The sequence below is a fragment of the Saimiri boliviensis genome, chromosome 16, assembly GCF_048565385.1.
Source record: "Saimiri boliviensis isolate mSaiBol1 chromosome 16, mSaiBol1.pri, whole genome shotgun sequence".
In the NCBI taxonomy this organism is placed as follows: domain Eukaryota; kingdom Metazoa; phylum Chordata; class Mammalia; order Primates; family Cebidae; genus Saimiri; species Saimiri boliviensis.
Genome location: NC_133464.1, coordinates 14,331,022 through 14,597,976, shown reverse-complemented (window position 1 = coordinate 14,597,976; position 266,955 = coordinate 14,331,022). Strand labels below are relative to the sequence as shown.

The 266,955-nt window shown below is 41.9% G+C and overlaps 4 protein-coding genes across 11 annotated transcripts; 2 read left to right on the top strand and 2 right to left on the bottom strand.

Annotated features, from left to right (window-relative positions):
* Window positions 1-35,666: 35,666 nt before the first annotated feature.
* Window positions 35,667-36,370, top strand: LOC101031986 (BAG family molecular chaperone regulator 1-like). The gene has a single exon (XM_039473118.2). The coding sequence runs from the start codon at window positions 35,667-35,669 to the stop codon at window positions 36,276-36,278; it is 612 nt and encodes a 203-aa protein (XP_039329052.1). The 3' UTR covers window positions 36,279-36,370.
* A 49,129-nt stretch (window positions 36,371-85,499) lies between these two features.
* UBAC2 (UBA domain containing 2) lies at window positions 85,500-257,128 on the top strand. Of its 5 annotated transcripts, none has more exons than XM_010338813.3 (10): window positions 85,500-85,638; window positions 120,842-120,969; window positions 124,883-125,002; window positions 125,689-125,798; window positions 186,158-186,281; window positions 190,395-190,442; window positions 191,889-191,957; window positions 212,297-212,542; window positions 238,901-239,023; window positions 255,940-257,128. In XM_010338813.3, the coding sequence occupies exons 1-10, from the start codon at window positions 85,608-85,610 to the stop codon at window positions 256,045-256,047; spliced, it is 1,107 nt and encodes a 368-aa protein (XP_010337115.2). In that variant the 5' UTR covers window positions 85,500-85,607; the 3' UTR covers window positions 256,048-257,128. The 5 variants fall into 5 exon arrangements, with proteins under 5 accessions (XP_010337115.2, XP_003928264.2, XP_074243584.1 ...); XM_074387483.1 differs by lacking the exon at window positions 85,500-85,638 and adding an exon at window positions 97,568-100,425; XM_003928215.4 differs by lacking the exon at window positions 191,889-191,957 and having other exon boundaries at window positions 85,502-85,638.
* GPR18 (G protein-coupled receptor 18) lies at window positions 132,351-137,619 on the bottom strand. The gene is made up of 2 exons (XM_003928217.3): window positions 137,371-137,619; window positions 132,351-134,706 (listed from the first exon to the last, which is right to left on the bottom strand). Exon 2 carries the CDS (start codon window positions 134,670-134,672, stop codon window positions 133,677-133,679), a length of 996 nt encoding a protein of 331 aa, XP_003928266.1. The 5' UTR covers window positions 134,673-134,706; window positions 137,371-137,619; the 3' UTR covers window positions 132,351-133,676.
* GPR183 (G protein-coupled receptor 183) lies at window positions 165,996-180,663 on the bottom strand. 4 transcript variants are annotated; one of them, XM_074387487.1, is made up of 2 exons: window positions 177,151-180,663; window positions 165,996-169,157 (listed from the first exon to the last, which is right to left on the bottom strand). In XM_074387487.1, the coding sequence occupies exon 2, from the start codon at window positions 169,137-169,139 to the stop codon at window positions 168,054-168,056; it is 1,086 nt and encodes a 361-aa protein (XP_074243588.1). In that variant the 5' UTR covers window positions 169,140-169,157; window positions 177,151-180,663; the 3' UTR covers window positions 165,996-168,053. The 4 variants fall into 4 exon arrangements, with proteins under 4 accessions (XP_074243588.1, XP_074243589.1, XP_074243587.1 ...); XM_074387488.1 differs by having other exon boundaries at window positions 177,335-180,663; XM_074387486.1 differs by having other exon boundaries at window positions 165,996-177,418; window positions 180,535-180,663.
* Window positions 257,129-266,955: the final 9,827 nt, after the last annotated feature.

Sequence of the window (266,955 nt, the reverse complement as noted above, 5' to 3'; positions counted from 1 at the left end):
CTAACCTGTTTTCCTCTCTCTGCCAACCTGCAGGCAGATGGAAGTTATTAACCAGCACCTTCTCCTCACGTGGCTTGGCACCCCAATCTCAATATTTCCACCATCCAAAATGCAGAGAGAAAAACCCAACTGCATCAGCACTCAACTCTGAATAAATGAAAACGTATCCTTAACTAAAAATATAGGCAACCTGAAATATGCAAGTAAAATATAAGGAACTGTTAATCAAACTATTCTACTAACTTGTAAAGATTTTTAAGTGAGTGATGTGAGGTTAGAGAAAGGGGTGCCATGTAGAATTTCGTGACTCAAAATTTTTTCTTTTTTTTTTTTTTTAATTCCACTTCAACTCTATATTCTTTTCACAGTCATTAAAATATGGCTTAGATCATTAGGATGATGTGTAATTTTCTAACCTTGATCAAAATATATACATTTATTATTTTTTCTATTGACTTTCATGTATGGAATGCTTTTATAAATAAGAAATAGAAATAGCATTAGGAAATGTTTATCTCTGTAACTAAATTTATCTTTGTCTTTTGTTAGTTGACAAACGTATTCATTTGCCAAATATATGTTGTGCACCTACTATGTGATAGCTATAATTCTAAGTACTTAAGATAGAGTGTGGTTTTAAAAAGTCAAATTCTCTGCCCCGTGGAGCTTGCATTCTAGTGCAGGAGACAATGTGCAAGCCGGTTAACAAGGGTTGGTTATTCTGGCCCGGCACAGTGGCTCACGCCTGTAATCCTAGAGCTTTGGGAGGCTGAGGCAGGTGGATCACCTGAGGTCAGGAGTTCGAGACCAGCCTGGCCAGCATGATGAAACCCCGTTTCTACTAGAAATGCCAAAATTAGCCAGGCGTGGCGGTAGGTACCTATAATCCCAGCTAGTCAGGAGGCTAAGGCAGGAGAATCGCTTGAACCCAGGGGGCAGAGGTTGCAATGAGCCGAGATCGTACCGTTGCACTCCAGCCTGGGCAAAAGAGTGAAATTTCTTTTCAAAAAAAAAAAAAAAAAAAAAGTCTGGGCACAGTGGCTCATGCTTGTAATCCCAGCACTTTGGGAGGCCGAGTCGGGCAGATCACCTGAGGTCAGGAATTCAAGACCAGCCTGACCAACATGGAGAAACCCCATCTCTACTAAAAATACAAAATTAGCTGGGCCTGGTGGTGCACATCTGTAATTCCAGCTACTGGGGAGGCTGAGAGAGGAGAATTACTTGAATCCAGGAGGCAGAGGTTGAGGTGAGCCGAGATCACACTGCTGCACTCCAGCCTGGGCAACAAGAGGGAAACTCCATCTCAGAAAAAAAAAAAAACATTAAAAACCTACATATATAAATATATGTACATCTCCAAGAAGAGAGCAGCAGAAAAGTTGAGCTCATGAAAGCCAGTGAGTATGAAGAGGGGCTGTTCTGAAGGCAAGACATCTAGAAATGTATGAGAAGGGGTAAATCCTGTGCCGAGTGGCCTGAGTCAAATGCAATTTCTAGGGGTCCTCTTGAAAAAATACAAAGTTTTAAATAGAAACTAGAGTACAAAAGTAGATATTTTGTATAAGAAAAATCATGCAAATTATAATTTTTTAAGCTACTAAATACCACAAACATCACATAATCCTAAAAAATAGCCAGGCGTGGTGGCTCAAGCCTGTAATCCCAGCACTTTGGGAGGCCGAGGCGGGTGGATCACGAGGTCGAGAGATCGAGACCATCCTGGTCAACATGGTGAAACCTCGTCTCTACTAAAAATACAAAAAACTAGGTGAGCGTGGTGGCGCGTGCCTGTAATCCCAGCTACTTAGGAGGCTGAGGCAGGAGAATTGCCTGAGCCCAGGAGGCGGAGGTTGCAGTGAGCCGAGATCGCGCCATTGCACTCCAGCCTGGGTAACAAGAGCGAAACTCCGTCTCAAAAAAAAAAAAAAAAAAAAAAAAATTCAAAAAAAATTCAAAAAAAAAGATGAGCTTTGGGTGGAGATGCAGCCAAACCATATCAGCAACAGAGCAAGACCCTGTGTCTTAACAAAAAAATTTTCTGAAAGAGTTTCATGTTCTCCTTACCAATCTCAGTATTTCATGTTTAACCCACATGGATTTTAAATTATTTTTCTTTCTTTCTTTCTTTTTAAAACAGGGTCTCACTCTGTTGCCCAGGCTGCAGTGCAGCAGTACAGTTATGGCTCACTGCAGCCTGAGCCTCCTGTACTCAAGTAAGTCTCCTGAGTAGTTGGGACTACAGGCACACGCCACTACACCCAGCTAATTTTTTTATTTTTTGTAGAGACAGGGTCTTGCTGTGTTGCCCAGGCTGATCTCAACCTCCTAAGCTCAAGCAATCCTCCCACCTTGGCCTCCCAAAGTGCCTGGATTACAGGCATGAGCCACCACACCAGGCTTAATTCTATATGAGTCCATATAATTCATAAATCTTTATTACTCAGATTTGAAATAGTCTAAATATAGTACCATTCATTTCTCCAACAGAATGTCCCTTCCTCGTAATGAATGACTGGTTTTGGTATGATCTGAAAGTTCTGTTATACTTTCCTTCTCAGTATCAGAATAACTCCCATCGACTTAATTACTCATCTTAATTGTTTTGTTTCATATCCTACTCATTTTTACCTAAATGTCCTCTCCCTTCTTTAATAAATAAATATAAGGATTATAAAATAAGCTATCTTTGTGTATGTCTAAATAAGACTTCATCAGCTGGGCATAGTGGCTCATGCCTGTAATCCCAGCACTTTGGGAGGCCAAGGCAGGTGGATCACCCGAGGTCAGGAGTTTCAAGCATGCTCTGAATGAAGAGGCCCCCTAAACAGGCTTTGTGTGAGCAACATGGCTGTTTATCCACCTGGTTGTAGGTGGGCTGAGTCCGAAATGAGAGTCAGCAGAAGGTGGTAGGATAGGAGTTGGTTTTACAGGTTTGGGGTAGGCAGTGGAAAGTTACAGAAGTTACGGTTCAGGGTGGGTGTTACAAGCCGGGGTGTTGCCACGGGGTGTCACAGGGCTGAAGGTCCAGTGTCACAAGTTTGGCTTATCAGTTAAGCTAGAACAATGGTGGAATGTCACAGGGTTGGTTAATCAGGCACTGCAGGAGCTGGCTATTCTTTTTCCTTTGTTGCAGGGACGGGGGGCATGTTACAAGGTCCCAGGTCCAGTGTCACAAGGCTGACTTAGACTTTCTGGCTCCGGGAGTCCATCTGGAGGTGTACATGTGGGTCACAGGGGTCACCATGGTGTAGCCAGTTCAAAGAACCTTGCAAAGAGTTCAAGACCAGCTTGACCAACATGGTCTGTCTCTAGTAGAGACAGAAACTCTGTCTCTACTAGAAATACAAAATTTAGCTGGCCATAGTGGTGGGCGCCTGTAATCCCAGCTACCTGGGAGCCTGAGGCAGGAGAATCACTTGAACTTGGGAGGCAGAGGTTGGTGAGCTGAGATTGTGCCACTCCACTCCAGCCTGGGCAATGGAGTGAGACTCTGTATCAAAAGAAAAAAAAATAGGACTTTACGGTTTCTCATCTGCTTTTATTGAAGCATCCCAAAACATCTTTGTAAAGTGTAGTTAATATGGTGTCTTCCTAACTCAATTTCCCCTTAACTAACCCCAAAACTCTACATGAGGGAAGTCGAGATGGAAAGACACAGTAGGCTTAACTGACGACAGTTATAATATTTTCCTTCTGCGGATTTTGTAAAAACTTCAGACCATCTGAATCCATTACCAGCGCCCCTCCCAGGGCGAAGAGGTACCCTAAAGCTTAGGCGCATCGACGTCTACCACCCCTGCAGCAGAAGCTGCTTATACGAAAAATATTCAGAGAACAAAGTCAGCAGTTTGCCAATTGTTGAACCATACTTTGTTTTCTTTTGTTTCATGACCACCTCTCCTGCCAAACTCCTCCTACTCCTGCTATAATTGGTATAATTAGGAAGTCTTTGTTTCTTCCTCCTCTCCGCCTCCCTCCTTTCTTCTTGGCGGCTTCTCCGGTCCTCTTGCATTCTGGGAGGACAGGCTCTGGATCCCCTGCTGTTGCTGACAGTTTTCATTAGCCTGATGGAAACGTTTCTCCTTCTCAGCCCCTCCTTTGGCAGCTGCTGAATTTCTCCCATCCTCTCAGCGTGCTGAGTCTCAACTCAGATTTACGCGGACAACCCTGAGCCGCTGCAGCTGATGTTGTCCGTGTGACATGGATTAGTTGGGTAATAGTCGGTGGAAATCCAATTACAGATGTCCCTTTCATTCATACGAAGAAGGAATCGCCTTTAACCAATGGAAATAATAATATAACTTTTAATGCCTCAACTTTGATCTCTGTTCTTTGATCACTCTTGGCCTTTTCACATGTCTTTGATCGTACAAGAGTGAACTGAAGATACAGGAACCTGCGGGCTTTAAAATAAGGTGAAATCCAACTGTCAGGTGCATTTTCGACACTGCATAATCACAGTTTTTAGCACATGCAAAAGAGAACTCTACTCTCAGTGCCAGAAAGCAATGGTTTCCATAGACGGTCTGCTCTTTGCAAAGCTCCGATTCTCTTCATAGGCTTCAACTTGCTTGTCCTGACTAGTGCATGTGAACATTCTTGAACAGAGATGACAAACTGCTAATGGCAACTCACTCTAGAAAATAATAAAATATTATCTGTTACTGGTGGAGAGTGTCCAGGTTCTTGGCGTTTTGAACAAAGAATTGGACAAAATGCACAAACAAAGCAAGGAAAGAATGAAGCAGCAAAAGCAGAGATTTATTGAAAACAAAAGTACACTCCACAGGTGGGAGTGGCCTGAGTATAGGTTCTTACGAGCCCCTTTACAGAGTTTTCTGGGGTTTAAATATCCTCTAGAGGTTTCCCATTGGTTACTTGGTGTACACCTAACTAAACTAGTGGCCCATCGTCAGTAAGCCAATCAGAGGCTGGCCCACTGGACCATTGGTTGTGGAAAGCAACCAATCAGAGGCTGAAGTGAGGTTACAAAGGTTATACCCTATGCAAGCATTTGATTGGTTATGAAAAGCAACCAATCAGAGGCTGAAGTGAAATTACAAAGTTACACTTCTATGCAAATGTCTGATTGGTTGCAAGAAGCAATCAACCAGAGATATTTTCAATTTTCCATCTGCCACACAGAAGAAAAGGGTGAGGGGTTTTGCAAACGGGGTAGTCTCAGGTCCTTTTGTTACTTAGGTATGGCAAGTTGGTGTTTTCCTTTTGATTTAGGTCTAGGAAGTCAGCCTGAATCAGCCTTAGGTTCCCTGCTTCAAGACTCTATTCTCCTGTCACATTATCTATTGGAGTATGAATGTATATCTTACATAACTGTCTAAAGATAGGCAAGGTTGTCAAAACTGCAAGACCAGAGTCAGATGCTATGTAATTTCTGAGAAGACTTCCTGAACCACATTTTCCTCACCTGTAAAAAAGAAAGGGATGTTAAGCTCCCTCCACCTCTAGTATTTGAACTCTATACTGTTCTATTGACGCCCACAGAGTTCATCTTTCCTCTCTTCATCTTTTTTCTTCTTGCCACATTCATTTCCCGACACTCTTTTTCTGCATTTACATACCACACTAGGAAAAAATTTAAAAGCCAAGTTCCATCAGGTCTAAACATAGCACAAGAACCCCTTGAATAAGAAGGAAAAAATCCAACCCAAGATTTTAATCCCAGGGCTTGATTTTGCTTAGACTTTCAGATAATAATTATTCAATCTTTGCCATTGTCTAGAACAAGGGTCAGCAAACTTTCTGTGAAGGACCAATTAGTAACATTTTAGATTTTGCAGGCCAAAGAGCCTCTGTTGCAATTGCTCCACTCTGCCACTGTGGTGCTAAAGCAGCCATAGATAATACAAAAATTGACAAGCATGGCTGTGTTCCAATGACACTCTATACGCATGGAAATTTGAACTTTGTATAATTTTCATTTGACATGAAGTATTATTATTCTTTTGACATTTTTTCAACAATTTCAAAACGTAGACCATTCTGAGTTTATGGACCATGCAAAAACAGGTAGCCTTAGATATTCAACACAATGCCCATCAAAATTCCACCTACCTTTTTTGTAGAAATTGACAAATTGACCCTAAAATTCATATGGAAATCCAAGGGCCCCAGAATAGCCAAACTAATCTTGAAAACAACAAAGTTGGAGATTCACATTACCTGATTTCAAAAATAACTATAAAGCTTCAGTAATCAAGATATGGTATTGGCATAAGGTTAGACATATAAATCAGTGGAATAGAATTAAAAGTCTAGAAATAAGCCCATGAATTTGTGGTCAAATTGATTTTTGACAAGGGTGCAGATAAAATTAATGGGTAAAAATCGCTATTTAAGAAATTGTGCTGGGACACCTTGATATCCTCATGCAAAAGAATAATTCTGGAACCTTACCTTACACCATGTGTGAAAATTAACTTAAAATAGATCAAAGACATAAATATAACAGCTGAAACCATAAAACTCTTAGAAGAAAATACAGGCCTAAATCTTCACAACTTTGGGTTAAACAATGTTTCTCAGATACAACACCAAAAGCTCAAGCAACCAAAGAAAAGTTATATAAATTGATTTCCTCAAAATGAAAAACACTTGTGCTTCAAAGGATACTATTTACAACAAAAAATCCATCCCATCAAATAGGATAAAATTTTTGCAAATCATATGACTGATGAGACTTGTATTTAGGATACATAAAGAACACCCATAATTCAATAATAAAAAGAGAAATGACCCAATTAAAAGTGCACAAAGAACCTACTTAAACATCCTCAAAGAAGGTATACAAAAAGTCAATAAGCGTTAAGTACATGTTCAACATTATTAACCATTAGGAAAATACAAATGAAATACATGAAAAACTATTCATAGCTAGGCATGGTGGTATGCTTGTAATCCCAGCACTTTGAGAGGTCAAGGCAGGAGGATCACTTGATGCCAGGAGTTCATGACCAACCCAGGCAACACAGCAAGACCATAGTTTCTACAAACTTTAAAAAAATATATATTAACCGACTGTGGTGGTGTATGCATGTGGTTCCAGGCTGATGCAGGAGGATGACTTGAGCCCAGAAGGTTGAGGCTGCAATGAGCTGTGATCTTGCCACTTCACTCCAGCCTGGGTGATGGAGCAAGACACTGTCTCAAGGAGGAAAAAAAAAAGTAAAACCATTTATACCCATTACTTTAGCCATAATTTACAAGAGTGATAATAAGTATTGGTGAGGATGTAGAGAAATTAGAACCCCCATACACTGCTGATGAATATTTAAAATGGTGCACCTGCCTTGGAAAATAGTTTGGCAGCTCCTCAAATGATTGCATATAGAGTTGCCATATGATCAAGCACATCCTCTCCTACTTATATATCCAAGAGAGTTGAAAACATATTCACACACAAACTTGTGTACAAATGTTTATAGCGGCATTAGTCATAATATCAAAAAATGGAAGCAGCCCAACTCTCCATTAACTGGCAAACAAACAAAATGTATTTTAACCATACAACTGAATGTTATTCAGCCATAAAAGGGAACGAAGTATTAAAACCTGCTACAACATGGATGAGCCTTGAAAACATTATGCTAAGTGAAAGAAGCCAGTCACAACAGACCACATATCATATAATTCTATTTATAAGAAATGTCCACAGTAGGCAGATATAGACAGAAAGTAGATCAGCAATTGCCTAGGATAGTGAATAGGGTGGAAAGATTGAGAGCGACAAGAGGTGCAAGGTATCTTTTAGGGGTAATGAAAATGGCTCTAAAATTGATCATGATAACAGATGTATAAATTTGTGAATATACTAAAACCCATTGAATTTTTTTAAAAAAGAAAAAGATTTCAAATTAGCAACATAATCTTCCATGTTAAGATAGTGGAAAAAGAAGATCACAAAACAAACCTTAAGAAAGATAAAAGAATTAAGTCCAGGCATGGTGGCTCATGCCTATAATCCTAGCATTTTGGGAGGTCAAGGTAAAAAATGCAAAAATTTGCCAGGTATGGTGGCACACAACTGTGGTTCCAGCTACTTGGGAGGCTGAGGTGGGATGATCACTTGATTCCAGGTGGTCAAGGTTACAATAAGCTGAGATCATACCACTGTACTCCAGCCTGAGTGACAGAACCAGACCCTATTTTAAAAAAAAAAAATTGTTTTAAGGAGCAAAATAAACTCAAAGCAAGTAGAAGGAAAGAAATAAAGAGCAGAAATCAACAACATTGAAAATAGAAAAACAATAGAGAACAATTAACGAAACAAAAAGCTGGTTCTTTGAAAAGATGAATAAAATTGACAAACCTTTAGCAAGACTGACAAAGAAAAAAGAGACAAGACACATATTATCAATATCAAGAATGAAACAGAAGATATCACTACAGAGCCTGCAGACATCAAAAGATAATCAGGAAACACTATTAATAACTCTACAGATACACATTTGACAAAATAAAAGACATGGACCAGTTTCTTAAAAAACAATAAGACTACAATTTATCCAATGTGAAAAACATCATTTGAATGGTCCTATGCATAAGGGAAGTTTAATTTACAATTTTAAAATTTCCAAAAGGGAAATCTCCAGGCCCTAATGGTTTTGCTGGACAATTCTACTATTGTTTAAAGAAGAATTAACACTAATTCTATATACTCTCTTCACAAGGATAAAAGAGAAGGAAACAATTCTCAAGTTTTTAAATGAAGTCAGTATTCTCATTTTATGTTTACTAAAATTATATGATGATTCATGCCGATAATCCCAGCACTTCGGGAGGCTGAGGCAGGAGGATTACTTGAGGCCAAGAGTTTGAGATCAGACTGAGTAATATAGCAAGACCCTGTTTCTCAAAATAAATAAATAAAAAAGTTGGATATGGTGATGTGCACCTGTAGTCTGAACTACTCAGGAAGCTGAGACAGGAGGATCACTTGAACCCAATAGTTGGAGGTTACAGTGAGCTAGGATTGTGCCACTCTACTCCAGCCTGGGCAACAGAGCTGAGATCCTATCTCTAAAAAGAAGGGAAAAGGATGGCAGAAAAAAAGGAAAAATCTTTGGGGGCTAGGATTAGGCAGAGTTCTTGGGCTCTTCATCAAGAGCATGATCCATAAAAGGAAAATGTAACAAATTGGGTTTCATCCATCGCTGACACTTACCTGGTATTATCAGAAGGTATCACTGGAATGTTTTCTGACGACACCAGGACTCAAATTCTTCCCACATCGGGATCTTAAAGATTTATTGATTAAATACCAGGGATTTCTGTTGTCCAGTTATTCAACTATGAATAACAACCATGGTCATATGTTCACAGGCTATGACCATTATAGTGGTCACTCTGTCAATAATGATTATAATGCTATCAGTTTTAAGACAGATGTGCATTTCTGTGGTGTAAAAATGTGGGAGGGAAATGTGCAACACAGTTTCTATTGCTATTTGGGTCTGGTGAACCTCTTTTAGAATGCTATGAAATGCATTTGAAGGCACTTCAGGGTATCCTAGGGTAGAATATTTCCTCTCACTCCTATTTAGCCAAATAGGGAGGGGTTCCATCTCCTGAATAAAGCATCTATTTTTCCATAAAACACAGATTATCAAATACAAGTAATACCTAAATGTAAGTTAGAATTATAAATTATTATATGGAACAAATATATAAATGTGTATTTTACATACACATTATTATTATTGATTTACAAGGTTGTGATTACTTCACTGGGGTTGCTATAGCAGTGAACTTATTAAATAGAGAAATACTTTCATTTTTCAGCATTAAAAATGCATAATCAAAATCAACAATTGGACCTAATACATCCAACTCTTAATTATCTGCAATTATCAAAGATTAGTTGACCTTTGAAGATGACATCCAATAGCAGCTTCTGGAATTGAGGAGAAAAAGATTTCCTGAGGCGATCTGGTAGGACCAGAGCTATGGGAGGTGAGGAATGTGATTTGTAGGAGGGTGGAATGGTTACTTCGCACTCCTCCTCTCCAACTCAGAACTATATCTCCTATTGGCCTAAAATTCTATTTGTTCATTTAAGAGACGGCATTTGCCTATAGGAAAGCTCAGCTTCCTTCTGCTATAGCTTTGACCAATTCCATTGATCAAAAACACACTATATGCCAGGCTCTGGGCTTGGTGTTTTACACATAAAGCACAAGTTATCTACAAAAAAAGCTTAAAATAACTTAATTCGAACTATTAGGAATGGTTGCTAATGCCTGTAATCCCAGCACTTTGAAAGGCCAAGGTGGGCAGCTCACAAGGTCAGGAGTTCAAGACCAGCCTGACTAATAAGGTGAAATTCCATGTCTACTAAAAATACAAAATTTAGCTGGGCATGGTGGCGGGTACCTGTAGTCCCTGCTACTCGGAAGGTTAAGGCAGGAGAATCACTTGAACCCAGGAGGTGGAGGTTGCAGTGAGTGGAGACCACGCCACTGCACTCCATCCTGGGTGACAAAGCAAGACTCCGTCCCAAAAAAAGAAAAAAAAGAGTTAATTCAAGGAACAGCTTTCTAACTTAACTAGCTGTTTGCAAAACCCTCTGGACCAAGATAGCTGTTCTCAAGGGGAGATCTTAAGTACATATGGGGAAATTATGGGCTGTTAGATTTGTTTGCTTGTTTTGACATAGGAATTGGGGATTCTGCTGGGATTCTGAAGTCAGGAGCCAGGGATGCTAGATTTAGGGATACCCCCATATAGTTGTTCATTTTTGTACCACATAAAGGCATTCCACCAGGGAGCGAGTGAGGCTGAAAGTCAGCCCATGGGCCGCTTGCCAAGAAGAAAGCTGCATCCATGTAGGTGAAGGGCTCCATGTCGGACATCTTCCATCCAAAGGGGACACCTTTTTATGATTTGACTGTCTGAAGAAGGTGCACTTTTACAATTCCAATACAGCTGCCCATGCGTGCTACCTGCGGCACTGGCTACACATGCCGCAATGAGACGGGAAAGCACAACAAATCCCTTAATTCCATCCAACTTTTACATTTCTCACTGGTCATTCCTGTAGGTGAAAAAAAAGATTTATAAATTATCTAAAAATATAAATAAATAAAATAAAATTACCTACACCTAGACTCTAATCCTGTTTTATATATAAATACAAGTATCTTTGAATCTTATTTTTTTAATTAACAATAGAATGACATTTTTGGGTGCAGTTTTCACACATGGATAGTTGTGTGTAATTACTTCCACAGCCAGTCCACAGAACAGTCACCTTACCACCAAACACCCCCCTGCTTATCCATCTGTAGTCATTCTCCCATGACCCCAGACCCCAAACTTGGCAATGACTGATCTGTTATCCTTTAGGATAGTCTTGTCTTTTTGAGAACATTGTATATATTGAAATCATACAGTATTTCAAAGTGGTTTCTTTTACTCAGCATAATGCCTCTGAGATTCACACAAGTTATTGCAAGAATGAATGCTTCATTTCTCTCATTTCTGAGTTATGGTTCATTGTATGGACATACCACAGTTTGTTTATCCATTCATCTCTAGAAGGGCATTTGGATTATTTCCAGGTTCTGCCAATTATGAATACAGCTACAGTAAAATGTTCATATATCGGTTTTATGATCCAACATTTTTACTTTTCTGGAGTAAATATCTAGGAGAGGGACTGCTGGGTCAGATGGTAATTGCATGTTTAATTTTATTAAAATCTACTAGACTATTTTCTGCAGTGACTATATCATTTTGCATTCCCACCAACAACATACAAGTGTTCTAATTGATCCACATCTTTGTCAACACTCAGGATTGGCAGTATTCTTAAATTTAGCCATCCCAATAGGTGTGTAGTGGTATCTCAATGTGCCTTTCACTTGCATTTTCTTAATGGCTAATGCTGTTGAACATCTTTCCATTTGCTTATTTGCCATCTGCATATCCTCTCTAGTGGAGTGTTAGGTCTTTTACATATTTTCAAATTAGGTGATTTGTTTTCTTACTGTTGAGTTTTGAAGAATTTTTTTAATATTCTGAATATAAGTCCTTTGTTGGATATGCAATTTGAAAATGATTTGCTCCAAGTCTACAGCCTCTCTTTTCATTCTCTTAATAATGTCTTGCCAGGCATGTGGCTCACACCTATAATCCCAGCACTTTGGGAGGCCAAGGTGTGAGGATCAGTTGAACCCAAGAGTTAGGGGTCAGCCTAGGCAGCAAAGTGAGAACTTGCCTTTCCAAAAACTATGAAAATTAACCAGGTGTGGTGGCGTGTGCTTGTAGTCTGAGCTACTTCAGTGGCTGAGGTAAGAGGGTAACTTGAGCCCAGGGGGGTGAGGCTGCAGTGAGCCAATGTCACGCCATTGCACTCCAGCCTGGGTGACAGAGGCCCTGTCTCAAACAAAAAGAAAAAAGAAATGGTATCTTTTGCAGAGCCAATTTTCTTAATTTTGATGAAGTCTAGTTTACTTTTTCTGGTTTGGTGTGGTGGCTCAAAGCACCTTGGGAGGCCAAGGCGGGCAGATCACCTGAGGTCAGGAATTCGAGACAGGCCTGGCCAACATAGTGAAACCCATCTCTACTAAAAAGTACAAAAATTAGCCAGGTGTGGTGGTCTGCACCTGGCTACTCAGGAGGCTGAGACGGGACAATCACTTCAACCAGGGAGACAGAGGTTGCAGTGAGACAAGATCATGTCATTGCACTCAGCCTGGGCAACAGAGTGACACTCCATCTCAAAGAAAAAAAAATTACTTTGTGTGTTTGAAGACATGTAAAATAAGTTTTTGCATAACACGGCTAAGACTTTCACCATTTCATGTTTTACATTTAGATCTATAATTTATTTTGAGTTAATTTTGGTATAAATCATGAAGTTTTGTTTTTTGGGTTTTTTTTTTTGCATATGGATGACCAATGGTCCCAACACCAATTACTAAAACTATCCTTTCTCCATTGACTTGGTTTTGCATCTTTGTTGAAAATCAAATGACCATAATCATGTCAGTCTTTACCAAAATGATACCCTGATATTCTCTCTCCCTCTTTTTTAAAATTTATTGTATTATTATTTTTTTTGAGATGGAGTCTCCCTCTTGGAATCACAGCTTCTCTGATGAAAGAGGAAGCCTCCCCTACCTGAGAGTTGTAGAGACCTGATCAATTGCTATGGCTAGAATTGCCTGAAGGCTTGGGGATCCAGAGAATAAAGAAAAGAAGTGGGGGGGGGGGTGGAATAGTAATTTACCTCAAACTCTGTTAGTAATTCCCCTTTTTTGGATGGAGCTGAAGCCCATTATTCTAAGTAAAGCAACTCAGGAATGGAAAGCCAAGTACCATATATTCTCACTCCTAAGTGGGAGCTAAGCTATGGGTCTGCAAAGGCACACATAGTGATGTAAGGAACCATGGAGACTGGGATGGGGAGGGGGATTTAAAAAACTACATTTTGGGTACAATGTATACTATTCAGGTGATGGTGCACTAAAATCTCAAACTTCATCACTATACAATTTATCCATGTAACCAAAAACCGCTTATACCCTAAAAGCTATTAAAATACAAACATATTTTTAAAAAATCAAAGGACAAAACAAGCTGTCTTATCAGTGAAAGAAATTATAGTGGAACATCTGCCCACTCAACAATGTCAAACTATGTCAGATTGGCAGTGATACATTGGGGAAATACTTGTAGCAAATGTTGCTACAAATATTATTAAAGAGCTTATGCCCATGAAAAACAAAGCAAGTAACAGAATAGAAAAAGAAATCATATTTTATCCTAAATTCTCTGACTGTTAATGTTATATGTACATTTTCAGTGCAAGAAAAGAAGTAGCACTCCAATAAAATTTCCTCAGCAAGGCAATTTACTTCTATAGAAGGGCGTGTCTCACAAATGGAACAATGGCTAGTGCACACCTGGACAAGGGAGGGGAAGGGGGTCTTACTCCTGACGCAGGTAGCCCCTACTGCTCTGTCATTCCCATATTGGCTAGGGTTAGACCACACAGGCTAGGATAATTCCAATTGGCTATTTTAAAGACAGCAGGAGTACGAGCTGGAGTGGTACGGTGAGTAGTTTGGCAGGAAGGATGGTTATGGGACAGGTCAGAGCAAGTGACTAGGGGTGACTCAGGTCAAAGCAAGTGACCAGGGCAAGTGACAGGAGAAGGTGACTGGGATGAGTCAGGACAGAGCAGGGGACTGGGGGAACAGATGTGAACTACTGATTAGAACTGGTGGAAAAGGTTGTTTACTGAAACTACAAGGGAGTTAAACTTTAAAATGGAGAATTAAAGACTAAGAGAGCTGAACATACTGACATACTGATTGATTGAAGAGAAACTTGAAGTTCACTATATCTAACATCAGGAATCTCTAAGTTGTAGCCAGTACTAGAGCACTTTCCCTGGAGCTCTTTCTCTCCTTGAATGGGGCCCACTTCTGGGTTTAGCACTGCCCTGGGGCCAGTTACGGGGAATGCTGGAAAGGACAATACTGGGAAGGCAAAACCAGGAAACTCTCCTTTAGTTTGAGCTCCAGGAAAATCTCTCCAGTTCTGGCTATAGCAACTGAAAGGGGGATTCCTAAATTCTGGCCTTTTTTAACCCATTGATCTACTACTATTTACTTTTTAGAGTCCTCAAATAGCTACTCCATGCAGATTTTATAGCTGCATTCAGTGTTAAGACAGGATAGGATATGCTTTCTCCATCTTACTCAGGTCCAGAACTCCTAAACACAAGGTATTTGTTTACACTGTTTTAACATAGACTAAAATTTTCAGGAATGTACCTAACATGCAAAATCAGGAGATACTCTATTTTATTTTGTTATTAACTATACAAAAATGTGGTCTTCATCTTCTAAAGTCACTGAAGGCAGTATCATCCTTGGTATTTGGTTTACTAGCAAAACACACCCATTTGAGCCTGCATTTGTAGTTTTATACTTTGTAGAAATTGTGCATACACTCCCATTCTTTTTTTGAGATGGAGTCTCCATCCGTTTGCCCAGGCTGGAGTGCAATGGTGTGATCTTGGCTCACTGCAATTTCCACCTCCCAGGTTCAAGGGATTCTCCTGCCTCAGCCACCCAAATAGCTGGGATTACAGGCACCTGCCACTACGTCCAGCTGATTTTTGTATTTTTAGTAAAGATGAGGTTTTACCATGTTGGCCAGGCTAGTCTCAAACTCCTGACTTCAAGTGATCCACCTACCTCAGCCTCCCAAAGTGATGAGATTACAGGCACGAGCCATTGCACACAGCCTTTTTTTTTTTTTTTTTTTTTTTTTTTGAGACAGAGCCTCACTCTGTCACCCAGGCTGGAGTACAGTGATGCCATCTTGGCTCACTGCAAACTCTGCCTCCTAGGTTGAAGTAATTCTCCTGCCTCAGCCTCCTGAGTAGCTTAGATTACCAGCGTGTGCCACCACACCCTGCTAATTTTTACATTTTTAGTAGAGATGGGGTTTCACCATGTTGGCCAGGCTGACCTCAGGTGGCCACCTGCTTCGGCTTTCCAAAGTGCTAGGATTACAAGCCTGAGCCGCCATGCCTGGCCATTCTTCTTTATGACTACTACTTTGTGTTTTGCCTGAGGCATCAAAATATTGAAATATATATTATTATAAATTACGTAGCTTTTATTTTTCTTTGTATTATACATCAGGCATCGTCTTGATATTTTTGGAATGATGTGTTTTAGCAGATTAAAGGTGGCTTTAGATCTTTTGACACTCCACCTTCTGGGAGATGCTCTGGAGGGGCCCAGGCATCTCATTCTTCATGCAATTTCAGGGATTCTTCATGTGTTCTCTTGAGCAGGGTGATCTCAGGGTAGTTGGACTTTCACCTGGCAGCTCAAGGCTCCATGAGTGTTCCCAGAGCTCCAGATGGCAGCTACAGGAATTCTTATGACCTAGCATTCAAGGTCTCAAAACCACATTCTCCTGAACCAGCAATCACTGAGGAGCATTCTAGAATGAGGGGAGGTTAAGTACAGTAGCTGCCCAGAAAGGGCTGATGCCAGAAATGGCTTGTGGATAGGACAATGACCTGGAGGGCCGAGGTTCCTCAGACTACAATTAAATGAACAAAATGCTTTGCATTGAGTGATACTCGATAATTCATAAAACAAATGGAGAGGAAAGTCCCTTTCATTGGGTGAATTTGCATCTAGTATCCATGGTATATTTCTTGACCTTCAGCAGAGCTCCCAGGGATTTCCCTTGAATGCCTATATGCATAGAGCAAATAGATTATTCAGTATTGCACTGCTAAACATTATGAGTAATAGAGTTTATATATTGTCTCTGCCCTTAAAAGCTACAATGCGGCCGGGCGCGGTGGCTCAAGTCTGTAATTCCAGCACTTTGGGAGGCCGAGGCGGGTGGATCACAAGGTCAAGAGATCGAGACCATCCTGGTCAATATGGTGAAACCCCGTCTCTACTAAAAATACAAAAATTAGCTGGGCATGGTGGTGTGTGCCTGTAATCCCAGCTACTCAGAAGGTTGAGGCAGGAGAATTGCCTGAACCCAGGAGGCGGAGGTTGCGGTGAGCCGAGATCGTGCCATTGCACTCCAGCCTGGGTAACAAGGGTGAAACTCCGTCTCAAAAAAAAAAAAAAAAAAAAAAAGCTACAATGCTATTGTAAAAACAGGAATACCAGTATTTATAAATCAAGCCATATGCAAAAATTGTCATGAGAAAGAGTTGAAGAGCTATATGAACCCAGAAGAAAGAAATATCTCTGGCCAGATGCCGTGGCTTGTGCCTGTAATCCCAGCACTTTGGGAGGCCGAGGCAGGAAGATCATGAGGTCAGGAGATCGAGACCATCCTGGCTAACACGGTGAAATGCTGTCTTTACTAAAAATACAAAAACTTAGCCAGGTATGGTGGCAGGTGCCATAATCCCAGCTACTTGGGAGACTGAGGCAGGAGAATCACTTGAACCCAGGAGGTAGAGGTTGCAGTGGACTGAGATTGTGCCACTGCACTCCAGCCAGGGTGACAGAGTGAGGCTCCATCTCAAAAAAAAAGAAAAAGAAAAAGAAAGAAAGAAATATCTCTTTTCACGTCTAACAATTTCTCTGGGGATTTCACCTCTTGCATCCCATTGGAATCACCTGAAGCATTTTTTCCAACATAATAACGGCCCTTGTTAGATTCTGATTTAACTGAAGGGTGGGCTCAAGCATCAGTATTTATCAAGAGCTCTTCAGATGATTCTCATAAGACAAGGCTGTGAGCAATGCCCAGGAGCTGCTGCTTTCCTGATGATCAGATTCAATTTAGCACAACTGTGAATGGTATTGTTTTCCCTGAGCAGGTCTGAGAAGCACCAGGAATTTGTTGTTTTTAGCAATTGCCCACGTACTTCTTATCATCAGGAAAGTTTAGTTAATACTGATGATACGGTTTGGCTGTGCCCTCACCCAAATCGCTCCCATATTTCCCACCTTGTGGGAGGGCCCGGTGAGAGGTAACAGAATCATGGGGGCTGTTTCCCCCATACTGTTCTCATGGTAGTGAATAAGTCTTACAGATCTGATGATTTTATTTGGGGAAACCCCTTTCTCTTGGTTCTCATTTTCTCTCTTGCCTGCTGCCATGTCAGACATACCTTCCGCCATGATTGTGAGGCCTCCCCAGCCACACGGAACTGTGAGTCCATTAAACCTCTCTCTCTCTATAAATTACCCATTCTCAGGTATGTCTTTATCAGCAGTGTGAGAATGGACTAATACAACCGCCTTGTTCCAACCCCTCCCCAGTACTTAATGCAAACTCCACTCTGAACCTCTATTTTCATCACAAATATAGAAGCAATCCCTACCCCAAACCTTCAATAAAATCCTAATTCTAATGCCAGCCTTAAGTTAAATCCAAACCCAAGTTTTACTTTGATTGCCACACTAGCAACTACTTCCAATGTTAACTCCCAAGCCTATTCACTCATACCTCTGAGAAAGAGCCTTATTTTAAAGCATATTTCTTCCATCCTGTCCTCCATCCTCCTGTCTCTATCGGCTTGTTGACGTCAACATGGGAGTTATTTGGTACTTTGGGTTTAGAGACAGGCAGACCTCTGCTTCCATCTCTAGTTTCACTTTTAGTATTGTTTAAGACTCACCATTCTTATTTGCAAAGTACGTGCCTTATAGAATTTTTCAGAAGAATTAAGAAAGTAATGCCTGAAAGGCAGTTAGGGTTAATAGATGCAATTAACACTCTTGTAACCTCTGTGATGATGCTGTTCCAGGCTTCAGTCACACAAACATCAGTCTAAACTCCTGCTTGAGAAAATCTAAATAAAATATATTTGGCAGTGTTGTGAAGGTGAAAGAAAAATCTTGCCTTACTCAGAAAGAATGAGAAAAATTATGTCACAAGAATGATTTGCTGATATTTCTGGTCCTTTTCCCTTCAACCTATCAATGAAAATTCAGAAAGCATATTTGCAAAAATTTAAACCTACCAAATTTGGAAATTAGAGGACTATTAGAAAGAGATGTTTCATATTCTCCTCTTTTGACCTCATTTCTAAATCTACCATCATTTGCTCTGTTCACTTTTTTGAATAACTTGTTTTCCCTTTTAATTTGTCATTACCTTTCCTCTACGCCTTTGATTTCATCATAAATTCACATTTCTCCACTCTAAAGGAAACAAAATAATGTATATAGATGACTTCAGAAAACACAGAATTTTTTTTTAAATGACAACACCCTTTCATGTCTTCCTTGGCTCTCATGGACCCTTCTAGAAGTCCGACATAACCTACTTTTATGTCAGTTATTAAGAAATATTAAAAGAAGGGGAAAAAATACCCTTACCCTAACTTTAAAAGTGGTTTCTTTTTTTAGTAGGAGAGAATTAACACGGAGCTCCCGATGAAATGGGAAAAGATGAATAATCATTATAAAAGAAATATATTCACATTCAATGCACATATCATCAGATTCAGGGGCCACAATACTAAGGAAAGTAAAGTGTTTTATCAGAACAGTATCTGTATCTATTTCTTTTGGAGAATGTGTGTGTGTGTGTGTGAATTATCCAGAGGTAAGTTTTTAAACTGTATTATCAATGAAAGTTATGACTAACATTCATTACTGAGCTATCTCACCTTATTAGAACGCTAGTGAAATGAATTAGAGCTGGGGCCCTTTCTTTTTCAACCCACGTGAAAAAGAAAGGGCTATTATTCTCTGTGCTGGGAAAGCCCCATTCGAACTCCATTATTATGGGCAGGAAAAATAATCTCATTCTTTGCTCTGAGCTTCTTTTTTGTGGAATTTTTGTTCTGGTTCTTTTCCTCTTTTGGGTGTGGCTTGCTGTTTCTCTCCCTTTGGTGTGAGTGCCAGCTGTGACAAGAACACGTCATTTTTAATTTCTCAGGACCGCAGAAACATGCAACTGAAATGAAATAAAAAATGTTTCACTTCAAAGGCAGAGGCTCTTTCAGCCAAACTTTTCAATTCCCTGCTAGAACTTCTAGGTTCATCTAATGATCTCCTGTCTGTGGTTGTGCTTTAACATTGGCGTGGTACTACGAAGCAGAGTGAACAATAAAAGGCTTGTTTCCATCCGAGAAAAAGCAATGTTTCAAATCCTAATTAGAATTTAAGGGTATCATTTATACAAATTTGCCAAAGTGCAAGGGGCTGACTTGCCAATATATGATCATCATGTTATTTATTCTTAAAGATGCTGTTTTGGCTAAACAAACAAAAGTTTGTTTTCCTTTTGCTTTTGGGTAGAATGGCAGCTTTGTGTTTTGTTATTGTGTGTTGTCACCAAACACGCAGGGCATTTCAGTCTAAACATTTCCTATGCTTTAAGTTTCAGTTAACATAAAATGAATGAAAGTCTTCCTCCTCTTCTTCTTTCTTCTTTTTCAACAGGGTCTGGCCCTGTCACCCAGGTTGGAGTGCAGCGGTGTGACCATAGCTCACTGTAGCCTCTAACTCCTGGACTCCTGCCTCAGCCTCCCAAGTAGATGGAACTATAAGCACATGCTATTTTAATTTTTATTTTGTAGAGACAGAGTTTTGCCATGTTTCCCAGGCTGGTCTTGAACTCCTGGCCTCAAGTAATCCTCCCACCTCAGCCTCCCAAAGTTCTGGGATTATAGGTGTGAGCCACCATGGCCTGCTGAAAGCTCTTCTTTATCAATATGACAGGTTCACAGTGTGGCAAAATATGCATTTTTCAATGAGAGAGAACCCATATAAATGTTGAGTCCATTTAAAATTCTGGAAGAAGCATGGATATCACACTGTAGGGGGAGCCTGCTGGTGGGTGTGGAATGGCAGAGCCAAGGAAGGGGAGAAAGGCATTTCTGCTGGAGCCAGTGCCTGGAATTGTAAACCTGAGATGAGAAATAGCAGGGTAGAGATGAAGAGCTTGGCAGAAACACACTGCAGACCCTACGTATATCCATGGTAGAGTTGTTTTCTTGGAAATATATGGACTATAACAGTCTAGCTTGAAACCAGGGAAACGAAGCTATCAGTCACATCATCACAAACCACAAACGCCTATCCAAAGGGAATCTTTATCAGCAGCACGGACCAGGTGCTGTATTGTCAAAACTTTCCTGGGACTCTTCAAGGCATTCCAAAGGGCAGCAGTAGAACCAAGGCAAAGTTCAATGGAGGGAGACTTCAGTCTGTCCAAAGAACATCCTAACCAACTGGAACACTGACCTCGAGCTGCCTTACTAAGGAAAGTCGCCTCCACCTGCCCTAGCACGCCACAGATCCCACTAGTGATTTCTGATTTTTTCCAGGCTTGGCCCTGCCTAGTTTCATAACCCAAACAACCTACAGCCAGTGGGGCATGAGCTGCCCCTCCCCAAAAGCAAGTGGGCTTAGGCCAAAGCTCAGCTGGCCTGGGTGACAGGCACTGAACGGCACCAGGTCTGCTGAAAGCGTGATGGTGAAGCCTTTGTGCTTCCACACCCCTGGGGTTAGCCTGCCTTGCTGGCCCTCCTGCTAGGCTCCCTACATTCATTTTCAACTAGTTCTCCCCAAGGGATGAGGAGGAGGAGCTGGCAGCTCTCCCAGATCACCTGCTTCCTTCCAACCCTTTTGCCCAAGGTTTGACTCTTTACCAGAGTTTGCCATTTCCCTGGGGAGAGTCAGACAGTTGTAGAAGGCTGGTATTTCTGTGTCATTCCTGCAAAGCCTCATTATGTGGCAACTGATGACTAGTCATGGCCTGATGTCATCTAGAGCTGCTGTTCTTCTCCCTGCTCATCTGCACGCAGTTAACCCAGGTTTTGCATGTGTTCGTTCAAACTCATCACCTCCATTGCTCCAGGGCATATTCGCCTTTCACCTGAACGCTCCGCAGCTGGATTCCACTGGATTCAAGGAGCAAAAGTAGGGAGGAGAGCTAAATTCTGTCTTCCTGAACATAGGAGATGCTATCAGTGGCCGCCCCCCAACCTATCGGCATTCACTTTCTGCTTATAGCTGACCCCTGAAAAGCTCCACTCGAAGGTTTTTTTTCCTGACCTTGAAAACACACTGTGCCCATGTATAGTGAAGCCAGACATGCTGGAAAGTTCATTCCCCAGAAACCAGCCTGAACTCACCACAGATAGAGAATTGGTGGATAAATACCCCAGATCCCTGGCCCCTGGTTGGATGAATTCTGAGTCACAGTTTTCAGAATTCTCTAGTGGGATTGAGCTCTATCTGTCCATGATGGTAACTTGGTTGATAATGAGCATCCTGTATTGGCTTTTTCGTCCTCTCTGTCTCATGTCCACTATTTCCAGTATTTTCTGGGACCTTCTCTCAAATTCCTGGCACTTGAATTCTTATCTCAGGGTCTGCCATTGTATAAGGCTCAGCACAATGCCTAGCTAGCACATAGTAGGCACTCAATTCATCCTTGGCAGGTCGTTGATCAGTACTGCAGATGGGATTTCTGCACTGGGAGAGAGGTGACACTCTATGACCATGAAAGATTCTTTCAGGTACAAAAGTCTTCCCATGTAGAAATAAATGTCTTTCCAACTACAAGACCTAGAAAAGGAGCTGCGAGATGAAAACATACAAAAAGAATTTTTTTCTCCCCTCTGTGCCAACGTGCTTTCAGATGTGAAGGAGGAAGTGAGGCTCACAGGTTGGTTATGAAATCATTCAATTTCTCGAGCCAGCATATCACCTTTTATGGACACTGCAGCCCCGGGTGCTAGGCAGGCAGTGATTTTCCATCACGTTCTATATAGCTCACAGCAGAGCCAAACATAATATAAGGATATTCAAACCCTTGAGTATTGTATTATGAATAAGTGCAGTCAAATCACATACCAAATAGAATTATGATTACTCCACGGCCAGAACTCTCATGACACTCCTCTGTAGTTGGTTGACACTGCATTCATATTTCTGTGTCTCAAGTGAGCAAATGAGTCACCAAAACTGAAAAAAAAAAAAACCAAACAAAAAACACTGAAAACTCTCCGGCTGCTGTCTGAAGAGGGCTGGAAGAAAACAGTCCCAATGCCCCTTCTCATATGCTCGGGCTGATGGGGGCTTTTATCACAGTCCCAGACTCTCAAATCTTTCTGACGTATTTTCATAAGAGAACAAAACACTGTGGTTAATAAGCTATGTAAGTTCCATTTGTGAAGGAAAGTTTGATGAAATTACATATTGTAGAGGGAAAATGAGAATGTGAAAAGCAGGGGTTTTTTTTTTTGTCCTAAAATGGAGTATTTAATATAGTTGAGGAAAATCAGGTTTTAATATAGTCAAGCATGTGCCAAATGAGGTCTCCACGTCCAAGGAGCTGCCTGTAAAGGGAAGTCTGTAAAGTCCACATTCTTTTTAGCAAACCTGGAGTTGATGGAACAGGACAGCCAGGGAGGGGTCTGCACCTGGAGTCTAGACATGCTTGTGGGTGAAAACGGATGCTTGGGAGAGAGGAGACCCACACACAGGCAGCTCATCTGCTGCAGAGAAGACCATGCCTGGTGAAGGACTGGGTGGTGCCAGCACTTTGGAAGTCTTGAAAATACATAGTACATGTGTAGTACAGACTGAGGCCTGGCAGCAGGGAGCAAGTAATACGTGATGATGCAAACAGACAGCACTAAAAACTAAAAATCGGCCAGGCACGGTGGCTCACGCCTGTAATCCAGCACTCTGGGAAGCTGAGGCAGGTGGATCATGAGGTCAAGGGAATAAGACCATCCTGGCCAACATGGTGAAACCCCGTCTCTACTAAAAATACAAAAATTAGCTGGGCGTGGTGGCAGGTACCTGTAGTCCCGGCTACAGGGGAGGCTGAGGCAGGAGAATCCCTTGAACCTGGGAGGCGGAGGTTGCCGTGAGCTGAGATCACGCCACTGCACTCCAGCCTGAGTGACAGAGCAAGATTTCATCTCAAAAAAAAAAAAAAAAAAAAAAAAAAAAAAACTAAAAAACTAAAAAACTAAAAGTAGATCTACCATTAAAGAACTAAAAGTAGAACCAGCAATCCCACTACCAGGAATCTACCCAAAGGAAAATAAGTCTTAGGAAAAAGACACATGCACACACATGTTTATAACAGCATGATTTGCAGTTGCAAAGATATGGAACCAACCTTAGTGCCCACCAACCAACAAGTGGATAAAGAAAAAGAAAATGTGGTATATATACACCATGGATTTCTACTCAGCCATAAAAAGGAATGAAATGTCTTTTGCATCAACTTGGATAGCACTGGAGGCCATTATTCTAAGTGAAGTGACTCAGGAGGGAAAACCAAATATCCTATGTTCTCACGGTAAAGTGGGAGCTAAGCTGTGAGGATGCAAACACATACAGAGCGATACAATGGACTCTGGGGACTCAGGGAAAGAGGCTGGAAGTGGGGTGAAGGATAAGACTGCTCAAGTGATGGGTACATTAAAATCTCAGAATTCACTACTAAAGAACTCATCCATGTAACCCAAAACTATTGAAATTTTTTAAAAACTGAAAACAAAAAAGCAAAAAGAAGCAAAGATGACTGAAAGCCCCAGTACTAGCTAAAGGAACAGTCCCTCGTCAGGCTCCAGAAGTCAGTATAGCTGTAGTCAGGAGACTTTGGAACTGTGTACTTAGTAGCAGTGAGGAGCTCAGTCACTAGAACTAGAACTAGAACTATGGTTCAAGAAAAAACAGCAACATGACAGATTTGATGAGAATGCACTTGATCTACTGAACTATCTACTGAACTAAGCTTTTAAATGTCCCTGCAGCTAAAGCCAGAACTGGCCCCAAAGCTAAGCATGGGAAGTTTAAATTGCTTACTGAGCTTGTAGTGGGGCAATTGTTAGTCCATTATGAGATGGTTGGGCAGGTACAGGGGCAGGAGATCCGGCAAGTCACACTATGAATAACCCCAAAGAACATCCATTTCTAAGAAGTAAAGGGAGGGAGGGACCCCTCTATTTAAAATTGAGACCCATGATGAAAGGGACACCAATTTTCCTAAAGCAAAATGCGAACAAAAGTAAATTTAATCTCCTATTTTAAAAAACAGGATCTTAGAAAAATGAGAGACTAAAATAAAAAATATATTGGATACTCACTCATGCCTGTAATCCCAACACTTTCGGAGGTCAAGGCAGGTGGATCATCTGAGGTCAGGAGTTTGAGACCAACCTGGCCAACATGGCGAAACCTCATCTCTACTAAAAATACAAAAATTAGTTGGGCATGCTGGCAGGCGCCTGTAATCCCAGCTACTCTGGAGGCTGAGGCGGGAGAATTTCTTGAACCTGGGAGGTAGAGGTTGTAGTGATCTGAGGTCGCACCAATGCACTCCAGCCTGGGGGACAAGAGCAAAACTCCATCTAAAAAAAAAAAAAAAAAAAAAAAAGTACAAGATCTATATGAGGAAAACCATAAAACTGATGAAATAAATCAAAGAAAATTTAAAGAAGTAGAGAGACATTCCAGTCTCATGGATAGGAAGACTCAATATTGTCAAGATGTCAGGTCTTCCCAACTTGATCTACAGATTCAATGCAAAAGCAATCAAAATCCAGCAAATTATCTTATGGCTATTGATAAATTTGTTCTAAAGTTTGTATGGAGAGGCAAAAGACCCAGAATAGCCAACAAAATACTGAAGGAGAGGAACAAAGTTGAAGGGCTGACACTACCTGACAAAACTGCTCTAGTAAGGTTAAAGACTTACTATATAGCTCCAGTAACCAAGACAGTGTGAAATGGACAAAATAATAGACAAATAGATTCCCGGAACAGAATGGAGAGCCCTGAAATAGACCCACATAAAGCAGTCAACTGATTTTAGAAAAAGGATCAAAGGCAATACAATGGAAGAAAGATAGTCTTTTTAACAAATGATGCTGGAATGACTGGACATTCATATGCCAAAAATGAATTTAGACACAGACCTTAAATCCTTCACAACAATGAACTCAAAATGGATCACAGACCTTAATGTAAAGCAAAATTCTGGAATATGTAAAACTTAAAATGTAACATAAGAGAAAATCTAGGTGATCTTGGGTTTGTGATGACTTTTTAGATATAACACTAAAGATACAATTCATGAAAGAAAAAATTGATAAGCTGGACTTTACTAAAATTAAAAATTTCTGCTCTGTGTGAAACATTGCCAAGATAATGAAAAGATAAACCAGAGACTGGAGATTTGCAAAAGACATATCTGATAAAGGACTGTGATCAAAAATATACAAAGAACTCTTAAAACTCAACTGTAAGAAAACAGCGTGAATAAACGGGCTAATGGGCCAAAGACCTTAACAGACATCTTACCACAGGACATATACAGATGGTAAATAAGCATATGTAAAGATGTTCCCACCAGGTGTAGTGGCTCACACCTGAAGTCTCAGCACTTGGGAAGCCAAGGCAGGCAGATCACCTGAGGTCAGGAGTTCAAGACCAACTTGGTTAACATGGCAAAACCTTATCTCTACAAAAAATGCAAAAAAAAAAAAAAATTAGCCAAGTATGGTGGCACATGCCTACAGTCCCAGCTACTTGGGAGGCTGAGACACGAGAATTGCTTGAACCTGGGAAGTGGAAGTTGCAGTGAGCCAAGATCGCACCACTGCACTCCAACCTGGGTGACAGAGTAAGACTCCATCTCAAAAAAAAAAAGGTGTTCCACAACATGTTTTATCATGGAAATCCAAATTGAAAGAACACTGAGATACCACTGCATACCTATTAAGGCTAACCTATTAGGTTGGCCTTAATCCAGAACACTGACACCAAATACTAGCAAAGATGTGGAGCAACAGTATCTCTCAGGCATTGCTAGTGGGAATGCAAAATGGTACACCTACTTTGGAAGGCAGTTTGGCAGTTTCTTAAAAAACTAAACATACTTTTTTCCATACAATCCAGCAATTACATTATCTGATGTTTACCCAGAGGAGTTGAAAATTAATGTTCACACAAACACCTGCACATGGATATTTATAGCAGCTTTATTTATAATGACAAAACTTGCAAGGAAACAAGCTGTACTTCAGTAAATAAATGGATAAATAAACTGTGGTACATCCAGGCAATGGCATTGCCAGGTCCAACTGGCAGACCCTGACCCAGCAATGGATGAACAAATACACTCAGACACAGATATCCAGTGAAAGAGCAGGCTGGAGATCCAGGCATTACAGACACTGAGAAGGGTCCAGTAAAGAGTTAGCAGCCGCAGCCCTGACCAGTTGGCACTCCGGGCATTTATTCAGTATAGATTTAATGACAAAGGCTTTGAGTCAACACACTTGTGGATAATGATTAAAGGCCAGGTTCCAAGGACTAAAGCAAACACCATTTGTGGGTAATAACATTGTTGACCCACCGAGTAGGGAGCAGTCATGCGCCCATGGATATTCAAAGGTTGGTCTTAGGTCTACATGGGTAAACAAGCTATTTAGATAAACTCCCCCACATACCTTTATACCTACTTCTGTCTAATTGCCTCTGGGTAAGAACCATTGCGTTTGGCTCATTCTTTTCTGGGGCTTTTACAAAAACTTCCTGACCTTCCAAGAAGGTTTGTGTCTATGTTACAATTTTTTCCACCACTCTCACTGAATCCCTATGTGGCATACTATTAAATACTGAAAAGAAATGTGCTATCAAACCATGAAAAGATATGGAGGAAACACAAATGCATATTACTAAGTGAAAGAAACAAATCTGAAAATACACTGTCTGATTCCAACTATATGACATTTTGGAAAGGACAAACAATTAATACAAAAAAGGATCAATACAGTTGATCCTTGAACAATGTGAGGGTTGGGGGGGCCAACCTTCCATGCAGTAGAAAATCCATATATAACTTTTGACTCCCCCAAACTTAACTACAAATACCTTATTGTTGGCCAGAAGACTTACTGATAACATAGTCAATTAACACATATTTTGTATGTTATATACTATATTACAGTAAAGAAAGCTAGAGAAAAGAAAATGTTATTAAGATAATCATAAGGATGAGACAATATACTTAGTATTCACTAAGTGAAAGTGAATCTACTTAAAGAAAAAAGTACTGATTTACTTAGAGTCTACTGATTTAAATGCTAATGTCATCAAAAAATACCTGCATATTGGCCAGGTGTGGTGGTTCATGACTGTACTCCAAGAACTTTGGGAAGCCAAGGCGGATGGATCATGAAGTCAGGAGTTCAAGACCATCCTGGCTAACGTGGTGAAACTCCGTCTCTACTAAAAATACAAAAATTAGCCAGTCATGGTGGTGGGCACCTGCAATTCCAGCTACTCAGGAGGCTGAGGCAGGAGAATCACTTGAACCTGGGAGGAGGTTGTAGTGAGCAGAGATTGTGCCACTGCACTCCAGCCTGGGCGACAGTACAAGACACCATTAAAAAAAAAAAAAAAACCTGCATATCACATCTAGTCTGGCATTTAGCCAAGTATTTGGGTACCACGGCCAAGCCAAGTTGACATAAAATTAACTATCACAGACCCCCCCCCACCAAGAAGAAGAAGAATTCTGGTCCCTTACAGGCATCTTGGGGAGAGCCTACTGGTTTCCATGAATTCCAATAAGCTGGAGAAGGAGGGAAGGAAGGAGACTAATGCAGCTTTCCTGATGAGGCTGAGGACATGAACCCACATAGCTCAGAAGATGAGGGGTTAGGGAGTCTTCCCCACAGCATCACAATAGAGAACTGATTTTGTGTCACCTGCCACACTGCAGGTCAACAGGGCACACACTGTCTTGCTTTCATCATTCACAGGATGGCCTCCATTTAAGTACTGGGATAGACTGATAATACCACCCCAACAACATCCACATCCTAATCCCTGGAACCCATGAATGTATTACCTTCTATGACAAAAGGCACTTTGCAGATATAACTTTAAATCTTGAGATAGGAGATTGTTCTAAATAATCCAGGTAGGCCCTAAATGTAATCATAGGATCCTTATAAGAGAGGAATGGGAAAGTCAGAGTCAAAGAAGGAAATGTGACAACAGAAGCAGAGGTTGGGGTGAGTGCTTTGAAGATGGAGGAAGAGACTGCGTGCCGAGGAAAGCAGGTAGCCTCTTGAAACTGAAGAGAGCATGGAAATGGATTCTCCTCGAGAGGCTCCAGGAGGAATGCAGTTCTGCTGACATACTGATTTTAGGACTTCTGATCTCCAGAATTGTGAGACAATAAATTTGTGTCATTTGAAGTCACTAAGTTGTGGTAATATTTTACGGCAGCCATAGAAAACAAATACAACTAACTTAAGGGGACACAGTAGTAACAGAGAAAACATAATCAGAATACCTATAATAGGCTGGGCACAGTGGCTCACGCCTGTAATCCTAGCATTTTGGGAGCCCAAGGCAGGCAGATCACCTGAGGTCAGGAGTTTGAGACCAGCCTGTCCAACAAGGGAAACCCTGCATCTACTAAAAATACAAAAATTAGCTGGGCATGGTGACGCATACCTGTAATCCTGGCTACTCGGGAGGCTGAGGCAGGAGAATTGCAGGAACCCAGGAGGTGGCGGCTGCAGTGAGCCGAGGTCATGCAACTGCACTCTAGTCTGGATGACAGAGTGAGACTCCATCTCAAATAATAATAATAATACCCATAATAGTTAGGTTTCAGGGAAATAACATTGTTGGAGAAGACAGACAAAAACTTCAATTAACATATAAGAACTCATAACAGAATTTGATTATGGCACACAGACACACATACACACGTACATACGCATACACTTATGGAGCTAAAAGAGGTTTAAAAGATTAAAAAACAAAATGGTCTTTTAATCTTTTAAAGATTAAAAGTCCAAATGGTATAGAAGACAAATAGAAAAAAAGGCTTAAAAGACAGAAAATATACAAAGAAATGCCAATCATGAGGGGGAAAATGAGAAAGACATAACATGGATAAATAACAGGATCCAGAGGCATAAAAAGAGATGGGTTTACTGGAAAACAAAATCAAATCGGATGCACTAACAGGTCAATGGGGAGGTATAGCCTCCAAGAAGCAGGTTGAAGGGAGAGGGCTCTGAAGCAGGGAGGAGGGAGAGCAGGCGCAGAGACCCAGCCAGCTGGCTGCAGCTTCCTAAGGAGCACAGCTGAATGCTTGGTCTTCTGGGATGTGTTCAGACGGGTGGTATAGGCCACTGAACGTCTTTCAGAAGGAGTAGTATGTGCTCTCCAGCTCCCACTGGTCAAAGGTCAGGGACACTAGTGACATGGATGTCACCGTTACATTTGTTACAGCCCCACTGGTCCTTGAGGCTCTGTTTCTTTTTTGTTCCAGCCCATTTTCTCTGTCTTGCTGTCTGATCTTCAAATGCATATGTCGTGGCTGATGTTTATTATGCCTGTTATCAAACCATCATTTGATTATATAACTGTCCTTATATGTACTTCAGCATTTCAAAAGAACCTAGCCTTAGAGAAATGAGCCACAGACAAAATACACAAATGCTCAAAACAGCCAGAGCCTCAGCAAATAAATATTAGATTGAAAACTAAAGCTGGTCCCTAGCTGGCAGGTGATACATATCCATCATTAAAAACCAAATCTTGGTGAAACCCTGTCTCTACTAAAATACAAAAATTAGCCAGGTGTTGTGGCAGGCTGTAATCCCAGCTATTCGGGAGGCTGAGGCAGAGAATTGCTTGAATGTGGGAGGCAGAGGTTGCAGTGAGCCAAGATCACACCACTGTACTCCAGCCTGGGTGAAGAAGCGAGACTCCAAAGTGAAAAAACAAAAACAAAAACAAAAACAAACAAACAAACAAAAAAAACTTTATTGAATTGATTAACACAATTCATTAAAATATTAGTAAGAGGAGTAGAAAGGTAACCTAAAAGTCACAGACTGATATAACAAATAATGGCTTGGAAAAATCCATTTTTGCTGTTGTTTTATCGTCTAAAACACTTTCCAGGGAGGATGGAACATCTAAAATATCCCCCCAAACTGCACATACTTTCTGTCAGTTTGCTCGGTTTGACTCAGTAATAACTGTAGGTCTCCTGGCTCTTGAGCCAGAGGAGGCTTGGATGTGACATGAGACACATTGACCTGCTGCCAAGTCCCCCTTCCTATAATGCCCTCTCAGAAGACAGACAGTGCTGGAAAACTCAGGAAGCAGAATGAAAAGAATAGCACCAGAAGAAGTAAAAAACATTGACAGCCAAAAGGCAGAGGAGCACTTCTAGCTAAATTAAAAGGGCCACTATAGCGAAGAGAAATGAAGGGTGCTATGTTGTTTAATGAGAGGGAAGAGCTATGAGCTGTATTTACTCATTTTAAAAGTTTACTCAATGTTTTTTCATTGCTACTTGTCCCTTTGGCCTTATCACCAAATTAGTAAAGTGGAAGTCTGAGTAAGGGAGGAGAAAAATCAGTGCTGTGAAGAATATGGAATTCACTCAGTGGATTTTAACAAACTTAGAAATTCACTGGGAAGAGTCTATGGGGAGAAGATGTAACGGAACAGGGGAGAAGGAACAGATTTTGTTTGTTTTCCAGAAAGCTGTCAGCTCTAATTCTCATCATGGGGTCAGGGCCAGCACATGATTTTCAAGCCTTAGAGCTCACTAGGCACCAAGGGTTCCTGAGCGTGGAGCTGGAGGAGCTGTGATTAGCCCTCTGGGCTTAGGCAAGGGGCAGGGAAGAGACAACATTGAGACCCAGCTGAGGACCAGGCCGTGGGGTTCAATGGGAAGCCCAGGCCATTTCAACCAGAGCCGTGCTTGGAAAATCAAGCAAGATGATGTGTTACAGAGGATAGTGTGTGTGCAAATGGGCGTGTGTGTGTACAAAATAGCACGTGTGTGTGTTTGTAGATGTGTGGAGGGTTTTGTGTGAGTGTAGAAAGCAGGCTTGGCCACGGCTAGTTGGAGGTCACCAAAGTATAAAAATCCTCATGGGCATCAGTCTAAGATTTGTTAAAATGAGACTGGAGAGCAGCCAATGGAAAATGGGTTCCAAAATAAGGGAAAAGGCAGATTCCACCCATCTGGCTGAGATACAGGGGACAATGTCCCTCAGGGTACTGCAATGCTGAGGGTCCATTAGCTAAGTTCCAATATGAGACATAGGCTCTGATAAGAATACTTGAAAATGTGTTCATTCCAGAAAATCCTGGTCCTACGGTTGCTGTCTCAGCAGGGTTTTTCAGCCTTGGCACTAGTGACATTTTGAGCCAGGCAAAATTCTTTGTTGTGGGAGGTGCTGTCCCCTGAATTGCATAATGTGTCCCCTGACTCCTCCCCCTTCACTGCCTACTCTTTCTCAGTCATCCCCAGGAAGGTAGAGTCCTAGTACTTCTCTCTCCCTCCCTCCCTCCCTCCCTGCCCCTCTCTTTCTCTTTCTTTCTTTTTCTCTTTTCTTTTCTTTTCTTTCATCATTTAATCTGGTCTCATGACAGCTCCCTCGAAGTACCCAACTCCACAGGTACCTAGCTCCCAAGGCGATATTCAAAATAATTGGCTCCTGGAAGAGCGCAGGCATTGGCTGGGACACTGGCGCCATGAAATAATCTAAATGTCTAGCCTGCAAATCAACCTCTTTGTCCCCAAACCTGCCTCCCAACTTCACACTCACGCTTTCGAATTCTTGCTCAGCAATTCCAGGTCGATTTCCCTCACTCTGGCTCACAAGCCAGAAGAGGCTTGCAGTATGACAGGTGACACATTGGCCTGCTGCCACCCACTTCCTCTAAAGACCTCTCCGAAAATGGTAGTACTAGAAAACACAGAGAAAGGAATGCCTGAAAGGACTTCCCTTCCTGCTCCTGAATGGGTTCCCTTGTCTTTGTAGACGAGAGTATGATCTTGGTCTTCTTCCCAAAACACACACTTGGTCCTCAAGTCAGAATCATCCTCTCTGCAGTGAATGCATTTGATTCTACTTCTGTGGTGTCCCCAGAGCTATGCCTCCTTCCCACACCACCAGTACTGGCTAGATCCTCTTCCTCTTTCACCCGGATGCCTTGCTCTCCACCCAGCTCCATCTTCTTCCAATACACTGTCATTAGTCTGTCCTCCATTTTGCTCCTCCATTGCTCAAAAGCAGCTTCACTGACTATAGTAAAATACCCAAACTCTTTATTTTGGTATTCAAGACTTTCTGCACTTAGACTTTGTAGCCAACAGAGCCTGGGTGGCACTCATGTTTGTGCCCTGTATAGTCCTTTCCACATGGGCATGAGTGGGATTTTAGACTTCCTTCCAATACAGTATGGCAAAGATGAAGGGATGTCATTCCTGTGAATTTATATGTACAGGGTGTGTGTGTGGATGTGTGTAACTCCAAATAAATATATAATGTTTTTCACTTGCTAGCACATGCTAGATGCTCTTTCCACTGGTTTAGAAGCAAAGTAGACTGGGAGCAGTGGCTCATGCCTGTAATCCCAGCACTTTGGGAAGCCGAGGCAGATGGATCACTTGAGGTCAGGAGTTCGAGACCACCTTGGCCAACATGGTGAAACCCAGTACAAAAATTAGCTAGGTGTGGTGGTGGGCGCCTGTAATCCCACCTACTTGAGAGGCTGAGGCATGAGAATCGCTTGAACCTGGGAGGCAGAGGTTGCAGTGAGCTGAGATGGCACCACTGCACACCAGCCTGGGTAATGGAGTGAGACTCAGTCTCAAAAAAAAAAAAGAGGAAAGAAGCAAAGTAGCATGGCATGGTGGCACGTACCTGTAGTCTCAGCTACTCAGGAGGCTGCAGCAGGGGGACTGCTTAAGCCCAGGGATTCGAGGCCACAGTGAATCATGATTGTGCCACTGTACTCCAGCTTGGGCAGCAGAGTGAGACCCTGTCTCTAAGCATAGAAAATAAAACAAAAGAAAAAGCAGCAACAAGCTGCCATACTGTGAGGGGCACATGGAAGGGCTAGTGGCAAGGTACTGCCAGAGGGCTGCAGGAGCCAAGAGCAGCAGCCGAGCAACAGCCAGCAGGAAAACCTCCTTCCTGAGGAAGTAGGACTCCTCAAGAAGACAAAGTCTTTCAACAACCCGAGGGAGCTTGGAAATCTTCCCCAGTCATGCCTCCGATGGCCTGTAGTCCCGGCCAACATCTTGGATCACAGCCTGGTGAGATCTTAAGCAAGAACTCACGTATACTGTTCCCAGACTTCGGACCCACAGAGGCTGTGAGACGAGACATCTGTGTTGTTTCGAGCAGCTCAGTTTGTGCAGCTACACAGCAACACAAAACCCACACACAGCTCGGTGTCTGTCAGATCTCAGCTCCTAAATTTGTATTAAGTGGAAAAAATTAATGGATGAATGAGCATGGCCTGGGGTCAGTGCTATGTTCCAGAAGCTGCAGGACAAGGAGAGGTGAGCCCCTGCGAACGAACAGTTGCCCAGAGGCTTGGGAACCTGATTAAAGGCTGCTGACCAGGGAAGCCCATCTCCACGGGCCACACTGCACATTCTGTTGCCAGGAATGGGCTCTGTGCTGGGAAGGGAGGCCTGCCAGGGTCACTACCAAGCTCAAGATACCTGTGTCAGCAAAGCTGCAGGAGCCAGACGCATCATGAAAGCACACAGCTACCTGGAATATGGTGCAAAGCCTGAAGGTCAGTCTATAGCAGACACAGTGAAAGGTGTCAGTTGAGCCAAAAGGGTAGATCCAAAGGCATGATCGCATCAGTGTCGCAGGTGAGAAGGCGGGACATCCAGAGTCTGGGGGAGTCCGTCACAGTGAAAACTGCTCCAGCAGCAGGCTCCGCCACCCTCTCCATGGCATATGCCAGCACCCGCTTCGTCTTCTTCCTTGTGGATACAATGAATAAAAAGGATGGTGTTGTGAAATGTTCCTTCATGAAGTCACAGGAAACGGAATGTACCTACTTCTCCACACTGCTGCTGCTGGGGAAAAGGGACATTGAGAAGAACCTGGGCATCGGCAAGGTGTCCTCTTTTGAGGAGAAGATGATTGCAGAGTATGCCCCCAAGCTGAAGGCCTCCATCAAGAAGGGGGAAGATTTTGTGAAGACCATGAAGTGAGCAGCCGTGCCGGGGGGCCAGTTTCCTTAATTTATGAAGGCATCATGTCACTGCAAAGTTGCTGCAGATAACCTTTGTATTTTAATTTGCTTTGGTGATGATTACTGTAATAACATCATCATCCCTTCCAAATTTTGGGTGGCTCATCATGGGTACATCAATAAAAGCCATCCTTGATTAAAAAAAAAAAATTGCTCCAGCCGTCAGCAAGGCAAGCCTTGTATTCACTCATTCAGCCATTCACTCGTGTATTCAGCCAGACAACATTAGTCGTTGAGCCCTTCCTATATGCCAGACACTTCCTGGTGCTGCAGATCCCGGAACCCCACTGAACCCTGCCAGGCTCTGAAGGCAGCTCACAGGTACCCAAACTCCTCATGATCATTGGGCTAGACAGCTGCTCCAAAGACCCCAGGGGACCAGGGCACCCTGCTTAGAGCACTCCAGGGCACAGTGCCCACCTCTTCTGCAGGCTTCCTGTCGCCAGAGGCTGCCCAACTTCAGGTTTTATCCAGACTTGACTTGCCCCTGGGGATGCGATGACAGAGGGGTCAGCACATTGGCCCTCTGACCAGCTCAGTCTCGCCCCACGGGCATGAGGCTTGGCACTGTCCCTCCCTGGCTGGATCACAATGGTCTGCTATGGCTGGGCTGGAACTGGTCCAAGGGCCAGCCCCATATATGTCCCCTCATTTCCTAAGCCCTGGAATCGAATTACAGAGCAAGAACAGGGGATTTTGAAGGATCATAGCTCCACACATGTGCTTTTGGCAAATATTGTCCAGCAAGTCCTTGGCCAGCAGCAGAACCTACAGTTACAGCATTGTTTCTAAAGATAAGTACCATGCCTTGAGCTGGGCTTCCGGCTGCGTGCCCCTCAGCCAGGCCGGGAGTCACACCAGTCGGAGCCCCCGACCCAGCACAGCCCACCTCCCTCTCAGCGTCCATCTGTCCGGGGTGCAGCCAGTGGGCCTGACCGGCCGACCAGGGGCACCACCGTTGGAGCTTGCAGGCCACGGGTGAAGAAGAAAACCCGGCACCACTCGGCCCAGAGCAAGGAGCTGACCCTGAGTGAGGAGGCGACCAGTAGCGAGGCGACCCAGAGTGAGGAGGCGACCCTGGGCGAAGAGATGAGCTGGAGCCAGGAGGTCACCAGGGATGAGGAGGTGACCCAGAGCGAGGAGGTGACCAGGGAGGAAATGGCGAAAGCTGGGCTCACCGTGACTGTCACCCACAGTAATGAGACGCACGACCTTCATGTTACTCTGCAGCAGGGCAGCAGTGAACCACTTGTCCAAGACCCGGCCCAGGTTGTTGAAGAGGCCACAGAGGTTCCACTGTCTTTTCAGAAACTCATATTTAAGCGAACATCTCTGAAGGAAATGGAGTCACCATTGTCAACACTTGGAATACAAGATGGTTGCCAGGTCATGTTAATTGGGAAAAAGAACAGTCCAGAGGAAGAAGCTGAACTAAAGAAGTTGAAACATTGGGAGAAGTCTGTGGAGAAGATAGCTGACCAGCTGGAAGAGTTGAATAAAGAGCTTACTGGAATTCAGCAGGGTTTTCTGCCCAAGGATTTGCAAGCTGAAGCTCTCTGCAAACTTGATAGGAAAGTAAAAGCCACAATAGAGCAATTTATGAAGATCTTAGAGGAGACTGACACACTGACCCGGCCAGAAAATTTCAAAGACAGTAGATTGAAAAGGAAAGGCTTGGTAAAAAAGTTCAGGCATTCCTAGCCGAGTGTGACACAGTGGAGCAGAGCATCTGCCAGGAGACTGAGCGGCTACAGTCTACAAACTTCGCCCTGGCCAAGTGAGGTATGGCAGAAAGAGGCGGTGTTGTCCTGAAGAATGGCACCACCAGCTCTGCCATCTCTGGAGCAGAATTTACCTGATTTCTTCAGGGCTGCCAGGGGCAACTGGCCCATTGTCGGTTTTCCTAGTCCCACACCGATTCTCAATGAAAAATATGGTCTTTGTGATTTTGAGTAAAGCTCCTGTTTTCTCCTTCTGAAAAAAAAAAAAAAAAAAAAGATAAATACCATGCCTTTTTGAGGGATGCAGTATCCTGGAATGTATCACATTAAAATGTAGGGTTTCTGCAGACACACAGGAGGGAAGGAAGCTGACTCAGTCTTTGGCCTTATAATCTTGCCCTATACATCCTGGAAGGATTCTTTTTTGTTTTTCATAGAGATGGGCTCTCACTATGTTGCCCAGGCTGGTCTTTAACTTCTGGGCTCAAGTGATCCTCCCACCTCAGCCTCTACACAGGTAAGTACTGGAATTAACAGGTAAGAGCCACCACACCTGGCCAGAAAGGATCCTTGAAAGTGGCATTCTTCAAACTGGGTTATCTGTCTTTGAGGGACACATGGGTACACTGTGGCTCAAACACATGGGATAAGTGTAAGGGAATCACTTCCCAGGGTCTCAGCTTCCTTTCTGAGGCCAGGCTCTCCTTTCCTAGTTCTTCTCTCACAGCCTCTTCTCCACTTCCTGAAGAATGGGAGCCTCTCACCGACCTGAACCTTCCTATGGTGCATTGCCAGGGGTGAAATAACTTCTGAGGCATTAAATAAAGAGATTTTTGAAATGCTGATTGGTGTTAAAAGAGGAATGATTCTATTGATGTGGTTTAAAAAATCATTTTTAAGTCAGATGGTTTCTTATTCTTTGCACACAACCAAATTAAAGGAAGACCAAATCAAATTGTCAGCTGATAAACCATTACAAATTATTTTAGAGGGTACATATTTGTGTGGTGGGAGACATAACTCAGAAGGGGTTCAAAGAATTGAAGGTCAAGGCTATGGCAAAATGCTTCCTTCCCCATATACTTAATTAATGTCGATATGATATAGTTTTCTCAGTGCTTACATTTTTTAAAAAATTGGCATGCAATTGTGCTAAACCTAGCATTAAGTCTAGCAAGAATTAATATTCTCTGGATACGTGAACTAGTTGAGAAATTCCCATTCATCTCAGTAAGAGATGCATTTTCAATAAAAGTTTTTGTAATTTTTTTATTATGAAAATTTTCAAACTGTTGATGAAAAGAGAGTCAAATCCTGTACAATATTTGAAGAGGTTAATTCTGAGCCAAATATGAGTGGCCAATGGCTTATGACACAGCCTTCAGGAGATCCTGAGACCATGTACCCAAGGTGGTCGGGCCACAGATTGGTTTTATACATTTTAGAGAGACATAAAGCATCAGCTGACACATGTAAGATGTACATTGGTTTGGTCCAGAAAGGCAGGACAACTGGAAGCAGAGGCTTCCAGGTCATAAGTACATTCAAAGATTTTCCACTTGGCAATTGATGGAAAGAGTTATCATCTGAAGACTGAGAATCAATAGAAAGGAATGTCTGGCTTAAGATAAGGGGTTGTGGAGACCAAAATTTTATCATGCAGGTGAAGCCTCCAGGTAGCAGGCTTCAGAAAGAATGGGTTGTAAATATTTCTTATCAGACTTAAAGAGTCTGTTCTGTCAGTAATTACAAAAGGGATGAGGGAATAATGAAGTACGTCCAGCTCCCACTTCCCATCATGGCCTGAACCAGTTTTTCAGGTTAACTTTGGAATGTCTTTGCTGAGACGAGGTGTCCATTCAGATGGTTGGGGGCTTAGAGGTTTGTTTTTGGTTTACATTCTCCCCCTTCTGGCCAAGATTTGTCAGAGGCAACATTAATGGCCACCAAACTTTTATTTTTTCCCATAGTGTTGCTGGGGTGGCACAGCTGCCTGCCCCAAGTCCATTCTGTCCTGTGGGATGCCCTGCTCTGTGACTAATGGACTTAGAGCCAAAAGACTTAGAGCCAATTATATGTTTTAGCCAGATAGGAAAGGATGTGGACAGGCATTCATTACCTCTTCACAATTTTAAAGTCATATAAAACCCAACAAAAACAAAAAGCCAAAAGTGAGGTTATAAAATTGACTTTATCAATCTTTAACTTCTATGCATTGAGCTACTGTAATCTTGGTTTTTGTTACAGACTCATAGCAATGAGCTATTCAATTTGTAAGCATTGTTAAAAACCTTTGAGGCTAAGGAATTTAGAGACTTTTGTTGTGTTACAATGCTTTTTGTGGTCTTTCAGTCATTTGTCCTAAGGTGGCTAAAATTTTTTTTTCAGATGAGTCTCACTCTGTCGCCCAGGCTGGAGTGCAGTGGTGCAATTTCCTCTCACTGCAACCTCCACCTCTCAGGTTGGGACTACAGGTGCACTTCACCATGCCCAGCTAATTTTTATAATTTTTGTAGAGATGAGGTTTCACCATATTGATCAGACTGGTCTCGAACTCCTCACCTCAGGTGATTCACCCACCTCAGTGAGCCATTGCACCCAGCTGAAAATAAAATTTTAAATTCATATCTATCCTCATAAATCTCATAACTAGGAGTATTATCCCCAGGAGATTTTGTCACAGGTAACTTTATATCCTCTCAGTAAAAATTTTCTAGGTGAAGCAGAAAATTCTGGTTGAGATGAATGAAAAGGTGCCACACATGTAAAAATTCAGGTGGCAAAGTCCCTTATTTTACTAGCTGTTTAGACATCTGTGTACCCATCCTTGATTTGGAGGGTCTGAACTAATTCTGTCCCTCTAAAACCAGCCCTTACAATCTCATGCACCCACCTCTTCTGTGATAGTCCCTGGGCCCAGAGGGAGGGTGCTAGGAGTTCAAGACTAGCCTGGGCAAAGTAATAAGCCCCTGCCTTTACCAAAAACGAAACAATTAGCAGGGTGTGGTGGCATACACTTGTAGTCCCAACTACTGAGAAGGCTGAAGTGGGAGGATCGCTTGAGCCTAGGAGGTCTAGGTGGCAGTGAGCCATGATTGCACCACTGCACTCCAGCCTGGGCAAAAGCATGAGACCACGTTTAAAAAAAAAAAAAAAAAGGCAAGAAAAAAAGAAAAATCAGGAAAAGAAAAACATAAATCGTTTTCCCAATAACTATTATTCATTATCCTAAATTGAGTCTTAGGCGCTAATTAATTATTCTGTAGCAGCAACTGTCATCCATGGATCTCAGTGTGTTTTGAGAACACCATCAATTCGGCAACCATCTTGCGTAGGTTTGGATCACGTTTGCTGGGACTACAGGCACCCGCAACCATGCCTGGCTAATTTTCGTATTTTTAGTAGAGATAAGGTTTTGCCATATTGACTAGGCTTGAAGGATAAGTTTATACACAATAATTCTGAAAAAGAAAAGATGTAATAGAAGCGGAATTTTTACAATCTAAGTAAAATCTCACATTTTCTAGAAAAGTATTACTAATATTTTCCTTTAAAATGACTGCTTATAACCGGTTCTTTTTTTTTTGAGATGGAGTTTTGCTCTCTCATCCAGATTGGAATGCAGTGGTGTGATCTTGGCTCACTGCAACCTCCACCTTCTGGGTTCAAGTGATTCTCCCATCTCAGCCTCCTGAGTAGCTGAAATTACAGGGGCACCCCACCATGCGCAGCTAATTTTTGTATTTTTAGTAGAGATGGGTTTTCACCATGTTGGCAAGGCTGATCTTGAACTCCTGCTCTTAAATGATCCACCTGCCTCAGCTTCCCACAGTTCTGGAATTACAGGTGTGAGCCAATGCACCTGGCCAACCACTTCCTTTCTTTTCGTCTTAACAGTTTTGTAAAAATAAGTCCTTCTTAAATATGGTGCAAATTAAAACATCATAAAAGGAAATACAGCTTAAATTTCTTCATTTCAAATTCTCAAATCACCTTTCCAGAGACAACCACTGTTGGATTTCTTGTATATCTTCCCAGAAACAATCTATGCATACGCAAGCAACAGATATAATGTATGTTTGTAAGTCTCTACACACATTTGTATATGATAGTATCTGGTATCCTCTGGATTTTGCTTTTTATATTTTAACAATACATCTAGGCCGGGCGCGGTGGCTCACGCCTGTAATCCCAGCACTTTGGGAGGCTGAGGTGGGTGGATCACGAGGTCAAGAGATCGAGACCATCCTGGTCAACATAGTGAAACCCCGTCTCTACTAGAAAAATACAAAAAAATTAGCTGGGCATGGTGGCGCGTGCCTGTAATCCCAGCTACTCAGGAGGCTGAGGCAGGAGAATTGCCTGAACCCAGGAGGCGGAGGTTGCAGTGAGCAGAGATCGCGCCATTGCACTCCAGCCTGGGTAACAAGAGCGAAACTCCGTCTCAAAAAACAAAAAACAATACATCTAGAAAATTTCTCTTATCAGCAGGGCGTGGTGGCTCACACCTGTATCCCAGCACTTTGAGAGGCCAAGGCAGCCAGATCGCGAGGTCAGGAGTTTGAGACCAGCCTGATCAATATAGTAAAAACCCATCTCTACTAAAAAATACAAAAATTAGCTGAGTGTGGTGGTGCGCACCTGTAGTCCCAGTTACTCAGGAGTCTGAGGCACGAGAATCGCCTTAACCCAGGAGGCAGAGGTTGCAGTGAGTCGAGATTGTGCCACTGCACTCCAGCCTGGGTGACCAAGCAAGACTCTGAAAGAAAGAGAGAAAGAAAGGAAGGGAAGGAAGGGAAGGAAGTAGGGAAGAAAGGAAGGAAGGAAAGAGGGAGAGAGGGAGAGAGGGAGGGAAGGAAAGAAGGAAGGAAGGAAGGAAAGAAGGAAGGAAGAAAGGAAAGAAGGAAGAAAGGAAGGAAGGAAGGAGGGAGGGAGGGAAGGAAAATTTCTGTTATCCATACCAAGTAACATTGTAATATTGTTTCATTCTTTTCACTGTTGCATTGTCTACTCTATAGATGTACCAGAATTTACTTACCCAGCCTCTACCAACAGGTGTTTGGCTGCTTTCTTTTGTTACTGCAATGTGCATTTACATCTTCATGTTCATGTGCAAATACATGCTAAGACACATTCCTAGATGCAGAATTGCCAAGTCAAAGAGCCTATGATGTTAACATTTAGTTGGTGCTTTTAAAATGGCCCTCCAAATAGGATGGACCAATCATCACCATCCCCTCATCACCATCCAGGGGTTTTAACACTTTTTGAATTTTACCAATTCTCTAAGTGTCAACTGCATCTCATTAAACTTGGCATTTGTATTTTCTTATTAGAGCGAGACTGAGCATCTTTTCATTTGTTTAGAAATGCTTGGCCAGCGGGCACGGTTGCTCAAGCCTGTAATCCCAGCACTTTGGGAGGCCAAGGTGGGTGGATCACTAGGTCAAGAGATAGAGACCATCCTGGTCAACATGGTGAAACCCCGTCTCTACTAAAAATACAAAAAATTAGCTGGGCATGGTGGCACGTGCCTGTAATCCCAGCTACTCAGGAGGCTGAGGCAGGAGAATTGCTTGAATCCAGGAGGCGGAGGTTGCGGTGAGCCGAGATCGCGCCATTGCCCTCCAGCCTGGGTAACAGGTAACAAGAGCGAAACTCCGTCTCAAAAAAAAAAAAAGAAAAAAGAAAAAAAAAAGAAATGCTTGGCCAGGCTCAGTGGCTCACACCTATAAATCCCAACACTTTGGGAGGCCAAGGTGGGCAGATCAATTAAGGTCAGGAGTTCAAGACCAGCCTGGCCAACATGGTGAAATCCGATCTGTACTAAAAATACAAAAATTAGCTGGGCATGGTGGCAGGTGCCTGCAATCCCAGCTACTCAGGAAGCTGAGGCAGGAGAATCACTTGAACCCAGGAGGCGGAGGTTGCAGTGAGCTGAGATTGTGCCACTGTACTCCAGCCTGGGTAAGAGAACGAGACTCTGTCTCAAAAAAAAAAATTCTTTATACTTTTTTTATTACGAACTATTCAAAATTGGCCCATTTTCTCTTTGAATATTATTTTTTCTAATAATCTCTATTAGCTCTTTCTATATTAAGGAGTCTAACCTTAAGCATATCTGTTGTGATATTTTTCCTGTTCAAAAATTCATTGTTGATTTTGTTATAGTCTTTTTTGTCTGGTAGACATTTTTAATTCTTTTTTTCTTCTTTGGCTAAATAAATGTATTAGCCAGGAGACAAGTGCAGTTGTCCACGTGGAAAGGTGAGTTGGCTTGGGCTGGAGTGAGGCTGGTGAGTGTAGAGAGAAGCGGTAGGTTTGAGGATGTAGATATTGTGTCCCTGGAACCAACTAGCTTGGCTGATGTATTGAATATGGCAGTGGGGAGATGGGGGTAGGTGAGATGGGAAAAAGAGAGGTTGACTCTGAGGCTTCAGGGCTGAGTAACCAGGTGGACGATGATACAGCTGACAGATGGGCAAGACTTTAGGAAGAGCCAGTCTCCAGGCTGTCTTGGAACCCTGCTGGAAACCTGCTTCCACGTGCCTGGTTTCACAGCGCCATGCATGTTCGGGTCTTGTTCATTCACTGTCTACTGAGGTTCTTTCCATCAGAGTCAGAGGTTGAGTCAGACTATGCACTGAGCGTGTCTGAAACCATCATTACTGTGCTGCATAAGTTGCTAGGTAATGGGTCAGAGACCAAGAGCATAACCAAGGCCTGCTGTGTTGTGGCCTCACCCTGCGTCTGCTTTCCATCTCTTCTGGGGACTTCAGCACACCATGCAATAAATGGGGACACACTGATCCACTTCTGTGTCTGGGGCTGATTTAAATACATTTGATGAGATTTCCCTGAGTTCTCAAGTATTTGATGAATCAAGTCCATTTAGCAACTTGGCCTGGCAAGCCAGTAACAAACCAAAATCGATTAGTCGGTGTGTGCCCACAGGGCAGTGGTCTGTGAGCACCACAGGTGGAGGCAGAGGAGAGGGCGGATTTTTTTAAGAGGCTTGGAAAATATAAAATTCCACAGGGATGATTAATACTTCTTTGCAGCATAATGGGTGGTTTGCAACCAATGTGAAGAAATTCTTGTTGAAAGAGAAAAAACAATGTTATGGAATAATCTCCTCTGGGAACTGAAGCCAATTTCAAGAAAATATTTAAAAATCTGTTTTAATTCCTATCTTATTCATGCATTCCTTTGATAGCAAATGAAGTGCACAGCATTATAGGACATGTCTAAAATCAGCTGCTAACTATTCCTTTGGCTCAACCGCTGAGGCAAATTGTCAGCTCCTTGTGCTATCCTGTATTGCCTGGACCCTGGTTGTGCTCATGTCCATTGTCTTGTCTTGTCTTTTGTCTTGACTTGTCTGTCCTGTCTTGTGTCTTGTGTCTTGTCTTGTGTCTTGTGTCTTGTCTTGTCTTGTCATCTTGTCTTGTCTTGTCTTGTGCCGTCTTGTGTCTTGTCTTTCTTGTCCTGTCCTGTCCCGTCCTGTCCTGTCCTGTCTTGTCTTGTCTCGATCTATTTACTTCTTTTTGTAGAGCTGGAGTCTCATCATTTTGCCCAAGCTGCTCTCAAACTCTCCTGGGCTCAAGTAATCCTCCTGCCTCAGCCTCCAAAAGTTCTGGGGTTACAGGCATGATCCACCGCACCAGGCCATGTCTATTTTACTCTTGACACACAGCCATATTTGCAGTGAGATGAAGTATGGGAGTAGCTATGTGACTCAACAGCAGGACCTACCCAAGGTGGACGAAGCAAGTGGGGTCCCCTGCAGGTGCGACATTGTCTTGATGGCTTTTCAGACTTTCTTTCCCTGGGCTGAATGGTCACATCACTGAAATTATTCTCTGGCATGACAGTGTTATATCTTGATGGCTACTGTTCCAATGCTTTCTTTTAAACTGGAAGTTAAAAAGATCTGTTGAGTCACAATATTCACATAAATGCCTGGGCTAGAATTGACTCACCTTACCAAGAAAGTATATAGGACTCTAAAGGAGCCCAGGAGACATATAGGACCACTAACTGCCAGTTCCAGGTGGGGAATTCTAGCCAGCAAAGTGGGGAGCACACAGGGCCTTTGCTAGACTCAAGCACCCCAAGGAGAGGGGCCATGGCTATTTTATCCATCCAGATAACCTTGGCAGTTAAAGCTATACCTGGAACACACCAGTGGCCATTCTTGAAGCCTCTGTTGATGAAGGCACATGTGAACTGGCTACAGAGAGGGGAGTGAGGTTCCTTAAAGAGGCAGGGAGGCAAGAGGCTGCTTGACATCAGCTCCCCTATCCCAAAGCTTCCCTGACACCTGGTTCGGCCACCATGATAGCTCTGGAGAAGATAAAAGGAAGCAATATTCTGCAACAAAGTTTTTGTTTAAGTTTTAAACATTTAAAAATTCAGGAAAAAATACCTGTAAGAAAAAAATTGTTGTAACCATCTTTTAATTTTTTTTTACTTCTAGAGATAAGATACATACACACAGTAATGCATACCAATCTGAGCCAAACAGCTCTATGACAATTATTTAAAGTGATTTTGCATGCTTTCTTATTTGCTTCCTAAGTTTTATAAAATTTCAAGTGAAATACTTGACTTGCTTTGTCCAAGAGAATGTGGTGAAAGCGACTCCGGGACTTCTGAGGACAGGTCAGAATATGCCTTGTAGCTTCTGCCTGGGAATCTTGGATCCCTTGCCCTTGGAATGCTCCCTCTGCAAGCCCAGATATCAGGCTGTGAAAACCACATGGTGAGGTTGAGTAGGATTGCTGTAAGGGACAGACCCAGCTGAGCTTCCAGCCAATACCCAGCTCTGATGCACATCCCATGGGTGTTCACCCCGGCCAAGTCCTCAGAGGACTGAAGCCCCAACTGACATTTCATTGCAACTACATGACAGACCTCAAGTGAGAACTTCCCAGCTGCGGTCAGCCAACCCACAGGACTGTGGGTGGTTTGGTATGGAGGAAGAGATAATGGAACATCTGCCATTGTGGGTGAAATCAGGGTCAGGAAAAATAAAATAAACATATATTGAGCATAATACACTGGAAGATACAAAGAGTATGTATATAATTGAGATGGGGAGAAGGGACATTTATATAAGAGAGTAACAGAGGGTTCAAGGTAGCACATGACTCCTAAATACAGGTGTGCAGGGGGCAAAATATCAGTGAGGTCTAGAAAGTCTCTGTGGAGGAGGAGAGATTTGAAGTAGAATGAGAAGCAAGGGGAGTAGCCTCAGGCAGAGGGAAGGCACAAGGTAGGGTTTCAGGCATAGCTTTGAAAATGGACCTAAGTTGAAAGATCAGATAGATCAACTTGGCTGGGACACAGAATTTGCAATCTCATGTAGTGGATGATAAAGTTGAATGGACCTTGAATAACAAGGAAAACTGCTTTTCAAGAGGAAGGTTAGGGCAAGAGTTTTAGATTGAAGAGTTATCTGTGCTTAAGTAAGGGTAAGGCCATGGAGGAGAAGGTCTCCGAAGAAATGAGCCTTAAAATAACTTTGTAGGGCCGGGCGCGGTGGCTCAAGCCTGTAATCCCAGCACTTTGGGAGGCCGAGGCGGGTGGATCATGAGGTCAAGAGATCGAGACCATCCTGGTCAACATGGTGAAACCCCGTCTCTACCAAAAATACAAAAAATTAGCTGGGCATGGTGGCGCGTGCCTGTAATCCCAGCTACTCAGGAGGCTGAGGCAGGAGAATTGCCTGAACCCGGGAGGCGGAGGTTGCGGTGAGCCGAGATCGCGCCATTGCACTCCAGCCTGGGTAACAAGAGCGAAACTCCGTCTCAAAAAAAAAAAAAAAAAAAACTTTGTAGGAAGAATATAATCATTTAAAACCATTACTTCTTTTTTTTTTTATAAAATCCAGTTTCCTCAAAAGCAACTCCACACTGAATAGCAGGAAATAAGGGGGGGCATGCAAAGATGGACCCTCTCAAAATTCTCACCTTTAAAGAGGATGATTGCAATCATGAGTGGCTCTACTGCAACAAGAGAGAAATGAGAACCTCTTAAAATTCTCACCATGAAAGAGAACAATTGCAATAATGAGTGGTACCATTCCAAAAAAGGAGAAATGTGGGGATCAAAAGTAATCTGATTGGGCCAGGTGTGGAGGCTCATGCCTGTCATCCCAGCACTTTGGGAGGCCAAGGCAGGTGGATCACCTGCGGTCAGGAGTTTGAGACCTGCATGGCCAACATAGTGAAACCCCGTGTCTACTAAAATACAAAAATTAGCAGGGCATGGTCACACATGCCTGTAGTCCCAGCTACTTGGGAGGCTGAGGCGCGGGAATTGCTTGAACCCAGGAGGCACAGGTTCCAGTGAACCAAGATCATGCCACAGCACTCCAGCTTGGGCGACAGAGTGAGACTTGGTCTGAAAAAGAAAACAACAACAAAACGCCAAAAGGAATCTAACTGAAGCTGAGGCCATTGACACCAGAGGGTAAAAATACGGCCACTGCAGATATCTCAGTTACTCTTGAAACCAGTTTCAGGAAGAGGCCACATCCTCTTTAGCCAAATACTCCAGGCTTAGGGTTTTGCAAAGTTGTCATAGTGTAGGTGCTCTGGAAGCAGATGCTAAGATGGAATTTGGGGTGTAAGATATTTACCAGGGGCCATAAGTGGTAGCTCATACCTGTAATGCCAGCAATTTGGGAGGCTGAGGTGGGCAGATTACTTGAGGCCAGGAGTTCAAGACCAGCCTGGCCAGCAAGCTCTACTAAAAATATAAAAATTAGCCACGTGTGGTAGTACACACCTGTAATCACAGCTACTCTGGTGGCTAAGGCACAAGAATTGCTAGGACCTGGGAGGCGGAGGTTGCAGTGAGGCAAGATCGTACCACTGCACTCTAACCTGGGTGACAGAGCAAGATCCTATCTCAAAAAAAATAAATAAATAAAAATAAAAAAGATATCAGGGATCAACATCCATAAAGGAAAATGGTTCCCAGCACTTTGAGAGGCCTAAGCGGGAGGATCACTTGTGACCAGCCTGGGCAACAACAACAACAACAACAACAAAAACATAGTCTTAGCTGCTCAGGAGGGTTGCTTGAACCCCGGAGTTCGAGGTTGCAGTGAGCTCTGATTGCACCAGTACATTCCAGCCCAGGTAACAAGAGTGAGACTCTGCTTCTAAAAAGTAATGAAGGACAGTGGGAGAAACTAAGAACAGGTAGAGGGGAAGACTCTGAAGTCCAATGCAGACCCAACAAAGCCTTGGCCAACCCAATGAGGAGCTGCAGAGTGAATACTGCCCGTTGGAGGTGTATTGCCTTCGCTTGCAATGACTGGGCTTTTATACCCACACCTCACCAGATGTGGGCTGCCCCAGGAAGGGCATAACCCCAGGTAGGCCCTCTGTGTTTGAGACAGACCCTAACAGAACTGTTGAGTGGAGGCTGCCTGCTCACCATGCCCCACCACAGCTGAGCATCAGGTGCTTCCTGGGAGCAGAGTCCCCGGTCCCCACCCACCAGTCCATATTGGATTATGAGTCTTTTGAACAAGCCAATGAGATTTGGATATTGAACATTACAGTAGTAGGCCTCTCCTGACTGATACACACCACAGCTCTTAGGTTCTGATGAAATCGCCAATGACACGATACCTATCCTGTGTCTGAACCCTAGGTCTGTAGTTCCCAGGACAAAACTGCTGCTCTTGGATATCTAACACTGGGGCTACTCTTTTTTAAAAATTAACAAGTAAAAATCATATATATTTATGATGTATAACATGGTGTTTTGATATATGTATATATTGTGGAATGGCTAAATCAAGCTATTTAAAATATGCATTGCCTCATACACTTACCTTTCTTTTATGACGAAAACATTTCAAATCCACTCTCTTAGCCAGTTTCAGTAAACAATATCTTATTCTCAACCATAGTCATCATAATGTACAATACATCTCAAGGCCAGGCATGGTGGCTCATGCCTGTAATCATTGCACTTTGGGAGGACTAGGCGGGAGGACTGCTTGAGGCCAGGAGTTCAAGACTGGTCAGGGCAATATAGCCAGTTGTTGCTACAAAAAAAAAAAAAATAAATAAATTAGCCAGGCATAGTAGCACATGCTTGTAGTCCTAGCCAGTCAGAGGGGACACACGCCTATAGTCCTAGCTGAGGCAAGAAGATTGTTTGAGCCTAGGAGTTCAAGGCTGCAGTGAGCCAAGTTTGCACCACTGCACTCCAGTCTGGGTAACAGAACAAGACCCTGTCTCTGAAAAATAAAAAAAGAGATTTATTGAACTTATTCTTCCTGTCTAGTTGATATTATGTGTCCTTTAGCTGATATTTCCCCAATATCCCAATCCCAGCCTCTGGTAATCACCATTTTACTCTGTTTCTCTTAAGTTGCAACTTCTTTAGATTCCATGTTACTGAGGTGGTGTGGCATGTGTTTTTCCATGCCTGGCTTATTTCTCTGAACACAGTGGTCCCCGAGGCCAGGGCCTGGTTTTGTGGAAGACAATTTTTCCCCGGATGGGGCGAGCAGGATGGTTTGGGGATGATTCAAGCGCTTTACATTTATTGTGTACTTTATTTCTGTAATTACTATGCCATAATATACAATAAAATAATTATACAACTCACCATAACGTAGAATCAGAGGGAACCCTGAGCTTGTTTTCCTGCAACTAGATGGTCCCATCTGGGGGTGACGGGATACAGTGACAGATGATCAGGCCCTAGATTCTCATAGAGTGCACAACCCAGATACCTCATAGGCACAGTTCCCAATAGGGTTTGAGCCCCTATGAGGATTTAATGCTGCTGCTGATCGGACAGGAGGCAGAGCTCAGGCAGGAATGTGAATGATGGGGATTGGCTGTAAATACAGATGACACTTCACTCGCTAGCCCACTGCTCACCTCCTGCTGTGTGGCCTAATTCCTAACAGGCCACAGACCACTACTGATGGTAGCTCAAGAATTAGGGATCTGACTTAACATAATGTCCTCCAGGTTCATCCATGTTGTCATAAATGACAGAATTTCCTTCTTTTTAAAGGCTGTATAGCATTCCATTGTGTATATATACACCACGTTTTCTTTATCAGTTATCCTTATGTTGTGGGTTTTTTTTTTTTTTTTTTTTTGAGAGAGAGGGTCTCACTCTGTTGCCCAAGCTAGAGTGCATTGGCGATAGCACAGCTCATTGAAGCCTCAAACTCCTGGGCTCAAGAGAATCCTCCCACCTCAGCCTCCCAAGTAGCTGGAACTACAAATGTGCACCACCACACCTGGCTCAGTTCTGAATTTTTTTGTAGAGACGGCATCTCACTGCATCGCCCAGACTGGTCTTGATCATCTGAGCTCAAGCCATCCTCCTGCCTCAGCCTCCCAAGTGCTGGAATTGCAGGTGTGAGCCAGTGCACCCAACCTCATTTATTTGTTGATGGATACTTAATTTGATTCCATATCTCAACTACTGTGAATAGTGATGCAATAAACATGGGAGTGCAAATATCTCTTTGACATTCTGATTTCACATCCTCCAGATATACCCAGAAGTGGGATTGCTGAATCTATTTTTACTTTTTTGAGGAACCTCCATACTGTTTTCCATATGGCATACTAATTTATATTCCCACAAACAAGGATTTCGTTTTCTCCACCTTCTCACCAATACTTGTTATCTTTGATCTCTTCTATAGTAACCATCCTAACAGGTTTGAGGTGATACCCTGTTGTGGTTTTAATTTTCATTTCCCTGATGATTAGTGATACTGAGCATTTTCTCAAATACCAGTTGGATACTTATATGTCTTCTTTTCAGAAGTATCTACTTAGGTCTTTTGTCTACTTTTAAATTGGATGATTTGGTTTTTTTCTTTTTTCTTTTTTGATATGAAGTCACTCTATTGCCCAGGCTAGAGTGCAGTGGCACAATCTCAGCTCACTGCAACCTCCACCTCCCAGGTTCAAGTGATTCTCTTGCCTCCTCCTCCCAAGTAGCTGGGATTACAGGTGCCCACCACCATGCCTGGCTAATTTCTGTGTTTTTAGTAGATACAGGGTTTCACCATGTTGCCCAGGCTGGTCTCAGACTCCAGACCTCAAGTAATCCACCCCGCTCAGCCTCCCAAAGTGCTGGGATTACAGGAGTGAACCACCGTGCCTGGCCTGTTTTCTACTGAGTTGTTTAATTCTTTATATATTTTATATATATTATTCTTATCAGATCTATGATCTGCAAACACTTTCTCCCATGCTGTAGGCTGTCTCAGTCTACTGACTGTGTCCTTTACCATGGAGAAGCTTTTTAGTTGGATCTAATCCCATTTGTCTATTTTTGCTTCTGTTGCCTGTGCCCTTGGAGTCATATCCAAAGAAATGCCGGGACCAAAGTCACGGAGCTTTCCTCCTGCTTCCTTCCAGTAGTTCTGGAGTTTCGGTCCGGTTGTCTTTAGCCCACTTTGAGTTGATTTTGTGTCTGGTCTGTGCCCTATTCCTTTGGGCCCCAGGCAAGCCCCTCCAGATGCCATTGTTATTTCACTGTTCATCAACCTCCATCCACCAAGCTGCCTTCACAGGCGATTTCCCTGAGGGCAGTTAGCCCTGTCTCTGATAAGAGGCTCTGACGTCCAGCACTCCCTGCTTTACTGATGCATCACCTCTGCCTCCTACAACTCTATTAACAGGCTTTTGAGCCTCACTGCTCCCTGGAAAGTGCTCAGAAACTCTCCCACATTTTCTTGAATGTGTACTTTGAGATTCGGAACTCTCTCTACACAACAGAACCTGACCCACAGTGCTGAGGCTTTCAATGACATGACTGGTCCGCTGGGTTCCCAGAGAAGTAGAGATCTATTTTCATATTCCCCTCAAGTTGTCTTGTGTGTCCCCAGAGAGAGACATAGACAGATTCATTCCATTTTTGCTGTAAAATGAGTCAGAGTATAAACCAATCATTTGAACACAACCAACCAAATTTTCATGTATTAAGCTCAGAAGCCCTCAGTAGATTTAGCAAACGAATGGATTTCCCTGGCTTCTCATCCTTGCCAAATGTGTGTTTTAATCCACTTGGCTTCACAGATTTTACTGACTTAGCAGTACAAGGTGGAGAGAGGTCTGGATATTGTTGCCTGTCTCCTGGAGGCGTCTTGATGCTAGATGACCCCACGTGTAAATGTGGGCTGTGATTCGAGGAGTTAGCTGTTGACAGTGCTGATGAATGCAAATGTTCTATAGTATTTTGCTTCTGGAAAAAATGTGTTTATGGTGGTATGAAAATCAGTGTGGGCCATGGGCATGTATTTTTGCTGAAAAGAAACAATTGAGAATCACTAATCTAAATAGCCCTGGATTTCTTGAGGCTTAGCACGCAAACACTTTTGTCCTTTGTGTTAATCTGAATTGCTTGTCACGTTATCAGAGCTACATTCCTTTTATGTGAAACATCAAGGGACAGATGGCACGACTCGAAGTCATCATAGAGACATTATAGTTCAATCTCCTCATGTGACCGTCACAGATCTAATAATGACAGAACTGGGAAGAAAATCAAAGGTTCTGCGTCAAACATTTCAAGACGCTTCCAAAGGAGGAGAAGTCATTGCTCTGACATTCACAAATCCAGGCAAATTCGTGCCTCTGAGGAGTAAACTGATGCTAGGAGGAATATGATTACATGTAAAAGAACTCCATATGCTATGAAGCACTGTATGAAATGAAGGTTATCATTGCCTCTTTTATTATAAACATTTATTGAGCATCTATAACATGCCAGGCATTATTCTTAGTCATTTAGATTCATCAGCAATCAATTCAAAGTCCGTGAAGCATGCGCTGTAGTGCAGGACACACAATTTAGAATCCATTTCCTTTTTTTCTTTCTTTTTTTTTTCTTTTTGAGATGGAGTTTCGCTCTTGTTACCCAGGCTGGAGTGCAATGGCGCGATCTTGGCTCACTGCAACCTCCGCCTCCTGGGTTCAGGCAATTCTCCTGCCTCAGCCTCCTGAGTAGCTGGGATTACAGGCATGCGCCACCATGCCCAACTAATTTTTTGTATTTTTAGTAGAGATGGGGTTTCACCATGTTGACCAGGATGGTCTCCATCTCTTGACCTCGTGATCCACCCGCCTCGGCCTCCCAAAGTGCTGGGATTACAGGCTTGAGCCACCGCGCCCGGCCTAGAATCCATTTCTAATATAAGATCAGGAGGTGACTGACAATACTTTGCTATAGAAAAAAGCAAGTCTATGTAGAGGGACAGGTGCCGCTATTTTACATGGTGTGGTCAGGGAAGGCCTCACCAAGAAGGCAACACTGGAGTGGAGGCCTGAGTGGCGGGAAATGATGAGCCCCGAGGAGGCCCAAAGGGAGAGGGGAAAGACATGAATGTGGTGTGCTCAGCCTACAGCTGTGGCTTTCAGCCCTGGGCTTGGACGAGGGTATCTAGAGAGAGAAGGTTGAGAGGATATGGACAGACAGGAGAGGAAAGGACCTCCCAGGGCACTCCATCACTCAGACAGTGTATAGTGGAGAAGCACCATCAGTGGAAGTCAAGACGTAGCAATAAGTCAGATGAGGGCAACATCTGGAGTCAGATGGGAGACGTTCTTGAAGTCAAGGGAAGAAGCTGTCTCAGAAGACTTGAGCAAGGGCTTAACCATATAGCAACAAACACCCATTAGATCCTCACCTTCTCCGACACAGAAAAACAGGCCCCACTTGGATGAAAGACCTAATTGCAAAGGGCAAAATGAAAAACCTTTTTGAAGGAAATAGAGAGGCAGATATTTTTGTGACCTCAATGAATGAAAGCATGTCTTCAAAAAGATGTAAATAGCTCATACCACAAAGGGGGAAAAGTAACAAATTTTAAAATTCTACTGATCCAAAAACACCATTAGCCATGTGTGGTGGCATGTGCCTATTCAGGAGGTTGAGGTGGCAGGATTGTTTGGCCCCGGGAGTTCTGAGCTGTGGTATGCTATGCTGATTGAGTGTACACACTAAGTTTGGCATTAATACAGTGACCTTTCAGGAGCTGGGGACCACCAGGTTGCCGAAGGAAGGGTGTATTAGTGCTCACACTGCTAATAAAGATGCACCTCAGATTGGGTAATTTATAAAGGAAAGAGGTTTAATGGACTCACAGTTCCACATGGCTGGGGAGTCCTCATAATCATGGCAGAAGGCAAATGAGGTACAAAGTCATGTTTTACATGGCAGCAGGCAAGAGAGCTTGGGCAAGGGAAATTCTCTTTATAAAACCATCAGATCTGGTGAGACTTATTCACCATCATGAGAACAGCAAGGGAAAGCCCACCCTCATGATTCCATTACCATCCACTGGGTCCCTCCCACAACACATGGGAATCATGGGAACTACAATTCAAAATGAGATTTAGATGGGGACACAGCCAAACCATATCAAGGGGTGAATCAGCTCAGGTTAGAAACAGAGAAGGTAAAAACTCCCATTCTAATTAGTAGTGGAATCACACCTGTGAATAGCCCCTGCACTCCAGCCTGGGCAACATAGTGAGATTCTGTCTTTTCTCAAACAAACAAACAAACAAACAAAAACACCATTAAAAAAGTAAAATGAGGCCAAGCATATTGGCTCACATCTGTAATTCAAGCACTTTGGGAGACCAAGGCAGGATGATTGCTTAAGCTTAATGGTTCCAGACCAGCCTGGGAAACACAGTGAGACCTTGTCTCTGTAAAAAAAATTTTTTTTTAATTAGCCAAGCATGGTGTCACATGCCTGTAGTCCTGGCTACTCAGGAGGCTGAGGTGGGAGGATCAATTGACATTGGGAGGTTGAGGCTGCAGTGAGCTGCAGTTGTACCACTACATAGCCTGGGCAACAGAGTGAGACCCTGTCTGGAAAAAAAAAAAAAAAAAAGAAGAAGAGGAAGAAAAGAAAATATACTCAAAGACAAACAATGAGAAGTGCTACTAAAAACAACAGGTAAAGGAAACAATAGAGATAGGATATTAAAGAAAGTCTTGCATTATATATACATACAAAGAAAAAGCATTATCATCCTAACAGCATTAAGGGTTTGACATTAAATATTGGTAGTCTGATTCTTTTCCTTTTAATGTCTAATCCACTGTCCTTAAATCTAGTTTAGAAGTAAATAGCCTCTTCTTTTACATCAAGAGCCTCTATTTTATACAAATCATTCTACATTCTCCAAATCAATTTTGAGGCGCTAGAAATATTTTGCTGTTTCTAAGGTACTTCAAAAGGATTTTCTTATTATCATTCCCATATTTTGCTCTTTTATTTAATGTTGCTTCAATTTCATCTGACTAGAATGTGTTCCAGTGTCCTAAAGTAAAACAAGGTCAGTCTATGCAAAATTTTTGTTCTAAAAATTTCTGCTTCTACTTGTGTTCCATCAGGGGAGGGGGAGTTGTAAGTGCGGGGATCTGTGAGCTGGGTTTTTTTTTTTTTATTGTGTTTTTATGTCATAGGTCAGAAACTCTAGCATTTTTCTGCCTCTGAGCCAGAGAAAAGAAAGAAAAATGTAACACGAGTTTGGTGCCAGCTGCCTCCAGTGAGGGACAGGGTCATTTCTTGACCCCAAAGTATATCTAGTCATATTCCTTCAAAGTGTCCTCTGCTCATTACTGCTTTGAAATAGAGAAGAGATAACCATGGACAGGTGTGAGGGTGGTGATGGCCTCCGGCCGCAGAGCGGAGGGAGGTGGGAGCAGAATTCCCAGCAGAAAACCCGAACTGGCCACCGCACTGCAGCCTGCATCCAGCAGGGCCAAGACACTTCTGTGTGAATTTAGGTTAATTGCTGCTAAAATTATACTGGATTTTTTTTCACTCTTATTGTCATAAGAAAAAAATATATAGGAAATTCTGTAATTAACTGCTTAGTGGAAGAAATACAATTAGGAATGCTTTAGCATTTGTCCTAAGGTGGCCCTGTGAAAGTGAATTTTCTTCACTTGCAGACTCAGGCCTGTCCCGTTTTGGAGCTGATGTTTATAAGGACATGAGTGCATCTGTGTATCTTTCCTTATTTCCAACATCATCACCACCAATTCAGGCAAAAACTTGCTGTGAGGCCGGACATGGTGGCTCAGGCCTGTAATCCCAGCACTTTGGGAAGCCGAGGTGGACGGATCACCTGAAGTGAGGAGTTCGAGACCAGCCTGACCAACAAGGAGAAACCCTATCTCTATCAAAAATACAAAAATTAGCCAGGTGTGGTGGTGCATGCCTGTAATCCCAGCTACTAAGGAGGCTGAGGCAGGAGAATCACTTGAACCCGGGAAGCAGAGGTTGTGGTGAACCAAGATCATGCCATTGCACTCGAGCCTGGACAATGAGAGTAAAACTTTGTCTCGAAGGAAAAAAAAGAAAAGAATTGTGCTGGCATCTCCTATGTGGAGTACAGACGTTACTATGGCAGAAATGTATCCCCTCAAAATTAACATGTTGTCGGGCATGGTGGCTCACGCCTATAATCCCAGCACTTCGGAAGGCTGAGGCAGGAGGATCACTTGAGCTCAGAAGTGAGAGAACAGCCTGGGCAACATAGCAAGACTCTGTCTCTACAAAAAAAAAAACTTTAAAAATCAGCCAGGCATGGTAACACATGCCTGTGGTCCCAGCTACTTGGGAGGCTGAGGTGGGAGGATTGCTTGAGTCTAGAAGTTGGAGGCTGCAGTGAGCCAAGATCATGCCATTGTACTCCAGCCTGGGTGACAGAGAAGACCCTGTCTCAAAAACACACACACACACACACACAAACCAACCAACCAAAAAAAAACATATGTTTTGGAGACAGGGTCATTAAGGAGGTAATTAGGTTAAATGAGGACACTGGGGTGGGCCGTGATCCAATCTGACTGGTGTCCTTATTAGAAGTGGTTTTGACACAGACACACACAGAGAAAGCCTGTGAAGATGCAGGGAGAAGGCGGCCTTGTTCAGGTAAGGAGAAAGGCCTCGCAAGAAACCAGCCCTATCGGTACCTGAACTCAGACTTCAGCTTCCAGAGCTGTGAGAAAACAAATTTCTGTTGTTGAAACCACTCAGTCTGTGGTACTTTGTGATGGCGGCCCTAACAAACCAATAGAGGTCCCAGACATTCATTCCCACCAAGCAATAGCATTTCCTCTCTCCTCCTCATTCACCAGCCCATGAATGGGCTTCTGTTCGGAGCTGTCCTGAACCCATCCTTTAACTAAGAGCCAACAAACGTTTTCTGTAGAGACAGTAAATATTTTAGGCTCTGAATGCCAAGCAAGACAGAGAATGTTCTGTCGGCATTTACATGAGCATTTAGAATGGTTACCTGTGTACTCTTGCACTCCCATGCTCATTACAGCACCATTTTCAATAGCCAGAGGTGCAAACACTCTTAAGTGTCCATCAACAGATGGATGAGAAGAGCGAAAAGCAATAGAGGCATACACTGGAATAGTATTAAGCCTTAAAAAGGAAAGAAATTCTGGCCAGGGCAGTGGCTCACACCTGTAATCCCAGCACTTTGGGAAGCCAAGGTGGGCAGATCACTTGAGGTCAGGAGTTCAAGATCAGTCTGACCAACTTAAAGAAACCCCATCTTGGCCAGGCGCAGTGGCTCACGCCTGTAATCCCAGCACTTTGGGAGGCCGAGGCAAGTGGATCACGAGGTCAAGAGATGGAGACCATCCTGGTCAACATGGTGAAACCCCGTCTCTACTAAAAATACAAAAAAGTAGCTGGGCACGGTGGCACGTGCCTGTAATCCCAGCTACTCAGGAGGCTGAGGCAGGAGAATTGCCTGAACCCAGGAGGCGGAGGTTGCGGTGAGCCGAGATCGCGCCATTGCACTCCAGCCTGGGTAACAAGAGCGAAACTCCGTCTCAAAAAAAAAAAAAAGAAACCCCATCTTTTAGGTCAGGGAGTGGCAAACTGAAGTCCATGGGCCAATATCATCCAGGCTGGACGCAGTGGCGCGATCTCAGCTCACTGCAACCTCTGCCTCCGGGGGTCAAGCGATTTTCCTGCCTTAGTACTCACAAGTACATGCCACCACACCTGTCTAATTTTTGTATTTTTAGTAAATGGTTTAGTAGATGGGATTTCACCATGATTGCCAGGCTGGTCTTGAACACCTAACCTTAAGTGATCTGCCCACTTCAGCCTCCCATGGTTTTATATATTTTTGAATGGATACATTCTTACAAATAGCATTTTTTTATTGTGGTAAACTATACATAACATAAAATCTACCATTTTGACCATTTTAAAGTGTACAGTTTAGTGACATTAAATACATTCATAATGTTGTGCAAGCATCATCACTATTTGTAGAATTTTTCATCACCCCAAACTAAAACTCTATTAAACAATAATTCCTTCTCTACCTGGCCCTTGCTAAGCACTATTATACTTTCTGTCTCTACAACTTGTCTACTCTAGGAACCTCATGTCAGTGGAATTACCCAGTACCTGTTCTTTTGTGTCTTGCTTTTTTCACTTTCTTAGTGAAACATTTTGCTTAATATTTTCAAGGCTCATCCATGTTGTAGCATGTGTCAGAATTTCCTTTTTCTTTTCTTTTTTTTTTTTTGAGACATGGTTTCGCTCTGTCACCCAGGCTGGAGTGCAGTGACACAAATATGGGCTCCCTGCAAAGTCTGCCTCCCAGGTTCAAACAATTCTCCTGCGTCAGCCTCCTGAGCAGCTGGGATTACAGGTGTGTGCCACCACACCCGGCTAATTTTTGTATTTTTAGCAGAAATGGGGTTTCACTATATTTGTCAGGCTGGTCTTGAATTCCCAGCATCAGATAATCCATCTGCCTCAGCCTCCCAGAGTGCTGGGATTAAGGTGTAAGCCACCACATCTGGCAGAATTTCCTTTTTTTTTTTTTTTGAGATGGCATTTTGTTCTTGTTGCCCAGTCCGGAATGCCATGGTGTGATCTCAGCTCACTGCAACCTCTGCCTCCTGGGTTCAAGAGATTCTCCTGCTTCAGCCTCCTGAGTAGCTGGGATTACAGGCATGCGCCACGATGCCTGGCTAATTTTGTATTGTTTTAGTAGAGATGGGATTTCTCCAAGTTGGTCAGACTGATCTTGAACTCCTGACCTCAGGTGATCTGCCCACCTTGGCTTCCCAAAGTGCTGGGATTACAGGTGTGAACCACTGCCCTGGCCAGAATTTCTTTCCTTTTTAAGAAAATTCAGATCTGTTCTCGGTTGCACTATGGATGCCAATCTGAGTGTTCTCAATTTAACTATTGGCTGAAGAGGAGAGAAGGGTATTCCTGAATTGACTGATGCTACTGGGCCTCTGTCCTGGGGCTCAAAACAGATGGCAGAGTCCACAAACGTTTCTGTCTCTCCAAAGAAGATGATGAACAGCAGTGCTTTGTGAGGAAGCCCCTAAACAAAGAAAGAGACCCAGGAGTAAAGCACACGAGATTTAGTCATGTTACTCCATGTGTCCAGCAACACAAATGCAGGCCTATTGCTCTGAAGAAACAGCATATTTAGAAAAATAAGAAGTTGGAAAGCCAAACATGCTCAGCTTTAGATCAAGAGAATGCAGGAGGTCAAACAAAAATGCCAAGAACAGATTGCCAAGAGACAGAGCTGTCCTCTCTGAGAATTTCTACCTCCAGATTTAAGCCCTGTCAAAAAAGAAAATGAAAGGCTTTCTAAGAGTAACAAATAAATAAGATCACACATCAAAAACAAAACCCCAATCTGCCTATTCTTCAGGGCAAAGACTGCCAATTGCCTACCTAATCCCCATCCTCTCCTTCTTCCTAACAGAACCATGTTTTTGCTCAGGGTAGCAATGCTCCTAACAACTACATTTCCCAATCATGCATGTTGGGGTGACCATGCGAATCAGTCCTAACCAATGAGGTGTGAGCAGAATCACTGGGTGCCACCCTGGGAAAGCTTCTTAAAAGGGGATCAGGGCAGCTCACATGCCCCTCTTCTCCTCCTTGCCTGGAAGGGATCCAATGTCTGTGGGGCAAAAGCCATCTTAGATTCATGAGACCCAAGGCCACAGCCCAGTGATGGCAGAGTTAAAGAGAGCAAGACCCTGAATCAGGAGGAGCTGTCACATCAGCTCTGGGCTGCCTGCCTCCTGGCTTGTATTGGGATGGACTACTGGGAGCTGGATTTTCTACTAAGTGTACCTATTCCCAACCCACATGCCTGCTCTTCAGTTTTCTTTATCTCTGCACGCCCAATCATATCAGTGGTTCTCATTGTGTGTTCATTGCATAGCAGAGGACTCAGCGCATCACACAGCATAATATACTGTTAAGATACATTTGTTCACTGTAGGATTCCCAGGTCAGGTTTTATGTTCCTCCTGATATGAGGCAGTGAGAAGTACAAACCATCGTCTACAAAGTAATCTTGCCAAACATATTTGATCTGAATCCAAACATGAAGAAACTATTACAGAAATTCAGCATGGCGGCCGGGGGCAGTGGCTCACGCCTGTAATCCCAGCACTTTGGGAGGCAGAGGCAGGAGGCTCCCGGGATCAGGAATTTGAGACCAGTCAGGCCAACATAGTGAAACCCTGTCTCTACTAAAAATACAAAAAATTAGCCAGGTGTGGTGGTGTGCGCCTGTAATCCCAGCTACTTGGGAGCCTGAGGCAGGAGAATCGCGTGAACCCGGGAGGTGGAGGTTGCGTTAGCCAAGATTGTGCGATTGCACTCCCACCAGGGCAACAGTGTGAGACTCCGTTTCAAAAACAAATAAATAAACTCAGCATGGAGCAGGGGACAATCTAGTAAACTCATTTCAACCCCAAAAGTTCCATGTGACCAAAAAAACCCCAAGGTGGTGGTGAGTAGGGGGACTATTCTAGACTAAAAGAGGCTAAAGAAAAATAATTAATGGGTATTGGGGTTAATACCTGGATGACAAAATAATCTGTACAACAAAATTCCATGACACAAATTTACCTATATAATAAAACTACACATGGACCCCTGAGAGGCGGGCGGATCAGCTGAGGTCAGGAGTTCGAGACAAGCCTGGCCAACATGGTGAAATCTTGTCTCTACTAATAATACAAAAACTATCTGGGCATGGTTGTGGGTGCCTGTAGTCCCAGCTACTTAGGAGGCTGAGGCAGGAGCATTGCTTGAACCCAGGAGGCAGAGGTTGCAGTGAGCCAAGATCACGCCATTGCACTCCAGCCTGGGTGACAAGAGTGAAACTCCATCACACACACACACAAAAGTTAAATTTAAAAAGGAAACAATAATCCAATGCATTATGTGTACCTCAACTGGATCCTGCATCAAACAACAAAAGCCATCAATATCACCCAGGATGCCCAGATTCACCTGCCAGAATCCCAGAAGCATTCACAGTGCCTGCATGGTGTGGAAAACACTCTTCTCAATGGATGCCTTCACCATTCAGAATCCCACGCAGACCCCTCCATTCAACGGAGAAACCTGGAGAGTGGTTAGAGTACTTTACGTAGCTGAGCTATAGAAAGAAATCCAGAAGCCCCTTTACCATTTACCCCAACCAGCAGGGTTGCTCCTGCAGGAATTGACGGACCACAGTAAGGAACACCTGGTAATCCTGCCAGAAGCCTCTGAAGTCACCCCGGGGTGCTCCTGGAAGATGAGAGCCTGGGGTGTCTTGCTGGAAGTGTAGCAAAACTCAGCACTGCTGCCACTTGTTAGAACACAGCCAGCGTAGCACTAGGACAAGAAAAGGAGGCGTGCTTGTGGAACAGCAAACAGCCACTGCGAAGTTACCTCTCATGAGTGGAGACAGCTGTACATCCCACCTGGGTGGAAACTGGAGGTGAGGCCATGCAAGGCTAGATGGTCCACTAGGGGGCGGTAGAGTCCCGCGGTGAAGGGCACGGGTTCCTGGGCGGCGAGCCCGTTTCTACATTGGCTTCTGCACTTAGCAGGTGGGTGACCAGAGGCTAGACACAACCCCTCTGAGCTTTAGGTTTCGCATCTGTAAAATGGAGGTGATAACAGACTCTGCAACATAGGTGTGCTGAGGATCACACGTGCCTGGCATGCTGAACACCCTCCATATTAGCTGTTATAATATCGTCTGCTGGAATAACTCGTTATTCTTGGGACTACCAGAGGGGCTGACTGCCCCCGCTCATATACACCTGGGGTGGGTGTGCAACAGGGCCGACCAAGACAGTTGCACGTCAGAACTCTCCGCAAAGCCTGGGAAATGCTGCTCGCCAGAGTGGGAGGACGGAGGCATGCGACAGACATTATCAGGCTCAGGGCACCCACCCATGTCCTCCAGCTCTCACCTCTGTCTAGTACCTTTTTTTTTTTTTTTTTGAGATGGAGTCTCACTCTGTCGCCCGGGCTGGAGTGCAGTAGTGCGATCTTGGCTCACTGCAACCTATGCCTCCCAGGTTCAAGCAATTCTCCTGCCTCAGCCTCCTGAGTAGCTGGGACTACAGGCGCTGGCCACTACTCCGGCTTTTTGTATGTTTAGTAGAGACAGGGTTTCACCATGCTGGCAGGCTGGTCTCGAACTCTGATCTCAAGTGATCCGCCCGCCTTGGCCTCCCAAAATGCTGAGATTACAGGAGTGAGTCACTGCACCAGACTAGTTCCTTTCTAAAAATATGTGACTGTGGGAAAATCCCCATAAGATTAAATGTCCTGCCTTAACCATTTCTGTGCGAAGTCGCACGCATTCAGTGCATTCACCCTATTGTGCAACCACCACCATCCGCAGAACATTTTCCATCCTGCAGAACTGAAGCTCTGGACCCACTGAACAACTGTCCATTCCCTCCTCCTCCACGCCTCCCAACCACCACTCTCCCTCCTATCTCCAGGCATCTGCCTATTCCGGGCACCTCGTATAAATGGAACCATTCAGTATTTGTCCTTTTGTGCCTGGCTTATTTCCCTTAGCAGATGGTCTTCCAGGTTCTTCCACGTTATAGCGTATGTCAGCATTGCCTTCCTTTCCAAGGCTAATGTTCCACTGTATTTCTGCTGTGTTTTGTTTATTTATTTACCTGTTGATAGATACTTGTAATCCTTGTTCAGTTCCTTTTCGACCAGGAGATGCATCAAGGATTTTCTGATATTTCTCCAATATGGCAAGGGCCTAGGAGAACAAGAAATGATTTGCAGAAAGCAAAGGAAAGAAATTCAGCCAATATAGACTCATGTGCCTGCACAGTCCCTAAAAACCACTCACACAGCGAGGGGTGGCTTTGTGCATTCCCCATGACAGTTACCAAGTTATTGCCTTTTACTCCAAACCCAGGCTTCTCTGCTTGGCTTTGTGATGCTGGGCTGAGACTCTGCAAACCATACATTAGGCTCTACCATTTTGAGGTGCTACAGGAAGCTGAGGAAGAAGGAGGGGCTTGTGACCTCTTTGCTACTTGGGGCCTCTTTGAGTAATACCCCAGCAACACCCCACCCAGCAGAGGCAGCTGCTTCCTGCAGCAGCAGCTGAATCCAGGTGCCAGTGCTTGCAACACTAGCAGAGTCAGTTTCACCACTCCCAGCCGCCACCAGCTGGCCAGCACACCCTTCTCAGAGGGCTGGTCCTGGGTCCTTGGGACCACTCCTCTAAGTTTCAAGGTTTTGTTTGTTTTTATTGACATGGAGTCTTACTCTTTTTGCCCATGCTGGAGTGCAGTGGGGCAATCTTGGCTCACTGCAACCTTAGCCTCCCAGGTTCAAGCAATTCTCCTGCCTCAGCCTCCTGAGTAGCTGGAATTACAGGCATGCACCACCACACCCTGCTAATTTTTGTATTTTTAGTAGAGACGAGGTTTCACCATGTTGGCCAGGCTGGTCTCAAACTCCTGACTTTAAGTGAGTCTCCCACCCACCTCGGTCTCCCAAAGTGCTAGGATTACAGGCATGATCCAAGTTACCGTGCCCAGCCAAGTTTCAAGCCTTAATCATCGGACCTGCTTTCCTCCGTATGCCCAGCCCGAGGTGGTAGTTGCTTCCTCTGTGATATATGGGAGTTATTCCTTATGTGGTTAACATTATATGTAGTTAAGAAGTCTTTGTAGTTAGTTGTCTTTTTTCATATTCTTGTTTCTGCTGGTCCTGATGGAACCCTAACTGATGTAATCCTGCTATGGTCTGAATGTGTACCCCCATATTCATGGGCTGGAAACTGAATCTCCAATGCAACAGTGTTGGAAGGTAGGGCCCTCTGGCAGGTGTTTAGGTCATGGGGGCTCCACTCTCATGAATGAATTGATGCCTCAATGAAAAGAGCTAGTGGCAAGGGGTTCACTCCTTCTTGGTCTTCTGTCAAATGAGGACACAGCGAGAAAGCCTCTGCTAGATGCCAGTGCCTCTGTCTTGGGCCTTTCAGCCTCCACAACAATGAGAAATCATTTCTGGTCTTTATAAATTACCCAGTCTTGGATATCCTGTTATAGCAGCACAAAATGGGCTAAGACAACCAACTAGCCACTATCTCAAACCTCTAATGCCCTTGTCATGCCCTGTGTTTAGCCACAGACCCCTCATTCTAGAAGAATGAGCTGGTCTCCTGTTTCATCCAGAAAATCAAACCTGTTATAGGTGACCTCAAATGTCATCCCAGCCCCAACATCTACAAACATTTCTGCAGCCAATTTCCTTTTTGTCAGCCTCAGAGGATAAAACATTTTTTTTTCTCTTCCATTTCAAAACTTCCACAGGTGCTTTTGAGTCCACCTCACTCCCATGTCCTCTGGAACCCAGCTCAGAGCTCTCTGAGCTAATATCCTATCCCAATTTTTTTAGAGATAGGGTCTCAGTCACCCAGTCATCCAGGCTGGAGTGCAGTGGTGTGACCATGGCTCACTGCAGCCTCCACCACCTGGGCTCAAGTGATCCTCCCACCTCAGCCTCCAGAGTAGCTGGGACCACAGGCATATAGCATCATGCCCAGCAGATTTTTCTATTTTTTGTAGAGATGGGGTTTTGCTATGTTGCCCAGGCTGGTCTCAAACTCTGGGGCTCAAGAAATCCACTCACCTTGGACTCCCAAAGTGCTGGGATTACAGGTGTGAACCACTGAGTCCAGGCTTCTTCCCATTCTTAACATGCTTCTTTCTGTCATCTCCAGGAGAACTGACTAAGGACAGGTCAAAGCATTGGTGGGTACTTCTCCCTCTCCATCCTGCTGTGTTCGCATTTGTCCCATGTACATCCACAAATGAAAGCTCTTCAATCCTAGCGTCTGGCTTCATACCCAGCAGGAGTGGGGTAGGGAATTCCTGTTCAGTGTGTGTCTGTTGAATGCAGAAGGCATGTAGAGGAGTTACTCATGTGAACCAGTAACATCTGAGACAGGCCTCGGTTAATTTAGAGTTTATTTTGCCAAGGTTGAGGATGTGCCTGTGACACAATCTCAGGAAGCCCTGATGACATGTGTCCAAGGTGGTCGGGGCACAGCTTGGTTTTATACATTTAGAGAGACATGAGACATCAATTAATATATGTAAAAAGTACATTGGTTTGGTCTGGAAATGCAGGACAACTTGAAGCAAAGGCAGGAAGACTCAGGTCACAGACAGGTGAGACAAAAAGGGTTACAGTCTGAGTTTCTGATTAACCTTTCCAAATGAGGCAAATCAGATATGCATCTAACTCAGTGAGCAGAGGAGTGACTGAACAGGATGGGAGGCAGGTTCAACCTAGGCAGTTTCCAGGGGCCCAAGATATTTTCCTTTCTTCCCCTTTTTCTTTTTTCAAATCCTTTGGAGAAAGCATTTTACAAGAAAATGAGTCTCTAGTCTCAGGTTTCATCTGATTTCTCACAGCTAGAATGCTTTATTCCTAGATGAGTAGGTCCCAAAAGCTCATTTTTAACAGGTTGTGAAGTCTCACATCCTGTGAAGAGAAAATAATAGAGAGGAAGGGGAAAAAAACAACAAACAAGAGAACAATCCTGGAAAAATCGATATAGGCCACATTACTCTGAAGTCCATACATTACTAGGCAGTTATGAAAGTGGCTTATGTTTGTAAATAGGTTGATATTATTTTCTTCTGAAGTTTAAGTTGTTTGGCTTCAGTTCACAGGATTTTAAGAAAGCACAGCTTAGTTTTCAGTGACCCTAAATTAGAAAAAATGCGGAAAAGAAAAGGAAAAGAAATTGAAAACATTATTTTGGAGACTTGTAGCCAAGAAAAATTGGAATTCAGTCCAAACTATAGAAAATAATAAAAATTGAAAAAAAAAAAGCCAAGACTAGAATCTAACAACAGGTCTACTATAATTTTGAAACATAATTTTTCTCTTTCTAGTTTCCCATTTTTACTAAAGACAAATCACAGTAGGACTGGTTTGCTTTATTATACTTGGCTTAATTATTGTATTCAGTGCAGCAAGAACAATTATTTTTTACATAAGTTTTTAAATTGGTTTGGATGGAACTTTGTTCCACAGGAGGAATCTCAGATAAGACCTTTTTAAAGCTGAGCCCAGCCGTGGATTTGTGCCATCAAATATCTATGAGTTGGGTGAATTTCCTCTCCTCTTGAGGTTCCAAGATAAACCTGGGGCTTCCGCACCTGTCGGAAAGTGACATTCTTTACTTACACAGAACAAAAACCCTGTACAGGGACTGTATACACAAAATATGAGGACAGTTTTCTCAAGAGCTTTATTGGCTCCATAAATCAAGTTTGATTCCTTATGGGAAAGCATACTATTCTAGTCAAAGCCTTGGTAAAATAACTAATTTCTTCAATTGTATCTTATTGCAAAAGAAAACAGATTCTTATTGCACTTATGCAAATAACTACATTGCCATAAGTTAAGAATACTCACAAATGGTTTCCAAAGTCTGGAGAAACCAGGTAGAGAGAAACAAATATGCCCCAAATGTTGTTAACAGGAGTATACTTTACTCAATTGTTAAAAGCTGTAAATAGCTTAAAAGTTTTCTTGGCTCTGAAAAACAAAACAAAGTATCAGCAATGTTTTAAGCAAAAGTAAAAAAGATTACTTCAGTTTTCTATTGGTTGAGTCAATTCAATTAACTCCTGTTCTGTTTGATAGTCATTCAGCTCTCCACGAGAGTTCTGAAAGTTTTTTTGTTTATTCCAATGTGACAATTTCCAAAGTTATCAGAAAACCTGCATTTAAGTGCACCTGTTGGAGTCCTATAGCTAATTATAAACCCACCTTTTAAAGAGCATTTAAAACAAGACAAAGCAAGAGAATTATCCATGGATGAAAAAAACGTTTTAAGGCAGCCATCATTAAAACACACAATTGACAAGGAAATGTGTTACCTCTGTGGCACACAATAATTTTAACACTTATGATTATTACTGAAAATGTACAGTAAGTTATAACAGAATTACAGGAGTTTCCCATAATTTAGTAACACATACCAGTAACATATTTATACAAATATAGCCCAAAGAAAACCAAACACCATTTCATATTTGACGATGCTTCCTGTATAATTTTTATACAAACATAAGCCAAATTATGTCATTTTTGAACTTAGGGAACCTAATGTCTTAAATAATTAATTAGGTTAGAAAAAGACATAAGTTATAATTTGATTTTGGAAAGTTTGTCAAATATAAAAGGTTTAAAACACTTGATATTACAAAATAGGATTACAGGTCATTGTAAAGTCATTTATTTAACCAAAGTGATAATTCAAGCATTTCAGAAAAAGCAAAAACCTTCATTCTTTGAGAGAGGAGACTTAATTTTCTAAATAACAAGCCCTAATAAAAACAGCATGAAGCCAATTACATTTGTTTTTTAAAATTTTATAAGCAAGCTATAAAATTCTATCTTGATTATAAAATATAACTTCCATAAGCCTTTTATAACCTTTGTTAACCTTTATTAAGAAGTTGATTAGAGCCGGGCACGGTGGCTCAAGCCTGTAATCCCAGCACTTTGGGAGGCCGAGGCGGGTGGATCACAAGGTCAAGAGATCGAGACCATCCTGGTCAAGATGGTGGAACCCCGTCTCTACTAAAAATACAAAAAATTAGCTGGGCATGGTGGCGCGTGCCTGTAATCCCAGCTACTCAGGAGGCTGAGGCAGGAGAATTGCTTGAATCCAGGAGGCGGAGGTTGCGGTGAGCTGAGATCGCGCCATTGCACTCCAGCCTGGGTAACAAGAGTGAAACTCCATCTCAAAAAAAAAAAAAAAAAAAAAAAAAAGAAGTTGATTAATGCTTCAAGAAAATCTTGTTAATCTGACACAGGGGTCTACATACTGGTTTTGCATTAGGGTGCCTTTGACGTTAAGAATTAATTTATAGAGAAACTGAACTTATTTTATCTTTCGAAATCGGCCCTTACAATCTTACACACCCACCTCTTCCGTGTTAGTTCCTGGGCCTTGAGGAGTTGAATAGCTTTAATTTTTTGCCCTGTGTCTCAGGAATGCAGTTTGTTTTGATTGGCATCTTCTACAGGGCCTGAAGATGAGGCGGCTTTAATTGCTGATGGTGTTTAAGATTAAGTAGGACTTGGTGTCCTTTTTAGACCCAGGAGTTAAAGCCCTCTAACTCAAGGACTTTAAAAGCACATACAAGCCGGGCGCGGTGGCTCAAGCCTGTAATCCCAGCACTTTGGGAGGCCGAGGCGGGTGGATCACAAGGTCAAGAGATCGAGACCATCCTGGTCAACATGGTGAAACCCCGTCTCTACTAAAAAATACAAAAAATTAGCTGGGCATGGTGGGGCATGCCTGTAATCCCAGCTACTCGGGAGGCTGAGGCAGGAGAATTGCCTGAACCCAGGAGGCAGAGGTTGCAGTGAGCTGAGATCGCGCCATTGCACTCCAGCCTGGGTAACGAGCGAAACTCCGTCTCAAAAAAAAAAAAAAGCACATACAAAAAGATACATGGATGTAATAACCTTAATTAAAAAAAAAAGTTTATCTCGTTTTTTTTTTCCTAAGCAAACCAAAAAATATGACAACTTGATTATATGAAAGTTTTTGTTTTTTAAAAAAATATGTAAATCCTCTTATTGTGACTCACATTGACTATTCATGACATGATCAGACTTTCTGATTTGTTCTCAACATCCCTCCTTTTTAGACAACCAGTTAAGACTAAATTTACCATACAAGATTCTTTCTTATATGAAATTATTTCTCATTAAGCTCTTTTACCTCAAAAAAGAAAAAAAACCTCTTTATTTTTATAATTTCTTTATACCATTTTTTATTCCTGATTCCTTTCATCTTGTTTTATACATAAGCTTTGAATTAGACAAAACTTGTTCACCTTTTTTTTTTTTGGGAAAAAAAAAAAAAAAAGGAAGTTCTGTTTTTCCTTTAGCAAGAATGTTTTCCCACAATATATATTAATTGGAAAATACCCAAATAATGAAATATCCATTATTTAATTTAACTTTATATTATATATTATGATCAATTTGTTTACAAGTATTCCATTATATTTACCTAATTGTTTTATTTGTTTACCTAATTTATGAAAACTGTGATAGTCATGATTTAAAGTTATGAAACCACCATTGCAAAATTGTAACTGAGACAGTGAAAAAAGATTTGACCTAACTGACTCCATTTTGCTCTTGACCTCCAAGGTGTCCTTGTTCATTCCTCAGCATCAGCTGAAGTAACTTTGGGAGGAACTTAGTTTATAGTTTAGCTTTGAAACAAAGACCATAACGGCCCTTTCCCAAAACAATCCTCCTCATTGTCTGTGGATCAAACTGCCTAAAGCCACAGGATTAGAAGTTATGGTAATCTTACTAAATTCAAGATGCAGCTATTTTCATTAAACCCATATCAATGTCTTATTTATTAAAAGTTACATAAGCAAAGATCATTCTGTTTTGGGCTGGGTTTATAGTTTTGTAACCCCATGCCAAATAACACCTTATAGTATTTGGCAGGGATAAGTATGAAATTGCTTGATTAACAAATGCAAACACAAATGTACACTAGCAATTCTTAAGACATTTCTAATGTTACTTTACAAATAATTGCAAAGCTAGCTTATTTATTAAAGATTTTACTTAAGTTACATAAACTTGAAAAGCATTTGACTTTTTTAGTATGTAATTCAAGTGCTTTTTAAAAAGCCAATTAGAGCTCTTTTATATACTTTTAGTAGTGAAACATTCTGTACACAACACATAAATACATATAAAAACGTATTAGGCATGCCAATGGAAGTACCTTTTATAGATTTCTAAATTACCCTCCTTTTTTTTCTACCTTAGACTTTCAGATTCTTGATAATCTGTTTTATAACCCTAGAGAGTTGTCAGCTAAATAGCCTTAAGTTTGCACATTAAAGAAAACAATTCAGGTGAAAATCAAATAACAAATTTACATCATAAAGTACAGAGAGAAAAAGTCTGGGGGTGCTAGAGGGAGAAACTTTTATTTTCCTTTGAGCCAAATTAAACATAAAAATTCAGCTACACTCTTCTTTAAAATAGCCTCTGTTGCAATAACTATTTTAGAAAAAAAAAATCAGTTGAAAACAAAATTCAGTCAACTGAGAAGAAAAAAAAAATTTTTGCTCAAAAAAACCATGTCTTAGGAGAGAAAAACAAACAAAAACACCAAAACTATGAAGTCCTTTCAAATACAAACATGCACAGATACACACACACATTGGATGTTAGCCTTTTAATTAAGCTAGCTTTTAATCATTGAGCTCCTTAAAACATTTTTTAAAAAAATCTTATTACCATATTTCAGCTAGGAAAAAATACTGCTAAACTAACAATGATCATACAAATTATATAATTTCTGAGTGCTCTTCGTGTAAGCAGCGTTATATGTAAATTTTTGGTGCCACAAAAGAAGTAGCACTTGAATATAAATTTTCTCAGCAAGGCAATTTACTTCTATAGAAGGGTGCATCTCACAGATGGAACAATGGAGAGCAAACACCACAACAGGGGAGGGGAAGGGGTTCTTAATCCTGATGCAGGTAGCCCTTACTGCTGTGTCACTCCCATATTGGCTAGGGTTGGACTGCACAGTCTAAGCGAATTCTGATTGGCTATTTTAAAGGGAGCAGGAGTATGAGCCAGAGTGGCAGGGTGAGCAGTTTGACAGGAAGGATGGTTATGGAACAGATAACTAAAGGTGACTCAGGTCAGAGCAGGTGACCAGGGGTTACTCAGGTCAAAGCAGGTGATCAGGATGGGTAAGGACAGAGCAGATGACCAGGGGAATAGATGTAAACTACTGATTAGAACTGGTGGAAAAGGTTGTTTACTGAAACCATGAGGAAGTTAAACTTTAAAATGGAGGACAAAGAACTGTACATCCTGACACACTGATTCTTTGAAGATAAATTTAGAACTCATTGTATCCAACAGCAGAAATAACAGCAGCTGGTTGTTAAGTGTTAACTTCAGTGGTTTAAGAGGAAATTGCCAGACAGAATCCCAAACCAGTTTCTTACCTATGGATGGGTCTCAGGCTGTAGACTGCTCTCTACCATTCTAGAAGCAGGAAAAAAAAAAAAAACTCATTTTCCCTGTTGGAAGCGAGCTCAAACTCCACAAAGGAGTTACCTGCCTTCCATCATCATGGAAGCAGAAAAGCTTGCCTTCCTGTTGGAAGCAAGTAAAATTCCAAAAAAAGAGGATTTGAACAAGCAAAATAAACCTTACATCTCAACCAAATTTTGAGATATCAGGGACTCTCTGGAGGGGGTGCTCTTAGACCTCAGCAAATTGTCCTATTGGTTTGAGCCTTAAAATTAGCTGGTACCAAGCACCAATAGATTTGTCAAAGGTCAAGGGCACTGTCACTGAGAATCCCCTCATGGTTACCAAAATGTGAACCCAGAAAATCTGAGACAGGTCTCAGTTAATTCAGAAAGTTTATTTTGCCGAGGTTGAGGATGTGCCCGTGACACAACCTCAGGAAGTCCTGATGACATGTGCCCAAGGCGGTCATGGCACAGCTTGGTTTTATACGTTTAGGGAGACATCAGACATCAATCAATATATGTAAGTAGTACATTAGTTTGGTCTGGAAAGGCAGGACAACTTGAAGCAAAGGCAGGAAGACTTGAAGCAGGGAGGGGGCTTCCAGGTCACAAATAGGTGAGACACAAAGGGTTGCATTCTTTAGAGTTTCTGATGAGCTTTTCCAAGAGAGGCAAATCAGATATGCATCTATCTCAGTGAGTAGAGGAATGACGTTGAATAGAATAGGAGGCAGGTTCACCCTAAGCAGTTTCCAGCTTGAGTTTTCCTTAGTGATTTTAGGGGCCAAGATACTTTCCTTTCACACTGACTGGTGTGCTGAAAGGATCACCGAAAGGCTGGGATTCTGTGCTTAGCAGAGCTCAGTAGCACATCCTATAGCCACATTTCACCTTGTGTGTCCCTTGCAGCAACTGCATAATAACCACTTGAGGAGCACGTTACAAAACCCACGTTGATGGGAGACATCCAAGGGACGTAGAAATGGAAAGAGCTCCCAGGGGCCAACATCGGAACAATCTGAGAAACCATACAAAGTAGTATTGGCTTACAACCCAAAGCATAAAATCAATAACTGTGAGTCCATACTGATATAAATAAATGGTTGAATAAATAAATGCAGGAGAAGAAAGAAACCTCCAATGAAGAAGAATTCTAACTAATTTCTTTGGATACTCTGTCCTCATGGAGCTGGAGAGCAAGTCCCCACTCTATCAGTGTGGCTGCATGTTAAAACTTCCTTCCAGCAACTACAGATGGAAAGAAAGGCTGGGAGTGATTTTTACAGAAAAGAAATCTGACAGACACCTCAACCAGGTGATCAAGGTCAATGGCGGGAGGGTGATGTTGGGTTGATAGTGTGTACCCTTGATGTGATGTGATGTAAACACCACTTTACCTCTGTGATCTTAATTCCAAAAACCCATTATCCCAATCTTATTAGGAAATCATGAGATTCCAACAGGGGACATCCATAACATTTTTGACCAGTATTCTTCAAAACCTCAAGGTCACAGAAAACAAAGTCTTAGAAACTATCACAGCCATGAGGAGCCTAAGGAGCTGTGACAATTAAATGCACTGTGGGATTTTCTATGAGATCCTGGAGCAGAAAAAGGACATTAGGTAAAAGCTAAAGAGATCTGAATAAAATACAGAATTTGTTTAAGAATAATAGATCACTGGCTCAGTGGGCACGGTGGCTCACGCCTGTAATCCCAACACTTTGGGAGGCCAAGGCAGGTGGGTCACCTGAGGTCAGGAGTTAGAAATCAGCCTGGGCAACATGGTGAAACCCCATTTCTACTAAAAATTAATAGCTGGGGGTTTGATCCACACCTGTAATTCAAGCTACTTGGGAGGCTAAGACAGAAGAATCACTTGAACCTGCGAGATGGAGGCCACGGCACTCTAGGCCTGAGTGATAGAGACTCCATCTCAAAAAAAAAAAAAAAAAAAGGAATAGTAGATCAATACTGGTTCCTTAATTATCACAAATATACCATACTAATGTAAGATGTTAATAAAAGGGGAAACTGGGTGTGGGGTTTGTGGAAAAATCTTTGTACTGTCCTCTCAATTTTTCTGTAAATCTAAAACCATTTTAAAAATAAAGCATATAACCTATTAAAAAAAACTTTTTTATGTAGACAAAAATTTTTAAATGTAGACTCCTGGGCCTCCCTTCAGAATCTCAGGTAATGAGCCCAGGACTGCACTCTAAACAAATGTCTCAGAAGGTTCTTGTGCACCCTGAAGTTTGAACACTGTCTTAAGAATTACAGCTGGGTGCGGTGGCTCACACCTATAATCCCAGCACTTTGGGAGGCCGAGGTGAGTGGATTGCCTGAGGTCAGGGGTTCAAGACCAGCTTGACCAACATGGTGCAACTCTGCCTCTACTAAAAATACAAAAATTAGCCAGGTGTGGTGGTGCATGCCTGTAATCCCAGCTATTTGGAAGGCAGAAGCAGGAAAATAACTGCTCAGAGTTATAAAGAATTGTTGCTTACGGTGGCTTACGGAGTCGATGTGTGTCTATTTGTCTGCTGCAAGCCTTCCCGTGGCATTGTTTTGATCAGCCTATGCATGTATCCACAGGAGCCAGCACTGAACAATTGGGAGGTTCTTCAGCACAATCCACATACTGGGCTGCCTTCCTCCATCCATCCGTGCCCTGTGTGCCAGCATAGGGCTCAGATGTGACCCAACTCCAGGGACAGTTATGTGCCCATCAGATCCGCACAGCCTCCACTCTTCCCTGCCGCTCCTAACACTTTAGGAGCCATCATGACCATGTCTGTACTGTTGAAGTGTTATACAAACCTGTTCTCTGTATCTGTGTCACTATCAAAAGTGGGAAAACGCAAGATAAATCAAATGAGCCAGGGACAGGTATGGTGGCTCAGGTCTATAATCCCAGCACTTTGGGAGGCTGAGATGGGTGGATCACTTGAGGTCAGGAGTTCAAGACCAGCCCGACCAACATGGTGAAACTCTGTTTCTACTAAAAATACAAAAATTAGCCAGGCATGGTAGCACATGCCTGTAATCCCAGCTATTAGGTAGGTTGAGGCAGGAGAATTGCTTAAACCTGGGGGGCAGCGGTTGCAGTAAGTCAAGATTGTGCCGCTGCACACCAGCCTGGGCAACAGATCAAGAGTTTGTCTCAAAAAAAATCAAGGGAGCCTATGTTTCTAGAATCTGGGAGACAGCACACCTTTAGTTGTGCAGGTGGAGACTATTACTATGTGACGAACATGAAAACTGATGGGGGTGCATGGCAACATATTCAAGCTTATGTACAAGCCATTTGAGGTGGGGGCATGGAAAAATACTGAGGCCCTGTATGTATGTTATTTGTGCATGAGAATGAAACTCCTTGACCCTGAAAACAGGACAGGGAGTGGAGTGTGTGCTGTGATAAGGAACGCTGAAAACAGCCTCCCAAGAATGCGATTTGCATGTTGTACAAGGTCACAGGTGCCTCAGTACCTGACCTCAAATGGCCATCTACTGGATGTTTGAAGTTACTACAAACCCTTTTAATAAATATTGGCGGTCAGATGCTGTGGCGAACTCTCTCAGAAGAGCTACCCCCATCCCCACTCAGCTGGAATTGTCTGAGTACTTAATTCTCGGGATTCACTGCAAATCATGTATTTTGCAAAAGTGAAGTGATGTGTTGATCGTTTGCACCAGCCTGCTTCCCTCCTTGAAGGTGCCTGTGGACATCTGAGTGTGCCAGCCCCCATTTGGACCTCAGGCCAGTGAGGGATGCTGCAGTGATAATCAGGCCAACGGTGGATGCTAGAGGAAGGAGAATATGGGAGAATGAGTTCTTCTCCTCTGTTTTATCACCCCCTGGGAATGCTATGGAGAGTAGCTCGACTCCCTGGAGACTTGGGATCCTGACAGAGCTAAGCCAAAAGCTGCCTTCTTGGATGATCACACTGTTCTGGTTCTTTATTACTAATTGCTACCTTAGGAACAAACGGTCTCATCAGTGTTCTGGCAGAAACAGACAGACTTGATTTTCAGAACTGACTTTTCTTCTTTGCCAATGATCAGAGTATGATTACCAAAATGATGATATTAATAGTAGCAAGCACTTACTGTGGGCAGTACTTCTTAGAGGTTCCACCCATCACATACATGGGGGCATCAGCAGAGGGGGCAGTGACAATGATCCTTTTGGCTCCCCCAACTAAGTGATCCCCAGCCTTCTCCATGATGGCAAAGGTGCTGATGGACACCACAATGTAATCAGTGCTGGAATGACCCCACTTGATTTGGGTGGGATCTCACTCCTGCAAGATGGTGATGGCATTGTCACTGATGACAGGCTTCACATTCTCAGCCTTGATGGTGCTGTGGAACTTGAGATGGGCGGAATCATACTGGAACATGTAGGCCATGCCATTGAGATCACTGATGGTGACAATATCCACTTTGCCAGAGTTAAAAGCAGCCCTGGTGACCAGGCCCCCAATATGACCAAATCTGTTTATTCTGGCCTTCACCTTCACCATGGTGTCTCAGGGATGCAGCTGGCACTGTGCGAGAAAATGAGGCTGTCTATCGAATAGGAAAAGCAGAGACCCAGAAAACTATTTAAATGACACCTTTTATCTTAATAATTCAGGTGGATTTTTTTTCCTTCTCAATTCAACCTGTGGGTTAATTAGCAGATGTTAGGGTCTCTTTTCCTTTCCTTTAGAAGTCTAGAGTCAGGGACCAGATCCTGTCAATTGTTATCACAAAAGGTTAATGACCAATGAATGCTATACCTCTATTTTATAGGTAGACTCTCATATACCATTTAAACTCCATGATGTAAAGATAATATGGAAAATTGGAGAGGATTCAAAAACATTAAAATGAGCAAAGGGTTGAAAAGTTACAGAAATATTTAGTCTGGAGTAGAAATGGCTGAAAGGTGTTTGCAAAACTCACTTCAAATAATGAATAAACAAATCAAGAGAATATTGGGCAGATGTTTTGGTTTTGTGGCTGATGGAACAGAATTGGTTAAGGCCATTGCACAAAGCAACTGCAAGGGAATACAATAGAAGAAGCTCTGTACCGGGATCAGGGCTGCACCCAATAGTGGGCAGGTTTTAGTTGGAAGAATGGATGGCACACAAAGGCAGTGGTTCATTAAAGCAAACCTACCGAGATGGACACGTGGCATCAGAACTATCTAAGGTCAGTGTCAGGGTCCCACCATCCCTGTGCACGTTCCCCCGACTTCGGAGTCAGGCTTCCTCATGCAGGGTCCACCTGAGTCCCACTCTGTCCCCTTGTTGTGTTTGCACCAGGCAAACCCTCCTAATCCTGCTGGCTCAGAAAACCCAAGAGGTTATTATTTTGTATCTTTTTGGATATTGGTGGGGTTCTCGTTACTGAATAAATTCCATTCTAAACAAATACTCCATTCCCAGCAGGCAGAAGGATACAAACATTTGGCAGATCAGCTCAATCATCTCAGTTTAACATCTTAACCAACACCAGCTTCCACAAATAAATGATATCACTGTAGCAATATAGAGGAGACTCTGCCAGCAGACTTTCTGAGACTCTCCTGGAACATAATTTGTCTTACAATACTTTTGGAAATCCTTTGGCCATACTGGGGGATGGGTAGAGGGGAAGGAGGTGGAGTCCAGGGGTAAGAGGATAAGGAGATTAGGCAATTCGGCCTCACTTCCTTCTTTCCACTTATAGCAGCCTCTGTAAAAGCTGAGAGCAAGTCCAGTCAGGCTGCACCCACAACCTGGGAAAGGTACAACCAGACACATACCCGGTGACAGGAGTGTCAGCGAATCATAGAGCATGGTGGAGGGGGAGGGCGGCCAGCCTAAGTGTGCAGCATTTGTAGAGTCTACAGCCAGGCACAGTAACATCCTAGACCTTCACATTCACTCACCACTCAGTTGCCGACTCGCCCAGAGCAACTTCCAGTCCTGCAAGCTCCGTCCGCGGTGTGTGCCCTCTGCAGGTGGACCATTTAAAATCTTTTATATTGTAATTTTCCTGTACCTTTTCTGTGTTTAGAGACACACATACCTACCATTGTGTTACAACTGCCTACAGCATTCAGTACAGGCCCATGTTGTACAGGTTTATGGCCTGGGAACAACAGCCTATACCATATAACCCAGGTGTGAGGTAGACTACACCCTCCAGGTTTGAATAAGTACACTCTGATGTAAGCATGGTGACAAAAATGTCTTGCCAGGGACCAGAGGTAGGTGAATAGGGAGATTAGGAAATTCAGCCTTACTTCCTTCTTTTCACTTGTAGATGCTACTGGTGTCTCAACCACATTCTCTTTGCCCACCCTGGAAGTACCTAGCACTTCAGTGGCAATTCTCATATAAGCACCCATGTCCCTCTGCCTGAGGGTTTTCTCTGGATACAGGGGTGTGCTTGACCCATGCATAGAGCAGGCTGAAAGTGCCCCGGGGCTTATAACCCCCAGGAGAATCTCCTACTTGTATCTAAAACTTTTGTCTTAGAGTCTGCTTTTGGAGAGACCCAAATTGAAACAGATGGCAATAATATGAAATATTTTTAAGAATTCTAGTGATGAAATTTAATGAAGTTCTAATTCTCTTAAAAAGTATCTCAAATGTTCTGTTAACTTTTGTTACTTTTGCAGTAATTGTTCCACTGCACTGCAATCCTTTCACCCAAGTATACATCTGGAAATACTATAACAAATAACACAGTTCCCATTTTAAAGGAGGTTAAGGCTGGGCACAGTGGCTCACACCCATAGTCCTGGCCTGTAATCCCAGCACTTTGGGGAGCCTCAGCAGGAGGAACCCTGAGCCCAGGAGTTCGAGACCAGCACGGGCAACATAGTAAGACCCTGTCTCTACAACAAATAAAATAATGAGCTGGGTGTGGTAGCATGCACCTTGTAGTCCCAGCCACTTTGGAGGCTGAGGCAGGAGGATTGCTTGAGCCCAGCAGGTCAGGCTATAGTGAACCATGATCATGCCCCTGCACTCCAGCCTAGGTGACAGAGCAAGACCCTGTCTAAAAAAGAAAAAAAAAACAACTATACATAAAATTATTGTATTATATATAAATTACACACACACACATCCCACAGTTCTGAAGGCTGGGAAGTCCAAGATCCAAGGCACCAGCAGATTCGGTGTCCGATGAAGGCTGGTTCTGTTTCCAGCTGTGTTCTCACATGATTTGAGGGCAAAACAAGTGCCGTCAGGCCTCTTTTTTTTTTTTGAGACAGAGTTTCGCTCTTGTTACCCAGGCTGGAGTGCAATGGCGCGATCTCGGCTCACCGGAACCTCCGCCTCCTGGATTCAGGCAATTCTCCTGCCTCAGCCTCCTGAGTAGCTCAGATTACATGCATGTGCCACCATGCCCAGCTACTTTTTTTTGTATTTTTAGTAGAGACGGGGTTTCACCATATTGATCAGGACGGTCTCGATCTCCTGACCTCGTGATCCACCCGCCTCGGCCTCCCAAAGTGCTGGGATTACAGGCTTGAGCCACCGCGCCCGGCAGGCCTCTTTTTAAAGGGCACTGATCCTGTTCACGAGAGCTCTGCCCTCATGACCTAATGACCTTCCAGATGATCGACCTACCAGCACCACTGAACTGTGGTTTAAATTTCAACATATGCATTCTGGGGGACACAAGCATTCAGATCAGAGCAACATGTAAAATGGAATAGGCTGTAGACCTGAAAGAATACAAACAGGCTTTTCACCCACATAAGCCATGTGGCAGGATAGTCAAGATGGTTAGAATCGAGAACAATTTGGTTTTTGTGCAGCATTGTGTCTGCCACTATTGGACTTCAGGTGTTATCTTCCAATTCATTGTCAACAACCAAAAATACCCTATGGATTTCCAAACTGCTCCCCTCTAAGTAAACATCCAATGTGAATATTTTTGCATCACTGAAAATATTTAACTACTCTTTTCAAAGGTTCCAGACCCACCGTCTTTCTTTTTTCTTTTTCTTAGAGAAGGGGTCTCACTCTATGCCCAGGTAAAGAGTGCAGTGGTACTATGATGGCTCACTGCAGCTTTGAATTCCTGCCTCAGCCACCCAAATGGCTGAGACTACAGGTATGCACAACCATGCCTGGCTAGTTTAAAATTTTATTTGTAGAGGTGAGGCCTCCCTATGTTTTCCAGGCTGGTCTCAAACTCCTGGCCTCATGGGATCCTATCTTAGCCTCCAGCATGCTTGGATTTCAGGTGTGAGCCACTGTGCCCGGCCCCGTTTTCTAAGCATTAGTTTCCTATATATTATATTTTGAAAGTGCATTTGAAGCAGTCCAAAATGCATCTGAAGCCTATTTTATCCAAGGACTGACCACCAACCCTAATCATTATCTACTAATTTCCCCAGAAGGCTATTGCCGAGAATCTCTGGAGATTTGGAGAGGGATTCCTCAGCCACAAAGTGGGACATGGTATCATCTCTACGCTGGGGGCATAGTAGATACCATTTGTACACAACTTGATACTTTGGAAGTTTGTGATTCTTGTTTGTTGTTTTTGGCCCTCTCCACTACTTAGTAATTTTTTGGAAGAATTCTGGTCTATCTCAGCTATTCAAAAGGAGCACCGTACTAAAGGCAGGTGAAAGCAAGGGGAAGGTGGTTGTCAGGGATGCATGGCCAACAGTCTTCCCTCCTGCCTGAAAAAGACTCTCTTCTTTGACCAAAACTCCAGTCAGGTGTCTTTGAATCTTCTGCTTGAGTAGGTGCCACTTTGAACATCCCTTTCTGTCCTTACAGAACCCAGTGTCAGCAGGAATCCTGCTAAGTGGGTCTAGTGAAAAGCTCCTACTCTTGGTTGACCACCTTTGATAACTGATCACCCTGGCCCAACTTCAGCAGGAATCCTATTAGGTCTGTTCAGACAGAAACCGCCTTATCCTTGTTGCTTTCTCTTAGTAATTTTCCATGCATGCTTTCCACCTTGCTCCTTGAATATAAATCTCCATATGTCCTTGGTAAAGTTGGTGTTGCGTTCAATCTCTCCCCACTGCATGGCCCTGCAGTGCCCCTCTACCTATCACCATGGCCCCCTGAACAAAGTCTGCCTTACCATCTGATATGGTTTGGCTGTGTCCCCATCCAAATCTCACCTTGAATTGTAATCCCCACAATCCTCATCAGTCTAGGGAGAGAACTGGTGGGAGGTGTCTGGATCATGGGGGTGGTTTCCCCATGTTGTTCCCATGACAGTTTATGAGTTTTCACAAGATCTGATAGTTTTATAAGGGGCTCTTCCCCCTTCACTTGGCATTTCTCTCTCCTTCCACCTTGTGAAGGATGTGTCTGATTCCCTTCTGCCATAATTTTAAATTTCTTGAGGCTTCCCCAGCCAGGTAGAACTGTGAATCAATTAAATCTCTTTCTTTTATAAATTACCCAGTCTCGGATATTTATAGCAGTGTGAGAACAGACTAATGTACCATCTTGATGCACCATCTTGAACAAGTGTCATGAATCATTTTTTTCTTTAACCTTACCCACCTGGAGATTTTCCTGATGTGAAGACCTCAGAAATTCTGTTATTTATTTATTTAATTTAATTTTATTTTTTTGAGATGGAGTTTCGCTCTTGTTACCCAGGCTGGAGTGCAATGGCACAATCTCAGCTCACCGCAACCTCTGTCTCCTGAGTTCAAGCAATTCTCCTGCCTCAGCCTCCCGAGTAGCTGGGACTACAAGCGTGCGCCACCATGACCAGCTATTTTTTGTATTTTTAGTAGAGACGGGGTTTCACCATGTTGACCAGGATGGTCTCAATATCTTGACCTCATGATCCACCCATCTTGGCCTCCCGAAGTGCTGGGATTACAGGTGTGAGCCACCGCACCTGGCCTGAAATGCTGTTTTTTAAAGGAAGTCAATGGCTTCACATCAAAATGAGCAGGATACAACATTTTGCAAAACACATTCCATTTTTTATGGGCTCACTCTTTCACAGTAGAAGACAGAAACCCAATAATTGAGATAATGGTGTAAGTTTTATAAAGTAGGTATACATCAAGTGTGATGTCAGCACAGAAGAGCGGATAACCACTTCTGCCATTACAGTCTGGAAGAGGTACCATTTCAGCTGATATTGTGGCAAAATAGTTTACCCAGCAGAGGGAGTGGGTAACTTATCCACTCAATGATGTTCTTAAAGTACCAACATAGGAATGCTAGGCAGCAAATGATTCTTTTAATGCATATGTCCACACATTGTTATGTGTAGGTAGCCTTATTAATTTGGTTGTAAATAAAAGGGTAATAATAAAAATGAAATCACCAAATTCTATAAATTTGACCTCAAAATATGCTGTAAGTTGTTCTGATATTATTCCTACTCTACCTGGGAAGGCCGAGCTGTTACCTAGAAAGACGAACTGTGGAAGCTGGCTGTGGATTGGTGATACCTGACCTCATGAGTCTGGCTTACTCTGACTCCTTCTGGGTCTCTATGGTGGAGACAGCCCTTCACCTCTGCAAAGCTTATCCAAGTGTCTGGTGATTTTTTCATAGTGTACATAGCTTCTAAGGCAGGCGTCCCCAAACTTTTTACACAGGGGACCAGTTCACTGTCCCTCAGACTGTTGGAGGGCCGCCACATACTGTGCTCCTCTCACTGACCACCAATGAAAGAGGTGCCCCTTCCTGAAGTGCGGCGGGGGGTGCTGGATAAATGGCCTCAGGGGGCCGCATGCAGCCCACAGGCCGCAGTTTGGGGACGCCTGTTCTAAGGCTTACAAACATACTCCTACCTTCCCAATGTAGAAAGCAGATTCAAAAACAGATTCAGCAAAACAGCAAGGGAATAGGTGATTCCTAGGGATCAACAGAATGAGTTCTTCATAATAAAATCTAAAAAAAGAGAAAAGGTGGAAATATCAGCCAGGGCAACAGAAATGATATACACCAGGAGTTTCAGGAACTTCATAGTAAAGGTCAGATGAATTACACGGTGTAGGGTTTCCTCCACTTCTGCACTACTGACAATCCAGGTGGGGTAATTCTTTACTGTGGGAGGGGCCAGGGAGAGGTTGGCCTGGTATTGTTGGATGTTTAGCAGCACCCTGGCCTTAGCCCATTAGATATCAACAGCATCCCCCCACCACATTGTGATGTCCAAAAATGTCTACATATATTGCCCCCTGGAAGTCAAAACTGTCCCCCCGAGAATCACTACACTAGGGCATCTCAGACTTTAAGGTGCACACAAATTACCTGGGATACCTCCCAAAGTGCCAGAATTACAGAACTGTATCTGGTGGGCAAATGTCTTTAATGTCTGCTTTTCAGTTTGTTGCAACACATTGCTTTGGTTGAAGCATAAGAGGAAAACCTGGCCTCACATAGATACACCCAGTGGCTGGAAAAAGAAGCATTTTAATAGCCTTTCGGGTGATACATTATTTTTTGATACTACACCATAACTTAGCAAGTGGTAGTTTCTTAAAGGTTAGCTGCAATGAGGAATCTGAAACCGTAGGAATGAATATTTTAGACTCTTACATTAAAGTTTATTGGTTTATTTTACGGTTCAAATTGATCTTTTACCCATATAAGATTTCATAACATTATACAGCAGTCAACTGGAAAATCCAGTTATGTAGCTCTTCCAACTGCACAGTGGAAAACTCTATACTTGTGTGGGGGTAACCTCTCACATGGGCACCAAGGAAAGAGAGCTGTGCAAACGCCAGGCATAATTAGTGCCTGAAGAATATCTTAGTTTATAGCATTATTACTCAGTTATTTCCTTTATATAATCTTTTACATATAATCATACATTGGTTTACAGAATTAGTGCCTGAAGTATAACTTACTGCTTACATATATCTAGCTTATATAATCATACTTAGTACTTACATCTAGCATACTTAGTCCCATATAATCTTTCTATACAATCATACAGGTATTGTAGTCAGAGCTGTACCAACACATTTAGTACTGATTTATATGATCCTTCTATATAACTATATAGCAGTTTGTACTAGTAGGAATGCCTAGAGCAGTCACAAAGCAGAAGCAGTACATGGGAAAACAGCCAGACCAGGACAAGAACCAAAGAGCCAGGTGGTGGTGTCCCTGCCTGAAAGAGCATATGCTGTATGGAAGGTTTGGAGCAAGAGCCTCTCCTGAATAAGGAGTTGTAGTACTTGCATCCAGTTCCTGTGGAAAATAGGCCTCAGGCCTGAGATCCCGCAAGTAACTGAGGGAAAAGAACTCCTCTGGTATGACCAGGTCACAGCAGCTGTACGCCCTGTCAGCTTTTTCTCACTTCTGCGCTAGCTCCAATCATCCTCCCATAAATATCTTAGAAAACAGCACAAGTCCGTCACCTCCCACTGCACTGGTTTACAGTGTTTTTCTGTAAGAATCCTTTGAAGTCTCCAGGCCCCAGATAAGAAGTGTTGCACACAACACCTGTTGCACAGAGCCTACCTCCATGCCTCGGTGACCTAATGGGGGTAGACCCCTTTTCTGTTCATGACCCTCTACTACTGCTGCACACAGCACGGCCCCCTACTGCGCAGGCCCACCTCTCTGCCTAGGTGACATAATGGGGTGGCCCCTGGCCTGTTACGTGATTATGTATGCCCTATCATTAAGCCTACAGATGACCTAACTCACGGTCCTTCCCCCTGCCTTGTACCCAATAAATACAGACATTTCTGGACATTCGAGGCCTCACCTGTCTCCGCTCATAGGTGGCATGGCCCCTGAAGGCCAGTTGCTCATCTCCAGTTCTTCAGTGTCCTGTCTGTTTACTTCTCAGACCCTGCATCTCAGCACAGCATAAGGAATACCCCACAACCCTGTGGGGCCAACAGCCCTACACTTGTAAGAGTAGAAAATAAAAATAATGTCTTAGCATTATTATGAAAACAGTTCTGGACTTTGCTTCACCTTAATGGGTCAGGGTGTAGCCAATCAACAGCTTCTGCAAACCATAAAGGATGTTTTGACTGTTGTTTTCCTGAAAAATAACTCGAACAAACCTAAAGGTAAATGTAAAACGTACTTCAAGACTGTGGAAAGGGCTGGGCACAGTGGCTCAAACCTATAATTCCAACACTTGGGAGGCTGAGGCAGGCAGATCACATGAGGTTAGGAGTTCGAGACCATGGTGATCAACATGGTGAAACCTTGTCTCTACTTAAAATACAAAAATTAGCCGGGCATGGTGTCAGGCGCCTGTAGTCCCAGCTACTTGGGAGGCTGAGACAGGAGAATCGCTTGAACCCAGGAGGCAGAGGTTGCAGTGAGCCCAGACTGTGCCACTGCACTCCAGCCCGGGAGACAGAGTGAGACTCCGTCTAAAAACAAACAAATAAAAAAGACTGTGAAAATGAACTTTACAAACAAGGCCTAAAGAAGCAAATAAAAGGCATACTTTTGCCTTCTAAAAATAATGAACGTTAACATTTGGCCCCCTGGAACCTCTCTTTGAGGGCAGGGGCTGTGTTGATCTACAAATCTCAGTTTTAGCACTGGCTGGCACTTACGAGCTCAAAGTTGTTTGTTTGTTTGTTTTAAGTACCCCACAGCCTATCCCTTTCAGTTAGCTCGGTGGTGCAGTCAGTTTCCCCATAATATGCATTCTCACATAATTGTATGTATTTCTGGGGTACAGCCGTGCTGTTTCCATACATACAAACTTTGTGTAACCATCTAATCAGGGTAATTAGCACATCCATCAATGAAACACTTGTCATTTCTTTGTGGTGAGAACATCCAACATCCTCTTCTTTAGCTATTTTGAGTCATTATTGATGAGTATAGTCATCCAAATGTGCAAGAGTACACCAAAACATATTCCTTCTAACTGTAACTTTGTACCTGCTGACCAAGCTCTCCCCATCTCCCTCCGCACTAACTCTCCTCTGTAAAAGAGTAACCACTCTTTTACCCTTTTTTATGAGATCAACTTAAAAAAGCTTTTTAAGACGACTGCATGTTTTCAGGCTAACGGTCATTTAAAAACCGCGACTTTGGTAAAGAGTAAGTCATTCTGCTGGGGTAAAAATATTAAATGGCTTGAGTCTGGAAGCTCGCGGGGCACAAGTGCAGGGTCGCTCTGCCGGGCTCGCGGCGCCTGGGACCCCCAGCACAGGGGGGGGCAGGGTGCTGACTCCCGGGCCCACGACACTCGGCTCCGGTGGTGTGGATTCCGCGCGGGACCCACGAGGGAGCAAAGGCGGCTGGACCGCCAGGCTCTCGGTATCCGGAAGAACCTGTTCCACCTCTCCGGCTCCCGCACCCCTCCATCTGCATCTGCGTGACCTCTCAGACTCCGCTGGACACCGGAACCCGAGACAGACCCCACTGCAGTCAAAAGCCCGCGGGGAGCCAGCTTCAAGGGACGGCCCGGAAAGACAGAACGCGCGCGGAAGGCGCCGGGCGTCCAGTCTCGGGAGAGGTTTGAGGCTGCGCTCATGCCCACAGCCGGCAATCCAGAGGAATCCGCAGCTTTCTGCGTAACTACCAGAGGTAAGGTGGCACTGGACACAAACGTGAGGCTCCCAGGAACTACACCTCCGCTGCCCGAGTGCCATCCCTTTTTACCTCAGGCAGCTCTGGCAATCGTTCCTACCTGAAGAGCTGGCCCCTCCCCTCCGGACGCACTTCCCTTTCCCGGCAGGAAGAAGGGCGCTGACCCAGGGGGCGCACGCCCCTGGCTGCGCATGCGTTATTCGTCAACGGCGAGTGGCCTCGCGGCGCCGGATTCGCCGCCCCGCCGTGAGTGCGCCTGCGCGGTCGCCGGGGCTCCCACCTCAGCTTCCCCTCCCCCTGGTCCCCGCGGGGGCTCCGAGCCCGGCGGGACCATGTTCACCAGCACCGGCTCCAGTGGGCTCTGTGAGTACTGGCCGCCGCCGTCCTGGCTGCCCCTACACGCCAACCTGGGCACCTCCTTGAGGAGGCTCTGGCAGCGGGGACCCTCGGGTTTGCCGGAGGTGGTGGGGCCGACCCTCCAGACCCGCGGCCGAACCCTGCTAGTTCCTGGCCTAGGGGGTCAGCGGAAACCGCCCTCACGTCGGCCTGGAGGGGCGAATGGGGACCGCCGGCCCCGACCCTACCTGGTGTCCCCAGGTGCAGTGGTCAGGAGTCTCTTGGGGCCGCTGCCAGTGGGCTAGTGCCCTGGTGTTTGCGTGGGCCGGCCCCAGGCCCTTCGCGGCGCCAGTGCAGCGCTGAAGGAAGGGGCCGCCCCCCTCACCTTGCCCCATTCATTTAAGCTCCCAGGGGACGGAACTGACTGTCCCCCCCGCCCCCACCTGCAAAGTTTAGCCTCCGCTTTGGAAGCTGACCTCTCAGTTTCACTTGGATGTGTTTCTGCTCCAGGCCCCAAGAAGAGTTTTTAGACAAACAAACACTGATGAGAGTGCTTACAAGTGGAGGGAAGTTAGGAAGTCGTGGCGTGGGAGCGCAGCTGTGCTGCTGGTTATTGCTGTTTTCCTGGCGTGTTAGCCGGGGCGGGGGGCGGTGGGGGGGGGCAGCAGGTAGGGGGCGGAGAAGTATTTTTACAGCCAGTTGAACGACTTTTCTCTGACCCAGAGTGTGTGGAATTGACTTTCGGTGAGGTAGACTGCGTGTTAACAGTTAGGCACGGGTACAGCAGCGGAAAACAGCTCTAATTTTGCAATTTCCATATGTCACTGTTCATACTCCATGTGAAGTTAATGCTGCTGGAGGACAGAAACATCTGACATTTCCAAATACTAAAGATCTGTTGGGAATGTCATGAGTCTTCTGAGAATACCTGTCTTGTCTTATAGTCTTAACAGTAAGTTAGTATCAGAGCCACAGGCATAATTTTAAATTTTCCTCACTTCTCAACTTCTCAGGTTTTGAAGTAGTTTCAATATTTATGATTTCCTTTGTTTCATAATTAATTTGATTCATGGCATCTTTCATGTGTTGGTCCCAGAGTATGTTACCTCTACTAACGAGTTGATCTTCCCCAAATAACCCTTTAGAAAAAGAACCTTATTACTGTAGTTGAAGGTGACAGTTCAAAAAGGTGGTATGGTTGCCCTGGGATCACACAGTGAGCCAGGAACTGGTGGTTAGGAAATTTGTGGTAGAATTCTTCAATTTCAGTTGTTCTTTTAGCATTTTGATCTATCCTTGCTGGCCAAAGTACATATAAAAAATTAAAAGGGGAGTCTGTTATTGGTTGCTGTACTGTACTAGCTATGAGATTATATTGGCCATGTGTATTCAAAGTTGATACAGGGTGACTGTGGGGAAGGTAATTATCTATGGCACATGGTGGTGAGTGTTGAATTTTAGGAAACAAATTGTTGTCCAGGGAGAGGCCTAGGCCTGGATCCCCTCTGCAGCTGTCTTGGCCTGTTTCTAAAATTAAGTGCTTCTGCAGTGTAAGAGTTGTTGGGGTTGGTCTCAGTGGCTCACGCCTGTAATTCCAACACTTGGGGAGGCCAAGGTGGGCAGATCACCTGAGGTCAGGAGTTCGAGACCAGCCTGACCAAAATGGAGAAGCCCCATCTCTACTAAAAATACAAAATTAGGTGGGCGTGGTGGTGCACACCTGTAATCCCAGCTACTTGGGAGGCTGAGGCAGGAGAATTGCTTGAATCCGGGAGGTGGAGGTTGCAGTGGGCCGAGATCACACCGTTGCACTCCAGCCTGGGCAGGAAGAACTAAACTCTGACTCAAAAAAAGAGTTGTTGGGATGGCAGTTCCTCAGAAGACTGTGTCTTACATGCTCTTTCTACAAACATTTTGGGCATCTTCTCTGGACCATGAAGTGGGCTAGGTGCCGGGAACGCAGCAATGAACAGTTCCTGGTCTCAGTGCATGTGGTGCTGACAGTGAAATTTAGGCATAGTTTTCCAGGACTGGTCATAAGAAAAGGCCGTGCGTCAGCTTAAAATTTTTTTCTCTGAAGAAGCTACCCACTGAGGGGGATTTCCTTTATTTTATTCTTTTTATTTATTTATTGAGATGGAATCTTGCTCTGTCACCCAGGCTGGAGTGCAGTGGCAGATCTCGGCTCATTGCAACCACTGCCACCGGAGTTCAAGTGATTCTCGTGCCTCAGCCTCCCAAGTAGCTGGGATTACAGGGCGCCTGACATCAAACCCGGCTGATTTTTGTATTTTTAGTAGAGACAGTGTTTCACCATGTTGGCCAGCATGGTCTTGACCTCCTGACCTCAAGTGATCCTCTGCCTATGCCTCCCAAAGTGCTGGGATTACAGGCATGAGCCACCCTTGATTTCCTTTAGATAAATTGAGGGACCCTTTAGTAAATCAAAATTCAGATCCTGAGTAAGAATCTGAAAGAAGGATGATCTGTGTGCGCCCCCCATAGGTGGTGAATAACAGTCCCTTTCCAGGGAGAAATCCCTGCTATTTCCTACTACCTGCATGTTTCTCATGTTTTGTGGTTATTAGATAATAGTGTTTCAGTGTTAAACTTGCTTTTCTCTCTCATCCATTCAGCGAGTGCCTGTTGAGTATGCATATCAGACACACACTGTTGATATAGAGAGGATAAAGTAATGAGCAGGACAAAGGTGACCAGCATCAAGTAGGCTAACAAGTCAGTATGATTCACATAGTGATAAGTAACATGAAGACAATGAGAGGTGAACTGTGAAGACCGAAGTTATGGTGGAGGACCACTTTAGCATGCATGGTCACAGAGAGTAGCCAGGAAGGTGACATTTGTACTGAGACCCAAATGGTGTGAAGGAGCCAACCATATCAGTTTGTTGAAAACTCTTCATTTTGAAGAAAGGGACAGCAGTACAGTTTCAGACACAGTACAGTTGAAAACACTCTGCTGTGCCTATTTCAAGTGCTTGAAACTATATTGCTGTCTGCCCAGTTATGCAATTATGAGCAGGTAAAAGTGCATAGGATTAGTGGTCATTACTCACTTTAGATTCCTTGCTTATTGACCAATGCTGTCACTCAGCTCTACATTGTGTAACATGTATATCATTTATTAATATACTCTAGTTCACCCCACAGTATGTTCGCTGTGTAATGATGGATGCAGCCAACATTAATTGCATGTCTAATATTTTCCAGAAAAATTCCCGCCCTCGAGGAGTTCAGTGTCTATTGTGCAAAACTGTTTTAAAAAGAATATCTGTGCTCGGTGCTATGGGTTTATTGCAGGGGGTGGGCTGGTTGTGGAAGTAGGGGGCAGTTGAGGAAGACTTCCCAATGTAGCAATATTTGGGCTGACTTTTGAGAGTTTGGCAGGCATCATAGGGTGGAGAAGGCCTCAGAGGGACAGAACCTGGACAGGGCTTGGCAAAGAGGCAGGAGGGAATGAATTAGGGATGGTTATGACTGGAGTGAGCTATTCCTAAGAGGTGTGTGGTGAAGTCTTTAAGAGGATAGTGGAAGGTGAGACAAGAACTGGTGACAGAATTTGTGAACATTTCAAACTTTAAAGTGGGGAAAAAAGCAGGTGCCAGGGAAGAAGACTGAGGAATGGCTAAGGAAGTAAGGAGACATCCGGGAGGAGAGAATTTCAGGGGAGAGTGGCTGATAGCATTATACACTGCAGAGATTTTCCAAACAGGCCTGAAGAGTGGCCTGTGGGAAAGAAAGAGTCCGCCAGCCCAGAACTTTTCTGGAATAGCTTGTCCAATAGTTGGGGAGAGAAGTCAGATTATAATTGGCTGAGGAATGAGTAGGACATAGGTGGAGACAGTGAGCTTGGAAAGCACTTTCAAAATCTCGGTTATGAGAATCGAGAGGGAATTGTGCTTAGAGGTGGCCGCAGGTGTAAGGGAGAGTTTGTTTAAGTTGAGAGGAGGCTTAGCTTGTTTAAAAAGGTGTTGGGAAAAACCATGGGAAGGATGTGGTTGAAAATACAGACAGGAATGAGTGATAGGGCTGAGTTGTGAGGAACTGTAGGAAGTGAGGATCTGGGACCCAGGGCAGGCGTGCTTCTCACTGCTGTGGGAGGGAAGAGGAGGGGTTACTCTTGGTCATAGAATAGTGGTTCTCAAATGCTGTTCCTGTCTCCGCTGAAAAAAAAAATCAGTCACGGTGTTTCTGAATGTACACTTTCTTGGGTCCTCTTCCCAGAGGGTCAGATTCAGAAGAGCTAGCATGAGTGTCAGAAACCTGTTATTTTTTTGTTTTAAGAAATGTGTATTTTTAAAGCCCCCTCATCCTCCCACCCCAGGACATTCTAATGGACAAACAGATTGAGATGGAGGCAAGAGGGCAGTCATAGGCATGGCAGAGAGAACAGAGTCTGGTGGGCTGATGAGAGAAGATAGAAGATAGAAAGATTCTAAAGATGTGTATTCTGGTAGGTTGTGTTATTAAAGCTGATTGAATCTGGGGAGAGGGAGGAGTCAAAGGTGACTTTGCTTTACCACTTGGGCAGCTGGGTGGACAAATAATGTTCCCAGTCACTAGAGAGGGGATGCAGAGAAGCAGGAGCTCATTTCAGGAGATGAGTTCAGCTTTGCATCTTTGCATTGTTGAGGGGTTTGCAGAATCCAGTCAGTGGTACTCAGGGGACACTTGGAGAAAGAAATCCAGAGCTGGACTGGATTGGACATGAGTAGGTGAGAGTTAGGCCATGGGTGTGAATGAGGACTCCAGGGACGAGGGGACAGATAGAAGCTGAGGACAGACCTTCAGGTCATTCCAGTATGTAAGGAATGGATAGAGAAAGAGGAGGCAAAAAGTAGGTAGAGCTGGGGGCTTCCATAGGAGGAGCTGTGGCTCTTCCCCCAGACCAGTGGATGTGCCCTCTTCCACAGAAGTACATATCCCACAGCTCTGCTTGCCAGCCTCTGCTCCCTCCATGTCTCCAGTCTATCAGCCCATTTGTGGCATCTCTTTCTTCATATCTGTAGAGGTTCAGTCAGGGTGGTGGAAAAATTGTAGAATAGACACAAACCTTCTTGGAAGGCCAGGAGGTTTTTACAAAAGTCCTGGGAAAGAATGAGCTGAAGGCAGTGGTTCTTACGCAGAGGCAATTAGGCAGAAGCAGATACAAAGGAATGTGGGGGAGTTTATCTAAAAAGCTTGTTTACTTATGTGGTCCTAAGACTGACCTTTGAACATCCAGTTTGAACATCCACAGTGCATGACTGCTTTCTACTTGGGGGGATCAACAATGTTATTACTCACAAATGGTGTTTGCTTTCAGCCTGGGAATCTGACCCTTAATCATTATCCACAAGTGTGTTGACTCAAAGCCTCTGTCATTAAATCTGTACTGAATAAATGCCTGGTGAGCCAGCTGTTCAGGGCCATGGCTGCTAACTCTTTATAGCACCCTTCTTGGGGTCTGTAAGCTGCCTGGACCCCCGGCCTGCTCTTTCACTGGATATCTGTGTCTGAGTGCATTAGTTGATCCGTTGCTGGGTCAGTGTCTGCCTGTTGGATCTGGCAGTATCCAGTCTGGAACCTATAGTTCATTACCAGACTCCTAGAGACCTGACACCTCTGTCCTGTGGTGCTCATTGAGCAAACCCTAACTTAGCATTGATTTATGGGGTCAAGTCTGAGCCCTTGGCACCGTTTCTCAACTAAGTTTCTGGTATTAATTTCGCAGCTAAGTTTCTGGGATTCAGTCATCCCTCTGTGCTACCTCTGTTCTGTCCTAGGCTCAAGGCTATTCTCTGTCTCTCCCCATTTCACTCTTCACCCATCCAAAAAATCAGGAGCATTCATCTGGGTGCTCCTTCCCCTTCCTACTCCCTCTCTCTGACTTGTTCATCCAATCCAGAAGAATGAAATAGCCTCCTCTTGAGACCCACCCGCTACCGATTCTGAACTCTTTCTTTCCTGTCTTTTCTCACGCCAGTCCTGTTTCTTCTTTGTCTTCATTCCCTCCCCTGCAGGAATGAGCTTGGCACGTGGTTTCAGCTGATGCTTTCTCCTGTGTGTGCCTTAGTGGCACTCCCTCCCAGAGTTGGGAGCTTCTGCCTGCTGCTGTGTTGACCTGGGGGGATGCATTCTTATTTAGTGAGAGGGCAGAGTATAGAGGTGTAACACACAGGCCTGGAAGTGAGACTGCCTGTACTTCAGATCCTTTATTGATTGGAAGGTTAATATGTGTGACTCCTAGAATTTTGCCATAGTAACTACTCAGGTTTAAGGAGTATCAACTGGATCTTTCTTCTGAGCCTATTCTTAGAAATACAAAAGTATAACCCATCCAACAACTCTAGCTTATACCTTCCCAACTGCTGACCACCTTCTTTCCAGCTCATAAAAGGTGAGTTTCCCTTATTTTTCTCCCTTTCTCACCTCCCTTTGCTTTTTAGCCCCGTGCAATAAGTCTGCTGCTCTTCAATGGCGAGGCCCTGTTCTGGGCTCATTGTGGCCTGCTTCTGCCCCACTGTACCAATGAGCTTCTCTGAGTAAAACTCTTATTTGATCCAAAACATTTGGTAGGGAGCCTTAGGCCAGATGCAATTAGAGAATTTTGATGAGCCCAAAGTCCACTGGTGTCAGTGGTGTGGACATTTGTCTCACTGTAGAGCTGGGTGAGCCCTCAGGACTGGTGGGGTCATTCGAGGCCTTCACTCTTCACCTTCGTTCCAGTTTAGGATCCTGCCTTGGGAACCTAAATACCCTGTCCCCGGCATACTGCTGAAAGGGAAACCAATATTGACTCCTGCTCTTTTTTTGGTGTTGTCACGAAGGAGCAAACCATGTTCCTACTGACATTCTTTCTTAAGTATGCATTCAATGTGTGGCAGATGATCCAAATCTTTATTTTTGCTTCTGTCTCTCTCTCTCTCTCTTTTTTTTTTTTTTTTTTTTTTTTTTTTGAGACATAGTTTCGCTCTTATTGCCCAGGTGAGAGGGCAGTGGCGTGATCTCTGTTCACTGCAACCTCTGCCTCCTGGGTTTAAGCGATTCTCCTGCCTCAGCCCTCAAGTAGCTGGGATTATAGGTGCCCGCCACACACCCAACACAGCTTCTCCAGCTCTCTAAATTTCCTGTGTTGAAGATCGACTGTACCCTACCTAGTCACAGATTTAGTTTTGAAATAGGCCATCAAGCCCTGACCTCAGCTTGGTGTGAGGGTGTGCCTGTACTCACAGCCCCTCAAGGGTTCTTTTCAGTAACCCCCCTCTTCCTGTCCTGTCTCTTCAGGAGGGAAGCCTCACATGTAGCCCTGATCTGGCTGAGAGGACTGTGGGAGCCCGGGACTGCCTTGTACTCACTCTTGGAAAGTTCTGCATTCTGCTATGGAGCCTCCCTTTGGTGGCAGCCCTTCTCTTTTGGTACCTTAGGGGAAATTCCAGTTTTATCATCTTGTTTTGGTTGGAGTTCTGTTTTGTGAGCCAGGAACCATTTGGCTCTCTTCTTTAAGGGCAACTTTAGAGTTTATACTTTTCTGCTATTACCAGGCCTGGGTTGCCCAAACCCTGAACAGCTACGTTTACTCTTGGGGACACGCGCTTCCCCACCTGTCTTAAGTTTTTGGGGAATGCATTTTTGAAACTTCCAAGGGATATACTCTTCATAAATTTTAGTGGCTAGGCACAGTGGCTCATGTCTATAATCCCAGCACTTTGGGAGGCCGAGGCGGATGGATTACCTGAGGCCAGGAGTTTGAGACCGGCCTGGCCAACATGGTGAAACCCTGTCTCTAGTAAAAGTACAAAGTTAGCTGGGCATGGTGGCAGGTGCCTGTAATCAGCTACTCGGGCAGCTGAGGCAGGGAGAATTGATCCTGGGAGACAGAGGTTGCAGTGAGTTGAGACCATGCCATTGCACACCTGTAATTCCAGCTACTTGGGAGGCTGAGGCAGGGAGAATCACTTGATCCTGGGAGGTGGAGGTCGCAGTGAGCCAGGATCGTGCCACTGCACTGCAGCCTGAGTGACACAGTGAGACTCTGTCTTTTTTTTTTTTTTTTTTTTTTGAGACGGAGTTTTGCTCTTGTTGCCCAGGCTGGAGTGCAATGGCGCAATCTCGGCTCACCGCAACCTCCGCCTCCTGGGTTCAGGCAATTCTCCTGCCTCAGCCTCCTGAATAGCTGGGATTACAGGCACGCGCCACCATGCCCAGCTAATTTTTTGTATTTTTAGTAGAGACGGGGTTTCACCATGTTGACCGGGATGGTCTCGATCTCTTGACCTCGTGATCCACCCGCCTCAGCCTCCCAAAGTGCTGGGATTACAGGCTCGAGCCACCGCGCCCTGCTCGAGACTCTGTCTTAAAAAAAAAAAATTAGCTAAGATGGAAAGCTAGGCATTAACTAGAGAGGGACAAGCTTAAGAGATGATGCTTTTAAAAAATGTTTCTTTTTGTTGTAAAAGTAACATTAACCACACTATAGGAAGTTTGGAAAATTGAGAAAAACCACTCTTAGCATTTTATTTAACTTCTTCATCTTTTCTTATTCTATCCACTTAATTTCTTGTGTTAAAATAACTGACTTTGTTATAAAATGAGTACATGTTCATCAAAGACAATTCTGTGATGCAGGAAAGCACTAGGAAGAAATAAAGTGGCATTTATTCATGTTGTGGTGTCTGCTGTCTTTCCAGTACAGAAATGAGTATCCAAAGAAATAGGTAAAGTTAATTTATCTCAATACTACTTACTTGCTTTTATTTCACCCAACAGAATCTTTTAAAATGTGATCATAATGATCTGCTTTTTTCTTTTTCTTTTTTTTGAGATGGAATTTAGCTTTTGTTGCCCAGGCTGGAGTGCAGTGGCACGATCTCGGCTCACTGCAACCTCCTCCTGTGTTCAAGCGATTATCTTGCCTCAGCCTCCTGAGTAGCTGGCATTACAGGCGCCCACTGCCATGCGCAGCTAATTTTTGTATTTTTAGTAGAGATCGGGTTTCAACATGTTGGCCAGGCTGGTCTTGAATTCCTGACCTCAGGTGATCCATCTACCTCAGCTTTCCAAAGTGCTGGGATTACAGGCGTGAGCCACCATGGCAGCCCCCACTTTTTCCCTTTGTCGTAAGTGTTCCCCTAGGATGCTGTGCTTGCAGTATTAGGTGGTTTCTCCCCTCCTTTTTTTAATTTTAAAGTACAGTAATGCCGAGAGCATCTTAACTTTCAGATACTCGTAGAAGTGAAAGAAGGTTGAATCAAATATGTTCTCATATAACTTTGAGTACATACTACGACATGTCAATCCCAAAGGGTAGTACCAATTTAAACTCCACCAGGAATTTAAGGGAGAAAAGATTGCTTTTCTTAAGTTATTGTATTTCATTTTCATAGAAGCCTTATGAGGATAGGTATTGTTATTTTTCTGCTCTACCAGTGAGTCTTTTCAGGCTCAGAAAATAATTTGTCCAAGATTACATAGCTGGTAGTATGTGGAAGAGCTGAGATTTGACTCCAATTTGTCTGCTTCCAAAGCCTGTAGTTTCTACTGTGTCATAAAATGAGAATTTAGTCCCTTTAGTGGAAAATGGCAATGGCAGTATGACTCGTTAAACCTTAGGATGAACATCTGGGAAAAATAATTATTATTTAAATAAGTGTGCTACATGTCTATATAGTTCTTATGGTTTTTCAGTCAACAACTAATAACTGACTTATTACTAGTTTTACTGGTAACATACTATGTGCTAGGCACTGTTCTAAGCAGTTTACATATATTGACTCACTTAATTCTCAGAACAGCCCTGTGAGGTAGATACAGTTATTCTCCCCAATTGTGGATGAGGAAACTGAGGCACAGACATTTAAGTAACTTTCCTAGTGAGGAACAGGACTAGGATTTGAATCCAGATGGTATGGCTTCCTATTCTTTGTTGCTCATTACTGCTCAACTACTGTGTTGCTCAACCACTGGGATCGTCTCGGGCGAGTGATGTAAATAGTAGCTCAGGTTGGTGTAGAGCTGGAGTGGCAATGTGCTTTTCCCTCCTCCCCTTGGGATCATGGTAGCCACTTTCCTGGTCCCTACCATGCTCCTTCTTGTGGCTGCCAGTGCCCAGGTCTCCCTCTTCCCACGTCAGAACTGAGATCCAGTTGGCCTTTGGTAGACATGTTTTATGTCCTAATTAGGATATTTTTGTAGCAGTTAGTGCTCTACCGTTGTTTTCATTTGTGTAGCCTCAGTTTTTCTCTTCCCTTATGAAGTCATCTTCCTTTTCCAACTTTTTCCATTCTCAACCTGTCTCGATAGCAGTTTTAGTAACGTAGGCGGAACCTATCTAACATCAGGCAATTTTAAAATTGGCATTTTCATAGCATTTTAATAAGGGAAGCTTGCTAAGGCATATCTCATTAATAATTTACTCTAGCATTTTTGAAGTGTGCTTTGTGAAACACTGATACAATGAGGAACTCCTGAAGTTTTAACCCTCATTTAAATTATGAGTATAAATGAGAATTATAAAGTAATCCTATTTAAATTATGACTTTCCCCCCAGATTTTTCCCTAAGGCTTCCTAAGTTACGTTGCCATTGTTTTCAGTCATTTCCTAGAATGTAGTCCCTTCAGTGGACATGATACAGTGGGAAGAGCATGGCACTAATCTTTGGAAATGGTTTTATAGACAAGTTAGGTTGGGATGTTGTTGGCTATATTGATTTTTGACATTGACAATGCAGATTAACACTTCAAAGACCCTTTGCAGCCCTGCAAAAGAGACTTTATTAACTCTGTTTCTAAGATTTATTGGGGGAAATAAGATAGAGGGAAAAGAAATTTTCATTTCATTGTACTGCCCAGATTTGATCATTATTTTTGTATTGCTGTTGTATAATTTTTTCTCTTTTATATTTTATGTAAATACACATTTTAAAGGAAAGATCTGCCTATATAGTTTCATATTCTGCTTTTTTCATTTAATCTTCTTGGGTGAATTCACTCCACGTCATTAGTAATCTTCAAAGCCAACTTTTAACATTATCTTTGTTTTACCTTATTACAAAACTGAAACATGCTGAAGAAGTTCAAAAATTATACAGATATTGTATGTAGTGTAGAAAGGACTAGTCCCACATAATTACTCCCACACCCACATAACCATCGTTTGTAGTCTAGTGCTCGTTCTTTTAGATCTTTTCTTTGTACATGTTATTTATGCATTCTTTTTTTTCTGACACATGTATATACACATACACCTGTACATTTAGTTTTATAAAGAAATGGCATTCAAATACAATTTGATGTTCTTCCAACATCTTAGATACTCAAAAACATGAGTTTGAACGATTATAACTTTTTTTTTTTGAAATGGAAGTGTTGCTTTGTCGCCCAGGCTGGAGTGCAATGGTGCGATCTCAGCTCACCACAACCTCCACCTCCCAGGTTCAAGGGATTCTTGGGTCTCAGCCTCCCAAGTAGCTGGGATTATAGGCACCTACCATCATACCCTGCTAATTACTGTGTTTTTGTAGAGACTGGGTTTCACCATGTTGGCCAGGCTGATCTTGAACTCCTGAATTCAGTTCATCTGCCCACCTTGGCCTCCCAGAGTGCTGGGATTACAGGCGTGAGCCACTGTGCCCTGTCAATTATAACATTCTATTGTACTAAAATATGTTTTTTGCAGTATTTTCCCATTTAGAAACACTGTTGTGTTGAACATCTTTGTAACTAAGTTATTGATTGCATCTTTAACTTTATTTTGAAGAAATAAGCACAAATGTGGAATTATAGAGTCAAAGGATGAGAATATTTTATTTTATTTTGTTTTATTTTATTTATTTATTTTTATTTTTATTTTTTTGAGGTGGAGTTTCACTCTTGTTACCCAGGCTGGAGTGCAATGGCGCGATCTCGGCTCACCACAACCTCCGCCTCCTGGATTCAGCAATTCTCCTGCCTCAGCCTCCTGAGTAGCTGGGATTACAGACACGCGCCACCATGCCCAGCTAATTTTTTTGTATTTTTAGTAGAGACGGGGTTTCACCATGTTGACCAGGATGGTCTCCATCTCTTGACCTCGTGATCCACTTGCCTCGGCCTCCCAAAATGCTGGGATTACAGGCTTGAGCCACCGCGCCCGGCCTTATTTTGTTTTATTTTATTTTAGATTGAGTCTCACTCTGTTGCTCAGGCCTGAGTGTAGTGGCACAATCTCAGCTCACTGCAACCTCTGCCCTCCAGGTTCAAGGGATTCTCCTGCCTCAGCCTTCTAGTAGCTAGGATTACAGGTGTGAACCTCCACACCTGGCTAATTTTTGTATTTTTAGTAGAGATGAGGTTTCACCACGTTGTCCAGACTGATCTCAAACTCCTAACTTCAAGTGATCTGCCTGCCTCAGCCTCCCAAAGTGCTAAGATTACAGGCATGAGCCACTGCACCCAGCCTGATTGTCTATTTATTGTAGAGCCAGGGTTAGAAGCTAAGTCAGAAAACCTGTCCTGCTGTTTCTTGAATCTTGCATCATTTTTTGCCTTGGCATCTTTGTTTTTTTTTTTTTTTTTTTTTCCCCAGAATCCCTCCTGGAGTAAACTTTTTTCGTGTAAGGACATGGGTGATGAACTTTTGGATCTTGCTTGGCTATACTTGTGCAGTCCTGAATGACTGAATTCTTAAGTACCTAGTGGTTTTCCTCTTTGTTTGTGGGTACAGCCTTTTCCCACAAGAGGCCTAAACTTTAAATGGCAGGGCTGACTCTAGGCTCTGTTCTATATGCAAGGCATATGAATAGGCTGGTTTGTATATAGGGTGCAGAGGTGGGGAGTAGGTGGTGGTCGGGGAGGCAGGACTGTGAGAAGCCCCTGCAGTTGTCAAAGTTAGGGAGGCTCAGCGCTTTCTGTGGCTTTTACTTCTGAGTGAAGCTGCCCTTATTACCCTTCTTTTCTGTTTCCCATGGTCTGTGCTGTGATCTCATTTGGAAATCTGAAGTTACCTCAAGCTCTCTTCTACTTTTTTGTAGCCCTCCAACCCCTTCAGTGTTCTCCTTAAGCAGATTGCTCCCCGCCCCACCCTTTTTGAAGAGTTTCAAGGACTTCATTTTGGGGGAAGAAATAAACTTCTTTGCAATTGGGATGTTGGAGGAAAGGCTGTTTGTAGACAGTGGGTTTGGGGACAGGTTTGAGGCCCCACTGTCATGCTTGCTCAGTGGCACTTGCACCACTGGAGATGACTTTAGACAGGGTGTGGGTTCAACAGTAAACACCATTGAAATAGAAGTCAGATCATGACCCCCTTTTCAGTTCTTACTATTCCTGATCAGATCAAAGAGAAAATATTGATTTGGTGCTAGTCTGAAAGACCTCTCTAATAATGACTATTTTCCCATTGTAACAAAAAGAGCAGGAGGTAATATTAGTTAGACTTTAATAACTTTGTTTTGTTAAAGGTTGATGCAAAAGTTTTGGCCATTGAATGTAAAAGTAAAATGGCAATTATTTTTGCACCAACCTATATTTGTGGGGGGGGTGTGTGTGTGTGTGTGGTTTTTTCCTGTTTGTTTTTTGGTTTTTTTGGGTGACACAATCTCACTCTGATGCCCCAGCTGGAGTGCACAATCTTGGTTCACTTCAGCCTCCACTTGCTGATTTGAGGGATTCTTATGCCTCAGCCTCCCAAGTAGTAGCTGGAATTATAGGTGCCCGCCACCACACTTGGCTAATTTTTGTATTTTTAGTAGAGACAGGTTTTCACCATGTTGGTCAGGCTGGTCTCAAACTCCTGACCTTAGGTGATCTGACCACCTCAGCTTCCCAGGTTGTGGAATTACAGGCTTGAGCCACTGTACCCAACCAAGTGTGTTTATTTTTATAGTTAGCACCTACTGATGGCAAAGTGACATTTGTTTTCCATTTGCTGTAGTGATATCAAGTTTCCTTTAAAATATTTATGTGAATCATAGTAAGGTGATTTGAAGAAAAACAATAAATAACAGGATCAGGGCAGGCAGAAACTATATGTAGTGGTATATTCCTGCAGTTTGAGAAATGCCCTTAGTTCTCCTGAAGATTGTTCGTATTCCTCCCCTGGTCTTGATATTTGTTAATTCTTTCTCTGGATTCTGTTGAAAGGACACACTTCTCTGGTGTTTGAGGGTTCTTTTATTTTGAAACAACTTTGTAAGGGCGGGAATGTGGACAGGTGTCCTGGGTCTGCTCTTTTAGACTGGAATTTTACCTGGCTGCCTTCTTGGTTTCCTGGTTTTGTTGGACTCTCTTTTTCAAATTAATTTTAGTGTTTGGAGTTTCTGTGGGACTTGTTCCCGCCTTTAGCCAGGCTGTTGCTCAGGTCAGGGGCTGGAGATGTTGGCAGCATCTGGTATCTTGTCTCCTTACCCACTAGGTGCTGAAGGGCCACTTAAAGGCCCAAACTTGCAAGGATTTTTCTGCTCGGGTCTCTTAGGATTTTCTCCCAGGTAGCAGCAGCAGGAGAGGTCCCAGCCTTGAAAACAGACTTGGGTTTCTCCGCTGTGCAAGCATGTGCTCTGCTTGCCCTCTTTCTCCAACCAGACCCATGTAGGCTACGCTGAAACTCTGTGGAGGCAGACCCCTCTTCTGTGTGGCCTGGGGATGCTCCAGTGCCATTTTTGTAGCTCAGGCATCCTTACTTGTCACCCTGTTTGGTTGACTCTGACTTCTTGGGTCCTTGAACACAGGGAGGCACCCCGGCTTGGGGCGAGCTGTTACCTGCACACACCCGGCATGCGGCCCTCTGGTGTCTCGGCTGCACTGATGGACGCCCACCCCACGGTGCTTCTCCAGGCCCCAGGTGTGTCCTTTGGTCTCTGTAGTGGGGGTGGGGGTGGTTGGAGAGGAGAGTTACTTGCCAGCACTTTAAAATTGGTATATTTCAGACCTAAGTTCAGGTATGTGTGATGTCCTGAGGCGGATGATCTGACAGCCTCAGGGCTGAGTTGATAGGTGGCAGTGTCCACTGAGCTCACCACCTTGCCATCGACTCCCCCATTCCCCTGCCTGCCTGGCCTCTGTAGGCACTTGAATGTACAACACATTTTCTTGCCACTAACCACACCTTTCCCCACTTGAAAAGTACTATTTTTTCTCTCTTACAGTTTATCACATGGTCCAGAACTTTCTCTAGGCTTCCTGATATACTTTTTCAGAGTTGTTCCTACTGTTGACTAATTTAGCCCATATTTACGTGTAACAATCGTAATTTTTTAAAATCTCTTTTGGCTTTTACAAGTTTTTCATTATATTTCTTGTCTAATTAGTACTTTCAGTAATTACTGCTTTTTACATTTAATGAAAGTGTTAATGTTTGTATAAAATCTGCCTAAGAGGTATAACCCAACTGGCCACCACAGTGATGGGATCAAAATGAAAATTTAGATGCCCAGTGCCTTTGCTGATTTGGAGATTTGACACACTTTTCCCTGGCATCAAGCCTCTGTGTTCGGTGCTGTTTTAGGACTTCCTTTTTAAATTTTATAGCTCACTCTTTCCTCCCTTCTAATTCACACTGTTTAAGTATTTTAAATGTGGAGCACATTTTTGTATCTAGACAGTAAGTCCTCCTGTTTCCTGACTTTTTTTTCTTTTTTTCTGGAAACTTCTTAGCACTTTCTCCTGTGTATTTTCATGATAAACTTTATAACAGCTGCTTTGATAACAAGTGTTTATTGGCTGCCGTCCTGAACCAGGCACTCTGCCCAGTTTTTTGGGGACCTGCATGAGGAGCGGTCAGTGTGGCGGGTATCAGTGTCATGGAATTCTCCTCAATGCATTAGGAACAGGACCTTATTGATGGATGGCTTCCAGTGTTTTACTTCTAAACACTGTAGGGAAATGGGTGTAACAAAAATAAACCTGGAACCTTTTGATCCCTGGGCAGTCTTTGTTAAGATGGTCACCCAGAGGCACTCATTCCTCCCTAAGGTGGTCACTGAATCTAAGTTTCATTAAGTTTTCTAGGAAGTCCAGAGACTTCAGGAATAAATCATAGTGGAAGCGGAATTTGTCCCTTGCAAGGCACGGCTTTACTGTGCTTTTGTGGATTTCTGCCCTTAGTTTTGGTTTAGCTTCTTCCTGATGAAAAACTTTATAAGGAAGTTACTCTATGAGACACCAAGTCACCCCATTCTTGTGGGAACCCTGAGAAGTTTACCAAATATTTAAGTAGTCAGACATAGGAAAACCAGTGTTGTGGTAGGATATGGCAGCCCCTCCTCTCAAGGGTATTAACCATACAGGGCTTTTTGTTATGTGTATTTTTACATGTGTGACTTGTGGGGGCAGGCAGAGTTCCAGGGTTGCTCCCCTACCTGTCTGTCTTCAGCTAGAATGCTTCTGTAACAGCCCACAGGGGTAAGCTTTGCAAGGCCTGTGATTAGTGTCTCCAGTACCCAAAAGATACATATTTTTATTCAGGTACAATTTGCCATTTTAACCATTTTAAAATGTTCACTTACTGACTTCCAGTACATTTATATTGTTGTACAATTAACACCAACCGTAATTTAATTCCAGAACACTTTATCATGCCAGAAAGAAATATAGTACCTATTAAGCCAAGCTTGTCCACCCTGCAGCCAGTGGGCCATATGCAGCCCAGGACGGCTTTGAATGTAGCCCAACACAAATTTGTAAACTTCCTTAAAACATTCTGAGATTTTTTGCAATTTTGTGTAAGCTTATTAACTGTAGTTAGTGTTAGTGTACCTTATGTGTGGCCCAAGATGATTCTTCTTTTCCAGTGTGGCCCAGGGAAGCCAAAAGATTAGATACCCCTGCATTAAGCAGTCATGCCCCATTACCTTCTCCCAACTGCCCCTGACAAACACTAATCTGCTTTCAGTCTCTATGGATTTCTAAATTCTGGACATTTCATATAAAGGAATGTAACTTTGTGCAAGTGGCTTTTTTTTCACTTAGCATAATGTTTTTGAGGTTCATCCATGTTGTAGCATGTATCAGGATCCATTCCTTTTATGGCTGAATAATATTCCATTGTATGAATATACATTTTGTCCGTTCATTTGCTGATGGACGTTGGTTTGTATCCACTTTTTGTTTTATGATAATGCTGCTGTGAACATTTGTATGTAGGCTTTTGTGGAAAAACAGCAACAACTGTGTTTTCAGTTTTCTTGGGTATATTCCTCAGAGTGGAATTGCTAGGTCATGTGATAAATCTGTGCTTGACTTTTTGAGGAACCAAAAAGATATATCTTAGGTATTAAAATAGTAACCATATAAAGTTATACTTCCTTCTTATGTATTAGAAAGAAATGGTTTCTTTATAGTCAGGCAGAACCAAGTTCAAATCCCAGCCTTTCTACTAACTAGCTGTGACTTTTATTGAGTTATTTATCCTTTTTTAGTTTATTTCTTCACCTGGAGAATGCTGATAATTAATTCCTGCTTCAGGGCTATTGTAAGAATTCACTGAGATGGCATTACATGTAGAGTGCTTTTATTAGCACAGTAAATAATTCACATATACTGTAATATTTATTTTAGGATGATACATAGTCACCCAAGCCTGGTTAGTATTTATTGCCTCAAAGAAATGGCTATTACTTTGGTCAAACCAAAGAGAAATCAGACTCAAATGGAAATGTTAAACTTGAGTGTTTTATGTTACCTTTGCCCAACAGTGTTTTGCATTTTTGCTTTTAATGTATTCTCTGTTATTCTTAAAATTTGTAGCATCCCTATTTTCAAAGGTGGAAGGATCTTCTGCATAGAAATGACTTTTTTTAAACCTTCTGTTTGATCTCTGTTTGGGTTCTGTATGTATATACCACTTCCTGGCTCTGCTCACAGAGAGGCCGGAAGATTGCTAGTGACTTGCCCCATTTCAGTGCATAAGGATTTACCATATGGGTCTTTTTCCTGAGTTAGTAACTAGTTACAAATTATTTTTTCTAATTGTTAAAATAGATTTTTTTTTTTTTTGAGTCTTGTACTGTTGCTCAGGCTGTACGCGATCTTGGCTCAGTGCAATCTCCGCCTCCTGGGTTCAAGCAATTCTGCTGCCTTAGCCTCTTGAGTAGCTGGGACTACAGGCATGCACTACCACGCCCAGCTAATTTTTTTGTATTTTTAGTAGAGACATGGTTTCACCATATTGGCCAGGATGGTCTTGATCTCCTGACCTTGTGATCTGCCCACCTCAGCCTCCCAAAGTGCTGGGATTACAGGTGTGAGCCACCAGGTCCAGACTACAATTGATTTTTTTGGTAAAAAATTAAGATATCCCATGAACAGACCAAAGATTATCCCTGTTAATATTTTCATAGATACTTTTTCTTAAAAGTATTTATATATTAGTTTTGTATAGTAATACCACCAGAATATTTTGCACTTATTATTTAGGAACATCTTTCCAAGGTATGAAATATTTTTCTGCAACCTATTTCTTAATGTTGACTATTATTCCATTTTTATGGATAGAACATAACTTAACCATTTCCCTATTGGATATTCATGTTGTTTCTAGTCTTTTCACTATTATAAGCAGTGCTGTGATCAACATCTTTGTGGCAGAATCTTTGTGCACATTTATGAGAATTACTTTGGGCTAAATTCCTAGAAATGGATTTCTCGGATCTGTGTTGCAACCTCCACAGACTGCAGTTTTCTTAGATTTTGTTCACAGTTAACATTTACTTTTGTTACACACCACTTTGATTTCAGTTTGTGCCGTTTGTGATTGTATATGTCTTTCACTTGAAATCCACCATGAAGGTGAAATTTTTTTGAACAGTAGCACTAAATGGCAATGCAGTGTAGTCAGTTGTATTGGTAGTATCAGAATTTGAACACTGGTTTTGCTGCTCACTAGCCTCTTCTTGGCGCACTGTTTCAGTGTACTCAGCCTCACCTTTTATACTATTTCTACGGCGTCCCATTTGGTGTGTAAACTAGTTTATTGTATTTATTTCTCTGTTCCTCCTGTGGGGCTTCTTTTCTGTGGCCACCCTAGACCACCGAGGATAGAAGCTGACGGATAAAAATGCTGCCCTGTTTCCACCTGGGACAATAGTTGAGACACATTCACAAGGCTTCTTAGAAAGTCCCGCAGGTCCCAGCACCCGTCAGAAACATGTCACATATGGCGATTGCCTACTTGACAGTGTCCTTTTCTGGACTCTTCCTTTGTTTCCCTCCCCATGTCCTTCACTATTGCTTCCTGGGATGACATTCCAAAATAAAGTCCCTGCCTGTAAGCCGTTGTGTCACCCTTAACTCTCAGGGGAACCCTGGCTAAGACATTTTGTAGTCATGGATAGTAATGTACTCTCTGAGTCAGTTTTGTCTTCTGTATAAATCTGAGAAGAGTAATGTCTACCTCATAGGGTGATTTTGAGGATTAAACCATGTAATTATTCATTCACCACCTAGTTACTGAAAGGCATCTGTGTGCTAAGTGGTGGCATTCTGGCTGTGGGAATATAGCAGTAAGCAAGACAGCTAGGACCTTAGCTTTGTAGAGTTTGTATTCTGATGAAGGAGACAGACGAAGAAACAGAGAATTTCATGTAATAAAGAATGCCACAGAGCAAATTAAGCAGGATGATGCACTCAAAAGCAAAAAATCACAATGGAGAGCCACTCTGAGGAGGTGCTATTTGAAATGAGGACTAAATGCTGAGAATAAGCTGGACATGGGAAGAACAATTTGGGTAGAGAGAGTAACAGGCACATAGGCTCTGTAGTGGGAGTGGCAGGAACAAAGTAGCACACAAATAGTGCTGTGCTAATGCCTCCACTTCCTGAGTGCTTAATAATGTTGGCTGGTGTTAGTAGTTACTAGTTGGTTAAATTAGTAATAATAGATGAGGTTAGATCAAAGGGATAGCCTGTCGTTAACTAGATAGCAGTGAGTGGTCAGTTTAGCCTTATGGATTGAAGACAAATTGGTTTCAGAATAAGCAGATAATTGGGCAGGATGAGACTGGTTTCATAGTATACTTTAACTTGATATGATAAATTACATTGATTTGCTTGCATTCCCAGGATAAGCTTTATTTGGTCATGGTATATTCTTTTTATATAATGTGAGGTTTGATTTACTGATGTTTTGTTGAGAATTTTGTGTCTGTTAATATGTTCATAAAGTATATTGGTCTATTTTTTGCCTTTTAGTATCTTTGGCTTCAATATCTATATAACATTGGCTTCATAACATGAATTGGAAAATGTTCCCTATTTTTCTGTGTTGTAAAAGAGTTTATGTAGAATTGGTATTCTTTTCCCTGAATTCTCCTCTGAAGCCATGAGGCTTGGGATTTTCTTTGTTGGAAGCCTTTTAACTATAACTTCAGTTTCATAATATCTATGGGACTATTTAAGTTATCCATTTCTTCTTGAATGAGCTTTGGTAGGTTGTGTCTTCCAAGGAGTTTGCCTGTTTCATCTAAGTTGTCAAATTTATGGGCATAAAGTGTTTCCTAAAATTCCCTTTAAAAAATTAGTTGTGATAAGAAATACATAACATAAAATGTACTATTTTAACTATTTTTAAGTGCACAGTTCAGTGACATTAAGTAAATTCACATTGTTGTGCAACTTACTATCCTTTTAATGTCTCTGGGATCTGTAATGATGTCTCCTCCTTCATTCCTGATACTGATAATTGTGTCTTCTCTCTTTCCTGATGAATTCTGTTAGAAGTGTATCAGTTTTATTGATCTCAAATAACCAGTTTTTAGTTTCATTGATTTGTCTCTATTATAGTTTGCTTTTTCCCATTTCACTGATTTCTACTCTTAATTATTTCTTTACATCTGCTTGCTTAGGTTTTAATTTGTTCCTCTTTTTCTAGTTTTTGTTAAAGATTGTAACCTACACCATTATTTGGGACCTTTTTGCTTCCTAATATAAGCATTTTTATGCTGCGCTTTTCCCTTTAAGCATTGCTTTAGCTGCAGTCCACACAGTTTGCTTGGTTGTGCTTTATTTTTTATTATATTTTAAATATAGCCTAATTTCCTTTGTGACTTCCTCTTTGACCCAGATACTGTTTAGAAATGTGTTGTTGAGTTTTGACATATTTAGGGGATTTTCCATATTTCTGTTCTTGGTTTCTAATTTTTTTGTGGTCAAGGGACATGCTTTGTATGATTTTTTTTTTTTTTTTTTTTTTTTTTTAATGGAGTCTTGCTCTGTTGCCCAGGCTGGAGTACAGTGGCATGATCTTGGCTCACTGCAACCTCCGCCTCGCAGGTTCAGATGATTTCCCTGCCTCAGCCTCCTGAGTAGCTGGGACTACAGGTGTGTACCACCACACCCAGCTAAGTTTTTAATTTTAAGTAGGGATGCGGTGTCATCATATTGGCCAGGCTGGTCTCAAACTCCTGACCTTGTGATCCACCCACCTCAGCCACCCAAAGTGCTGGTATTACAGATGTGACCCACTGTACCCGCTGTATGATTTTAATTCCTTTAAATTTTTTGAAGAATCTTCTGTGCCCAGAATATAGTCTATTTTGGTGAATTTTCCACATGCACTTGGAAAAATGTGTAATTTGCTGTTGTTGAGTGGAGTGTTCTATAATTGTCAATCAAGCCAGATTGGTTGATAATGTTTTTCAGGTCTTGTATATCCTTATTGGTTTTACTAGTCAGCTTGGACTGCCGTAACAAAATACACAGACTGGGTGGCTTAAAGAACAGAAATTAATTTTCTCATAGCTCCAGAAGCTAGAAGTCCAAACTCAGGGTTTTGGCAGGTTTGGTTTCTCCCAGGGCCTTGCAGAAGCCTGTTGGCTTCTAGCTGTGTCATCACATGGTCTTTCCTTTGTGTGCGAGCATCCCTGGGTCTCTCCCATTTCTTATAAAGACATGTCACATTGAATTAGGGCTCCATCCATCCTTATGACCTCATTTGATCTTAATTACCTCTTTAAAGGACCCTTCTTCAAACATAGTCAACATAGAGCTTCAACATAGAAATTTTAGGTGTACACATTGAGTCCATAACAGTGGTTTTCTGTTTACTTCTATTATTCATTACTGTGAGAAGAGTGCTGAATTCTCCAACTATATTTGTGGTTTTGTCTATTTCTCATTTCAGTTCTACTAATTTTCACTTCATGTAAAAAGGACTTCATTGAAGTCCTTTCTGAGCTCTGATTCTGTGATTCACTGTGCATCCCCACCCAATGTTTTAATTATGAAAAGTTTCAAGCATGCCACAAAGTAGAAAGAATAGGGTACACTTAACACCCACATACCCACCACCTAATTAAAATGTTAATTCAATAATTAACATTTTACTGTGTTTGCTTTAGCAAATATCTGATTCCTTTATTTGATCAGTACCATATTATTTTTTAAAAATACATTACAAAGTAGATTATAGTCACATTTTCTTTAAACACTTAAATGAGCATTGTTATTAACCAGAATTTAATAATTGTTTAAAGTTTTATTTTTGAGGCAAAATTTTTATGTAGTAAAAGTATAAATCTTGAGTTGATCAGTGAATCTTGTTGTCCATGATGATACTGTATACTTATCCTGTGATGTGCAACTTTTTGGATATTTGTGCATTACTACTTTCCACATAGGTTTTTGAGATCTGATTTTTGCTCATCTTGAGAGGAATACTTAATGGTAATTATCAGATCTGTATTTTTAGGGGTTTGTTTGGTCCTGGACAGAATTAAAATGGTTGTGTAAATAGGGTCAGTTATTAGTTCAGTGAGTATTTGCTTATATTTAGTTTTAACTTTTAATTGGGGTAAAATGTACTTAATATAAAATGTACAATCTTAACTATTTTTATGTATAGTCCAGTAGTATTAAGTACATCCATATTGTACAACCGATGTCTATAGTTCTTCTCATCTTGCAGAACTGAAACTCTGTACCCATTAAACAACTTCCCATTTCTCCCCAACCCCCGCTGCGCTCTGCCTCTGGCAACCGCTATTCTACTTTCTGCCTCTGTGAATTTTACTACTTTAGGTACTACAAATAAGTGGAATCATACAATATTTATCTTTTTGTGACTGATTTCATGTAGCATAATGTCCTCAAGGTTCGTGCATGTTGTTTCATGTGACAGTTTCCTTCCTTTTTAAGGCTGAATTAAATTCCATTATATGTGTATGCCACATGTTGTTTACCCATTTAGCCATTCATCTGCCAGTGGACACTTGGGTTGCTCCTGCCAGTATTTGAGCGTGTCTTACATTTACATATCCATCTCCTTTTTTTTTTTTTTTTTTTGAGACGAGGTTTCGCTCTTGTTACCCAGGCTGGAGTGCAATGGCGCAATCTCGGCTCACCGCAACCTCCGCCTCCTGGGTTCAGGCAATTCTCCTGCCTCAGCCTCCTGAGTAGCTGGGATTACAGGCACGTGCCACCATGCCCAGCTAATTTTTAGTATTTTTAGTAGAGATAGGGTTTCACCATGTTGACCAGGATGGTCTCGATCTCTCGACCTCGTGATCCACCCGCCTCGGCCTCCCAGAGTGCTGGGATTACAGGCTTGAGCCACCGCACCTGGCCCTCCTTTTTTTTTTTTTTTTTAACAAACACTCTTGACTGCCTTTATCTGCCAGGTCCTATTAGAGGCATGAGGGATGCTGCAATAGGGAACATACCAGACAGAGCTGCTGCCTTAAAGGAGCTTGTGTTCTAGTGGAGACTGAAGGTAGGGGGATGGACAGTAGACCAAGAAACATATTTCCTTGATTCTGAAATGCGTTTGTTCCCACATTTTAATGATTCTAGAATTGGAATGTGCCTTATAATTGATGACATCTTAGAATAATATTTGGCAGTATTTGTTTTTTAGTGGCAGTGAAAATAATGGTGTATCAATTTGAATCATAAAGTCAATGAATCACTATTAAATCTACTGTTAAGTGCTATGAAAAAAAGCAGGACAAAGGATAACGAGATATTTGAGCAGAGCACATGTTTAGTTGAAGTATTTTTTCATAGCAGGACTTCATCCCTGAAGGAGGCAGCGTGTTGATTCACATTTGACACAAACTCTGACCTCACTGAACTGGTAACACTTTGCAGACTGGTTACTTTGAGTGGCACTGATAGAGAGGATAGAGACCTGGCAGGTGTAGGCGTGGGGGAGCATTTTGCAAGATGGGCGCAGATCTTATAGGTGGAAAAGACAACATTTCAGTAACTCATTCAGGGCCGTCTCAGTAACTGCCAATAGTTCTTCCAGTTGTTCAGAACAAAAACTAGTTTTATTCTTGACTTCTCCATCTGTCCATACACCTAGTTAGTCAGCATATCCTACCTGCAGTACCTTCACAGCATATCCCAGTTCCAGCCTCCCTCTTCATCTCCACCTCTACCGTGCTGGTTCGAGTATCCTCCTCTCTTCCCTGGATTCCCTAACAGCCTCCTAACTGGTTTCCTATCTTCTACTCTTGCCTTCCTGTAGTTTCTTCTCAATTTAGCAACCAAATGATTATTTAAAAACATGTCCAATCATGTTATTCCTCAACTTAGTCCTCCCCAAAGCACCCTGTCACATCCAAAGGAAAGGTTATAGTCCTCATAATGGCCTGTAGGGCTCCGGACTATTCCCCACACTGCCACTTCTTTGACCTTAGCTCCCTCCCTTTCTGCCTTGTGCTCATTCTGCTTTTAGCCAGTTGGCAGCCTTATCATTTCTTAATCATGTTGAGCATGTTTTCACCTCAGAGCATTTGTACTTGCTTTTACTTCTGCCAGGATCACCCTTCTCAGATATCTGCAAGGCCTACGTCTTCGGGTCTCTGCCCAAATCCACCTTACAAGAAGATCTTCCCTAACCATGCTGGGTAAGACGGCATCCCTTCTTCCCCACCAGTAGTGGGCCAAGTTATGCTGCAGTAGCCAACAACTTGGAAATATCAGGAACCTGAGATAACAAGGCTTTCATCTCACTGGTGTTCCATCACCATTGCAAGTTTCCTGGGAGGGGTCCACTCCACACTGTTGTCAGCCCTGCGAGCTGGCTGATAGTCACCATCTTGCACACTTGCAGGTGAAAAGAGCAAGAATGATTCCCTGACTCTTAAAGTGTCCTCTTTAAGTGACAGCTTTCATTTACTTGGGTAGAGCAAGTCACATTGCCATGCCTCACTTGATTTGGGAGTAGGAGTGGAGAGCAGTCCTACCATGTGTTTGGGAGGAGAAACAAAGCCACAGATTTAATTTTGTGAATCACAAAGCCACAGATTTAATTTTTCTTCATTTTTTTGTAGCATTTATTTACATCTGACATAATGTATATCTACTTTGTTTTGTTTGTTATTTTTCTCTCCTGTTTAGACTGTAAACCACAAGGCTAGGGACTTTGTCCACAGTTTATTGCTGTGCCTCAGGACCTAGAATAATGCATGGTATACCATGGATGTCTACTCATATTTAAATAATGAGAATACCAAAGCAAATCATTCATTTATTCATTTAGTGAATGTGTTGGGAGTTTGGTATTCAAGTTGAGAGTGTGAATTCGAGAGGTATGAGGAGAAAGGAAGAGATGGTGTGAGATAAGAAGTTGTAGAACAGACATACTAGAGAAAAATCAGTGGAAACACTTGTCAGTGGAGAGTGTCACCTTGAGATTTGAGACCAAGAATTTATAGTAAAATCTTGTAGCTCAGCTATGTGACTTTCTTCAGTCATGTTGAGTTGCTCAGAAGCTAGCAAGGAAGAGGGAGGAGTGATGGGGCCCACTGCACAAAGGACAGGTAGAAACCCAAGTTGAAGGAAACCTGAATCAAGCTGCCCTTTGCACTTACATCACCCCTGCTCCATCATCAGTCCTGTCAGAGTCACAAAGGAGCTTGCCTTTAATGCGGGAAGCCTGGGATGTTGTGATGGTACTTGTGGTAGGAGCAACATGCCCTATATTCATTCTTCTTCTTCTTTTTTTTTTTTTTTTTTTGAGACAGAATCTCGCTCTGTCGCCCAGAGTGGATGGAGTGCAATGGCACAATCTTGGCTCACTGCAACCTCTGCTTCCCAGGTTCAAGCGATTATCCTGCCTCAGCCTCCTGAATAGCTGGGATTACAAGTGCCTCCCCACACACTTGGCTAATTTTTCTATTTTTAGTAGAGACAGGGTTTTAACCATGTTGGCCAGGCTGGTCTCAAACTCCTGACCTCAGGTGATCCACCCGCCTTGGCGTCTCAAAGTGCTGGGATTATAGGCACGAGCCACCAAGCGGCCCCTGTTTTCATTCTTTATTTCATTTTCTTCTCATAACACTTTTGAGGTAGGTTTTCATCTCCATTTTACAGGTGAGGAAAATGAGGCTAAAATGGCTCAATATAGGATTCAGATTGTTTAGGCTCATAGCTATGGTGCTGTCCTCCACTCTTAAATTACTAGGCAATGAGGAACTTGGTTAGATTTTAGATTCCATGGAGCCTTGTTTGCATTTTGGTCATGAAGAAAGTATGCAAGCACTTTACTAATGGTTCCAGTTTAGATACTTACAAGACCTGACCAGAGAGGAAATAGTTGGGCTATTTTTATATGCTTAAACAAGTACAATAACCACAGTGTCAACTGTAACTGGTAAATTCGCCCCCAGGGAATTTCTTATGAATAAGATGAAGGTGCGCCTCACAGAATCTGAGAATGTCCCCGTCAGTGAGGCTTTTCTATGATCTTGGCTATTAATGATCTGGATGTTTCATCTGTGCAAGGGATGGTGCTAGGCTTTATGGTGAATGTAGAAAAGAGTAAGGCATGTGGCTTCCCTTCAGGAATCTTTATTGTAGTGAGGATGGCAAAACTGTACAAACCCTGGCTGATCATAGTAGTGTGTGGAAACAAGGGTGAAGAGTTGGGGAAAAACCCTTTAGGCTAAAATGGTTCACTCAGGCTGATGGAGGAAAGTAGAAACAACTGTAATTTGAAGGCTGCATAAGATTTAGATAAGGGAGTATCTGTGCTAATAAGGAAGGCATTGATGATATTTGGGGATTTAAGTCTGGAAAAATTTTCCAAAGGCATTGAAACAGAAAGCAACATGTTCAGGAGGCAGTGAGCTGTGCAGTTTGGTTGCAGCAAAGGCTCCTGAGAACTAAGCAATGGAGGTTGTGCTGGAGAGGCAGGAGACCCGGAATGTGGGGAGGTCTGGACAACCAAGGTCAGAGACTTGTCATTTGAGCTTGAAGGTCATAGAGAAGTGACCACATTGCAGTCTTGTTTTAGGAGAGAGTATGTGCATGCACGCATGTGCGCGCGTGCGCGCGCACACACACACACACACACACTCTCTCTCTCTCATACTCCTTGCTTTGCAAGATGATGCAGGACCATAAAAATGACTGCAAGTTGAAACCAGGCCAAACTATTTTAATAATCAATGGGGAAAATCTGGATTATTCCATGACTTTTAAAAATCTTTATTGAAAGAATGCTTTGTTAAAACTTTAGTTCTCTCATAAATGTGTAGTTATAAATCATAGGAAAATGAAAAAATAGAAAAACAGTATACTGTAATTTATTAAAAACATTAGAGACGTTGAGAATTAAAGTGTTTTATTTCTTTGTAAGAAACTTATCAAGAGCAGTTTGAACAGTGTTTGCCTTCTTCCTGTTGTGTAACTTATGGGGAGTACCTATCGTAATACCTTGTGAATTGTCATACTCCTCAGTTTGGCTAAGTATCCATTATTTTATTCTCTCTGCTTTCAATGTAATGCAGTATCTCTGAGAGTTTCCTTAATGTGTAGATTTTTGCCAGCATCACTTCCTCTGGGTCATCACAGTCACTAGTTTACTATTGCTTCTCTAACATCACAAATGTGAAGTTTTAAAGCAAAAGAAATATGGCTAGGCACAGTGGTTTATGCCTGTAATCATAGGACTTTGGGAGGCTGAGGCAGGCAGATTCCGTGAGCTTAGAAGTTTGAGAACAGCCTGGGCACCATGGTGAAACCCTGTCTTTACTAAAAATACAGAAACATTAGCTGGGCATTGTGGCATGCGCCTGTAGTCCTACCTACTTGGGAGGCTGAGGCATGAGAATTGCTTGAACCTGGGAATTGGCAGAGGTTGCAGTGAGCTGAGATTGTGCCACTGCACTCTAGCCTAGGCAACAGAGTGAGACTCTGTCTCAAAAAAAAAAAAAAGACTCTTGTGATTACATTGGATCCAGCTGGATATCTTAAATAATCTCCTCATCTCAAGGACATCTGATTAGCAACTTCAGTTCTGTCTGCAACCTTAACACCCCCTTGCTGTGTAACCCAGCATAATCACAGGTGCTGGGAATTAGGATGTGGACCTCTTCGGGGAACCAGTATTCTGACTTTCACAGTCACCTTCCTGTTGATAAGTTCACTTTCACTGGGTTTCCCTGGCTGTCCATCTAGAGTCTTTTGAATGGTGGCAGTGTCAACATTCCTGTGGTTTGTTATTTCTTTTATAACCTTTATAACATTTCTTTTATAACATTTGATTCAGATTTCACTTTCAGCACTATTACTTTTTGTTTCTTTGCTATATACTTTTTTGTTTTTGGAGATGGAGTTTTTCTCTGTCATCCAGGCTGGAGTGCAGTGGTATGATCTTGGCTTACGGCAGCCTCTGTTTCCTGGGTTCAAATGAGTCTCCCACCTCAGCTTCCCAAGTAGCTGGGACTACAGGTGTGTCATCATGCCCAGCTAATTTTTGTATTTTTAGTAGAGATGGGGTTTCACTATGTTCACCAGGCTGGTCTCGAACTCCTGACCTCAAGTGATCCGCCTATCTCTGCCTTCCAAGTTCTGGGATTATAGATGTGAGCCACCACGCCTGGCCCTCTGTATACTTTCATCTTTCTTGACTAGTCCCCTCTTTTCATGGTCTATTTTAGTAAAATGTCACGTGAATTTATCATTGGAAGATGAGGCAGCACACATGCGTTGCTCTCTGTGCACAAATGGAATAACAGCTGCCCAGTGACCAGTCACTGACAGACTTGGAGAGAAGTGACATATATGATTGGTCACTGATCGTAGTACACATCTTACTGATATAATGATGTATATACTGAAGAGCTGGTGTTATTTTACCAAATTATGGTAACTGAGGTCTGTGCCTATCAGAGCTATGCAGAAATGAGGAACTACCAGTATGTGCATTTTTGTACCATGTCTACATGTGTATATATATATAAATATAAAAGTTAACGTGTGTTAATTGTTTTTTAAAAAAGAAAATTGGGAGTTAAGCTAGAAACTATTAGTGTGTATCTATGGGAGTGGGTCGTGGGGTATGGGATAGAGGGGATAAATAACTGCAGTGAAAGTAAAACTTTGTTTTTCATAGTTTTGGTTTATTTAATTTATTTAATTTACAGTGTAAATATTTAACATTCAAAAATTTTAATGGGGAAAGAAGCAAACTTTAGCATTGAATGTAAACAGAAATAAACAAACGTCTGTATTACAACCACCAGGGAGAAGAATTATTTCAGGTAGCTTTTGAACACAGGACTCCGACCATCCTTAGTGGAGATATTAGTGTACACACACATTCTAAGGACCAAAACAAAAACAAAATATTCTAAGATATCTTAAACTTCGCCCAGTGGGCTTAATAAACAGTTTATTATTTATAATGATGCTGATATTATAGTATTAAAATTATTTTATGTGTAACCGAGGATAAAGCAAGCAGGTAACTATTAATATTTAAGAGAGAAAAGACAGAAATGCAAAGAGCTTAAGAAAAAGCACTGTAGGCCAGGCATGGTGGCTCACACCTATGATCCCAACACTTTGGGAGGCTGAGCCGGACAGATCACTTGAGCTCAGGGGTTCAAGACCATCCTGGGTCACATGGGAAAACCCTGTGTCTACAAAAATAAAAAAAAATTAAAAATGGCCGGGCATGGTGCCTTGCCTCTGTAATCCCAGCTACTTGGGAGGCTGAGGCAGGAGGATTGCTTGAGCCTAGGAGGTGGAGGTTGCAGTCAACTGAGATCATGCCACTGCACTCTAGCGTGGGCTATACAAGGAGACCCTATCTTAAAAAAAAAGAAAAGAAAAATAGTACTGTAGTGTTACATTGTTGAATTTGAATTGGAAATATCATTACGAATCATGATTTCAAAAATATATTTTTTAGTGATGATTACTGAAAGAGCTAGAAGCATTGGGATCCAAAATTACACTGAGCATATCTAGTACCCAGATTTTTTTTTTTTTTTTTTTTTTTTCTTGAGATGAAGTCTCACATTGTTGCCCAGGCTGGAGTGTAATAGCATGATCTTGGCTAACTGTAACCTCCACCTTCCAGGTTCCAGTGATTCTCCTGCCTTAGCCTCCTGAGTAGCTGGGACTACAGGCCCGTGCCACCATGCCCAGCTAATTTTTGTATTTTTAGTAGAGATGGGGTTTCACTAGGTTGGCCAGGCTGGTCTTGAACTCCTGACCTTGTGATTCACCTGCCTCAGCCTCCCAAAATGCTGGGATTACAGTTGTGAGCCACGGCACCCAGCCTCAGATTTTGTTTCTGAAGACCATTCGCCAACATTCCCCATTCCCTAACAGGATGGATCCTTAGAGAAATTCTAGGTCTTGGGCAGGGAGAGTACAGGAGAGCCTAAAGCAAGGACAAAATGGGTAAATGGGGCAGCCAGAGCAGGCATGGAGGGCCATGGTTGAAAGGCCACAGGAGCTGGTCAGAGGGCTTCCACCCAGACAGTTTGAATGTTGGAAAAAGAATGCAGCTGATTGTAACACAATGACTAAGTAAAAATTTGTGAGTGTGTAGTGATACTAAGAAACAAGAAGAATGAAGGCAGAATGCCAGCTAAGAAATATAAAAGCAATGACAGAATTATCAAAATTATCATTATGTAATTCCCAGTGTAAGTCTTAATTGTAAACTTTTTCACAATAAACGTTTACAATTAAACTTTTATTAAGTTGTAAAACTTTTTCACAACTGTATGCAATGTTTTTGGTTCTTGATGAAGCATAAGTGTTTCATTATTTGATGAAAATCTCTGCCATGTTTTTGTAACCAAATCTGCTGGTACCACTTGAGTTCTCAAGATAGTCTTTTGATACTATGAATATTACAAGGTTATTATAGGAAGTAATTATTTCCAAGGAAAACATGTTAATTTAGCAGTTTTCCTAGATTTAGATTCACTTTATATTTCTGAGCTCCCATCATAGACCAGATACTGTGCTAGCCATTTCTACATGCATTACCTCATTTCATTCTTAGCGTAACCCTGAGGATTAGGTCAGATGAGGTGACTGAAGCTCAGAGAGGTCAGATGCTGTGTCCAATGACAAGCATCAGTAAGTGTGAAAATGAGGGTTCAAGCCCAAGTCTTCTGGACCCCAGGTCCTTTCCCTTCTCATAGCGCTTGTTCTGCCCCATGGATTAGCTCAGCAGGTAGCTTCAGGGGCTTGTTTCCAGGGTCTATGAGAGAGGAAAGCACGAAAACAAAAAGGTGGAACCAAGGAAGACCAGGAGGGAGAGAAGAGGCTACCTAGATGTCACAATAGTGACACAATAGTGCACAATAGTGCACATTTTGATTAAATGACATACTTGGAGGAAATGTTCCTGAGTAGGTAAAAGCTGACATTTTGTTGTACTGGGAAAAAAAGTGAGCTAGAATAAAACATATTTGCTTCTTTTTTTCCTCTCATCAGAGGGAAGAGAGAAGACATTTATAGTTTCTAAAATAACCTTAGTAGTATAATTCTTTCATACTTAATATGTAAATGATTAGGTCAAGGAGGAAGAGGGCTGTGACTGCTTTAGTGCAAGGCAGAGGTTACACTAGGCCAGGCGTCCCCAAACTACGGCCCCCTGAGGCCATTTATCCGGCCCCCCGCTGCACTTCAGGAAGGGGCACCTCTTTCATTGGTGGTCAGTGAGAGGAGCACAGTATGTGGCAGCCCTCCAACGGTCTGAGGGACAGTGAACTGGCCCCCTGTGTAAAAAGTTTGGGGACGCCTGCACTAGGCTCTCCTGGAAAACTGACCTGGGCTCCAATTGTACTCATGGTAGAAAATCTCAGGAGGCCACTGCAGACAGCAGTGTTAAGACTTTGGCTTCTTTTAATTTTTTAAAAACAAAACGCCTAGGAACAATTTAACCAAAGATGTGAAATATATGTACAAGGAAAACTATCAAACACTGATGAAAGAACTTGAAGAACACACAAAAAGTGAAAGGGTATTCCATGCTTACAGATTGGAAGAATTAATATTGTTAAAATGGCAATACTACCTAAAGCAATTTACAGATTCAATGCAATCCTGTCAAAATATCAATGACATTCTTCACAGAAATAGAAAAACAAATCCTAAAATTTATGTGGAACCACAAAAGACTGAGTAGCCAAAGTAATTCTGAGCAAAAAGAACAAAGTGAAATACCACACTACCTGACTTCAAAATATACTGCAGAGTAACCAAATCAGCAGGATACTGACATAAAAGCAGACACATAGACCAGTGGAGCAGATTAGAACACCCAGATACAAATCCATGCATTTGCAGCCAACAAAGGTGTCAAGAACATACAATGGAGAAGGGACAGTCTCTTCAAAAAATTTGTGCTGGGGCTGGGTGCGGTGGCTCATGCCTATCATCCTAGCCCTTTGGAAGGCTGAGGTGAGAGGATCACTTGAGACTAGGAGTTTGAGACCAGCCTGGGCAACATGACAAGACCTTATCTCTACAAAAAAAAAAAAAAAAAAAAAGGCCAGGTGTAGTAGCTAGTGCCTGTAGGTCCAGCTACTAGGGAGGTAGTAGAATAACTTGAGCCCAGGAGTTCAAGGCTGCAGTGAGCTATGATCATGCCACTGGACACCGGTCTGAGCAATAGAGTGAGACCCTGTCTCAAAAAATATTGTGCTGGTAAAACTGGCTAACCATATGCAGAAAAATGAAAGACCCATATTTCTTAATATATATAAAAATCAAAGGAAATGGATTAAAGACTGAAGTCTACGATCTGAAACTGTGAAACTGCTAGCAGAAAATGTTGGAGAAATGCTCCAGGACATGCTATAGGCAAAGATTTTTTGTGTGAGACCTTAAAAGCACAGGCTGACAAAGGAAAAATAGACAAATGGGATTACCTCAAACTAAAAAACTCCTGTTGCACAGAAAAAGAAAGTCAATAAAGAGATAACCCACAGAATGGGAGAAAATACTTGCAATACTTGCAGATTACTCTGTCTGACAAGGGATTAATAACCAGAATTTGTAAGGAGCTCAACTCAATAGCACAAAACCCAAATAATCCCATTTAAAAGTGGGCAAAAGATCTGAATAGACATTTCTCAAAAGATGACATACAACTGGCCAACAGGCATATGAAAAGATACTCAACATCATTGATCATCAGAGAAATGCAAATCAAAACCACAATGGGCTATTTCACAAATATTTCACAATAAGCCATGAATTAGAATAGCTTTTATCAAAAAGACAGGAGTAACAGAGGCTGGCTGCCAGATGTGGTGGCTCACGCCTGTAATCCTAGTACTCCGGGAGGCTGAGGTGGGTGGATCACCTGAATTCAGGAGTTCAAGACCAGCCTGACTAACATGGTGAAACCCTATCTCTAACTAAAAATACAAAAATTAGCTGGGTGTGCTGGCAGGCGCCTGTAATCCCAGACTCGGGAGGCTGAGGTAGGAGAATCGCTTGAACCCTGGGGGATGGAGGTTGCAGTGAGCTGAGATCACATCACTTCATTCCAGCCTGGGCAAAAGAGCAAAACTCTCTACAAAACAAAACAACCCCAAAACCCAAAACAAACAGAGGCTGGCCAGGATGTGGAGAAAGGGAAACCCTAGTACACTGTTGGTAGGAATGTAAATTAGTACAGTCACAGTGGAAAACAGTATGGAGATTCTTCAAATAGTATATGATCCACTACTTGATATATATTCCAAAGAAAGGAAATCAGTATATCAAAGAGATATCTGCACTCCCATGTTTATTGTAGCACTATTCACAATAGCCAAAATGTGGAATCAACGGAAGTGTCCATCAATGCATGAATGGAAAAAAAATGGATGAATGGATAAGGAACACACACACACACACACACACACACACACACACACACACACAGAAGAATGTTATTCAGCTGTAAAAAAAGAATTAAATCCTGTCATTTGCAGCAGGATGGATGGAACTAGAAGACATGTTAAGTGAAATAAGCTAAGAACAAAATGACAAAGATTGCATTTTGTCAGTCACACTTGGGAGCTAATATAGTGAATCTCATGAAGAAAGAGAGTAGGCTGGTGGTTATCAGGCTGGGAAGGGTAGGAGGGAGAGGGGGATAAAAAGAGGTTGATTAATGGGTACAAACATACACTTAGAAATAAGACTTGGTGTTCAGTAGATCAGTGGGGTGTTTGTAGTTGACACTAATCTATCGGATGTTTCAGAATACCTAGAAGAGAATAATTCAGTGTTCCTAGCTTAAAGAAACAGTTCCCCAGGCTGGGCATAGTGGCCCAAGCCTGTAATCCCAGCACTTTGGGAGGCCGAGGTGGGAGGATCGCTTGAGCCCAGGAGGTTGAGAACAACCTGGCCAACATGGCGAAATGTGGTCCCTACTAAGAATACAAAAATTAGCTAGGTGTGGTGGCGTGTGCCTATAATCTCAGCTACTCAGGAAGCTGAGGCAGGAGAATCCCTTGAACCTGGGAGATGGCAGTTGCAGTGAGCTGAGATTACGCCACTGCACTCCAACTTGGGCGACAAGTGAGACTCCATCTCTGGATGTGATTATATGAATGTATCAGATTATCACATGTACTCTCAAAATATGTTCACCTAATGTATCAATTACAAAATAAAACTTTAAAATCTATTTATATATATGAATTTTTGTGCCTACTCAGGAGCTAACTGGCTGATTTGACAGAAAACACGCTTCTCTTATTTCTTTACACTTGGGTAACCATTTTCTGAAAGGTGTTTCTGTGGAAGTTCTGGCTGTAAACTTGGTCTCATTTAAGAGCCAACTGACAGTGAAGCCCTACCAGTGCATTCTGCTTGTTTCCAGCGTCTTTTGATCACTTACTTCCACAGGTCAATGATTTGAAAATGCATGTTAGAACTAAATTTCAGAGCTTCTGGACTTTGTCTTCATTCTGATTTAAAAGAAATGAATTCTCTTGCTTTTCACCCATGTGGTTTTTTAAATCTTAGGAACAATCATTCTGAAAATGGTTTCCTTTTTCCTCCAGACAAGGCGCCCCTGTCGAAGAGCCTTCTGCTGGTGCCCAGTGCCCTCTCCCTCCTGCTGGCCCTTCTCCTGCCTCATTGCCAGAAGCTCTTTGTGTATGACCTCCACGCAGTGAAGAATGACTTCCAGGTGAGCTCTGCCTCACTGGCCCCTCAGAAGAGAGAGGACAGTTTTTTTTTCTCTAGATTTGCCTTTTCTTCCTACTGTTAGTCCCTCAAAGCCCCCAGTTTGTAAGAAATATTTATTATTAATATTTCATTAAGAAACTTTTTTAGTTGTATTTATTGATTTTTTAGCAAAGCAGAGAATAATGAAGCAATGGCAGTATTTCCTTTTATTAGGCACATTTGTTTTCAGTTTCACTTTTTACTCAGAGAAATGCAATTTGTAACTTCAAGGGAATTAAAAACAATGCTAAATCTTTTTTTAATGTCCAATATGCATACTTAGCTTTGCCAAAACCTTGTCTCAATTTGAATATTTGCTTATAGGAGCTAGGCTCTGTCAGCTGTATCAGATTATGAACTGATGATACTTTTACAGTGATGGTTAAATGAAGTAGGAAATTTCTCTTGAGTTTCTGCTATGAGAAGGAGCAGAAGTTGTGGTTTTCAAGGTTTCTAGACTGATCTTGTTGAAAATACTGGTGCTGGGTTCTTTATGAATTGGAATAGTAGTAAAAATTCTAGTATATGAGTGCCATGCTTTCTTTGCTAAACACAAGCCCATTTTAAGCATAATAATCCATTTCTTGAACACTGACACCTTTTCTTCATAGTGATGTAATTAATACCATTGCTCAGATTGGCTTCAGCTCCCTTTTCAAGTCTTTCAGTTATTTATCCATATTAATGATTTCTCAGAAGATAGTATAGCTTCTGTATTATTTCAGTTGCTATAACGCAGTCGTTCTCAACTCTGGGCGCACCTTAGAATCACCTGGAAAAACTTAAGAGATCTGTCTCCATATCTACACTTATGTATAGGTATAATTTATATCTAGATTTATATAAACCCAGTATCTCACCCCAGAACAACAGTCAAAGAGTCTGGTGGTGGGACCTGGACATTGCCGTCTTTTTAAAAACAACTCCCAGGGGATTCTAGTGTATGGCTGGCTTTGAGGACCACTAATGTAAGGGGCCCTGGGCCTTGGGTTGGTACCTTCCTAATTTCTGGAGTTAATTTGGTTCATTTGGCTAAGCCCACTCTGTGGGCATCTATGCTTTAAAGGTGGTGACCTGCTTGGTTAGAAGAGGACCACTCTACTGTCCAGGAATAGGAATAGCCATATCCACATTGCCACTGTTAAAACACCTAAGAGGCTCTCAGTGTGTATTCATTAGAGATATGGGAGTTTCACTTCTGCCTTGGGAAATCTAAACACACATACATATTTAAGAACATGAGTCTGTAGGACACAGGTGTACATGACACCCTCAGGGGGCGATAAAGGAAGTAGGGACCAGTGTTGGGGCATAGCTCTGGAGAGTCTGAGGGATGTGAGCTTTCAGTTTGGTCTGAAAGAAGGGGTGACTGTGAATTAGCAGTGAAGAGGGGGATGGGCATTTTACTTCAGGAAGTAACATGAACTTCAGACCCTTAGGAGTATGCTACAGGATGCATGCTTTGAGATGAACCCAGGGTAAGTCCAAGAGGGGCAGTTGATGAAGGGCTTTATTTTGCAAGTTCTGAATCTCCCAGATTTTGGCAATTAATGCAAAGGTACAGTCAGTTTTCATTAGGTTGAGTTGCAGAAGCAGCGCTTTGCTGAATGCAAGCCAGTTATGCAGGGGCATTCACCTGCATAATAATATGCAGTGGTTTATTCTTATACCATCTCTCCAAGTTTTGTGTCCTTGAGCATGATTGCAACACATACATTATTTAAAACTGTAGCTGGCAGCTTTATTTTCATTAACTGAAAAAAATGGGGTTCTAGAAATGCAGTTTGTTGTATTTTAGTAATTATAAAGTCTCAATTTCCTTAATCCCCAGATTTTCTTAGTGGCTCTCAGAGCTTGTCCCTGAGTATTTTCATTGTAATATTAAATGTGGGGATAGAGGACTTGGAGCTGCCTCTTAGGGTTTTTGGATCTGGTGTTCTGCAGAGATGACAGTCATCATCATCTGACACTGGTCAAGTACTTGACGGTTTCCTATGTGCTCTCACGTGTACTGCCTCATTGATCATATTGATGGATGTAAGTGCAGCCTGAAGTTTCAGTGTGACTCTGATACTGTTTCTCCTTGAGCCCAGCTATGGCCTCAATACAGCCTGGTAGGCAGCCATTCTCAGGTCAGCTGGGCTGGCAGCTGAGATGAACTCTGGTGGCCAGTAAAATCATGACAGACTCTGCCTAGTGTCTTGATTGGAGTAGAAACATATATGAAATGTTTTGACGGTTGATATGGTGAGACTTCTTATTTGTATTCTTATTTCTGTTGGCAAGAGCACAGGTTATATGACTTTAGACAAATACTTTCTCTGTGCCTCTTTTTCCTTATCTTAAAGACAGAGTTGGCTGGGCTTGGTGGCTCATGCCTGTAATCGCAGTGCTTTGAGAGGCCAAGGCAGGCAGGTGGATGGATTGTTTGAGACCAGGAGTTCAAGACCATCCTGAGCAACATGGCAAAACCCCATCTCTACAAAAAATACAAAAGTTAGATGGGTGTGGTGGTGCATGCCTGTAATCCTAGCTACTCAGGAGGCTGAGATGCAAGTATTGATTCAGTTCAGTAGGTTGAGCCTGCAGTGAGATATGATCATGCCACTGCACTGCAGTCTGGGCAATAGAGTGAGACCCTGTCTTAAAAAAAAAAAAAAAAAAAGGAATTAATATTACCAGTGTTCACAGCAGCATTATTCACAATAGCAAAAAGGTAGAAACTCATATTATCAGCAGATAAATGGGTAAACAAAATGTGGTATATACATACCATAGAATACTATTCAACTGTAAATGAGAATGAGATTTATACATACTTTACTATGAACCTTGAAAATATGCAAAGTGAAATGAGCAAGTGTAAAAGGAGAAATACATGATCTCACTTACATGAGGTATCCAGTATAAACAAACTTGTAGGGACATAAATAGAATATTGTTTCCTGGGGCTAAGGCGGGAGGGAACAGGGAGTTAGCACAGCGTTTCTGTCTGGGATGATGAAGAGCTCTGGAAATAGATAGTGGTGATGGTTGTATAACGTTGTGAATTTGCTTAATACCACTGAATTGTTTACTCAGGAGTTAAAATCATAAATATTATGTCTGTTTTACTACAATAAAAATACAATGAAAAGGTGGGATTAATATTTGTTTTACCTATCACATAAGATAGTTGTGAAGAAGAAATAAGATTAGAATGTTTGTTAAATATCATTGGGATTATCTTTAAAAATCGGAAGAATGTTTAAGCATACTCAAAATAGGCTGTTGAGTAGCTCTTTTTTTTATATATGTATTTCCCCTTATATGTTTTTTATGCAACTAGAAGTTGGGTGAAACAATTGTTTAAATAAACTAATATTTCAAAGTCATATTTAGCAGCAGTTACCGTAAATTGCTTTGTGCATAGTTGCTATGAAGTAGGTTGATGATTAAAATTAAGCTCAGAAATGTATATTTTTGAGTTTATACCTAAGTTGTTTTTCAGTTACAAGTTTGTCTTACTCAATAGTGTAAAAATGAACATTTGTTATCCTTTCATTCTACCTTATGTATATACTTTTTAAAAATCTTACCAAACACAATCCTAAAATTTCTTACAGGCAGTTTTTGGTTAATGAGAGTATGTTTTCTTATTATAAGCACAAAAAAATACAAGTACTTTTCGTGCTACTGTTGGAAGAAACTTTTACTGTGAGAGACTTGAACTTGTTTCTTAGAAAATATATGTATATAGTTTTCCTTTTGTGTGTGCATTATGATTTTGTTGAGAGTATTCAAAATAGGCAGTGTAAACATAATAAATTTGCTAAGGGAACATACCTGAACAAATCTTACTCTTGTTTATTGTTCTTTTTTAAATCCCCATCTAGATTTGGAGGTTGATATGTGGAAGAATAATTTGCCTTGATTTGAAAGATACTTTCTGCAGTAGTCTGCTTATTTATAATTTTAGGATATTTGAAAGAAGATATGGAAGCAGAAAATTTGCGGTAAGTTTTTATGTATTTTGCCCTTGCTACTTAGGCTATAGAAAAAAATTTTGTTTAAATGGGTTTTATGTTGTTAAACTTGGTGTTATTATTTACAATTATCTTTTTAATTAATTCTGTATCTGATTTGAGGCACATGGACATTAACCAAAGAAAATTTTAAAATGTAAGTTACTAGCATAATGATGATAATGTGTCGTATTAATTGTGAATAGCTAATACAAATTTTAATACTTTGACTTTAATAAAATTATAATTTATTTTGCATAGTGGTTTGTGTTTTAGTTGTTAAAAATATATCTTCAGCATACTTAAAAATTGTGAATATTAATACATTTGAGCAATATGGTTTTACTCTGCCCATTTTCAAAAATCTGTTTTAATAAAAACAAATAATTTTCATCATTTGTTAGCCTTTCTTTCTAGCTCATGTATGTAATTAAAAAAAAACTAAACGCAATCCTAAAATTTCTTACAGGCAGTTTTCTGTTATCTTAAATGAGAATATGTTTTCTTATAAGCACAAAAAAAATTCAAGTACCTTTCGTGCAACTTGCACGAAACACACACACACACACACACACACACACACACACACACACCCCTCTGAGCTAATTCTACTGAATAAATGTTTCTTATTTTTAGGAGACTCATCTCTATAATTTTTCTGCTGTTTTATTTTGTAGTCCTTTTTGCTGGGTTCCTGGGTTTTGTCAGCCTTATTTGACTTTCTCCTCGTTGAAGCTATGCAGTATTCCTTTGGCATCACTGCAGCTAGTAATTTGCCTTCTGGATTGTAAGTAGCACTTAAAGATTGACTTAATTTAGAACTACTTGAATCTGATATAAAGTATTATTATATGTGAAAGTCAGTAAAAGAATTTTTAAACTTCTAGGTATAATAAAATTGATTTCATATGTAAAAATGTCCAATATATGCCTACATTTTCATTATGTTCTTGAAATAGAATCAGTTTTACATTAATTTTTTGAGACAAAGTCTGCTCTATCACCCAGGTTGGAATGCAGTGGTGTGATCTCGGCGCGCTGTAACCTTCGCCTCCTGGGTTTAAGGGATTTTCCTGCCTCAGCCTCCTGAGTAGCTGGGACTAAAGGCACGTGCCACCATGCCTGGCTAATTTTTGTATTTTTTAGTAGAGGCAGAGTTTCACCACATTGGCTGGGCTGGTTTTGAACTCCTGACCTCAGGTAATCCACCTGCCTCGGCCTCCCAAAATGCTGCGATTACATGTGTGAGCCACTACATCCAGCCAAATTAGTTTTTTTTTTTTTTTTTTTTCTTCTTAGCTGTAAAATTCTGTGTTTTGGAGAATTTTTTAAATGAATTTCCTATTCTGGTCCTGATAGAATTAGTTTTGTGTGTTTTTATAGTGAAATTTGTCTTTGTAATTTTATGAACTAAACACAAAAATATAAAGTTTAATTAGATTAGGAAACAAAATTAATTTGTTATGAGGTTAAGCCTCTGAAGAATGATTTTTTAAAAGCTGATAATGTTTTATACACTTCCATCAAACATAAAACAAAGCCATTGTATGGGTTATAACTTTGTAGACAACCTGCAGAATGTGTATGCTTTCATATTGCATTGATTCTTTAAAAAAACAAAAAAACCACATATTCGTGTGTGAAGTAACTAGAATCTAGGAGCAGAGTTGGCAGAGTAAGACTTCATCTCAGAGAAGAAAAGAAAACAAAACAAAACAGGTTGGGCTTGGTGGCTCATGCCTGTAATTCTAGCACTTTGGAAGGCCAAGGCAGGCAGATCATGAGGTCAGGAGTTGAGACCATCCTGGCCAGTAAATATAAAAATTAACTGGGCGTGGTGGCACGCACCTGTAGTCTCAGCTACTCAGGAGGCTGATGCAGAAGCATCGCTTGAACCCAGGAAGCGGAGGTTGCAGTGAGCCAAGATTGCATCACTGCACTTCATCCTGGGTGACAGAGCAAGACTCCACCTCAAAAGCAAACAAAGAAACAAAAACCAAAAACCATATATTGGTGTGTGAAAAAACTTGAATCTAGGAGCAGAGTTGTTAGCACATGTAAATGGCCTCCAAGCATCTGAATTAAGTATCTGAGACACTGTTTGGGAAATAAGGTAGTATGAAATGTAGATACCAAATATTCAAAATTCTGTGTGTGTACTATCTTCATTCTTCTTTTAAATATGTGTTTTGAGAACTATTAAGCTGCTATATGTATCTTGATTCAAATTCACTTTGGATCCCTATTTAAAAATTAATGTTCTAGTAAGTTTCATACCTGCATTGTTAATGTTTACAGTGTAGCTGCCCTTTGTGAATTATAGTTGGTGTGAATATCTATGAATGTTAACCTTTAGCTATTTCATTAATGTATGATTCTGAATAATACTTGAATGGAGACATAAAGTTCTCTGTCATAGTTAGCATGCAGTTTGAATTCCACAGGTGGTCATTGTAATTAGACTGATAAGTTAAAGTTGACTATTCTGTTATTGTGGAAAATAGTGTAGTCATCAGGAATGATTCCACATTGATTCAGGAAAGCAGCAGCATTGCTAAATCATCAGTTTTCCCCAAAACACCTCTTATCAGGCCAGTTCTTTTTGGTTCCCTGTACAGCCCACTGAGTGATGGGAGGTATGTATGTCTGTGTTAGAATAAACTTTGGAGATGGATAGTAACTTAGCATTAATTCTTATTTACACTGTCCCCTTGTCCGATGACACTTCTTTTTCCTGCTGTACATAAAATTGAATGACAATAGAACCTTCATATTCATTTATTTAATTAGGAATCCTATTAACTAGTGCATAAAACAAAGATTGATTCGATTTTGAAGTTGGTGGGAATATTTTTGCTTACTCTTAGAAGAGAGAAGGGATTTACCTACTTAAATCTCAGTTTGTAGCAAGAGTTACAAACCTGAATAAATTGTAACATTTTAGCATCCCCTTTGAAAGACACTATAAATGTTAATTCAGCCACCTCCTGAATGAGAATATCTCTCTTTTCAAGTCACAAAACATTACGGTATATAGTATGACTTTTTTTAATCTTGAGGCTTTCTCAAACATAGACTTCTTGGAACACAGTTCAACAAGTAAACTTTGTGTTCTGTAAATACATCTCTTAAAAACATTATTATTATTATTATTATTATTATTATTATTATTATTATTTGGTAGAGAAAAGATTTTGCTATGTTGTCTAGGCTGGTCTTGAATTTCTGGGCTCAAGTGATCCTCCTTTCTCGGCCACCCAAAGTGCTGGGATTGCTGGGGTGAGCCACTGTACCCAGCCACAAATATATCCTTTATGGAAACTACTGTTTCTTTGTTTAAATCAGTGTGCTTCATGGACACAGGGAGGGGAACATCACACACTGGAGCTTTTCAGAGGGTGGAGTCAAGGGGAGGGAGAGCATTAGGACAAATACCTAATGTGTGCAAGGCTTAAAATGTAGATGACGGATTAATAGGTGCAGCAAACCACCATGGCACATGTATACCTGTGTAAGAAACCTGCACATTCTGCACATGTATCCCAGAACTTAAAAATAAAAAAAACAGTGTGCTTTACAATTTGCAGCGTTTTTCACTTAATATCTAATATTTTTCTTCTCCATCAGTACCAAATTTATCTGCATTCTTTAAAGGTTTTGTTGTTGTTGTTGTTGTTGTTGTTTTTGAGATGGAGTCTTGCTCTGTCTCCAGCGTGGAGTGCAGTGGCATGATCTCAACTCACAACCCTTGCCTCAGCCTCCTGAGTAGCTGGGACTATAGGCGCGCACCAGCATGCCCAGCTAATTTTTTGTATTTTAGTAGAGATGGGGTTTCACCATGGCGAGGATGGTCTCGATCTCCTGACCTCGTGATCCGCTCACCTTGGCCTCCCAAAGTGCTGGGATTACAGGTGTGAGCCACTGCACCTGACCTACAGTTCTTTACTTCCTATTGTCTTTTTTATTTTTAACCTCACCACTGTAGGAACTTCTCTTATAATGGTCACCAAATTTCTAAAGCCACTGGTCATCCTATTTAATCTTTCAGTAGCGTATTAAATGCTTTTAACCTCTCCTTATTTCATGAAACTACCTGGTCTCTTCAGTCCCACAAACTACTCCCTCCTAGTTCTTTTCAACCTTAGTTACTGCATACAGCTCTTTTCTCAAGTTTTTTTGGGCTATCTTGCCCACTCTTTTGATTTCAACTACAGTGAACATCTGTTGTTTGCTTCCCAGCTCTCTATTTCCAATCCATACTACTCTCCTGATCTTTCTGGAGTCTTATTTCTTTTCTTTCTTTTATTTTAAGAAATGAGGTCTTATTCTGTTGGCCAGTCCTGGAGTACAGTGGTGAGATCAGGGGCTTCACCATGTTAGTCAGGCTGGTCAGGAACTCCTGACCTCAGATAATCCATCTGCCTGGGCCTCCCAAAGTGCTGGGATTACAGGTGTGAGCCACTGTACCTGGCCAATGTTTTTTGTTGTTGTTATTGTTGTTGTTGTTGTTGTTATTTGTTTTTTTGTAGAGATGGGGTCTTGCTATTTTGCCCAGGCTGGTGTCAAACTCCTGGCCTCCAGTGATCCTCCTGCCTTGGCCTCCCAAAGTGCTGGGATTATAGGCGTGAGCCACCATGCCTGGTCTAGAGTCTTATTTCCTAATGATTTATAGATTCAAAGAAAACTCATATTCAGAAGCTCTCTTCTCTTCTGGCTTCCTCTCTATCCTCTTTCCCTCTTTTTTCTTATTTTAGTTAGCATCTACTTGGAGTCATGCAAGCTAGAAATCTTTGTCTTTGCTTGTTAATGCAGTAGGTCACTGAGTCTGTTTTTGTATTTTGAAATTTGAGCTTTCAGATTCAGGGGATACATGTGCAGGTTTGTTATATGAGTATATTGCATGATGCTGAGGCTTGGGGTACAGATGATCTGGTCACCCAGGTAGTGAGCATATTACCCGGTAGTTAGTTTTTCAACCCTTGCTTCCCTCCCTCCTTTCCCTCTCTAGTAGTCCCCAGCACCTATTGCTGCCATCTTTATGTCCATGTGTACCCAGTGTTTAGCTCCCACTTTTAAGTGAGATCATGTCATACTTGGTTTTCTGTTCCTGCAGTAATTTATTTAGGATAGTGGCCTCCAACTGCATCCATGTTGCTGCAAAGGACGTGATTTTGTTCTTTTTTGTGGCTGTATAATATTCCATGGTGTATATATACCATATTTTCATTATCCAGTCCATTGTTGATGGACTCCTAGGTTAATTCTATGTCTTTGCTATTGTGAGTAGTTCTGTGATGAACATGTGAGTACATGTGTCTTTTTGGTAGAATGATTTATTTTCTTTTGGCTGTGTACCCAGTACAGGGATTGCTGAGTTGAATGGTAGTTCTTTTTAAGTTCTTTGAGAAATCTCCAAACTACTTTCCCTAGTGGCTAAACTTATTTACATTCCCACCAACAGTGTATTAGTATTCCCTTTTCTCACTTATATGCAACAGTGTATAAGTTTCCCTTTTCTTCCCAGATCTCACCAGCATCTGTTGATTTTTGTCTTTCTAATAGCCATTTTGACTGGTGTGAGATGATATCTCATTGTGGTTTTGATTTGAATTTCTCTGATGATTACCTATGAGCATTTTTTTCACGTGTGTTGGCTGCTTGTGTGTCTTCTTCTGAAATCTGTTCCTATCTTTTGCCCACTTTTTAATGGGGTTATTTGTTTTGTGCTTGTTGAATCAAGTTCCTTTCAGATTCTGGATATTAGATCTTTGTCAGATGCATAGTTTGTGAATAGTTTCTCCCATTTTATAGGTTTTGTTTACTTTGTTGATAGTTTCTTTTGCTGTGCAGAAGCTCTTTGGTTAAAATGGGGCCCCACTTGTCAATTTTTGTTTGCATTGCAATTGCTTTTGAAGACCAGTTTACAAATTCTTTCCCAAGGCTGATGTCCAGAATGTGTTTCCTAGGTTTTCTTCTAGGATTCTTATAGCCTGAGGTCTTGCACTTAAATCTTTAATCCATCTTGAGTTAATATTTGTATGTGGTGCAAGGTAAGTGTACAGTTTCATTCTTCTGCTATGACTAGCCAGCTATTCCACCACCATTTGTTGAATAGGGAATCCTTTCACCACTGTTTATTTTTGTGAACTTTGTTGAAAATCAAATGGGTGTAGGTGTGAGGCTTTATTTCTGGGTTCTCTATTCTATTCCACTGGTCTGTTTGTCGGTTCTTGTACCAGTAACCATGCTGTTCTGGTTATAGTTTGAACTATATTTGAACTATAAGTCTTATACTTTGAAATCAGATAATGTGATGCCTCTGGCCTTTTTTTTCTTTTTTTCCCGCTTCGGATTGCCTTGGCTATTTGGGCTCTTTTTTTGGTTTTATGTGATTTTAGAATAGTTTTTTTCTAATTCTGTGAAAAATGACGTTGTATTTTGCTAGGAATACCCTTGAATCTGTAGATTGCTTTGGGCAGTATGGCCATTTTTGTTTTTGTTGCAATTGCTTTTGAAGACTTAGTCACAAATTCTTTCCCAAGGCTGATGACTAAACTCTTCTTATCAAGACAAGCTATGGCAGAGAACTCTTCTATCTAATAAATTTAAGTATAGATTCATCTCTATGGTTGAGAGTTGACTCTTACTATGTATGTGTGTAAAATAAACCTACATATCAAATACAGGTGTTGTTTTTCTTGTTTTAGAAATAATTATGTGTTAAATATATATAAAATATACAAAGATATATAATATCTATAAAGATACTTAATGTATATAAAATATAATATAAAGATATATCTTTTACTCATTTGATTATTAAAACTTAAAATCTTTGTGTTTTTCTCTTTATTGAGAAACTGCATCTCATTACCACCTCATATAGCTCTAAGAGTGTCTACATTATCTAAATATATTTGCTTTTTATTATTGAAAAATTGGTGTTTGATATAGAAGAACTGACCTTAGTTTCTAGGTATGGTTCTTCAGCTGAGCAAGTCACATAACCTCTTTGGACTTCATTTTTTTATATTTCAAACAGAAGAATTATACCAGAAGATTGTCCAGGGGACCTTCTAGTGCAAAAATGCTATTTTATGATTAGCCTTTTTGTGTTTTTTAATCTTTTTTTTGTTTCTAAAGAATATGAGTTTACCTGTTATTTCCAAAAATCTCTTTCCTTCCTTCTTTCCTTTCTCATTCTTTTCTTTCTTTCTTTCTTTCTTTTTCTTTTCTTTTTCTCTCTCTCTCTTTCTCTCTCTCTCTCTCTCTCTTTTTCCCTCTCCTCCCCTCCCCCCTCCCCTTTACCCCACCCTCCTGCCCCCTTGTCGCCCAGGCTGGAGTGCAGTGGTGCTGTCTTGGCACACTGCAACCTCTGCCTCCTGGGTTCAAGCAGTTCTCCTAAGTAGCTGGGATTATAGGCGTGCACCACCATGCCTGGCTAATTTTTGTATTTTTAGTAGCACTGGGTTTCACCATGTTGACCAAGCTGATCTCTACCTCCTGAGATCAAGTGATCTGTCCACCTCAACCTCCCAAAGTGCTGGGATTACATACATGAGCCACCACGCCCAGCCAGAAATCAATTTCTAACCAATGCATATATTTGGTTCTAAGCCCCAGTAGGATATGATTATGTTAAGAATGATAAAGGTAATTTAGTGGAGAGGAAGTTGTAGTTGAATCATTTATTTTACTTCCATAGTATTGAGGATAATATGGGCTTTGTAGATTATAGTTCATTCCCTTTCTTTTAGATGGTAAGTTACTTGGTTTGGTACTTTATTAGGAGAAATTAAATGGCAAGACTAAGAATTCAAGGTTCCTATTAGTACTATTTATACTGTGACCTATGCTATTTATATGGCCTAGAAAAAAAATCAGTTAACCCCTTGTAAAAACGGGATTTTTAACCACAAAAGAAGACCTAACTTTTTGTATTGGAGAGTGGTGTATCACCATATTATAGTTATCTCACATGATAGAAATGAACTTGGATTGTTGGATAGAAACAACATTTCAGATTAGGTTTTCATCGTTAGTCTTAAGTAGGGTTTGGTGCATAGTAGGCTCTCAATGTTTGTTGAATGACTGTCCTCTGTTTTCAAAAGAATGAATTCAGAGTTGGGGAGGGCTGATGGGGATAGCCTTTACCAGGCCCCCTTGGGTTCTTGTTCCTATTAATTTTGCCTTATAGTAAGTAACAGTAATGAGTCCAGCATAATTTCCTGTATAGGAATTCTGGAAGTTGGTGTTTGGGACATAAAATGTTGGACTTACAATTAATCCTAGTGCAAATTAGACCTAATTTGCAGGGAGCTGCATCTAGGTAGAAAATAATTTAATCAAATTATTATATATGGTAGCTGGATTTCCCCTCCTGCTGACTTGATTAACATACACGTGTCACTTCCACATAGAATTAAATGCAAAAATTTAACTCAATTATCTGTGTAAATAAGGCTTGACTATGAAAGACAAATTGGATATTTTTCTCCGAATAATTCACAAAAATGTTTTATATAAGTTTTTCAAATGAAGATAATGAATTTATTTTTTTCAAGAGAAAAGGGACTTGATAGTATTATACAAAGTACTCATTGACCCCAGACTAGTTCATAAAGTGAATTTTAATGGGATTGAAGTAAAAAAACCTTTCTATTATTCATAGCATTTCACTGTTTATATTGCTTAGTGACCGTAAACTACCAGATCGGAAACTTTTTCTGCGCATGCTTCGAAGGTAATTACGGTATAGCATGACACTAATGACTCGAGCCTGAAATTGTTTTGAAACGATGTAGTAGAGAATCACATCCAGACACGTACTGAGGTTCATAAGGAAGGTAGTAAAGGCTCCCCAGGGATTATAACTATTCTCCCCTGATCCCAGCATCAGGAAAGCAAAACAGATGTGGAAGGGCATAAAGCAGATGAGCACCTGCACCAGCAGTGTGATGATGATCCTTATGGACTTCTCCTTGACTTTGGGTTTCAGCTTAGACGTCCTGCCGTGAAGGAGACTATGAATAATGACCAAGTAGCACCCAATCATGATGAACAAGGGAATCAAGAAGAAAAATGTCAGTCGAGTGAAGTTCAGCACGTTCACGGTTTTTAGATAGATAATGTCAGAAATCTTGAGACAGGTGGCGGGGCTGGAGCCTTTATCCGGGTCTTTATAGAGCAATAGCAGAGGGATGGTCGAGGTCAGGGTCATTATCCATACTCCCGCACACGCCAGCACGGCTTTGCACGTGTTTTTAAGTTCTTTGGCATACTTTGGCTGTACAATGGCCATGTATCTGTCGGCACTAATAAAGGCAAGAAGCCATAGAGCAATACTTGGGTAAAACACTGTGAGAGCTCCAAGAATCTGACAGAAGTACTCTCCAAATGGCCATTCATCTTTTGCATAATAAAACATTCGAAAGGGTAAAGTCATGATAAATATCAAGTCCAGTAATGCCACATTCATCATATAGATGGTTACAGTAGTTCTCTTCTTAGTGGTACAACTGAAAACCCATAATGCAGTGACATTAACAAATAATCCAATTATGAAGATACAGCTATAGAAGACAAGGGCTGCAATTTTGTATTCACCTGGATGTGAGTTGTTAAAAGGGACAGGTTGATCTTGATCGTTCAGGGTGATCATTTTACAGCTTGTTGGTAGGCATGACACTTAGAAACTGTAAAAATAGTTAAGAAAAGTAGGAATAAAATTTTGGTTGAAAAATAAATGCTTGACATTCTCCCACTCACCTTGGCTGTCGGTGAATTTTAATTTTGAGAGCATTTTATGTTACAGACTCACTCTATATGTCTTAGTTAAGGAATCCATTCCCTAGAGATTATTACTAATTTGTATCAGTCTATTAAAATGGTCCTGTTGTCACAATTCATTGACAATTTCATTCATCTCTCTCTCTCTCTCTCTCTCTCTCTCTCCCCCTGCTCACTTCCCTTCTTCCTACAAGAATAGCCATTTCTTTACAATTTTTTTCTATAGTGTGAAATTAGGTAACAATTGTTTCTGTAAGTGTCCTTTGTTTTGGACTAATAGGGAAAAGGCCATTCTGAATTTTGAATCTTATGCAATTGTTTGCCACTTTTTATCACCTTCATTCTGTTTAAATATTTTGCAACCAGATGAGCAATGTCTAAATAATGTATTTTTATTCGTTAAATATAATTTTAATAGCAAAACATAAATAGAAATGTGGAAAATTAATCAAGGAACCATTCAAGTGGTTAACTACTGAACATTCACAGTAATTCTCATTTGAGAGAGAAATGGGAACTTTTCCTTTGTTACAGCTGTAGCCCCACTGTCTATTGAGCATGTAATAGGTACTCAATAAAATATTTACTGAATCAATGAATAAATAAAGGAACTTTTGGTGAGATGACTTACAGCAGCTCTACTAAAAAACTCTCATTTGTAATTCTCTAGTTAGAAAATGAAGACTTGTTTAGCTGGCCATTAAACTTTTTTTTTTTAAGTGTAAACACTTTATAATATTTATAACCTTATGTTCTCTTTAAATTATAGATCTAGAAACAGTAGTGTTTTGTGCCATGGTCAACAGATGAAGAACTGGACTGTTAGAACAATAGATGAGCTGTTTTCTAAGGCACAGTTGGGAGTACATAATGCCAAGTCCTGCAGGTTTTGTTCACCAAAACAAGAAACTGCTTTTCAGCTGCTCTACTTCAGTGGTGCACAGAAAGCTGCACCTTGAAAATAAGCTAGTGCCATTAGTAACTTACATATCCTCATTCTACCTACATTCAGAAGCTTAAATATTATTTAAATTTAAAAAAAATTTTAAGTAGATCCAAAAAAGGAGTATCTAAGGCAAGTAGATATTAATAAGAAGTCATTCAGTAACTTGATGTGTGTGTAGAAACTAATAAATTTCCGTAACCCTCCCCCCCCCAAAAAACTGTCCATTTTAAATGGAAAGGAGTTTATTTGGGGTTGCAAATAGCATTGAACCCCTCAGTTTGAAACTTCACTCCCCCATGATGCAACACTAACAAGAGATTTTAAAAATAGACTTTGCTGCAATGAGATGGAACCTGTGGCATCCCCTTGAAATGTGGAGGTGGGTGAAAAGTTTCCTTCAAAAATGTCACTTTGCAGAGTGGGTTGTCTTGAAATCAGCCCAGAATTTCTCTTTAATGAAAACTGTGAGGGTGATTTGCTATGGTCAGTGGCATCACCGGCTACAGACAATTAAGAATTAACTTGAGCAGTTGCTGTGGATAATCACAAGATATGTGCCTGCCTGCCTGCCTGCCTGCCTTCTTTCCTTCCTTCCCTTCCTTTCCATCTTTCCTTCTCAAATATTTAGGTTAAATATGACTTTGGTGTAGAATTATATATATTTTAAAACTTACATTAAATTTTCCAAATATTTGTGTGACTAGAATATTAATTTCTATCAAATGAGGAAAGTACTGCAGAGAAAAATTATATATCCAGTGTCATTCAAAGGAGAGTAATTTTGGAGGCTTAAATCTTATTTTTAACTGGAGTGAATTCTTAAGTAGTAGCAATTGTAATATAAATGAAAATTTGTATTTGTTTTTCTTTTTTAGTGTTATGTCAGGACTCCCTTCACCTATCCTCATCCTTTAATTTTGTGGCATAAGTCCTGTACTTACCATTTTGAGTAAATCTTTTTTGCTGTGTTAGGCTCAAGCTGTTTTTATGTAGCTTATTTGTCACCAGTACTTCTATTCATTTGCTCAAGTTTGAAAAAAATAGGAGTGATGCATGTGTTTTAAAGGCAATATAGAATTGATTGTGTTCTGCAAACACAGTAAGATTTTTGGATAAATATTGAAAAGTGATTGACTTTCAAGTCAGCTTTTTAAAAGCTGTAGATACCATGATTATCTGTAGCTTCTCTTTTCTTAAAAACCATTAACTATGTTTCATGAAGCAATGTAATTGAAACCATGTGATGAACATTCCTAAATGTACATAGGATTTGCCGTAAATGTTTTCCTTAAGCTGAAAAAAATTATATTTACTGTTAATGTAAAGCAATATTGAAAATAAATGCAAAATCATATTAATGTGGAAAGATGATTATATAGCCTTTTTCAGGGTCCTTCACCAACAAGGTTCAGTTATATATATATATATTTTTTTTATAGAGACGGCGTCTCACTGTTGCTCCTAGGCACAAGTGATCCTCCTGCCTTGGCCTCCCAAAGTTCTGGAGTTACAGGCATGGGGCATCGTGACCGGCTTGTATTATTAAAATGAAATGATTTTTGAAATTTAGTATATAAAGCATTACTTTTGGCAATAATAATGAAGTTAATTAAATGCTGCTTACCTCTTGTCCATCAATAGGCTGTATAAGAGATGAACATTTTTCAGCATACTCACTTCTGTCGAAGAGATATCTTTGAGTTGCCTCTGTTAAAATAGCTCTTTCTGGAAACAGTGTGTTTAAGAAATGTTGTATTTTGTTTTAGACGTTTGTTGCTTTAAAAAGTAGTTTCCAATGTAACGCTTGGCATAGGAGTTGGTGCTGAGCTGACTGTAATTGCTGCTTTGTCTCTTTCAGGAAGTGCTTTCTGAAATAGGCTTTTTCACCTTATGACTTTACCCTGGATGTGGTTTTTCTCTTTCACAAATAATTTGTTTATGCATAAGCTCCCCTTAAAAGGATGGCCTATACTTAAGAGAATTATATACAAAGGGTACGGTTTCTTCAGTTTGTGTACTTTGATGCTTAAAGTCTGCATCATCTATGGAAGGAAAAGGAGATTTGATATTGAGTAAAAGGGGCTTTAAAGTCTAGCTTCTTTGCTTTCTAAGCTGTGTGATTTTGTCTAGTTACTTACCCACTCTGACTAAGCTATTGTTGCTACTTCATTTCTGTACAGTTGAAATAAGGATAATACTATCCAGTAGGATTGTAAGGGGCCTAAACCAGAAAGATCCCAAGTTAACATAGTACCTGGCACTTAGTAGGTTCTCCTAAATGATTTGAGTCTCACTTTTTACTACTGAGTTCTTAAAAATTATAGAATATTTACATTTCTACTTTTTAGTATTTAAACATTTCTAAATGTTTAAAAGTAGGATCTTTAGTTACTTGCTTCTGCTTTGCCACATACATTTATCCACTTTAGTTTGGTATATTTTGTAAGTCTCCTTTTCTAGTACATGGAAGTCTAGAAATAATTTCTTTTGCATAAAAATTTCTGTAAATCTTAGCAGAAAGGACTCTGAAGTCTGTAGTGGACTGATTTACATATTAGAAGTGTTTTCACCTAAGAAGGGAAATGAAACCAGCAGAAGGGGAAGTGAGCAACGAATCACTGCCTGCCTCGTTAGGTTAATTTTTTTACTTTCTCATTTCTTAAAAAAAAAAAAAAATTATCCTCTTATTTGCTTATCCTAAAATTTTAATTATTTTTGTATTTGGTTATGTATGGTTTGTCAACTTTTAAAAGGTACAGGAACTTAAATGTATTTGTTTTTTGAATTTTAGACAGTTTGGGGGCCCATCCATTTTTTTCCCCCCAGATAAAACCATTGTAAGTCTGTGGCTTAGAAAAGTTACTTAAATCCTTGCATTTGGTGATAAAATACTTTTGATTGTTACATCCTGCCAGAATGATGGGTTTTAGAAGTGCTGGAGACAACCATAGCAACTATTCCTTGTGTGAATGAAGAAACTGAAGGTCAGTTACATGCTTAAGAACTCAGGGTAAAGCCAAGCCCCGTTTCTCCCACTGTAATAACTTCTTAGGAGGTGATTATATTGATCTGTCCAGTAGGTAGGACTTCTTATGGCTGAATTACATTCATCAATTTTTTATATGTGGTGGTATATTTCATATACCACGTAGGAGTTTGATATTTCAGCCAGGTAGAAATCTCCTGCCTGTACACCTTATCTGTCCATTGCCCTATTCATATAGCTTGTCACTTTCCTAAAATTAAGTATTGATTAGCTTCCCCATTGCTGCTAAAATCAACAGATACAATGATGGTGTATGTCTAGAAGAGTCCTCTCATTAAGACTTGAGCCCTTTATGGTACACAGGGGCATTCTTTTTTTGAATTGCCAGGCTCTTAGAGGAGGCATCCAGGAGCACCTGAGGGCTCCCCATAGGCCTGACTTTAGGTGGAGTGAGCTCTCACTTTTTCTCCATCTCGCCATCCATTCCAGCCCTCTGGACTGGCTGCATTTGCTCTTTCTGCCTCTCACATGCTGTTCCACCCACTTCTGCCTCTCACATGCTCTTCTACCCACTCCCACCTCATGGAGTGGCCTACTGCTCTTTATTCTTGTAGCTTCCTTTTCAGGGACGTTTTCCCTGCCCCTCCGAAGCTCGGCTGGTTGTTCATCCCTGCAGGGTTCCTTATCACTTGGTACCTATCCCTGTAGTGGCACATGTTTGCATTCTTACTGCATGTTTACTTGCTTTTTGTCCTCCACTAAGTTGCATTCCTTGAGAGTTGGCCCGTGTTGCATATGTATGTAGGAAAGAGGCATTTCATAGTGGTTGAATGTCTGACTGAACAAGTAGGTGAAGAAATGGATAGGTTGGAGAAGGAATGGATGTTGGGGCCCAGAGTCAGCAGCAGGGACACTGACCAGCTTATGAGATGGGGAGACTTAGGCAAGGATGTGGGGTCTGTAGTTCTCTCCCATAACCCATGAGCTGGGTATGGTGGCACACTCCTGTAATCCCAGCTACTAGGGAGACTGAGGCAGGAGAATTGCTTGAACCCAGGAGGTGGAGGTTGCAGTGACCTGAGATCATGCCACTGCACTCCAGCCTGGGCAACATAGTGAGACTCTGTCAGAAAAAGAAAAAAAAAAAAAAAAGGAAAAGAAAGAAAGAAGACTTGTGGAGGGCCAGAATTGGTAAAGGAACAAGTGATGTGTTATCAGGTTATTTAAACACAAACCTATGTAATAGTGTATGTGGTTGAGGATTTTAGTACATAGCCATCTGTATAGCAAAAGTAACCATGTATCTATAAGTTTGAGGGTTGTTGGTTTAAGACAGGTTACTTAGGATTTTTTATTATATCAGCCATTATTTTTACCTAAATTATGAAAGATAATCAGAGGTGACTGTGAGGCAGGATTCTGAGAGCCTTACATGCCTGATCCAGTTTAATCTTCATGCCATCTGCAAAGTATGTAGTTTACATGGTGTGACCCAGAAATATTTACTCATGACTCTCAGATTGTATGTTCTTTCTGTATTTTGTGTTTTGGTATTATATTTTGCTTTAGTAATTTTTTTTGAAGTTGGTCCTACTTAATAGAGAATCATCATAAATAGTAATTTGACTTATAGCAAACAGCCTCCTGAGGGAATAGACCATCTTTTTATCTCCCTGTTCTTGCTAATGAGTTGATATTCCCAAGGAAAGGTTTTATAGCTGGATTCTGGCAGCCTGTATGTGTAATTGTGGTATCTTGGATCTCTGCCATTCAGTGGCCAAAAGACTTGAACAAGTACTCAAGAATGAGTAGATCCAAATGGTCAGTAACATGTAAGTCTGCTCAACTTTGTATTAGTAATTGGGAAAATGAAGATTAAAACCACAGTAGGATATTATTCATTCACCAGAATCTCTATGATGAAAAAGATGGACAGTGCAAAGTGGTGGCATGGATATTGAATGGTGAGGTTATTGATTAACTAGGAACGTTGCCAGTGGGAGTTTAAACATGGAAAATGGTTTAATATTAAGTGCTAAAATGAATATACAGTCACTCCATGACTCATAGTCCACTCCTAAGTCTATAACCAGTAAAAATACTTGCTTTTGTGTACCAGGAGACATGGACAAGAATGTTCACAGTAACGTTATTTACAGCAACTCCAAATTAGGAACAACCTAAATGTTTACCAGCTATAGAATGAATAAGTTACTTGTGGTGTAGGCATAGAGTGGAGTGTTAGTTGCAATCACAGATAATGATGCACAGGGCAGATAGAACAACATGGATGAATCTTACGAATCTAGTGCTAAGTTGAAAAAGCCAGACATGAAGGAATTCATATCATATTCCATTTGTATAAATTTCAAAAAGCAGATGAAATGAAAATACGGTGCTTAGGAATTCATACTTAGGTGGTAAATGTTTTGGTGGGATGTGGGCATATATAATAAGGAAGCGGCCCCAGCATCTGTATGGCAGGACCCTGAAGTTGTTGCTTTCTTACCCTTACCACCCTTAGGACCAAAGAGATCAAGGGAGGGCGGGGTTACTAGAACTTGGAAGGAGAGACCCTAGTTGAGTCAGCTGCCTTGGAGCATTGCTTTTCTTATGAGAGACGGTAAGCCTGAGGTTCCCTTACAGGAAGGAACCAGGGGAATAAACATCCTGGCCTCAGGTTCCTCTTGGCGTAAGTCTTCTCTGAGGCTTCTGTTAGCAGGACTCAGCTGGAAGTCAGGGGGCTATGAGCCTTTGCATGGAGTTTGGATCCACCAGCCTCTTGGACAGAGAACAGGCTAGGGAAGGGAAAAGCAGCAAGTGGATTTTCTGGCATGCTGCATTTTTCTATATATACATTACATTTCCTATTCAAAAGGCTTTTTTTTTTAATTTTTTTAAAAAGGCAGGGTCTTGCCATTATTGCACAGTCTGGCCTCGAACTCTTGGGCTCAAGTGATCCTCCCAGTTCAGCCTTCTGAGTAGCTGGGAGTACAGGCACAGGCAACTGAGCTGGCTTATATTCAAAAAGGCTTCTTAAAGAAAGCTGGGGCTATGGAGTAGGCAATAACAGGGGATGAGTGCAATTTCTTATAAGCTGTTTCTATGAGTAATTTTTTTTTAACCATCTTGAGTTTCAGTTCATATCTATAAACTTCCTTATAACCTTTGTAAAGTACATGCTATAGATACTAGTACTGGTTCTCTTGGCCTCATTTATCCCGTCTTTTTCTTTATAGCATATTTAAACTTTTCCTGTCTTTAAACGGGGGCTGGATAGCTGTGCAGGAGCCCGGCCTGTGTCACTAATTGACCAGGTTGTCTTAACCATGTTGGCTCATTTCTCTGATTGTTACTCTCCCCAGTTGGAAGAAACGGGAAGTTGGGTATGACCTTCTATGAGGGGTTGTCCACTTCTAGCCTTGTGTTATTTGAAGGGATTCCTCTCCCCAACTCTTTCCATTGTAGGGAGTATTTTACCTTTGGTCTTCCTCTGAATTTCTGTAGGACTGTGGATAGGAGCTGGCAGGATAGGAGCTTGGAGTCTGCATGGAAGCCTGAATGTGTCCAGGATTCATTTCCTAAATCCTCATCCCATGGAGGAAAACCAAGAATGTGTCTGCTGAAGCTTCGGGCCTACTCTAAATGCAAAGCACTCAGTCCCCTGATGGGGTCACATTAGTTCCTCATCTTTGCCATTGTTTTTTTTTTTTTTTTTTTTTTTTTAATTGTTCTTCAGTGTGTGTATTTGTACCATATTTTAAATTTATTTTTAAGTCAACCTCTTGGAGACAGTATAATCAACCTGCAGAGAAAAACATGTTATTTTTCTCTTGATAATAAAATTGCATTGATTTTGGTCACTCAAACAAGGTGTTGACCAGAACTCTTCTTTCTGTGCTTATAAAATAATACTAGTGCTCCATTCAGTTGAATATTTGCAGCAATGTTATCTTTTTTTTTTTTTTTTTTTTTGAGACGGAGTTTTGCTCTTGGTACCCAGGCTGGAGTGCAATGGCGCGATCTCGGCTCACCGCAACCTCCGCCTCCTGGGTTCAGGCAATTCTCCTGCCTCAGCCTCTTGAGTAGCTGGGATTACAGGCACACGCCACCATGCCCAGCTAATTTTTTGTATTTTTAGTAGAGATGAGGTTTCACCATGTTGACCAGGATGGTTTCGATCTCTTGACCTCGTGATCCACCCACCTCGGCTTCCCAAAGTGCTGGGATTACAGGCTTGAGCCACCGTGCCCGGCCAAGCAATGTTATCTTCTTATTGCGACTACTTTTTGTATGGGTAGACTTTACAAGAAGTTTACGAGTTTCAGCTCATGTAGCCTCTTGCTCTCAGCAAGCCACACAGTCTAAAGAGAATCTTGACAGAGAAGGGAAGGAAGGAAGGAGGCAGGCAGGACCACGCTGAGACCCAGAGGCCAGCTGCTGCTGTGCTTCTTTGGAACAAAGGTCTCAGACCCTTGGTTTACTTCCTTCTGCCTCTGGTGTAGGGTTTGCTCTTCTAACATGAATGAAACATTTTATTTAGGATCAGTAATTACAGGTTTTAGAACTGGAGTTTGAAGTAACTGTGGCCTATCTCTCTTTGACAGTTGTGTGGATACTGATCCCTGATTGCACTTTCATCACTTTCCTCTTCCTTCTCGTTTTTTGTGTGTGCCTTGTAAACAAGGACCAGGCACGTGCATCTTCCAACATTTCAGTGCATCTGGAGCAGTGCTTCACCCAGCAGGCCTTCAGTTCACAAGCATGTGGATTAGACTGGTGTCTGTGTTTTTCTATAATAAAAGTTATGCCATCTCTCAAAAAAAATGAATGGGTAATGTTTTGAGGTAGATATAATCACAAAGACGTCAAGTAAAATAATGAGACCAAAAGAAATAGGTAGATTGGGGTTGGCTGTATAGAGGCCTTAAGGTGAAAGTGAGCAAGTTAAAAAGGTTTTGTATCAAAGAAGTTAGGTGCAAATTATTGAATGTAGGAGTACTCACACAGTTTATTTGAACATGAAATAGTTGTAGATTTCTTATGTACATTCTCCAGTTTTCCATACTGATATGATAGTTTAGGGCCGCTTTGACATAAATACTGTGCTTTACTGCCACCTACAGATGATTAGTGGGTATTGGAGCTCTTCACCTTTACCTAGCTACAGTCTCTTTGAAATTGAAATAAATATTTTTAAAAGCTATTAATTGGTGGAATCTTATAAAATATTTAATATTAGCTTATGAACATTATTATATTGCATAATACTATATAATGTATAATTTTATATAAAAATATGAACTCATACCTCTAAAACAAGGTGGCCAATCTTTTGGCTTCCCTGGGCCACATTGGAAGAATTGTCTTGGGTCACCCATAAAATACACTAACACTAATGATAGCTTATGAGCTAAAAAAAAAATTGCAAAAAACACTCATAATATTTTAGGAAAGTTTACTAATTTGTGCTGGGCCCATGTGGCACATGGGCTGCGGGTTGGACAAGTTTGCTCTAGAACATTTTGACCTGTAGACCATTTCTGCCGTCTTTGGAAGCATCTTCTTTTTTAGAAAACAGTTTTCCTCTATAAGACTGTGTATTCCTGTTCCCGGGCCTTGAGAAGATTCCATTTATACTCTCATTTGTGTCTGATATTCTACTAAGATATTAAACATAAATGTGGCCTTAGAACAAATTTGACATGTTGAAATATATATATAATATAAAATTTATCATCTTAACAGTGTTTAAGTGTACAGTTCAGTAGTGTTAAGTTTATCCACATTGTTGTGCAGCCAATTTCCAGGACGTTTTCATCTTCCCAGACTGAAAGCCTGTACCTATCATAAAACAGTTATCTCTTCAGTCCCTGCTTTCTGTTCTTTTAGGTATATCCCTGAAAGTGAAATTGCCAGATCATGTGGTAATTCTGTTTTTAATTTGTTGGGGAATGGCTGTACCATTTTCTCCAGCAGCTGCACCAGCAGCACGGTGCCCACCTTCACCCTGTCTTGGCTCACACACACACCTTTCTCACGTTTGCCCTGCCCTTCCCTCCCTCTTTCCCTTTCCTGTAGTAGCCATCTTCATGGACATAAGGTGGTATCTCATTGTAGTTTCATTTCCATTTCTGATGATTAGTGACTTTGAGAATCTTTTCATGGGCTTATTGACCATTTATATTTCTTCTTTAGAGAAGTGCCTATTCAAGTTCTTTGCCCATTTATTAATCGGGTTGTTTGTTTCTTGGTTGTTAAGTTGTAGGAGCTCTTTATACAATCTAGATGTTAACTCCTTATCAGATGATTTGCAGATATTTTTCTTTTATTCCATAGTGTGCCTCTTTTCTTTGTTGATTGTGTCCTTTGATGCAGTTTTTGGAGCATATTTTAGACCTGCTCATTTATCATATTCTGATGATAAGGATGAATTTCATAGTTTTTGATTTCTAAATGGTGAGAGGAGGGGAGGGTAGGTTATCCTAAGTAAAATCATTGGGTCCTTTTGGAACCTTACCTCATGATTTAAGCTGAAGCAGTATTTTCCTGCAGTCCTCAACACCCTTGCATGGTCCAGGAGGATATACGTAAGGCAGGAAGAAACTAGTTCTGTTCCAGAGTCTGCTCACTTCAGAGACTTCCACTTGCTAGTGTTGCTTTCTTGCACTCTGAAAACTATCTGCCTTTATTATTACAGTAACTTGAAATTGAAAAAATAACATTATCTTTTTATAGCATGCTTGGTTCGTTCTGATTAATGTTTTATCAGTGATAAATACCAAAATAGAGTGTGTTTGCTCATCACATTTGCAAATTACAAAGACTAGGAGGATATTTCAGTAATGGTGAAGGCAAAGCTCCTGTAACAAACCTCTGACACAGTGGCTCAAAGAGCACAGATGTTCATTTCTCTTTTGTAACATTCTGTGGGGTAGGTGGGCTCTGTACCAGGAAGTGTCAAGAGCCTGGGCTGGTGGAGCAGCTGTGCTCTCCTCAACATGTGCCCTCCAGTGGGGCTCCATGGCTTCTGTTTCCAGCTGGCATGGAGGAAAGAAGGGGTATGCAAGAGGAGAGATGCTTTTCCCCAGGTGCCTTCGAGGTTGCAGATGTCACTCCTGCTCCCAAACCAAGGACTTGGTCATGTGTCCACACCTAATCATAGGGAGGCTGGGAGATGTAATCTTACCTGGGCAGTGGTGTCTCTGGAGATAAGGGAACAGTGGGTTTTGGGGGAGCTGCTAGCAGTCTTCTCAGAAGAGCAGAGCTCTAACACATTAGCTTTCTCAGCAAGCTTGAGTTTGGGGCTTTATAGTCAAAATATAAAACATAGAAGGAAGCCAGGCACGGTGGCTCATGCCTGTAATCCCAGCACTTTGGGAGGCTGAGACAGGTAGGTTGCTTGAGCCAGGACTTTGAGACTAGCCTGGGCAATATATAGTGAAACTCTGTGTCTAAAATACAAAAAATTAGCCAGGCATGGTGGCACGTGCCTATAGTCTCAGCTACCTAGGAAGCTGAGGTGGGAGGATCACCTGAGCCTGGAGGGCCAACACTACAGTGAGCCATGGTCCTGCCACTGCACTCCATTCAGCCTGGGCTGCAGAGTGAGACTCTTGTCTCAAAAAAAAAAAAAAAAAAAAGAAGCACAAAAGATAAAGAAGGCAAGAGAGAGAACATTGGGTCTTTCTCTTGATGCTTAAAAAATCAGCTGTAGTGGCACTGAATGGCAGAGTTATTTGGCTTGTGAAATGGCATCATGGAGTGACTGCCAATTGACACTAATGTGCTCCTAGATGCCATTTGTAGGATTACAGGGAAACAAGCATGTCACTGGTGGCCCAGGTTGGCAGCGGGATGGGGTGGAGAGGTAGACTGGCCATGGGAGAAACAGGCAGAGAACTGGCATTGCTTGCCTGTAGAGAAGAAACTGCGGCAGGAATATCTTCTGCTGTTGAAGGGAATGCCCAGTGAAAGAGGAGTTAAATAAGCGGGGAATGGCCTATGGTGAATGAAGACCACAGGGACATGCTATAGAATATAGCTTTGGGCTTGGCATGAGGAGTAGCTTTGCAGCACTTGTTGTCTCAAGATGAAGTGATCTCCCTTGAGAGCTGGTGAATTTGACATTGAAGATACTCAGGCAGTGGCTGGGAGAGTGCGAGCCAGGGGTGTTGCAAGAAGTCCACTCATTGATAGGTAACACAAATGGAGTGCCTATGCAGTCCCTTTAAACCATGAGCATTCTGTGGTTTCAATGAGCTATATTCCGATTCTGTGCTCTTCTTGTTTGTGGAATTCATAGATAGGCTTAGAGAACTAGAGAAATTAACTGGAGTCCAGCCAAGGGACTGTGTCTCCCAGGAAGTTCTGTGCAGCCTAGTACTGATAGAGCAGAACTTGCTCCAGGATATAATTCACTGCAATGTAGAATTATTATTACATTACTCAAATAAACTCTGTAATACAAAGAGGTTTGATATTTTTTCTCTCTAATCTATGTGATTGATTTTTGCTTTCATATTATAAGCAAGGAGTATTTTAAATGTTTAAGTACTTCCAGAAAATCTTTGTAAATATTTATGGAAGAACAGAATGAGAAAATCTTGACACCATTAAGATAAGAGCTAAATAATGAGTTGGTAGGGTGACATATTTGAAACGTTTATAAAGTAAAATATCCAACATAAATTACATGTTTTGTTTATTACCACAAATTCTTACAGATCTTTAATATAGACTGTAACTTTCCATGTTAAGGCTGTTTTCCCCTTTCTGAAATGAGCATGCTTAGCAGTTCAGTAGGCATTGCCTGCAGTAACATTCCACAGCACTAGATGGTAGTGTCAGGTAGAACTTGTAAAAGCTTTAACTCCTCTGAAAGAAGTTACTAAATGGCTCATATGGTGAAACATTTTTGTAATAAATAACAATGGTATTATACTTCATACAAACACCTTTAACAGTTTGATACCCTGTGACTATTTAAACAATATGTGTGCTGTAGTTAGAATTAAAAACTAGTATTGTGTATGTATGTTAGTTTTTTCCTAAACCACACGATCAAGTATTTCCAACACCACTGGTATAGTGGTTGTGAAACTTCTATGATGTAAACCTAAGAATAACTTCTAGTTCTGATTATTCGTGGACTCAACACAGCCTCTTTTCAAATTTTAACTATGTAAGGTGAGACAACACACTACTTGGCCTTAATAGTAACATTAAAGAAAAAAAAATCACCATTATCTGAAAATTATTGGGCTAATCAAAGAGAACTGTAAGCAGAGATTTTTGTCAAGGGTGTATAGTAATATTGTTTGCCATTTTGTGTCTCTTTGAAGTATTATAAGAGCCACAAACTGTTTTCATATATATGAGCCAGAATGCACATACATGTAAATGTTAGTAAGAAATAATTGGAATTTAGTAGAGGTGAATATTATAGTCCCATGTTAGAGTCATCAGCTTTTGTCTGTTAAATAATGTTCCTTAGCTAATTCTTGGCCACAGATCAAGTGTTAGATTTTAATTCCTACTTTTTACATTTCTATATCAGTGTCCAAGAGTGTATTGGAATCAACAAGAATATTTTCAAAACCCAGAAAATAAGTTAAGTCGGGAACAAGAGTTTGTACTTAGAAATACAGTTAGATAGAAATTGATTGTTGATGGTATGGACATGCACATGAGTTCTGAGGAAGGATAAAAATAAGGAACAGGAAGCTGAACTGTAAAAGATGACTTTCAGTAAATCGTGCACTTCTATTAACTTAGAAAATGTGCTGATATTTATTTTATTTTATTTATTCTTTTTTTCTCCCCTGCCCCCTTTTTTTCTTTTTTCAATGAAAATGTGCTAATATTTTACGGTAAATTATTTGGAAAGTCAATTTCAGTCACGTTTTAGGAGAAGAAAGAATTTCCAAAGTGAGGAAAAGAGAATAGGTTGACACTTCCTTGTATAAAGTAGCCACTTAGTAAATGTTTGGGCATGTATGCATGCAGGAATAAATGAGAGAATTCTGCCTCATATTTTACAAGAGCAATCAGTTCTTTCTTGATTTCCCCAATCTGTTTGCATTCTCTTTTCCTCTTGTTGAAGGCTGGGCGCGGTGGCTCACACCTGTAATCCCAGCACTTTGGGAGGCTGAGGCGGGCCAATAACCTGAGGTTGGGAGTTTGAGACCAGCCTGACCAACATGGAGAAACCCCATCTCTACAAAAAATACAAAAATTATTAGGGCATGGTGGCACATGCCTGTAATCCCAGCTACTCAGGAGACTTACAGTTTTCAAATTGTTTTTTACTTCTACTTCTCAGATTATCAAATTCTCCCTCAGGGTAGTCTGTTGTCTCTTGTAGTTTTAATTTTTCTTTTTTTTTTTTTTTTGAGATGAAGTCTTCTTGCTCTTGTCACCTGTGCTGGAGTGCAAGGGCACGATCTTGGCTCACTGCAACCTCTGACTTCCAGGTTCAAGTGATTCTTCTGCCTCAGCCTCCCAGGAAACAGGGATTACAGGCGTGTGCCACTATGCCCAGCTAGTTTTTGTATTTTTAGTAGAGACAGTTTCAGCATGTTGGCCAGGCTGGTCTCGAACTCCTGACCTCGTGATTCCCCCGCCTCAGCCTCCCAAAGTGCTGAGATTGCAGGTGTGAGCCACCACCCCTGGCCAGTTTTAATTTTTTATTGTGAACTCATTTTCAGTGGTTTTGTTTGCTCTGGGAGTTCCCATGTGCCCCAGCTCATGAAAGTATCTCTGTTAAGGGATTTTGCGTTTACTACTGCTGGGTCCTGAGGGACTTTGGTTGTCCTGGATTAGCCTTTATGTTATTTTCTTACCTTAGAACTCCCAGACCATTCAAGTAGGGGTAAATCTAAGCCACAAATTCAGATATGATGTTGGCCTTAGATTTTAATATTTTGCTAGGACTGTTTGTTCTTTTTGTTTCCAAGGCTTTTAATGTAAAATAACTTTCTGTGTTGTTTCAGCAGACTATAAATGGAATATTTTTAGTTTTCTCTCTAAAAGACGGGGATCTTTGATGGTCTGGGCTCAGTCCCAGCTCTCCTTGAACTGCGTGGGTTCACCTCTTCTAGCTCTACTAGATGTAAAAATCCCAGCCGACAACTCCAGGGGCTTGTATCTAGGTCAAGTCCCTTGTGGGCAACTGAAGCAGCCCACATTTTAATTTCTATCTTTGTTTCTGATATCTGGGTTTATTAGAGAAATTTGTAAGCATGTAAGAATGGAGAGAACACTATAATGAACGCCATGTTTCAACATCACCCACCTTCAACACTGAATCAACTCATGGCCACCTTTTTTTATCTGTATCTTTACTCTTAAGCTATTCTCATAGCTGTGACAGGCTCTCTTTGGCATATAAAGCCAGGAGCAGAAATGTAGGGTCATCGGATTTATGGGTCTCTTAGTAAACTCATGCTGCCATAGACTGGGTGGCTTACACAGATGTTTATTTTCTCACAGTTTGAAGGCTAGAAGTCCAAGATCAGGATGTTGGCATGGTCGAGTTCTGGTGAGGGCCTGCCTTCTTCCTGACTTGTAGATAGCCACTGTCATGCTGTGTCCTCACATGCCAATTTTCCTGTGGGTCAAGAATTTGAGAGCAGTTTAGCTGAGTGATTCTGCCCTCGAGTCTCCCATGTGGTTGTAGCTGGGCTATCAAGGACCACAGTCATCTTCAGGCTTTACTGGGATGGGAAGATGCACTTCCAGAGTGGCTCCCTCACGGAGCTGTTGGCAGGAAGCCTCAGCTCCTCATGGCAGAGCTGCCCCCTGACGTGGCAGCTATTACAGCTTTCCCCAAGTGAGTGGTCCATGAATGCTGCAGTCTTTTTCATTTTAGTCTTTCTATCGGATGTGTAGTGATATATTTTTGTGATTTTAGTTTACATTTTCTTGATGACTAATGAGATTGAGTAGGTTTTTATTTATTGGTTTATTGTTTTGGTTTTCTTAAAAATATAACCTATTTTAAATTTTTAGTAGCTCTTTATTTTTTGAATATTCATATTTCCTGACATTTTGTTTTCATTTCATGAGTGCAGTATTTTTTATCCCTCTCACATTGAGGATAGTTTCTTCACCACCTGCCCCTCCCTGCCAACCCCCGGGTTTTATTTCTCTACACAGTTTCTGTTTCTTCTGAGTTCCTTTTTACCTCTTTGTTTTCTGCTTTTAATGTTAGGAGTTTTCCTTATATATCTCTAAGCCTTTGGTTATCTGTTTGGACTTAAGATCCAGCTTTTTAAAAGCTGATTAGAATCTCTGGGTGAGGGCCTGGATGACCATGAGTTTTGTCGTAGGGTCCCCTGCTGAGGATGTTTGGGAATGCCAGTATCAGGATTTGTGCATTCGTTTCTCCCCTGCTCACCCCCAGTGGGTTGGCCAGATTCCGCAGACCATACTCTCCCCTGTAATACCTGTAGGGTATAAACCTGTGAGTCTTAATATTTACTACATAAACTTTGATTTGAGTGTCCAAATTTCGATTTTTAGTATTGTATTTGTACCATCAGTGGTGCCTGTGAGTCCCTCCAATCTCAAGACCTTCCGTTTTACATCTTCTAACTAATAAACCTCCAGTCATCTGCCAGGATGGCAGAGGCAGAGAGGGGTGTTTTCCAACACTAACAAATAGTACTCCAGTTCTTCTGGGTGCCTAGCAGTTCAGTTCAGTTCTGACACTTTCTACCTGGAGTTAGTGTCAGATCCTACTAGTCAAAGAGCTCAGTCTCAGAAGAATGTCCCCACTTCAGATGCCAGTCACATGTTCCAGGACACCTGTCCTCTGACTGACCGGCTATAAATTGAAGGTTTCCACAACCCTCCCTCCACTGGGTCTTACACATTTTATGGAACAGCTCACAGAACTCAGGAACGTGCTTTACTCAGGTTTATTGTTTATTATAAAGGATACAACTCAGGAACAGCTAAATGGAAGAGATGTATAGGGCAAGGGGTGGGGGTGGGGTGAGAGTGCGTGGAGCTCTCATGCCTTCTCTGGGCACCTCCGTGTATTCACCAACCCAGAAGCTGTCTGAATCTCACTGTGGAAGTGTTTTTGTAGGGCTCCTTCTCTAGCCACCCATCATCCTGGAGGCTGTTGGGTGGTGCTGAAAGTTCCACCCCTCTAGTCACTCGGTCTTCCTGGTAACGAGCTCCATCTGAGGCTCTCCAGGGGCTCTACCCTAAACAACCCAGTTGGTTAAATTCAGATGTGATTGAAAGGGGCTCATTATGAAGAAGAAAAGACAATTCTGTCACTTAGGTGATTCCAAAGATTTGGGAGCCAAACACCAAATACATTTTTGTAGAATACCACGGCCAGCCATCAGGTGGATAGAGCTGGTTGGGGAGCTGGGGGTGGGAGCAGTGCCTCTTAGCACTTCTGGAAAACCCTGGTCCTGCAGCCTTTAGGGAGTCATGTTAATCAGGTTGACTCTCCAATTTCACCACTGCTGGCTTAGTGTTTGGCTTTCTCAGGTTTGCCAGGATATCTACTCCTGTGCTTGGTTTCTGTTTTCTAACTTAGACAAATTTTTAGGATCATCTGCTTTATCTTTGTTGGCCTATATCTTGAAAAAAATCCTTTTAAGGTCATTCTTATGAGATTTTAGAAAAGAACAAAGAAGATAAATACATATGTTCAAACTACCATCTTTAAAAGGCATCATTGGTTTTTAAAAAGGTGTGTGTGTGTTTTAAGAGTATTTGCAGTTGCAAAATCATTTTTTTCTCCATTGATAGGTTACCTCTTCAATCATTCAGACATTTTATTAAGGCCAGTTTACATTGTGTCGTCTTCAATCACTCTCCTACTCAAAATAAAGTAGGCCTTGTTATCACTGTGCTCTATTGTCTCTCTCTGGGTCTACTTACTGGGGCGCTGAGTATTTCAGACAATTTTGCCCAATCCCCTCTGCCACCACCAGTAAGCCTCGCCCAGCCTCTAATCTGGAGGTGGGTGGGGGTAAATGAACAAGAGGGAACTTGCTTAGTCTCAGGATCCATCTGTAGGGACTTAATGTTCTTCTTATTTCTGCAGATAACCAGTTTCTGCAGGATAAAAGTCCTTATGCTCTCCCCATAGAGGGGCCTTTCCTGCTGTTCTTGTTAAGCAGATTAATGTATGCCACAGGTCTCACCTTCTTCGTATTTTCCAGTTCTGCCTCTTGCATTGCACAGGATAAAGCTTTCGAGGACTGGGCACAGATTATTTGAGAAGCTAAGAAATAGCTGTGATGATGCCACCAAAATTATTCTATGGATTAATTTTGTTGTTTAGACCTATTTAAAAGAATCCATTACAGGTATTTTATATAATTTTTTCTTAAATTTGTAGCCTTGTGTGTAGCTTTCATTTGGGCTATGCTATTAACTGTGTTACTACATTATTAATACATGTGGTAACAGACTTGGTACCAGGCAGTGTTATTAACTGTCTCAGATGCATTAAGGGATTGGGCTGTCTGGAGGTGAGGGCCAGTCTGAGAGTAGCAGCGCACCTACGATCATCTGTGGTCATCTCGAATTGCAACCGTTGGAATATTTTTAAGGGAAGTGGGTATTGTGGGCAAAGTTAGCAATAAGTGACAGTTACAGCTTTCTAAATTGTGTCTCTGCTTTGAATTTGGGCTAAATATCCAACATAAAAATAATCTTTATAGCTTGAGAAATGATCAGTGCCTTTAAAAGTAAACAAAAATGGTATTTCTCAAAATAAAGATAGGACTACCAGGATCTCCAGATTTGAAGTGATCACATTAACGTGTTTAGAATAATAGATAAGTCGAATGAATAGATAGTTTAGATATATTCTCTCCTTTCATTCCTATTTAAAAAATAAACCTTATTACGTTGATAGGGTTATATCTGTTTTACTGGCAAGAAAACATTTTTAGAGAGACTAACAAATCTGTCCAGGAAGATGTAACTCAGTTGAAATTTTAACCTATATCACTTAAATCTAAAACCACTGTGCCTCCAAGTCAAGATTAAGCAACAGAAGCTGATAGGCTTGTAGTTCCCCACGTTCATCAGTTTGCAGAGGATTATATTTCTGAATACTGATTACAACGAATGTGTGTGAATGTTGCCTTTCTTTCCTTCATGAGTTACTCAGTATTTGTACTGAGAAAAGTAGACTTTAATCTGCTGTTGTGTAGCCACAGCCTTGGATTTTGAGCTCTGTTCTCTTTCTCCTTCCTTTCCCCCCTTCCTCTTGGTTTGCCTCTTTTCTCCTTTTCCCCCTTTCCTCCCTTGCTTTTGTACTGATCCCCAGTCCTCTTCTGCTCCCAACAGTACCTACTCGTTTGCTTAGGCCTATCAGTGATTTTAGTAAGTAAATACTTGAATGTAATTGCATAAAGCAAGGTTGTCTAATAAAAAGTTCTCAAAATTTTTATTTAGAATGAAAGATATGAGAGAGTAAACTGCCACCATTCTAGGGTTTCAACAGGAGCTTAAAGTTCATTTCTTGCAGAAGCTGTCTTTGGCTATCCCCACCCTCAGACTAGGTCACCAGTCTCTTGTGATATGCTTTGTTAGAACATCTTCTTATAGCACTCATCACTATAGATAGTAAATAAGATGTAACAAATGGTTTGATATCTGCCACCTCCACTATAATACAGGCTTTATGCCAGGAGGAGACTGTTAGTTTGTATCTGCCACCTCCACTAGAAACAGGCTTTATGCCAGGAGGAGACTGTGTTAGTCTCACCTAATGATGCCTCCCTGCCTTAGTCTGTTCAGGCTACTCCGACAAAATGCCCCTAGACTGTGTGACTTATAAACAACAGAAATTTATCTCTCACAGTTCTGGAGGCTGAGAAGTCCAGGATCAAGGCACTGGCAGATTCGGTGTTTGGGACTGTTTTCCTGGTGTCCTCATATGGCAGAAAGCATGAGAGAGTTCTCTGGGTTCCCTTTTATTAAGGACACTACTCCTGTTCTCGAGGACTCCACCTTCATGACCTAATCACCTCTCAAAAGCCCCACCTCCTAAGACAGACGTCCCCAAACTTTTTACGCAGGGGGCCAGTTCACTGTCCCTCAGACTGTTGGAGGGCCGCCACATAGTGTGCTCCTCTTACCGACCACCAATGAAAGACGTGTCCCTTCCTGAAGTGTGGCGGGGCCCGGATAAATGGCCTCAGGGGGCTGCATGCAGCCTGCGGGCCATAGTTTGGGGATGCCTGTCCTAAGACCATCACACTGCGGGTTAGGATTTTAACATGAATTTGGAGGGAACAGAAACATTCAGTCCACAGCACTTGGTTAGCATAGTGGCTCCCACATAGTGGACACAATTTGAATGAAAAGTATTTGAACTTTTGATTTCATCTCCTTTTGTTTGGACTATTTCCATAGCCTCCTTATGGTTCTCCTTGTCACCATCTCAACACTGTCATCTGTGCTGCCCCACTACCCTAATTTTATCTACAAGGAGATCTGGTCTTATTCCTTTACACCTTGAGGAATCTCCTATGGCTTCCTCCTACTTTATGAAGTCTAACTTGCTTGTGAGCTCCAGCCAATCTTCCCAGGCTCATTTTCTGGCATTCCTTCCTTGTACTCTGCATGTCAGCTAAATTGCATTACTCATTACTGCCTGTCATGCCTACATAATTTCAGATTTCTCTGGATTCGTTTATTATGACAATGGTGGTTAAAACATCCCTTCTCTCCTTTGCTTGACAAACTTGTACCAAGAAAACAAGGAGAACTTCAAGCATCCCCTCAGATAGCTCTACTCCATGAAACCCTGCTCCGGCCAGGGTTGGAATTAACGTCTCCTTCCTTTGTGCTCCCAGATAACTTTGTGCTTGTAAGTTACATGAAACATTCATTACTTGAGATTGTAGTTATTTATCTAATTGGCTACTCTCTCAGCTCGATGCTTTTGAAAGAGCAGGATCTTACTTTGTCTTATACCTCCCTCGGCATGGAGTAGTGAAAAGTGTTCTTTAATAAGAAGAGACACAGAAAGCTGACTGGGATCTGTCTGCCACATGCTAGTTGCTTCCGTTATTTGTTTTGGACTAAATTATTGTGTCTCTGCTAATGTCCTTTTTCCATTATTTCTTCCCTCCCTCCTTCCTTCCTTCGTCTTTCTCTCTCATTAAGTAAGCTACCTCAAATCTGTTACTTAAGAGAAAAATATTGGCTGGGTGCAGTGGCTCACACCTGTAATCCCAGCATTTTGGGAGGCCAAGGCAGGAGGATCACTTGAGGTCAGGAGTTTGACACCAGCCTAGCCAACATGGTGAAACCCTGTCTTCACTAAAAATACAAAAATTAGCTGGGTGTGTTGGTAGGCACCTGTAATCCAGCTACTTGGGAGGCTGAGGCAGGAGAGTAGCTTGAACCTTGGAGGCAGAGGAGGTTTCAATGAGCTGAAATCATGCCATTGTACCCCAGCCTGGGTGGCAGAGTGAGACTCCATCTCAGAAAAAAAAAAAGAGAGAGATAAAAATATAAAAGTTTAATTTCACATTTGGGTTCGATTATTACTATTATTATTATTATTATTATTATTATTATTTTTTTTTTTGAGATGGAGTCTTGCTCTGTCACCAGGCTGGAATGCAGTGGCGTGATCTTGGCTCATAGCAACCACCATCTCCTGGGTTCAAGCAATTCTCCTGCCTCAGCCTCCTGAGTAGCTGGGACTACTGGTGTGCACCGCCACACCCAGCTAATTTTTGTATTTTTAGTAGAAATGGGATTTCTCCATGTTGGCCAAGGTGGTCTTGATCTTTTGACCTTGTGATCTGCCTGCCTTGGACTCCCAAAGTGCTGGGATTACAGGCGTGAGCCAATGGACCTGGCCCAGTGATATTTTTAAAGGACGAAATGTGGACTTACAAAATCATTTCCAGCATCTTACCTAGAGAGAAGCATATAATCCAACCATTCTTATATTAATAAGATACCTTCTTTCTGAACCGAAAAGTTCTCACACTTTGGGCTCAGTTCAGTATTTGGGTGTTGCATACCATGTGCCCAACATTGTGCCTGGCAGTCCGTCTCCTTGGCAGTCAGTGAGCACCCACTGGGCTCATCCCAGACGCTCTGCAGGTGTGCCCATTGATGTGCCACTTTCACTCCTCAGAACAGCCTTGGCAGGTGGGAACTCGCATCTCCTTTGAGGAAACAGGCTCAGAAACCTTCAGTGCTATTTTCTATAAATTGATAAAAGAAAAATCATGATGTTAGAAGACACATAACGAGGGGAAGCGGCTTTTCTTGCTTCACGTATGTCTTGACATTTTCTGAGGACTGATTAGGAACTGAGATTGCCAGTCACTTTAACGAGATTTTAGTAATGTTTGAAGTCTGTGCCTTCTGAATCAAAGGGGCATGCAGAGGTACCAATACCTTATGGATTGCTGGCTAATTGTGAAGGGAGACTCAGGCTTTTAACACTGCAGGAATTTCAAAAGTAACAGTCTCAGTGGTCAGAGTGTCTTACCAGGTAACAGACCTAACGTATCTGATTTAAAATGGTCTGTAAGCTGTTGCCATAAGGCTACATGAAGCCACATGAGCAGTGATTTTGCATTTGAACATGAAGGGCAGTGCCATCATTGACCTAAACTAGAATTTTCTCACCCTCGACACTTTTGACATTTTAGTTGCATAACCCTCTACGGTGGGGGCGGTCCAGTGCACTGCAGGATGGCTGGCAGCATCACTGGCCTCCACCCAGTAGGTGCTGGTAGCAAAGCCTCCTTCCCCCAGCCTTATCCCAGTCATGACAATGTCTCCAGATAATGCCAAATGACACTTGCGGGGGCAAAGTCACTCATGATGGAGGGTCATGACATGCATGATGCTGGGTGGTAGATAGAACCTGGGAAAGAGCCCACACCCTTGAGGAGCTCATGACCTATGAAGCTTGTTGAGACCTTTTGACTAGGTAGAATATTTCTAGTAGTTGACTGAAATAGCTTTGGTTGAGGCTATTAGTAAAAATTTGTTTCAAAGAGGTTTAACATCTGTTTTCATTTCTGCTTTTCTGAGTTGCTTTGCTACTTAATTCCTTTATTTTAGCTGTCTTCCTCTTGTGACTTAAAACATTTGAGTGTTTCAAAATTTCCAGTCTCATAGGAAATATGTTTTGTTCGAACAGAGATAAAGGTATTAATAACTGTTAGGCTAGAATGATGGAAGTTGAATGATGGTTAAGTCAGACTTAGGTGACAGACAGCAAAGGTGATACTTTAATAATAAAGGGAACTCGAAGTCTGGTTGTATTCGAGATTCACTTCCTGTTCTTGTTTATCATTGGAAAGTTGCACCTTGTGAAAGATTTTAGATTCAGATCATTGTATTATTCTAAGAAAAAAATTCAAAATGCTAACTATGTCTTGGTAACCATAGCAAAATATACAACACACAAAAATTATCTCATACCTATCTTGGGGTTGGATTTTTTGTATATGTTATGTGTTGAGTCAAAAAATATCTAATATGCTTTTGTTATCTGAACTAAAGGAAAAAGGCTTTGTCAGTTACAGGAGCATAGACATCTCTGTTTTGGCTGGATTGTTCATTGAAGTAATAGAATGAATTTTGGCTTATTCAGCAGAAAGGGACTTCAATAGCTCAGAGAATATTTGAGAAGGCAAATAATCAGTCTTGGATACATCAGAACTAGAATCAACACTTTATAGATTCTGGATATTAGCCCTTTGTCAGATGAGTAGATTGCAAACATTTTTTCCCCTTCTATTGGTTGCCGGTTTGCTCTAATGATGATTTCTTTTGCTCTACAGAAGCCCAGAATTTTAATTAGATCCCATTTGTCTATCTTGGCTTTTGTTGCCATTGCTTTTGGTGTTTTAGTCATGAAGTCCTTGCCTATGCCTATGTCCTAGAAGGTTTTGCCTACATTTTCTTCTTGTGTTTTTATGGTGTTAGGTTTTATGTTTAAATCTTTAATCCATCTGGAGTTAATTTTAGTGTAAGGTGACAGGAAGGGATCCAGTTTATGCTTTCTGCACATTGCTAGCCAGTTTTCCCAACACCGTTTATTAAACATGGAGTCCTTTCCCCATTGCTTGTTCCTGTCAGGTTTGTCAAAGATCAGAGGATTGTAGATGTGTGGTGTTGCTTCTGGGGCCTCTGTTCTGTTCCATTGGTCTATGTCTCTGTTTTGGTACCAGTACCATGCTCTTTTGATTACTGTAGCCTTGTAGTATAGTTTGAAGTCCAGCGGTGTGATGCCTCCAGCTTTATTCTTTTTGCTTAGGATTGTCTTGGCTATGCAAGCTCTCTTGTGATTCCATATGAAGTTTAAAGTGATTTTTTCCAGTTCTGTGAAGCAGGTCATGGGGATAGCTTCATGGGGATAGCATTGAATATATAGATTACTTTGGGCAGTATGGCCATTTTCACAATATAAATTCTTCCTAACCATGAGCATGGAATGTTTTTCCATCTGTGTGTGTCCTCTCTTATTTCATTGAGCAGTGGTTTGTAGTTCCCCTTGAAGAGGTCCTTTACCTCCTTTGTTAGTTGTATTCCTAGGTATTTTATTCTCTTTGTAGCAATTGTGAATGGGAGTTCACTTTTGATTTGGCTGTCTGTCTATTATTTGTCTGTAGGAATGCTTGTGATTTCTGAACATTGATTTTGTATCCTGAGACTTTGCTGAAGTTGCTTATAAGTCTGAGAAGATTTTGGGCTGAGACACTGGGGTCTTCTAGATATACAATCATGTCGTCTGCAAATAGAGACAGTTTGAGTTCCTCCTTTCCTATTACCTTGCTGATCTTTTCATTTGGCTTTCTGGTATAGCCTGTTATTTGCTGGTGATTTTGTTACCACCAGCCATCTCTTCAATAGGACTTCTTTTTTATTTTTCATTGTTATTTATTTTAAATTTTTTCCCCACTTTTAGATTCAGGGGGGTACATGTGCAGGTTTATTATATGAGTAAATTGTGTGTCACTCAGGGTTGGGGTACAAATGATCTCATCACCTAGGTAGTGACCATAGTACCCCATATGTAGCTTTTCAACTTCCATTGCCCCATATTCCCCCACCTCTGGCAGAGTCCCCAGTGTCTCTTCTGTTGTTCTTATCTTTGTGTCCAGGTGCATTCAATGTTTAGCTCCCACTTATATGTACAGACGTGGAATTTGGTTTGCTGTTGCCGCCTCAGTATTAGGACTTCTTGAAGGTCTGCTGAGACTCCCCTCACATGTGATCTTAGAATGTGGCCACTGCGTGTCCCATTCTCCTATTATTTGGATTGCTGTGCTTACCTGATTGGAGATGGAGACTGGCAGCTATGTCTCTTGTTTCTCAGTTCTTTCTAAATCCATACCTGAATTTCTGCCTCCACCCCTTGATGTAACAAGAGTAGGAGAATGTGTTAGGGAACATACTTAACATTTATAGAAATTTATTACAGAAATTTTCAAATATACACAAATACAGAGAGAATGGTATAATGACTACCACGTACCCATCACCTTTTAATCATTTTGTCCAACACACAAACTTCAAATAATTTGACAACTGGATCCCTAATGGGACACTTGGTTTCCATTTTTCATTTTACCACATGATTCCTAAATTCTGCATGGTGTGGCCTACAGTGTCATTGAACCCTGCCCTTGCCTCCAATTTGCCAGAATCTTTACGGGTCTCTCCAGAGGCCTGAGTGTTAGGTGCAGGGACAGGCAGGTACCAGGTTTCAGGTAGAGCCCATAAGATTGTTGGGGCTGAAAACCAGGACTGCCTTGATTTCTTATCATATGGGTGTCAGGTCTGTGGGTCTGTTTTGATAACATCTTCCTCTTAACTGCTGATTTTTTTGTTTTGTTTTATTTTGTTTTGTTTTAATTTTGAGACAGGGTCTCACTGTCACCCAGGCTGAAGTGCAGTGGCATAGTCATGGCTAACTGCAGCCTTGACTTCCTGTGCTCAGGTGATTCGCCCACCGTAGCCTCCCTGGTAGCTGAGACTACAGGCACATATCTCCTTTTTTTTTTTTTTTTTGAGAGAAAAGGTTTCACCATGTTGCCCAGTTGTCCAGGCTGATCTCAAACTCCCTGGGCTCAAGTGATCCTCCCGTCTCAGCCTCCCAAAGTGCTGGAATTATAGGCATGAGCCACCATGCCCAGACGTAACTGCTGTTCTTTTGACAAACCAATAACGTTCGACTTCAGGACCTTTTCCTTGCCCTTGCTCCCTTACTGGGGAAAACAATAGGCAATAATACATGAAATGGCACTTGCATATACTTTCATTGCTCTCTTGAATATATAATACATGATATGCTAAAATACCATATTGTTTGTATTTATTTTTATAGGCTAATATAGGCAGTAACCTTATATATTTTTACTATGTAGCTCCTGCCAAAAAACTCGGTATTTCATGCCAGGACTTGATGGGAAAATTGTGGAACTGCTGCCCTCAAGCAGAAAGAATATATCAAAATGTTACTTTTTTTAGATTAGGTCTCAAACCTTTGTAGCCTCCGTGTAGTTTCATTCTGACACACTTTTTTCTTCTTAAAATCTGCCTGGGAAAGGTCATTCTTATAAGATACAGAAACCAGAAATAAATGTTTCACACTCTGAGAAAACAGATAAAAGCCAATCAGAAAAGCACTTGAGTTCTTGTTTTGGATCAGTTGTGGTAGGTGTAGTGTGAAGCAGAAAGTAACATGGCTTCTGCTCTGGAGTAGTTTGCAGCTGAGTGGACAGAATGTCTGAGACCATTACTCACTACGAGAAGCAACACACTTAGCATCCATGCAGAGAACAGCTTTAAAATTTTTGAGGAAGAAGAATTCTTGAAACAAAAAGGAAATAGTGTATTGGCCTCTTAAACAGCTTCTTCTTTCTAACAACTACAGTGTTGGCCAAGATTTCTCTTGTTTGGATATGCATTATCAGAGACAAAGTAGGATAGCAGTCATATGCTGCTTTTTTATATGTGGAAAGAAATGGAAAAGCTAGTGGTGCTCCTCTTATACTCTCAAGAAAAGTTTCATTTTGGAAAATAAACTGACTCATTTAAATATCATTCTAGTTTCCAATTTCATGTATTTTCCATGACTAACATTTTAGTACCAAGCAAATATTAGTTATCTGTTGCTGCCTAACAAATTATGACATGCAATAATATCAACCTCTTATTCACCATACTCTAAAACTAAAAATCATACAGTCTCCTTAGCTAATATTTGATAACCTAGGGTCAACATATGTTTTTTAGAGCACTGTCTATATTTAAGGTGTCATGCCCAGCACTATCCAGCGTAGAAAGAAGAAAAAGCTAGTGTCTCTTCCCCAGTGGAGTTTATGTTTCATTTGAGGGATACAAGAATATTGCACATGACGTAATAGACCATAGGCTGTATGATAGCTGGCAGAGAGCTTGCCTATTATCTAACACTTACTTCCCTGACAAGACAGTTGAAGTCTAGAAAGGCTCAAAGACTGGACAAAGTGGGACAGAGGTGGGTTGGAGTCAGACAGAACTAGGTCACCCATCTTCAGGCCAGTGTCTCTGTGTTTTTTTCTTCCTTTGTTGTAAGATAATACACTTCTAAATTAAAACTATGTGGTATAACACTGTAAAAGCCAAACCAGTTGAGGAAAGGAAGATGGATGGCTTTGAGTAGTCTAAAAAGAATTAAGGGAGGTGGTGTGATGTGGATGTAAGTATAAACAAGAAGGAGAGGAAGCAGAAGAATCCCACCAGTGAGAACTGAACATTTATTTTGTACGCTGGACAGAAACAAAACCAACCAGATGAACTTGAAAGGCACATATTGGGCAATGGCGAGAAATGAGGTTGGAGGTACTTGAAAGTGTGGGAGAGGAACTTGGGCTTGATGTGGTAGATCATGGGGAACTGTTCTCAATCCCTGAGCGTGAAATGACACCATGAAAGTGGGATTAAGGAAGATTGTTTGTCAGGAGAACTGAATAGTGTCTGCATTTTTCTTTTCTTACACTCTGTGTATTGGTCTCTTTTTTTTTTTTTTTTTTGTTTCGTTCCAAGTAGGTTAAACACTGTATTAATCAGAATAGGTTAGCTTATTTGGCAGTCATGAAATAACCCTGAAATCACAGTGGCTCAATCCGTAATGTGTTTCTTGTTTGCACCTCTTGTCTAAGTACAGTTGGGTGGGGCATGGGGCAGGAGTTCTCACTTACTTTTTGGGGACTCAGGCTGACAAAGGCCACCATCTAGAATATTGCCGGTCGCTGTGGCCGAGGGGAATGTTGCTGTCTCATACCTCAGGCTGGAAGTGACACACACCTCTTTTGTCCCAACTCATTGGTCAGAAGTAGTCACATGCTCTTCCTCCGCACCCCCAAGGAACTGGAGGACATTTGGTGAGCAGTGCGTGCCTCCTTTGAGGCTTTCTGAGGACCTGGAACATGTATGTTTACTTGTTTAAGAGAGAAGATATGATGATGAAGAGTACAGACCCTGGAGCCAGACCCCAGAGTGTAGAGCCTGGCTCCCCCACTTGCTGACTGTGTGACCTTGGGCAAGTAACTCAGTCTCTCTGGAGCATAGTTTCATCATCTGGAAAGTGGGACTGAGAAATAGAACAAGCCTCACAGCATTCTTGTGAGATTTGAATGAGCACTTTGTATATGTAAAGCACGATGCTGTATAATTGTTAGCAAGTATTTATTGTTATTATTCATCATTTAATCTGCTGGCTTCTGGTACAGCATCCTAAAGGAGGGCTAAAGTTTCTGACTCATCAAGAGGCCTGGGGGAAAGAGGTTGTAATAATTCGAAGTGTGATGGCCATTGTCTGGACTAGGATGATGATAGTGGGCAAAGAAAAGATAGGCAAAACCGGCATGGTGGCTTACTCCTGTAATCCTAACACTTTGGGAGGCCAAGGCAGGTGGATCACTTAAGGCCAGGGGTTCAAGATCAGCCTAGCCAACATGGTGAAACCCTATTTCCACTAAATATGCAAATATTAGCTGAGTGCGGTGGTGGGCACCTGTGATCCCAGCTACTCAGAAAGCTGGGGCAGATGAATCCCTTGAACCCAGGAGGTTGCAGTGAGTGAAGAGATTGCACCACTGCATTCCAGTCTGGGTGACAGAGCTAGACTGTCTTACAAAAAAAAAAAGAAAGAAAGAAAGAAAGAAAAGATAGACAACGAGTGCGTGTAAGAGGAGAGTACCCAGGTAGGGATTTGTTCCCCACCTGAATCCCATGGTTGAGAGAAAATTATCAGGTGTGGGTGACAGAGACTGCAAGTAGTTTGCAGAGAAATTCAAGGGCTTAAGGGAAGAGGTGAACTGAATTCAAATGTGATGGGGAGATGTCCAAGGCACCAGAGGCCATAGGAAAGGTAGGAGTGGAGCCCAGGCTACAGATGGAACCTCTTAGTCAGTCAGCAAGTTTCAGTGAGTGGTGGCATGAATGCTCTAAATCAGGTCACAGGTTCTGGGGCCATAGAGTTTGGGGTTAAACTGACTCTGCCACACCATGTGTCCTTGCTGCTGTAGTTTCCTCATCAGCAAGATGGGGATGGTAGTCGTACCATCTCCTAAGGTAGTAAGGATTAAGTAAGATGATGCCTGTAGAGGACTTTGAAAGTGGCACGTAGTCAATGATTAGCAAGATCTTAATCGAATAGAATTTGGGGGCTGTCTTTTAGGCAATCAACTTTTCTGAGTTTAATAAAAACTTTCCATTGGCAGCAGTTCTGATGAGTACTCCTGTAGTCCTCCCTGGGTTCAGAAAAATGGCCTTGTCACCAGGTGACTTGTAATCCACATGCTTTTCATTTTCTCATTCTTTACCCAAATAGCCAGTGAGCAAATATTTTTAGCTATGCAGACAATAAGAAATTACAATGGGCTGAAAAGTGACCAAAATAGACCATTTTAAGGGCTAATTTAAGGTCAGTGTTTCCCCTTCTAAAATCGCATCTCACCTTATACTCATTGGTAGGAGCCACTGACTGCCCTTGTCTCTTGAAAGACATTATTTCTGTATTTAGAAAGAAATTATTTCTGTATTTAGTTTTAAATTGCCTTGTTGGCTAATTAGCGCTCTCCTTTAATGTGTCTAATTTAAATTACAGGATCTTCAAGGGTATATGCTCTATATTGTGTAACTGTCTACAGTTACACACATACTCTAGCATATGTAATTGAACATTTAGGATATTTCTTTTCATTGAGAATTAAGAATTTCACAGATATGTCAGTAGGGGCCTTAGCATCTTGTTAGTAATAGTATAAAACACACTATTCAGTTAGATTTCTGAGGACCTTCAGTGTTCCAGGTTCTGTGGCAATGCTGTGTCTATAACAGGAGAGGCACTTGCCCTCACCAAGCCCACAGCTTAGCCAAGTTTATAATCTATACCTATTGTTGGGTTATTTGTCCTATTTAAGGATTATGCAGTCTGCTGGCCTGTAATAAAGTAGTTGAGGCTTCCAACACCTTTTCAGTGGCCACATGATTGATTTGTCTTGTTTATGGCTATCATATGGAATTGGGGTTACATTCCTGATGCTGCCTTTAATTTATCAGGATGCCTCTTTTGAACTTAGGTTTCTTTGTAAAGTATGGGTCACACTGTATACTCAACCTGTTTCACAGGATTGTAGAAAGGAAGATGTTATATGATGTATGGACCATTTTATAAATTTTTGACCTCTTCACATATACATGATGCCATTTCTAAAATATCTGAGACTATTCTATTTATACTGTACTCTCACTGAATAGTCAATGCATTTACACTGATCCAAACTAAATAGCTATAATAAAGTCACCTTCTTTGTTCTGTAACAGAATATAACAATTATACAGCACTGCCGTGTTCTCCAAGTTGACCCCCTGGTTAGGGGAATGCTCCAGAAATAAATTTAAAGCTAACTAATAACAAGACAGTAAGAGGGTACCCACAGCCATGTATGAACTGTGGCTTGGTGAGTGGCACAGGCAGCCCTGAAGGGGAGTGATTAGCTAAATTTGATTGGAGTACCAACTTTTTTTTTTTTTTTTTTTTTTTGAGACGGAGTTTCGCCCTTGTTACCCAGGCTGGAGTGCAATGGCACGATCTCGGCTCACCGCAACCTCCGCCTCCTGGGTTCAAGCAATTCTCCTGCCTCAGCCTCCTGAGTAGCTGGGATTACAGGCACGCGCCACCATGCCCAGCTAATTTTTCGTATCTTTAGTAGAGACGGGGTTTCACCATGTTGACCAGGATGGTCTCGATCTCTCGACCTTGTGATCCACCCGCCTCGGCCTCCCAAAGTGCTGGGATTACAGGCTTGAGCCACCGCGCCCGGCTGGAGTACCAACTTTTAAGAAAACACTAGTTGGACATAGGATTAGAGTTTACCTTTTTGGAAGTATAGTTACTGATCACTAGATGAAATCATTTATATAGATTGGTGGTATAGTGGAGGGAGGAGGCAGAATACTGAACAGGTTAAAAAAATGTATTCTGTTGTCAGTTGTCATAGGTATTTACTCTTGTTTGCAGGATCTTAATAATTGACTCCATTAACCCAGAGAGAACTCTTGCCTACCCTAAGACAGTGTGTTGGCTCATACATTCCAGAAAGCGTCTCTACACCAATGCAGTCACAGAACCAGGGCTCCACACAGAAGCTCTGAAATGGAGGAAGCTCTCTTTTTGGTTTTTCTTTAGTAGTCTTCACAATGGTTCCTCTTTAGAGATCCCACTCAGATCTCTAAACCTAAGTGCTATCTTACATAAAATTTGTTTTTGCCCTTTCTTTTCCTTCACTTAGGAAAGTTCAGAGGTGGAGTGAAGGAAAGGCAGTAAGATTTGGACTTTCATCCATGTGGTCTCACCTGTCTGCATAAGATGTTACAAAGACCAGTGCCTATTTTTGACAGTGGCTTTAAAGTCAGGTGGCTGTTTGTGAAATTAATGTAAATCTGAACATATTAGTAAATGGTATTGAGTCAACCATGAAGATTACTCTTCTTAGAGGGTAAAAGTTGAGAATGAGTAAGACAGGAACTTTAAAGAAAATATTCTTAGGATATAAAGTCCAATAAAAATTTAAAGTGTAACAGAGTAGACCCTCTTTCTGTTAAAAAAATTAAACTATGACTCAGAATTAACATTTTTTTATTTGTCTGCCATTGTAAAACTTGGCATCATTCCCAGCAGAGAATACTGTATTGGGGAAGTTTTGGGGATAAAACAAATTTCAACTGGCAGACCAGTTGACTGCTTGGAAAGGTCATGCTATTCATACACAGATATTCATTTAAGCAAGTATGTAATATTGTAAAGAGTCCTAAGAATGCTTAATTTTGTAAGTTTGCATTTTACTCTCTATCATATTTAAGCAAGTAGCAACTATATTTTTCCCTGCTCATCATGCACCCCCCCCCTTTTACTCGTTAACTCAAACTATTGAAATTCAGATGCAGGGTACTAACAACTTGTGGGAAGAAAAGAGAAATGATCCCCTAGCAATCCCAAGGAAACCAATCATATATGCATGTCTTTTATTCTCAAGATGAATTTAGCGGATAGACCCTTCTCTCAATGGGTAACTCCATATAGTCTTTCACATTGCTAAGCAGAGGCCCTTAAAGACTATGCTGGCAGCTCCGGGAAAAGCTCAGTGCTTTTATTGCCTCAGTCATCACCATCGTCATTTATAATGTTGCAACTCAAAGTCTATCTATTGCCAGTTATCTTTTCCCTGTAACTCCCACTGATAGTTGACAGTGAGCATTGAGGGACAACTCATCATAACTTTGCAGCTTCCTGCTGTTTATTCCAAAAGAGTTCTTTAACAAAGTTTTATGACTCAGAACAAAAAACTGTTGTTATTGAGGGAATTAAATCTAACATTGAGAGAAATATTGATTTAAGAAATATGTTACAAAAAAAGTATGTTACAGTATTAACATCTGGCAACATAAAATCTATTCGGTCCTTTTTCTTTTGCCATTTGTTGGCAAGAAATATTAATAATTAATTTTTTATTAAAAAAACTTTTCACATTGAGAGTTATGCAGATAACCTCCTTTTGATATATTATTTCATTTACAAATAAAAATGAAGTATTTCTTTTCATTTTTATTTTGCTTTATATTGTTTGCTTTATGTTGTTCTCTTGAGCTTACTTCTGAGTTGGAGATGGGAAAAGTGCCCAATGAAAGAAATATAAAGAATCCTAATTTAAAGCCAAACAATTATTTTGGTTTATAAGAAAAGTCCGGCAAAGTTTGTTGTACAGTTTACTTCGCCATAAACCAAAATTTAATCCATTTTACTTTCCGTTTGAAGACTTGGAATGTATCATCATCTGCGTTTCTGTCATTTCACGGGAGTTTTCTTCAGGGGCTGACTTCACAGCACTAGAAATTGATACACTGACTTGTCGTTTTAGCATCTTCATAACCTTTCTCTTATACCCTTTACATGCGAAGAAATAGATAAAAGGGTCCATGCAGCAATTGAAGTTCATCAGGCATACTGTAAAGTGCAGAGAAATCTGGAACGAATGTCTTTGGCTACATTCCAGGAAATTAGAGAAATTAAGCTTCTTAATCATATGTTGAATAATTGCAACATGGTAAGGTGTGAAACAAAGAACAAACACAGCAATAATAAGAATAATTGTGTTGAGAGCCTTTTTGTTTACACCAGATTTCTCAGTGAGTGGGTTTTGTTTGGCAGTTTTAAAGAGTTTGCAGCAGATCTGAGAATAGCAGATGAGAATGATTATAAGTGGAAGTACGTATCCTATGAAACATGCCCCAAGCAGAATCCAGGGAAGAGAGTCTGTTTCTTCAAAGTTTGGATACTCCATGCATGTAATCCTTTCAGTTTCCTGCTTTGACATAGGGTTGATAAGGAGTGGGAGTGTCTGAGCAAATACTAGAATCCAAACAAATATGCACACGCCTTTTGCATGTTCAATCCTCTTTATCTTGTTGTAACGTAGAGGGTGTACCACAGCAATGAAACGGTCAATACTCAGGCAAGTCATAAAGTTCACACCTGCATATGTGTTGATGTAAAACACTAGCGCAGTTATCCTACACAAGGCATCTCCGATTCTCCAGTCAAAACCCATTGCATAATAGGCTATCCGTGTAGGCAAAGCAGTGGTAAAAAGTATATCAGAAATCACCAGATTTGTTGAATAGAGGGTGGTGGAGTTGATTTTTTTTCTGTTTTGAACAATGACGACCAAGGCTAGTAAGTTTCCCACAAGCCCAATGATGAAGACAAGACTGTAATGCAGAGGCATTACTATCCTGGCCGTGCTGTGATGTGCATAGAGGTCACAGTCATTTCCCTGAGGAGTTGTAGAGAGCGTAGTGAAATTGTTAGCCATTTGTATATCCATTGGTGGTGGTCAAGGTGTCTAGAAAAAGCCAAGAAGGGTCATTTAAGTAAAAGCGTATATATTCAGTTTGATTACTCATTAGTTTAAAAATTTTTTAATATATCCAAGTAATCCAAACTATCTTTTATATAAGTTTTAAATTTTCATGACTTGAAATTTTAAAAAATCTGTGATACATAATATGGTTACATATATGATAACAGAAAGAACAGAATAAAATTTATGCTTTTACTCTCACAATTTGCTGACTTTGTCAAAGCTCTGGCAAAGGAAACAGAACCATTTAAATAGGACAAATGCATTTTTGTGACAGAAGGGAATGCACTAACTTTTTAGGCAGAAATTCCCCGTCCCTTTTCTGAATCATTGTCTGGTTAAGTAAAGCACACCACATTTCAGACAGGCGTTAAACTTTGCTTTTAAATTGAATTTCAGTTGGACCTTTTTTTTTTTTTTTTAGCCAAATGCATATCACTGCCAGGAAATGAAATCAGTCACCACATTTATGTAGTGAAATATGAACTTACCACAGTGATCTGATTTGTGTTAACCTAAAAGTCTGAGAAATAAGCTTAGTCCATGTTAGGAACTGAAAGTTAAGATTTTCTTTTTAAGAAGAAGACGACGACGACCACAACAAACATGACTAAAATGACACACACACACACAAAAAAAAAAAAAAAAAAAGAAGAAAGATAAAATGAGAGAGAAAAAGACTTAAGTTACTTCAAGGGGAAATTATTCAATTTTAAAACTCTATCAATCTGCAAGTACTCCATGGATAAATGCAATCTACACTTCTATATTTGCGCATAGTAGCAAGCATCACACATTGTATTTTGTTTCCTGCTTTATTCACTGAACATCTTCATGTCAGTGCAATCTATGTATTTGTCATATGTGTAGATTTTGTATAAACATTTGATAGATATTCTACAGTCTTCCAGTATGTTGATGCATAATTTGCTTAGCTACTCTCTTGATAAACTTTTGGATTCTTTCCAATTCTTTTCTTGTTATAAATAATGTTAAGACAAAAATTTCAAGTCCTAAATTGAAAAATGGAAAACTCCTACAATAAAGCTTCATAGATGAGAGTAAACTTAAGAGCAAAGCATTAAGTCCTGTGTAATTATTTTTAGAAGGAAAATAATTCCTCTGAAAGAACTGTGTGTACATAAGTCTCATCTGGAAGTCACTAAAATTAAGAGGCACTTTCAACATATCTAGTGATGTTGCTACTGTATATTTAAGGAAAGAGACTATCCCTACCCTGATCAAAAACACTGTCTGCAAATCTGCTTCTCTCCCTGTGTATTAAATGAATTGGATCTCAGCTAACCATTCTAACAACCTTAAAACTTTGATGTTCATAGACACTGAGGGTTATCAGAGTATTGTGGTCATGCTGTGTTAGAAGTATGCATTCTGTACAGTGTTGATAGGTTAATCATTATAACCTAAATGGAAATGTAACCAAAAGCAGAAGAGAGCAAAAATGGAAATAAACATTTTATTATCCACTTGGAAAAAAGCAAAGAATGAGGAAGTGGAAAACACAAGAGGGTAGGGATGTATCATAACAAACTTAAATGGGTTGAGCTTGCCTATTACAGATCAGAGACTATCAGTTTAGATTTTAAAGAAATCCAGCTATATGCTGCTTAGAAGAGATTATAGCTCAAAATGATTGAGAAAGGTTGAAAATAAAGGCAAGGGAGAATACATGCCAGGCAAATCCCAACGAACCAAAAGGTAGAATGGCAATATTAACCTCAGAGAAAATAGAATTAAAGACAAATTCAATATTAATAGGAATACAGAGGGTTGCTACAGAGGTTAAAAAGAACAGTCTACAAAGAACATAAAAATAATCATGAAATTTGCATGTAACAGCAAAATTTGACAGAATTTAAAGGAGAAATTGGCAAATCCACAACCATAATGGGAGATCTTAACACATTTCTATTATAATGTGTTAGATAAAAAAGAAATTAAAGACTTAGGAGATTTACTCAACATGATTTAAAAGCTAACAGAACTTGTACTGAAGACACATGAGCATATCTGCAAATCTGGCCATGTGCTAGGTCACCAGAAGACTCAAAGCTTGCAGAAAATAATTATTTTCTGATCACATTGCTTGACTACAGTGCAGCCAAATTATAAACCAATGATAAAAAGATAAAGGGTAAGTTTGGAAATGAAAACAACTCATGAGTTAAAGAAGAAATCACAATGGAAATTTTGTCGATGCATAATTTGCTTAGCTTCTCCCTTGATAAATTTTTGGATTCTTTCCAATTCTTTTCTCATTATAAATAATGTTAAGACAGAAATTTCAAGTCCTAAACTGAAAAATGGAAAACTCCTACAATAAAGCTTCCTAGATGAGAGTAAACTTTGATAAAAGGAAGAGCAGAGCAGTAAATTCTGTGTTCTTCTAAAGAACTCATGGGTTAAAGAAGAAATCACAATGGAAATTTTAAAATGCTTTGAACTAAATGACAAAAGTACCACCTGTGCAAACTGTGGGATGCAGATAAGGCAATCTGAGGTAGATATAAAGCCTCGAATGCATTTATTTAAAAAAGAAAAGATTTAAAATAGATACGTTAAATATACAGTTGAAGAAGCAAGAAAAGAACAGTTTGTCCAAAGCAAGTAGAAGAAAATAATTGAGATAATTGCAGAAATTAATGAAATAGAAAACAGAAGACAAATATCAATTTTATATTTTACACAGGAAAAAAAATTGGAGTGATTCTTAGACAATCATAGGGATTGCACTGTGAAATAAAAGTAGGAAAAGCTTTTTCCATTTAGTTGGGAAAGGCTTTGTGTAAGAAGCAGCTTTTCAGGAGCTAAGACTACACACAGGAGAGGTGAAAATTCCAGGCAAGACTTACAGCTTTGGAATAGGCAGTGAGAACTAAGTTCAGTGAAAAATGTTTTCTTCCAAAAATGTGAATGTATATTTTTGAGTATTTCTAAGAAGATTGATGGGAAATGACTTTAAAATACATGACAGAAAAAAAATACTACTGTAGAGTCTACGAATCCTCCATATGAATAATTATTACTGTAGAAATTAGGAAAGTGACACTCAGGTAAGACTCAGAATGAGGTGCCATTGCTTGCCAGTTTGTATACAAATGCGTGTTTGACTGTATCACCAAATGAGATGCAGCATCTAGTAGAGCCAGAGATTGCAGAAGTTTCAGAACAAAGTTCAAAAATGTTTAACATAGTTTGCAAACAGTTCAAATATCCTTCATTAGGGGTTTAAATATTTTATGGCATAGCCATGCAGTGGAATACTGTGCAGCTACTGAAAATGGCAATAAAGATGCCTGTTTCTTGACTGGGAATTACGTTAAGTGAGGAAAGCAGATTGTATATACAACACACTTTTTTGGGGGGTGGGGAAGCAAATACACACACACACACACACACACATACACACAGATGTCTGCATAATTTTATATAAGTAATTTTGGGGCTTTCATATATTCTAGATTTTTAACACGAACATTTCATTCAAAATGTTCATTTCTATTCAGTTTATTGACTGAACAGAATAAATAGGTAAAAAAAAAAAATCAATGGAAAAACTTTTAGTTCAGCTCTTCTTGCAAAAACCTTGTCATCTGACATGCTGTTCAAAGCTTGCCCTTCAGTGTTCCTTTTTTCAGATTTCTGCATTAACTTACTAGGTGCCTACCTTTGCATTCTGTCATCATAAATAAACCTCACAACAGCCCTGTGAGCTGAGCATTGCTACCCTTAACTACTTCCCAGGTGATGAAACTGGGGGTCCCAGGGGGTTAAAGGCCATGCCGGATCCTTCTCTTTGATGACCTGGCTTCAGGTTTCCTCCTCTTTTCATCTTGCACTGGCAGCTGTTTCATGCTGCCTTTAAAGAACTTTGAGCTTGTTGTTTGAAAGTGGTCTAGACTCTAGGGGCCATCCTCACCTATATTCACGACATATGCACAACATGGCCCAGCTGCTCTAGAGCAAAGAGATGACTCCTTCTAAGGACAGGGGGTGCCCACTTCCAGGAGAGGTGCCTTCTCAAGTGGGAAACCACTTGTGGCCCTGCATCATTGAGCCCCAAGGGGTAGCCTGTTGAGAGTCCTTACTGACCACCATTGTGCTGGAGGTGGCAAAAGGCATTTTCAGAATGTGGACGTGTAAGTGGGATTGCTTGGAAATGATCTTAGCTAAAGGAAAATGCATGCTTTGGACATTTGGCTATTTAGTAACCTCTTGGAGGTGATTCCACTAGGTAGCTCTAATATGTTAATACTCTAATAAAGTTAATACTTCAGTTCTTGCTTATATTTATCCTGTGTTATTAATGCAGTAGTTTCAGCCAATTTTATGATTTCCAAATTGAGAGGGAAATCCTTTCATATGCATGACTGTTGTTTTTGCATTCTTGTATCAGCCAGTCCCAATTTGTTATAATCTTCCTCAGAGATACCACTTATCTTCCTTTAATCATCTTAAGGATTCCCTTCTAAAACTTGAATTAAGTCCTTTCTTTTATTCAGCAGAAAAATGACTTTTAGTGCCTCCATGTGCTAGATCCTGGCAATACAGAAATGGTACCTTTTTGTATTAGAGGGTCTAGTACTCAAGAGTGAATTTACAGCATTGAGCATGTGCTGTTATCTGAGTGAAGTGTTCCTCAGGAGTCTTTCACACGCATAGCAGTATATACATAGCAGTATTCTGCTCCAGTGTACCAGTGTCAATATTTGGATAGTAACATTATCTTTTAATCATTTTCAAGTAGAAAAATTATTTATTCTTAAATACATTTTAAGTATTTTACATTGTAATTATTATTAGGCAGCGGCTTCTGACATGTTATTTAAGATATGTATATATACAGTGAGGTACACCAGGAAGTATTATCATTTATCATATTGCCTACAGAAAAGCCCAAAGAAATGTTTGTTCTAAGTCTTTTTTTTTCTTTAAAACACTAATATCAGAATTATAGCTTCCTCATAATGCTTTCTATTGAAAGGTACACATGGCCCCTTAGCTGTCCTTCGTGCTACACACACTGAGGGACAGAAGTTGGGACGAAGCCTTTCCCTGGAGGGCACGGGTCATGACGCGCTGTAGGAAGCCTGGATCCTTATTCAGGTTCCATTTGTGGAACTGGGCTCTGGCAGCCTTCAGGGCTCCTCTGGCTCCTGCTGGAAGCCACCTGGAAGCTGTCTATGCCATTCTCTTATTTTTATTAGTAAACAAAGGAGAAAATCCGTTTTGCCTCTGTCATGCAGTATTTGGTCTTTTTAACTTCACTGTTATCCTAATGTGTGTAAAACCATAAGTTTCTTCCTCAGCAAAATATCTTCCGAAGTATTTTTACTTAGGCTTTGGGAAGTGAGCCTGTGTGTGTTTTTCTCTAGAATTTATTTCATTGCTAATAGAGTTGCTAACACTTCTTGAGATATTATCATCTCATATTTGCATAACCGGACATGTTGACATGAACTGATAGGTTCTGTCTAGCCACAAAAGGAAAAAAAAAAAAAAGCCCCCCTGCCCAAAACTCATTTATTTAGCATCTAAGAAAATTGTCTAAGCTCTAATGTAGTTTGCACTCTGGAAGTGTTTACCCTAAATACCAACTCGAAGGGATTTGTGATTTTTCAGAGAGGACATGTACCTTGCGTGATTCTAATTTACTTGCTCAAGTAATTAAAGTGTTTTCTCAGCCTTTAGTTTGGACATAAACAGAACAAAACCTATACCATATTCAGGAATTTATTTGGTGCTAAAATAATAGCTTTCGTATTTTGCTGAAATGTCACCTTTGCCCCCTAATAGTTATTTATTTTAATAATCATCAGCACCTTGAATGAAAAGGGGCTAACTTAGGAATTCTGTTTAAATGTAGCCACTAGCAATTACTGGAATGGATCAAGTTGTGCTGAGATGATCATCAATTGGAGGTGACTTCTCTGTAGGTCACATCTGCTCTAAGCCCAGCTTATACAGAGAGGTGACCTGAATCAAAGTGCCCACAGTGGATGTACCAAAGAGGAACTTCTAGAAGCTCACTTTCAAAAACAGCCAGGGGAGCCACCCAGGTGGGGCCACACAGATACTAAATATATATGTATGTATATTGTTAAATAATGAGTGCTGTTTGAACTGATTCTTTCTCTGATACACTGTCCTTTGGCCACTTTGAGGAAAGGTTAAGACTGAGGAAACATTTCTGGAGTAGGGAAGAATAAAATCATTGGAAAAGAAGGGGAAGATGAAAGCTCAGGGTTAATTGAAATTACAAGGATATGGTTCTACTGAAGAGATGAAAGCTCAGGGTTAATTGAAATTACAAGGATATGGTTCTACTGAAGAAATAAAGACAAGCACGAATGTATCGGGACGGCGGGTGCTGGGGCTGTTTCAGCTCCCTTGAGAATAAACCTGCTCTAGGGAAGAAAGAACTAATTCATTACTTCTTCCTCTGGTTACCTGGTTTTATAAGTATTTGGCAATTATTAGAAAATGCCTCCTTATTCAAATAGGGACATCTAAATTTGGCCCAGTGTCACACATACTGGGTCCTAGCATTCACCTAGTGATTTTCCTCACCTCCTTTTAGTTGACTAAACAGCTGTCATCTGAGGTATTGTGGTGCCATTTGCCTGCAAAATGGACAGTGGGAAACGTGCATTCCTGGTGTGCAAGAGGAACTTGTGCTGCTGCGGAGCTGTGACCAGCACAGTCACAGACCTCAGTGCTTCACTGGTAAAGTCAGATAGTCCATTCTATTCATAATACGCTACTGACCAACTGCCACAGGAGTCAGTACATGCCTCTGTGGCCTGGTTAACTCTTTGTACACTGTAAGGTGACTTTTTCCCAGCCAACTTTGATTCCTAAATTGATAGCTATGTCTGTGTCTGTGATTCATTGTTTGGAAAGATTGAGATCAGTATTCCCTATATCCTTTTAAAAAATCACGCATGCTAGAGTGATGATAATCAGCATAGAATTGACTGTGGTCTCTCTGTTTGGGGACCTCCCCTGCCCCCTGAGGGGCTTGCTTTCTGGCTTAATGGAGTGTGACTAGCTGAGAGGCCTAGTAGGGGCAGCCTTACTGAGGAGCTCTGTGACCGGCCTGCCAACTCCATTACATAGCCTAGATCAGACCAGCTCCCAATAGGTCTGCAAAAGGCCATTCACAGGACCAAGTACAGAGAACTTCTTCAAGACAGAAAAAGACAGAGAAACTTCTTTAAGATAGAAAAAGTGTTTAGCAGTATGCTGTTTCCTTTTTGTGCTTTATATGTGTCCTGAACCCAGTGGGCTGCAGTGAAGACCCACTTCAGCTTCATAGACACATTCCTTGGAAATGATGGAAGGGTGCGTGAGCATGGGAATTCTTTGGTTGAACACCCACTTGCATATTGGGTTTCACATATTCCAGTTATTTTTCTTTCACCTTTCACTGGTCACTTACTCCCTCTGTGGCTTTTGGCAGCTTTAATATTGAAAAGTATGGAAGTTATTGAAGACAAAGATGACATACTTTTAGAGAACTAAGAAGCTAAGAATCCTACCATAATACTCATTTTAGTATTGAAAGTGTAAGAAAGTATAAGAAAGGTATTCTTTTAGTGTAAGAAATTTTAGTGTAAGACAGATATTCTGTGTTTCTATCTGGCATGATTTGTAGGATCCAACGTGGGAAAACTAACTGCATAATATAAAATGGCTCTTTATAATGAAGCTCTATGTCTTTATAATATTTATTCTCTGAGTCCTGAACGTTTCTGGAAATAATGTGTACCTTTTCTCTTTCAAGTTCAAGGAGTTTCGATCTTGTTTTTGTCTCTATTATCACATGGAAATTAGGGAGGAACTGGGTAAACCAGATTCCAGGTCAACTCAGTCATTCGCTCAGGCATCTTACTGGGGTGCCCAAGGCGCAGGGGTCATGAAGGCGTCCAGGACTCCATGTTTTCTCCCTCACCTGCTGCCTCTGGTCAGTGAGCAGTCCCTGTGCCTCAGCCCGTGCTCTGCCGCACATCCGTGTCTGTCTGCTTGTGTGCAATTCCCGCCGTTCTGCCCGCAGCCACTGCAGCGGCTTCCCAGCAGGCTCTCAAATAAGGCCCATCCAACCCCAGGCAAACCACAGGCTCTGTGTCATGACTCACAAGTTCCTTCATGATCTGAGGCTCCATTCCTTCTTCAGTGGGGTTGCTGGCCAGCTTCCCTCTGATCATGCTCTGGCTCCAGCCCTACAAAATCACTTGTAACCTTTGGGTGTTCCTTGTTCCCTAACAACTCTGCCCATTGACACTCTTCCCTCTGTCTGATGTCCCCCAGCCCCTGTTCTGTATCCTCAGCTTCTATTTTCCTCCGAGGCCTAGTTCCAAGTGTCCCAGGAGCTTTCCTGTTCTCCATCTTCTGAAAGGCAGTGTGGTTGTATTTGTGAAGGCACTGTGCTCTGTCATAGTGTCTATATCACTGATTTTCTTCCCTGTCTCCCATGAGCCTGTGAAGTACTCTGAGTGGGGACCCTGTGGTGTTAATTTCTTGTATCTCTAGGTGATATGTAATTGATATTCAAGAAATATCCCTTAGTTAAAGAATAGCAACATTCTAGTTTTCTTAATCCTCAAAGAAAGGTTCTTTATTACACTATAGTAAGCCCCTGATGAATAATAATCACCAAAATGGCTAAGCGCAGACTGTGTTCCAGGTACTGCCCTGGACACTCTATGTGTGTTTCCTCATTGAATCCTCTCAGAACTTTGACAAGTCCATTTACAGATGGTGAAATGGAGGCACCAGGGCACTTTAGTGACTAAAGACCTAGCTGTTAAGTGTCAGGATTCAGACCCAGGCAGTTTGGCTTAAGAAGTCACATTCAGTACAGTACATTTTATCTCTAGCTCCTATTTCCAACATGATCTGATATTATGGGTAGAAAACAAGTAAAATAGGAAGGCATCTCAAAACTTTAACGTACACTAACTCATGCTATCTGAACGAGAGAAACTAGGAGAACTGTGGGAAGGGAATGGGGGCAGGGGAGAAGAGATGCTGATTCAAATGAAGGAGTTTATTAATTTATGTGTAGCATATTTTAAAGTAAGTAACGGTTTTATAAATGGATTTAGATTTTACTATTTTAACAATATTTTAATAATAAAACAATTTGAAATTTCAATTGAAAAACAGATGGTGAATACCTAGAAGATGCTTTTATGCTGTTAATTTATTTTTTAAACTACTTTTCAGATATTTGCAGAGATTTAACAAAATATTTTTATTCTTCTCTTTGGGCTTCCAAAACACCACAGGAATCTATGTTACTTTCACAGCTTTCAGAGGATTCTCACATGTATTATCTCATTTTATATGATGCCCAGACTTCTTGGGAAGGTGATCAACTCCCTAGACCAGAGGATATCACGCATCCTCCACACAGGCCACATTCCAGGGCTGCCTCCCAACTCTAGCAGGCCTTAACTATAGCAGAGAAAAAGTATCCCTGTAAATGCCTTAATTAGATAGGAAGCTCCTTTAAATGTAAGCTTCTTAAGGATGATGACTTGATCTCATCCAACATTTTATTCCATGGAATGCTAGAGAACCAACCTACAGTAGGTATCTAGTAAATATCTATAGAATAAGTAAATAAATAAAGTCATATAGCAACCTGAGTTAATATTTATTTCATTAAGTGACTGGTCATGGTACTAATAATCTCTAGGAAGCCAGATAAAAGTAATTTATGCAAGAGATCATCACCATTGTCACTGATGTGATACATAAACATGTGAGTGAATACTTTGTGGAGCAGCGTATTCTTTGTGGTTTTAGTCCAATAGTGCAGTGAACCCCTAGAGAGAAAACATGGTAAAATACAAGAAATGTGGAGTCCCACCAGTAAGCACAGTTAGATGTGTGATCATCCATAGACTAAGGGCCTTTATTTATTTATTTAGACAGAGTCTCACTGTGTTGCCCAGGCTGGAGTGCAGTGGTGCAGTCTCGGCTGACTGCAACCTCCACCTCCCAGGTTCAAGGGCTTCTTCTGCCTCAGCCTCTCAACTAGCTGGGATTATAGGCAAGTGCCACCATGCCTGGCTAATTTTTATATTTTTAGTAGAGATGGGGTTTCACCATGTTTGGCAGGCTGGTCTCAAACTACTGACCTCAGGTGATCCTCCTGCCTCAGCCCAAAGTGCTGCAATTATAGGAATGAGCCACTGCGCCCAGCCAGATTCAGGGTCTTTATGTAAAATATCTATAATATATCTGTTGGATTCACCCTCTAGTACATTAGTGGCAGGAGGAATGGGAGAGGAATGATAGGAGACAGTTTTTTAGCACTTAACAATGAGAGGCAATATTGGTAGGACTTGGCAATTATAATACTCCCCATTTTACAGGTAAAGCAGCTGAAGCCAGAGATATTAGGTAACTTGTGTGGGGGCTACCCAGCTTGTAAATTACATTTGAGCCTGATTTCAGAGCCCTTGCTCTTACTACACTACATTGTACTCAGAGTGACACTAGAAAACCAAAATACCAACCCCCCCCCAACACACACACAAATACACACATGTACAACCCTCACCACCCTTTAAAGGAAGTCTCTTCACAGTTTCTATTTTGCCAAGAGTTTCTGTGTGTACCACCATTCCCAACCTGGACATAAATATTGCCAAATCACTGCACAGAATTCATTCTCATTTCTTCCCCAGGCACATGAAAGTTCTAGAAAAGTATGTTTAGTCTTATTTGCAGACTTTTTTTTTTTCACTTATCTAATTAGTAGGACTTAGCATTTAAAAAGCAAAGATTGGTACTCTTTGGTGGTGGGAGAATAAATTGGTAAAATGTTTTTGTAAACCAAAAAGTACCGTTTTATATCTAAAGCTTTAGAAAATATACTCTGCCCAAGGAATTCTACCACTGAGATTCTATCCTGAGAAATAATCTTATATTTCTAATAATTCCTATACTGTAGGAATACTCTATATTAAAATAACCTTGTTCCTTTTCCTTCATATTGTTACCCTAAAATATTGGCATTATTTGCATATTTTTGCTTGATATTGTTTTTTGTCATTGTGAGTTTACACAGAAGTACACGCAGTAAGCCCTATTTTTTAACAAAGATATTTCTGGTGGGACCTATCACTTTCACTCAGCTTTGTAAGAACTAACTAGACCTACCAGTTAGCAGAGACTCTAAACTTATCAGTATAATATTTGTTAGAAGTGATGATAGCTTGTTCTTAAATAGATTCTTTTCCTTTTTACCTTTTATCTTAAAACTTAGGCTTTTCAAGTTTTTCTTTAAAAAATTTGTTGAAAGAGCAAAAGATCTAGTACTTACATATCAGTGACTCGTTTGGGTCTCCGTGTAGTCGCTGTCAGTACTTGTCCAAACTGAAGTAAGTTAACCGTGGCATGTTGTTTTAAGAGTGGCTGGGCAGACATCCTTTTATGGTGGTGACTTTTTTTTCTGTCACCCTGTGACTGAGCATGTAATGAGCAGTTAGCCTCGTGTAAGTGTGTGCACTTTTTTTTTAAATGGGAAGTGAAATTTTTATAGTGATTAAAAAAAATGACTATCCAAAAGCCCCTTGGAATTTATGAATTGTTGATATCTGTGGAACTTTATAAATTTTTCTGTAAAGGTTTAAGTATCAAAAATTGTTTGAAAGAGACTGAAGCAATAAACCTTAACCATAAAAATGGACCATAGTTACTGATGATTTTATATTGACATTCTAGGTAAAAGTATGGCTTTTTTAAATGTGTTAAGGAAAACAGTGCCAGCGGTGACAGTGCTTTTTACCTGGAAACTTGGTAATCAGGGAGCAGTTTACGCATTCTGCCTTAATCCACAGCTTATGAGAAAGAAACAGGTTTCTGTGGTGTGGGGAAGAATGGCAGTCCAGGATGTGGAGTGGACAGGATTAGTCGCCATTTTCAGTCGAGAGACTGCCCGAGTCAGTGACTATGTGAGCATATAAATAACAGGGGAACAGTTGAAGGGAGGCCCATTATAGATGAAATCCACCCTCTTCAGCGCAGGATGAAAGAGACGTATGCCTTTCACCCTATAGTTTTAGTTGACTCAGTTTAAACAGCGTAACGTGTCTGTCAAAATGCAGTTTATTTGTAGGCTAAATTACCAAATATGTAGCGCTCAGATCAGGAGAGGTGATGTTTACATTTAGCCAGGACTGATCTGGCCATTCCCAGCCAGTTCTGGGTGCTGCATTTTACAAAAGGCATAGATGAGGTAGATTGCACCTGTGGCAGTGAGGAGCCTGGATAGCAGCTTTTAGGAGAACTGATTAAATAAGCTGGGGATGTGTAGGCTTTGCAGTCATAGGGTCATTATCCTCATGTGTGTGTAAACTCTCATAGGAAAGTTTTTAAATTGCTTATGTCAGTCTTCCTAACTCCAGAGACGAGCAGGAGAGCCAGTAAGAAGTTATTGGAGATAGTTTTCAGATCAAAACTAAATGAGAGTCATTCCTAAAAGTTGGGATTATTTTTTAAAATGGAGTATGCTGTTTCTTATTTAAATGCTTGTGTAAACTTGATGATTTTGAGGGATGATGTAGACAGAATTGAATCATTTGGTAGGAATTTGTAACTCTGTGACCTCAGAGGCCTTTCTGCTTCAGGTTTCTGTAAAAAGAGTCAAAAATAGCTTTCGCCTCCTACATATGTCATTAAGTTCTTCTAACCTTTAAAGTCCTGAGAGTACGGAGGAACTTTTGTTGTTCTTGTTGTTGTTGTTTGTTTATGTTTGAGACAGGGGCCTCACTCTGTTGCCCAGGCAAGAGTGCAGTGGCACAATCTTGGCTCACTGCAGCCTCCTGGGCTTAAATGATCCTCCCATCTCAGCCTCCTGAGTAGCTGGGACTATAGGCACACACCACCACGCCCACCTAATGTTTGTACTTTCGTGGAAAAAAGGTTTCATTATGTTGCCTAGGCTGGTCTTGAACCCCTGAGCTCAAGCCATCTGCCTGCCTTGGCTTCCCAAAGTTGTTAGGATTACAAGTGTGAGCCACTGTGTCAAGCGACCTTTTCTATAGAAGAAGTGAAGTGGACATTTGCAACCTGAACAAGGTGTCTTTGTTATTTTATTTTTTCTATTGAGTGCAATTATGAATATATAGCAGTAGATGCTTAGTAAATATTAGTAATATCAAAGTATGAATCAGCAATGGCTCATGCCTGTAATCCCAGCAACTCAGAAGGCTGAGGCAGGAGGATCACCTGATGCCAGGAGTCTGAGACCAGTGTGGGCAACACAGTGAGACTCTGTCTCTAAAATAAAGTTTAAAAATTAGCCAGGTATGGTGGTATACATCTGTAATGCCAGTTTACTCTAGAGGCTGAGGTGGGAAGATTGCTTGAGCCTAGGAATTTGAGGCCACAGTGAGCCATGATTACACTACTTCACTCTACTCCAGCCTGGGTGACAGACAGATAACCCTGTCTCAAAACAAACAAACAAACAAACAAACAAACAAAAACAGAAAAAAAGAAAGGATGGCTGAAATGTTTATAATTTGCTTTCTTTTTTTAACTTGCTTGCTTTTTTCTGTACTACCAGCCTCATCTGCTTAAGTCAGACAGGGCTTCCAGAAGGTAGCTCTTCACAGTATGAAAAAGTATAGAGAACAGACGTTTTCATAAAATAAGGAAAAGAAAAAGACTGGTCAGTGACTAATAACATTATGGTATTTTGTGAAGTCTCTGTGTATAGAAATAGCAATGGAAAATTTCTCCAGAACAGCCCATATAATTTTGGTCTGAAATGTGTAAATGTGGCCTAGTATTTAGTCATCATTTAAGAATACATAGTGATTAATAATTTTTAAGGAATTTGTAAATGTCTATTGGTATGTGAAATATAAACTGTGGTCGTTAAAATTTCTGCCAGTGTTTTTTTAGTTTACACTGAAATGTAACCTCAAACAAGAACTCTGCTTTAGGTTTTTTAGTTATAACATCACTATTTGCACTTGATTACTAAATGTAAACAGAAGAACTTATGTGAATTAAGCACCTCAAAGGATATGTTCTGTGGTAAGAGACCTTCAGTGCAATTGGCTACCCAAATAGGGTTTTATAATCACCAAGAGACCAGCAGGCCGTATTTTGAGCTGCATATGAAACCATATGTTTTAATCCCATTAAAAATGATAAAAAGGAAGGGGACTTTTTAAAACAAAAGGTGAGTTAAGTTCTGTTGTATGGTTTTGCTGTTTTAAAGGAAAATTCATTTCTTCTGCAAATACTTATTGAACCACTACTTTATGCCAGGCACAGTCTAGACAGTGGGGATAAAACAGCAAACAAAAGAGACCAAAATCCCTGTCTGTGTGAAGCCTCCATTCTGTTTTTGAGATAGACAATAGACAAGTCAGGCAGTGCTGAGAAGGTTATAAGTGCTGAGGGGGAAGAGTCAGGAAGAGAGTAGAGAATGCAGAGGGGGAAAGCTGTGAGGGCGGGAGGCGCAGGTTAAATTGGGCAGTCAGGGAGGGCTTCTCTGAGAAGGTGTTGCCTTGCGGAGCACAGGATCAGGATGGGGATGAGACACAGGGCCTAGGACGTCTTTGTCATGACTGTAGATGGGGAGGTGTTAGAGGATTTATGCCCAGGAGCGACTAACTCATACTTTTCCATGAAAAGAAGGCCCGGCTATTTTAATCAATTATGTGTGGTTTTAGAACTGGATAAAAGCAATTCTTTTGTATAGTGTTTAAAAACTGCTTTGTTAATTTAAAAAAATCCAACCAATACTGAATATGGATCATGTATGAGAATGCCTATTAGGCAAAGCTAGATAAAATATGATGCTTTCTCTCAGAATTAATGATCTAATGGGAAGTTTTTGAGAATGCTATATTGTTAATTCAAATGTGAGTCATATAGTTGTTCTAGGATAAGGATTATTTTGTTGCCTCAAATGTAGTGAGCTCCTGACCTGTGCCAAGCACTGTGCCAGGTGCTAGAAGAACCAGGACTGCCTCTTCTTCCCTACACCGAGGTGCTCAGCCTGGGAGGAAGGCCTGATACTCGAGGAATTCTAGGCTGGGCAAGTGGGGGTAGGAGCCCACTCTGCCATCCACCTCCTTCTGCTACCCAGTCCCTGCCATCCTTCTCACTGGACAGCCAGCCAGGTGTATCTGGCATCTCTTTGTCCCCAGTCCTGACACAGTACCTGCACTTTGGCCTTACTGGCTGGAGTTTTCCCAGTTCTAGCATTTGCTGCTTTTGTGTTAATAGCTGTTGATGGGGCTGCCATTTATCACGTTTGTTTTGTATGTGTTATATTTTGGTTTGGTTTTGTTTTTAATAGGAGAATTGAGAGGACAGTGCATTTTAAAAAATAAGATAGTCTCTGTCAAGGATGAGAAATTGCACAAGAAGGCCAGGAGGGTCCTTCCTATGTTTCCACAAAAATGGCACTGAGGACAGTTCTTTGTAGAAGTGAAACATATTTTTTGCATTTTTCTTGTGATAATGAAATAATTCTCTTTTTCTGGTGCCATTTCCCCAAAACTGGGAAAAGAAAACATAGACTGAGTAATTAAGCCAAGTGTTTAATGAAAAATGGGTGCAAGTACATGCCCAAAGCACTCTGCTCATTCATATTACCTGCCCAGCACTTGTTCTTACAAGTGTAATGCATTCATTACACTTGTCTCAATTCTGTAATGCGTTCCTTGAGGTCAGGGACTGCTGCTTTCTCTTGGATGTAGCTCCTGGGCTGGGCATTCTACCTTGACATTGTCAGCATGCACTTGATTCACTGGCTCATTGAAATGGTGAAACTGACAGCTTGGGGGCCATAAGGAGAGCCACCAGCTACCAGGAAGAGTCAGAGAAGTCTTATGGGAAGAGCTGAGCAGTGCTGCGCAAGCTGAATTTCCCAGGCAGGAAAGTGAAAAGCAGAACCTACGTCAGTGGAGAGTCTAAGCAGCCAGCGTGTTCAGAGAGCAGCTGTATGCATGTGTGAGAGGGCCTTGTGTGTGATGGGCCAGATGAGGGGAGGCAGAGAGGAGGACAGTGGTGGCAATCTGCAGTGATAAGAGCGAACTGGGGAGCTTTGCCATCACATCCTTATGAAGCATTTTATCTTTGGATACTGGAGCCCATGGAAGGAAGGGTTTTTAAGCAAGGGAATGTTGTGATTAGAGTTGTGTTTTAGGAAGAGAAAAACAATGGTAAGAGATGGATTAGAGAGGAGCAAGACTGTAAGTAGAAAGACACCTAAGACTTTTGAATATGTCAAGGTGAAGATGTCAAATTGATGTTCAGAACCAGGATGAGGGGTGGGCAGATCGTTTTAGGTCTCAGTTCATTTTCTTAGCCCAAGCCATAGAAAGGATTGAGATTGTATGAGGAGATGATAGAACAAGCAGAAAAGGCTATAATGGAACCGTGGAGAAGCCAGTCGTGTAAGAAATCATTGGACGACGACTGAGAAACAGGGTTTCAGACAAAGGGAGGGAGAAAGGAATGCGAGGAAAGGAGGGCCAGAGGTGAACCATGCCAGTGCCGTGGTAAAAGATCACTGGACGGAGCCTGAGACGGGGGCTTTTGGATTTGACCGTGAAGAATTCTAATGTTTGCTGCTTTTGATTTGTCTCGTTTCTCTCCTTGGATTTTAGTCATACCTATGAAGAAAACATAGCCTCCACTTTTCTCACAATTAATTAGTAGGTGCTGACTACTTTTTTGCAGTGGTTTTGGGAGGGTCAATAAGGATAGAATGATTAGAGTTTTCATAAAGTGTTCTATAAGTACAGATTATTTTGGACATGATGCGTATTTGAAAATCAACTTATATTATCTTAAGACCATGCTTTCAGACTGAAATAAAATTATAAGCAGTGTTATATCAAAAATACATCTGCCATTGGTGTTTAAAATTCACTATTATAGTGGTTCTTTTTTTGTTTGTTTGTTTGTTTGCATAGCCTGGCACCTGTGTTTGCTCTGTTTGTACCATTTTACTGCTCCATCCCAAGAGTTCAAGTGGCACAAATTCTGGGCCCGTTGTCCATCACAAACAAGACATTGATTTATATATTGGGACTACAGGTACAGTATGCGTTTTTATGTTCACTTCACTTTAACCAGATCTTGTGTTTTTTTTGGTCTTTTTCTCATTTGATCTCCTTGAAAACAATGGTTTTTCTTCCCCCATAATCTTGGCTTCATGATCTATATCAAATGTTTAAAGGAAGTGTTACAGAACAAGAACATCAAGGTATAGAAGGTTCTAGAATACTTTCATAGCCTTTAGAAATCTGATAAGAGCTTTCACCGAAATTTGTATCGGTGGAAAATATTTTCATTTCATTGTACAATTGCACGTGAATACTTTTTAACAATCATACTATGAAATGGAAACAAGTGAGAACAACTAAAAAAGTAGAAAGTAGAAAACCAGTGTCAAAATTAATTTATCGAATATGGTGTCGCAAGTAAAGCTCTGAAGAAGAAACCCAGTGTGCCCTGCCAACCCAAGCTTTGGATTTTTCAAGAAGCATTGTCAGCTTCATTATTTCCATGTTTGTGTAGCCATGATGGTAGTGTCACCATTTGCTGATGTTTTGCTGTTATGACCATTAGAGTACTATTGTCTAGCTTAAATTTGAAAAGCTTGTCTTCGCCAATCCAGCAAATGTTGATTGCTCCCTACTGGGCTCCAGGCCTGTGGTAGGAGAATTATTTTTCAGTTTTCTGTCATACTACTTGTCACTTTTCTTTTATTCTCATGGCTTTTGATGTAGTTTTATTCTACAGCTTCCTGTGTCACCATGTGTCGCTTGGCCTTTTGATCCACTGATTAATACTCATAACATTCCTTATCCCACGCACATCTAACCGGATACTAGTGTCGCTTCAGAATGCCTTCCTCCCTCCCCTTTTAACCTTTAGCATTTCCTCTCAGTTCTCCAGTCTGCTGTCATGTGTTATCAATGGCTCATCTGGGGCGGGTGTTTTCTTACCACTTTTACAACCGTTTCTCATGAAATCTGTTTATTCTCTGTCTCTCAACCCCCATACCGTTACACACCCCCTTATCCTACCTGATATCCATGTAACCAAATACCCCATTTCTGCACTTGATCCTTATAAGTAGGGTTTGCTATAGCAGATTTAATATTCTTAAAGCTGTTAAGACAGAGGCCATGTGGAATGTGAAGAGCACTCCAGACCTCACTCAGGAGACCCAAGTTCTAGTCCTAGCATGGCTCTCGTCAGCCATGAGACTTGGGTAAAGTCATGGGACCCCTCATAGCCTCACGTTGGTTGTATAGTTCTTCCAACTCTAAAGCTATGTCGAATCTTAAAGAATGAAAACATTGTTTTACTAATTGTGCAGTAGTAATTCAGTGCGACATTGTGGAAAGTTTTTGGAGCCAAGTAGACTTCGGTTTATATAACTTGGTCTGGTAATGATTTGTTTTGTCACTTACCTTTCCTGAACCCCCATTTCCCCATCCATTAAGTGGGGATGATAATACTTACCTTATAGAGGTATTTCAAGGTAGTGTGTTTAGTGTAATCTGAACAGATAATAAGACCTAAGTCAATTGGTTACTATTATTAATTAACAATTTATGTCTCTATAGCTACCACTGTTTTTTTTTTTTGAGATTGTGAATGTATTTCTTGTTTTGTTTTGTTTGGCATAAAGCAAAATAAGTAGTGTGTTTAATCTCTTAGGGAAAGGGGATCCTAGTTGGATGAAGAAGCACAGCATGGCCTTTGTCACAGGGCCATTGTAGTAGGTTGGTGCAAAAGTAATTGCGGTTTTTGCCACTAAAGTAAGGCAAAAACTGCAATTACTTTTTCACCAACCTAATCTCTAATGCAGTTTCCACAGTGTTACACAGCTCACCATGAGGGATCCTCCTTAGCCCTGCCAAAAGCAGAAAGGTAGATGCAGCTACCACGGATAGTTTTTCCAAATAATATAAATGTCCAATATTTTTGTATTATTTCCAGTAACTTTGTGGGGGAGAAGTTGAGATCAGAAAGTAGAGGTGAAGATGCCTCATTGGCTCCTTGATAATATCTAGGTCCTTAGCATGAATGGCATTCAGGGTTCTTCTTGCCTGTCTCTTGTCAACTCCCACCTGTGCCCACCTTGAAGGAGTGTGACTGAACTCCTTATTGCTAAAGTGTCTGTTCTCTGCCTACCTCCCTCCTCTCCAAGCCTTTACATGTGTTTCTGTGCCTTTTTCTCTCCCCGCCACAACCAGGGACATTGATGAATGAATGAATGAAGACTTGAATCGTATTTGGAAGAGCCAAAACTCTTGTTAAGGCTCATTTAAGTATCCAGTGGCTTGAGAGCCCGTAACATCATGCGCTGTGCAATGGCCTATGATGTAATGGGCTCTCAAGCTGTCCGATACTTAAATCAGTGTCACCCACTGGGTGAGATGTAGCGTAGCCCCTGTCCTCAAGGAGCCCGGCCATGAGAAAACACACAGACACTGTCAAGATGTAGGCAGACATACTGGGGACCACACAAGGAATGAAGACTTCAGAGCCCAGAGGAAATTATTTTTTTACTGACAAAATGATATGCTCTTTTTACTTGCATATGAGACATGGTAGAGTGGAGAGCACGGCTGTGGAGCCAGTCCTCCTGGATATACTCCAGCCCACCACCTGCTAGCTGTTGACCTGCAGCGAATTGTTTAACCACTTGGTTTTACTACAGTGCCTTGAGAGTGATGCCTGACACATAGAAAGTGTTAGCTAGTCTGTTGTTCCTTCTATTTTTAGAAGAAAACTACAGCAAAATATTTGTCTACATGGTTCTCATCCTTATCATTATCAGAGTCGTTTGCACTGAACAAGTATCCGTGCTAGATCAAAGGATCAGATTGAAAGTTGCAGCCAGTGCTCATTTCTAAGTAAGCCTGTCACTAGAGCAAAGCTTGCCAGCCTCTTTTTTTTTTTTTTTTTTTTTTGAGACGGAGTTTCGCTCTTGTTGCCCAGGCTGGAGTGCAATGGCGCGATCTCGGCTCACCGCAACCTCCGCCCCCTGGGTTCAGGCAATTCTCCTGCCTCAGCCTCCTGAGTAGCTGGGATTACAGACACGCGCCACCATTCCCAGCTAATTTTTTGTATTTTTAGTACAGACAGGGTTTCACCATGTTGACCAGGATGGTCTCGGTCTCTTGACCTCGTGATCCACCCGCCTCGGCCTCCCAAAGTGTTGGGATTATAGGCGTGAGCCACCGCGCCCGGCCCAGCCAGCCTCTTTTTTATCTGAGTGTGTCAACTCTTACCTTTTGTGTCTGTCTTCTTTCTGTTTGTCCTTGGTAAGTGTGCAGAACTTTGAGGTTTTCATCTAGCACAATGTCAGCAGTGAACTTGGGCTGTCCTGCCTGAGTATCCTGCCTTTTACTCTACAATAAGCAGTAAACCCCCAATCTAAAATTCTAAACATTAACCAACAATGACCCACACATCATTTTTTTGGTGCAGGAACACTTTCAGAGTCATTATAATTATTATTTTTAACCCCAAGCACAACTCTAAGGTATAAATGATTTGGAAAACAAAAGGAAAGATTTCATGACATCTGATTCTAATTACTTTTGCCATTAATTAACTTTATTATGTTATTTAGTTTGCTCTTCCTTGGGTGAGCTAGAATGAGAATGTCAACACTTGAGAAAGTTACCATTGGACATTGTAGGCTAAGGAGGCTGGTAGGGTTCTTCTCATCTAAATTTAGGGTAACAATTTAAGAAATTAAAATGAGAAAGTTACTTACATAAATATTGTGTCATTGCCAAGTATGGGATAGTGATTACCTGTTTTGTATGTTATTAATTCTGATCATTTCTTTACATGTAGTATTTTACTTTAAGTCAATTAAAGTTTGTAAATAACATCACACTTGAGTTTCACGTACTTTTCTTTGTGTGGGTGTGGGCCAGGTTCAACTTGTGTTAGGCTATACAAAGTCTGAGGTCTGAATTTTAAAAAAATTTAATATATAATTTTTTTTAAGTAACAGAATTGATGTTTAATAATTTTCCATTTGCTTATCTGTATTATAGCATATATAATTAATACTTTATATAAATGGCCATAACTGTAGTTATATAAAAATAAGTATGCTGTGACTGGCAGTTGAATTTTATTTTCAATTGCCTTTTTTTTTTTTTCCTTTTATAGCTTTTCACCTCTGGTTCCTACATCTGGATTGTAGCCATAAGTGGACTTGTAAGTGTGACTAACCTTTTCAGCCAATTCTTTCTCTCTCCTATAAAAAACATTAGGAAAATTGTCCTATTGAGACTGAGTCAGTATTCTGCTGTCTCAACATTCTTTTAACCGTGGCAGGTCTGGCTTGATGCTACTTCTGTAGTGATTAAAAAGGGCCAGTCACATGGAAAACTGAGACAAGGGAGTCCAGTTTGTGTTTTCAAGGTAATTTTGATGAAAGTTTTAGCTAGATTTTTTTTGTCAGTGTTGTTTTTTATATCATAGGAAAAAAAAGGCTGAAAATGAAGAAGTTGGACTTACTAAAAATAAGGAGAGGTGTTCTGGTCGTTTGGTAAAAAGACATTGTCACGTGAGGGAAAATAATAATGCCAACTGGAAAGTCAAGTGGGTTGGACCTGACTGAAGAGTCATCATGGAAGAAGGGGATGAACAAAGCATTCTCAGTCTGTGTACTGGAGTTTTTTCATCTCGCCCATGCTACTGTATTTTAATAATAAGTATTTGTCCTAAGTTCTCTGTGAGGTATTTTTAAAAAATTAGAGCATGAAGTGGAGTTTTATTCTTTATCTGTGACTTAAATTTGAACCTCCAGATTTATTAAAATAAATTTTAACTATAGGATATAGAGCATAGTTTTAATTTCTTTCTTGGAAAAGACTAAAAATTCCAGAATGGATTCATAATTATACACATTTCGCTATAATCACTGCACATACTTCAAGTGAATTATCACCATCCTTGTTTCTCAGGTGAATGACTGGTATTTGGGGCCAGTGTGTCATCCTGTAAGCCTGCTTACCTCTCTTCTTCCTTTAAGCTGTCTGTATTATTCCTTTTTCTGTGCTTATTCTTTCCTTAGAACTCGCACCTTCATTCCCCACCACTGATATGCTTGTGGCCAAGATTCCAGGGCTCCAAGTCACATTGTTTTCTCCTCCCTAAAAATTTTCACATCTACTTGGATACCTGATAGGCTTCAGGACCACAGAGCTAAACCCTATTGTGAAGTCTTCAAAACACCTGAGCTATCCATCTGTTATTCTTAAGACTTGTGGTGGCGTAGGGCCATCCTGGGGTCAGACTGATTCTCTGGGACACAGGTGGCAGACTCCCCCCAGACTAGGCTCACCCTGCATTGTGACTAAGGGGGACTTAACCATCCTGAGAACAGCAAAGACAGAGCTCATTGCTTTGATTATGAGAGCTGCCTGAAGATACACTATTTCTTCCATGGCATATTTGTTTCACTTAGCAGTGAAGCTTTTGAGTTCTGTTTTAAATATTTTCCAAAAGCATTCAAATATTGAAGTACCTTATTATATATGATTTCATTGTGTTAGTTACTGTTAATTCATTTACTGTCAGTATTTGTCTTCTTTAGTAACTCATACGTGACTCGATTTTTTTTTTTAATTCCATTTTCTTTCTTTATTTTCTTTTTAGACTCCTGGCTTTAAGTGCTTCCTGTCTCCTCAGAATGTTTCATTGTATGACATTCAGTGCTCTAGAATTGTAGGTCGCATTTTTCATCTCTTTGTAGTCTTTTTAAAATCTAAAACTATATGTTGTGATCATAGTCTTTTCCAATATACATGTTTAACAGGTATTGGGGTGCCTGTTTTAACTTTGTAAAAGGAATCAGAAGTTTAAAATAGAATTTTTGACAAAAAAAAAAAATCTCTTGTTTCAGAAGGATGAATGGAATTACAGTGTGTTTGGAATATAATTCAAAGATGATGTCGCATTTTAAAGAACACTGCTAATAATAAACATTTCTGAGCCTATTGAATTTCTACTTTTTACCATAATTGATTCAGCCAAAGTTACCAACCTTCCACCTTCCACTATGACAAAAAATCTGATAAATCTTCATATTAACCTTGTTCTTTATTATTATTCTACCATAATTAAATAATTAGCTGTGTTTATTTAAAATAATTAATATTCATGAATCATGAATCATAGCCAGTTTACCTTAGTTCTATACTTGCTTTAAACCTAAGGAATATTTTCATTCTTTGTCTAAAAAATTATTTTTTGTTACAAAATATTTAATATGATATGATATGATATACTTTAGATAAGGAAGATTGTAAAGGAGAGTATCAGTATTATTTGTGAGTGTTTGATTTACACACCACTGACTGTAGGATCCAAGCCTGAGAGTCACAGAGCCACAGTTTGCCTGTTCCAGATGTCTCTTGCTCAATATGACTTCTCCTCTTCCTTTGTAGATCAAGTGACTTCCCTTTTTGGGGAGATAGTATGCTAAATAAAATACTAACAAAATAAAATTCTTACTATGCAAAAGAAATGCATAGATAATTTTAATTGTAGGTGATTTTCAGTGTTTTGGGGAATGTGACAAAACCTGTTGATGAGATTTCACATTTTAGTATTGAACTCATTAATTCATTTAACAGCTGTGTTTGTTAAGCAATTATTTTATTTCAATCTGGCAATTAATACGGTTTTTAAGAAAAAGAGTATTTTTTAAACAAAGTTATTTATAGGAAACATAAGTAATTTGTTATCTGCTATCATAGAAACCAAAAAGTTTCCTCATGGTTTTCTGGAAAGCAGCCAACTTTGGATTGAGCTTACTTTATTTAGGAAGGTACTGGTTGATTTATTTTGTTTAGGCTAGCTTGCTTTTTTTTTTTTTTTTTTTTTTTATGAGAGGGAGTTTCGCTCTTGTTACCCAGGCTGGAGTGCAATGGCGCGATCTTGGCTCACCGCAACCTCCGCCTCCTGGGTTCAGGCAATTCTCCTGCCTCAGCCTCCTGAGTAGCTGGGATTACAGGCACGCACTACCATGCCCAGCTCATTTTTTGTATTTTTGGTAGAGACGGGGTTTCACCATGTTGACCAGGATGGTCTCGATCTCTTGACCTCGTGATCCACCCGCCTCGGCCTCCCAAAGTGCTGGGATTACAGGCTTGAGCCACCGCGCCCGGCCTTTTTTTTTTTTTTTTTTGAGACAGAGTCTTGCTCTGTCACTCAGGCTGGAGTGCATTGGTGCAGTCTCAGCTCACTGCAACCACCAATTCCCAGGTTCAAGTGATTCTTGTGCCTCAGCCTCCCGAGTAGCTGGGATTACAGGTGCATGCCACCATGCCTCGCTACTTTTTTTGTATTTTTGGTAGAGATACGGTTTTACCATGTTGGCCAGGCTGGTCTCAAACTCCAGACCACAGGGGATCTGCCCACCTTGGCCACCCAAAGTGCTGGGATTATAGGTGTGAGCCACTGCACCTGGCCTATGCTAGTTTTTAATCTCTCCTTGGTGTCCCTTATTCTTGCATAATTATAGATGCCTTTGAATACATAACTTTAAAGTATTCCACTGATTAAAATAGGAGATTGATAAATTATGTCAATACAATATTTTACTAGATAGGAGGCCACTTTTTGTCTTCAGCGATATCACAGAAAATAACTAGATTATTTTTCTGGGTTGAGGGAAGACAGTTTTTAGCTTACAGGAGCTTAAGGATGGCTGTCACAACTCAATTCTGTTTTGTGATCCAGCAGAGACTTCAGCTGCTGCCCAGGAAAGCTCAGGGGGATTCGCTTGTACTTAAAGATTACTGTAAGATTATTCATGTAACATGTATCATCGATAAATGTTTTTGTGTTGCCTTTTTCTTACTTTGACATTTCTGATTTTTAATGCAAACATTTACTATTTAAAATACGACTTTTCATGAAATGTTGCAGAATTATAATTGGAAAGCTTGGCTGTTATAGCCAAGTGACATATATCAGTTTAAACAAATACTTCAACATTTCAGTAACTGCATCAACTGTTCTTCTTAATGTCTGGTAAGAGACCTTCAAAAATTGAAGCCAGTCTTTATATATTCACAATTCCACTAGTTTTGTTACACATTAATACTTTTCCTTAAAGAAAGTGTTGCTTACTTACTGAACTTCATTTAAATTCTTTCTGTGGTTCTACAGAGAGCTTTTGAGCCATCTACATCCCAGCACTTCTTCATTTTCTGCAGTTTTATGAATCATATCTGAGTCATTACCACAGGGATGTACCCTAATTGTCAAAAGCTGAGGTCTCAGGACTGATCTGATTCTGGCATGATTAAAATAGAAAGAACCTTCTTTTGCCGATTTTCTTTTTACAATTCACACATTTATTATTAATCCTCTTTCAAGCTGTTTGAGAGTAAATTAACAGGCCTGTATTCCTCTTACCTTTCCCTTCAATGTGGCCCTTCACTGTACCCATTTCCTGCTTTTGTTACTTGTCAGGTACAGTACATCAGATTTTGATTATCTGATCCAGCAGCCTTAGTGTGGAAAAATAAATCTGTTACACCCAAAAGATTTGGGACTTTGAATGCGGTCTGAGTTTGGAATGTTTTCTATAAGCAGTGGGGATCTTTAAAGCACTTCAAGTAGAAACACTTTACGATGGTGCAAGATTACAGAAGCCTTATCAGGGTTTGCAGATCATAGAACAGGGTAGGAAAAATGAACCATCTGGAGGGAGTCAGGACAGCTCATTTGTAGGCTGTGATTTGCCTTTCTCTCTTCCTTCTGTAGTGCTTTTAAAGACAGACAAACAAACAAAAAAAACCCCACATGACTGTCTTAAAGTAACTGTGAACAAATGGAAACAGCATAACCTGCTGTGGAAAAGTAAGCATCCTTGTAGTAAGTTTTAAGGCCCTGGCCTGCTTCTGGGTAAGGGATGGTAGGCGCAGGTTCCTCTGTGTGCCCCCTGCTTGTGCCCATCTCTTTCTTCTCTCCATGCTTCCTTTCTCCTATTTAATCTTTTTTTCCTTAGATTCCTTCTTCGTTGACCAAAGAGGTATAGGTAGCAGGTCAGATAAGTCCTCTGATGCACAAGCCTCCCAGTTAAACTTACTTTAGAGATTTGGATTATTTTCTAGTAGCTCATTGAAAATGAAGACGGAAGCTGCAAAGAAAAATGAAGGCTAACCAGATACAATGGCTCGTGCCTGGAATCCCCAGCACTTTGGGAGGCTGAGGCAGGTGGATTGTTTGCGCTCAAGGTAGACCAAAGCCATGAGGGTGGTGGGACTTGTGAGAGGACCACGTGTAGAAGTAGAAGACGAGTAGCAGGTCCTTAGGAAACATCCAAATTTGGAGGGTGCCTTATAATTAAAATAGCAAGTAAGATCCCAGCGCTTGTCCATTGTACACCACACACACACATACTCACATTCATAGTGACTCATCCGTATGTACTCCTTTCTCCCTTTTCCTCCCTCTCTCTCCATGCCACCTTTCCCTGTCCTAACCTCAGGGAGCCAGGACTGACTGGAAGAAGCCTTCTATTAATATATTCTGCCTTGTGGCAAGTGCAACTCAGACCCAGGCTGACAAATGGTGTCTTAGGCAGTTGTTAACACAGAGAAGTAGTGACCAGTAGACATGTAATTTTTAAATGCACGGTGCAAATAAATGAAATTATGCCATTGTCTTAATAAAGATGGCTGATAGAATTGCCTTATAAAATTTATTATAATAGCTGTAAGTTTTTTAATTACCTACCTTTAGGCAAAAATCTAGTCTCCTTTCAAAGCCTTTCAAAATGTGACCTCCTTGCCTATCCCTGTCACCTGTGTGACCCATACACTCCAGCTATACTCAGTATTTTACTGTTCCCAAACATCCACTTTCAGGATTCTGTGTCATTGTGCAAACGTGTATTTTTCTTTAACTAACACACAGCACTTACTAGGTACCAGACACTTGTGGTGGATTTTTTGTTCTGATATTTTGGTTTGTTCAAATATATTTAGTGAAAGTATTTGCTGGCCCTCTCTACTGAAGCCCTCTCTATAGGGCCTCTGTGTGCCCTGTTGACATCAGGTTTTGTTTTTTGACTTACATTAGCCACCGAAATATGAGCAGAAGTGACAAATGCTTCATCTGGGCACGAGCTTCAAGAGCCACTGCCTGGTTCCACCATTGCTCTGTCCCTTTTGCCATGAGAAAAGCAGGACCCTGAGAGGGGCTGCTCCTCAGACTCCAGAAGAAGCAGCATGGAACACGGCTGTACCAACATGTCTCAAGAACAAGAAAGAAATCTTTGTTATAAGCTACTGAAATTTGGGATAATTTGTTACCACAGTATAACCTACAACAAGGTGACTAATAGTACCCTTTTCTAAGCACTTTACAAATATTTTAATTAGTCCTCATAAAAACCTGAGGAACTAGGGGCTATTCTCCCTATTTTATAGATGAATAAATGGAGGCATAGGAAAGTTAACTACAGTCATGCACTGCATAACAAAGTTTTGATCAACAACAGATCAACTGCATATTCAGTGGTGGCCCTGTGGATTCTAATGCAGCACAGGTAGAAACCTGGTGTATGGCACTCAGTGTTGGCACTGCAGATCAAGTAGGGGAAATGACTGATACTCAGTTATGGTGCTGGAACACCTGATTTCCTGTATGAAAAAATAGATATATAAATAAAAATATATATCCCATCTAGGTTTGTGTAAGTACACTCTATAATGTTCACACAATGACCAAATCATTTAGCAGCACATTTCTCAGAATGTGTCCTTAATTGTTAAGCAACACATGACTGTAATTTTCCAAGAACACCAGCTGAAAAGTAATGGAGACAGGATTCAAATGCAGGTAGTGTAACTTTAGTGTCTATGCTCTTAAAAGATAGCTTTGCATAATGACATGCAGTTTCTTCCAACTGCATCCCCTCTTTGACTCAAGTATCCCTTCTAGGAAATCTTACTCATTTAAGTCTTGGCCTAACCCTTTCCTGAGTCAGTTCTGAGTTTACTTAAAAGAGTCGCCCTCAAATTTTTTAAGTTACATATATAATTGTTGACTATAGGTGTGGGGTTTTGCAGCAAATCTCTAGAGCTTATCGATCTTGCTTAACTGAAACTTTATGCCTGTTGTTTTTTTTTTTTGTTTGTTTGTTTTTTGTTTGTTTGTTTTTTGTTTTTTGTTTTTTGTTTTTTTTTTTTTGAGACGGAGTTTCGCTCTTGTTACCCAGGCTGGAGTGCAATGGCGCGATCTCGGCTCACCGCAACCTCCGCCTCCTGGGTTCAGGCAATTCTCCTGCCTCAGCCTCCTGAGTAGCTGGGATTACAGGCACGCACCACCATGCCCAGCTATTTTTTTTGTATTTTTAGTAGAGACGGGGTTTCACTATGTTGACCAGGATGGTCTCGATCTCTTGACCTTGTGATCCACCCGCCTCGGCCTCCCAAAGTGCTGGGATTACAGGCTTGAGCCACCGCGCCCGGCTTGCCTGTTGTTTTTTAACTCTCTCTTCCCCACTGCCCCCAGCCGCTAGCAATCACCATTCTACTCTGGTTCTGTGAATTTGACTATCTTAGATGCTTCATATAAGGGGAATCATGCAGTATTTGTCTTTCTGTGACTGGCTTGTTTCACTTAGCATACAGGTTGTCATGTTTCTTCCATGTTGTCACATATTACAAAATACTCTTCTTTTTGAAGGCTGAATAGTAGTATTCCATTGTATATGTGTACCACATTTTCTTCATCCCTTTGTCTGTTGATGGGCACTTAGGTTGTTTCCACATCTTGGCTATTGCAGTTAGCACTGCGATGACAGGAGAGTGTCAATACCTCTTTGAGATCCTGGATGTACACCCAGTAGTGGGATTGCCAGATCATATTAGTTCTATTTTTAATTTTTTTTTGAGGAACCGCCATACCGTTTTCTATAGTTGCATTGTTTGCATTTATGCCAACTGTGCTGAAGTTTTCCAGTTTCCCCTCATCCTCACCAACACTTGTCTTTTGGTGATTTTTTTTTTTTTTGTATAGTAGCCATCTCAGCAGGTGTGAGGTGATATCACATTGTGGTTTTGATTTGCATTTCCCTAGCGATTGCCAACATTGAGCATTTTTTCATATACTTATTGGTCATTTGTATGTCTTTGGAGAAATGTCTATTCAAGTCCTTAGCCCATTTTAAAAATGAGGTTATTAGATTTTTTTGCTATTGAATTGTAGGAGAGTCCTCTTGGGAATTATATGTTATTCTTCATAATCTTCAGTGCCTAGCACAATGTCTATTTGATACACATTCTAAAAATAATTTTTTCATTTAAATACTTAATATCGTCAAAAAATAATTTGAGTGCTATAAAACATTGCACTACCTGATTGTCAGGAAGCTCCAACATGCACTACCTTTTTACGTTCTTGATGTGTCCTCTATAGGGTCGAGTACCTAGACCGCCTATTTTAAAGATAGACAGTTTGCACAAATGATGGGTAGTAGAGCCAAGACAAAGTCTAGGTGTTCTGCTCCAGGCCCAGTGAGTCCAGTGCCTTACAATGCACATTTCAAGGCTCTTGTCAATGTTCGTTCCAGCCACAAGAGGCACATACAGAGCTATTCTTAGAGTTTCCCTTAGCCACACCACTAGGCTGAGGCCCCATTCATCAGCAGTGGAGACATGAGTCTGGAGGGCAACCTTGGACATGAAGAGGTTTTTAAAGTCCCAGAGGCCCTGAAAGACAGTCATCAAGATATTTAACTGGTCCTCTCTCTCTGCTTCGTTAGAAATGCAGCTCAAACCTCACTTTCAACAAACTCATTGTCTTGTATTTCTTGCGTTGTCATACTCAAGAATCGGAAGAATCGTTTAGAGGAAACTTAAAGGATAATTTGAAATATATTAGGCTGGTTTAGTAATGTTGCTGATTAAAGGAAAAAGAAGTGGAGATAAGGAAGAGGTTACCAAGAAACACCCATACTTTTACATTGCGGAGATTACTGGTAGATTATCATGTTCGTTGTAGCACAGAACATTTTCCCATGGGATCTTCACATTTTCTTTTTAACAAGAAATTGAAAGTTTTTCATTAGTTTTGATTATCTCTTTAAACTGTGCAGTTTGTTTTTTTTTGTTTGTTTGTTTTGTTTTGTTTTGTTTTTTTTGTTTGTTTGTTTTTGGTTTTTGGTTTCTCCGCGTGTGTTTAACATAAGTGTCCAATGTTTGTCTCTGGGAACTGACTGTGTTGATATTTCTCTTCTATCTTGATGATAGCCTCTAGGAAGGGATTATGCTAAAATTAACATGTATTGTTTTGAATTTATTCATTATTCATAAACAACAGTATAGGATGCTATCAAAGGTCTTCTCATGTTAGTTTATGTTGATAGCTGGTGATCTCATAATAGTTCATGTTGATTTTCAAAGTAGCAGAAGTTTTTTGTTGTTAAAAGCTTGGTTTTTTTCTGCTAAAATCCTACCTCTTATAAAATTTAAAAGATTTATGTGTCTGTAAATATTTAGGTCTTTCTAGATCTTCATTCTTTTTTTATTAAAAAATTCTTTTTCCCTTTTTTTGTTTATTAAGGTGTTACATACAAAAAAATTCACCAATTTTAAGTGTATAGTTCGTTGAACTTTGGTAGTTGTATACAGTCATGTACTCACTACCACAATCAGTATGGAAAGCAGTCTCCTCACCCTGAACACTATCTTCATGCCCCTTGCTGTCTTTTCCCACATCCAGCTGCCAGCCCCAGGTAACCACTGATCTTCATGTCATTATAGTTTTGCCTTTGCTGGAATTTCATAAACTTAGTATTGTATAATATGAAGTATTTTGTGTTTTACTTCTTTCATTTGAACATGGTGTTTTTGAGATTAATCATTTTTTATGAATTTTTCATTTGTTGTTATTGTATTAAGTAACAATAGATTAAGTATTAATCTACAGTATGGATGTATCATAATTTGTCCATTCACCAATTGATGGACATTTGTGTTGCTTCCAGGTTTGGATTATTGTGAATAATGCTGCTGTGAACATCAGTGTGCACATTTGTGTGTGGACATATGTTTTCCTTCTTCAGTAATGGAATTGCTGGGTCATATGATAAGTGTATAGTTTATATTAGGACGTACTCCCATGTTATTTTACAAAGTGGCTCTACCATTGTGCATTGCCATCATCAGTGTATGAAACTTCCAGATGTTCTACACCCTTGTCAGTACTTGGTATTGTCAGTCATTTAAGCTTTAGCCAATCTACGGGGTGTGTAGTGGTATCTTATGGTTTTAATTTGCATTTCTCTAATGATTAGTGGTGTTGAGCATTTTTCATGTGCTTAGTGGTCATTTGCATGTCTTTTCTGAAGTATCTGTTCAAATCTCTTATCCATTTTGTTCATTGGGCTACTTATCTTCTAATTGAGTTAGAATAATTCTTTATATATTCTGTATATAAGCTCTTTGTTGGACATGTTTTGTGAAAATTATATTCCAATCTGTGGCTCATCTGTTATCAAAAAGCAAAATTTTAAAAATCTTGATTAATTTATTGTTAACCAATTTTTAAAATAGTTCGTGCTTTTGATGTTCTATTTAAAAAATCTTAGGCCGTGCATGGTGGCTCACACCTGTAATCCAAGCACTTTGGAGGCCAAGCAGGCGGATCACCTGAGGTTGGGAGTTCATGACCGGCCTGACCAACATGGTGAAACCCTGTCTTTAAAAAAATAAATTAATAAATCAATAAAAAAGAAAAGGGAAAAAAAAAAGAAATCTTTGCAAATTCAATGTCACAAAGATTTTCTCCTACATTTTCTTCTAGAATTTAATAGTTTTTGCTTATATTTAGGTCTGTGATGAAGTTTGAGTATAATTGTTGTGAGGTAAGGAGTAAGATTTATTCTTTACCATGCAGATACTCAATGGTTCCATCACCAGTTATTGAAAAGACTCTTTTCTCCATTGCATGACCTTGCCATCTTTGTCAAAACTCAGTTGACCAGTATAGGTTTATCTCTTGACTCTTCTTTCTCAATTATCTGTATGTCTATACTTATACCAATACAACACTGCATTGATTACTACAGCTTTATGGTAAGTGAAACAGGCAACATAAGTCCTCCCATCTTGTTTTTCTTTTTTTAAAACTGGCCTACTTATTTTAGGACATTGACTTAATATACACTCTGAAATCAGCCTCTAACTTCTTCAAAAAGGGAGAAAAACAGTTAAGATTTTGCTTGGGATTGCATTGAAACTTTAGAACAACTTGGGAATGACTTCCATGATGATGGTTTTTAAATATTTCCGCAGATTATTTTACATATCAAGAGTTGGGAGCTTATTTTTCCTCTGCTAGAGCTTAGGCTGTACTTAGCGATTCACTTATAGTGAATAAAAAGGATGGAATGTGACTCCCAAGAGCAGATCATAAAAGACACAGCTACTTTGATCTTGCCTCCTCCTGGATCACTTGTTTTTGGAGAGCCCATATGCCATGCCATGAGGACACTGAAGCAGACCTGTGGGAGGTCCACATGGCCAACAATCGTGGCCTCTTGCCAATAGTCAGCACTAACTTGCTAGGTGTGTTTTTGAACCACCTTGGAAAGTTATCCTCCAGCGCCAGTCAGGTCTTCAGGTTAGTGTAGATAGGCTGACACCTTGACTGACTCCAGCCTCATGCAAGACCTTGAGCCATAACCACTCAGCTAAGCTACTCCCACATTCCTGCCCCATAGAAACTGTGGATAAGATGCTTATTGTTTTAAGCCACTGAGTCTTGGGTAATTTGTTGCTCAGTAATCAATAGCCAATACAACAATCTTGAACAATATCAAGTTCTCCAACTCATGAACATGGTAAGTCTCTACATTTATTTAGCTCTTCTTTAATTCCCCTTTGCAATTTTTAAATTTTCAACGTACAGGCCTTGCACATCTTTCAGTAGATGTATTCCTAAGTAATTCTGGTTTTTTGATGCTACTATAAACAGTTGGTTTTAATTTTTTCCCAGTTGTTTGTCACTAGAGTATAGAAATACAGTTGATTTCTATATTTTGTTCTTGTGTCCTGCAGCTTTACAAATGTGTTAATTATTTCTGGTAGCTTTTCGGTGGATTCCTTAGAATTTTCGACATACATGGTCTACATCATCCAGAAATGAGTTTTATGTGTTTTACTTTTTTCCTAATTTGTGCCTTTTATTTTTCTTTATTTTATTAGTTAAGACCTCTAATAGAATATTAAATAAAAGTGGTGAATGGATATCCTTGCTTTCTTCCTGGTCTTAGGTGGAAAGCGTTGAGTTTTTCACCAGTGAGGCTGTATCTAATCAGAGCACAAATCTTGTAGATCTTCACATCCATTTTTAGTTTATTATTTTTGATCAAATGTAAGAAATGAGTTTCCACTGAAATAAGCCCATATTTTCATTAATTTTTAGTTTGTTGAATCCATTTAAGAAAGTGTATGTAATTCTTAAAGAAGGATAGTTTCCTTGTTAAAAGGGATATTAGAAGGTGTTTGTTTACATATAAGCACCTGATTATGGTTTTCTCCCTGTGCTAGAAATTCTAGTTGCCTCCCAGTGTATTTTTTTCCTTCATAATGGAAGGTTCATTTTATTTGAGCCAGCAGTGCCTCCAGCGGAGGTCACATATCTCAGTACCCTTCGCCTCTCAGTCTGACAAATGGACTAAGTCCTGGCGTCCGGGCCAGTGAGCTGTAAACAGAAATATTGGTGGGACTTCTGAGAAGGCTCCTTAAAGTTGCTTTTTGCCCTTTTTGTCCTTTCTTCTTCTTCCCACTGCCTGGACTGCAGTTAAAATGGTTGGAGCTTTTTAAACCTGAAGGTGAAATTAACTTCTCTTGTATTTAAGCCACTATTGTTTGAAGTTTTCTACTTAGCATGGTTGATCTAATCTTCCTGATGCATGATTTTCCAAAAGGAAAAGCCTAGAGCAGGTTTCTAAGACAGTATGTGAGACACGAATAATCTGTGATTAGTCTAATTATTTCTGTCTCTATTCCAATTCAGTTTCCCAGGAATCAGAAGGATATCCAGCATTTTAATTGGGTACCTCAAAATCTTTTAGTTTAATATCATTTCTATTCCTTCATATGAGATAGAAAAGCTATAGGAAGTTCAGTCTGAATCACTTTTGTACTTAAAGAATAATAGCAAGTCTCAGAGTAACCAAGAAGGGCATGTGGTTTTATCTGTCATGAAAAGAATAATCTTTCCAAAATTTATCACAAATGGCAGAAATAACTTTGGGCATCCCTAATTTTCATTAGTGTTCTTTGGGTAATAAATTAGGGAATGTACAAAGTTCCCTCATTCTTTAACATTTTCAGTGCAGAAGAAGGAATATGAAAATATAAGATGCATCAGGGCAGGGAGTTTTCTGTTTTGCTCCCTACTGTATTTCAGTGTTTAGAACACAGGCTGGCACATATTCAGTAAATATTTGTGTAATGCATTAGAGAGGTCTCCGGTGGGTCTGGTTTCCACAGGCCTTGAGGGCACATGAAGTGTGTGCAGGGGACATTTATTCCTTTGGCTGCTCCTTGTCATGCAAAGGCATATTATGCCCCTGGGAAAGCCGCCCCTACGTTTATCCTATTGTCGCATTAGATGGTAGGTTTCTTGAGTGTGGGGTGGGTAGCTGGTGCAGCTTGCCTTGTGGGTTTTTTTCAGCCACAGTTGGCCAAAGAAAGCAATCCTGCGTGTCATTGCCAGGTCATGGTTTCTAACCTTTGCCTGCTGTGGTTTCAGGCTAGTACTAAATAGGACCAGAGGACAGTTGAAGTTTACCCTCTGTATCAAGAGCGGCTTGCATGTTTTCTACCCAGCAAATTAAATTATTTGCCCGATGAACATTATTTCATGATTTCCTTCCTAAAAGGACTAAGCATCTGGAAAATCTGAAGCAGCATATAACTGATGTCCATGTTTATTAGTGGACTAAGAGACAGCCATCTCCTGTTGCCTTACATTCTCAGTTAGACTTACAGAGCCACAGCTTCTGCTGTTGGCATATGGGGGGCTATTCCCTCTGACCCAGAGTGGGTTTTTGGCCTAGACTCTGAGCTGGACATGGGCCAGGGGTTCTCCAGTTGTGTGGCCGTGTGTCCCCTTTCCTAGCCAAGGTTCCTGCTTCCTGCTGCCCAAGTGCTTGAACTCCAGCTCAAGCACATCTTCCTAGGTCTGTGCTCTTTGTTTCTCTTTGCTTTATCTGATTGTCCTGTACTGGCCCCTTGCCTGACCACTGCTGCCTTCTTTTTCAGTGGCCCCTCCATTTGCTCTTTGGCTTCCCCAGCTCTGAGGACCTTTGAGACCCCCTTGGTAGAGCTCCCTCTGGCCTCCTGACACACAAATCCAAGCATATGGTCTTTTTTAAAGCCTGCTTTTCGCAGGGTCTGTGGATTTCAAGAAAGCTTTCTCATTCAGAACACCCAATGTAAAAAAGTGTTTATGATATAATGAAAATTAGGTCAGGTGTGGTGGCTCACACCTGTAACCCCAGCACTTTGGGAAGCCAAGATGGAAGGATCACTTGAAACCAGGAGTTTGAGACTAGCCTGAAAAACATGGCAAAACCCATTTCTACCCAGCAAGAGAGAGAAGAGAGAAGAGATAGTGAAAACTAAAGTTGAAAATAATGTGTAAATGTAAGGTAGTATGATGTTCTCTCACAGCTTTTGACAGTTATTAGGTGAAATCTAATGTAATTATTTTTGTCCCATCTTTCTGTAGAATACGGTTTTAAGTGCTGTAAATTATAATCCTTTGAGAGAATTTAAAACATTGTGCGGTAGCACTTTATTTGACAACTTGAGGTCATGGTGGTGTCCCAGTGGCATGGACAAGTGAACTCTCTATCTTTTATCATATGGGAAAGTATAAACTTACGTCCAAAAAGAGTGCATAACTTTCCAATTTCCTTTAAAAGGATCTAAGATAATATATTTATTTCTGTCAAGCTTTTGTTAATTTACCATTCACCCAGGAAATACTTAGAGTGCTATGTGCTGGACACTGTTCTAAGTACAGAGGCCAAGTAGTTATGAGAAGCAACCCAAATCCTCCCCACTCAGAGTTTACATTTAGATAAAGAGGATAGAAATGTAAGCAAATGAGCACAAAAGTCCTATGTTCCTGCCAGAATTTGCAGTCTTCTTTCTGTTTATTACTGGGTGGGGTGTCCATATTCTTTACAGAATAGTCCTGCTGAAATTGGTTACATAATTTGGTAAGTGTATACTCACATCTGTCATAGTTGGGGTGGGAAGCATGGACAGGAGAGTGAAAATCTTTAACCTTCCTCAGTTTCTTAAGGGAGTCTCTAACCTCCCTCCATAAACTAAGAGCATCTACCAAATTGTGAACGCCTTAAATGCAAGCAAAACTATGCATTTTCTTTCTTTTTTCTTTCGCTCTGTTGTCCAGCGTGGGGTGAAGTGGCGCTATCTTGGTTCACTGCACCCTCCACCTGCCGTTGTTCAAGTGATTCTCCTGCCTCAGCCTCCTGAGTAGCTGGGACCACAGGCGTGTGCCGCCATGCCTGGCTAATTTTCTGTATTTTTAGTGGAGATGGGGTTTAACCCAGGATGGTGTCGATCTAATGACCTCATGATCCACCTGCCTCAGCTTCCCAAAGTGCTGGGATTACAGGAGTGAGCCACCACACCCGGTCCATTATATTTTTGTTAATTTCTTTAAAAACATGATTTTAAAAAAAAAGCAACAGGGTTTTGCTCTGTCACCCAGGCTGGATGCAGTGGTGCAATCATAGCTCACAGCAACCTTGAACTCCTGGGCTCAAATGATCCTCCCACATCAGCCTTTCTGGGACTACAGGCATGCATCACCATGCCCAGCTAATTCTTTTTACTTATTCTTATTTTTTTTGTAGAGATGAGGGTCTTGCTTGTTGCCTAGGCTGGTTGGTCTTAAACTCCTGGATTCAAGTGATCCTCCTGCTTCAGCCTCCCAACGTGCTGGGATTACAGGCATGAGCTACCACACAGAAACACCAAGATTGTGTTGTTGAGCTTTTAAGGTATATGGGTGTAACATGACAGAAGTATTGCAGTGGATGGGAAGACCCTACATAGAACTATAGTAGTCTTCATTTAACCTTGTCAACAGGTTCTTGGAAATTCCAACTTTAAGTAAAATATCATTCAAATAATACCATTTCATTCAGCATCTTTTCATTAAGGCATTGAGAAAACGAAATTATACTTTGTTTCAGTTGGAGTTCCCAAGAAGTAATTCAGTGAGGACTTACTATAGGCTCTTGCAAGTTTCTCCTGTTTCACTTGAGTAATTCATTATTAACTCTAAATACATTATGATAAATTTTGAATGCATATTATAATTTCTAGGGCAAATAGGGGAAAAATACAGTGATAAATAGCAGAAAAAACTGAAATGCTAAATAATATTTGGTAGCACAAAAGAACGTAGGAAAAGGGGAATAAAGAGTAAAAAACAGATGAGACAGAAACCAAATAGCAAAATCCAGCTATTCAAGAAAATACATTAAGTATGAATAATAGCTAAACACTCCAATCAAAAGGTAGAGATTGTCAGACTAATTTAAAAGAAAAAAATCACTATATGCTATTTATAAGACACACTTTCAATACAAAGACACAAAAAAAGCCTGAAATTAAAAGGATGAAGATAAATTATGGAGATGGTAAGCATAAAAAAGCTGAAATGGCTGTATTAAAATCAAAGTAGACTTCTTCATGAGTATTACTAAAAACACAGCAGAAGACTTGTTATGATGAGAGGATCAGTTGTGTTTGTGTGCCTAATAACAGTGTCCACAAACATGAACAGCTTCCAAATCAGCTGTTAGGAGCAATGAACAAATCTACAATCACAGTTAGATACTTTGAGACCAAAAAATAAAAATGTTCAATTTTGTGCTTAATTCAGAACTCACAGCTCTAACTTGCCTTATATTTTTAGTATTTTGTTATGTTTATGACATTTTGCTATCTTCAACTGAATCAGTGTTATGCTGATATACACCCCATTTTTTGTTTTCCTTCCTATCAGAGCTTCAGAAAAGGGATTTCTACTTCCTTGCCTCCAATTCATTACTTTTTTTTTTTGCCATATTGATTTCTTATATATCTCTTCATTAAAAATATGTATTTGTTACAGAGAATGCCACCCTTACCCCCCACCCCATCCACCATCAGCCTTCTATAGCAAACGCTGCTTTCTGTGATTCTGTAGTTACTACAGACAGATGCATCCACAAATGGCATAGACTGTTATTTTGTTTTTCGAAATTTTGTAAGAAGATGAGTGTAACATGTGACATGTTTTATGTGTATTTTTCATTCCACTTTAAACTCAGTACATGCACATGGGGTTCATCTGGATGGCTGTATGGTATTGTGTTGTGTGAATACCCACTCTGCAGCTGTTCCCCTACTCGGGATGATTTGTTTCTGCTTCCTCTCTCCCGAATGCAGGGCTGCAGTGGAATGTGCCTCAAAGCACACGTCAGCTCTACTTGGTGTTGCCACATCGCTCCCCAGAGAAGCCATAGCTTCACCTTCCCTCAGGACTGTGTGAGAGTTCTCTGTTCCTTCCAGCCTTAGCAAAACCTCGCACCAGAATCCCAGTAGTTAGGGAGGCAGAAGGCAGGAGGATCACTTGAGCCAAGGAGTTCAAGACTTACCTGGGCAACATGGCAACACCCCATTCTCCACAAAATGGAAAAAAAAAAAAAAAAGAGAGAGAGATAAAACTGAATGATAGGAGACATTTACATTTTTGCCAATTGTTACTGTATTGAAGATTGCTCATTTTAGCTTTCAGTTCCCTAAAAACGAGTGAACATAGATATCTTTTCATGAGTTTATTAGCCATTTGAGTTTTCTCTTCTGAAATTACCTTTTCGTATGCTTTTAAAACTGGGTTATCTTTTTCGTACACATTTCTACGGTTTCTTGATATGTTCTGGATGCGTTTTTTGGCTATATGAATTCTGAGACCACCTTCAGCCCTCTTACTTATGTTTCTACTTCATCGATGGTAGCTTTTGGCATACTATAGCTTTTACATTGTAAAGCAGACCAATGTGTGTTTTCTTTTCTAGTTTGTGCCTTATGTTTCTTATTTTAAAATATTTTGCCACCCCAGTGCCAAAAAGGTATTTCTTCTGTATTTTGTGCAGAAAGATTTACAGTTTTGTGAACTCTATTTGAGCACTTACTCCATTGCAAGTTTATGTTTGGTGTCAGGAAGGTCCTGTTCTGTCTCTTCCTTGTATATAACCTGTGTGCCCCTTTCCTCCCAATCTACCGATGTCTGCTGAATACCAGGTGCCCTTACACAGAGGAGACTATTTCTAGGCTCTTGTTCTCTTGGTCTATTTAAATAACTCTAGATAAAGACCATGCTGTTTTAGTTAGCCAAACTTTATAGTATGTCTTGAAATCTGATAGGACTTATGCTTCTTTAAAAATTGCTTGGCTTTTCTGGATTTTTTTATTTCTTTGTTTTTTAACTCTTTTTATTGTGATACACAACACAAACTGTAGCTGTCACGAAGCTGGGCAAATCACTGTAAAGCAAATATACCCATAATCCATCATGCAGACCGTGCCTGGCCAGCCCTGCAGCCCACGGTGCTCCCTTCCTTCCCACCTCTCTTTCTCCTTCCCATCTCCCTCCTGTGATCCCTTTCCCTTCCTTCACCCTCCCTCCTGTGACCCCTCTGGCACACATAGTCATCATCTTTGCACTTTGCTGTATTGTTTTACTGTTTAGTGTGTGGTTTAGATTCATCCATTCACAGAAGTGGAATCATGTTTTCAGGTTTAGGGTCTGGCTTGTTTCTCTTAACATAATGTTTTTAAAATGCAAACCTTAAATATTCAGCATGAACTTGAGGATTTGGCATTTACATTCCAACAAAACACCCTGTTAAGATTTTATTTTGAATATTTAATTTATGTATTAATTTGATGAAAATTGGTATCTTAACAGTTTTGCATCTTTTTATTCATGGAAGCGGTATCTTTGTTATCACTAGGATTTTTTTTTTAATCCCTTACTATCCTTTTTCATTTTTTTCTGTTATGGCCATATATATATATGATTTATTCCCAAGTATCTTATAGCTTTTTTTTTTTTTTTTTTGCTGTTATTTGCTAAGAGTTTATTTTTTCTTTCTAAACAATCTGCATTTTGTCCCTGGTTGCTTTTAAGGATTTCTTTCGTTTCACCACAGTGGAGCTAGATGTAAATTTCATTTTAGCATCCTTTTAGAGACTTTTCCACTTTCATTCTGAGGACTTATATTCTTTATTAATTCTAGAAAATGCTCAGCTATTTATCTCTTTAAATGTAATATTCTTTCCCTCATATTCCCTCTGTTGTTTTCTGGAACCCCTATGCTGATAGCCGCATGAAATGCATGCAATCTGCCTGTGCAGAGGCCTGGGCCTTCCCTACCCACATAGACCCTCCTTGGTTCACGCCCCGCAGAGCTTTTCCCTTTTCTCTGTGGAGGAGAGAAAGGGTTCGTGGAGCATGGGGATGAACTGGGGTGCCTCTAACCCAGACTTAAGTAACCCTCTACCTCTCTCCTCCTTCCACATGGCCTAGACCCTGTAGTCCAGGAGTGTCCAGTCTTTTGACTCCTCTGTGACACACTGGAAGAAGAATTATCTTCAGCCTCACATAATATACACTAACACTAACAATAGCTGATGAGCTTTAAAAAAAAAATAGCAAAAAAATCTCATAACTTTTTTTTTTTTTTTGAGACAGAGTCTCACTCTATCACCAAGGCTGGAGTGCAATGCCATGATCTTGACCCACTCCACCTCCACCTCCCAGGTTCAAGCGATTCTTGTGTCTTCAGCCTCCTGAGTAGCTGGGACTACAGGCATGTGCTACCACACCAGCTAATTTTTGTGTTTTTAGTAGACAGGGTTTCACCGTGTTGACCAGGCTGATCTCAAACTCCAGACCTCTGTGTGATCCACCCAACTTGGCCTCCCAAAGGGCAGGGATGACAGGCATGAGCCACTGCGCCTGACCTCATAATTGCTTTAAGAAAGTTTAAGGATTTGTGTTGGACCACATTCAAAGCTGTACTGGGCCACATGTTGGACCAGCAGGCCTCAGGTTGGACAAGCTTGCTCTAGTCCCTGTGCTTATCTGAGTCCCACAGAACTCTCTGCAGGCATTTGGACTTAATGCTGCTTATATGCAGAGTGGTTTGTAATCACTCAGTAAGCTTTCCATTTTATTAGCATGGCTCAGGATTACAGTTTCTGGTTTCAGTGACCTTGGAGTTTGTTTCTGTTTTCCATTTGCTTTGTCGTCTTTGTACTGTTTGTGAGAGAAGAGGCACAGAAATTATTTGAAACCAGAAGTTGTTCACCATTCACCCCTCAGCCTACTACAGTCTGTCTTTTGTACCAAAAGTGTTCTTATAAACACCTTGTTTATCAAACTCCTCCATTTGCGACAACCAGTGGTTAGTTCTATCTTACTTATCAGCTGCATTAGATATAGCTGACCATCCCTATCTTAAAACACTTATCAGCTTCAGTGATACTAAACTCCTGTATTTTCCTTCTCTTCACTGGCAGCCCCTTCTTCGATTTCCTTACTGCATTTCCTCCTCTGTCAATCCACAGAATATTTGTGCACTCCTGGGTTTGGTCCTTAGCCCTGTTCTCTCTTCCTCTGTGTCTCACTCACCCCTTGTTATCTCTTCTAGTCCCGTTGCCTTATCACATCCAGTGACTCTGAAATCCTTATCTCCACCTTTTCCTGGAGTTCTCAAATTACATAGCCACCTGCCCTTTCAGTAGCCCCCCAAAATATCTAATAGACACTCCCAAGCTCAGGCTGCACAGCATCTTCTCTTTCTCCGCCCGAAATGTTCTTTTCCCATTTCGTCAAGTCACGGGCACATCATCCTTAAGATCTTCATTCAAGTATCACTTTCTCCAAGGGCTCCCCTGATGTCCCCCACCACCCCCCAGAATAGGTTTGTGCTCCAAGTCACTTTATTTCCTTCCCAGAACTTGCCAGAATTAGTTGTATGTGTTGACTTGATTACTGCCTGTTCTTCACATCACGTGGACTGCCATAAGCTCTGTGAGAGTGGGGCCTTGTTTATCTTGTTCTCTGCTGTATTCTGAGTTCCCAGAATATGGTATGTAGCAGAGTCTCAAAGAATTCTTGCCTGATTCATTAATTTAAATTTTATTATTAAAATATTGAAATATACTCTTCTCATATCAGAAAGTTGTCAAATATGTTCAATTTGATCTTCTAGTCCCAAGAATCAAATTCACATCAAGATTTTTTTTTTAACAAAGGAATAGCCACAGTCATTTTAGCTAGAAAATCATAGGAAGTCTTGACACTTCTGTAACTGTACATTATAAATGACCTTCAAGATAAAGAATAGGTTGGTTTATACATGGAATGGTTCATTGCTAACTAATATTGATGAGGATTTTAAATATCTAGAAAAATCAGTACTTGAAAAACTGACTAAAACTCTATGTAAATAAAAACCAAGATTTTAGATTGTGTTTATTCTCTGATAAATTTGTCACGTGACTGGGTCAGCTGAGACATTGCAATTGTTTTCTGTTAGTGTCTCAGTGATTGCCATCTGCCAGCAAAAGTAACCACAAAGTCAGTGTAGTGTGAAAGTGTTTCAATAATCAGATCTTTTACAGCTTTTAAAAAATGAACACAGTATCCTGACAGTCTTTTACCAGAACTTTGTATAATAAATGATTAAAATTTTACTAGCTCTTCTAATTCAATAAAAAACAATTTTGTTTTACTGAGTAAATTCAGTTTTGTGTTGATTTGTACTGATTAGTATTCTGCAGTGTGGAAGAGGATTTTGCTTATCGCCTAACACTGCTACGACTAAGAAAAATACCATGTACAGTGTTTGGAGGCTGCTGATTTTTGTGTCATGTATATATATTTTTAATGATGTTACATTTAAACGATCACACTGGATTTTTTTCTCTTAGATTTCCGGTCTGTGCTACGACAGCAAAATGTTCCAGGTGCATCAGGTGCTCTGCATCCCCAGCTGGATGGCAAAATTCTTTTCTTGGACACTTGAACCCATCTTCTCTTCTTCAGAACCCACCAGTGAAGCCAGAATTGGGATGGGAGCCACGCTGGACATCCAGAGACAGCAGAGGATGGAGCTGCTGGATCGGCAGCTGATGTTCTCTCAGTTTGCACAAGGGAGGCGACAGAGACAGCAGCAGGTAAAAGTGCTAATAGTTACTAAAACTTAGAAATTTTTCAGTGGCCCAAGCAAATCTTTCCTCTGTGATTGCATGTGAGATAGAGACTACATTTTATTCCATTGCCTTGCAAGTGGATTTTGATGTTTCCGAATAGAATGTAGATCTCTGTTAGTGGCTATTCTTAGTTTTTTAAAAAGGTAAAAAAAAAAAATAAATTGCAGCTGAAAGATTGGTCAAACTGAACATTCCTGTTACAGCTATATAAGATAAGCATTACTTCTTAGAGAAACACCAACCTAGTTAACAAGCTGTACTGTTTATCTGTTTTCATAATCTTGTAAAAGCCACAGTGTCTTCCTGTTAAAATGCTAATCATATGCTATGGAGTGAAGAACGTAAAACTTCTTGATTTTCCTTAGTTGAGATGAAGAGACTATGTAGATAAGCAGATTTTCAATGGAACAACCAAGGAGTAGATAAAAATAATGCTGTGTTTTCTGAACCTTGCTATGAATAATCAGGAACTATTGCATATTTATCTACAAATACTGCTGCATCCAAACAATCTGATACTACAGTTGTCTACCACAGGCAGCAAGGGAAGGAGGGTTCCTGCACGTCAGGCTAAAACCTCAGGCCTGATCTTTCTTGGACACTTCTGTGAGCCAGCCCACAGGGCTTCCCATTTCTCACCTCCACCTTCTTTACCCCTGGGGTAGTTGTAAACCATACAATTATCTCTGCCATCTCTGTCTACCACTAGCATTGGATGCAAGAGGTAGGCCTTCAGATCTCACAGTGGTTTGGAGAAGTGAAATCAGGTTTGAGGTAATTAGAGTCACTTTGGAGATGCAGGTCCCAGAGTTTATATCAGGGTGGGAAAAGGGGGGCACCTTATCAGGGGCAGAGTCTACAAGAGAAAGAGAGAAGCAAAAGTTGTTTCTTAAAGATGTGCTTGAGTTTGAATGACTCTGGAACATGCCATACAGATGCCCATGGTATATTTAAAGCTGGATAATGGACATCTCTGTCTTAGAAATATGGAAGCTACGTATGTAGGTGATTAAGTCACCTCTGTATGGATGAGAGCTGAAAGCAAAGAACTAATGAGCTCTGTAAGAGAAGAACTACATCCAAGAAGAGCTCAGGCTACAGATGAAGCCTTGTATTTAGCAGGAGGTAGATCCTGCAAAGAAACTCAAAGGTATGAGACCTCAGAATGATCCAGGTCAGAAAACCTGAGCAGTGGTTGAGTATAGAGGTAGAGGCACAGAACTTACGAGGGAGAGAGAGAAGTAGGGGATGCTTCTGATGTTTCTGGCTTAGGTAATCTTAGATAGATGACTGATGGTTCCAATTCACCAGTATGAGAAGAGCAGATTGGGGGGAAATATGTTGTCTGAGGGACCTTTGAAATACCTGGGAGGAGATTCCCCATTGGAGAACTTTGAATTTGTGTTCATGAGCAAACCAGAGAAGTTGTGTTTCTCAGACTGGCCTCCTCAGGAAGATTTTTATGCATGGAGTTTATGAGAGAACACTGTCAGCATCAGTGTCTATGGGGGCGGGCTGGCAAAGGCAGCAAGATGGGACAGAGAGAGCAGGTGCAGTTCCAACAAAAGCCTCACTGGTCTTACAGAGCGAAGTGGAGCTGAAAGAACCATTCTGAGTTGTCCCAAAATAGGGGCTGGTCCTGTTGGATAAGTCCCACACATGTGACCTCATTTAACCTTAATTACCTTTCTAAAGGCCCTACCTTGAAATACAGTTACATTGTAGGGTTAGGGCTTCAGTTTGTGAATTTGGGGCAGAGGAAAGGGGTGGGGGGCAATGTGTTCTATAACACTGCTCCCCTCAGATTGGAAAGAGCCTAGTACTGTCTGTTGGTGCTGAGTGACTGCTTTGTTTGCAGACATGAGTTATCAGGTACCTGGAGTCTCTGTGGATGCCAGGTTGGATGCTCCACAGTGGCAGGAGATAGGTCAACCTAGACGAGGGGAACCCACACATACCCCCATGCCACCATCATGGCCATCCGCTCATGTGCTAGCACTGGGGTATCTGGTAATGGAGCCACAGTCATTCTGCCCATCTTCCATTTGGTGCCTTTTCTGTAGTGGATGCCCATGGTGGGCACTACCTGCAAAACACCTGATGCTGTTCCTTTAGTTGAATCCTTCTCGTTCCCTCCCTTCCAGTCCCCTGACCACCCGACCAGGTCATCTTCCCTGCCCAGCAGATCCACGTGTATGATTGCCTTAGGCCACTTCTCTTTCCACACAGAGCTGATATCTGAATGTGCTGCCCAGGCTCTGCCCTTACGGGGTTCCCCTGATTGCTGTCTTTCAAGATCGAGCCATCATGCAGCCGTTTCCTTCAGCCGCCACTCCTGTCCTGAGCTGGCCTGTCCTGAGTCACATTTGGCTATTTTCCCCTTTGTTACTTGGTCATGAGGGGCCCACCTGCTGTGGCAGTTGGTGTCTGCTGGGAAGAGGCTGTGGTGCAGCAGAGATGGCTGCCAGGGTGGTCTGACTTGCCTGCTTCTGCAGCTCACTCATGCCCAGTGGCCCCACTCATGCTGATCCCAGATGCCCTTGTCCATCTGAATATGGGTTTCTGTCAGCCCACCTGGCCTGGTAACTTGGTGAGTTTCCACTACTGACCACATGCTCACTTTATGGTCTACAGACAGGCACTTCGTGGTGCAGCAGCAGTTTATGCATGTGAGATTCTTGGCTGTGTGTGCACGCCCTCACTCCAGGACCCCACGAATCCACATCATGGTTCTCCTTTTCTTGCCATAAGCTCCGCACAGTGTCTTTCCCCACCCCAGATACTTGGAACATCACAGGATCTGCCAGGTTGTACCCATGCCTCAGAGAATGAGACAGACCCCAAACCTCTGCCCTGCTGGAGCATGTATTTTCACCAGGCATCTGTGAAACAGGTCTTTAAGGCCTTTGAACAGGCCTTTAAGGCTGTTCCCACTGCTGCGAGACTCCTCCACTTTCATAGAATGGTCTCCCACAACAGGTCTGAAGTCCGGAGCAGGACACCAGCCCCTGGGCTCTTGCTGGACTTTTTCGTTGAATGGTCTGCTGGGCAGCACAGAGCAAACTCTTGATTTATTCCTGAGCTTACTAAGTTCTCTTCTAGTGTCTACACATGTGTACACCCAAATCTCAGCGCTTAGCCTCCTGCTGAACTTCACCAAACTGTGTCTCAATTTTACTCACATGAGTAAAATCACCATGTAGAGAACTCTTTTGTTAAACTACCGCTAGAAACTATCCACTGTGTTTGTTTGCATGCACGAGTACTGTACATGGTGCAGTTGTATTGGAATGTAATACCAGGGGAAAAGTTTGTTTTCACTTACTTTCCAACAGATAAGTACTTAGTGCTTATTATATGCGAGGCCCAGGGCTGGACATTGTGGACCCAGGTGTGAGAAAGATAGCCCCCAGTCCTTTTTCTTACAGAGCGTAGGTCCTGTCTCTCTTGCAGAATTATCATGTTTCACTCATTATCAGTAAGAAGACCACCACCATTTATTGTGCCAGCCCCATAGTAAGTACTCAGTATACGTTACCTCATTTATGCCCAGCCTGCTCCTAGAGAGATGCAGGTTTTCCCTCATGACCCTGGAGTCTCAGGGAAGTGCTTGCTTGTCCATAGGCATGCAGCTGTTGATGGGGATCTGGGACTGGGACCAGCTGTGTCTTACTCCGAGATCTCTGTTCCTGATCCCTCACTCATGTACCTCCCAACATGAGAGCTTCTTGGTGGTTTTTTCCCCCCCCTTTTCACTTTAGCTGGCAGGAAACTCAGTGCTAGGCTTCAGGTTTAATTAGGTTTCTAACCCAAAGTTAGAACTCTCGACTTCCATCTTCTTCTATGTGTTTCAGATATATATTTTTGTTGTTTGCTCCTGTATCTTTTAATTGTAGGCAATCTCATACTGTGTTCCTGCATTTAAAATATGGCTATTTGTTTTAAAACTGTTGATTTGCATATGCTTTTCATAGAATCTATAGAGTTTAGTCAGAAAGTCATTGTTTTCAGTTACTAACTGCTGTATGTTACACGTTATCATTTCAGGTATTCCAAAATAACACTAAAGTTTTGTTTCAGTGTATTCCTTTAAATTTCTCATGCCTGCTTATGCCATAGTCCATCTTGCCATCTGGCAGGTGCTCGCTGCCACCCATGCCATGTGCTTCTCATGAGGCTCTGGGGACACAGCCGGACTGCTTGGGAAGCTCTCTGACCAATACTGGTGGCTTCTATATCGGCACAGAAGAGGTGAAGAACATGTCCTTTCCCTCTGTAAGTTTGTGATCAACTTCAGGCAGCTCAGGTGGTTGTACTTGAAATAGGTGAACATCTGAGAACAATGAAATATTTACTGAAGCACCCATGGCAGTGAAAATCTGAGGAGAGAACCCCTGGTGTGGCCTGATGCTGCCAAGAAAGATTTCAGGAAGTAGAAGGATGGGTGGAATTTGGATAGGTGGAGAGTGTAAGGCACATCAGTCCAGAGGAGAGGACCATCAAGAGTGAGGCGTGGATGTACTACTGAGACCCTAAAGGGGAAAGGCCTCCAGGAGTCCTGTGATTGAGATGTTGGCAGATGTGTAGTGAGAAATGGGAAATAAGAGAGAGTAACTGATCATGGAGGGAGGTGGTTTAAGCCTGACAGTAGATTTTGGCTTGGACATTGGCTGTAAAAAATGGTTTATTCTGTAACAAAGATAGGACATGAAGTTATCTCAGAAAATGTCATTTTATTGCACTGTGTAAAATGGACAGGGGAAAGAAGAAAGCACAGAGGAGGAGACAAATAGGAGGTTTCTAAAACCCACCTCTCAGAGGAGTGCCTTGGCTGGGCTGATGCTGCTCTCTGGATTGAGCTCTCCTTCCTCTGTTCGCTCCCTAAATAGGTTGTTTCCCAAGACTTGGTTCTCCACCTGCTCAGCTTTTCATGCTGGACATCCAGGGGGACCCACCCAGTCCCTGTCATCACCGCTTTGTTGAGCTCATGGCTCCCATGAGCTCCCACAAGTCCCTCAAGATCTAGAGACTGGACCTCCCTCTCTCCTGAGCTCCAGACGGAAATATCCTGCTGCCTACAGGACTTCTCCACTTCAGTGTCCCACCGACACTTGACATGTACTGTTTCTTTTTGTTTTGTTTTTTTTCCCTCGAGACAGTCTCGCTGTCACCCAGGCTGGAATGCAGTGGCACAATCTTGGCTCACTGCAACCTCTGCCTCCCTGGTTCAAGCAATTCTCCTGCCTCAGCCTCTCAGGCACTCGCCACCACGTCCAGCTAATATTTTTATTTTTAGTACAGGGTTTCACCATGTACCAGGCTGGTCTGTAACTCCTGACCTCGTGATCCACCCGCTTCGGCCTCCCAAAGTGCTGGAATTACAGATGTGAACCACCATGCCCTGCCAACGTGTACTGTTTCTTTGCTAAATTCATTTCCCTTTCTCACTACCTACCTGATGAAAAGCACCATGGTTCACCAGAAGATCCAAATCTGGGATTTCATCCCAGACATTTCCCTCTTATGCATCCATGTCCTTCCTGCCCTCCCTGCCAGTTCAGTCCTGAAGAGTCACCCTCCTTGATGTAAGTCCGTCATTCATCTCCAGTGCTGTAGTTGAGGCCATAGCGCCATTTGCCTGGATTTCTTTAGTAGTCTCTTCTCTCCCAACTCGGTCACTGACTGCCTCCCTCCCGGGCCTGCCCCACAGCCTCCCCAGTGATCTCTTTGAAAACACAAATCTGATTGTTTCATTCCAGCTCTCATCCTTCAGGGCCTCTCCATAGCTTTCAGAGTGGTTCCAGCACAAGACTCCTGCCTGCTCTGTGGCTGCATCTCCTTTCTGCTGCCATGTGCAAGCCCTTAGGCCAGCCATACCACACTGGCTTACTTGCAGTTCACCACTGCTCATGTTGTTTCATGCGGTCTTGCCTTCACATCTTCCCTTTTCTCTGCCCAGAATGAACTTCTGTACCAACCCTTTCCCCCCACCCTCCCACATACACATCTTCTTCATGTGCCTAGCCCTATTCACTCGGCATTCCTGGCAAATATCGCCTCCTCTGGGAAGCCCTCCCCAGCTTCCTGGGGGGCTTCCAGAGCTCTCTCTGCCCCTGTAGCTACTGCGTGTCTCCCGGGGCACCTGCTAACCCAATGCTCACTGCTGATTTACTGCTGTCTTCACCAGTGTGTCTCAGGATGGGGCAGACTTGATTTCTCCGTATCTCCAGTGTGGGAATAATCCCTGGCACATATTGGGAACTGAATAGTGGGGAATTAAAGAGCAAATATGAGCATAGTAAATAGATACAAAAAGACTTGGTAAGCCAAATACAGATGAATAATCAGAGCTGGAAACATCTATAGAGGCCGGGCACACTGGCTATGCCTGTAATCCCAGCACTTTGGGAAGCCCAGGTGGGCAGATTGTTGAGCCCAGGAGTTTGAGGCCAGCCTCGGCCACATAGTGAGACCAGGTACTATTAAAAAAAAAAAAAAGATCTACAGATACCCTGAGAGAAGAATGGAAAGCAAGACTCATGTTTAGAGAGTACAAAGAGGAGAAAAAAGAACCCCATGGACCAAGGATAAAACTCAGGGAGGCTACAGAGTAGAATGTTTCAGGAAGAGTAGGTGTTCAGTAGCAGATTCAGATGCCACTACCCCCGCCTCCCAAAAAAAGCCAGGTGAAGATGATGACTGGAAGAAGAACACTGGATTCAGATTCAGCAGAATGAGTTCACTAATGAAAGGGGTTTCAGTGGAGAGATGGGGATGACAAGCGCTGCATGAGCTGGAAGTGGGGGAAGGTCAGTATCACTCTGTTCTGACTGGCTGGTCTCATTCTGGGACATCACTGTAGTCACGCTGGTACCCATTCAAGTGTCAATATGATCTCATCCTACCGAAGCACTTTTAGTCCACTGTGTGGCATATTCCCATTCCACAGCTCTGAAGAACAGTGACCAGGGTGATGGTTCTGCATACCTCACTTCAGCTGGGACATGAGACCCAGGTGCTGACGTGGGCAGGGTGCAGTGTTACCACGTTCATCATCAAGCACAGGCATGTGAGAAAGTCATCAAGTGTGCTTTGACCTCTTACAGATCTTTCTGGACATTTCCTACCAGCACTGACTATCCAAAGGCCTTTAGAGGCTTGTCTCATGGGCCTGTGGCAGTGAAGATGGAATGGGCTGCAGTGTGACTGCAGCCTGTGACGCCCACTTATCATCTCACTCCACATCCACAGATGTCCCATTCTTTTGTAAACTCATGTTGGGACACCGTGCTGGACACACATGAGCTGCTCTCACTTGCTCATTGCCCGCTGACTCACTCTTCTCTGCCATCAGAGCTGCTGGCTCCAAAGCAGGTGGTGTCTCAGAGTCATTTTGCTACTTGCAGCTGTGATCGTCTTTCCACTGCCAAGGCCATTATATAACTTCTCAAGGGTTTGTGTTTTATTCATTCCCCGTAGAATAGGAGCTCTCAGAGGGCTAGAGCTGCTTTGCTTCTTGTCTTTTGGCTCTAATGCAGTGTACTGCCCTAAGGGATTAAGTAAGACAGTGCCTGTGCCTTCAAGAGATTTGCAGCCAGCAAGAGGGAGACATGAGGCTCCACTAGGCACTAGGTTTCTGTGGGAGTCTGTGCAAAGAGGAGGAGAAGGAACCCTGAGGCCTAAATGGTAGATGTGGCCAGTTCTCCCTAAGGGAGGCAGCAAAGGTAATCTTGAGGCCAGTGGGGGCCAGGTGTTTCAGTCACAGGGGACCTTATGAAAAAAATGCACAGGGACTCAAAACAGCTGTGGGGACTACAACGAATTGCATTCACCTGGGATTGAGGTTGCCATAAGAAGGAGGCAGTGAAGGACATGGCTGGGAAGACAGCAGAAGCCAGGAAAGGGGTCTTCTACCAAACTAAGAATTGCTGTTGTTTTCATCCTGCCAGACGTTGGTGAGTCAGTGAGGCCTTTTCAACAGAATAAGTTAGATTTGTTTTTAAGAAAGCTTACTTTAGTCATATGAACATTGTTTAAAGAGATGGCACTAGGCTGGGCACAGTGGCTCATGCCTGTAATCCCAGCGCTTTGAGAGGCCAAGGCAGGAGGATAGCATGAGCCTAGGGATTTGAGACCAACCTAGGCAATATAGTGACACCTCTTCTCTACAAAAAAAAATTAAAAATCAGCTGGGCATGGTGGCATGTACCTCTAGTCCTAGCTACTCAGGAGGCTGAGATGGGACGATCACTTGATCCCTGGAGGTCAAGGTGCAATAATGGCTGAAAAAAAGAAACAGTGACACTAGAGGAAGAAGACAAGGTGGGAGATGGAGACGAAGAGCACGCAGTGCTCAGGATATTGGTGGTGATGAGCCAGAGTGTGCCCAGCTCATCACCTTGAAGAACCAGGGCAGGCTTTGCAGAGCCTCTGTGTTCAGTTACTGGAGTCTCCTATAGTAATGAGCATCCCCGTGGTGGCTATGTGACCTGAGTCTCCACAGCTTCACAGTGCGTATCTCCCTCCCTTCGCTGGCCATAGCAAAGAACCTCTGTGATAAGAAAGAGGTATCTGTTCTCTACTCCTGGCCCCCGGCATAAAGCACCTAAAGCCCTTGGAATCTCTGCAGTGAGAAGTGTCTTTTCACATGGATGACTGCTGTTCGGGCACTCTTGGATAGCCTTTGATGGGGGCTAGTTACCAGGGGATCCAATAAGTGATTAGAGGGTTGAGACTTTCAGCCCCACCCCAGCCTCTGTGATTAGGGAGAGGGGTTGAGTTGATCACCAATGGCCAGTGATAAAATCAGTTTTATCTACATAACGAAGTTTCCGTAAAACCCCCAAAGCACAGGGTTTAGAGAACTTCCAGATTGCTGAATATGTGCTGGAGCAGGGTACAGAGGATGCTAGAGAGGAGCACGGACAATGCCCCATGCCTTGACCTGCGCATCTCTTGCATCTGGCTTTTCATCTGTATCCCTTGTAATATCCTTTCTAATCAATGGGTAGATGTCAGTGTAGTGTTTCCCTGAGTTCTGGGAGCCATCCTAGCAAATTAGTTGAACCTGAGGAGTAGACCATGGGAACCTTCATTTATCGCACGTTGGTTAGAACCACAAGTTACAGCTGGCAGTTGCCATCTGAAATAGAGCAGCAGTCTTGTGTGACTGGGCCCTTAACCTATGGGGTCTGAGGCTATCTCCTGATAGATAGTGTGGGGATAGAGTTAAGTTATAAGACACCCTGCTGGTGTCCACTGGAGAACTGCTTGGAGTACGGGGCAACCCCCCAACACATCTCGTTTCAGAAGTGTTGTGTTGAGTGGTGTGTGAGTGTAGAGAGGAAGAAACAGTGCTGTTTTTCTTCAGAAACATCCTCACCATAGAAAGCACCATAACATAATGAACAGAACAGGAATGAGCAGTTAGGGACTCAATCCTGGGTTGACAGGGACATCTATACAGTCTGTAGAATACTGTTGTCATTGGGGATTAAAAGAAAATAATACAAAATTACTTTAGCTACCAGAGGCTCTAACAGATACTTGTTATTTGTTATTATCATAGTATTGGGCATCTGTTTTTGTGGCTCTCAGGAAGTTTGAGAGATAGTCTGATTTGGGAGCTAACCTTGATAGTTATTACTCTTAAAAGCTTGTAACCTCTAGAGCAACAGTCAGCAGGTTATGGCCTGTGGGCCAAACTACCTGTTTTTGTACAGTCTGAAGCTAGGAACAGTTTTTACATTTTAAATGGTTATATAAATAACTACATAGTATCCTTGATCTCTTCCCTCTTTGTCTTCCAAACCTAAAATGTTTACTGTCTGGCCCTTTACAGAAAAATTTTTGCCAGCCCCTGCCCTAGAAGATTATGTAGCCAGCAACTTTCAGAGTAACCTTTTACCTGGAAATGTGAATGTTCTCTTAGTTCTGGTCATCTGTTGTCTGTGGGAAGCAGTCATCTCTCTTTTGGCTGATGATGAGAATGCTGTTACGTACCACAACACAAACTTGGGGTTAAAGGTTTCCATAAGGCATTTCTGTAAAGTTTCCATCTATTTTAGAAGGAGAACTAAGATGAAGCCCACTGTGGGTGAATCCTGCTTGGTACAAGCCAAGTGGGACATTTGGCAGCAAAGCCCTGGAGTCCTCGATGCTCTTTTTATTGCTTCCTCATTGGGCTGCCCTGTTCCTGGTTGATTATCACCTCCATGTGTTTCGCCTGCAAGGAAAGAAGCTACCGACACACAGAGCAGCTCACCATTATTCACACGTGCATTTCAGTTACTTTCACAGCATTTGGTTAAAGTGAGTTTAGCTGCACACCCTCCCTTAGTAACATTTTGTGGCTGTGAAAATTGTTTCTCTCTTTATCCTCCCCCAGCAACAGTCATCCCGTGTCATCTGACATATGTATCAGGAGGCACATCTGCTTTGTCAGTCATGAGGGTTCCTATCATTAATCAAGCATTTTTAATTCAGTAACTTTTTTTTTATTGTTTTAAAAGTATTTTCTGGTCCTTGATGTATATTTTAGCAGCTGACAGAATTCACATGCCATGTAACTCACCCCCATGAAGTGTACAGTTCAGTGGATTTTAGTATTTTTTAGTTGTGCAAATACCAACACAATTTTAAAACATTTTCATCACCCCAAAAGAAACTGCACCCCATTAGTCGTCATTCTCTTCCACCGGTTCTAGGCAGCCACTCATCTACTTTGTGTCTCTGTAGACTTGCTTATTCTAGACATTTTATAGGAATGGAAGCCTGTGTAGCTTGTCTTTATGATTGGCTTATTTTGCTTAGCTTCACGTTTCTGAGGTTGACACATGTTACAGCATGGTTGATTTTCCCTCTGTGGTTTGGATAGCAAGATCCGCCTAGTAGAGCTTTATGTGTGCAAGTGCCACCCCACCAAACCAGTTTCTGTCACTGCCCCTTCATCAGGCCAGCTTCCTTAGGAAGCTTCCTGTTGCCTCTTGGCCTCACCAGTGCTACCATTTTCATCACCATCTATTCCACAGAATACACTCAGTGCCCACCATGTGCTGGACCAGGCTCCAGGGAGTCCCACGGTCACCAAGGCAGCACGATCCCTCCTCTCCCTGAGCTTAGTGTAGAAAGCATCAGGTACAGTGAAATGTGATGGGTGCTCTTCTGGGAGAAACGCATAGCCTAGCCAGGAAGAGTCAAGAAACTGTGTCTGGAGGCAGCACCATCAGAAACTCTGTACCTCTGTCTCCACCTCTGTGTCGGGGGTTGGGGCGGTACATGTGTATTGTAAAGGAGTCTACCAGGAACCCAAAGGGAGCAGATTCTCATGTTACTCGAGCATCCTCACAGACAGCAAGCTGGCACGTGGCACACTTCTCAGCACTTTTCCTTTTTGGGTATGCTCTTTCACTTTTTGGTGCAATTTGATTTGAAAATGACTCTTTTCAAGTTGCTATGCTTCTTTGTCAACAAAGCAATCTAATCAGTTACAGCTAGTTCTTTTATGACTTTCTTTCAAGAGTTTTTGTGTATAGCATCAGATGTGGAATAAACTACTAGTGCTTAGTTGATAAAAATCTGCAAATTAAATGAAAATTACATGCAAGAACTCTATTTTCAAGTGAAGTTAAAGCTATGCTGTTTATCTCAATCTGTACCTTCTTGCAGAAACTACTGTTATGTTTCCAGTGCTTTTGTAGTTGATCATACTGCTCTTTTTGACAAAATTCAGAACAGAAAGATCGGATCAATCTAAACTGTGATCCTTTTCCAAAACTGACTCATTAAGTGACCTTGAGAAAATCATTTCTGTTTTCCATTCTGCCTTAGTGTCTTCATGAGAAAGAAGAGTGTGGTACAGTCTCAAGATATTTCAGAAAACAAGCAAACGATGATGATGTGCTTGGCATTTTGAAGATGTAAAAGTTATCAGCAATCCTAATTCTTTTCCTGGGTTTCCCTTTTGGCACTTATTAATTACTTTTTGAAAGGATGAATGAATTTAGAGATGTACTCTGGAGCAGTATCATGTTAAACCAGGGGTATGTTAGAAAAATCATGCTCATAGTCATTCTGGGAAGTTTTTTTCTCCCCCCGCAAAAAAAGCCATCCTGATGGATTTTCAAAATCAGAAAACACTCTTAATGCAGAACAGACCACTGGAGTACCCAGGAGCATCTCAGGAAAACTGAGCACCTCGAGAAGCCTTGATTTCATGCAACCCTCAAGGGTTCAGAGCCAGCAGCCCAGTGCTGTGGTCAACAGACATGGTTTTGTGGATGAAGCAGCGGCAGCCAGGAATTTTCAGAGTCGTGAGTCACAATCTCCCACCCAAGATTAGAGCATAGATTAGCTATACTGAGATTTGGTAAAAATCATTTTGCCTAAGCGATGGAGATGTGTGAATGTGCACAGTGCGTGTTCACAGGGGATGGAGGAGGCCACCACACCCCCTTCACTCCTCTGCACCTGCTCCCTTGTGTGGATACTGTCCCCAGCAGTGGCTCTCACGGGGCGGTTGCCCAAGGAGCTCGTATCTTGTTGGAGATAGCCAATCATGTACATGACATTCATGAGCAGTGTGAGGAGGATGACATGGAGTTATCAACCTGGCCAGGGGCTCCTCCTACAGCAGCTCTGGTGGGCAGCCTGATGCCCCTTTTTGAGAGAGAATTGTTTGGCTTTTCAGATGTTCTTTAATATAATGATTGGGAAGAGACAGCTCATAACTAGCTTAAGGGTATCTAGTCTAACTTTCCATTTTACAGTTGGGGAAGCCCAGACTCAGTGTTTTATTCTCTGTTCACTTGGTGGCTTGGCTGAGTTCTGTGGAAGATCAGCAGAGCAGGGGTGCCAGAGGGTTTGGGTTGCTGAGAAAGAAGCCAGTTACAGATGGGAAACAGGAGATGTGCCCTGTGCAGACAGAGGGGACCAGGGAGGGCACTTTAGGTGGCAGGGACAGTTACAGCAAGTCGGGGACATGGGGTGGAAGGAGCATGGGAGAGGAGAGGAGAGAAGTAATTTAGGATGGGGCTGGTTTGGGCAGATGTGCAAAACAGGACACACTCAGACAGGATGCCCAAGGGTTTTTGGTTGAGGCAGTCTCATTGTGAAAGGGCTTCTTCACCTGCGTTCAGTGCACACTCACTGACCATACATGCAGATGGGATTGGGGAAATCTTATTGGCAGTCATGTCATCCAAGAAGTTGTTGGCGTAATCTTGGAGTGCAACAGCAAGGACCTAAATGGGCAGATCCCCTCCCAGAGGAAAAGCAGCAGTCCTTGAGTGTTGGCTGGGTTTGATGGACAGAGGAGAGCCGAGTCCAGACACGAACCGGGAGGTGGACATCTGCCTGCCACAGTGATGGCAGACAGGCAAGTGTGGGAATGAGACTCAGGTGGTCACTGAAGACGTGAAAATGGATGAACTCTCCACAGAGGAAATGTAAGAAGAGGGGAAACCTTGAGTAATCCTCAGTCTCATTTTTAATAAGGAGTTTCACCTCTGCATCTGTCGAAACATTTACTGTAATAAGTACCAGAACTAATTTTATTTTTGACTTTTACTTAAAATTTATGTGTTGAACCAATGTTAGGAAGTAATAAAATGACCCCTAATTTGGCAGACAAAGGAATGAAGGAGGGAGAACCAGAAGATGTGACGCAGAAATGGGTAATCCACACTCTGAGAGATGCGCTTCCATTCTTATGTCTCCAAGGTCGCTGTCTCAGTGCTTGCTGTGTGGCCCTTACCGTCACCTGTGTTCAGTGTTTACGAGTGTGTCACTCAGTCGAGAGAGTGAGGAAGCCACAAGATAAGGCCTTGGCATGCTCTTCCTGCGCTAGTGTCCCTTGACCTGTGGCCAGGCTGTGGGCCGTGGAAGCCGGTGGTCCCCTATGCCACCCTTACACCACCTCCTCCTCCTCACAGAGCAGCCTAAGTGTTCTCATTCTTTACCAAAACCGAAACCAAACCAAAACACAGGAAAAGGCTGGGACACCTTTAGTCCTGATGGTCCCTGGAGGAAAGGATCTCCATGAGGAATGATGGGTCAGTCACCTTTTCAAAACAAACGAGGGCCAAGGTGTCAGCCTATGGCTCAGCCCGCAGCGTGCCTGGTGCCACACATTGCCCACAGCCACACGGAGTCTCACCCCGCTCTGTGCAGAGGCCTGGAGGGCAGCAGCAGCACAGGCCCATTGGACACCCTGGTGCATGGCCAAGCCGAGTGCGTCCCGCGGCTCTCTCCAGAGTCCCTTTCCCTTACCACCAGGCCTCCCCAGACGGAACTGGCCGGGGCCTGTGCTTTGTTGAAACAAAGGGGAAAACCTGAGTCTCTTGGGTTTGCAGTTGCTGTTAAAACTAATTTAACCTGTTTTTAAAATTGTACCTATGTCACAGTAAGATCAGCTGTACTAGGTGTGTCAGGCCTCTGAAGAACAATGTCACTAAAGTAAACAAGATTTGGGACACATGTCTTGTCAGATTGCACACAGTAGAAGCGTTCCTTCCAGGGGCTGTCTGTTGGGTTGCATCCTAGGCTGTGCTGGAGCTTCCCGATGTACTCTGTAGATGTCTTTGCACCTCCTCTTCTCACTGCCACCCCCAGTCAGTCCCTGGACCACCAGATGTGGCCCTTGACCCTTTCAGCCCCTGGGTGGAATGCACAGGCAAGGTGTGTGGCCTTTGGGACTCCAGCTGACTAGAGCAAGACAAAGGAAGAAGAGACGGGTCAGAGGGCAGCTGATGGTCGGAAACTTCTGTCCCCCAAACCAAAACGTTCTCAAAACTGAGCAACAGGATGTATCATGTCTCCTGATTGTATTGCCATGGAAACTGCCTTCTGTTCTGCCTAGAAGAAACAGTACAGTTCAAAGTCTCTCATCCATCAACACTGGTCACTGCGAGAAACCACAAAAAAAAAGTGAAACCTAGTACTGCAAAACTAGCCTGGGATTTTGTTCAAGCAATCGTTTCCTTTCCCTCTGGTTCATTTTTTTCTCCAGTACCTACTGAGACTCCCACTGAGCAGCACAGAAAGATACAGTATACTTTCTATAGCACTTGACACAGGGAACAGGTGGCACTTCACATGACAGGGTTAGATTCAGTCTTCTGAGTTTTCTAAGGTTCATATGTTTAAATTTTAACAAGGAACCAAGGTTTTCAAATATGCAGCAGGATTGATTCTGGGCCCTGTGTTGCCCCATCTCTTATCCAAGTGGTGAATGTGTTGCCAGTTTGTGTGCGTGGTGCTGGTGGTGGGCTCTGTTTAGTTTTCTTTTGTTTTTGGTTTTTCCTCGGTTTTGCCACAAAGCTTTTGCTGAGGACAGCAGCCTCTGTGGTGTCTCTTTCCTCTGTAGTAGTTGTGCTTATTATCATAGTCACATACCACGTAACAATACATTTTAGTCAACAACAGATCGCATGTGTGACAGTGGTCCCATAAGATTACGGTGCCATATTTTTGCTATGTCTTTTCTGTGTTTAGATACACAACTGCCTCCAGTATTGAGTACAGTGACTTGCTGTACACGTTTGTAGCCTAATCGCCATAGGCTACACCAAGCCGCCTTGGTGTGTGATAGGCCATCCCATCTAGGTTTCTGTAAGTACGCAGCAACAAAGGCACCTAATAGCGCATTTCTCAGAATGAAGCCCTGTTGTTAAGCGGCACGTGGCTGCAGTTCTAATAAGATGCCTTTCGTTCAGTCCTGAGCTGCTTCTTGTTTAGTTTTTAATGTACATATGTTTTGTTACCTCAGTCAGACTCTTTCAGGGCCATAGGAAATTAGTCATTTCTCTGTGTCACAGCCTCCTTACCTGGCCCAGGACAGCACACTACGTACAGAAGGCAAATGACTTGAGACTAAGTGTAAGCATACTCATACTCAGACCGAAAGCTGTAGCTTCCACAGAGCACTTGGGGGCGGTCCAGGGAATTGCAAATAACTGACTTATATTAGGAGTTGCCATGTGTGTTTTTACCACAGTTTCCCAGCATCACTTCTTTGTAACTCCTGGTTCTTGTGTAGAAGAGGGTGCTATGTCCATGATGAATGTAGGTGTCAGGCATGTCCTTTAGGAGCCTCCTTATTTTAACCCCTTTCACCCCTTCTACCCCACCTTCATTAGTAATCTACCACCTGACTCTTCATAGTTCAAATAACTACAGTCTTAGCTAGGAAAACCGCATATGCCTTAACTCAGCCATATGCTTCACTGTGTGTTTCTTCATTCAGTTATCCATTCAGTGACTATTTCTTGAATACTTGTATATGCCAGGTTGTACAGGAGGCCAGGTCTATAAGCAGGACAAGATGGAGAGTCACAGCCCCCATGGATCTGATAGGCTATTGTGAGATCAGGCCAATTGGCCTGCAAGTGAAACGGGATGTGCTGAGAGCTGCCCTGGGGAAGGGACAGTGAGACATGAGAGCACGCGGAGGAGCGTGGGGGGTGAGAGCAGGCTCCACAGCAGGAGTAGAGGATATGAGGGCAGGGTGGTGAGAAAGTGACTCCAGTGGCAGACAAGAGTCTGATAAGCCCAGATAAGAAATTTCCATCGGATTCTGAAAGCAACAGGGTCACATCGAGTAGCATCAAAGGGGAAGATGTCTGTAGTCATCCAAAAACGCCTCCACCATACTCTCCCTTTCTTTTCTAACTATGTATCTGTGTGGCTGAATTTTCTTCATGTACTTCAAAAGCCAGAGTAACAGAACAGAATCAAATGCAGAAGCAGGTAGGAGAACCCAGCAACCTTCTACTAAGTCAGACATTAAAGAGATTTGCAAAAATGGAAAACAGTGCCACTCTTCTCAGTAATTCTGTTTGGGAAAACATGGTTTTTTTAATTTTAAAAATCTACATTTATGTTAGCAAGTAATAGGCTTGTGATTGTTAATGAGTTATTAAATATTTATCAATTAATAAAAAAGCAATGAGGAGGCAGCAAAGAGTTTCTAAGTAGAGGACTGACGAGATTTGTATCTTAGGAAATAACTCTGGAGCCACCCCTGCCATGAACTATGATCTACACAGGGCAGTGAGAGTGAGGATGGAGAGAGACAAAGATGGAGGAGTTCCAGTTGACAGAGCCTGGAGATCTGGTTTATCCAGTGGATGGATGTGGATGTCACTCCCCAAGACAGGGGGACACAGCAAGAGATACGGGGTTGAAGATGAGTTTGTTTGGGATGTGTTCTATCTTAGGTGTCTCCATAACATGTAGATGAAAGTATGTCCAGGAGACAGTGGGTTACATGGCTCTGAGACACAGCACTTGGGTTGGAGGTTCAGGTTTAGGAGTCTCTACCACGTGAAGCCCTAGGAATGGAGGGGCAGCTAGAACACAGAAGGAGGAGAAAAACACCGCTCATGTGGAACCTTCAAGAACACCCATGTTTGAAGGACAAGAGTGGGAGGAGGAGACTCTGAGGACACTGAGAAGGCATAGCCAGAGGGCTAGAAAGAAAGCGGGATGCCACGAAGCCCGGGGAAGAGAACGTCAAGGAGGAGTGGTCAGTAGGACCTGGTGCTGCCAGAGGTCAGGCCAGAGAGTGCTCAGGAGGAGCAGCTGGATCTAACAGAGGGAGCTTTGATAACCTGGAAGAAAAAGGAAAAACTGTTTCGTGGTTAGAATACCAGACTATGAGCTTGTAAAAGGCAGGGAGGTTGTTTTTATTCTCTGTCTACCTTCATTGCTGAAGGTATCACCAGGTACATTAGTAGATGTGACAATTTTGTTGATTTTACGTTAACTTATTCAAGTAAAACAGTCTAGTCTTTTTATGTTCTTGATCTCCATGGTAGGGCATCCCCATTGTGAGAGGTGCCTATTAAATCAACCCGTTTCCTAAATGAATAGGGTATTTCCTTATGGCTTGGAGTATAGCTTCCCAACCACTGTGTCATGGTCATAGATGGGCTGAGATACTGGTCCCCTCCTCCCTTGGGGCAGCTAGAAAGGGCCTGAAGCCACTGGACCAGCTGTAAACAGTTTTGGCTGTCCAGTGGGCCATACAAATCTGTCTTTTTCTGTGTGTGCCATGAAGTGGAAAACATTTGAAAGCCTTGGTCCATGGCACGCTTAGTAGTAAGTCCTTGTGTGGACTCCGCCTCGCCTTCTCTGTGCCCAAGCACAGTATCCATAAACAGTCACTCTTCGCTAATCGCTCTTTGCTGCATGGTGGCCCACGGGTTGCCACACATTGTAGAGAGTGGAGGTAGCCCTACTGTGTGCTTCATGTTTCAAACCTGGCATGCTGATAAAAGCTTTCTGAGCACCAAAGACTGAGAAGAAAAAGTGCATTTGTTTCCAATGACCAACCATCTTAAAATAAGATGAAGATGCTTTCGGAATTGACTTTGTTTTTTCTGAAGCATCACATTCATAATGCCCCATTCTGTAATTGTTCTCCATTTTACTCTTTTATGGGGCATCAACTTGTATGAGGAGTCAGCTCCGGCTGCACTGAGCTAAGAGTGGGTTACTGGCCACGTGGGAAATATGTTTAGGTCTTCCATCCATCACAGCTCTCCAGGATCCTATAGTCTAGTTGGGAAGACAAGAAACAATACCATATAAAGTATAACGCCAAGTAATAAGGATGAGAATAATCGTAGCTAAGCTGCAATAAGCTTGTAGAAGGCTTTAAGTTCTATTTTAAATGTTTCACATGTATTAACTCTTTTGATTCTCATACTCTCCATTTGAGGTGGGTACAGTTATTATTACCATTTTACAGAAGAGAAAACCAAGGGTCATAGAAGTGTTTGAAAATGCACCTAAGGTGCTACAATAGGAGGCAGAGCTGGGATTTGAGCCCAGGTATTCTGGCTCTAGAGACTGTTCTTACTCAGCTTCCTCTATCTTTTTGTCCCTCTGCCATTATTCCTTAGCATTGCCTTGCTCCTTGAAGGAGGTATAAACTCACCTAAGCTCCTGTCTTTGAACACTTTGGGGAAAATGCCTTGCACTCTTTTCCATTGTTGAAATCATTCTCCTTTAATATTCAGCCCCAGACCCATCCTCTTGGAAGTCTTACCCCTGAGCTTTCGCTGCAGTGGGTTGATGTCCACTCTGAGCTTTTCTAGTCCTTTTAATTTAGGCCTCACAGCTCCCCTCTTAATTATATATCATCTTGCATTGTTCTGGCTTTTCTATTTCTGGATATCTTGCCATCCCCCAAGGAGATGGTACACTCCTCGGGAGCAAGAATGAGACCATGTGCCCGGCTCGCACCCTCCTGTGGATGCTCTAGTGCCCGAGGTCAGCCTTCCACGAGCTTTTCTGGCTTCTCTGATGTAGACACTGCCTGACCATCCCGTCCAGAAACCTTCCAATACCTGTAGAACATGGATGTCTATCCCATGGAACTTCTGCTTAATAAAATGTCAGAAACTTTTACTGCTCCTCAGTTGGGACATGCATATATGTATATATGTATTAATATACATTTATTCATTCAAAGATGTATATATACACAGGAATTTTTACTTCATTTGAAATCTTACAAACTAATAATAAATAGTTCATAAAGCGCCTGTTCAAACTGCAAGCTATTTCCTTCTTCCTTTTTAAAATATGTGGTTATTGCTTTTGAAGAAGACAAAGTAAAGGAAACATTTCCTGTTTATAGAGGCTCATATTTAACCCTACGTAAAGAGCAGATTCATGTCAAAACATCCTAGAACCTAGAGCAGTAACTTTCTGCTTTTTAAGCACTTTTCTACTATCACAGTAGAGGGACTGGGGTTTTGTTTGCTTTGCCTACTCTTTGATTCTCTCCCTCTGTTGTAAGAAATGAAATGTAACTCAGAGCTCATTCCCCTTCCACTGTCCTGGAGCTAGTGTGTTGTATGCCTTTGCATGTTTTTGTATCTTTGCTACATATATACTTGTCAGGGTTTCTCGACCTAGACACCAGTGACATTTTGATCCAGACCATTCTTTGTTGTAAGGTTGTTATAGGGGCTGCCCTATACATTGTAGGATGTTTGGCAGCATCCGCAGCCTCTACCCACCAGACGCCAACAGCACCATCATCCTGCCCCCCTCTCCTCCTTTACCTAACAACCAACACTGTGACCAGACATTGCCAAATATCCCCCGGTGTGGGGGTAGGAGGACAGAGTTACCATTATCATATATCCATCTAAAAAAGTTAAAATAGACCAGACACAGTGGTGCACATCTGTAGTCTCAGCTACTCAGGAGGCCATGATGGGAAGATTGCTTGGGTCCAGGAGTCCAGGACTGCAGTGTGCCGTGACTGTGCCTGTGAATAGCTACTGCACTCCAGCCTGGACAATGTAGCAAGACCCCCATCTCAAAACAAAATTAAAATAGTATACCCTCTGTTCTGAGTATTTAATTTATCTATTACCTATTATTATCTATTACCTATATTATTTACATAAATACATACAATTTATGTAAATGGTATATATGTAAATTATGTAAATGTATATGCCATTTTCATAAATTGTATGTATTTATATAAATAATATACATAGTATATAATGCCATTTACATAAATTACCACAACTTTGTTTGTTCATTCAACATTGTTTATTTGAGATTTACCCATGTAAATCTAATTCATTTATTCTAACTGCTTTTATAATGGTCTTTTATATAATAGAACCACTTATTAATTTATTTCCCTCCTTAGGCACAACTGAATTTTTTCCATTTTCTTACTTAATATTATAACCTGTGCTTCACAGAAGAACATTCATGACCCCTTCGGCATTCACAGCTCCCTGGAGATGAAGTTGCAGGTCATAGACTAGAATAGTTTTACTAGATCTTGACACGTTGCTCTTCAAAAGGTTTGTGTCAGTTTATACTCTCATCAGCAACTTACCAGACTTCCCATTTCCTTCACATCATTCCCGCACTGATTATCGTTGGGCGGTGTATTTTTGCCGGTCCTGTGGGTATAAAATAACTGTTGTTTTTGTTTACCATTCCCTAACACTAGTGAGATTGAATATCTTTTCATTTGTTTCTTGACTCAGGATTTCCCCTTCTGTAAATGGACCATTCATATACATTATCCGCTTTTCTTTTGGGTCGCGTGTTTTTTCCTCATTGATTTATAAGTGTTGTCTTATAAGTTTGTAAGTGTCGTTGATTTATTAAGTCTCATTGATTTGTAAATTGAATTTTGATTATATAGCAGTTACATGTTGTAAACATTTTCTCTCAATCTATAGTTTGTCTTATTTAATTCAGTTCCAATTGAACTTTTAATACAAAAGTTCTCACTGGCAATGTACTTTTTACCACCTTTTTTATTGTGATTTATGCTTCATATTTTTGTTTAAGAAATTCTTTCCTATCCTAATGACACAAAAATATTCTCCTATTTCTTCAAAAAAAAAGTTTTCACAGTTTGGCTTTCCACATTTAAATCTTTAATCTTAGTGTTTATTTTTGTGGGTGGTGTTAAGTAAAGGTCTAGTTTTATCTTCTCCCTATCTATAGCCGGTTGTCCCAGGACCATTTATTCAGTGCGGATTTGTAATGCTTCCAACATTATAAACCAAGTGTTTACTGTTGATTCCCAGACTCTGTCTTCTGTTTGGACTTTTTGCCTAACTTGTGCTAATATTACCACACGACTTTAATTACTGCAGTGTAATACTAAGTCCTAATAACTGGTAAAGAAATACTTTCTTATCATACTTCTTCAAAATATTCATGCCTGGTTTTGAGCTTTAACTTCAAGTAGTCTAGTCTCACCAGAATGTACACACGTGCATTCTTTTGAATTTTGAGTATACAGCAGTTAGGAATAAGTTGTGCAAATATGAATGATAATAGGAATCTGATTCCAAATGACAGACGACACAAAATAGCAGAAACTTAAACAAGGTAGTTGATTTCTGTCTCGTATAGAAGTTCAACAGTGGGCAACCCAGGCTGGTGGGGCAGCATCCTGAAGGTGTCAGCCCTCTGCTCCTTTGATCTTACTGCTGCCGTACCCTCAGCACAGGGCTTCCACCTGATCCTCCAAGAAAGGCGAGCTCCTGCTTCTGAGGATCTTCCTGGTTGACTCATATTCCCTTTCTGCTGACATACCATTGTCAGAACCTAGTCCACGTGGTGGGAAACTGAGAAATGTAGCAAATCAGACATACATGCACACCCAAAAATACCAAAACCGTTTTTTTTTTTTGAAGGGGGAAAATGGATATTGGAAGTGAACCAGCAGTCTGCTAGACTTGAGGTGGCAGTGTCTGGATAGATTATAGGATTGCATGTTACCAGGCTCAATTCAGGAACGTGCTAAATCTTTCCATTTACTTAGAGATCTTGCAGATCTTTTGTTTGATTTTATTCTTAACTACCTTATAGTTATTATTGCTGTTTATAAATAGTAATTTTTTGTACTTCCATTTTCTAAATGATTTCAATAGAGGGAATGTTACTTTTTAATCATACTCTCTTGTTCTCATGCTTTGTAAATGCTCTTGGATTCTCTAGGTAGACAGTCATCATTTGAATAATGAGTTTTGTTTCTCTTTTTCTGTCTTTATGTGAGATTTTTGTTTCGGTTTGGTTTTTGTTCTCATTATGCTGTTACTTGTACTGAATGCAAGAATTGGTAATAGGCATTTTTGTCTCTTCATGAATAGGTACGGAATTTTGTCAAATTGGTTTCATACCTATCGAGATGAGTGTTTGATTTTTCTCCTTCAGTCTGTTAATGTGTGGATTATGTTGCTAGATTTTCTAAGATTTCTGCGATAAATCCTAATATAGTACATCATACTAGATAATTGTTTTTTAAATATTGTTGGATTGAGTTTGCTAATATTTTATTTAGGATTATTGTATGGACCCAAGGAAAATAAACTATATGTTATATAATTGTTCTTCCTCATAATGGCCTTGTCTACTTTTGGAAACAATGTTATGCTAGTCTCAAAAATTAGATGAGAACCTCTCCTTCCTTTTCTGTACTTCAGAACAGTTTATATGAGACAGGGAGTCCTTAAAGGTTTCATAAACTTCACCTGTAGGTTTTTGGTGGGTATATTTTTAAGTACTGTTTCATTAAAGTAAAGTATGATATATATCCAGAAATGTACATGCTATATAGTAATAATCATACAAATATACTTTTTGTGTTTATTTTATTCATTTGAGAGATTATTATTTGAGAGATTCAGCTGTGTTGTTGCACGTCATTATAGTTCATTCATTCAAACTGCTTTATTATATTACATTATGTGAATATGCCATAATTTACCCATTCTCCAGTTGATGGGCATTTGGGTAGTTCCAGTCTTTAACCATTATAAATAATACTGCTGAGAACATTCTAGTTCATGTCTTTTGGTGGACATGTATTTGAATTTCTTTTATCCAGGAGTGGAATTTCTGAGTCTCACACATGGCTTATCTTCAGTAGATCTTCTTAAACTGGATATACTTAACCCTTTAATTTTCAGTTTTCATTTTTCTTAATTTAAGCTCAGTATTTTAAAATTACACCAACCACTTAATTACATCTCACAAACTTTGATAAGTCAGTAATAGTTTTATTTTATTCATTCTTAGATACCCTCTCATTTTCATTATGAGGGTTTCTTTGATTTTCAAATGTGTGGGGGTTTTTGTGTTAGTTATTATTTTGATATTGATTTCTAGCTTAATTGCATTATGGTGAGAGAATATAATCTGTGTAATGTTTATGATTAGGTATTTGTGAATATTTCATACAGGAACTAGTACACAATTACTTTGTAAATACTTTTCATGTAATGAAAAAGAATGTATATTCTCTAAATATTAAATGCAAGATATATATGTTCATTCAGAAATAAACTTGTTATTTTTATATTATTATTTTTTTTTCTGCTTGATCTATTGGTGACGGAGTTATATGTTGAAAAGCATATGTCGGGGGAGGGGCGGGGGGTGGGGAGGTGGGAAGAGATAGCATGGGGAGAAATGACAGATACAGGTGAGGGGACGGAAGGCAGCAAAGCACACTGCCATGTGTGTACCTATGCAACAATCTTGCATGTTCATCACATGTACCCCAAAACCTAAAATGCAATAAAAAAAAAAAAAAAGCATATGTCTGCATATTTCTACTTGTAATTCTATTAATTTTTGCTTTCTGTATCTTGATGCTATTGTGTTGAATATAAATATGATGTTCATGTATTCTGTTGATTTTTATCCCTAATAATGCCTTTTTTTGCCTTTGAGGTCTATTTATTTGCCATGAATCTAGCAACACCAGCTTCGCGTTTCTCTGATTTTTTTCCATCTCTTTATATCAACTTGTGTATGTCTTTATATTTTAGATTTCTCTTTTGTAGGGAGGAGGTGAAAGGGTAGAGTGGCTTCTGTTTCCCTAATTTTTTTCACATCTGTTTGTTCTCTTTAAGGTCCTCCTGTGACATCCTAGTCTCTTTGAAGTGTGTAATCATTTTCAGATCTTCCTATTTCAGGTCCTTGGGGACCCCGGCCTCCTCTGTGGTGTGTGTGCCGACTTGCTCATCATGGGTGATTTCCTTGTGGATTTTGTAGTTTTGGATCCTGAGTTTTTCCCCACATGAGACTTATAGCTTTTACTATAAATCTCATGTAACCCCAGGGCAAGAGAATATCTCTGCAGAGTAATTTTGTATTTGCTTTTGCTTGGCTCCTTAGATATCTCTATCCCAAAACCAATTTTTATGTAACTTTTCGATGGGTTCTGAGACCACATATGTATAGTATAACTTGAACCCCAAATTTGCCTGTGGTTCTTAATTCTCAGGCAGGACCAAGATTCCTGCTGTCTCCTGGAGGAAGACAGGATTTTTAATTTGATCTTTTTCATCTCTTTCGCTGTGGGTACTGCCATTTGAAGACAGTATCTTTAGAGAGATAATTGAGCTCAAAATTGTTACCTCTTTCAGACCCAAGGCCACATCTTCCAAACCCAAACAGTGATAAAACCCAAGTGGTTCTGGATGAGCAGGACTGTCTGTGCTCCCCTCTCTACCAGGCTGCTGTGCGGTGTGGCTGCACTTCCCATGCCCACTTGTTCCTGAGGCCTTGGGACTCCACTTACTCCTTTTATGGTTAGCTGAGTATAGAAAGATTTCTCAGTTAATAGCATTTTTAGGTCTTTATGGTAGGAAGATTTTCAGATACTTAGTCTATAATTTTGTAAGGATTAGAAGACTTCTAGAAATAGAGATTGAAATTAATAAATTGAAAGATTGCCACATAGCTAGAAACATGGATTTTTTTAAAGCAGCATGTGATGCATTTTTCTTCCCATGTTGGCTTTTTTCTTGTTGTTGGTGACGTAGACTAAACAAGGAATGGCATTGCTGTCGGTCTTTAGGATCCGTGAAGCCACCCTGAGAAATACGGCTACTGATCCTCCCTTCTCTCTTTTTCCCTGTTTGTCGGATTTCCCTTCACACTCTCTAGCCTTTTGCTGAGTCTTTATCACAGCCTGCAACCTCCCTCCACTGTGTGTGCTCAGGATTCACTTCAGTCATAAGTAGAAGAATGATAGAGTAAGCCGGGCACGGTGGCTCAAGCCTGTAATCCCAGCACTTTGGGAGGCCGGGGCGGGTGGATCACAAGGTCAAGAGATCGAGACCATCTTGGTCAACATGGTGAAACCCCGTCTCTACTAAAAAATACAAAAAAAATAGCTGGGCATGGTGGTGCGTGCCTGTAATCCCAGCTACTCAGGAGGCTGAGGCAAGAGAATTGCCTGAACCCAGGAGGCGGAGGTTGCGGTGAGCCGAGATCGCGCCATTGCACTCCAGCCTGGGTAACAAGAGCGAAACTCCATCTCAAAAAAAAAAAAAAAAAAAGAAGAATGATAGAGTAGGGGAGCATTCTAAGGTCTGTGATGGAAGCACTTGATTTCTGGCTGCCCACACTGACTTAGCCTCCTCTCCATGTCGTCCTTCCTGTCACGCCCTGCAAAGCCCTGAGCTCCTAAGAGTTAACTGGAGTTTGGACAGTCAGTGGCGTCACAGGTTGAAATTAGGAGTGTCTGTATGTGTCTTTCACTGCCTTCCACAGCCACTGTGCACAAACAGCTTTTGCACTGCTCATTACTTTCTTTTCTCCTGAGCACCTACTGCAGGCTGCCAATTTTGTCCTATTGACTGAAGGATGTTGTGATACTTTTGGATTTGAATTGCTTGCCTGGAGCAGATCAATGTGACACTTCATTCCCAGTCTATAGATGTAACTGCATTGAGAGAAAGCTCTTCCAAGCATTATGACGGTTCTGCTCCTTCTGTGTCTGATAACTGTGTGTTGATCTCTTTTTAGGGAGGAATGATCAATTGGAACCGTCTTTTCCCTCCTTTACGTCAGCGACAAAATGTAAACTATCAGGGTGGTCAGCAGTCTGAGCCAGCAGTGCCTCCTCCTCTAGAAGTTTCCGAGGAACAGGTAATTAATCAGTAACACTTGTACTCATCCTAAATCCATGCTTCAGAGTTGAAGCAGTTTTGATCGACAGGACTTGAAGGTAATCAAGCATATAAATACAAAGATGGTGACAGCTGTCCAGCTGCCAACCATGATAGAGACTTTGGTCCTTTTTTGGTTACTGTGGTTCTTATGAGTTTGAAGAAGGCATTATTTGGGCTGGTGAGGAATGCATTATGGTAGCTTGTTTTGGATGCTCTTACACTTCATATATACAAGAAACTAATGAGATTGATTTTCTGTAAACGATTGAAGGAGGAGGTGGGAGAATGCGGACGGAGTGCGCCTTTGACATGCTTTCACTTTTGTATGGTTTTGAGTCATGTTAATGTTTTACTTATTTAACAAGCAAACCAAAAGGACAGGGTCAAATGTAAAACTGAAAAGAAACAAACAAATGACCCAACTACATTTCAAATGAATAACAAATGAATCACATTGAAAGAGGGAAAATGGATTTAAATAACTTTTGAACCTGATATACCCTTAGTCTAAAGAAGAAACAAAAAGAACAGCAGACAAATCTTAAACACTTCTTCATAGGTTTAGTTTTCATAAGGGTATAAGTATACCAATTCTAAAATTATGCTGCCTGTATTATAGGTTTGAGCCAAGGAGGAACTAGGTTGATTTTATTATGGAAGAAAGAAAACAAAAATATAAAGCAGGGGAAGACAGGGAGAACCCTGTGGGGTTGGGAAGGAATTATCACTATCAGCATAAATGAGAGAGAGAGAGAGAGAGAGTGAGAGTGTGTGTGTGTGTGTACGTACGTACACCCTCACTCTGACCAAGAGGACTCAGAAGCAGTGGCCTCCTGGTAGCAGTGGGCATACGTACCACCCAGATCCGGCTTCTAAACACTCTACTGCACTAAAAGGAACCAGGCCTCTCTAGGGAAATGGTGGATTCCAGGCCCAGGGTAGGGAACATATAGGATAGCCATGGATCATCATGTGCCAGGAAAGGAAGGAAGTGATCAGTCACTGGTTGGACATGTCAGAAGGACACTGGAGCCAGCTGCTGGGCACATCTGGGACATCAGCTTTGGCGATCAAAACAAATAAAGGATAGTAAGAATTCATGCATTAGAATGATATTAATAAATATTTATATAAATACATACATTGGGGGAAAGGAAATGCTTTTCCTAAATGGAATGTCAAGTAATATACAAATAATGATAGTATTAGAAAATCACAAATTTGCAACCATTGTAATAAAAATCCATTCAGGGAAGTAACATCAATGAACTTAACCATTTTTCAGTTTTACAGTGGTGCAAAAGTGGCAAAAGTGATACATATTCAGTAGAAGCCATACATCAAATTTTGAGTTTTGCTCTTTTCCCGGCTAGCGATACGTGGTATGAGACTCATTTGCAATGCTGGACAGTGACTGTGTACCGTTCTGTTTTTCATTTGTAGTATAATACTCAATAATTACATGAGATAGTCAATACTCTAGATTTCTAAGAGATTATTTTGCCCAACTGTAAGGTAATGTTAAGTGTTCTGAGCATGTTTAAAGTAGGCCAGGTTAAGCTGTGATCTTCAGTAGGTTGGGCGTACTAAGTGCATTTTGGACTTACGATATTGTCAACTTACAATGGATTTATTGGGACTTAACTCCATGGTAAGTTAAGGAGTACTTGTACTCTCAAAGTATCCCTCCACAAGTTACTTATTAATTACAAAGGAAAATAGTAATTCTACAGAGGACACCACATTAACAAAGTTATCAAAATTAACATCACCAATTACGGAACAAAGAATCATTATGTTCATATCCTGAAAAGGACACATCAGGTATGTGTTACAATCGGCATGCATAACTTTGATCACAAAGGAAAATAAGATGAACTTTATTTGAGGGAGATTCTATAAAATATGTGGCCTGTGTTCTTCAAAACTATCAGTGCTCCAGAGTAAAGGCGACTAGGGAGTCATGCTGCCCAAGTGGAATATATGATCCTGGACTGGATTTTGCACTGGAGAAAAGTTTTTGATGAAAGGCCATTTTAGGATCAATTGATAAAATTGGACTATGCATTGGATATTGGTATTACATTAATTTTATATTTCCAGGACTGGGTACATACTGACCATGGTTAGGAAAGAGAATATTCTTGTTCTTAGAAAATATACACTGAAGTATTAAGGGAAAAATATATACATACACCAAAAATACATACACCATACTGTATGCAGCCTACTCTCAAATGGCTCAGAAATAATACCTGTTTGTGTCAGTATATAGTGTGTGATTGCGTGTATGTGTGATAGAGAGAGAAAGCAGCTATGGCAAAATAGCAATTGGTGAATCTGATTAAGGAAGATCAAGGGTTCCTGGTACTATTCTTGAAACTTTTCTAAGTTTGAAATTATTTCAAATTACAGCCTTTTAAAAAATCTATAAAAGAAAGTTAGGAGCATTGCCATCATAACACTTTGAAATTTCCTTCTGCCTATTGTTTTTTCTTCTCAGCAAACAAAACAAATTGAGATCAGCATTTCACAGCTGACCACACCATCCAGGCCATCGCCTCCCCATTCCCTGTCCCCAGAGTGAACAAATGCCAGGTACCTGCCTCTGTGGCAACACTTTGTCCTCATCGTTTCCAGAACTCAAAAGGTGCCCCTGGGCAGGGATTTCATGGCCACCCTGGGTTAGATTGTGACAGATGCTTTTGAGAGAAACCAGTGTCATGTGGCCATTGAATTGATCCAGCCCCTCCCACTTGTCGCTCCTGTACTCAAAGTAATGGTTTCAGCAGCTTTTCAGGATTGACAGGTGTAGTATGATGCCACAGTTTCCCCCTTCTACCTCCACTAGAAAATTTCCAGACAAAGGTTATCCCCATGGATAAGAAAAGCCCAATAACCTGCCATTTGTAAAATCTTTCTATAACATGTTTATAAAATAAGATACTGCTGTAAAATTCAGCTGAAAAGAAAAATCAAAATTCTGTTATATTACTGTTTACTTGATACATCAGTGAGTCATATTCCTTATGGGGCAGCCGTTAAGATGAGGTATTTAAAGGTGATATATTTCTCAGTTTTGGCACTTTAGGGGAAAAAAGGTGTCAAAAAGGGAGAAAAAGGAGTATGTGTGTGATTGAAGTCTTCAGGGTTTTTTTAAAAAATGAGTCATTTTTTTTTTTATGATCCCAGAATGATAACAGCGAAGTTACATGTTGTCAACATCAGTTTAAAACAGTGCTTAATTTCTTCCTTGCTCTGCATTGTGAGAAGTTGTAAAAACATGAGGGGTTGTTCTTAACATATGCTTTCTTATACATTGATTTTCTAAATCTTGTTTTTGGTGTTGATTATCCTGAAAATAGGTTTTACAAACCATTGTTGCCTTAAAGACGCAAACTTCTTACTGATATTATTCATTCTGCAGGCTCTCAGTGTTTCTTGTGGTAGGTACTATAGAGATTATAAAAGATAAAAAAGAACTGTTCTTGCCCGCAAGATGTTTACATAGAAGTTTTAAAATTTATAGTGTAGTCTCTTAGCCAGTTTGTTTAGCTACTGTCTAAAATTTTTGTTAATAACATAGTTTGAATTAACAAAAGCAGGTTTTTGCTTAATTTTTCCACTGAATGTGTTTGTATTTTCTTCATTTAAATATCAGAGTCATGTAATTTTAGTGCAGTAAGAAACTTATTAATTTTTTAAGCCAAGAAAAATAGAAATGATTATATGAGTTTTTTCTGCTGTAAACAAATACTTCAGGAATTTTAGTGAGAGTTCAAGAAAACCTAGTAGATGTGAAATGTATGCCATGTACTTTGAAAACAGAACATTATGAGAAGGATGTGCATCCTTTAATAAATCCAATAATAGTTTGGTAGCCATAGAAATCTTTTGCTACCTTTTCTACTTTTGCCATTTTTGCTATTATTAAGATTCAAGATTTTTAGTTCTTAAGAATCCACTCCCGTTTTTTTGGTGAGTAGACCCACGGCACCTCTGCCAATTCATCACCCCTCAGAGATGACACCCCCACCCCTTTTAAGAATATGCCAGGCCGGGCACGGTGGCTCTAGCCTGTAATCCCAGCACTTTGGGAGGCCGAGGCGGGTGGATCACAAGGTCAAGAGATCGAGACCAACCTGGTCAACATGGTGAAACCCCGTCTGTACTAAAAATACAAAAAATTAGCTGGGCATGGTGGCGCGTGCCTGTAATCCCAGCTACTCAGGAGGCTGAGGCAGGAGAATTGCCTGAACCCAGGAGGCGGAGGTTGCGTTGAGCCAAGATCGCGCCATTGCACTCCAGCCTGGGTAACAAGAGCGAAACTCCATCTCAAAAAAAAAAAAAAAAGAACATGCCAAGAAGGAGGCTGCGGTGCAAGGCTGGAGAGTGTCAAGCCACCCGATACGCCCTGTGCTGCCCAGCCAGCCGGCTAGATGGTCAGGATGGTGACATCGACCCCTGGAAACCACAGGGCAAGATGTCTGCTCATGCCTTCCCTGTGCAGAAATGCGGGGGGAAGATCAGAAGAAAAACTCAGAAGTTCTTATCAATTTCACAGAACTTTCCAGGTGCACTGAGTGTTGGAAGATAATGTCTGGGGAAAGAGAAGTCTACATTTGATGGGAGGACAAAGATGGATATAATAGGCTGTGGCGGGGAAATGAAGGGTTATGGACCAACTCAGGGAAGCAAGGGGAAGGCCCCTAATGCCTCCCAAAGACCACTGCCTGTTCTGTTCAGGATCCCACCCAGCATCAAATCCATAGACCCTGGGGTTGCCTTTGGAGATGCGTAGACAAGCTGGGTGAGCTGTGGAATCAGTGACTGTGAGAGGCAGCTTTAGGACAACAAGGCAGGGAAGCTGCTGGAGACGGACAGGCGGTGTCAGCAGCTTTGAGTCTAAAGGGAAAATGGGTGGCACGAAGGTCCTGCCATGGATGCCCAGAGAAAGGTAGACAAGAAAGAAGATAAGTAAAAAACTGTTTGTCAACAACAACAAAATGCCAAACCAAAGGCCACTTGATAAACTCTTGAGTAATCAGATGTGCTCAAATATCTGCTATCTTAAAAATAAATAAGTATATCCATTATTCCATCTCTTTTTTTACTGGTTTTTAAAAACCGGGTATCTTTATACTACTACGACCCATACTCAAAATTAACAAATGATAAAATTTTTCTCATATTTGCTTTGATTTTTTTAAACCAAAGGGGGAAAAACTCATCAAATGTATCTCATCTGAACCTCCCAAAGCTTAGAAAATGACTCTTAGGTAAAATCAGACAAGAAAGTTAAATAAGACTAGACCAAAGCTGGGACTTAACAAAAGGAAAATGAGCAAATTTCATCTTCGTGTCTCCTATTCATGTATTTCCTTCCTTTAGCCGACAGTGACCAGCTGTCTGCTCTGCACCAGGGCTAAGCACTGTGCTGGGTTCTGAAAACACTGAGATGGGTAAGGTGGAATCTCCTGCCCTGAGGAGTTGTGAGCCCAGTGCAGGGAGACAGGCAGACAAAGAGCATGTGGAAGTGTTCAGGTGTTGCTGAGGCCGGGAAAGGCTGTGAGAGCAGTGATGTTGCAGAGAAGAGGCCTGAGGACAAGTACATGAGAGGTGGGGAGCCGCGGATGGGTGGGCTGGAGTGGAGGGAACTGGCAGGTGGGGCACTGCCTGGGATTCTAGAAACTAGACAGGAAGGAGACCAGACACGTTCACCAAGAATCTGATGTGTGTCATATGGACTTCCGCTGTTATTCTTTAGACACTAAGGGAACCATGCAGGATCTTACACAAGAAACACCATCATTGGGTTTCCCTAGAGAATGGACTGGACACAGAGAAGGGGGCAGGTTATAATCATATAATTTCCTCCATCCCTGCCCAGGAAACATGGCTTAACTGCCCACACAAGAGATGTTACCACTTGGTGCATTAATATTAATAATACATTTATAATACATGTCAAGTGACAGAAATATAGCAAATTTAGTGATAGATCTAATTGGCTTTTATTTGCAACTTATGAATTAGAACAGCCTCCATTCTACAAAACAGAATGTGAGCTCCCACCAGGCAGCAGCAGAACAGTGGGTTTTGTAAGAAGGAAACACAACAGTAGAAAAATAACTGATAGGTTAACATCCACTTACTTCAGGGTTTTTTTTTAAGGGTTAAAGCAGAGGGAAGTTCCTTATGCTGACTCATGTAGTCTGGGATCTCCTATTTTTAGAAAAAGTGAGTCTTCTTGTTTTGGGATCTGTCTGCTCTCTTAAAGTTTCAATTCGATTATGTGGCTTTTAGCATGAGTGACTCCATTTAGTTTGGCCTTCTGGTTTGTTGGAGCCCAAAACAGTGGCCTCCCATAATTATTGTTTAATTTACATGACACATTGTGTGGATTCTGTTTATGTCTCTGAGGCTTCTAGTAGCCCAAGTAGAGAGAATGGCTTTAAACCCACAAGGTGCCTTTACTCTTCACTGATTAATAGCAAAATGTATTTAGTATTAGAGAATCTAAATCTTAATGAGGCTTTCTGCTTTGACATCTCAGGAATCCTTACCACTGTCTCCAGAAAACCCACCTAAACTCCTAAAATACTCACCTTCTGAAAGCAGGGCTTTAATATTTATTTGTTTTCGAGACACACCTTGTGCTTCTGCTCTGAGTAGTCAAGCATGGCAGCACATTGGGTATTGGGTTAGCCTCTCATAGTGTCTGGTCTCCATGTGGACAGCGAGCTCCCTGAGGGCTGGCGCCAGGTCTGCCTTGTTTCCTACCCTATGAAGAGCCTGATACACACAGGTGCCCCAGCCTCATTTGGAGTGGGGCTGAACACGAAGGTGTGGCCAGTAAACTTCCCTTTTAGAACTCATGTTTTCATGTAAAAATGTGCTACAGAGTGGTATTACGCCAGGTTTTTCCATTTCTTGCTCTAGTAGATTGGAAATGTGTTTTCTAACAAGGTCCCAGAGTTAGATGTGTTACAATGAAATGCTAGGTGGTACTCAAATAATAACCAGCTTTTGTGGGGTGCCTCATTCTTCTGTGTACTCTGAGAGATGTACACAAAGAAGCTCTGCCAGCCTTCACTGAAGACTTGCTCTGTACCAGGACCTGACGAGGCCCTAGACACCCTTGGTCTCGGAGCAGCCGAGGGTAAGGGTATACAATAACCAGGAACCTGTGTTCAGCCAAGAGGTGTGAAAGGAGGGGGGTGCTGCAGTTCTCCCATGGAAGAGAGCAGTCAGACGGGAAAGTGGGGGCTGTCCTGCCTTGCAAGGGTCTTGACCATGCGCCAGCATGGGGGTGGGCGGCTATGGTGGCAAGGGGCAAGGCAGGCCCAGCACCTCTGGGCTCCCCCAGCAGGGTGTGCATGCCACCCTGCACCCAGTGTGAGCTCAGGATTGGGTGGGGGCCATCTTCTGGTGGGCATCACTTTCTGCAAGTGTCGGAATGTGGGAAGTAAGAACCCAAAAAAACCATTTGTTTTTGACGCACTTAGCTAAAAGGGAAGTTAAAGAAAACCACAGTCTAGTTTGAATCGACCAAGAGGAGTATTTCATGGAGGGAATTTGCTAGAAATCTCATTGGAATGAATGTCCCATCATACTTGTGTCAAAGAGGAGTTGAATTTTGAGTAAAATAAATACCAAAGTGGGATTTCTTTCTTTCTTTCTTTCTTTTTTTTTTTTTTTTTTGAGACGTGGTCTTTCTCTGTATCCCAGGCTGGAGTGTAGTGGCGCTATCATGGCTCACTGCAGCCTCGACCTCTTGGGCCCAAGCCATCCTCCCAACTCTACCTCCTGAGTAGCAGGCACATGACACCATTCACAGCTAATTTTTTTTTTTTTTTTTTTTTTTTTTTTTTTTTGGTAGAGACAAGGGTCTCACTGTGTCACCCAGGCTGGCGTTTTCTTAAGTGAGTATTATCTTGAGGTAGTAGGGACACATACTCCAATCATAGAAGACATTTAAAAATAAAAAGTAAGGAAAGAGAAACTGGTACAGATTTATGTCCATCTCTAGGGTATTTTCCTCATTCAGTGTGTTCTCTCTTTGAAAAGCACTTTATAGGGGAATGTATTCCATCTTGTTCTCCTTTGGAAGATCGTCAGAGTGCTGGTGACAATGCTCTTGTGGCAACGCCTATTTCTGTCATGCTCCTCTGCCTTGGTCAGCCAGCCATGTGGCTGTGTCACACCAGGGCTGGTGGACGGCTGCTCCACCTGAGGTTCAGGCGCTTGTGATGAAAAGCAGCTGATGGAGCCACACCTTGCTCCAATGGCACACTCTGGACACCTCCACAGTGGGTCTTCATCCCTGTGGGGGCTCTGATGATACACCATGCACACTTCAGAATGGGTCTTCGTCCCTGTGGGGGCACCAGTGGGGCACCCTGGACACCTCAGAGTGGGTCTTCATCCCTGTGAGGGCGGAGCTGGAGTTTGCCATTGCCACAGCACCAGCTGCTCCTTGGTGTCCTCTGAGTGGCCTTATCTCTGCTGCTCATCTCTGGAAGTCAGGTTTCCTGTTACAGAAAGCAGGCTCTGGATGTTACATTTGAGGAATGTTAGTGTCTAGAAATAAGTAGACACGGAGGACAGGAAAGCATAGCACACTGGAGGGGAGCCCACCTACAGCTGGCTTCTCAATGAAGTTAGGGGAAAGGATCATTTAGATTTGGGGGCTAGAAACCAAGCTGCACTCTAATCTTATTTTGTGGTGAAGATTTTTAGGCAGAAACTTCCTGTGATGCCCGAGCAGAAGGAGGAAGGTACTGACTGTGCTCTGGGATGGAGAGGGAATGTGAAAGAATGCCTTTTTAGAAAATTTCTTTGGGACATTTTAAAAATTTTCCAGACTGATGACTGCAAGCCCATCAAGCCAACGCTGACAGAGTTACAGCATGCCGCACCTCGCCATTGACTCCGCTCATGACAGAACATATGTCTGTCCTAGCACGGTCTTTTCCAGAGTCTCAGTGTCCTACCAGCATTCTCATTTTGTCCTCCACATGTATATTGGTCATTCTTGATCTTCAGGTTCAGCCTTCTCTAATCGGTGCTAGGCACTGGGTGTGTTAGGCTCTGTGTTGGGGGAAAGTAAGCCAGGCCTGGGCCAGCCCTCCAGGAGCTCACCATCTATGAGGCAGACCAGATCCATGCAAGGCCCTAACCCAGTACCCCACTCATGCAAGTACCTAGTGCCAGTCCTTAGAGCAGAGGAGACCATCTGTAAATATTTATTCCTGTTCTTTAACAAACTGACATCAGGAGATACTGCATTAAAATTTTCTCTTCCTGTGAATGTTAGATCGGCTCAGGTGCTCATGGTGAGTTCTGATGCTTCTCATCCCAGTAGCTGAACTGCAAAGACAGGAAGTAGCCTGCAGAGAAAATGAAGTAATTCAGGGGTTCAGTGTGAGTTAATACATGTTATGGCTAAAATATGGTTCTTTGGATAAGGAGAGAGGTGGACTGACCATCTATAAATAACATTATTCATATAGTCATCAGAGTTGTGTATTTGCTGAACTTTATAACTACATAAAGTATTTCTAGGAGTCACTAGAATAACAGGCTTTTTGTTAGAATTTTATGCTTACCTTTTAAAAAGATTGTCTGTCTTTCTGACTTCACTAGGACCCACCACACACCTGGCCCCGCTGCCCTCTATAGGATAATAGTGGTCCTGAGAGGTCATGTTTATTAAGCACTTGTCGTGTGCCCATCACTGTTCTGGGCTTCTCACATACATCCCTCTCATCTCCTGAACTGCGAGGAAATGGAGAGCCAGAGCCTGCTCCCTACATGTGGTCACGTGGGGCCTACTCCAGAGCTCGAGTCTCCCTGCCACTGGTATTGCTGGGCTGATCCCCCTGCACTGGAGTTAGACCTGAGACAGCACGCAGTCTCCCCTGCATTTTTATTTCATGAAGGCACGAACCTGGTGTTCCGCCCCTATAGGTTGAGTATCCCTTATCCAAAACGCTTGGGACTAGAAGTGTTGCACATTTTGGAATATTTGCATATATGTATCTTGGGAGTAGAACACAAGCCTAGACACAGAATTCATTTCTGTCTCATGTACACCTTATATACATTGCCTGAGGGTAATTTTATACAATATTTTAATAATTTTATGCATGAAAAAACGTTTGTGTACATTGAACCATCAGAAAGCAAAGTTGTCACTGTCCCTGTCACTCCCTCTGTGGTTGTTGGACATCATCATTCCTGACTCTGGATTTATATGCTACCCTCAAGCAGTCATTTCTTACAGTTACTCATATATAAGTAGTTAATAGTAAAAAGAAAAATGACATACTATTAATGCAGTGGGAAGACAGTGTGTTTGGGGCTGGCTAAGCAGGATTGCAACATCCGCAGCACACTTGGCTTAGCTGTTGGACAACAGCAACACCAGGCAGTGACCGTCCCTAGTCTGCTCCTGCAGTGCTTTGCTTTCATCGAAAGGTTATTGTATACTCTTTTTTTTAAGGTCAGAAGAAACATCTGAAGCAGCTAAGGGGCCAGGGAGTGGGTCCTCTAGGGATGAGGAGGCATTCTGCTGGATGGCTTTTTAAAATGTTTCCTCCGAGTCATCTTCCTCATTAGCAACAGTTTGTATCTTAGAAATATCTCTTTGATTGTATGAAGTGACATGGTTTCTTATTGTTATAAATGTATGCTGCTCTAGTTCTTCAGTAAGCCCATCCCACACTGTGTGTGTCATCTATAGGCACTTTTTCTGCAGTATTAACGTCATCTCCGTCATCACTGTTGTCACGATCACCTTGACTCAGAACCATCTCAGCTATTTCACCACGGGTCAATTAATGAACAACTAAAGCCCCCTTATCGATGTTAAAACTTCAGTATCCAGCAGTACGCAGTGGCTCATGCCTGTAATCCCAGCACTTTGGGAGGCCAAGGTGGGCAGGTCACCTGAGGTCAGGAGTCTGAGACCAGCCTGGCCAACACAGTGAAACCCCTATGTTGGTGCATGCCTACAGTCCTAAAAGTAGAAAAATTAGCTGGGTGTGGTGGCGCATGCCTATAGTCCCAGCTACTTGGGAGGCTGAGGCAGGAGAATGGCTTGAACCCAGGAGGCGGAGGTTGCAGTGAGCCAAGATCACACCAGTGTACTCCAGCCTGGTGACCAAGCAAAACTGTGTCTCAAAAAATAAAAATAAAGCCAGGCGCGGTGGCTCAAGCCTGTAATCCCAGCACTTTGGGAGGCTGAGGCGGGTGGATCACGAGGTCGAGAGATCGAGACCATCCTGGTCAACATGGTAAAACCCCGTCTCTACTAAAGATACAAAAAATTAGCTGGGCATGGTGGCACGTGCCTGTAATCCCAGCTACTCAGGAGGCTGAGGCAGGAGAATTGCCTGAGCCCAGGAGGCGGAGGTTGCGGTGAGCCGAGATCGCGCCATTGCACTCCAGCCTGGGTAACAAGAGCGAAACTCCGTCTCAAAAATAAATAAATAAATAAATAAATAAATAAATAAATAAATAAATAAAATAAAATAAAATAAAATAAAAACTTCGGTATCCACCTCTGGCTTACTGACAGACTCTGAAGGTATATTTTTTACGTTAGGAGGTCAGATATCATTTTATCCTCACTTGACATGTGGAATCCTTCAAAGTCACCACCTTGTTCATCATCATCACTAAACATAGCCACAGGCCAGAGGTTGTGCCAGGCTTGCACAGCTCTGTTTTTAGGCACTGTGTTCCATGCATTGGCAGCAGCACAGAGGGCATCCTTCATGATTAAATGGCTTTTGAAAATCTTCCATACCCATTCATCACTGCTAGCATGTTGTTCAAGAAGGTACTTTTATATTTACCCTTCATTGATCTAAGAATACTTTGGCCACATGGCTGAATTAATGAAGTCACATTTGGAGAAAAGCACATGGCATAAACATTATTTTTGATGAGCATTTCAACTGGATGATGAACAGAAAAGTTGTCAAGGAATAACAAAATCTTTTGGTCATCATTCAGTCCAGTTCCCTTGCAGTGAGCACAAGACGCAGGTCCAAAATGTTTGTGAGGCCAATCAGAAAAGATGTGCCTGGTTAAACCTGCCTTTTTGTTAGCATAATAATGGTCTGGTAAGAAATTCACTCATTGAAAACAGCAAGGACACAAGCTTTTGCCTGTCATACAAGTTTACACTTACGCATGCCTGCTGCATTAGCACATCCCAGCACCGTGGTTCTGCCCTTGATGTCCTTAATTCCTGGAGAGGCTGTCACCAGCTGTAGTTGTGTCTTTCTAGGGCAATGAAACAAAAACAGTCATGTTCCATTAGCGTTATAGACTTGTTTTGGCATCAGGTTTTCATCAGCAATGACCTTGGCAAACTCACCAATGAATTTCTTTGCTGCTTCATGATACTTTATCACCACATTAAAAAATGTAATGTCATGTTTTTTTCTTAAGTTTCTGCAGCCAACATGTTGAATATTCATAGCTCCCTCTCATTTTCAGTTCATCCTTATAGATCCTTGCTTGTTTCCTGACCCACGTAGCCTTAAGTGGCAGATGTTCACTGCAACACCAAGGAATCTATCCTCAGTACATGGTCAGGATCTTCATTGTTAGCTTTATGCAGTGTTTCTCTATTTTTCACTAATTTCTGTGTGTCACTTTTAGCACAGAACTTCAACAGTTGATCCTTCTGTTTCTTCAGGTCCTAAGTGGTGGTCACTTCAACACCAAACTCTCCTATAAGACATTTCACACTTACACTGCTATCTACTTTCTCCAACAGCTTGACTTTCTGTGCTACAGATAAACATTAATGCTTCCTCTTTTTCTTATCACTGTTACCCAGAGAGGTATCTGCAGGCCTTTTAGGTATTTTAACAACATTTTTATAACACAGAGCAGAAAGTAAGCAAAAAAACACTGTGACGCACGTGGGTTTGGGCCCCTTGTAGGGCCCTATGGGGAACCCGCCACTGGCATGTGCTTGCATGGGGGGATCTGGGCATGTGCGGAAAAGGCACGTCACAGCTGAAGGGGGTGTGAGGATCTCTTTTCCCTTGGAGACACTGAATAAACTACATGTTGTGGCCTACATTTTGACTGCAACCCATCACATGAGGTCAAGTGTGGACTTCCCATTTGTACTGCCATGTTGATACTCACAGGTTTCAAATTTTGGAGCATTTTGGATTTTGAATTTTCAGATTAGGAATGCTCAGCCTGTGTTTTTGCTAACCTGACTGCAGGTCTGCACAGTCCTCAATTTTGTCTTTCTGTAATTCGAGCACAGGAGTTGATGCTTCAGACGCTAAATAAGCTTTCCCAGGAGAGACTGTAATGAGATGTGCTGGGATTGGATGTGTTGGGCTTCTCTGAGCAGATAAATAGTAAGATTCATTTAGCCGTAATAAATACTGAGACTAAATAAGCCTTTCCCAAGCGAGACTGTAATTCGACGTGTTGGGATTGGGTGTGTTGGGCTTCTCTGAGCAGATGAATAGTAAGATCCACAGCAGTAATTGTTAGCATCCACGAAAGAGGCCTACAGACAAGTGTTCACTGTGCTGCTAGTTTTGTGTATGGTGAACCAGTATACTAGATAAAGGACACCAGGGGCCACTTGGCTAACGTGCAGGGCTGTGAGCACTGTGCTGCATCTCCGCTGGGGGGTGCTGGTAAGCACTCATCGGAACACCTATCCCCTGACCCTCCTCGTCCTTGCTGGCTGGTTGTCATCCTGCATACCCAACCCCAAGCATGCAGTTTTGTTTTTCCATGGATGTTTGGTTTTGGACACTAGGGGAAACTTTCAGGTACCCTTTCTTAGTGTAATTATTTTTTATTTTAAACAACTGTGCTAACATTATTACTACTTAACAATTGTTTTTAATCTGATGCAAATACCAGGTGAGTGGGCAATGAAGGTTCTCCCCTCACACTTGTCTTCTCACCCATAAAAACTGCATAAAGCTCTGAAGCCAGCTTTGGCTAAAGGGGCATGATCTGCCCCTCAGAGGATGAAGAGCCAGCTGGCCGCAAGCTTGCGACAGCAAACACTCTCTTCTGCCAAGACCTGTGAAAAGCTAGTCTTGGTTGTCAAAACCAGCACCACGACACCACGAGTCCATGTCTGAGAGAGGATGAACTCAGAAGGAAGGCTCGTGTACAGAGAAGGCTTTCATTCTCACTCCAGGATGCCACCTACATGACTTACAACCCAGCCCAGCCATCCCAGACCTAAGGGGTTCTTCCTCTCCAGGGCAGGACCTACATGCAATCGGTGTTGCTGCCCTGTCTTGGTAGCCTGTGTGTGGCCAGCCCATTATCAGCACCTCTGGATTCCAAACCCTCAGTGGAGGGAGGAGAGTCAAGTGCCAGGTGGAGCTGTAGCCTAAGGTCACACGTCATCACTCCAGATTATGAATCATGATTTGCCAAGTCTCCAAATTGCCGAGTGTGGATGGCAAATGGATTTGTTCCTGCTGGCTGGATGCTAAGAAGCATCCGGTCCTCAGCTGTGCTTGAAGTACCACAGGCAGTAGTAAAGGTAGCTTTTCCAAGCCATCTAAATAAATGTCATTAACAGTGGCTAAGTTGTTTGAGGACCATGGCATCATGGTGATAGCTAACAGGTGGAAGGAAGGCAGGCCAGCTCCCAACCTGGGGTTATCTCCACCAGTGACAGTTGTCCCTAACTGGAAGTAGCTGTAGTAAACATCACAAAGGTCACTTCAACCCAAGACTGGAAAGACCACCTTGATCAGAGAGTTTTCCTTCCACATGACCCATATCCAACCCGAGTCCTCCAGCCCCTCCCCTCACAGCCTGATGGAGGCTCAAGGACTCATAGGAAGGAACACTTAGCTTGAAAATGTTCCTAAGGAAAAGCAAAGTGTGAATTCTGAGAACTGAGTGGCAGAATGGAAGTTTCACGTCTGGCAAAAGCCTAAACAGATTATTATCAAATAGGGGATTTGTGAATGTTGAAAAGATAGCTGTGGTCTAGGACACTGCTCGTTGCCCTGGTGAGACCACACTCGTGGTGTCACACTCAGTTCTAGGGACGGTATTACGAGATGGTGTGCACAATTGGGAGGAGACTGGGCTCGAAGGAGCTGTCTAGGTTGGCAGGATATCACCAAGACTTTGACAACATCTCATCAGCTTACGAGAGATGTTGGTGACATGCAGAATGGATAGTGATAGTACAGTGAAATGGGTTTGAAGCTGCGGTGTCTCTCGGATGGCAGCTCATGAGAGTCAGAACACCTCGGTCGCAGCGTTCTCAGCCGCCTGGCAGCAAGGCCAGAGCGCTCAGCCACAGCTGATGTTCTGGAAAATGCCACTCTCTCCTCTGATGGGAAAACTAGAAAGTTTCTGCCTTTCCTATACGCTGTCCACCAGCCCCAGGCAGCTGAGCTGGGGCGCCATAGTGTCCCAGGTGCTGGGCCTCTTGCTGCCCCAGGGACAGCTCTCCCCACCGCAAGGCCTTGAGAAGACACCTGCAGCCCTTCTTGGCTTCCTGGCCAGGGCTGTGCGTCTGTCCCTGTGCTAAGGGTTGAAAGAGATGTTCCAGGGGGAGCACACTCACTTTGTGCATTTGTAAGCCTAGTCCTCACCCACAAAGTGGTCATGACCCACCCATGCCATGAGCAGCACCCTCCATTTGAAAAAGCCCTAGCTGGACTCAGCTTCTGAGCAGCCTCCTCTGTGTGTCCCTGTTTGCTCTCAGCTCTTTCTTAAGGCATTTAGGGGAGGAGGGGTCTGGGTGTCTAGGCCTCGGCGGTCATGGGGGGTCCCCTGCCCCACCTGTCTCTCTCCTCTCTGTGCCTTCTTCCTCACCTTGCTGGGGCCTCCATTACTGAGGCCCCGCCCCAGGTCCATGCCCGGCCCCTCCTCCAGCCACCCCACGCCACAGTCCCCACTCACGCCCCCCACCGAGTCTTTTGAGCAGAGGGAAGAGCAGTGATACTGGACCCCTTCTCTTTCCACCATGTAGCACCAAGTACCTCGCTCTCTTTCGGAAAGCAAAATTGGAAGCTAAGTCCTCAGGTGAACCCACAAAGGCCTCTTTAATGCGCATGTGGCTGAAAAACTCAACATGTACAAGACTTGACTTTTATGAGATGTTTATTGCAAGTGCAGTTTATTTTAAAATAAGTACAAAATCTGTGGCAGTCTGGGGCCATAAATATTTTTGTAATACATTCTTAATTGGGAAAAAAGGTTGTAACTAAGATTTAGTAACACTGCCAATTTCAGTCCTGGAGACTGCCAGTAGAGAAAAGTACAGGAAACCTCCGTATTCACAGAATCAGGATTTGTGGTCAAAAACAACGCCTGCTCCTCCCTGCCTCTGGTGGCTTTCGCTGCCTCTTTCTCTTGGTCGCCGCCCCAGGCTTAGCCCCACTTTGCTGCCTGCATAAGCCCCAGGTTGCGAGCAGGACAGCTGCCAAAGTGGTCCGAGCACCCAAAGGCAGGCAGTTGTGTGGCAGTGTGACCTCAGGGCTGAGCATGTGTCACCATCATCAGGAATCAAACTTGACGCATCCTGGCAGTGAGCCCAACAGCTTGTGCTGACCTGTTCCCAAGGCCTGGTCCCAGCAGGCCATGTTACCCTCAGAAGCCCCATGTCCTTGTCAGTAGAATGAAGGTTATGTGCGATAATGCATATATTTTGGCTACACATAGTAAGCATTGAAAAATTTGTACCTGACATAACTTTTTAAGTATCAGATTTCATACTGAAATGAAAATTAGTTGGTTTTTTTGTAAGCAGGTTTGACCTTTGCCACAAGGCTCACATGAAGAACATTTGGGGCCTGGGGATAAGCACAGTGTCGTCAGCACCTCTGGTTTCCGCTTTTTCTCTGCCTGCAGGTTGCCCGGCTCATGGAGATGGGATTTTCCAGAGGTGATGCTTTGGAAGCCCTCAGAGCTTCAAACAATGACCTCAATGTTGCCACCAACTTCCTGCTGCAGCACTGATAGTCCCAGGCCAGCACTGGGACCAGACTGGCCACCAGACAGTGCATGGTCCCACCATCAGATCAGCCTGGGGACCGAGCACCTCTGGTGCTGATGTTCCTGTGGGGAGAGGGCGGTTCCACCGCACCCCCCACCCTCAACCCCAAGACTGTTGCCATGATAGCATTGAAATAAGTTTGCCATTACATTAGCATGTATTTTTTATCTATATTTTTTTATTGGGCATTTTCCCTAGGTTGGAGAGTCATTACTTGTTTTGAATGTGTTTAAAATGCATTAAAATGGAAGATTTCTGCAGGCAGTTGAATGGCACTCCAGATGGGAAATTGCTGTGACCCTCTTACTGTGTAACACGTCATTTCCTGCGTCGTGATGGGAGAGAGTAATGTTATTTCACAAAGGACGTGTCAGATCCTTCTTCATGGACTTTTTTAGTTACTGGTTTTTTGTTTTTTTTTTTTTTCTCTCAAACTTGTTTTCAAATCTCCTGGGGGATGAGGGAGAAACGGGGAGTTGAATTTTCCCCCATGCTGTTCCAGGCCAGTACCTTCTCCTGCATCTGGTAACAAAGAATGGTGATAACCATGTGCTGGTTCAAGGTTCTGGAGTTCTCCGTGAAACTGGGGTTAATTTTGCTCAGAATATCCAGAGTTGGCTACTAGGCTGTGGGTGAAATGGGATGGAGAGGAAGAACACCAGGCTTTCTGAAGCCATGTGGGCTGACTAGGGAGCTGTGTGGCTGACACAGGCTCAGCCCAGGAAGAGGAAAAATGATCCTTAGCCTGCCCCGTCCCTGTGGCAGGCTAAGTGTCTGGCCCTCCCAGCTCGCAGCTAGCCAGCCCCTCTGGCAGCAGATTCTCCCCAGGGCTTGGATCTTGAACCTGCGGCAGCAGGAGGCAAGGCACACTGTGGAGGACGGGGCTCAGGTCAGGGAGAGGAGAGGCAGGGGTAGACCACAGTGAGCATGAAAAGTTGACTCTTGCAATGTGCAACTGTTATGTTCTGCAAAATGAGCAGTGATGTATCAAATTGATGCAAATTTAGATGTTGATAATTATAATAAAGTTTTTAATGTGTTTTACTCTTCAGGTTTTTTTGTATCAGTCTTGTACAAATAAAGCCTTGTTCCAGGCTGTGCATTCACCACTCAACCAAATCCTCCCCACTGCTCATCTTTCTTCAGAAGATGGGTGCTTGTTTGGAGTGAAGCGCTTTTGTTCCTGCAAGTAGCACTGCCCACAGAACACCCCAGGTCAGTGGTATCACCTGTGCAGACCTGGAAGCTCGGCCGCACTGAGGCTGCCTGGGGCCACTGAGCTGCTCAGAAATGCAGTCCAGGTGAGGTTCTAGGAGCCCAGCTGGTCCCACGCACAAGCCTCTCCTGAATCTGAGTTGCACCTTCTCAGGCTGTAAGGAACAGTTGACAGTGGTGGGGACGTCCCTGACTTCGTTCACTAACCAGGCTGCAGTCAAGACTTGAGGGTGCTGAGCAAAGCCGTATGGTCTGACCTCGAGGCAAATCCAATTCCACCCTCTGTGTTCCCTGTGCGAAGGGGCACAGGCAGAGAACAACCAAAAATACACCTTCTCCTCCATGCTGCCCCTTCAGACAGCACCTAGCCAAGTAAAATCAAACCAGAGGCAGAGGTCTCCCTTGGAGATGGGCAGCCAATAGTCCCTTAGCAAGTAGCCAGTTAGAGGCCTCAGTTCACACCAGCCAGCAGTTCTTGTGTGTTTGCTAATCAGGATTCTGTTAGGAATGCGATTGTATTTCAGAGACCTTTATCCTACCCACAGAAACCTCAATGACCTTTATGTTGGTTGTTTAGCTTAGACAGTAGAGGATTGAGGACCTAAATCATGGCAGAGCTGGGAGACAACCACAGGCATGGTTGGTTCTCTTTCCCAGTTCCTTACAGCTGCTAAGTCCTCAACCTTTGTGTGGTGGCCCGTGATTCTCCATCCTTGTCATGCAACTGCCAGGCTCTTCTCCCTCCATCACCACCCTCCAAACAGACAGACAGACAGACACACACACACACACATCTTCCTTCTCATGCCTGGCCATATTTTCTGTCTTACTGGGGTTTGTGTTGCTCACCCACTCTTGCTTCCTGCAAATATTAACACAAACGTCCCCCACAGAAGTTTGAATACCTGAGAACTCCCACACCTCTTGTCAAGACACTGGGACTCTTTTTTTCCCAGCTGATGGCACCCCCAAGGAAAACCTACGGAGCTGTAAGAGCCAGAGGAGGGTGCCAGTGAGCACTTGATTGGGTTTCCTAAGGTCTAGCAAAGGCTTTTGATTTGTGCACGTGGTAACACACTGGGCTTAATTTTCAGGTGAGTAGATTCTAGATTGTCAAATGAGAAAAGAAGGGAAAATTGTCCTTAGTGACCCTATGCTCCTGAAATTAAGGAAAGCCTGCCTGAGAAGTTCGACTTCATAAAGCTAGGCTGCGTTTGGGGTTAGAAAGGTGGAGATTTTAGGGAAATTTAGTACAAAATTGTGAACACATTCCAGTGTCATTTAGAATATTTTGTGAGTCCCAGAGTTTATGTTCTTAAAATTGTTCTTAAGTGGAAATGGAAGCGTCCAAACGATAGACTTAAGAATTTTATGTTAACCTGAAAGTTTATGTGATTTAACTTTTATTTATTTAATTTTTGAGGATCAGGATTATTTTCTTCACTTTGAAGTTCCCCTAACCAATAGTGTTTTTATAAAGGGGTGGACCAAGAATGCCAACATGGGCTTTCCAGCTTAGACTAAAATTCCAGTTCTGAGAGTGAAATCTGACACATGATGATAATTGCCAGAAGCCTGTGAATTTATAACCTGCTGGATACATACAGCCCTGTCTGTTGGAGAAACAACCCACTAGCTAAATTTTAACGATGCACAAATAGACTTGGGATTCAGGTAGAAGGGCTGGGGGAGGTGGTCACTGGATGGTGGAAATCAGTCTGAACAGAGCCAGGGACTAGAGAGCCAAATCACAAGGCCTGCTCTTGGGCTAATGGAGTAAATTGATGACCGGGAATTAGGAGAGAGGAGGGCTGAGGATGGAACCCTGAGGAATTCAGCATCGGGAGTGGAGGAAGAGGAGGAGAGGCCGCCGGAGGATCAGGAGAGGGCAGCCAGGTGGGGACGTGGGAGTGGCAAGGCGGGCAGGTGCTGCTAGGAAAGGCCAGGGCAAGGGCAGAGTGGTGGTGGCTTCCCAAGGTGACGTGAGGACCAGTGAGAAAGCAGCGGTGGGGCACAGGCTTAACCAGGACACTTGGTGGGGAGGAAGGGAAGAGCAGGGACAGAGACGGTGAGATCCAGACCCGGGTGGGGTGTGCACAGGAGCCAGGTGCTGTGGAAACCAGAAGCATGCTTCATTCAGTCCTCTGGAACTAGAAGAAGGAGAAGATGATGCAAAATGAGGAGCAAAGTCGAGGAAGCTCCTGTCTTGGAGTCTCTGGCTCCCTAATAGAAGAGGCCCTGGGGACTCAGAGAGAGCAAATGGGCGTCTTCAAACGAGAGAAGCACGAAGGATCTACATTGGCTAAAAACAAGGGCCTTGGCCTCTTTCATTTATTTTTGTTTTTTAAAAAATTTGTTTTGAGACAAGAGTTTCACTCTGGTGCCCAGGCTGGAGTGCAGTGGCACCATTTGGCTCACTGCAACCTCCGCCTCCCAGGTTCAGCAGTTTTCCTGCCTCAGCCTCCCAAGTGCCTGGGATTGCAGGTGCATGCCACCACACCCAGCTAATTTTTGTAATTTTAGTAGAGAGGGTTTTGCCATGTTGGCCAGGCTGGTCTTGAGCTCCTGACCCCAGGTGAATTGCCTGCCTCGGCCTCCCAAAGTCCTGGGATAACAGGCACGGTGACGTCTGACCCTCTTGTTTATTAGCTGCAGTACTGTGGTCTGCTGAACCCCCTGCCTAGTGGGAATTTCAGATATCCGAGAGAGTTACACAGTTCCAAGAAAGCAGCTGGAGTGTCTAGGCCCTTATAGCCAGCTCACAATTCTCAGGGAGGCCGATCAGTTCTGTTACCTTTCTGGAATCTTCTGTGCAAGCTGCCCTGGGAATGTGAGTAGACTTGGAGTGAGAAGGGAGAAAGGAACCCAAGTCTGTGGAGCAGTGGGGGAGAGATATCTGCAATAGGAATCCACCCAGACTAACACCAGCAAATCGAGTTACAACCCACCATGGTCCTCACTCAGACACAAAAATTATGTAGGGACTCAGGACTGTCTCTGACGGCCACAACTAAACATTCCAGGGCCTTCGACTTCACCACAGTGAAACAGAAGAAGCAGCAACAGTGCTGCGTGACCTCCAGGCAGAAGGACTGGAGGAAACCTCCAGAATTGCACTCGGCCCTGGCATGGGTAAAACCCACATTCGTGTAACCTGTGGCTGGCCCTAGTGTTTCTGTGTGTGTTTTTGGGCTCTCCCCAAGCAGATGGCGCCCTTGTCCAGAGCCCCTTTTCCCCAAGGCGCCATCTGATCTGAGCGTAGAAGGCTCGCAGGTTCATAACGATGTTGGAACTAGAGAACACTCATCTGGTGTAGCCCGCCAGACAGGCCAGAGAAGGCACCAGGGTAATTTGGCCTGGGTCCCAAGGGCCATGATGGACTTGAGGCCAAGGTCAGCTCCATGGTCCAGTACTGTCCTCAGCCCTCCCTGGCTGCTGCCGGCCTCCCCTCAACCCAGGCAGTCGGAGGAGAGCAGGCAGGTCCAGGGTTGGCCCTCAGACTCCTCTTGGGACTGTCCTGCTTCCTCATCCTGCCCACACCACACACACCAGAACCCACGGCTCCTCTCCTCAGACCAGCCCTCCCTGCTCTCTGTGGAAGAGGGGAGCCCTGGCAGCTCTGACTCCCCCCTGGGCCGAGTTTTCTTCCAAACCCACTCCATCTGCCTGAAGCCATGTCCACCTAGCTGCCCCAGAGCTGCTTTCACATACACACCACAGACAGAATGGAAGACTCAGACCTCGGAATCAAAGGTGCTCGCCTGCCGCTGAGGATGATGTCCCCGTGACTTGCTAAAGTGGGCTGGTGGGGACGCTTTGCAAAGGTGGCCAGTTGGAACCTGAGCAGAAGGCTGGATTTGCTGTTGGGTTCTTTCCCCAGATGACGTACCGCCATGGAGCCTTTGCAAACCACCCATGCTTCCACCAAAGACAGACCCCAGGCTCAGTGAAGGACAGAGACTGTGGGTGTCAGGGAAGGCCTGAGAGAGCTTCCCCTCACGTCCATCCAGTGTGTTCGCTGGCCTGCTGTGAAGGGAGGAATTGCCAGAGGCTCTGGGAACACCAAAGGCGAGGGCCCTGGGAGGGGGTGGCAATGGGGACCGGTGACTGGCTTCTTGCTCCTTGGGGGCCCAGGGAAGCCAGTTCTTCCCCTTCTGATCAGCCCTGCCCACCAGAGACGGCTCTGCTCCCAGGTGGGAGAAGCTCCTGCCACCCTCTACCTCTCCCTAGAAAATCGCATCGTAGCCCGCATGATGGACTTCTCTGTTTAACAAGGCTTTCGGTGTTTCACGGGGCCATAGCTAGTTTTGCTCCTTTGCTATCTTGGCAGTTCTATGTACAGAGTTCCTACCATACGATGCTAATGTGATGTTAAACAGAAGCACCATATTATATCCAAAAGCTCATCAGCCTAGATCTATGCAGATTTTGTAAAACCCACATTCGTGTAACCTATGGCTGACCCCGGTTTTTCGTATGAATAAAGCTGTTGGAACCACAGAGATGTTTTGCAAAACAGGCAAGGTCTATTTGGATGGCAGGTTGCCTTCTCTCAGCAGGCAGGGCACTACTGCACTGAAACGTGCATAAAGATGAGTGTAATATTAACACTTAAGGCCTGTTTAAAGGAGGGGTTTGTTTATGCTGCTTATACATAAAAAGTCTAGCAAATAATTGAAAAAAACCAACCCCTTAACAGAGTGAGAGCAGCCAAGGCCTCCAGCCCTCGGGGAGATGTATATAATGCTCCTACCTGGAGATCACCCGAATGCAAACACAACCATGTCTGGGTTATTTATTTATTTATTTATTTAAAAAAGAATAAATCAGCTGGGTGTGGTGGCGCATGCCTATAATCCCAGCCGCTCGGGAAGCTGAGGCAGGAGAATCGCTTGAACCCGGGAGGCAGAAGTTGCAGTGAGCCGAGATCGCACCACTGCACTCTAGCCGGTGTGACAGCAAGACGCTGTCTCAGAAATAAATAAATAAATAAATAAATAAATAAATAAATAAAGCTAGTACTCACTCCTAGCCTATCTTATTACTGATTATATGAATGGCCGTTTCAAATTATAAAATTCAGCTCAAAACTACTTCAAAATGATAAAAGCAAATCAAGATACAGTTGCTTTGGAGGCAGGGGAAGACAGTGGGTAGGGCTTTGGGCAGGGCACCCCAGGGCTTCAGAAGCTCCTGTAGTTTCTGTTTCTGAAGCTGGGCGGAGGTACAGGGTGTCTGCTTTACTGGTTTTTAAACATCCTACATAAATGCTGCATGTACGCTTCTGTATTTTGACATATTCAATCAAAAGCTGAAATTCTCCAAAGATATATATCCCCTCCCCTCTTTTGATCATTTGCCAGCTTCTTCCAGAGATTCCTTTACACCTGTGCACCCCTTCTCCCTGGGAGAGCTCCAGAACCCTGGAGCTGGGTGGACGGGAGTCTAGACTATGCAGCACAGTGCGAGGGAGTCCAGCCTGGAACCAGAGCACCGAGAGTCTGGGGGACTCCCACCTGGGGGAGCCTTTGACACCACTCCTCTCTTTCCATTCGGAGTCTCTGTTTCCAGCCCCTGCTGCAGTCTGGGAGTGGGCACAGCCTTTCTTTGGTGTTCAACCAATAGATTCTCACACTTTCTAGATCATTCCCGAGCTCAAGCAATCCTCCTACTTCAGCCTCCCAAAGTGCTGGGATTACAGGTGTGAGACTTAGTGTGACTAGTTAATTAATTAGAGTCAGAGTCTCACTCTTGTCACCCAGGCCGGAATGCAGTGGTGCAATCATAGCTCACTGCAGCCTCCACCTCTCAGGCTCAAGAGAACCTCCCATCTCAGCCTCCCAAGTAGCTGAGACAACAGGTTGAGAGCCACTATGCCTGGCCTCAGTTACTATTTTAGGAGCAGGTAAAGTATAGCTATATATATCCATATAGTACATATATGAATTTAAAACATGTCAGTGTAATTCATTCACCAATCTTCTGGTGTCACTGTGACCAAGGCCAGGTTAAATATACAACCTAGTTCTACCAATGAGCAATTGGAGTGGTCTTTCATAGTATACACCCACAAAGTATCCGCTCTGAGCTCCAGTTCAAGTGAGAACCCAGCGAGCCGTCGGAGCGCGTGTCTCTCCTGGACTTCCACATTTTCCCTCCAGGCTCTCATAGTTGTTACACTCACAATATTGTGACAGCGGGTTGGTTTTGTTAGCAAATCACCATTATGAAACTTCCCAAAACATCAACTCAGTTCTTAGAAAAACCACTCTTTCTTTTCACCTTTGTACTTTTCATATAATTAAATGACTTCATTATAATACTTTAATTGAATTTATACTAATTGGTAACAGTCTTCACAATATTAAATTATTTAGTTTCAGTAACAGGTGAGGCAAGAGGTCTGGGAGCAAACACAGCTGGCTCCTGGTGAGCCAGGCCTGCCCGGCTCCTGGAGCTGGCAAGTGGAGGTTGGCTGAGAGCATTTCTGTGGCAGCTAAAAATCCACGAGAAGACAGAGAAAGCCACTCAGACTGGGGGAATCGGGAGAGAGCTCTCCAAAGGGCAGCATTTAGAAACCTCACAGGTCTCTCCCTTGATTTCTTATTCTGCTTCCTCTAGGGGCCCCCAAAACCTCAAGAGGCTTAAACAAACGAACCACACTTCAGTAGCTCCCAGGCCAAGAGCAGAGGGGGTTCCTGCTCATCCCGCCTGTGGGAGCCTCCCTCCCCGGCGCCTGCTGTCTGCACTCACAAGGGTGAAGAAGGGCGCCCACCCAGAGGACACAAGACACTTGATTCTTTAGCGCCAAACTCATCCATCCTCAGTCCTTTCTCTACCCCCGGCCCCTCTGCTTTCGGGTTTCTGCCTTTTGGTGACCACCAGCCCCACCTTCAGCCAGTGTCTCTCTCAATGAGATTCAGGACACCAGCAACAGGCGACACAGGTGACTGGAGTCAGGCCACCCACACAGGATTTTAAAAGCCACTAAGATGTACAAAGACAGACACACCACAAAACCCACGAAATCAGGCTGTAGACACACATCCTGGCCTCGCCTCAGGAATGCCACATTCCCAGCACTGGAAGGCTGGAGAGGTCTTGACCAGTGTCCTCGTTTCGCAGATGAAGCCAGCTTCCAGAGCCTCCATGGCTCACGGGGGCTGCCTGGGCACCAGCAGGCCTGGCCTCCATGTCCTGTGAGGTCTCCATCCAGAGGAGCCCCACCTGCCGGGGGGACCCGGCGACCTGGACCCTCGTGGTGTGGGTGGGAGGCGAGAAGCAAAGCCCTTAAGCCGGCTCTGCACAGGGAGGTGTTTTCAGAAACACGACCTCTAACCTCCTTCAGGCTCTCTCGGGGTTGCCGGGTTGCCCAAGCTCCACTGGCCGGTCACATAATCCAGGCTCCAGAACCTTCTGTGAATACCAAAGACAAGTAGATCAAACCAGAGACAAGAGAGTGCAGAAGGGCGGAGCGGAGTGGGCCAGAGGAGCAAGCAAGGAAGGTCATCTTTAGGACACAGGAAGAGAAAGTTCTACAGCAGTAAGTGTGTGTCGTCAACTTGACCTAGGCAGAAAAGACACAGGCAGACAGTGTGGTGTGAGCGGGTCCACGGCCCCGACGCCCTGCGGCGTGACCTCCTGCTCTGCAGCCAGATGCCGGGGAGCCCTCCATTCAGGCCCAGAGTCTAGAAGACGAGCCAAATGGAAGCATGAACCCCACTCTCCTTCAGATGGGACCGTTTTGCTCCTGAAGGCGCCTAAGAAAATAAATGCAAATAAAAACGTTTGCTTTGTTCTGGCTTCTGTTGTTCTTTCAACGGCTGGCAGGAGGCCGTCACCAACAGGAGTGTATTGCTCGCGGCTCCAGAGGCCGTAGGTCGCGGTACCCACAGGGCTGCTTTCTGCCGAGGCCACTCTCCTTGGCTGGTAGATGGTGGCTTCCTGCCGTGTCCCTGCCTGGTCATTCCTCTGTACAATGTCTGTGTCCAAATCTCCTCTTATAAGGATACCATAAAATCAGACACCATAATATAACTAATACTGGATTAGGGCCCACCCTCATGACCTCATTTTATTTATTTATTTTTGAGACCAAATTCTCACTCTATCTCCCAGGCTGGAGTACAGTGGTGCAGTCTCGGCTCACTGCAACCTCTGCCTCCCGGGATCAAGTGATTATCCTACCTTAGCCTCCCGAGTAGCTGGGATTACAAGCACCTGCCACAATTTTTGTATTTTTAGTAGAGACAGGGTTTCACTATATTGGCCAGACTGGTCTCGAACTCCTGACCTTGTGATCTGCCTGCCTCGCCTCCCAAAGTGCTAGGATTACAGGGGTGAGCCACTGCGCCTGGCCTAGTTTTTGTATTTTTAGTAGAGATGGGGTTTCATCATGTTGGCCAGGCTGGTCTTGAACTCCTGACTTCAGGTGATCTGCCCACCTCAGCCTCCCAAAGTGCTGGGATTACAGGTGTGAGCCACCACCCCCAACCCCTAATGGCATCATTTTAATTCCCTCTTAAAGACCCTGTCTGCAAGTACAGTCACATTCTGAGGTTTGGGGGGGGCAGGGTGGTAGGACTCCAACATGTGATTGGTGGCAGGGGGTGGGGTGTGGGGAGTGGACAACTGAGATCATAGCGAACACTTCCGGGGCAGAAGTTAAGACACTTTGGCTAACAGTCACCCAACAGGCCACAGAGACAAATGAAGAGAACGGGGCAGGCTTCACTCTCCGGATCTCTTATAAGCCAGCCATTAGATACACTGGGACTCCAGGCAGGACCCTCCTGTCCCCCGAAGCTGTGTGGCTTGGATGTCAGGGCCTTCCTGTAAGGTGGGAAGACTCCCTGCTCAGCTCCACCCACCTGGAGGGCTCCTGTTGGGGCGAGGGAGATGGGGAGTGCAGCTGTTTCCTACGCTGTTCAATGCTAAGTTCGTGGCATATTCTTTTTTTTTTTTTTTTTTTTTTTTGAGACAGAGTCTCACTCCATCACCAGGCGCCAGGCTGGAGTGCAGTGGCGTGACCTCGGCTCACTGCAACCTCCACCTCCCGGGTTCAAGCAATTCTCCTGCCTCAGCCTCCCAAGTAGCTGGGACTACAGGCTTGCGCCTCGTGGCATATTCTTAATATCACTGGAAATACCAACAAATAATAAGCTAGGGTCTGATTTTGAAAGTGAATAATAAAGATTTTGAAATATCTTTAATTATGCAGCTGCATTGGCTGGCCTTAGGAAATGTTCCCACCAAGCTGGAAAATATTCAGGAGGACAGAGGCGCCCTCCCCAGGCACTCTCCAGCGATGCAATTGTCTCTGAGCCCACCAGCCCTCTCCCCTGAAAAAAGGCTTGTGTTTAAAAGGGGTGCTTCAGGAGCCCTCTCTCCATCATCTCCTTCCTCCTCTGAAGCTCCCCCTTTGCCCTTGTTACTGACCCTTCCCTAACAATTTCTCCAGTTAAAAGAATAGGAAAAAGAAAGAAAATGGCCCATGATATGGTTTGGCTGTGTTCCACCCAAATCTCATCTTGAAAACTGTAATCCCCTGTAATCCTCACGTGTCTAGGGAGAGGCCTGGTGGGAGGTGACTGGGTCATGGGGGCTGTTCCTTCATGCTGTCCTGGTGATAATGAGTTCTCACAAGAGCTAATGGT

Excerpts from the sequence above, each read along its gene's own strand:
- UBAC2 (XM_074387483.1), top strand. The coding sequence starts at position 100,227 with ATGCTCCAGTGCCATTTTTGTAGCTCAGGCATCCTTACTTGTCACCCT. Across the intron at positions 190,443-191,888 it reads TTGTAGCCATAAGTGGACTT|ACTCCTGGCTTTAAGTGCTT; the intron begins GTAAGTGTGACT and ends TTTTCTTTTTAG. Across the intron at positions 191,958-212,296 it reads ACATTCAGTGCTCTAGAATT|ATTTCCGGTCTGTGCTACGA; the intron begins GTAGGTCGCATT and ends TTTTTCTCTTAG.
- GPR183 (XM_074387487.1), bottom strand. The coding sequence starts at position 169,139 with ATGGATATACAAATGGCTAACAATTTCACTACGCTCTCTACAACTCCT.
- LOC101031986 (XM_039473118.2), top strand. The coding sequence starts at position 35,667 with ATGAGCTGGAGCCAGGAGGTCACCAGGGATGAGGAGGTGACCCAGAGC.
- GPR18 (XM_003928217.3), bottom strand. The coding sequence starts at position 134,672 with ATGATCACCCTGAACGATCAAGATCAACCTGTCCCTTTTAACAACTCA.